We start from the raw sequence: 288,358 nt of genomic DNA on the forward strand, positions 1-288,358 counted from the left end.
ATTGCAAAATAAAAACATGATTTTTTCCAATCTGTAGGAAAAGTTTTAATAGCCATATATTTTGCTTTGAAGGATATGGACTTTATAACAATGCATTATTTTTCTTATTCTTTGCTTCATTAGATCCAGTGAGTAGAGTGTGTTTGAGACCAAAGAATGTAAGGGATACATTGAACACCTATATAAATGCTAATTTTATCAAGGTAAGTGCTGCTGGTTCGTGCTGTTATCCTCGTCTAAATTGTTATTGACCGTCATTGACAGGCCTTGTATTAAGTTGGACACAGCTTTATGGAGCTATTGCTATGTTTTGGTGGATGGGGGGCAAGGTTATCTTGCGATTCTGAGAGATACTCAAATGTACTCTTTTTATGTGGCCCGATTGAAGCTTTGCCATGAGAAGTATGCTATAAAATGATACTAAACAATATCCTCATGTTCAAAAAATAATCCATACACACCCACCACTTAATGGCCCTGTAATCTAATTGTCATGCAATCATTTCTTAATGTTCAGCTACCCAAGGGGGCTGCTGAAGTATGACATGTTATTTTGGCCTAGGCCAGAACGGTGACAGGCTATGATTAAAAAAAAAAAAATATATATATAAATATAAATATTATCTCTTTTCATGTGACAACACAATGTGAAGTAGTGAGTATACAGCTTGTATAACAGTGTGAATTTGCTCACAAAATAACTCAAACACAGCTATTAATGACTAAACTGCTGGCAACAAAAGTGAGTACACCCCTAAGTGAAAATGTCCAAATTGAGCCCAAAGTGTCAATATTTTGTGTGACCACCTTTATTTTCCAGCACTGCCTTAAATCTCTTGGGCATGGAGTTCACCAGAGCTTCACAGGTTGCCACTGGAGTCCTCTTCTATGCTGACATTATGGATCTGGTGGATATTAGAGTCCTTGCATTTGAGGATGCCCCACAGATGTTCAATAGGGTTTAGGTCTGGAGACATGCTTGTCCAGTCCATCACCTTTACCCTCAGCTTCTTTAGCAAGGTAGTGGTTGTCTTGGAGGTGTGTTTGGGGTCGTTATCATGTTGGAATACTGCTCTGTGGCCCAGTCTCTGAAGGGAGGGGATCATGCTCTGCGTCAGTATGTCACAGAACATGTTGGCATTCATGGTTCCCAAACTGTAGCTCCCCAGTGCCGGCAGCACTCAAGCAGCCCCAGACCATGACACTCCCTCGACCATGCTTGACTGTAGGCAAGACACACTTGTCTTTGTACTCCTCACCTGGTTGCCACCACACATGCTTGACACCATCTGAACCAAATACATTTATCTTGGTTTCATCAGACCACAGGACATGGTTCCAGTAGTCCATGTCCTTAGTCTGCTTGTCTTCAGCAAACTGTTTGCAGGCTTTCTTGTGAAGAGGCTTCCTTCTGGGACAACAGCAATGCAGACCAATTTGATGCAGAAGGTTCCGTATGGTCTGAGCACTGACAGGCTGACCCCCCCCCCCCCCTTCAACCTTTGCAGCCATGCTGGCAGCACTCATACATCTATTTCCCAAAGACAACCTCTGCATATGACGCTGAGCATGTGCACTCAACTTTTTTGGTCGACCATGGTGAGGCCTGTTCTGAGTGGAACCTGTCCTGTTAAACCACTGTATGGTCTTGGCCACCATTCTGCAGCTCAGTTTCACGGTCTTGGCAATCTTCTTATAGCCTAGGCCGTTTTTATGTAGCGCAACCATTCTTTTTTTCAGATCCTCAGAGTTCTTTGCCATGAGGTGCCATGTTGAACTTTCAGTGACCAGTATGAGAGAGTGAGAGCTATTACACAAATTTAATACACCTGCTACCCATTCATACCTGAGACCTTGTAAAACGAACGAGTCACATGACACCGGGGAGGGAAAATGGCTAATTGGGCCCAATTTGGACACTTTCACTTAGGGGTGTACTCACTTTTGTTGCCAGCGGTTTAGACATTAATGGCTGTGTGTTGGGTTTATTTTGAGGGGACAGCAAATTTACACTGTTAAACAAGCTGTACACTCAATACTTTGCATTGTAGCAAAGTGCCATTTCTTCTGTGTTGTCACATAAAAAGATATAATAATATATTGACAAAAATGTGAGGAGTGTACTCACTTTTGAGGCGAAAAAGTAGATAGAAGGAAGAAAGGGAAAGGGAAGAACAGACATGGAGAAAGGGAGAAAACCGCAGAAGAGGTCGATGGTATGGAAGGAGCACAGGAAAGGGGATTCAGGGCTCCAGAAGAAATTTGTCGAAGCCTGGAGGCAAGAAATGGTCCATGTTTAGGAACTTTGTCCTTTAATTTTACTCATGGCTCTGTTTTTAACTTCAACAATGCATAATTTTGGGGACTTCCAAGATTGCGCTATCATTTGTTTGACAGTCGTCATGACCTGTAGTATAAGGCGAAGCTAAGCTCTTGTACAGTCTAAGGTCTTATGGCTTAGCAGCGCAAGAGATGGGTCAGGGTCTAAAGTAATTGTCAGGTCACCCGTGGCCAGGTGACAAGTGCTCCCCGTTGGGGTCAGGGATGCACCCTAAGGGTGGTGAACCCTATGGCCGACCGCTGCTATCAGGGACGAAGCGTGAACCTAAGATCACCCGGGCGCGGAGTCTAAGACACAGTTTTGTATTCACCAGAGCCCCTGATGGTGGGGATGGCCTTGGCCGCAACTCGATCCAGGTCGCGACCCCGAGATTCCCTAGGTCACACGTCACACACCGCAGGGAGAGAGGGGAAGCAGCCAGCAGGACAAACGGTGGTGATGGGTAGGCCGAGGTAAGGGCAACAGGCAGACAAGGATAACCGTGGGACAGGCAAATGGTCAGGGGCACAGGCAGACAAGGATAACCGTGGGACAGGCAAATGGTCAGGGGCACAGGCGAACAGCAGAAGTCAGGAACAAGCCAAAACGGTACACGGAAAGATGATCGTAGCACACTGCAAACAGGAACTAGCAAACTACACTGCAGACAGGAACTAAGCAAAGGAACACTGTTGAACAGCACTGCAGACCTGTAGAGCAACGGTTAATATAGGCTTCCTGGGATGGCCTAGGGTGGGGCCATACAGGAAGAGGAAGTGATAAAAAGGGGAACCAGAACAGGGTCAGCCTCTAATGAACACATGGAGATCAGGTAAGCAGACATACTTGTTGCATATCCATGACAGTAATAGTGATCAGTATAGAGGCAACGCGGAAAATTTTGGTCCAAAATTGCTGCCCTACAGGGCATGTCCAACAAATTGTGCGCATGTGCCTTCCTGACCACACGCTCAAAAGCACACAGGGGGATAAGCTGGTAACAATTTTGAGATCCTTACCTGGACCAAGTACCCACTCATTCGAACTTTGTAGTTTATTTTGAGTGCTAGAATATTTTGGGAAGCGGATTTAGTGGTTGTCCCAGATATTATCCCAATCCTCTGCCTCCAGGTCAATCTGAAGGTTTCGGGATCACTGAGCATTGTAGGACGGCATACTGGATGGTGGGGACATTAGATGAATCACATATTCCCTCATATAGAGGTAGGCTGTCTAGGGCTGAATGTGTGCGTATGACCTCTTGAGCAAAATGTACAATCTGGAGATAGCGAAAATATTCTCTAGGTGGAAGTTGAGCCTCTTCCTGCAGGGCGGTGATTGTTTTCAGGGGATTACTGGTTACAAGGTTGTATATGCGGGTTATGCTTAATGAGGACCAAGCCTAGAACGAAAATGGATCTAGGTAGACCGGATAAAAACCCAGGTGATTAAAAAAGGAGAGAACTGGGGTGTGAGGGGATGCCAGTTTAAATGGACCCCATAGTTTATCCCAAATTTGAAGGGAAATGCTGGGTTAGCAATGGGACCTCTGTCGGATCTGGACAGCCACAGCAAGTTGTTGACCGATAAGGGGTGTAAATTGATTGTCTCTAGACCCACTCATAGTGGCGCCTTGACCCTTGCGTGGTATAGCGTGAGTTGGGCCAACTGGGCAGCGTGGTAATATCTGAGAATGTTAGGGACCTCGAGGCCTCCATGAAGCCTACTCAGAAGCAAGCAAAATTTCAACTGTCAATAGGAGTGCAGATATGGTAAAAGCATGGACTCCTAAGTAGTTTAGGGATAAACAAAGTATCCGATAAGTATCCGATAAGCTATATAGGAATGTTAGAATGATGAGGGGAATTCAATAAAGCTTTCTGGCATTAATCCTTCTTGTTTATGTATTGCACATACCCTATATTGCCAAGTCCAACTCCTGAAAAACAACCCCACACTATAATTCCCCCTCCACCAAATGATTTGGACCAGTGCACAAAACAAGGTCCATAAAGACACGGATGAGCAAGTTTGGGTGGAGGAACTTGACTGGCCTGATCTCAACCTGATTGAAGCCCTTTGGGATGAATTAGAGCGGAGACTGTGAGCCAAGGCTTCTTGTCCACATCAGTGTCTGACCTCACAAATGTGTTTCTGATAGAATGGTCAAACATTCCCATAGACACACGCTTAAACCTTGTGGACAGCCTTCCCAGAAGAGTGGAAGCTGGTATAACGGCAAAGGGTGGGCCAACTCCATATTGAACCCTACGGACTAAGACTGGGATGCCATTAAAGTTCATATGCGTGTAAAGGCGCGGGTCCCAATATTTTTGACAATATAGTGTATTCATGATGTATCTGTGACACTTTTGGTTCTGACAGTGACTTGTGCACCAAATTCGGGTAGCTCTAAAATGCACAACTTTTAAATTGTGGCGCAATGAATGTGCCAAATTCTAAAAAAAATGTTGACAGTTTGTATCTTATGAAACTGGTGCTAATTTTAACCAACTCTCTTTTGGCATCCAGAGCAGACAGGTGTCTCATTCTAAAATTGGTGCAGCATGTGCCAAATTAAAGTACAACTTCTAACCAGGTACATGAATTTGGCGCATGCTGCACCAATTTTAGAACACATGAAAGACACTTTTGCAAAATCTGTTTGCGCCAGTTGAGAGAATGACTTCTATCCTCTTACTGGAGTTTCTTTCTATGTAAATATAACTAGTCTATAGAGTATATTCATTATACAAGTAAATGCAAGTTTTCTGATTTACTGCAGGGTTATGGTGGAACAGAGAAGACCTTTATTGCTACACAAGGACCAATGATTAACACAGTAAATGACTTCTGGCAAATGGTTTGGCAAGAAGATGTTCCTGTTATTGTTATGATCACCAAGCTCAAGGAAAAAAATGAGGTAACATTCATTAAATTAAAAAATGAAAATAACATTTTAACCTGCTTTCCTGCTCTTCTGGTGGTCACCTGAACTATTGTGACCATTGCTGTAGCCTCAGTTCATCAAGTGAAACAGTAAAAGTCAACTATCTCTGATATCTTATTTGGATTCCACTACTCTGATCAGTGATTTATATTGTTTCAGCTGATGGTTTGACCTGCTCAGCTATATAAAAAGCCACAGTTTTTGGTTTTCAGCTCTTTATGACGTAAGTCTGTGCAAGTGCAATATGGCCCTATCAAAAGAACTTCTAGAATAATTAAAGTATATGTATAGCCAAAACATTTACTGTATTTGCTGGTGTATAAGGCGACTGGGTGTATAAGATGACCCCCTAATTTTACAGTCTTTTAAGATTTTTTGCCTGTACTCACTGTATAAGACGACCCCCCTTCCGAGGCTTCTGACGCTTCATATTTCTTCCATCTGGAGTCATTTTCTTCTTCATTCTTGCTGGAGCCAATCACGGCGAGCGATGTATTCTATTAATGAATACAAAGCCTGCTTGGATTGGCAGAGGCTGTAACACCATCAGCCCACGCCTCTTTGACTCTCAAAGCCAATCCAAGCAGGCTACTGTATGTAGCCTGCTTGGATTGGCAGAGGTTGTTACTCCAATCTGAGCAGGCTCTGTATTCATTTGAATATATCGCTCACCGGGATTGGCTAAGCGATATACACTGTATGTAGAAGCTACATACAGTATTACCGCACATCCAGCAGGCATACGAGCAGCTGACCCAGTGTATAAGACGACCTCTGCTTTTTGGCCAGTTTTTTTAAGTGTAAAAGATAGTCTTATACGCCAGCAAATACAGTATTTTTAGTTTGGATTGGAATGAGAAAGAACAAGAAGCCTTATTAAGTTTTTATCACTGTCTCTGTCTTCCCTGGGAAGGTTCGCCCTCTCTATTTGTCCTGATGGTAATTTGCTACAGAGGCAGAAAGTGAAAATCCAAACTGTTTAGTTGTCATCAAAACAGAAGGCGAAGGGAACATTTCCATAGGGGTTCTCACTTAACCATCTGCACACTACTATACCCATCTACATACTTCTAGCAAACTATTGCATAAAAGTTAGTTCTCATTTATATACCAATACATGTACCAGATGGCCAACTGGAAACTACAGGCCAGTCAGCCAAACATCAATAATTGGTAAATTATTATTAAACCTTGATCTAGGTATTTTTTCTTTATTTTTTCTTTAATGTTTTATTATTATTTTTTTATTTATTATTTTTTTTTACACATTTTTTTTTGCTTCAGGAGATTTACCAGGGAAGGGATGAAGACTTGACACACTGCTGTCTTCAGGGAGACCGGCTACATGTGGAAGTCTCCCCCCTTGTTAGTACCCAGTAGTGATGATCTACTCACACTGTCCTCTCTTGCTCCCATGCTTCCAGGAAGGGCTTCATCCCATTTGTTATGGCAGTATCCTTCCAGCACTCGAGTCCCCCCAGGACAAGGCAAGACGCCTCCCCCAGACTAGGGGGCACCCCTGAGGGCCACCTCAGCACTGTATCTTCATTTTCCACCCAACTGCCCTTGCTGGCATAGCCCATGTCTATTTATGGAGTGGTCTCATTCCCCTTTCAGGATTGGCTGAGACTCCATAAATATTCAAGACAGCTCCTCCTAACCTCCACCCACTATTTTATAGAAGATTCTCCAACCTTTTGGACCAGAGGGAGGCACCAGAGAGCTGCCAGGATGAGTCACCCAGCCTTGAACTCTTTAGCCATGAGCTAAACTATGTTTTTACCTAATCTAAGTTCTAACACATATATATTTGCTGCATATTGCAGCTCAATAGCAGTGGGAGGGATGGGGAGGAGAGACGCTCTCACACTGACAGGCAGGGAGGGAGGGGGAGAGGTGAGAGATTCGAAGCAGAGAGTGGGCTGTGGGAGGCATGTAACCTGACCACTGTATCATGGCTCAGCAGTCACAGTTATCGTGGTCAGCACAGACAGACGGATGCAGAAACAGTCAGGATCAACCTTGTACATTACAACATAGAAATGGATAAATTTCACAGCACAAGCACTGTGCTATAGATCATGCCTTAAAGAAACAGGACTTTTTATTTTTTTAGTGGTACAACCACTTTATGTTTTGTTTGTCTGTTTGTAGTGGAGATCTTTCCCATCTTCAGTGTTAAATCCTGTCTCTGAGCTGTTGCATTTTGCTGCCCAGGATAACTAGCAGCCTGATTTGCATCTAACTAATGGTACATAGCTTCACAGCTATGCATTTGGAACTTTTGTACTGACAAGTTTTTTTATATGATTTGAACTATGCTACAGGGCTTGACTATAGCCAGTAGCATGTTTTTGTAATATAAAGCCTTTTGCAGAGGAGAGTGTAATGAACAGGGTGGCCATAGTTAAGCTATATTTGTAGTCCTTTGTTTCCCATGCTTATAATTTCCCTTAGATTCATTGGGAGGAGTAGGTGCCGCAGATCAGATAATGTGACAATGTGAACATTTCCACAATGGGTGGCTGCTGAACTTTTCAATGTTTTCTTTCCCCCCTAGTCATCTTATAAGGGAGCTTGTTACTAGTTTTAAGCCAGTGATTGCACTAAGCCTGTAAGAGTTAGCTCCAGTGGATCTCTAGAACTCCTTACCAGGTCAGTTGCCCCTTTTTAGTATTGTATATATGCTATGTTTTATATTTAATTGAGCTAAACTGTTTTGCATAAACATGGACATATTACTAGGTACTTACAGTGAAATGCAGAGAAATGATTTGTGGGTTGAAAAGGATTGTATGTTAGAAGAAAATAGTATATTTGAGGAACGTGGAGTACATGGTATAAACATACAAATTTAGTTTACAGAACATTTATGTTTTGTCCCACTAGTAAAGTAATAAGAAATGGAAATACATACAATACTAGGGATAGAATTAAAAAGAGCAGCCTAGTTTAATAAGAATAAAGTGCCATAACTTAAAGTAACCAGATGAAAGTCATATTTTATTAGTCTTACCACTCTTAACCCCGATCTGGTTGGTTATTATAATGGTTTATACTTTCTCGGTGTACTAAGTTGATCAATATAACCAATTAACATTTTATTAACTTAGCAGAATGTTTTTTATTTCCTGTACAGAAATGTGTGCTATACTGGCCAGAGAAGAGGGGAATTTATGGAAACGTTGAAGTGCTTGTCAACAGCGTCAATGAACATGAATATTATACTATCCGAATTCTCACATTAAAGGTATTGCATTATTTAAATAATTGTGTATAAGTTACAGAGCAAATACAGCCCTACATATAGTAGTATAGGGCAATACAGTATTTTTTAAATAATTTATAAGTCTCTTTTTGATTAGTGGTCCAAACCTTGCAGGACCTCCCATTGAGGGTTAGCAACAGCAGAAAAACAAAACAAGGTTATGTTTTATTGTGTTATAATTGCATTTTTATCAGAATGCTTAATAAGGCTTATTTATAAAAGCAACAGAAAAGTAGCTGTCCATGGCTAGTAGCTCACCCATATTTTTAAATCAAGTTACCCTCACTCTTCCTTTTTTTATTCAGTACTCTGGCAGCTTGAGTTTCCACCTCCACCCAATAGCTACAGCCATGGTAATGTATTTTCCATTGGGAAGAAGGCAGGGCAGGCTGGAAATTCTAGCAGGGAGATCCTACTACTTAAAGCGGTGGTTCAACCTCAATAACAACATTCTATCATTAAATTAAGCATAGTAGCGCAAGCTACAGTATGCCTTTATTTTTATTTTTTGCCCCGTACTCACTGTTTAATCCTATAGTGAAGATTCAGACTCCCCGCGGGGAATGGGCGTTCCTATCCAGAGGGAAGATGATTGACGGCCGGCTATGCCACGTCACGCTCCCCAAAGATAGCCGGAGTAGGTCTCGGCTCTTCACGGCGCTATACGGCGCCTGCGCACAGACTAGGCACAGGCGCCGTGAAGAGCCAAGTCCTATTTCGGCTATTTCTGGAGAAGCGTGACGCGCCAGAGCCGGCCGTCAATCATCTTCCCTCTGGATAGGAACGCCCATTCCCCGCGGGGAGTCTGAATCTTCACTATAGGATTAAACAGTGAGTACGGGGCAAAAAAATAAAATAAAGGCATACTGTAGCTCGCGCTACTATGCTTAATTTAATGCTAGAATTTTTTTTAAGGGCCCAACACGTATGTAAAAAGGGGTGTTTACACCGGCATCCACCCCTAAATTTAGCTTGGACTTACCAAGCTGACACTTAATTTATATATTGTGTTCCAGAAAACCGAGGTAATACCTAAATATTTGCATAAAAGTAGATTCCTTTGTAATAATGGGACAAATGTATAAAGTGGTCATCCCACCAAATGTAATGACTAGTATTCCTATATGTGTAATGATATATGATCAGTCTAATGTATGCTATGTGAACAAGAGATTTGCAATATCAGTACTTCTTAGTGTAGTTATCTACTAAATTATTATTTTTTTCCAGCAAGGAAGCCAGTCACGCATTGTTAAACATTACTGGTATACCTCCTGGCCTGACCACAAGACTCCAGACAGCGCTCAGCCTCTTCTTCAGCTTATGCTGGACGTTGATGAAGACAGAAAAGCATTTTCTGGCAGAGGTCCTGTGGTAGTGCACTGCAGGTAATGCTCAGTAATCCAGCTTTGGCTCCTGAGAAGCCTAAACCTCCTCTGTTATTAACCTCACGTATTACATTAAGTTATACTATTCTTTTAAGTTCTATTTTAGTTATATGGACTGAACTGGTGGCCACTGCAAACAAGACAGTTCTTTCCTCAGGCACTTGCAGGCAGGTGCAGTCTACTTTCTCTACTGCAGGTGATGCTCTTCGGTAGTTGGAAAAGAATTCAAGAGGAATAGGGTTCCTATGGTTTTTCTGGGTCACTGGGGAAGCTATCCTATTGGATGCTGCAGCCCTATGTGACTTTAGCAGCCATCTTGTGTCAGGCAGAGCTATTTTATTGTGAGGTTGATAGGGGGCACTAGTAGTGAAAAAAGACCCAGGGCCAGATTCAGAAAGACTAACGCTGGCGTATCTAATGATACGCCGCGTAAGTCCACGGATGCGCCGTCGTATCTATGTGCTGTATTCACAGTACAAGATACGCCTGAATTTTGGCTTCCTACGACCGACGTAAGTCTCCTACGCCGTCGTATCTTGGGTGCATATTTACGCTGGCCGCTAGGGGCGCTTTCATTGATTTACGCATCAAATATATAAATGACCTAGATACGCCGATTCACGAACGTCCTTGCGCCCGTTGCAGTAAGCTAGGCCGTTTACGTAAGGCGTACGTCCGGCGTAAAGATAAACCACCAAATAGCTGATGTAGGGTATGGACGTCGGAACTGCCGTCGGATTTTACGTCGTACGTGAATGGGGCTGGGCGTAGGTTACTTTGTGAGTGGGTTGTGTTTCCGCGCCAAGAAAATAAAGTGTATAGCAATTATTCACAATGTGAAAGAATAACCTACTTAACGTGACAAGCTGCTCCTCTGAGTCAAAATATTACAAGTAATATAGTGCAATAGGATGAAAAAGTGTGATAGAGGGCACTAGTGAAATAAATACCTAACCGTTGGGACAGCCTCACTGGTCGGGACCCAAGGTAGGGGTGATACAATAAATTATATAGAATTAAACCACTCTGGTGAACAAGGAAACTCAACACATACTAAATAGTACCTAGATAGCAGAGTGAGTACATATAAAACAAGTGAAATAAATTGATATGAAAACAAATTGGTTATCTCAGACACTCATAGGAAGTGAAATCACATTGGTGTGAAAGGATAGTAAGGTGTCTCAAAAATAGCACCACACAAAAAACGCAGTCCATATGAAGTTGCCTTCGCAGGGTAATTCAATTGGTAATTCATGCGATAAATAGTAAGTGATAGTGCAGCCACCACCATCTGTTAAAACTTCACCCGATGTGCTCAGGTCCGGGAATGCGCTTACCGAATGGAGTGGACCTATTTAATTAAAAATAAGGTCTGCAGAGCTGAGCATGTTAAAGTGCCTGCACACTATACACCAGCTGTTCAGGCGGTCGTACTATCTAGGCCAATGGTGTCTCAGGAATCCATCAACAAAACAAAGGAAAGCTAATAGTGCATTACGGCTTTATTAAAATGTATAAAACATACAAGGCTGATTGGCCCCTTACTTTGGTGGGTGCATGCCCGGCACTAGGACTGTGTGCGCGTTGTATACAGGAGACTGTATCGATGTCACAGGCTGCTCGGTGTGGGGCGTCCCAATCGAAAGTGCAGAGTGTAGGCGCAGGATCAGCTGTGGAGCGGGGATGTCAGACTGCCTCCGACATATGTTTCGTGGATCTCCACGTCATCAGGGGGGCGTGTCTGTCCGCCGGGGATTCATGTAGTAGGGTATGGACGTCGGAACTGCCGTCGGATTTTACGTCGTTTGCATAAGTCGTACGTGAATGGGGCTGGGCGTAGGTTACGTTCACGTCGTTGCCATTGAGCCGTCGTATCTTAGGGCGTAAATTTGACGTGACTCCGAGCATGCGCGCGCATACGTCGTTCGTTCGGAAAGTCATTTACATGGGGTCACGGCTAATTTTTATACAACACGCCCACTACCTTCCTAATTTGAAATAGGCGGGCTTACGCCGGCCCATTTACGCTACGCCGACGTAACTTAGGGAGCAAGTGCTTTGTGAATACTGGCCTTGCCTCTCTATTTTACGCCGGCGTAGCGCAACTGAGTTTTTATTACGACACCCAAAGTGCACAGGATATAAATTGCGCCCACCAGAACTAGTTGACCTCTCTATCTAAAAAGATAGATTTAGGTGGGGATGGGTTAACTGCTTGCCGACCAGCCGACCAGTTATACGGCGGCAGGTCAGCACGGCTGCGCGAGATCACGTAGCTATACGTCATCTCGCGAATCAGCCAATAGGGGTGCATGCAGAGCGAGAACCGGGAGCTGTGTGTGTAAACACAATCAATCAATAAACGCTTATTGTGATTTTTTTTACGAAAAATATGTAGAAGAATATGTATCGGCCTAAACTGAGGAAAAAAAATGTTTTTTTTATATTTTTTTGGGGATATTTATTACAGCAAAAAGAAAAAGTTGTCATTTTTTTTTCAAAATTGTCGCTCTATTTTTGTTTATAGCGCAAAAAATTAAAACCGTAGAGGTGATCAAATACCACCAAAAGAAAGCTCTATTTGTGGGAAAAAAAGGACGCCAATTTTGTTTGGGAGCCACGTCGCACGACCGCGCAATTGTCAGTTAAAGCAACGAATCGCAAAAAGTGGCCCGGTCAGTGACCAGCACTATGGTCCGGGGCTGAAGTGGTTAAACAGAACTAACTCCCTTTTGGGTGTTGGGTTCCACTTTAAAGAAAGCTTTAGGAGAAGAAAATGTTAGTTAGGTCCTGATATTGTTTGAAGCAACAACCCCCCCCCCCCCAAATGCTCTCTAAGGCCTCGTACACACGACCGAACATGTCTGCTGAAACTGGTCCGCTGACCAGTTTCAGCAGACATGTTTGGTCGTGTGTACAGCCGACCGGACCGGATTCCCGGCCGAGCTGACTTTTTCCAGCGAACAAATGTTTCTTAGCATGCTAAGAAACATGTCCGCTGGAAGCCTGTCCGTCGGACGTGTTCGGTCGTCTGTACAGACTCACCGGACATGTCCGATCGGCCGCCATCCCTCGCATGCATCGAAGTGATTCGACGCATGCGTGGAAGCATTGACCTTCCAGGGTCGCGCACGTCGCCGCGACGGCGCGGCCACGTTGCGACACGTCACCGCGTTTGTTTTCCGCTGGGATTTTGGTCTGATGGTGTGTACAGCCGATGAAAATGGTCCGCGGACCGTTTTCATCGGACAGATCCGCTGGTGTGTACGGGGCCTTAAGGTGACTGCAGGCAGGGCCGGTGCAAGTATTTTTGCCAACTCAGGCGAAGGTGCATTTTGCCCCCCCCCGGCGTGCACGCATGCACAATGCACAACACATCAGGGTACAGTGCACAGGGCACCCTTCAGATCCCACAGTGCACTCCAACCTCTCACAGTGCCACCTAGCCCCCCAACCTTGCACATTGCACCCCGATATCCCCCAGTGCCACCCAGCCACAGCCTCCAACAGTGCATTCCAACCTCCCGCAATGCCATCAGCTCATGCAGCACCCACTAGTTTCCCCCACTACCCCTAAAACGCCTCTTGGAGAGACCCCCTCAAGAGACCCCCACCCCTTGGAGTTTCTCCTGGCCACCTCCAGAACCCCCAGACCCATCTAGAGCCTCCCAGCATTCCAATACACACTTTGCACTTCCATACTAACAGCCTGAAGTGTCCTGTTTCCATGGTTACCCGTCAGTCCCAGAAAGTTTATTTTTAGTGAGTGAACAGAGTTCCTGTGGCTGATCCTGGCTGAGTGCTCTGTAAATAAACAGGATGATGGCAGGGGGGGGGGGGGTTACCTGCGTGACTCAGATGTCGGCACAATGCGGCAGTGTTCCCACAATTCAGGCGTCCTCCTCTCCCTCCACACACAATCTGAAGGAAAGGCGAGGTGACGTACACCTGCATACCTCCCAACTGTCCCTGATTTCAAGGGACTGTCCCTGATTTGGAGCAATGTCCCTCTGTCCCTCATTCTCCTAATTTGTCCCTCATTCTAGTCTGATCTATATAGATGTATACAAAATGCACTTTTTATCTATCAAAAAGTGTTTCCCAGTGCTAAACCTTTCATCTGATTTCTAAATTGCTGCATTTGTAAATTCCAAAAGCCAATATAAAGAAATAGTAGTGGTAAAAAAAGCACTTGTGGGTTTAACCAATCTTATTTTTTGTACAATTCTACTTTAAGGGGGCGTGGTAAGGGGTGTGTCCTATGCCTACATACTTTTGCTGATAGGTGTCCCTCATTCCCATCTCAGAAAGTTGGGAGGTATGCACCTGTGCACAGCCACCTCCAGATACCTGAGGCGTCATCACCACACTGCTCGGTACAGCTGTCGCTAGCACCCTCCGCCCCGCTCTGTTCTAGGGGCTAGTGCGATGATCCCTCCGCCCCTCCCCAGGCGGCTCTTTAAAGTGAGGTTGCCAAGTGCGGTGCGGAGATAATGGGCATAGGTGGATGATGGATGGGCGCGGGGCAGGCAGCGGCAGTTTTCCGCAAATTTTTCCACCCTGTTCCCCTGGCCGCACTGGCACCGTAAGGCAAGTGCCAAAGTTGCCTTGCGCTAGTGCCGGCCCACTAATGGGCTTCATGAACCCACCTATGAACACTGTCTGATACACATAAACAAGTGGACATTATGAAGCTATACACACTTTCTTTGTATTGCTTCTAGCAATAAACATGTAGTATAACTAATCAAAAAACATTTTAAAAAGTTTTTTGCTGTTTGTGTCCCTTTTAGCAATAGTAATTCTCCTTATTTGTCCTGGTTACTGCTATTACCAAAAACAAAAACAAAAAAAAAACAATTTTAGGGTTGTCCTCAGAATCGGAATAGAGGGAAAATCTTCCAATGGGGTCACTAGTTCTGGTGACCCTGGTGACAACATTGGAGGGATTTCCTCTCACTTCCTGGTTTGGCTATAAAACAGGAAGTGTAGGGAAATCTCATCAATTGGACAGAAATGGCAAAATTAAAACTGACTGGGGTTATAGAAAAAAAGAAAAGTTTTGACTTTTGTTCATTTATAGTACAGACCTGCTGCATCTTGAGATCCCTTTGGTCAGGTAGTGCTAAGCATGGCTAAAACTGCAATCAGGACACTGTCCGGGACCTCTGGGCCCTTTAATAAAAAAATATATATATATACAAAAAAATAAACATTTACAAAAAAAGAAAAGGGGGGTTGCCATCCAGGGCCCTGGGCCTTTGGGCCCTTTAATAATAATAATAATAAATATATATATATATATATATATATATATATATATATATATATATATATATATATATATGGTGATCTCCCAGACCCCTAAAAAAAATTGGCCCTTTAATAAAAAATAAAATAAAAATATATTAAAAATATATATGTTTTTATAAAAAAAAAGGGGGGGGTTGCCATCCGGGGCCCTGGGGACCTCTGGGCCCTTTAATAATAATAATAATAATAATAATAATATATATATATATATATATATATATATATCCGGGGGCCCTGGGGATCTCCGGGCCCCTGGGGACCTCCGGACCCCTAAAAAAAATAATTGGCCCTAAAATTAAAATAAATTAAAAAATAAGATTGTCCAAAGCAACCAAAAAGTGTCCCTTTACATCAAAAGTGCTTTTAGACCAGCTAGAAAACAGCGATAATAAATTATAATCACTTGCAGAATTGAGCGTTGGCGATTTGTGGGGAAATTCGTCATCAAACAATAAAAATAATGACAGCGACAATTCTGCAACTGAGCAAATTTCTGTGTTTTTAAATTGATTACATTATTGAATAATTTTTGTTATAATTACATTATTATTTGTTATAATTATTTATAGTTATTTATTATATTATAATTTATGATTTTGTGTTTCAAACTTTATCATACCCGAGATGTCTACTAGACTCTTGTTTGGACAGATTTAAGTGAATTATTCCTAAGAATTGCAGGCCTACAATATAAAACGCCAAATTTCCATGCAAAAAATTGTACCGCTTTTGGTACAAAATTCCAGACATAATCATACCGCCAGGGAGGTTAATGGGGCTGGTGGGGGGCCTGGCGGGCGATGGACGAGTGATTTGGGGATCGATCGATGGGGGGAAACGGCAATCGAACGAGCGATGGGGGGACGGGGAGTGGTTAGTTGGCTGGGGGGGCGCAGGCCACCCCCTCCAAGAGAATTGAGCGACAGCTGCCACTATACAAAAATACAAAAATGTATAAAAAAGTCAAAATAAAACAATGTTTATTATAGATATAGTTGAGTACAACATACATACAAGGATACCGGGAAATGAAATGCTGGTACTGTGCTGCCAGGGAATATGGCCACTATTGGTCCCCACGTATAAATATAACATTCCTAAAGGAGTACATGGGTATGACCTCTAATTACTTTCAAAAGTCATTTGTCTTTTTCATAGCATACACATACAAATACCTCTGTATCCTGACTACACACGTAAGATGTTTTCCTCTACAAGGCCTGCTTCCTGTTCAGGAGACTGATTGGAATGTACTAAGGAAACATGGGATGTCTAGAAAAAAAATGTCTTTATAGGAAAATAAGAGCAGCATGTGCATCCTTGTATAACTGAAAGCAAACCAGTTAGCCATTTTAAATGGTTTTCATAAAAAGAGTCTTTCCTTAGGGACAGACATTGCAACGTTTCTGCTGTTAGGTTTGTTAGAAGCTCTTTTCTGTGTGCCTCCTGATTTCACTTTGTTACTAAGGACATGTTTTCCCTGACTTTGGATCTAAGCCTAACATATTCAATTAATACCCACCCACCTGTCAACCTCCCATTTAATGAAAGCACTTTAGTGGACAATAAGGGGAAGATTCACGTAGAGCCGCGTAAAATTGTGCGGGCGTAACGTATCTGATTTACGTTACACCTCCGCAACTTACACGGGCAAGTGTTGTATTCTCAAAGCACTTGCTCCGTAAGTTGCAGCGGCGTAACGTAAATCGGCCGGCGTAAGCTCGCCTAATTCAAATTTAGATCAGTTTTATGCAAAACTACCGTAACCCGACGTGATTGACGTTTTTTCGGAACGGCGCATGCGCCGTCTGTGGAATTTCCCAGTGTGCATTGCTCCAAAGTACGCCGCAAGGACGTCATTGGTTTCGACGTGAACATAAATGACGTCCAGCCCCATTCACGGACGACTTACGTAAACGACGTAACTTTTTCAAATTTCGATGCGGGAACGATGGCCATACTTAACATTGGCTGCGCTTCATATAGCAGGGGCAACTTTACGCCGGGAAAAGCCTAACGTAAACATTGTAACTTTACTGCGTCGGCCACGCGTACGTTCGGGAATTTGCGTATCTAGCTAATTTGCATACTCGACGCGGAATTCGACGGAAGCGCCACCTAGCGGTCAAAAAAAATGCAGTTTAGATCCGACGGCGTAAGAGACGTAAGCCTGTCGGATCTAATGGATATCTATGCGTAACTGATTTTAAGAATCAGTCGCATAGATACGACGGGTCAGATTAGGACTTACGACGGCGTACATGGCGCTGCGCCGTCGTAAGTCCTTTGAGAATCTGGGCCTAAGTTCATAAAGATGGGTAAGTGTGGATTAATTTTAAGAGTGAAGTCCTTGAATGGTACAGAAAGTCACGTTGGAAGCCAAGCTTTTAGTAACAAAGCGAACAAGGCTCATAGAGGGTGATTGTTTCTTTTAAAATGCATCTTAGATATTGTCATAATTGCAGGCTTAAACTCAAGGTTCTTCTTTTTCATATTTTAAAAAAGAAACAAAAAAAAGAAGGAAATAAACGTAATTAATGGACAGAACACTAATACCTTCATAAATGCATATTAACAAGAAGGTAAACAATTAAAGGCTTTTTTTAGTCAACCACCAAAATACATTTCTAAAAAAAGATTACAAAGTTTTATTTTGTAAAAAAAACTTTGCATAGTTTCATTATACTGTATGTATATAACACATAAAGCTTTGTAATCAAGTTTTTCTAGAAGTATTTAAAGGGTTGACTACAGTATATGGAATCTTTAATGTTTTACTTACTTGCCTTTTTAATTTTTTCTCCTAAAAACACATCCACTCTACATTTTGCTCTGCCTCAATGATTTTTATGTTCTATTAACTGATTAAATGATTATGTACAATGCAACCCACAGCAGCCTTGGTACCAAAATAAAACATATATATACAAAATCAAATAATGATTTAAATTAAAACAGTCTGTTCAGCCACAGTGCCACCCCTGCTGAACTGTGGTCAGTAAAGCTTTTAGACATATGCCATGAATACAGTGATGGCCCAGTGCATCGCTTAATGGGTGCACCATGCGATCATGGCGTAACTGGCCTAACTGGGAATAGAATTTATCCAAAGAACTTTTTCTATGACAGTGGATGCAAGTTATTCTGATCTGACCTGTAAAACAAATTGCAGGGTTGGACTAGTCAAATAGCATGCTGCAAACACCTCCAGCATTGGCTTATTGGCGGGGGCTGCCATCAGACAAGGATTACCAATGTGCTTTATCTCCTCTTCCCTTACAAGTGATGTCTGCTAGTGCCCCATAGCCATCACATTGTCTCCCAATCTGGCTATTTGTAATGTAATGTCTATGGGCACCATATTAGTACTCACAGAGTAGGCAGTACAGTGAAAGATTGTTTGAGAAGAATGACTAAAGTGTGGTGCACCTGTGCTCTATATATTAAAGGGAAGCTGTAGTTGATTCTCACTAAGAACATGTTCTATCACAACATTTACCTAATTTTATTGTTTACTGTTCCATAACTGCATAAATAATGTTTTATATATATATATATATATATACCGGTATGTATTCATAAATACCCTTTCTGTTAGTCTGTTAATCACCTGTATATCAGGAAGTGTCATCAGTATCCCTGCATATTGTTTAAGCTCTGTATTAGATGGTATATTGCCCCGTACACACGATCGGGATTCCGGCCGCCGGCAATCCCAGGTGGAAAACGGAGAACCTGCTCGGTCACTTTCCCCGTGTACTCACCAGAGGTTTTCCCGTCTGGAAAATGCGGTGAGAGCTTTGGTTGGGTATCCCGGCCGTGTGTATGCTCCACCGCAGTTTTTTCCATAGGGAAACTGCCGGGAAAAAAAACGCTGAGAATCGTGGCTGGAAAAAACAGAACATGTTCTCAGTTTTCCTGCCACGATTCCCGGCGGTTTTCCTGTCGGTAAAACTGCCATGGAGCATACACATCTTATGGAGGAACAGAGCAGGGTATTAAGCCTCGTACACATGACCGAGGAACTCGAAGGGCGAAACACATTGTTTTCCTCATCGAGTTCCTTGTTAGGCTGTCGAGGAACTCGACAAGGCAAGTTTCTCCATTCCCGTCGAGGAAAAAGAAGACATGCTCTCTTTTTGGCTTGACGGGATCCTCAACAGTTTCCTCGTCGAAAAATGTACACACGACCGGTTTCCTCTGCAAAAAAAAAATCCCATCAAGTTTCTTGCTGGTTTTTGCCGAGAAACTCAGTCGTGTGTAAGAGGCCTGAGGGTTGTGGGGAAGTTGAGTATAAGTAGGTCAAGATGTGGACTACTAGGTTCTATTTAAGAGCTAGTAGGATAACCTTTATCAGCCTTACCAAAATGTTTCTTGTTTTGAGTCATCTGAGCCCTTAATGGAAATTATCCCAAAACAGGATAGCAGAAGCATAGCCACTGTGCAGTCCTACTAAAGCAAGATCAAAATGTGCAATGAGCAAACATTTCTGCCCCCCTTGTATTTACACTCTGCACAACAATAAATCTTTTAAAAACTAATTTGTATCTTGGACAGAGTTATAACCTTGTTCTGGTTTGTATTGCTGTGTCCCTAGTGAGGAGTATTTTCCACAATTCCCATCATACTGATGACAGTGGTCAATGTACGAAGAAGTTGGAGGTTTCTCCAATGAAGACTCAGACAGCAAAGAAGACCTAAACATAGTTCTAACTTTTCCCCATTCTTTCCAAAACTAAAAATATGCTTTGACTCGAGCTACACTTTAACATCTATTGACAATACTAGATACATTGTGCTGATCGCAATCACATATACAGTGGGAATAGAAAAGAAGCACCCCCTTTAAAATAATCACATGTTGTTGCTTTGCAGCCTTAAATGAAGACCAACACCGTTTTTGTTTTATCCAGCTGTATTTACGAGTGCAAATTATGACATCCAAGTGAAAGATATAACAAAAACATGTAAAAAAAATTCAAAAAGTCAAAAGCAGAATCACTGAGTTGGAAAAAGGATCACCCCCCCCCCCTTATGTTAGTATTTTGTTGAACCACGTTTGCTTTAATTACAGCCTTTAGTCTGTTGGGACATGTCTCTACTAACTTTGCACATCTAGACTTTGCAATATTTGACCTCTCTTCTTTGCAAAAAAAATTGATAGTGACCATTTGTGAACTGCAGTCTTCAAATCATTCCACAGATTATCAATGTAGTTTAAGTCTGGGCTCTGACTAAGCCATGCAAGGACATTCACCCTTTTCTCCTTCAACCGCTGTGTGGTCATTTTTGCTGTGCGCTTTGGGTCGTGCGTGAGGGCAGCATTTTTTCCTTAAGAATGTCATTGTATTTTGCCCTATCCAATTTTCCTTATATCCTGACAAGTGCTCCAGTACCTGCTGCAGAGAAACATCCACATAACATGATATTACTACCTCCATGCTTTACTGTAGAAATGGTGTTATTTGGATGGTGCGCTGTATTGGATTTCCGCCAGACATATCGTTTGGTGTAGAGGTCAAATAATTACATTTTAGTGTCATCTGACCATAACACTTTTTTCCATGTGGCCTCAGAATCTTCAAGGTGCGTTTAAAGTGGTCAGATGAGATTAAAATTAAATTATTTGGTCTCAACACCAAATTATATGTCTGGCGCAGACAGCACAGGACCATGTGTTCTGGTGCAGTGCACTAGAGGGCATGTGTTTTGAAGGTGATTAAGGTTGCCATTCAGAATGAATGGCACCACTGGGCACAAATGCATCTAACATGGGTTGGTGTGCGTTATCCCAGCGATAACAACCATAAAAAGGCTACATTTTCCCAGTTCAGTCCTGACTTTCCTCCAGACTTATTCGTTTTTATTTTATTCTATTTTGGTTATTTATTCCCGCATGTAAAGAAAAATGAACTGACTGTTGTATTATTACAGTGCTGGAATTGGAAGAACTGGCTGCTTCATCGCTACATCTATTGGTTGTTGTCAGCTGAAGGAAGAAGGCGTTGTGGATGTGTTAAGCATTGTCTGCAAACTACGGATGGACAGGTACATATTTGTATACTGAGACAACAGACATTTCTGCATTTTGGGAGGATAATGATAGGCCCAGCCTTCTATAATGTGAAAATGTTAGGCCCCGTTCACATTTGAGTGCCACTACTGAGTAGTATTTTTGGCACATTTTTTAGAGCTGTACCCTTTATTTGAACGGGCCTCCTCCACTCAAAAAAAGGCACTGAAGAAGCTCATGCCCAAATATTGGCACTCAGCCAGGGATTTGCGTTGCATGTTTTTGTGTGTTTTTGTCGTGCAGAAAACACTTAAAGTGGAGGTTCACCCAAAAACTTAATTTTTAACATTAGATTGAGGCTCATTTTGTCAAGGGGATTCGGGTGTTTTTTTTTAATCGAAGCAGTACTTACCGTTTTAGAGATAGATCTTCTCCGCCGCTTCCGGGTATGGGCTGCGGGACTGGGCATTCCTATTTGATTGACAGGCTTCCGACAGTCGCATACATCGCGTCACGATTTTCCTAAAGTAGCCGAACGTCGGTGCGCAGGCGCCGTATAGAGCCACACCGACGTTTGGCTTCTTTCGGCTACTCGTGACGCGATGTATGCGACCGTCGGAAGCCTGTCAGAAAGCCTGTCAATCAAATAGGAACGCCCAGTCCCGAAGACCATACCTGGAAGCGGCGGAGAAGATCTATCTATAAAATGGTAAGTACTGCTTCGATTTAAAAAAAAACACCCAATTCCCCTAGACAAAATGAGCCTCAACCTAATGTTAAAAATTGTTTTTCGGGTGAACTCCCGCTTTAACTGCTACCTGCATTTGGAGTGCCATTGAAAGATATTGGCAGCGTTTTAGTGCATTTTTTGCACGGTTTCTCAACCCAAAGTGTGAACGGACCTTTATGGCTTTCATGGCAGCTATATAATGTTACTTATTTTCAAAACTTCAATTGTATTGTAACTCTACTGCTTCCCTTAACTTTGTCAAGTGCTGTGCAAAATGTTAGCGCTATATACCATTTTTATCAGCATATAACATGCACAGGCATATAACACGCACCCTAACTTTAAGAGGGAGGTTTCAGGAAAAAAAAAATCCACAGCAGATAACACGCAGACACAGTTTACCCTCTATTTTCAGGGTAAAAAAGTGAGTGTTATACGCCAATAAATACAGTAAATCCTGAAGAATAATATTAAAAAAGTGTACAGTGATAAACCCATGGGAGAAAACTAGTGGGAGACCAAACAAAAGATGCAGAAAGCTGGATTTTTTTTACCACAATACCCTAAAATGCTGAGTCAAGATTCTGGCTTTGATTGTGTAATTTTTTTCCCCAAAAATCCTTTGTGCTTTAAATTATTCTCTGTTTAATGTTATGTGCAATTTACTATTTGATAGACTACTGTATTAATGTATTATTTTATTCAGAGAGAAAAAGAACCCCTTGGGGTCCATGTACTGACTGAGAAACTATGCTCTGTACAGTAATGATTATTTTCAGCGGTGCTTAAATCAGTAAAAATCTGGTTATCCTTACAAAACAGTAACCCTAAGTATCAATGCACTTAGAAAAGATTAATGCCACCCTTTCATTATCTCTTTAGTGTGCAGATTTCAGATAGGTGACTTTGGGAGATGCAGCTGTAAAGAGAGATTTTTCTAAATATAGTCTAACATATCATTCCCTTTTTCTCTACATATGTTCAAATCGTTCACACCCTACGTGACCATGAGTTCACACATACACTGGGCAGCCTTTCTTGTCATTTCCCAAGCAGGCTACTGTATATCCTGTCCAACCGCTGGTCAAAGGACACACCTCTGCTACACAAGGCACTTCTCAGCACTTCTCATAGCACTATCTGGACAGGAAGATTTATTTTTACAAGGAACTGCTTTCCATAACTTCAGGATAGCTAAATCTCTTTGTGCTTTAATAATGCCGCAGGTCAAAACAGGGGGAATTGTTTTATCATAATTAATAGTATCGTTTATTATGACACCTAATATTTTAATATGACATCTATTTTTATTGTTATATATTTTTGTTATAGTATTATATTTAATATTTATTTAATATTGTATTAATATTATGATTTTATTATGACATCTATTGTTTGGACACTAGAAATTATGTAGTATTTTATCATTTAATTAATTTGGGAAAATGTATTACCTACAAAGTAATGTCATCTATTGCTAAGGTCGCAAAGGAGTCTCTTACCCTGCATAGATGTTAAAGGATAACTGTACTTTTATCATTTAAAGCGGAGGTTCATCCTAAAAATCTATATACCATTACATCCAGCATACTTCCGACATGTACATTATGCTGGTATTTTTTTTTTTCGCTGCACATACCGTCTTATAGTTCTTTTTCACCCGGCTTCCGGTTTCTCACTCCCTCGGGGAATAGGCATTCCTATGAAGATGCATGGATGATTGACGTGCGGATAAGGCGCGTCACGCGTTCCGAAAATATCCGAACTGGTACTCGGCTATGTACGGTGCTATACGGCGCCTGCGCACAGACTAGGAGCCGTGTAGAGCTGACTGCGCAGGCGCCGTATAAAGCCGTGTCCCAGTTTGGATATTTTCGGAATGCGTGATGCGCCTTATCCGCACGTCAATCATCTATGCCTCTTCATAGGAACGCCTACTCCCGGCGGTAGTGAGAACCCGGAAGCCGGGTGAAAAAGAACTATAAGACGGTATGTACAGCGAAAAAAAAAAAAATACCAGCATAATGTACATGTCGGAAGTATGCTGGATTTAATGGTGTATAGATGTTTTAGGGTGAACCTCCGCTTTAAATGACCCCTTTCTTTGCACGCTTTAGGCTCACCATACACTGTACAATCTCTGTTAGATCTACCATGCACTATGTAGTGTAAGGGCCTGAAGGATTGCATAGATTAGGCGTATCCTATTACATAGTTTTGATAAATCTACAGCTGATTGTACAATCAGATTGTATAGCGTGTAGCCACCATTAAACTTTTCAGTCCTCATCCTTTTGAGACGTTTGTTGTGCAGTCTACTGGGGGCATGCTTGGATGAATTCCTAGTGATTCCATTGGAATACTTGTTAGACAATCTTTCACTAGAAAATAATGGAATTTTTTAATACGTGCAGTTCTTATATATATATACATACTGGGCCAGATTCAGATAGGAGATACGACGGTGTATCTCCTGATTTGCCGTCGTATCTCCAAGGCCGGCCGGTCGTATCTATGCGACTGATTCATAGAATCAGGTTCCGCATAGATCTCCCTAAGATCCGACAGGTGTAAGTGACTTACATCGTCGGATCTTAGGCTGCAATTCCAGGCCGTCCGCTAGGTGGCGCTTCCGTGTCTTTTACGTGTCAAATATGCTAATGAGCATTTACGCCGATTCAGAAACGAACGCCCGCCCGTCGTTTTTTTTTACGTCACTTGCGTTCGGCTTTTTCCGGTGTATAGTTACCCCTGCTATGTGAGGGGTATCCTATGTTAAGTATGGCCGTCGTTCCCGCGCCGAGTTTTGAATTTTTACGTTGTTTGCGTAAGTCTATTCAGAATACGGCCGGACACAAGTTACGCTCACGCCGAAACTAATGGCGTCCTAGCGACGTCATTTGGAGCAATGCACGCTGGGAAATTTAGCCGGCGGCGCATGCGCAGTAAAATTGGCGCAGGGACGCGCCTGATTTAAATAGTACACTCCCCCTAGCCACGGAATTTGTATTCCGCCGGGGGATTTACGATACGCCGCCGCAAGTTTTGAGGTAAGTACTTTCTGAATACAGCACTAGCCTCAAAAACTTGCGCCGGCGGATCGTAAATCAGATAGATTACGCGGATCTAAATATCCTCTAATCTATCTGAATCTACCCCACTGTGTATACACATTATAGTACATATATAGGGGTTTCTCCAGGTCATTGTAAATGAGGTAAAGGGGTCGATTTACTAAAACTGGCTAGTGCACAATATGGTGCAGCTCTGCATGGTAGCCAATCAGCTTCTAAATTCAGCTTGTTTAAATAATCACTTACCTACTGGGCACTTTTACCACCATCAAATTTTCAGCTTTCAGCACTGTCACACTTGAATGTCAATTGCACAGTAATGCAACACTGTATCCATATGAAATTGTTATAATTTTTTTCACACAAATTGAGCTTTCTTTTGGTGGTTTAACCACCACTGGGTATTTTATTGTTTGCTAAACAAAAGAAAAAAAGACAGAAAATCTTGAAAAAAAAAAGTTTTCATAGTTTGTTATAACATTTTGCAAGCAGGTAATTTTTTCTTCTTCACTAATGTGCGCTGATGGCTGCACTGATGGGCACTGATAGTCTGCACTGATGGGCACTAATAAGTGGCACTGATGGGCACTGATAGGTGCAATTATGGGTGACACTGATGAACACTGATAGGTGGCACTGATAGGTGACACTGATGGGCACTGATAGTCTGCACTTATGGGCACTAATAAGTGGCACTGATGGGCACTGATAGGTGCAATTATGGGTGACACTGATGAACACTGATAGGTGGCACTGATAGGTGACACTGATGGGCACTGATTGGCATCTATTTACTGGTGGCACTGATGGGCAGCACTGGTGGGAACTCTTGAGACTGCACTGATAATCAGGACACAGATAATCAATGCCCTGATTATCAGTGTAGATGTTCCTTTAACACAAGCCTGAGGAAAAGAATGCCAATTACTAGCTTGTATTTACATCATGATTAGCTGTCATTGGACACAGCTGATCACGCGGTAAAGGGCTACTGTGATTGCCCCTTTACCCTGATCTGTGATCAGTTGCGTCCTAAGGATGCAGCGATTACAGAACGTGCCTCTGTCCATGGACATCCTTCTGGCAAAGTAAGCCCATACTGTAGCCGTATTTCTAGTTTTATTAAACTAACCCCAAAGCTTCACTTTATCAAGAATACCCAATCGCATGCAAGGAAAACAACAACAGCATTTTTGCTTGCACATGATACTAAGCTCTGAATCAACTGCACTTGCAGAGTGCAAATGCACATGCAAAATGGCACTCTCTATGTTCCTTTAGTAAATCAACCCCATAGTCTCTATCTATCTATCTATCTATCTATCTATCTATCTATCTATCTATCTATCTATCTATCTATCTATCTATCTATCTATCTACTTTGTCTATCTCTAGATAGATAGATAGATAGATAGATAGATAGATAGATAGATAGATAGATAGATAGATAGATAGATAGATAGATAGATAGATAGATAGATAGACAGACAGTATTTTGTATTGCTGTAGAGCCCCTTTCACATGTTTTTTCATGCGGACCTGATCGGAAAGGTCCATGGTGCAGCTCTACGGACAGACGTATGCCTCTGGGTCCAATCAGGTCTGGTAAAAAATAAGGCAGTCCTTTTCTATTTTGGCAGACTGGAAGCCTGATGTAAACGGACAGCGAAGTCCATTTACACCCGTACCGCCCATAAAGCTCAGTGGAGTCTGCTCATGTCCGCTCTGCATAACTGAGTGGGCATGGATGTGGCATCTGTCCCGCTCTGCTCTGATCAGCAGGGCATCTGTGAGCTGGTCAGAATGGACTCTGCTCCGTCTGGAAAAGGCCTAATGCCCCGTACACACCATCACTTTATGTGATGAAAAAAAACGACATTTTCTGTGAAGTAAAAAATGACGTTTTTGAAACTTCAATTTTCAAAGACGAAGTTGCCTACACACCATCGTTTTTCTCACAATGTTCTAGCAAAGCGAGGTTACGTTCACCACGTTTTTCCATTGAAGCTCGCTTCATAAGTAGCTTCTGGGCATGCGCGGGTGAAAAAACGTTGTTTTAAACGACGTTTTTTGCTACACACGGTCAATTTCTGTGAAGTAAAAGTTGACGTTTTGAAAAACGACACATAAAATTGAAGCATGCTTCAATTTTTTTTGGTCGTTTTTTAGAAGACATAAAACGACGTTTTCCCCCACACACGGTCAATTAAAGTGACGTTTTTAAAAATGTCATTTTTTTTCATCACATAAAGTGATGGTGTGTACGCGGCATTAGGCTGGAATGGCCTTAGCAGTCCCCTAGAGCTCATATCATATCACAAGTGCTCAGACTTACCAACAGTCTGTGAAGGCAATCAAACCATTTACTGGCATATAAAGCTTTCAGATATTGTAATCGTAAGTTACAGTATGTATCACAAGCAGTTTTGTATAAAAATGTGTCCATTTTGCAGTGACATTTCTTAATGGTTTTTGTGCCACCAACTAGTGCTGGTAACGCTGCTAATTAATTTAAATTAGGCTGTAATATTGCTAATTATTTAACATGTTAATACATGTATAATAATGCCTGAGGTGTCTGATATGAAGGGAGCCTGTAGTAAAGCAGTTTGGAGGCTTCCATTGCTGACTTCTTCCTCTGACAATATTAGATCCTTGGCTCTGGCTGTCATACTGATCCAGTGGTTTAATTGCTTTCTCAGAAATTAAGATTAGGTGTTCTGAATTCTTTCATCTTCAAGCTTTGCCTAGGTCAGTGAATTGAAACCAGAACAAGCACAGCAACTAAAATTGTCAGAAGGAAGTCGGCAATGCAAGTCTGTATTTCCCACGGTATAGGTTTCCTTTAAAACCAACACTGCCCAAGTAGAAGCAGACAGTTGCTGATTAAGAACAGCAAACATTAGATCTGCCCATCCTTATCAAGATCCATGATCTGCTGTTCCTGTTTTTGAACAAGTTGATAAATCGTGTACATCTTAAGCTGGCCATACATGGATTGAAGTTCAGTCAGTTCAGCAGGGACCAGATGAATTCTGATCCATGTTTGGCCACTGTGGTGGAACAGAAGTTCATCTACTGAATGTGGTTGATTTCGTCAGTGGTCACTTTTACCTGTTGACCCATCTAAAGCAAACTTTTTTCTTTTTTCTTTTTTATTTTTGCTGCAAGGCATCCCTAAAAAATGATTTGGGTTTTGGGGGTGGTGTTTTTAGATTTTCATTTATTATGGAGGCATATTGATATTTATCCATTTATCCTGTGTTGCTGTGGCTTTCATTTTAGCTTAACCTGCCATTTTTTAGTCTCGAGAGAATATCTTGACCTCTTATTCATTTAAAACTGTGCTGCTGGCCAATTTTGCACTGCTGTTTCCGCTGCAGTCTCTTAGGGCCAGATTCAGGTACAATTGCGGCCGTGTAACGTAACCCGTTTACCTTACACCGCCGCAAGTTTTCAGTGTTAGTGCCCGATCCACAAAGCACTTACCTGTAAACTTGCGGCGGTGTATCGTAAACACGTCCGGCGCAAGTCCGCCCAATTCAAATGGGGCGTGTCCCGCGCCGGACATTCTGCGCATGCTCCATTGCAATTTTCCCGACGTGCTTTGCGCAACGTGTTTGTGAATCGCGACGTGCGTAACGTACTAACGCCGGGGAAAAAAAAAATTCAAAAGCGACGCGGGAACGACGGGCATACTTTAGCATGGTGGAGTAATTTTACACCATGTTAATAGCACCCCTAACTTTGCGACGGGAAACTAAGACTTGCGCCGACGTAACGACGGGAAAAACCTTTGTGGATCGCCGTAACTGCTAATTTGCATACCCGACGCTGGAATACGACGCAAACTCCACTCAGCGGCGGCCGAGGTATTGCATCCTAAGATCCGACGGTGTAAGACAATTACACCTGTCGGATCTAAGGGCTATCTATGCGTAACTGATTCTATGAATCAGTCGCATAGATACTCTGAGAGATACGACGACGCCGTCGTATCTCTTCTGTGAATCTGGCCCAATATTCTTGTAGTAAAACCCCAGTCTAAACTCTTTGTCTCTCATAAATTTGGGCCTAGCCTTGCTCATTAATTTTTCACTGCTGTGTCATCTGCTGTCTCTTAAAGTGTTACTAAACCCACAATAGTAAAATCAGTCTATATATCCAGTAAAGCATGCCTGTTATACTCACTGTGGAACCTAAGGAGTTAATCTTCCACACTGTGTGTGAAAAGGCTGTTTGGTCCTGTCCTCTCTGATCCTCCCCTTCTTTTACTGTCTCCAATCCATCTGCTGATAGTACAAAGCCCTAGGAGAGACTCTGCACATGCTCAGTGTGGTGTGTATTGCCATAGAGTTGTTGTTGTTTTTTTGGGAGGGTGCATGTGATCAGCACAAGGCCAATCAGCACTGTCCAGTCAGAAAATCAGGGGTCATGCTGTCTCATAGGACAGTAAGAGGAGAATGAAAACATCTCCTACAAGCTTTAACCATTGCTCGGCCAGACACTGATAGAAGTCACAAGACTGCTATATACTACTTATGAGAAAAATTAGTTTATATTTACTAAAATAATTGAATTCCATATTCTGTGTACAGTGGGAGACCAGATATAGTGAATGCAGGGTCCTGGGTTAGTAACACTTTAATTTCTTTACTACAAAAAGTAGTAAAACACCTGCCTGCTCAGTTTGGCTATTCTACATTTTGGCCAATACTCCCTCAGCTGTTGGCCAATTTTGCACTGCTGCTTCCTCTGCGGTCTCTTAATTCTTGTAGTAAAACCCCAGTCTTAATTTCTTTACTACAAAAAGTAGTTGGCTTATACTCGTGTCCGTGTACCTGTCGGGTCGCGGACGCCCATTTTTCAAAAGTCGCGGCTTCCTCCTGGTCCTTGATAGGCGCTTGACACTGTGTTCCGCTACCGCCTATCACGGAGGTCCTCTCATCCTCGGACTTTCCCAGCAGACACTGTGTTCAGTGTTCCACCTATCAAGGACGTCCTCTTGTCCGAGGATGAAAGAAGGTCCATGATTGGCGGAACACTGAACACAGTGTCTGCTGGGCAGTAGCGGAATACAGTGTCAAACGCCTATCACGGAACGGGACCAAGAGGAAGCCATAACTTTTGAAAAATGGACGCCCGCGACCCGACAAGAATACAGGTACACTACAGGCATGCCCATGTGTTAAGTAGATGGTTGGAATCTGGTGACCCTGGGAAAGATTCTGCAGAAAAAGGAAGTTAAAAATTAACTACAGCAGCTGAAATAACAAATAGAGGAACGTGTACAGAAACTGTGGAGAAGAATAAAGTCCACAATTATATTACCCACATTGAGGAAATTACTGCATCACTGGATGTCTTTTCTTTGCCCATGACCATGAGGCATGCAAATGGGCACAGTGAAGCTGCAAATGGGCATTGTTGACCCTCTTTTCCGCTTACAGTAGCTGCTGCATTCTCACCCTAGGCTTCTACTCGTGTCAATACGTTTTCCCAGTATTTTATGGTAAAATTATGGCCTCAGCTTATACTCGGATTGGCTTATACTCGAGTATATACGGTATATGTTATTATGTATTTTTTTTTGTACGATTTTTTTGTGTTGAGATCTAATGAATGTCTTCTCGTTAACTATAATAATCTAATTATTTTCTTTAAACAGAGGAGGAATGGTACAAACAAGTGAACAGTATCAATTTGTGCACCATGCTCTGAGCCTATATGAGACTCGACTTTCTGCAGAAAAGGTCCAGTGAATGTTTGGACTGGAAGATGGTTTAACATTGATCCTTTAAGGTAATGAATTGAATTACCGACCAGCAGTTTCTTAAAGGAGTGCAGTAGGCTCCAATGAAACGATTTGTGGACAGGAGAGGTGAAGACTTGATGGACTTGATGGAAAGTTTGATGGAACTAGATGGACAATAATGTGTCTTTTGAATGTAGCTGTACTGCCAGTTTCCGCAAGAAGCGATGGACAGTGTAGAAGATATAAATGGATTTTACATATGTAACTGAAAAGTGGATATACTTCTGATAAGATAAGATTATATGCCACCAAGAATGTATGTACTTCAGACAAAGTGGGTATCTAACAACTATTCCGTGTATAACAAATAAACATTTGCAAACTGTGTGTCTTGTAACTGGACTGTCAGTTGTCAATCTGTTAAGTGCTATTACTTATTATGTGGTGAATTTGTTTATTGCCCACATAACGTTATTGCTGCTAGTGTTATCAGTAAAATGTTTAGTTTATTTTTAATTAAATAATTCTTGCTCTTGGTTTGTTTTTTTTCTAAACTGTTCGAAAACAGTGACTATTTTATATGGAGATGTGGTCTTGTTCTATTAGCAGTTGTGAATTTCCAACTGGATATTTAAGCAGAGCACAATGTACTTTAATCAGTGGACATGCATTTGCTGTATACTGTGAGTTGTACTATTTGCTGCGCCTCTTCTCCGGTTTTAAATACAGTGTATTTGTAAATCATGTGAGTTATTTTACCTGAAATCTTTATAGCATATATTAATACTGCAAGAAATAAAACTATTGTCTACTGACCAATAGCATTGTCTTAACGTCCTTTGGCCACGATGGCTTAGGGGTGGGCACTTATGCTTTGCAGAACTAGGGTCATTGGTTTGAATCTTGACCAGGACACTATCTGCATGGGCTTTGTATGTTCTCCTTGTATTTATATGGGTATGCTCCAGATACTCTGGTTTCCACCCACACTCCAAAGACATAATGATACTTTACTCTCTATAGACACCTGTCTAAATTGGCCCTAGTACGTGGCTGTGCATAAGTGTTATTGCATGCTGCATTCCAGGCCCAAGCCAAGAATTTGGGGAGGGTTAAGGAAAGACCTGGCCAACTACCTCTTAAAAAATTGCTAATACAATTCTATGGAAAAGGCTTTCAAGAGTAACAGGTAATAGAGGGAAGGGGAAGTTACAACATATTTTGACAGCATGGCCCCCTTTAAAATGGCCTGCAAAAAACTTAGCAAGGCCTTGGGATAGTTTTGCAAAGCTTTCCAACTTGTGCGCCAGATTCAAATAGTTCTTTTTACAGAATCACTTTGACTGCAACAGATTCTTAAAGAACTACCACCACTTTGCAGATAAGCAAACTAGTGGTTATTAAGACCATCCCAGAGTTGGCATACAGAGAGACACCAGAGCTCATGAGTATGATAGCTTCCCGCACAGGGCTTCTTGGTGCTACCGGTGACTGGTGAGATTCCCTAGCCAGCAGCTGAAAGTAGACAAAAGGGTGGGGGTGCTGGATTATGTTGTTACCTACATAAAACAATGACCATATTTGAACAATTATGCCACCAGCATCCCCACTTGTTTACATTCAGCTGTCAGCCAGGGAATCACCCGACCAGCAAATGAATAGGGCTGGAGATGTGTCATTGGAGTGTTCTAGCTAGCAAGGGGCACTCAGGATGGTGTGGTCACAGTATGGACTTTCCGACCACAGTGACGCTCCTTCACGCGAGAGATTCATACTCTTGTTCACGACAGGTGCCTGAATCTTTCTTCCGTACTGAAACTTGTCACCAGCAGTGACGAAATTCTAAAGTGTGTCTATGACACGTTTTAAGATTTTCACTATTGGTGTCTAGAATCGGCAAGAGTCAAAAACGACTGAACAGATAATGTCCTTTTGCGGACATCAGAAAGCAAACAGTTGCTTTTGTCCTCTGGCTGAGAGTCAGTAGCTGTATGTTATAATCTATTGAAGGACTCAGCCCCCTGAAGTCTTATTCCAGGTTTACAACACATCAAAAGATATGTATAGCAAATTAGGTACTTAGCAACAAGCATCTAATATTACACTACCGAGAGAGTAAAATTCCTATGAATAGTTGAGCTGAGGAGATTATGCCTGATATAGCCAACAGGAAGCTCACCGTGTACTTCAAAATAGATCCCCTCTGGATCCCACATGTTTGTATTTCCTTCAATTTATCAGATATTTATGTCCTATATTTGGACTTTACTTTTCATATATTAGTACGTTTTACTAAAGTGAGTACAATTTGTTTACTTCTTGAATGATTGCATGTGTTTTCTATTTCTTGATGTTGCATACTACATATTAAACATGGATGATTCTATAAATATTAATGATATATCACAAATGTTGCATTCTCTGTGCATTTATGGATCGTTACATTAATGTATATTATTTCTGAAATGCAATATTGAGCAGGATCTATTTAACTGATGCCAACTTGTATGGACAGTTTCATGTTTGACCATGTAACATTAAACCTGGAGTGTTTTTATTTATATTCCAAAAATCTTTACCTTTTTTCAGTGTGTTGAAGAAAGATAGAATATAAAAAAAGGGCAACGTTTGACATGTGTTACTTGTATATATCATGGAATCGAAAACAGAGAAGCATTTTTTTTAATGTATTACAATGTAGTTAAATTTCCTGAACGTACATATCCTAGCCTGCAATATAAAAGAAAACCAGTCAGTCTGCCTACTAATATTGTTTGATGAATTGGGGTTGATTTACTAAGGGGAAATTAAATATTTACTTTGCATGGGAAGTTTCCCCAGGAGTTTAGTAATAGGGTGAAGCTCTGCTGACTTCGATCATGCAATCATGTGCAAGTAAAAGTGTTTGTTTTATTTTCCTTGCATGTGATTGGGCATTCTTTGTCCTGAGACAAAGTCCCTTGCAAAGCACAACTTTTCTTGCAAAGCCTTTTTCTTTCAAAAGCCTATTCGCCTTTGGACACTGGATATTTTGAGTAGGAAATGTTAAAAGGATAAGTTCACCTTTTTTTTTCCCCTAAATTCCAGCTACCCTATGTACCAATATAGCATTCATGTAAATTTTTGCAAAAATCTCAAAGCCTTCCATAAAAATTACAGACACTTACCTTACTGTCCTCCATCCATGTTTCCAAACGTGTCTATTCTGCCTTTCTTCCTTACAGACTTTAGGTCATGACACAGGAAGGAGTTTACCAGCTGACCTCATCAGCACACACCCTGCATCATCCACCCTCCTATTCCCAGCTGCACATTTTTTAAATGAAGTGCAATCAATCAGTGATCACCCTTCTCAATAAATACACAGTATATCAGATTGCTTAGTGTATGGCCATCTTTATACAAGAACATAGTAGGAGGGTTTGGACAGAAACACTCAGCTGTCAAGCCCCATTCACATCTCTGCATAGCAGGAACTCGAATTCCCACATGTGGTTTTTTTTTTTTTTTCGTTTTGGAGCATTTTCACTTATCACGCATTGGGCAGCCCATCCACCTTAATGTACTGCCCTACACCTAGCAATTGCCTAAAAGAAGCTTCAGAACTCTTTTTTTTAAGAGCGGAGCTTGGTGCGTTTTTTACTGAGATTTTTGGTGCAGTGCATTTCTGAAATGCAAGAAAACGCACAGATGTGAATGGAGCCTCATTATTCTTGTAATATCACACCAAATTTCACTTTCAGGCCCCATTCACATCTAGCATAGTGGGAGCAAACATTTTGTGGCTCGTTTTTTTGGCTCAATTTTCTGCTGATTTCAATTGGCTGTGCTATGTGGGGCTTATGGAACATTTAGGCGTTTTGTGGGTTGCATGTTTTTTACTGTGCGTCTTGCAGCATTTGCCACTAATTTTTTCACATGGCAAAATGTGCGTTTGCTTCTGTGTTTGCTGTGCCGTTAACAATTATTGCCACTGAAAGCGCAACTAGTAATTTTGGGTGTGTACAGGTGGCCATACACTACACAATCTGAATATACAATCTCCTTTAGATTTACCAAATGTATATAATAGGAGGAAACACCTATCTAGCCAATCACTCTATATCCAATCAGGCAAGCCTTTGCACTACATAATTGATGGCGGATCTAAAGGAGATTGTACAATCAGATTGTATAGTGTATGGCCTTTATTCTCCTGAAATTACTAGTTGCTGTGTGTAGGGCAGCCCATTTAAGTGGATGGGCTGCCCTATGTGTGATGAGTGAAAATGCTCCTCCCCCCTCGTAAAAAAAAACGCATGTGGGGATGCAAGTTCCTGCTATGCAGAGTTGTGAACAGGGCTTGACAGCTGAGAGTTTCTGTCCACTCCCTCCTATATATAAGGATGGCCATAAACGAATATGATTGTGTATTTAGTGAGAAAGGTGATCACTGGTTGATTGCATTTCATTTAAAAAACATGCAGCTGGGAATGGGAGGGTGGATGATGCAGGGTGTGTACTAATGAGGTCAGCTGGTCAACTACTTCCTGTGCCATGACCTAAAGTCTGATCAGGAAGTTAGACAGAAGCAAAAGATATGTTTGGAAACATGAATGGAAGACACTAAGGTAAGTGAGTGTCTGTAGATTTTTTTAAAAGCTTTGATATTTTTGCAAAAAAAGTACATGAATGTTATATTGGATACACAGGGGGGCTGGAATTTAGAATAAAAAAGCTATTTAAATAAAAAAAAGGTGAACTTATCCTTTAGAGTAGACTTCCTGAATTTTTTTCTGCCTTGGGGTGGCTTGGGGTAGAGTGAAGAAAGACTATGGGGGTTATTTAAGAAAAGAAAATCCAGTTTGCACTACAAGTGCACTTGAAAGTGCAGTCACTGTAAATCTGAGGGGAAGATCTGAAATGAGGGGAAGCTCTGCTGATTTTATCGTCCAATCATGTGCAAGCTAAAGTGCTGTTTTGTATTTTCCTTGTGTGTCCCCCTCAGATTTACAGCAACTCCACTTCCAAGTGCACTTTCAGTGCACTTGCAGTGTACAGTCTATTTTCCTTTAGTAAAAATTTTAGAGCATGCACAGTCAACATTTGTTGTTGGAAATTCCGACAACAATTGTCTGATGGAGCATACAGATGGTCGGAATGTCCGATAAAGCAAGTCTGTCGGACCATTGTTGTGGGAATATTCGATTGTGTGTGTACGGGCCTTAAAAATCACACTGACGGAGATTTACTGAAACTGGACACTCGGAATCTGGTGCAGCTGTGCAAGGTAGCCAATCGGCTTCTAACTTCAGTTTGTTCAATTAAGCTTTGACAATAAAACCTGGAAGCTGATTGATTTCTATGCACGGCTGCACCCGATTTTGCACTCTCCAGTTTTATTAAATATCCCTCGCTTTTTTACGCCAAAACAAGCCCCTGCATGTTTTTTGCACAGAAGTGCATTGCATAGGTATGAATGTGCCCCGTAGAGCAGGGGTCTTAAACTGGCAGCCCTCCAGCTGTTGCAAAACTAGAAGTCCTATCACACCTTTGCCTGTGGGAGTCATGCTTGTAACTGCCAGCCTGGCCATGCCTCGTGGGACTTGTATTTTTGCAACAGCTGGAGGGCCGCCAGTTTGATACCCCTGCCATAGAGAATAGTGGGATTCCTCTTGTCGTGCATTGTTCTGCGATGATCAAAGCACAACAAATCGCATAGATAAACTTAGGCTAAGCAGGGATTTTCCTCAACTTTACAGATATTTCTTTCATGTCTTGTTGTATTGTCTTGTTGTATTTGAAAGAACTTATAGTCTTTCTTCACTCTACCCCAAGCCACCCCAAGCTGGAAAGAAAGTTCTGGAAGTCTACTTTAAGGTCACTTTTGGCACAGATTCCTTTGCTTGTAACCCGCTGTACACATCAATGAAAATACATGGTAAACACATCTCAAACACATTCCAAACTGATCTCAAATGTGAGCCAATTGACCCTGAAAGAATCTCAGGCTTCGTACACACGACCGAGAAACTCAACAGAATCCATCAAGAAACTTGGTGGGAGAGCTTTTTTGCAGAGGAAAAAGGTTGTGTGTCCGTTTTTCATCGAGGAAACTGTCGAGGAACTCGACGAGGAAAAAAGAGAACAAGTTCTCTTTTTCCTCGAAGGGAATCTCAATTTACTCGTCGTGTTCCTCGTTGGGCTGGTTTTCGATGAGAAACTCGAGCGTGTGTATGCTAAGAAACCCGCACATGCTCAGAATAAAGATGGGAGTAAAAGTAGCGTTTGTAATGGAGATAACACATTTTTCACACTGTAACAGACTGAAAAGTGCAAATCGTCTCTTACCAAACTTTCACTTAACACGCAGTAACATGAGATTAGCAAAAGCAGCCCCCAGGGTTGTGCCAGTGAAATCGAATGCCGTTGTATGTGTTGTACGTCACCGCGTTTGAGAACGAGGAGATTTTGTCTTGCCTGTGTGTACGCAAAGCAAGCTTGTCGAGTTCCTCGACAAGCCTAACAAGGAACTCGTCGAGGAAAACGATGTGTCTTTTCCGACGAGTTCCTCGGTCGTGTGTACGAGGCCTAAGAGAATACTAAGTTATTATCAACTCACTCATACACTGTTCAAATTTCAACTGATTCCTACTAAATAAGCCAAAATGTAAACCGTTGACTTTGCTTGCCAAATTTTAATCTCAACTTTGAAGGAGCAAGGCAGAAAATTAATGGTGGAACAGTGACTTCTGGAACTGGAAGTGTTCCAAATCTGAAAAAAAAAGCATTGGCTACACATACACTTTAAAGAAAATGGGCCAAATCCTCAAAAGGGATACGCAGGCGGATCTGCTGTTCCGCCTGCGTATCCCTGTGCCTATCTTTGGAACTGATCCTCAGAAGCAGTTTTCCAAAGATAGGCAGAAGATCCGACATCTGTAAGAGACTTACACTGTCGGATCTTAGGATGCAGTACCGCATCCGCCGCTGGGGGGCATTTTGCGTCGAAATGCCGCTTTGCGTATGCAAATGAGGACTTACGGAGATCCACAAAGCTTTTCAGCTTTGTTTTTTCTCCGTAAGTTTAAGTTTGCATGCGTAAAATTAGGGCTGCTTTTACAAGGTGTAAACTGTTTACACCTTGTAAAAACAGACCTTTTTTTCGATCGCCGCTATTTTTTTTTAAATTAGATTTTTTTTTTTCCCGCCGTATCTTTTTTTTAACCCGTCGCAACTTTTTTACCCGGCGTGATCCTCAAAACTCGGCGTATCGTAAAAACACGCGATGCACGTCGGGAAAAATGACGTCACGGGCATGCGCAGTACGTCCGGCACGGGAGCGCGCCTAATTTAAATGGGAATCGCCCATTTGTATTAGGAACACCTTGCGCCGGACGGAGTTAAGTTGCACTGCCGAAAATTTCCAGGTAAGTGCTTTGAGGATCGGCACCTAACTTGGGAGATTTGCGGCAGTGTAACTTAACTCGGAAAAGTTAAGTTAAGGCCGTTTTTTGAGGATTTGGCCCAATGGGTCCAGTCCACCACAGCACCCTATCAAATCAAACGTTAATTTTCATTACTTTTAAAAACAGACGACTGGAATGGCACTGAATGCTGCCGATAATACACTTTTATTATTTTACATATCAGTAGCAGCGAATTTTATTTTTGTGTAAATGAATGTTTCATTGCATCCGGATTTACAACTGCTTTCAGCCAGAAAACACATTTTAAGTGCACTCATACATTTACCACTAAGCATCAGATGCAGCTGTACAGTAAAGTGATCAGCAAAAATCTAATGGCAGTTAACAATTTCCCTTTTAGCTAAACTCCGGCACTTTCAGCCCTGTGTGTACAAGTGCAGTATGGAAGGACAAGGTTGGTGGGTCATAGTAATGTGCTTGTTTAGCAGTCTGGGCTGCTCTGCTGTGAGACCTCTGTGGAAGGTCCAGACACTAACAAACGTACAGATATTAAATCAATGCTGAAGACTGCCATCTTTAGCAGAGTCCCCAAAACAATTGAATAGAAGGAAGTTCTCGTCACTGACTTTTTTCCCTGCGTGAAGGCTCATTTCCTTCCTAGTGCTAGCTTCACTTATCTAACTTGTTGGACAGAAGCATGGAGTGACTATGAGGTGGAAAATGGATGTGATTTTACGTGTGTTGCTGGCGAGCTGCTTGTTTTACACCAGAACAGGTAAGTGACAGCCGTAATGTTTGGGGGGGGGGGAGCCAGGGGGGGGTCACTAAACCAGATGTGTACAGGTATAAGAGGGAAGGAGTAAATGATTCATCTCTACAATGAGATCTGTTTCATTGTGAAGGAAAGCAAGGAATGAAACAAACGTGTTATACAATGCAGCAATACAATATGCTATAACAGCGCTGGATGCACAAGAGTATACATTATTTTGGCCCATCAGATTGTCCAGTAGGCCTCAAAAAATGTTATAAAGGTAATTCATTCTATCAGGCTTAGGACTTGCATAAATGCTTTGATATATTTTATCGAATGCATTACATCTTAGCAATTTTATGTACATTCTTATTTATATTACTATTTGACATGATAGGCATATTAGACCAACTGATGACCTTTACATAAGAAGCATCCCTTCATAGGTGTCCCTTCAAACCACAGGTGTTTTTTTTCTTCCAATAATATGTGATTTGGGTTTTAGAATGACAGATGCGTTAACAAAATGTGTTGAATGTGAAGTTCAGCGGATCCAGACTAGCTTGGAAAAAAAAAAGCTTCCCATGCTTTATAATGGAAGCTGTATTTAAATATTATAGCATGTGGTGTGTTGTACATACATGTTTCAATATTTATTGCAAGCGCCTGAGTAGATTTATTTATTAAGACTTTTAATAGTAGTGATGTTGCACAACTACCCGTGAAAGCCAATCAAAAATTAGCTTTGATTAGTACACTTTCAGAAACCTGTTGTTTCTGATTGGTTGTTATGGTTTACTGAATGCCTCTGAAAAGAAAGCACATCACTATTAACATTGGCCCGGATTCAAAGAGAATTGCGTTTTTTTTTGCGGCGGCGCAGGGCAACGATTTTGCCCTGCGCCCCCGCAAATTTGCTCCGCTGCCCTCGATTCACGGAGCAGTAGCTCCGTAAATTGCGAGGGCGCGCCGGCAAAATTGCCCGGCGCTAGAGCACGCAATTTAAATGATCCTGTAGGGGGCGGGAATCATTTAAATTAGGCGCGCTCCCGCGCCGAGCGTAGAGCGCATGCTCCGTCGGGAAACTTTCCCGACGTGCATTGCGGCAAATGATGTCGCAAGGACGTCATTTGCTTCAGAGTGAACGTGAATGGCGTCCAGCGCCATTCACGAATCACTTACGCAAACGACGTAACATTCAAATATCGCGACGCAGGAACGACGGGTATCCTTTAGCATTGGCTGCCCCTACTATTAGAAGGGGCAGCCTTACGCTAAACACACCGTATGGAAACGACGTAACTTGCGTACGCAGGGCTCGCGCAACATTGTGAATCGGTGTTAGTATGCAATTTGCATACTATACACTGAGCACAATGGGAGCGCCCCCTAGCGGGCATCGCAAGAATGCAGCCTAAAATATGTGTGGCATAAGAGCCTTATGCCACGCAGATTTTAGGCTGCAGTCGGCGTTACGATGTTCCTGAATCAGGAGCATTCGTAACGCCGGAGCAAGTAAGCAATTGCGCTGTGTAACCTATGGTTACACAGGCGCAATTGCCACTTGAATCCGGGCCACTATTACTATATAGCAGGCTAATAAATCCATATCAATAAAGAGGAAACTTTTTCCACAAATTGAAATATGATTAATGATTGACTGGCAGGACATTTTAAATGGTTATTAATAGTGCCAAGTCCATATTACAACATAATAATCAGACGCTGTTAAGTTTATTTTTCTGTTTGCAGTTTGTACCTCTGCTTGAATTATGGTGTGAAGTACTGAGATATGGATAAATCTGAATATAGCTACAGATACTGATTATTATAAGTAAAGCTACATCATACCAGGGTTGCCAACTTTCAGTAAATTTACAAACAGTTTGTAAAATCCGTCATTTTTGCATCTGTCCATAAATGTCCATTATGGACGTGTAGTCTGTATGTCCGTAATGGACATTTATGGACAGATGCAAAAATTACGGATTTTACAAACTGTTTGTAAATTTACTGACAGTTGGCAACCCCGCCAGTATTATTTGTGGCTTGTGTCAGCAATTTAAGATTGTTTCTTGCCTGTGTAACATATACTGATCATATACACGAAACAAAGTGTGAGGAAACATTAAGTGCAATTCATTAAAACCGCACAAGCACATAACCAATCAGAATCCATGCTGATTGATTTTGACTTCAGCAAATGCATGCTGATTGGTTGTTGTGGTTGGCTTTTGCACTTTACTCCTCCCATTGTCTATTGATGGAGGCCACAATTGGAATAGGGAAAGCTGCATGGGGTCTATTAGATATGATTATATTCACAAAGGAAAAGGACTCCTGCCAATCTTCACCATCTGAGCTGCATTAGAGGCATTAGGAATGATGTGAATTTAGGTTGCTATGTATAATGTAGGGAAATTACTTGAAGCACGATATTGCTATTGTATAAAACATGCTTCTTCACCCTACATTAGGTCAAAAGGCCATGTGCACAGCCCTGGAAATCATCATGGTAATCAATAATTTCCATGATTATATGTGTATTTTTAGTACATTAGGCATGTTCTATACCAAAGACTTCTAGGTAGATTCAGTAAGAGTTAGGCCGACTTATCAGTAGATAAGTCGACCTAACTCAGAATCTACGCCGACTTATGTTTAAGCGTATGCTCAAACAGAGATACGCTTAAACATATCTAAGATACGACAGCTTGCGCCGTCCTATCTTAGATTGCAATATTTTGGATGGCCGGTAGGTGGCACTTCCATTGCGGTCCGTGTAGAATATGTAAATGAGGAGATACACCGGTTCACGAACGTACGCCCGGCCGACGCAGTACTTTTACACCGTTTACGTAAGAGATAGGCCGTGTAAAGTTAGTGCTAGGCTCTATTGGAATAGTAATGTCAAGTATGGCCGCCGTTCCCGCGTCGAAATTCAAATTTTTTACGTTGTTTGCGCAAGTCGTCCTTGAATCGGGATTTACGTAGTTTACGTCAAAATCAATAGGCCCGTGCAGTGTACTTAGCCGCAATGCACACTGGGAAATGTAGGCGCCCGGCGCATGCGCAGTAAACAAAACGTAAAAAAACATGAGGTCAAGCGCCATTAACATAAAACATGCCCCCTTCAAACACATTTGAATTAGTCGCCCTTACGCCGGCCGATTCAGGCTACGCCGACGTAACTTAGCAGGCAAGTACATTGTGAATCATGTACTTGCCTCGCTAACTTACAGCGGCGTAGCTTATACTCCTTAAGCTACGCCGCCGCAAAGTTACGCGAACGTACCTGAATCTACCTATTAAAGCCTACCTTCTGTAGGCAACCAAAAGCCCTGGTACTACTGTTGGGTACCACCATTTTGTATGTGATGTCTGCAGCCCCAGCAGACTGATGCCCTGTACACACGACCAGTTTTCCTGACATGCCAAAACCCAAAGTTTTTTCCCGACGTGATTCCCCTCAAGTCTGCCTTGCACACACGTTCAGTCAAAAAAACTGCTATGGAGCATACACACGACCGGTTTTCCGACCAATCTAAAAAATGGCAGTTTTCTTGTCGGGAAAACCGGTCGTGTGTACGAGGCATCAGAGCTGTCACCCAAGTGACACTCTATATTATTTCTCTTCACTCCTCCCCTTTCAGACATTTATGAGGGGAGGTCAAAGTAGGAGAAGAGGAGCTGGGCCATCACTGAGAATAATTGGACAGGGTTATGACGTCCAGGGTGGGAAGGGGCTGAGCAAAAGAATTTGATTTTGTAGAAAGTAGTAAAATTTTCTAGCTCATTCAGAGGCACATTGCAAATGAATTAAAGCATGTTTATAGAAATGAACAAGTTGCAAATAAGCAGTTAAAGACACAAATTTTCTATGCTTTTAGTAGCAATTATTTTTAAAAGTTTAAACTTGTGTGTTCAGCAGCTGGTTTATGCTTAGTGCTTATGTGCTTATGTGCTTAGTTCCATTCAATATGGAGTGAATACATACCAACTTGATATTAGTAAAGGGTTCACCAAACCCCATGAGGAAAATGGCAGAAGTATCCAGAGTATGAGATGAATGGTATTAAATAGGACATGTTCACTGTAGAGTTCATGAACCACACAAATAACAATAGCTGATTTCCTTTCAAGTTACAGTGGTGCTCAACAAAAAACTGAGTATTGGTATACTGAAAACACTCCAATATAAAAGCCCAAAAGTACTTTGCAAACAGGACAATCAAAAAGAAGCATGATGCTCCCAGTTGATGGTGGCTTCACATGTGGACTCTCTGATCAGGAGTGCATTCTTTGATCAAAAGTGTGAGTTAAAAACCAGGATTTGGCTATCATTTGCTTCTGCTTGCAGATTTGTTTTTTCCCCTCTTTTTCTCTGACACTTTTAAAACAGCTTTTTTTTCTTTTTCCTTTCTGCTAATTAAGGGGAGGGTTTAATTGTTCACAGGTGTGTTTGTTCACAGGTCTTCACAGGTGAGTATTAAAGTGGCTGTACAAGCTCCCAGAGGAGCTGGCTCCCAGTTGATGGTGGCTTCACATGTGGACTCTCTGATCAGAAGTGCATTCTTTGATCAAAAGTGCGAGTTAAAAACCAGGATTTGGCTATCATTTGCTTCTGCTTGCAGATTTGTTTTTTCCCCTCTTTTTCTCTGACACTTTTAAAACAGCTTTTTTTTCTTTTTCCTTTCTGCTAATTAAGGGGAGGGTTTAATTGTTCACAGGTGTGTTTGTTCACAGGTCTTCACAGGTGAGTATTAAAGTGGCTGTACAAGCTCCCAGTTGATGGTGGCTTCACATGTGGACTCTCTGATCAGAAGTGCATTCTTTGATCAAAAGTGCGAGTTAAAAACCAGGAGTTTGAAACAGGAGGTAAGACAGGAGTCTTCATTATTTTTTTCAATCACTGATCCAGAACAAGCTTGCAGCTAATAAAGTTGGAACTCTTGCTATATAGATTCAGCGGTGCAGCAGACGTTCTCATCTTAGTCTGCTCACCCCAGGGATAGTGAGAGCAGGACGCTCTCAAACGAGTCGGCTCTCCCCAGGGATAGTGCAGCCAGGCAGGGTCCACCACACCCCCCTAGCCAATTGATCCAGGGTTGCACCGATCGCCGTTAAGGGGTCAGGAAGGAATTTTTTCCCCCGATCGCTGCAGATTGGCACAGCACGCCTGGGGTTTTTCGCCTTCCTCTGGACCAATCGGGGAGAGAAGACTCAACGAGTGACGGCTCACTTGGACAGTCTTCCACCCATCACGTCCGGCGTCTCGCGGCTCTTCCCGCATCCGCGCCAGACCAGGCCTCATTCGCGGCCGCCGCAATTAGGAAAGACTGATGACAATGTGACTGGCGACAATGGCTAATCTGCGATACTCTGCGCACTCTATTCGGGGTCTGAGACAATTCGCAACAGCATTACCAGCCGTCACCAAAAAGGCCTTAAAAATAGAGCAACTTTTGAGATTCGATCGACGATCGACCATCAAAAATTTTAACTATTTAACCCAGCTCGAGCACATATCATGTGCTTTGATCAACACAAGATCGGCAGTAAAACACCGATTAGAAATCCACGATTTCTTACTACAAAACGATCTAGACTGCCTCTTTATTACAGAAAGCTGGCTCTCAGACGACTGCAACACCATTCTCGGAGAATTGGTGCCAGAAAACTATCGCATTATAACGGAAAACAGAATAGGGCAAAGAGGAGGAGGCCTGGCGGTGATCCACAAGAATCGCATTACAATCACTAAGCCAGCCCTTCAAAATCCTCTTCCATTCATGGAAACCCTTACTCTTCAACTTCAAACTTCCCCCCAGGAGACTGTTCACATTCTCCTCTGCTATAGGCCACCTGGGCCAAAATCGCAGTTTTTGCCATCATTAACGGAGTTTATATCCACTTATACCCTTAACAGCAAACACCTTTTGCTGCTCGGGGACTTTAATCTGTGGGCCAACTCCGCACAGGATCCCATTGCGGACGCCTGCATTGATCACCTGGAGGGATTAGGGCTACAGCAACTTATATGCGGGCCAACACATGCTTCAGGTCACACACTCGACCTAATTTTCAGACAAAATCTGAAAATAAGCATTTTAGAAAATGAACCATTGCCATGGACAGACCACCATGCAATTAATTTCATAATCTCCAAAATTCCCCCAGTGATAAAAGCACCCAAGCCGGTGACAATACACTGGGCTAGATCTCAGAAGAAGCTCCATTCGGAACTCTTCAAATCTACCTTGGGAAACAGAATCAAAACAATCCATCCACATCAAACAGCCGCAGATACACTGGATGCCATAAACGCAGCCCTGCTACAGTCAGCCGATTTAGTAGCACCGAAACGCAAAGCCTGCATCCGAAAAAGAAAGTCCGGCTGGTTCAACAACCAGCTGTCGCTTCTGAAGCAAGAGCGCAGAAGGGCGGAAGCCGCCTGGAAAAGAAGTCCTGCAGAGGATAACCTCATCATCTACAAGGCAATAACAACACGATATCATAAAGAAATCTTCAAAGCCAAGAAACATCATTTTTCTATGGCGATTAACAGCGCCCTAAACCGCCCCCGCGAACTCTTCAAGATGGTCACCCAGACCATGAACCCAGGATGTCTTGAAGTCCCCAACTCAGACACCCAAGAGTTCTGCAATGAACTATCGGATTTCTTCATCAACAAAATTGAAAGAATCCGGGAAAGCATCATGCAAAACAATACCCCCCTCAACCCCACCGTCAATCAACCACAAAACACCCACAGAAACGCTCTACAATCAACAAAGTTCACTCTGGAACCGATCTCCATCGATACCACAAAAAATATCATTGGTGCTTTGCGGAACAGCAGATCGCCCAATGATATCATCCCCACCAAACTGCTGAAGGAATGTGCCGACATCCTGGCACCACCCATCACACAGCTTATAAACCAGTCATTTAAGGAAGGCACAGTGCCATCCCTGTTGAAAGAGGGCACAATCCAGCCCATCTTGAAAAAACCTAACCTGGATCCCAAGGACCCAACTCACCGCCGTCCCATAACAGGCCTAAATGTTCTCTCCAAGATAATGGAGAAAGTAGTGGTACAACAGCTGCAACAGCATCTAGATACCCACAATCTACTGGATCCATTACAATCAGGCTTCCGTCCCGGACACGGGACAGAAACGGCCTTACTCAAAATATGGGACGATGCCCTCGAGGCCGCAGACGAAGGAGAATCTTGTCTCCTGATTCTGCTGGACCTAAGCGCAGCCTTTGACACGGTAGACCACAAACTGTTACTGATGCGACTAGCCAAGGTAGCAGAAGTCGCAGAAGGTGATTTACCATGGTTTTCTTCCTTTCTTGAAAACCGATCACAAACAGTTAAATTGGGTTGTTTCACGTCGGAAAAGCGCACGGTGTCATGTGGAGTCCCCCAAGGATCCCCCCTGTCACCGGTGCTTTTCAACATCTATCTTCGCCCTCTCTTTGATATTATCAGTAGCCAAGAACTACTCTATCACTCTTATGCAGACGATACGCAACTGTATTTTCGCATCTGCAACAAAAAGGATCATCATCTCAGTTTAGAGAAATGTCTCTCTTTGATAGAAAACTGGATGACTAAGAGTTATCTTAAACTCAACAGTTCAAAAACAGAACTCCTTATGTTTCACGCCAGCCGAAAGAGTCAACTGGCAACAACCTGGACACCCCCGCCCATTCTGGGCCAAATCATCACCCCTAGCTCCAAAGTCAAAAGTCTCGGGGTCATCTTCGACACCTTCATGACAATGGACGCACAAATAGGGTCAGTAGTCAGCGGAGCGCACCATCTGTTGCGCCTACTACGCAGACTTATTCCATTTATCCCCAAAGAAGACGTAGCAGTCGTGGTGGGAACAATCGTGAATTCCAGACTGGACTATGCAAATGCCCTTTACCTCGGACTCCCAAAGTACCAAATCTCTCGTCTGCAAGTCGTACAAAATACGGCCGCCAGACTTGTGACTGGGAAAAAAAAATGGGAATCAATCTCACCTTCGTTGAGAACCCTTCACTGGCTGCCAGTAAAAGACAGAATTGCATTTAAAGCACTCTGCCTGACACATAAGTGCATCCATGGGAAGGCTCCGCAATATCTTTGCGACAAGATAGAACCTCACAATTCGAATCGCGTTCTGCGATCCACCGACCAAAATCTGGTCAGGGTACCAAAAACCAAATACAAGTCCAAAGGAGAAAGAAGGTTTGCTTTTCAGGGTCCTAGACTATGGAACGCTTTACCAACCAGCATTCGGTTGGAGGAAAACCACCTGACTTTCAGAAGACGAATCAAAACTCTGCTCTTTTGATGTCATGAGACACGAACAACTAGCGCCCAGAAGCGATTCAGTTCGCATGCGCCGCGCTTTATAAGTTTTTCATTCATTCATTCATTCATGCCTCCCCGACGTATGAAGATGATTCTGGACCAGGCTTCTTACAGGGCCAAAAGTAAAACGTGCTCTATGTGCGGGCTGCCATAATGTTTCTGACTAAGGATGAGCCAAACACCCCCCAGTTCGGCTCACACCAGAACTTGTGAACAGGCAAAAAATTCGGACAAACACGTAAACACCATTAAAGTCTATGGGACACGAACATGAAAAATCAAAAGTGCTAATATTAAAGGCTTATATGCAAGTTATTATCATAAAAAGTGTTTGGGGACCTGGGTCATGCCCCAGGAGACATGTATCAATGCAAAAAAAAAAGTAAAAAAATCAGCCATTTTTAGGGTCAGACCCCAAAGGAGGGCTCTCTTGTCCCCCCTCTTTTTCTGTGGCCTGCCAGGTTGTGTGCTTGGATAAGGGTCTGGTATGGATTTTGGGCGGACCCCTACACCATTTTTGTTTTTGGCACAGGGCTCTCCTTAAAATCTATACCAGACCTGAAGGTCTGGTATGGATTTTGGGGGGACCCCTGCACCATTTTGTTTTTTAATTTGGTGCAGGGATCCCTTTCATATCCATACCAGACCTGAAGGACCTGGTATGGATTTTGGGGGGACCCCCACGCAATTATTATTTTTTTGGTTCAGGGTTGCCCTTAATATTCATACCAGACTCAAAGGGCATGGTAATTGACTGGGAGGGAATCCATGACGTTTTTTTCAATGAGTTTTTTTGTGGTAATGTTCTAAACACGGGAAAAATGTGCCACTTTACAGGCATACTATAGACACCCCCCAGGTAAGAAATTTAAAAGAATGTTTGGCCGTTTTAAAAACTTTTGTTTTTCCATTAATACATGTCCCCTGGGCAGGACCCGGGTCCCCAAACACTTTTTATGACAATAACTTGCATATAAGCCTTTAAAATTAGCACTTTTGTTTTTTTATGTTAGTGTCCCATAGACTTTAACGGGGTTCCGCAGCTTTCGAATTTGCCTCGAACTCAGCTTATTGTTCGTTGTTCTCCGGAACATCCAAGCAACCAAAGTTCGGCCCGAACTTATGCTCGGGCCGAACCATTCACTCATCCCTATTTCTGACTATCCCCAATGTTCTTGCTGTTATGAATAGTGCTATGTGATCTATTTCCAGTATTGCAGTTCTTACACATCCATAACACATACACTATATTACCATAAGTATTGGGACACCTGCCTTTACGCGCACATGAACTTTAATGGCATCCCAGTCTTAGTCCTTAGGGTTCAATATTGAGTTGGCCCACCCTTTGCAGCTATAACAGCTTCAACTCTTTTTAGAAGGCTGTCCTCAAGGTTTAGGAGTGTGTCTATGGAATTGTTTGACTATTCTTCCAGAAGCGCATTTGTGAGGTCAGGCACTGATGTGAACGAGAAGGCCTGGCTCGCAGTCTCCATTCTAATTCATCCCAAAGGTGTTCTATTGGTTTAAGGTCAGGACTCTGTGCAGGTCAATCAAGTTAGGCTTGGCCCCTTAGTTAAAGTGAAGGGAACTCTTAAGCGTCAGCATACCAAGACATTTTGGACAATTTCATGCTCCCAAACCTGTGGGAACCGTTTGTGGATGGCCCCTTGCTGTTCCAAAATGACTGCGCACCAGTGCACAAAACAAGGACCATAAAGACATAGATGAGTGACTTTGAGGTGTAGGAGCTTGACCGGCCTGCACAGAGTCCTGACCTGAACCTGATAGAATGACTTTGTGTGTCTGACCTCACAAATGAGCTTCTGGAAGAATGGTCAAACATTCCCATAAACACTCCCTAACCTTGTGTACAGCCTTTCCAGAAGAGTTGAAGCTTTTATAGCTTATCTTTGCTATGCCTGTTATTAAATATTATTAAATATTACCTGCATGGTATCATTGTTGAGCAAGTAAGGCCGGGTACTCACGACCAAACATGTATGGTGAAAGCGGTCCGTCGGACCGTTTTCACCATACATGTCTGCCAGAGGGCTTCTGTACGATGGTTGTACACACCATCGTACAGAAGTCCGCGCGTAAACAATACGCGGGGCGTGTCCGCGGTGTCGCCGCGTCGATGACGCGGTGTCGCCGCGACAATGACGCGGCGACGTGGGCGGCCCGCCTTTAAAATGCTTCCACGCATGCGTCGAAGTCATTCGACGCATGCGAGGGACGGCGGGCGCCTGGACATGTACGGTAGGTCTGTACTGACGACCGTACATGTCCGAGCGGGCAGAATTCCAGCGGACTGTTTTAAAACAAGTCCAGGAATATTTGTCTGCTGGGAAAAGGCCCGGCGGGCAAATGTTTGCTGGAATTCGGCCCGCTCGCGCCCACACACGACCAAACATGTCTGCTGAAACTGGCCTGCGGGCCAGTTTCAGCAGACATGTTTGCTCGTGAGTATGGGGCCTTATAGTGAACTTGTGGCATCCTTTGCAACCGATTTGCAAATGTTACAGTTTTAATGCTGAATACAAATTAAAAAAAAATTCTGAGTAAGCTAACTGTGAAACAACTGATATAGTGTATTAAAAATGAATACTCATATTTGCTTGGCGGTTGCATAGTTGTCTTAATAATCACATGGCTGCAATATTTTTGGAATTATTGACTAGGAATGAATGTGTATGTGAGTTCTGAATTTGCTTTGACTTACCTAATCTGCACACTTATTCTAGGTGTCAAAGACAGTCAAGCACCTAGCAGTTTCAGGAGGTCAGCAACAATCACCCCACATGCCAGGGTGCTTGTGGTAACCCTAGACTTTGAACTGACCTTTCAGGCCCACATCCAATCCCTGTTCAAATCATGCCACCTTCGCTTCCGCAACATCTCTAGAGTACGCCCCTTTTTAACCAATGACACCACCAAGCTTCTAATTCACTCCCTGGTTATCTCTCGCCTCGACTACTGCAACTCACTCTTCCCAGGCGTCGGACATATGGGACGGGTGCGTGGCGCCGATGCTATAAGGAAAGACTACTGCAACTGACTCTTCTTTGGATTACATTTACATACTCTATTCCCCCTTCAGTCCATAATGAATGCTGCTGCAAGACTCACCACCTTACCAACCGTTCAATGTCCTCCATCCCACTCTGCCAATCCCTGCACTGGCTTCAACAAATAAAATTCAAAGTACCAACAATAAATTTACAAAGCCGTCCACAACTCTTCCCCAGCTACATCACTAAGCTAGTCTCAAAATACCAACCAAGCCGCTATCTTTGGTCCTTCCAAGACCTCCTGCTCTCTAACTCCCTTGTCACCTCCTCACATGCTCGCCTACAAGATTTCTCCAGAGCTTCTCCCATCCTTTGGAACTCCCTACCCCAATTTGTCCGACCATCCCCTAATCTATCCATCTTTAGACGATCCCTGAAAACCCTTCTCATTAAAGAAGCTTATGCTGCTTCTAATACACTGTTTTACGTTCCCCATAGCTATTACCTTTTGTATCAATTAGCTGTCAGGTCTGCCAGGAGATTTCAACCGTCACTCCGGTTTCCTGACCGGTAGTCTTGTTATCTCAGTATCAGGTGGAGGGACAGTTGATATCCTGCTGTTAGATTAGGGAACCACAATAGATGGCGCAAACAGCCTAACTAGGAACCACCAGCAAACAACTCATGGTTTGTAGAGGCCAAAGCCTGGAACCAGGTGGTATAAAGGACAATCCTAAACAATCCAAGTAGCGGACCAAAGCAGAAGTACAAAGGCTGCGTCGGAAATAGGCAGGGTCGGCAATAAGATCAGAAAAGTCCAAAGCAGTAGTCCAAAAGGCAAGGTCAGGAACAGGCAGAGTTGGCAACAGTGATCAACGAAGTCCAAAGGGGTAATCCAGAAGCGGAGTCAGGAACAAGCGGAAGTCAGAAACCAGAAAAGCAATATCATACACTAAGGCCCGGTACACACGAGCAAACATGTACGATGAAAGCGGTCCGTCGGACCGTTTTCACCGTACATGCCTGCCAGAGGGCTTCTGTACGAAGGTTGTACTAACCATCGTACAGAAGTCCACGCGTAAACAATACGCGGGGCGTGTCCGCGTCGTCGCCGCGACGATGACGCGGCGATGACGCGGAGACGTGGGCGGGCCTGCCATTTAAAGGCTTCCACGCATGCGTCAAAGTCATTCGACGCATGCGAGGGACGGCGGGCGCCTGGACATGTACGGTAGGTCTGTACTGACGACCGTACATGTCCGAGCGGGCAGGATTCCAGCGGACGGTTTTAAAACACGTCCACGAATATTTGCCCGCTGGGAAAAGGCCCGGCGGGCAAATGTTTGCTGGAATTCGGCCCGCTCGCGCCTACACACGACCGAACATGTATGCTGAAACTGGCCCGCAGACCAGTTTCAGCATACATGTTTGGTCGTGTGTACGGGGCCTATCAAGCAGAAACAGGATCCTATAGGGCAAAGACAGGAAGGGGAAGTGATGATTTATAGGGTCACTGATCAGGTGACTACCAACAGCTGGTCCCAGGGTGAAGCCAACATACAGGGAGTGCAGAATTATTAGGCAAGTTGTATTTTTGAGGATTAATTTTATTATTGAACAACAACCATGTTCTCAATGAACCCAAAAAACTCATTAATATCAAAGCTGAATATTTTTGGAAGTAGTTTTTAGTTTGTTTTTAGTTTTAACTATTTTAGGGGGATATCTGTGTGTGCAGGCGACTATTACTGTGCATAATTATTAGGCAACTTAACAAAAAAAAAATATATACCCATTTCAATTATTTATTTTTACCAGTGAAACCAATATAACATATCAACATTCACAAATATACATTTCTGACATTCAAAAACAAAACAAAAACAAATCAGTGACCAATATAGCCACCTTTCTTTGCAAGGACACTCAAAAGCCTGCCATCCATGGATTCTGTCAGTGTTTTGATCTGTTCACCATCAACATTGCGTGCAGCAGCAACCACAGCCTCCCAGACACTGTTCAGAGAGGTGTACTGTTTTCCCTCCTTGTAAATCTCACATTTGATGATGGACCACAGGTTCTCAATGGGGTTCAGATCAGGTGAACAAGGAGGCCATGTCATTAGTTTTTCTTCTCTTATACCCTTTCTTGCCAGCCACGCTGTGGAGTACTTGGACGCGTGTGCTGGAGCATTGTCCTGCATGAAAATCATGTTTTTCTTGAAGGATGCAGACTTCTTCCTGTACCACTGCTTGAAGAAGGTGTCTTCCAGAAACTGGCAGTAGGACTGGGAGTTGAGCTTGACTCCATCCTCAACCCGAAAAGGCCCCACAAGCTCATCTTTGATGATACCAGCCCAAACCAGTACTCCACCTCCACCTTGCTGGCGTCTGAGTCGGACTGGAGCTCTCTGCCCTTTACCAATCCAGCCACGGGCCCATCCATCTGGCCCATCAAGACTCACTCTCATTTCATCAGTCCATAAAACCTTAGAAAAATCAGTCTTGAGATATTTCTTGGCCCAGTCTTGACGTTTCAGCTTGTGTGTCTTGTTCAGTGGTGGTCGTCTTTCAGCCTTTCTTACCTTGGCCATGTCTCTGAGTATTGCACACCTTGTGCTTTTGGGCACCCCAGTGATGTTGCAGCTCTGAAATATGGCCAAACTGGTGGCAAGTGGCATCTTGGCAGCTGCACGCTTGACTTTTCTCAGTTCATGGGCAGTTATTTTGCGCCTTGGTTTTTCCACACGCTTCTTGCAACCCTGTTGACTATTTTGAATGAAACGCTTGATTGTTCGATGATCACGCTTCAGAAGCTTTGCAATTTTAAGAGTGCTGCATCCCTCTGCAAGATATCTCACTATTTTTGACTTTTCTGAGCCTGTCAAGTCCTTCTTTTGACCCATTTTGCCAAAGGAAAGGAAGTTGACTAATAATTATGCACACCTGATATAGGGTGTTGATGTCATTAGACCACACCCCTTCTCATTACAGAGATGCACATCACCTAATATGCTTAATTGGTAGTAGGCTTTCGAGCCTATACAGCTTGGAGTAAGACAACATGCATAAAGAGGATGATGTGGTCAAAATACTAATTTGCCTAATAATTCTGCACTCCCTGTAAATGCTTAATATAGTCCTCAAATGTCTTGGAGAAAATTATGATATCGTCCAACTAGACTAGCACAGTCTAAAAGTTGAAGTCTCCCGGGCATTAGGCCCTGAAAAGTGCTGGGGGCATTACTTAGCCCAAAGGGCATGCAGTTAAATTTTAACAGGGGTGTAAAGAAGGCAGTCTTTTTGCAATCCTAATCTTGCACTGGGAGCTACCAGTAGCCGCTTGCCAAGTCAAGTGTCGTGAAATTTTTGGCTTGGCCCAGTGCCATAAACGATTCCTCTACCTAGGGCAATTGGTAGGCATCCATGTGGCTACGTGTAGTTAGTTTGTGGTAATCCACACAGAACTTGAAGACTTTCATCCTTGTTTCAAACCAGGAGAGTAGCCCAAGCTTTTTTAGCATGTTGTGGGGCAAATCCTTGACCTCCTGGCACAGAGCTGGGGGAATGTGACAGTACCGCTCCCAGATGGGTGCAGCGTCTCTCATGTGGATTGGGTGGTCGATGGCCTCTGTGTAACCGTAGTCTTCTGTGATGGTGGCAAAGACCATTAGGTGCTTTTCCAGCAGTTGGTACAGCAACCGTTGTTGTGGTAGAGAATAGTCCCGGAAGTAAATTGTATTGTAACTCTAACAAGGCCAAGGCTGCCTCGTTAGAGAGGCACACAAAGACAAATAAATATATGGCACAATACAGATTCTGTTGGCAAAAATTCACTCCCTGGGGGCAAATGTACATATAAAAAACCAGGGGGGGGAGTTGGGGATGAGGGGGAGACCAATAATGGCAGTAAAAGGATTAGGAGGGCAACAAGTTCATGGTACATCTACAACAATCCATCTTGTAACAGAGTATGCACTCAGAAAGGCTGCTCTTCTAGAGACTGGAACAGGTCTCTAAAAAGGAACAAAATAAACACGGGGGGTGCTGATCCAAGTGCAGCAAAAATCTTTAAAACAATTAATACAATTAAAAGCCAGATGCCAACTCACATAAATCGGAAAAACTGTGCTTATCTGTACTGGTAAAAGGGAACCAGAGGCCTGGCTTTCCTATTACCGCTGGAAGCTGCTGACTTACATCTCTCGGGTGGACTGGGCTTCGGTTCCCTTTATCAGTACAGATAAGCACAGTTTCTAAGCACGCATTCTACCCAGGGCTGAGCATCCAAAATACAGTGATGGGGCAATACATACAGGTCGGCTAGAGGGGCATGGTTGGGGAGTGAAATCGGGGTCATTCCCAGGTTGATGAGCTGCACCAGGACCTTCCCTTTGTGGACCTTGGATAACGTGTGAGCGACCAGCCAATACCCTGGGGTTGCCAGGAGTAATTTTTGTTTGGGAGGTGTGTGGACAAGCCCCACCTGTTTAGGCTGTTTCCTGCCTCATTGGCCCATATCCATTAAGCCACACGGCTCGCAGTCCACAGCCCTGCACACACACTGGCTGGAATGTTCGAATTTGGCCAGCAAGCAGGGTAAATCCATGTCCTTTGTTACCTTTCTGCCCAGAACAATAGTTACTGCTGAACTAACTGGTCCATGAGTCACCACAGCCCCAACTTGATCCACCACCTAGTCATTGATCTGGATCTTCACCTAGGTGACACCTTCTACCCAGCCAAGTTAATGGCTGCCTTGAGGGAAAGCCAGGAGGGGTCCAGCTGGTCTTGCATCCCAAACCACTGAGCGTAGAAGTCAAACTCAATAAAAGTGACCTCGGAACCTGTGTCAATTAGGCATGGGACCTTTTGTCCATTAATGATGATGCTCACCACTGGACCAGGTGCGACCATGGACTCTGGTTTACTGGGACCTTGTACTGACTATCCTAGGGGTCGTCCCTTTGCCCCGGGATCCGCTGGTTTAACTGAGGCCTGTGTGGGTTTTTGAATTCAGACCTGCCAAAGTTCTTGGCAACATGCCCATAGTGGCTGCAGCGCCAGCACGTTTGGTCCTCCTCTGGGTTCCTCCACAATGGATTCTCACCCTTACAGGGAGGGACGGAATCCCATTTGACTGAGGACTATTCTTGTTTCAGGTAGGCCACATTTAGGATGAGTTCCCTCAACGCCTTGTGTATGGCTGACAGAGGTGATGGAGCCAAGGCCTCCTCTTTCAGGTTCAGTAGGTCAAATCTTTTTGTCTAAGTTACCTCTGCATCTTCATGTTCCTGTCCAACTGCGTCCACCACTGTATCATGTAAAGAGATGACGGGTTGCACTCTGATTCGCTCCTGCAGGGCTCTCCTGACTGGGCAAGCCTTCTTTCCTACTACAAACTGGTCCCTCAGTAGGTGATATCAGCACAGCCACATACACCCCTCTTCTCCAGGCAGTTACAAAGATTCTGGAGTGTTACCAAAAAGTTAGTTTCCAGACAAAGAATCTCCCCCTCAACTCTGGGGCTGCCATGTTTTCCCCGAAAAGGCCCTTCAGGCATGCCACAATTTTTTCCAGGGTGGCTTAATCCTCTTCTGGCACCATCACTGCTCGGTGCTATCCTCCAAGGGGTTAGCGGCCAGCTTCATGATCAACTGGGTGGGAACCAGATAATGGCACCCCTTCTAGTTTCTCCTCCCACTCAGCCAGAGGAATATTGGAGCCGTTAAATGAGGGCACCAGATCCAGGGCCGATCCTAACGGTGCCATTATGGTTCCTCCTTTTCGCACCTGCTACAAGAAGGGACATACCCTACCAACTGCCACCAAATGTGGGGTGGTGCAGTGTGGTACAGCAGCAGTAAACACTTAGGGGCAGATCCACAAAGAAATTATGCCGGCGTATCTATTTTGTATCCACAAAACAAGATACGACGGAATGAGGGATCGATCCGATAGGCGTACGTCTTAGTACGCCATCGGATCGTAGGTGGCGTTTCCGTCGAATTCTGCGTTGAGTATGCAAATTAGCTAGATACGGCAATCCTCGAACGTACGTCCGGGCGGCGCATTTTTTTACGTCGTTTGCGTTCGGCTTTTTCCGGCGTATAGTTAAAGCTGCTTTATGGTGGCGTACTCAATGTTAAGTATGGCCGTCGTTCCTGCCTCGAAATTTTAATTTTTTACGTAGTTTGCGTAAGTCGTTCGCGAATAGGGATTTGCGTAGAATGACGTCACCGTCGTAAGCATTGGCTTGTTCCGATTTAATTTCGAGCATGCGCACTGGTATACCCCCACGGACAGCACATTCGCCGTTCAAAAAAAACATTGTTTACATCAGGTCACGACGTATTTACATAAAACACGCCCCCATCACATCGATTTGTAAGTTACGGCGGCATAGTGTATCTTAGATACGCTACTCCCGGCGAATAAATGCGCCGCTGTACGTGGATCTGCCCCCTTAGAGTCCAGATGCAGTAACAGAACTATGTTGTAATTGTAGTTCAAACCAATACAGCTTCCCAGCAAGAAGTCAACCCGACCGGTCGCATTCACGGTATGTTGCAGCGAACAATGTACCAACAGGTCTTAGAGGCTCCAACAGCATCTATCTCAAAGTATGGAATACAGCTGCTTGGGTTGAGCTCAACTTGCAGTGGAGAAAGTAAACTGCAACTGTTTACACATATATAGGGCCAAAACTTGTTATAGCTTTAGAGGAGAGGATTACAATCTCCATCAGGTTTTTATTGCTGTTTGTGCCACCCCACTGGAGAGTTTCCCCTCCTTTATTTGTCCTGGTGGTCATTGTCACACAGACAGACACTGTGAAATACAAAATGTTTACATTATAGTCTGAACAGGAATAGAAGGAAATTGTTTAAATAATAACACTTGTGGTGACAACTGCCTAAGAGAAAACTCACTCACTTTGCAGAAATATCCTTCCTGTTGTGTCCAAGGAATAGGAAGTAAAGACTTCAGATGGCAAAAAAACAGAGCTTTTATCATTCTCTACTCTATCCAAAAAATATATTTTTTTTACCTTTACATAGCCTTTAATGAAGCAAATCAACTGAAGGTGAGGGGGCCTTTAGTTGGATATGACAAGTGTGGATGGAGAAATATATGTGTGGAACCCCCATACCGGGGAAAGGGCTTGGGGTTTTAAAGGTGATTATTAAAAAATTTGTATTGACAAATAAAGAGAAAACCTATATTTTAATTCATGAATATCATGATTTTAACATTAAAAAGAGACGGTAAGAAAATACATCCCAATTAATAAATACATACCGAAACAAGTTTTTTTATATATTTATATAAAAAAAACTTGATTTGGGATGCATTTATTAATGTTGTGTATTTATTGTAGATTAATTAAAGTTCCTGCGTCCCTGAGGAAGCCTCAATCAGGCGAAACATGTTGGATGGCAAGCTTGTGACTTCAAAGGAAAAGTGTGCACTGCCTTGTATTTTCTTTCTGTTTCCTTTTCATGATATTCATGAATTAAAATATAGTTTTTTTTTTAAAAGAATAGGTTTTCTCTTTTTTTTTGTCAATACAACATTTTAAATAATCACCTTTAAAACCCCAAGCCCTTTCCCCGGTATAGGGGTTCCACACATATATTTCTCTCTTATTGGGGTGTAGGTGTTATTGAACAAACAATTGTATTTCAGCAATTGCCCTATACTTTACTTAACTGTGGATGGAGGCTGTGAGTTGTCAAATAAAAACATACACTGTACAATGCATGAGATATGAATATCTGCCTGCCCAATTGTCCAAGATGTTCCTTTACATTAAAGTAGATCAGAAATTTTAGCACTCATTAAGACTTGTGGTTGGAGGTCAGTAAAAATATGTGGTTGAGCCTTATTTTTTGGAAGGGGGTGGGGGTGGGGGTGTTCACATTCTACAGTCACAATGCTTTTCTTTAGTCCTGCAGTAAAATTCATCCACCCTGACCCATTAAAATAAATGCCATATCACCTTCTCACTGCCTATCAATGCCTCTGGAAAGCAATATGAATAATTTATAGGGTGTAGCCATTTGGCTACACATGTAAACGTAGCCTAAAAATTGTTAAAGGCTTGCTCTTGTTGCCGTTGTTTCAATAATTCAAAATAAGACACCACAGTATGCATCAGATAATTATTTACTCATATCATAGAAATAATATTTGCAGTTGAGTTCCCCCCACATATATCCAAAACAAGATAATCTTGTTGAGATCAAGTAGGTACTCATATCAAATATGACCTTGAACCCTACCTGTTCAGCAGCAGGCTGCCATTTTTGGAAAACCTGCATTTCATCCAAGTGTAGTACTGTATGTGGGACCCAGTGCAGTTCCTGCTTTTCTTTAACTGAAAAAGGGGTTCAGTGGAATAGGTTGGAGTCTTATGCCCTGTACACACGATCGGATATCTGATGGAATCTAATCCGATGGATTTTTTTTGTCGGATATCCGATGAAGCTGACTTTCATCAGTCTTGCCTACACACCATCGGTCAAAAATCAGACCGTGTCCAACGCGGTGACGTCAAACACTACGATGTGCTGAGAAAAATTAAGTTCATTGATTCTGAGCATGCGTCGACTTGATTCTGAGCATGCGTGGATTTTTGACCGATGGACTTCCACACAGACGATCGTTTTTTTCTATCGTTTTTTTATCCATAGGAGAATTTTAAAACATGTTCTATTTTTTTTCACCGATGGAAAACAAACCGATGGGCCACACACGATCGGTTTGTCAGATGAAAACGGTCCATCGGTCCATTTTCATCAGACAAACCGATCGTGTGTACAGGGCTTTAGTCACACAGAGATCTAGTATACTATTAAATTAAAGGAACCTGTTGGTATACAAGTTTTTCGTTTCCACTTTAATTCCCCTCTGCTATTTCTACTAGGCAAACAGCTTATTTTCATGATGCTTATATGGATTAGGATATTATGATACTGTCTAAATAGCCTTATACAAGGTGGCTTTTTGTACCGATAATGTAAAACAATATGTGGTAAATGTAAATGTGGTCCCTCCTAAGTCCTGTAATATCACTGTCCTAATAAGTAGTGTAATAGGGTCTACCATTGTAAGTGGTTTTTAAAAAAGTGTATCTCCCTGCAAAACCTTTTTTTACTATAAAGGCTCTGAGGATGGGGACTTGTATCCCGAAACACGTCAGTTCCAACTTCAGTCATATGGTTATCCACCATGCTGGAGTTGTGTTTTTATACACTTGCAACTACTTTATGATTGTGAGTAGGGATGAGCCGAACACCCCCCCGTTCGGTTCGCACCAGAACCTTCGAACGGACCGAACGGACGCGCAAACATTTAGAACCCTATTGACGTCTATGGGACTTGAACGTTCGAATTCAAAAGTGCTCATTTTAAAGCCTAATATGCAAGTTATTGTCATAAAATGTCTTAGAGAACCCCGGGTCTTGCCCCAGGGAACATGTATCAATGGAAAAAAAGTTTTAAAAATTGTCGTTTTTTTTCAGGAGCAGTGATTTTAATGATGTTTAAATAAAAAAAAAAAAAAAAATGAAAAATTCCTTTAAATATTGTACCTGCTGGGTGTCTATAGTATGCCTGTGAAAACGTCTTTGAGAACCCGGGTCTTGCCCCAGGTAAAATGTATCGATGGAAAAAAAGTTTTAAAAACGGTAGTCGGTAGTCCTGAAAAAAAAACGACCGTTTTTAAAACTTTTTTTCCATTGATACATGTTCCCTGGGGCAAGACCCGGGTTCTCAAAGACATTTTCAAGGGCATACTATAGACACCCAGCAGGTACAATATTAAAAGGAATTTTTCATTTTTTATTTTTTTTATTTAAGAATCATTAGAATCACTACTCCTGAATCTTTAGGTGCAAACTACAGAGCACACAGCCAGTACACACCAAGTAGCATTAGGTGCAAACTACAGAGCACACGGCCAGTACACACCAAGTAGCTTTAGGTGCAAACTACAGAGGACACAGGCAAGAAACCATGTAAGAATACTGCAGCTAGCACAATCACCTGCCTGCCAGTAAATTAGGAAGAACTGATCTAGCTAAACTATACAGTGTATAAATATATGTACAACACCTGGGATGTATATATATCCTCTACACACTGTAACATTAACTGATTAGCCTGCCTGCCTGCTGCTCTATCTACCTGCAAAAAATGACACTCTCTCTGTCCTCTCTTAACCACCGCAATACACTACACAAGGCTGACCTTCAGGCGGTCTTTTATAGTGTGGGGCGTGTATTAAACCCCCTGAGCCATAATTGGCCAAAGCCACCCTGGCTTTGGCCAATTATGGCTCTCCGTTTTTTGCAAGCTGTGATTGGCCAAGCATGCGGGTCATAGTGCATGCTTGGCCAATCATCAGCCAGCGATGCCGCAGTGAATTATGGTCTGTGAAACGTAACTCGAATTTGGCACGAACGACCCGTTTTGTTCGTATTTCGACGAACGATCGAACATACGTTCGAGTCGAACATGAGTTTGACTCGAATACGAAGCTCATCCCTAATTGTGAGTATGATCTTGGCTTTTAATAAATGTATATGGTGTTGGAGGTAATGTACTAGGCGTTTGCACCCTCCCTTGTTTCCTTTTTTTAGTTCAGAGTACAATAGGGAAGGGATAGAACCTTTTTCAAGCTTTTACTGTTGTCGGTATACCATTGAAGAGATTCACCCCTTTATTTACACTGGTGACCATTGTCACTGAGAAAGAAAGTGAGGAAAAATCCAACATTTTTATATTGTTCCCAGAACTATGGGTTAAGGAAATCCTCTAATGGGGACATCTGTTCCAGGAACAATTTTCAAGAGGACATTCCCCCTGACTTTGGGAGATTTCCAATAACTTTCTGTTGTGACTTTGGAACAATTTCCTCAATAGTATAGAGACCGCAAAAAAAAAAAAACTGGCAGGTGTTTTAACCTTTCCCTACACTTTCCAAAATAAAATAAATAAAGTTATATACTTTATATTTGGCTTTGGTCTCTTTGAGTTTGGTGTCTCTAGCCCTAGCTGATAACATAGGTCTCCAAATGAAAGTTGTTTACGTCACCAATTAGACAAAAAGCATGCCGCCTGCGGGGCCAAGGTCATTCTCCTAAAGATAAGAAAGGAATCTGATCTGTAATGCTGGAGCAATGACAAATAAACAACATGGCCAAGAAGTGAGAAATATAAATCTTTTGGAAATGGATGTTTTTAACTGCAGTACGAAAGTGTTAATTAATGTCACCTTTAATAAAGACTAAAGAAAACTGAATGGTGTCCATGAATATTAGTTCCTGCTGATCAACTTACAGTAGGTGCAGTGATGTCATCACAGATAGCATGTTGACATCATCATGTTACTTGTCTTGAAACAGGATTGAGGAAAAATGTTAAACAAAGACGCAGGAAAAAAAATCCAAAACGGTTTTGGTTTTACCCTACTTTACAAAAGCATTGTTATTTCTGTCCATGTCCCCATTTACCTCATTTTCTGTCTCATGAAAACAATGTTCAGAGGACAGGAAGGTAGGGGAAATTTGTCTAACACAACCCCAGATAGCAGTAAAAACCTGACAAGGGTTCTAATTCTTCCCTCTGTCTAAAAATTCTTCCCAAATCTAAAAAATGTTTTAAAGTAAAGAGGTCCAATTACAGCTGATCAAATGTAAAGAAATGGCGGTTAACAGCATGTCCTTTCCTCTGCACTGTCACTGTCTGAGGAAAGGAAAGCCGTTAACTGGCTTTCCTGTGACAGGGTACATTTACACTGAAAATCAGGGCACTGATCATCAATGCAGCCTCTTCAGTGCCCATCAGTGCTGCCTTTATCAGTGCACATCATGTTTTAATGGCTGTGGGTCTACTGACAATTCTCAAGTAAATGAGGGCAGTAAGTGGTGGTCCACTGAACAAGGCTCTATTATGGCCCAGATTCACAGCGGAGATACGACGGAGTATCTCAGATACTCCATCGTATCTCTCAGAGTATCTATGCGACTGATTCATAGAACCAGTTACGCATAGATAGCCCTTAGATCCGACAGGTGTAATTGTTTTACACTGTCTGATCTTAGGATGCAATACCGCGGCCGCCGCTGGGTGGAGTTCGTGTCGTATTCCAGCGTCGGGTATGCAAATGAGGTTTTACGGCGATCCACAGCGGTTTTTCGCGTTCGGTACGTCGTAGCTAGTCTAGTTTCCCGTCGCAATTTTAGTCGTCGTTTTCCCTGCCCTAACTTTACACAGCCCACGTATGTGCTGTATAAAGTATGGCCGTCGTTCCCGCGTCGAAATTTAAAACATTTTTGTTCTTGCGTAAGACGTCCGGGAATACGAAAGTACGCTACGCACGTCGCCGTTCGAAAAAATGACGTCACTTCGCGCAAAGCACGGCGGGAATTTCAAAACGGAGCATGCGCAGTAGGTCCGGTGCGCGCCTAATTTAAATGGCACACGCCCCTTTGAATTACACGGGCTTACGCCGGCGTACGTTTTCATGCAAGTGTTTGGTGAATCAGGCACTTGCGATGAAAACTTGCGTCTACGATACGTTACGCCGCCGCAGTTCTATGTGAATCTGGCACTATGAACCTAGAATATTGGGCCCGCCAGCTGATCCTCTAGCCACATCCTGGCTGTAAATATATGTGTGCTGTTGCTTGATTTTGATAGTGGGTGATATATAGATAACAAACTACTCATATAATTGTATGAGTTCTTTCAAGACTCTCTTATGAGTTGTTGTTCAATTACATTGATTTATTTTTTCTCTTTCAGAGAGCTTTCAGATTTTTGATGAGCAGAAGAGCGTATGTATTATTGGGGGTAAAGTTGTAAATATCGGAAGATGCAATGCAACAAACCGCAGTCAGCAATGGAAATGGACAGAAGAAGGGAAACTACTCCACTTGAAAACTTCAAAGTGCCTGAGCATCTCTTTATCTTCTCCCTCACATTCTCGCCCAGCAATCCTTATAGACTGTGCAAAGGCTCCTGTATGGACATGCCACGAAAAGGAAGGCCTTCTTGAGGTTGCAAACACCTCTTTATTCCTTAGAAAACAAGGGACGAAGGTTGTAGTTAAAATGAAACACCCCAACTCATGGAAAAGACTAGAAATGGATGAAAAGGGGAACCTGGCAAATGAAAATATATGTCTGGAGAAAGGTAAGTTCAATATTAGTGGGTATTTAGACTTCAGAATGAAAAAAAAGGAAATTGTTTTTTTTTTGTTTTTTGCATAGTTAAAATATACTTTTTTTAGGCAAGGGTTAGAAGTTCTGTAATATTTTACTTCTGTCTTTATTCATATGCTCAAGATTTAGACCTCATTCAAGTGTACTTACTGTAGGCATACAACCATGTGAGGCCCGTGTTTTGGTGGCATGAAAAGGACAGGTGTTCCCTGCATGCGTGTGCTGGCAGTCCCATTTATGTCAATTAGGGCACAGCAGCTGCATGGACACAGTTGCTGCTCCAAATTTGGCAACGTGCCTACATTCAGGGGCCGATACCCACATGGTTGTCAATCATATTGGGAACAACAGGTTTGTCTATGCAGCCGATGCTTCACAACTGACATGAATGGGACTGCCTGCATGTGGATGCACGGAACACTTGTGAATTCCATGCAGGCAAGACACAAGCCTTACATGGGTGATGAACACTTAGGGCCAGATTCTCGTAGAACGGCGTATCTTTGCGGCGACGTAACGTATCCGATTTACGTTACGCCTCTACAACTTAGATGGGCAAGTGCTGTATTCTCAAAGCACTTGCTCCGTAAGTTGCGGCGGCATAGCGTAAATCGACCGGTGTAAGCCCGCCTAATTACAATTTGGAACAGGGGGGCATGTTTTATGTTAATGTTGTGTGACCCGACGTGATTGAAGTTTTTCACGAACGGCGCATGCGCCGTCCGTGGAAATCTCCCAGTGTGCATTGCTCCTAATACGCCGCAAGGACGTATTGGTTTTGACGTGAACGTAAATTACGTCCAGCCCCATTCACGGACGAGTTACGCAAATGAAGTAAAATTTTCACATTTCGTAGCGGGAACGACAGCCATACGTAACATTGGTACGCCGCACTTACGCCACCATATAGCAGGGGTAACTATACGCCAGGAAAAGCCTAATGTAAATGGCGTAAATGTACTGCGTCGGCCGGGCGTACGTTCGTGAATTTGCGTATCTAGCTAATTTGCATACTCAACGTGGAATTCGACGGAAGCGACACCTAGCGGCCAGCGTAAATATGCAGTTACGCCAGTCGGATCTACGGAGAATCAGGTGCATAGATACGACCGCGCAACTCAGAAATACGACGGCGTATCTGGAGATACGCCGTCGTATCTCGTTTGAGAATCTGGCCCTTAGTGAATTGTCCAGCCTAGGACAGATGTGAGGAAAGTCTTTCCAAAAATCACAGATACAGTAAAAATATGACAGGGCTTGTAACCCTTCCCTACTTTAAAAACAATGTAAGAGTTAGGAGTTTAGACAAGTTAAGATTAAGAGTAAGTTAAGAGTTAAGATTTAATAAAGGATGATGACAGTAGCCAAAGTGTCAAACAGGAAGTCTAAAATATTGCTGATTAAGAAGAGTGTGGGGCAACTACTAAGATAAATAGGAACCTCCAATTTTTGGGTTAAAAGTGGATACCCTTGTAGAGACTAACTCCCTCAGGAGCCGCTTGGTTTGATGGGTCCTTTCTTCTGCCAGGAAACCTTAAAATGCTCAGTCCCAACTGACGTACCTTGTTATAGACTGAGTGTACTTAAACACCTGTGTAACCTAACCACTTGGCACACGCGCCATAGCCGAATGACAGCTACAGCACGAACCCCAAATGCCGGGTGGACATCAATAGACGTCTTCCGCTTCACGCTCTCCCCGCGCCCATGCGCTGTGATTACCCGAGTCACTGAGACTCGGGTGATCACAGATCCAAGTAAGGGGAAGGTCCCGGCCCTTTACCACGTGATCAGCTGTCAGCCAATGACAGCTGATCATGTGATGTAAACAAAAGCTGGTAATCGTTTTTTTTCTCCTCACGCTAATAGCGTGAGGAGAAAAAAAAGCTGATCACCGGCTTATGTGAAAGGGACATTGTTCCCAAGAGGAGGGAGGCACATCTTCCTTGTGTGCCGCCAGTACCCCCTGCTAGTGCCACCTGCAATTACCCACAGTGCCCACCAGTGTCACCTATCAATGCCCAAGAGTACACCTATCAATGCCCACAAGTGCCACCTATAAATGCCTCCTCAGTGCCACCTATCAATGCCTCCTCAGTGCCACCTAGCAGTGCTGCCTATCAGTGCCCATTACTGCCACCCATCAGTGCCCATTACTGCCACCCATCAGTGCCAGCTATTTGTGCCACCTATCAATGCCACCTTTTAGTGCCACTTCTCAGTGCCCACCAGTGCCACCTATCAATGCCCTTCAGTGCCACCCATCAGTGCCACCTCTCAGTGCCCACCATTGCCACCTATCAGTGCCCACAAGTGCCGCCTTATCAGTGCCCACCAGTGCCGCCTTATCGGTGCCCATCAGTGCCGCCCATCGGTGCCCATCAGTGCAGCCCATCCGTGCAGCCTCATCAGCGTACATCAATGAAGGAGAAAATGTATAACAAAATATAAAAAAATATATTTTATTAAAAAAATCTTTATTTTTATTTATTTTTTAACAAAAAATTAAAACCACAGAGGGGATCAAATACCACCAAAAGAAAGCTCTATTTGTGGGAAAAAAAATGATAAAAATGTAATTTGGGTACAGTAGCAATAGGAGGAAGGAGATGGACAGCCGCACTCCGAAATAACTTTTCAAAAAAGCTGTCTTTTATTTTCAAGCAGGAACATGCATAATCACCACAACCATAAACCAGGACAGCCGACTAGTTTCGCACTCTTGCTAGTGCTTAATCATGGCTCATGATTAATCAGTGTTGTATGACCACGCAATTGTCATTCAAAGTGCGTCAGCGCTGAAAATTGGTCTGGGCAGGAGGGGAGTTGAAGTGCCCAGTAAGCAAGTGGTTAAGCATGAGTATATTACCATTTATAACAGTTCACAGAAAATAGGCCACATGCAACTGATAATAGGTATAGTAAATATGTTATAGTAAAGTAAAATAAATACACATACCGATAAACAGGTCAATGAATATGTTGGGTAAATGGATGGGAATATTAGCCTCACCTGCAGCCATTGACTTATACCGCAATAAGGCTGAACCCCATTAAACTAATATACATAGCATTAGTAAGAACTGTGTCAACCGTGAAAGCGTGAATTGCACAAGGAAAAAGTATCACTGTAACTCTTGCCAATGGCTATTCAAAAAGAATGCATTCTGTGCATACAGCCTTTAGTGGGTGAGTGTATGTGTTCCTAACAAAGGGAAAAAATACGCAAATGTGGTGCAGCTCTGCATAGAAACCAATCAGCTTTCAGGTTTTATTGTGAAAGCCTAATTGAACAAGCTGAAGTTAGAAGCTGATTGGCTACCATGCACAGCTGCACCCGATTTTGCACTCTCCAGTTTTATCTCCAGCAGAATACAGTACATGGGGTAAATGGTGGCTACAGCATGAAAAAGAAGGGTGGGACTAACTACATAGAGCATGCCCTCGTTACGGAGGATGGTAGGGACAAAATAGGCAAAAAAAACTCCAAACAAACAGACAATGCATGTGTGATTCATAAATACAACATTGTACAACAGATACAACTGCACCCAATATTACAAAGAAAATACACAATAAAAAGTTAAAGAGAATTACAATATCATTGTAAACAATGTTTTGGTTGCATGATCTTTAATATTAATTACGTTTTGAAATATTTTTATATTCTGCTGACAAAGGAAACCTGAGCTGAGTGAAATATAGAGGCTGCCATTGTTAATTTCCTTCTACAAAGATAATTTCCTGGCTTGCTCTGGCTTCAGTACTTTGAGTCACTGACCTGAAATAAGCATGCAGCCAACGAAGTCAGAATGATGTCAGAACTCTTGGTCTGCATACTTGCCCTTAGGCTCTATATAATGAAAAAGTAAAAAAAAAAATCAAAGACGGCCTTCTATATTCCAAATTTAACAGTCAGTCCTACCCCAGGGATCCTCAAACTACGGCCCTCCAGCTGTTGTAGAACTACACATCCCATGAGGCATTGTAAACCTCTGACATTCACAGACAAGACTAGGCATGATGGGAATTGTAGTTCCTGAACAACTGGAGGGCCGTAGTTTGAAGATCCCTGTACCCCTATCATAGGCGTGCGCACAGGGTGTGTCAGGTGTGCCCAGGCCCACCCTAATCACCCTGTGCAGAACAGATTCTCCCTACTGACCTGGCTCTCCTACATTCCCCCTACAGCACCGGCTTTCCCCCCTCTCCCACCGGTTGTTGCTGTGGATGTTTTAGGATGAGTGGGTGAAGGGGCCAGTAAATATGCCATTTACTGGCCCCTTCCCTTTCTGAATGAACATTGTGAGTGATCGGTAGAGTGTTTGAGCTTTGGGGTGCACACCCTAATGCCAAAGGCTGCGCACACCTGTGACCCCTATAGAATTCTGCTCAGGAACGAACATACAGTAAAACCTTGGATTGCGAGCATAATTCGTTCTGGAAGCATGCTTGTAATCCAAAGCACTTGTACATCAAAGCGAATTTCCCCATAAGAAATAATGGAAACTCAAATGATTCGTTCCACAACCATTTATTCATAAGTCCTTCAGTTTATAGTCCATATAAAAAGATTATAGCAATGTGATAATTTGTGTAACCATAAAATGTCCATCCACAAATGGAAGCCTCCACAAGGGGATTAGAAACAAAATCCAGCAGGAGCTACAGAGTATAAAAGAGAAGAGAGGCGCCTCTTAGTGTAGCAATACAGTTACATTTAATTAACCACTTGAGGCCCAGAGGACATCATATGACGTCCTGGGCTTTGTGGGGCTCTGTGGGTCTATAGCTGAATGATGCCTGCAGATGTTCGACTCGAATATAAAGCTCATCCCTACCCTACACTATAGGAACGATCATAGCGGCTGTTCTGTCGCTTAAAAGTTCCTACAGGTGGTGAAAGGGGACGTCCCCCTTCCGCCGCCCTCTGGTGCCTCATACCGACTTACCTGTGCAATCGGTGAGTCAGAGAACGGACCCCCCGGATGCTGATCATAGAGATTTCTGACGGACCAGATGGTCACCGGAGTCTCTATGATCGTCGGAGGCCGGGCGCAATGTTATGACGTCACGCCCGGCCTTTGCATTAAAAAAAAACGGTGCCGCCTCAGCTGGGAAACGGTGAATCTTTTTTTTTTTTAGGCCTCCCAGCTTAGTGGTGAGATGTGGGGTCTTATTTAACCCATATCTCACTGTAAAGAGGACCTGTCATGCCATATTCCTATGACAAGGGATGTTTACATTCCTTGTCATAGGAATAAAATTGGTCACATTTTTTTATTTAGGCTTCCCAGCCTAGTGGTGAGATGTGGGGTCTTATTGAACCCCATATCTCACTGTAAAGAGGACCTGTCATGCCATATTCCTATCACAAGGGATGTTAACATTCCTTGTAATAGGAATAAAAGCGATCACATTTTTTTTTTTTTAAGTATCAAAATAAAAAGAAATTAAGAAAAATTAACAATAATATATATATTTTTTAAAGTGCCCCTGTCCTCGTGTGCTCGCACGCAGAAGCAAAAGCATACATAAGTCCCACCCACATATGAAAACGGTATTCAAACCACACATGTGAGGTGTCGCCGCGAACGTTAGCGCGAGAGCAATCATTTTAGCACTAGACTTCCTCTGTTATTCAAAACATGTAACCAATAAAAAAAATTAAAGCGTTGCCTATGGGGATTTTTAAGTGCCGAAGTTTGGCACCATTCCACGAGCGTGTGCAATTTTGAAGCGTAACATGTTAGGTATCTATTTACTCGATAAGCTTCCGGATACTGAGGGCTGTACTCGCACTTCCGTACACACAATCAGCTGCCGTTATTCAGGTGGCTGGCGCTCAAGGTCCGGCCATCTGAATAGACCAGCGGCAGCGGCGACAATAACATCGATTCATGCAATGCATGAATCGATGTTATTAGACTCAGTGGCGGTGCGAGAGCCAGAGGGGGCGGCGCTCCAGCGCCCTCTATGGATGAACCGCCACTGGTTCCTGTGCTTTTGTGATGCGTTTGATGCATTCCGATGTGTTTTTGATGTGCTTTGCTGCATTCTAGATGTGTTCCATACAGAAAAATGCAACACGTTCTATTTGTTGACTGCACTGGAACGCATTGCACTGTAGTGAACTAGGGCCATTGGAATCCATGTAAAACACTGTCCATGTATTTTTGATGCAGAATAAGTGTGCACTGGACTGCATCTGGTGGTAAACAGCCCTTTTTTTTTCATTGTTAGATCCCTTCCACAGTCTGCTATGAAAAGGCTATAAAGAAAAATCATATATATTAATATATATAGTGGGGAAAAAAAATAATACACTGGGTACAATATACTTACGATCATGGTAGCTGATATTTTTGTAGATATAATTTTTCACTTTAAATGAATGCACTGGATTGCATCTGGTGGTAAACAGCCTTAAAGGATACCTAACTATACCTGATTTGCATATGCATGCGGAACATTGTGTTGTCTACTTTACATTTATTTTGCACAACAGTTTAAAGTAAAATAGTAAGGCCCCTTTCACACTTGCGGACCGTATGTCTGCTTTTTCATCCATCCGTGTACGGATAAAAAAGGGACATACATTGGTCCCTATGAGATCGCGGATCTCGCCCGCCTCCACATTCCTCTGTTTCTGCAGTCGGAGGAAAACCCATTGTTTTTCCTTCCGTCTGCGGATCGGATCGGATGAACACGGACAGACGGTCAGTGTTCATCCGATCCCCCCATAGATGAGAGTGGAGAAAAGACAGGGCGGTCCCTGCACAGTGTGCGGGGATCGCGCTGTCATTCGCCCGCTCAGCGGGGGTCAACGGTAATCATCAGTAATGATCCGCCCCGTGTGAAAGGGGCCTAAATAGTAAGGGTAAAACATTCTGCCTCTTGTACAGAATGTTTTAACCTGGCAAATGTGTCATTTTAATTGTCATGTAGTTCTCTACGCAAATCTTGTATGAGAAATTTCTAGGTGTTCTGGTTATTCTTGCTCATATAAAATGTAGCATTACCTCTAATAGTAATACTAGTAGTTCATATCGTAATTATTTTAACTGCGGCAATCAGGAGAACTAATTATGAGTTATTTACAGGGAAATAGGAACAAAAAGTCCCAGCTACACATCTTAATATCACATGATTTCTAGGTTTGGGATAGTTGCTAAGTGTACGTGGATTGACAATGTCGATTTTTCCCAGTTGTAGCATGCTTTATTGTCTTCTACCAGCTACTCTATAGTTGATAATGATGGCTATCAGATGATCTGTTAGTTATTTGATCTCTAAAAACTTTTTTTTAATGTCTGCTTAATGAATATATATCCCGGTGGGTGTGCCTGCCACAAAAACCACCACACTTACACGCACTCGAAATTGGGTTAACACGCACGCACTTTGACCACGCGGTCTCTAAAAAGAGAGGCGAAGGACTAACGGGGCTGGTTGAGCGGGCTAGATCCTCTCACTCCCTTATAGGGAGTCCCTCTGCCCTGTTGGGCTTCAAAGAGGAGCAGGTAGGGCGGGCTGTGGGGGGGGACCCCCTCATGCACCCACCATTGCCACCCGGGAGAAGGTGGCAGATTGCCTCTGGGGGAGACCTGCCAACTCCTGCAGTCCGGCTCCTCTCTCGAGTACACGCACAAAATACACTTTAAAAAAAAAAAAGTTAAGACAGTGATCCGACTTCTGAGGCGACTTCCATTGAAATCAATGGGTACAAGTTGCCTAGAAGTCGGATTGAAGTAGTACAGGAACCTTTTCTGAAGTCGGAGCGACTTCAGTAGTGTACATTAAGACGGCTCCCATTCACTTCCATTCATTTTCTCGACTGTGCGACTTGGGGCTACTTGGGGCGACTTAAAGTCGGATCCCAGGTCGCCCCAGTGTGAACTGGCTCTTAGGTGTGTGTTTGTGCTTTGGTAAATACATTTAGGAAACACAATAGTAATAGATAAAATTATTACATAGGTAAACTGTAGTATTGCCGTTATAAACTATATGGCCCAGATTCTGAAAGGGCTTACGACGGCGCAACGCAATGTATGCCGTCGTAAGTCCTAATCTGGGCCGTCGTATCTATGCGACTGATTCTTAGAATCAGTTACGCATAGATATCCATTAGATCCGACAGGCGTAAGGCTCTTACGCTGTCGGATCTTAAATGCAATTTTTTTTTTGCCGCTAGGTGTTGCCGACGTTGTTTTCCCCGTCGTGTATGCAAATTAGCAAAATACGCGAATTCCCGAACGTACGCGCGGTCGACGCAGTGAAGTTACGACGTTTTCGTTAGATTTGCGACGCGTAAAGTTGCCCCTGCTATATGAGGGGCAACCAATGTTAAGTATGGCCGTCGTTCCCGCGTCGAAATTTAAAAATTTACGTTGTTTGCGTAAGTCGTCCCTGAATAGGGCTGGACGCCATTTACGTTTATGTCGAAACCAATGACGTCCTTGCGACGTCATTTAGCGCAATGCACGTCGGGAAATTTTAGGGACGGCGCATGCGCAGTACATTCGGCACGGGAACGCGCCTAATTTAAATGCTCTACGCCCCCTACCCGGCTCATTTGAATTAGACGGGCTTGCGCCGGGGGATTTACGCTAGTGCGCCGCAACTTTACAGGCAAGTTCTTTGTGAATAAAGCACTTGCCTGTAAAACTTGCGGCGGCGTAACGTAAATGACATACGCTACACCGCCGCAGTTTTATGCCCAGATACGAGAATCTGGGCCCATATATATATATTTTTTACAACCTTAAATAGATCTATCCTGTATTATACCCAAGTAAAGATGTTCTATTGCCCACTTTCTCTCCCTCTCCATCCATCTATCCATCCAACCAACTGATGCTATAACTGTAGAGATTGCTTTCAAATCACATAAGAAGAAACAAACAATACATTTGTGGCCTGGTTAAATAGTGCCATCCATAAAAATGACAACCACCCTAGCAAAAAGTACATTTATTTATGTAAGTTAGAAAATGATACTTAACACTATGTGGCATGCTGACCATAAAGTCTACCTTGCGTGTTAAAAATAATACAGTCCTTTCTTTTTAATGAGCCACTAAAAAAAAGTTTGACCGTCATCCAAATGTTCCTGCAGCACTTGGCACATCAAGTTTCCTGTGGAAGGAAAGGCAGGTCCTTTCAGCACACTTACTTAGTGTTACCATACTTGACTGTGATTTGCACTGTTCAAGGACGTATTTATTCATATGCCAAACAAGTGCTAAAAGAAATCTGTTATTAATTTGGCACACACTAGCTTTTTATCAGTGGTGGTCAATTTGAAAATTATAGAGGGCCGCATATATGATCCCTGACATGTTGAGAGTTCTGCACAATAGCAGCCTTTCTTTGTGCATTGAGGTGCATTGGGGTTGATTTACTAAAGGCAAATAGGCCATGCACTTTGCAAAATGCAGTTGCCTTCTGCAAGTGCAGTTGCTCCAGGACTTAGTAAATGAGGTAAAGCTTCACTGCAAGGAAAATATAAAAATCGGCATTTCTGCTTGCACACGATTGGATGATGGAATTCAGCAGGGCTTCTGTTCATTTACTAAGCTCTGGAGCAACTGCTCTTGCAGAGTGCAACTGCAAACTTTGCAAAGTGCACAGTCTATTTGCCTTTAACCACTTGCTTACTGGGCACATATACCCCCTTCCTGCCCAGGTGAAATTTCAGCTTCCGGCACTGCGTCGCTTTAACTGACAATTGCGCGGTCGTGCGACGTGGCTCCCAAACAAAATTGGCGTCCTTTTTTTCCCACAAATAGAGCTTTATTTTGGTGGTATTTGATCACCTCTGCGGTTTTCATTTTTTGCGCTATAAACAAAAAAAGAGCGACAATTTTGAAAAAAAATGTAATATTTTTTACTTGTTGCTATAATAAATAGCCCAATTTTTTTAAAAACATTTTTTTTTCTCAGTTTAGGCGATACGTATTCTTCTACATATTTTTGGTAAAAAAAAAAATTGCAATAAGCGACTGGTTTGTGCAAAAGTTATAGCGCCTACAAAATAGGGGACAAAATTATTATTATTATTATTATTTTTTTTACTAGTAATGGCGGCGATCTGCGATTTTTTTTTTTTTGGAACTGCGACATTATGGCGGACACATCGAACACTTTTGACACCATTCACATTTATACTGTGATCAGTGCTATAAATATGCACTAATTACTGTATAAATGTGACTGGCATTGAAGGGGTTAACACTAGGGGTTGAGGAAGGGGTTAAATGTGTACCCTGCATAGTGTTTCTAACTGTGGGGGAAGGGGACTGACTGGGGGAGGTGACCGATCTGTGTCCCTATGTACAAGGGACACAGATCGGTCTCCTCTCTCCCTGACAGGACATGGATCTGTGTGTTTACACACACAGATCCACGTCCTTGTCTCTGTAACCGCCGATCGCAGGTGCCTGGCGAACATCGCGGCCGCTAGGCCCTCACATCGGCATCTCAGTGATGCGGCAGGCGTGCCGCCGGTGGCGCTCGCGCGCCCCCCAGTGGCCCTGAGGAGCGGAGGCCGTAAAAAGACGGCGACTCAGAGATTTACAACCACCCTGCGGCCGTATATAGTCGTACGGCTGTCAGGAAGTGGTTAATAAATCAACCCCATTGTGCCAAGTTAGGCAGCCCATTTAAAATGAATAGGCTGTAATGCATCTCAATGACACAACATTTTGGTCCTGCTGCATTTTTTGTATTGTATTGCAATAAAACCCCCAAACATTATACTGTATATTTATTTTTAGCAGAGATCCTAGAGAATAAAATGGTGATCGTTGCAATAAAATAATTGTTCTTCATAAATTGAGGTCAAAATACAATACGTGCTAAATTTCTTTGGTGAAAATAACCCAAATCAGTGTATATATAATTATACCTTGCTGTATAAATGAAAAAAAATACAGAAAATCTTGATAATAAAACAAGTTTTTTTTTCGTTTCTGTTAAAAATCTTGTAAATAAATAATCATTCTCAAAACATTTAGATCAAAATGTATCCTGCTACATTTCCTTGGCAAAAAGGACCCAAATCCATATATATTATTGTGTATGTTTGAAAGTTCTAGAGCAGGGGTGCCCAACCTTTTAAGGAGTGGGGGCCACTTTAACGACTTGGAAGCCAGTAGCGGGCCACAATGAGCCGACAGATGACAGGTCTGCATATGCAGAGCAGACATGGACACAGCCCACTCTACTCTATAGGCCCTCCGATCCAATCCGCCCAGACAAAAGAGGACAGATCCCCTTCTGTTTTTTTAGGTGGTTTGAATTGGAGATAGGCGGGTGTAAAAGGACACAAGTCTGTTTACATCTGCCGCTGGGTCCACCTGAAAAACAGACAGGCTGTCCGATGGTGTGAATGGGCCCCCAAAAAGCCCCAGGTCTCGGTCTTAACAATGGCAAATATTAGCCCTAAGGCCTGGGGTTGGGCGGGAACTTGGAGCTATTGGCCCCCTGCCGCCGGGCTAGCATCTGAAGGGATGGGGGGATGAGCACTGCTGGTTTACAGAGCAGGGATCTCCATCTCCCATTTACCCGTGCGGCCATACAGGCTCCCACCTCCTGGACTGGCTGAGCTCCTATGATGGACATCACACTGGTCCAAAGCCAGGACGTGAGACTCCATCATAGAGCCAAGCCCGTTCAGGAGGCGGGACTTAGTGTGACACTGAACACGCTGGGTAAGTGGGAAATCCCGGAGCCCACTCTGTGAAAAATGGCATTGGCGGCTCTCCTCTCCTGATGTCTGGGGCTAGGCACTGCTGTCTGATCAGGCATAGCCAGGTAAGGCTGAGCTAGTGGGATGGGGCCGGACATTGATGGGTACTGATGATGAGGCTGCATTGAGTGGCATTGTTGACTTGAGGCTGCATTGATGGGCACTGGTGACTTGATGCTGCATATCAGGGTACTCGTGACTTGAGGCTCCATTGATGGGCACAAATAAGGCTGCACTGATGGCTGTGCACTGATGAGGCTGGATTGATGGGCACTGAGGAGGCTGCATTGATGGGCATTGGTTAGGCTGCATTAATGGGCACTGGTAAGGCTCACCAGTGCCCATCAATTCAGCCTTACCAGTGCCCATCAACGCATCCTTACCAGTGCCCATCAATGCAGCCTCACCAGTGACCATCAACTCAGCCTCACAAATGCGGCATTGGTGGGGCTGCATTGATGGGCACTGGTAAGAATGAGCTGATGGGCACTGGTGACTCTGCATTGATGAGCACTGGTCAGGCTGAATTGATGGGCATTGGTGAGGCTGAACTGATGGGCACTGATTAGGCTGCATTGATGGGTACTGGTGAGGCTGCATTGATGGGCATTGGTAAGGTTGCATTGATGGGCACTGGTGAGACTTCATTGATGGGCATTGGTGAGGCTGAGCTGTTGGACACTGATAAGGCTGCAGTGATGGGCACAGATGAGGCTGCATTGATGGGCACTGATCAGGCTGCATTGATGGGCACTGGTCAGGCTGAATTTATCGGCACTGTTGAGGCTACATTGATGGGCACTGGTGAGGCTGCATTGATGGCCACTGGTGAGGCTGCATTGATGGGCGTTGGTGAGGCTGCATTGATCAGGCTGCATTGATGGACACTGAACAGGCTGCCTTGATGGGCACTGGTGAGGCTGCATTGGTGGACACTGGTGAGACTGCATTGATGGGCACTGATCAGGCTGCATTGATGGGCACTGGTGAGGCTGCATTGATGGGCACTGGTGAGGCTGCATTTATCGGCACTGATGAGGCTGCATTGATGGGCATTGGTGAGGCTGCATTAATGGGGACTGAACAGGCTGCATTGATGGGCACTGATGAGGCTGCATTGATAAGCACTGATCAGTCTGCATTGATGGGCACTGGTAAGGCTGCATTGATGGGCACTGGTGAGCCAGGCAGCAACGAGCAAGTGAGCCCTCCATGATGCCAGGCTTAGGCTGGACTTTCTTTAAAATGTGGGAGGGGCTATTAAATTTACCGTCAGGCTAAAGCCCCTGCTAGCAACACCCCTGCCCTTAATTGACCTCAGTCTTCACTTCTTCCGCATGATTCCTGCAGGTATCGCTGGCTGCTGCTGTCCCCCAGGCAGGTATGGCCGGTGGCTGCTGCTGGCTGTCCTCCAGGGCTGTGAATAAATATATACTGTAACTAATGCACAAACCACAACAAATCCTAAAAATGTTTCAGAGTGGCAGCCAACATAACAAAATGTGTGCCCACAAAAAATAAGTGAATACTATAGTAGTATAGTATATGTGGCGCTAACTCGATAGCTGGGAATAAAATTCAAACAATGTGTAAGTGTAAAAATGCATATGCATAATAACAAAAGGTAAAAAATATATTTTATTGAAGTCCATAAATACAAAATGTATATAAGTGTAAAAAATTGCATGTGCAGACGAATAAATAACAAAATCTTCAATGTCAACAAGACATGCAATAAGTAAAAAGTGCAGTAACTCCAGTGCAGGAAAAGACATCAAATCTTAATGTGTCACATTTTCCTCCACCATCCATAATCCACCACAAGTGTGGCCCCAGCCTCTCACCTCAGATAAAGACCCCAACAGGGTCCTTATCCTCCAGGGCTGGTACTGCTGGTGGGTCCTGCTGGCTGTTACTGTTGGCGAGTACTGCTGGTGGGTACTTCTAGCGTGTACTGCTGGTTGGTCCTGCTGGTGGGTAATACTTGTGTGTACTGCTGGTGGGTACATCTGATGGGTACTGCTGGCAGGTACTGCTGGCTGGTGCTGACTGGTATTGCTGGCTGGTACTGCTGGCTGGTACTGCTGGTTGGTACTGCTGGTGGGTATTGTTGGTGGGTACATCTGATGGGTACTGCTGGCGGGTACTGCTGGCTGGTATTGCTGGTGAGTACTGCTGGTGGGTACTGCTGGCTGGTATTTCTGGCTGGTACTGCTGGTGGGTGCTGCTGGTGGGTATTGTTGGTGGGTACTGCTGGCTGGTACCTCTGGTGGATTCTGTTGGCGAGTACTGCTGGCTGGTACTGTTGGTGGGTACTACTGGTGCATACTATTGCTGGGTATTACTGGTGGGTACTGTTGCTGGGTATTGCTGACTGGTTTACAATCCGCCATCCCTGAGCATCAATGTGACAGGAGCCCGCGCTAGAGGAAGCATGCGGCTGCAGTAGAGAGCAGAGCCAATGCTCCCTGTATTACTCTTGTCCCAGGCAGAGTACATTTGGTATCACTCTGCCTGGGACAGGAGTCGGCACTATACAGGAAGTATTGGCTCTGCTTCCTCTAGCGACGTCTCCATTCTTCATGTGTCGGGAACCCGCGATCTGGGCGTGCTGACCCGCCATCCCAGAGCAGTAGGTGGTTGGGTACCCCTGTACTAGAGTCTACAAACTATGGTCTATATATTTGAAAATTGGTTAATCCTGATCGTATTTCTTGAGGCCCTAAAATACCAGGACTGTACAACTATCCCCCACATGAGCCCTTTTTGGAAAGTAGACAGACCAAGGTATTTAGTAAGAGGCATGTACATTTTTTTTGTCACAATTCTTTGGAAAATTAAGAAATTAAATAAAATTTGTTTTTGATTCACAAAATTACCAAGTTATTTCTCACACACAAAAACACATTTTGCTATGCCCCCTGAGTATAGGGATACACATGTGCGAGACTTTTTCACAGTCTAACACAGCATAAATTACGCATCTAATTTCCTGACTACATATCACATTTTTGGAGGCCCTGGAGCACCAGGACGGTGGAAACACCCACAAAATGACCCTATTTTCGATCAGATTGCCCCATAGATGAGAGCGTGCTGTGTCGTCGTCTGCTCTGCATAGCAGAGTAGGGATCAGTGGAGAGATCCCCGACTAAGCAAGCGGATCCCGCTTCATACGATTCCTGTGTGAAAGGGGCCTTAGAATTACACCCCAAAACACATTCCGCTACTCCCCCCAAGTATGGCAAACCACATGTGAGACTTTTTTACAGGCTAGCCCCAAAGAGGGGCTTAAAGCCTAAGGAGCACCTTTAGGTGTTCTAGGGACATAAATTATGCATTTAATTTCCTGACTTCCCATTATATTTTTGGAGGTCCTGGGGCATCTGGACAGTGTAAACACCCACAAAATGACCACATTTTGGAAAGAAAACACCCCAATGTATTTTCTAAGAGGCATGGTGAGTCTTTTAAAGACTTAATTTTGGTGAGTCTTTTAAAGACATTGGGCCAGATTCAGGTAGAATTGCGGCGGCGTAACGTATCGTAGATACGTTACACCGCCGCAAGTTTTCATCGCAAGTGCCTGATTCACAGAGCACTTGCAATGAAAACCTACGCTGGCGGCCTCCGGCATAAGCCCACGTAATTTAAAGGGGCGTGTGCCATTTAAATTAGGCACGCTCTACTGCGCATGCTCCGTTTCGTAACTCCCGCCGTGCTTTGCGCGAAGTGACGTCATTTTTCCAAACGGCGACGTGCGTAGCGTACTTCCGTATTCCCGGACGTCTTACGCAAACGACTTTGATTTTTTAATTTCGACGCGGGAACGACAGCCATACTTTATACAGCAATACGTTTGCTGTGTAAAGTTAAGGCACCCAAAACGACGACTAACTTTGCGACGGGAAACTAGACTAGCGGCGACGTAGCGAACGCGAAAAACTGTTGTGGATCGCCGTAACTCCTAATTTGCATACCCGACGCTGGTTTACAACGCGAACTCCCCCCAGCGGCGGCCGCGGTACTGCATCCTAAGATCCGACAGTGTAAAACAATTACACCTGTCGGATCTTAGGGATATCTATGCGTAACTGGTTCTATGAATCAGTCGCATAGATACTCTGAGAGATACGACGGAGTATCTGAGATACGACGGAGTATCTGAGATACTCCGTCGTATCTCCGCTGTGAATCTGGACCTTAATTTTGGTGATCCTTTTAAAGACTTAATTTGGTGAGTCTTTTAAAGACCATTTTTTTTGGGAAAATGCAGAATGAAAAATAAAATTATTATTTTTTGCACCACGTTGTCCATTTAATAAGACATTTCTCACACACAGCATAGGCATACTTAGAATTACACCCCAAAGGTAATTCTGGTACTCCTTCTGAGTATGGTGATACCACATGTGTGAGACTTTTTCACTCTCTGGACTAATTATATACCAGACATTGTATGTTGTATATAACACAAATCAACCAACTGTATCAAAAACAATGTACTGTAATGGTGATAAGGAAATATAGCTCAGTGTAGTGTCCCCTATAGTAGTCTCAGTTCCTATAAGCCAAGCAAGCCTAGCCTACTGGTACACGGCTTCCCCCAGGAATATCATGTTCACTGACCATGAAGTACAGGAGGCTAAAGAATTTGTAAGTATTTGTGGTTCCAGGAGTGCAGTTGTCCGCAGGAGATTGCTGAGACTGGTGTCAGTGTAGGTCGGACATGCAGATGGGTCAGTTCAGGCATAGTCAGCAAAAGGCAAAGGCTTGGTCCTGGCAACAGGCAGTAGCATAGTCAATAAACAGGTCAAGGTTAGTACAGGTGACAGACACCAACTGTAACTGGCTGCATTATTAGGGTTCGTTCACACGTGATGCTGGGGTGGGGGGGGCGACTTGTGGTTGAGCAGCGGTTTTACTGCCCCTCAACCGCTATCCCCTTTAGCTGCAAAGGCAGCGGCAGAGGGTGTACACATGCCACAGCTGCAATGCTTTGCTTCAAGGCTGTGGCAGGAATTATACCTCCTGTATGCCCGCTAATCATGACCCATTCAAGTGAAGAAAAGCTCTGTCGTTCCTATTGTATAGAAGAAAAGCTCCGTCGTACAAGTGAGTCCGCACAGAGGCCCCCCTTACATCAGAGTTCGCACAGAGGCCCCCCTTACATCAGAGTTCGCACAGAGGCCCCCCTTACATCAGAGTCCGCACAGAGGCCCCCCTTACATCAGAGTCCGCACAGAGGCCCCCCTTACATCAGAGTCCGCACAGAGGCCCCCTTACATCAGAGTCCGCACAGAGGCCCCCCCTTACATCAGAGTCCGCACAGAGGCCACCCTTACATCAGATTCCGCACAGAGGCCACCCTTACATCAGAGTCCGTACAGAGGCCACCCTTACATCAGAGTCCGTACAGAGGCCTCCCTTACATCAGAGTCCACCAGTGGGAGGTGAGCAGCGGCTGTGACCTGTGTTAACAGAGCTCCAGCAGGCATATTCCTGCTCTGCAAAAACAGCATTTGGTAGTGGCGGCCGGTGGCTGTGCATAGTGTCACCAGCCCGGGGGGAGATTTCCACCCTGCCCCCCCTGCCAGCCCTCCCCTGGGCGGTGATCATGAGCGCTGTAAGTGGTGTGGTGGTGATCAGGGACACTGTAACTGTTGTGATGATTATAAACACTGGAACTGGTGTGGCGATGATCATGAGAGCTGTAACTGGTGTGGTGCTGATTAGGGACAGACTGTTTTTTTTCCAGCGGTGATCAGAGACAATGTGGCGGTTATGAAGGACAATATGATCAGTATGGCAGTGATCAAGAACAATATGATTGGTGGGGTGGTGATCAGGAACTATATTACTGGTGTAGCGGTAATCAGGGACACTGTAACTGGTGTGGCAGTGATTGGGGACAATATGAGTGGTGCGGCTGTAATTAGGCACACTGTGATGACAGTATGTGAAAAAAAATATTTTTGTACATTTTCTTTTTTACATATTGTCACCAGAGCAGTGCAGTGTCACCATAGTACTACTTTGGGGAGGTGATCTGGGATTTTCTTTTACATTTTGATTTCTTATTACAGTGATGAAATAAGTAAAAAATTCCCAAACAGGGACACAGACCATAATAAAAAGTTGACTCTTTACAAAAACAAATAAAGTTTTATCTGGAGTTTTGATTACACATCCAATCATCTAACACAGCAGGGTCATGTGCTATCATTGAACTCCTTCTAGATTGTATGAACACTGCTTGTATTTAAGAAGATTGAATGTAAATATTTTCTGACAGCGATAAACTTTTTTTTTATAGACCTCAAGTATACTACAGTGAGTCCTACAACTAGCAGTACTCTACTACCCACTACGGATCAGTTATCAGTATCGGTTACCACTGTCACTGAGATAAACTACACTAATGTCACACATAGTACTCTGGACACCAGCACTCAGAGCCAGCAGAATGAGAGTCTTCTATCTACAGAAAATCCATGGTCTACTGTTACTACACAAGTCTGGAATGCAACCACATCTCAACCTTTTATTAATGAAATCACAGAGGTAAGATTACTGAATCTGCTTTGTAATACGTAACATTCTCATCTATGTGTCCATGGGGGTTATTTACGAAAGGCAAACCCAAAGTGCACTTGGAAGTGTAGTCGCTGTGGATCCAAGGGGGACATGCAAGGAAAATAGTTTTAGCTTGCACGTGATTGGATGATAAAATCAGCAGCGCTTTCCCTCATTTCAGATCTGCCCCTCAGATTTATAGCAACTGCACTTCCAAGTGCACTTTCAGTGCAAGTTCAAGTGCACTATGCGTTTATATATAGATTTTTTTTTTTTATTTCCCGTTTAATCAGATAATATGAAACATTACACACTCTTTGCCTGTTGTTTACATAATATATAGCTGAAGCAAAAGGTGTTCCATTCCCAGCTCTCTAGTGGGAATGGAAGGTTTCTGTGAGACAGGATAGAGATTTGGGCCCAGATTCTCAGTGGAGATACGACGGCGTATCTCCAGATACGCCGTTGTATCTCTGCGTTGTGCCGTCGTATCTATGCGCCTGATTCTTAGAATCAGTTACGCATAGATATCTATTAGATCCGACAGGCGTAAGTCTCTTACGCCGTCGGATCCTAACTGCATTTTTATGCTGACCGCTAGGGGCGTGTATGCTGATTTACGCGTCGAAATATGTAAATCAGCAAGATACGCGGTTTCACAAACGTAAGCCCGGCCGACGCAGTACATTTACGCCATTTACGTTAGGCTTTTCCCGGCGTATAGTTACCCCTGCTATATGGTGGCGTAAGTGCGGCATACCAATGTTAAGTATGGCCGTCGTTCCCGCGATGAAATTTGAAAATTTTGCATCGTTTGTGTAACTCGTCCGTGAATGGGGCTGGACGTAATTTACGTCCACGTCAAAACCAATATGTCATTGCGGCGTATTAGGAGCAATGCACACTGGGAGATTTCCACGGACGGCGCATGCGCCGTTCGTGAAAAACGTCAATCACGTTGGGTCACAGAAGATTAACATAAAACACGCCCCCCTGTCCCACATTTGAATTAGGCGGGCTTACGCCGGCCGATTTACGCTACGCCGCCGCAACTTACGGAGCAAGTGCTTTGAGAATACAGCACTTGCCCGTCTAAGTTGCGGAGGCGTAACGTAAATCGGATACGTTACGCCGCCGCAAAGATACGCCGCTGGACGAGAATCTGGCCTTAAATCTTCCTTTAGCTGAATTGAAGAGACTGCAGTCTAGAGAGCTAGGAAGGATGAAGTGTTAGCTCCTCAGCTCTTGATGGACTTCTGGTTAGCGGGTATACTTTGTTCTTACTCACATGGGATCTGACAATACAAGTCTCAGTGGAGAGGTCGGTCTCATGAAACCTTCACTTCTTATACGGTTTCAAGGGGTGATCTTGTTGTGTGACCATCTGGACCTGGACCATAGGCCTTGGCTGGGTTGGGCTTGGCTGGCTGGGCTAAAGCCACAAGCGCTAACAATCACTTGTAATGAGGGATCAATAGGAGCTGATAAGCGAGCCTTTCAGCTGTTGGTGGAGGCACTGATATTTAAAATGACTACAATGGTGGATGGTGCAGATTGACATCAGGATTTATTTTCACATCACTTGTGGACTGTTCTAATCATCACATTTTTACATTTGTATGTACATGATTGAATAGAGCGACCATTATCTATTTTATGTTTATATGATGTTATATGATGTTTATATGACTGTGTATATATCTCACAGAACGATTGCTGCTTACGCGTTTTTTCCCAACGATTTTTATTTTTTAAAGATAGCTACTATAAAGAGTTCTAAAATTCCTCATTTAGATATACTGTAGTTATAAAAATATAAAACAGTATAGCTAAAAAATGTAATAAAAAATCACATCAAAAGCTAAACTCTTACTCAGAATGTGTAGCCACTTATGCCTTGTACACACGATCGGAATTTCCGAGGAAAAAAGTCAGACGGAATTTTTTCATCGGATGTTCCGACCATGTGTATGCCCCAATGGACTTTTTCAGTTGGAAATTCCGATGGAATTAGAAAGAGAACATGTTCGGAAATTCTGTTTGTCTGTATGGAACTCCGATGGAGAAAAAAATCACGCATACCCGGAAACAAATCGACGCATGCTCGAAAGCATTGAACTTAATTTTTCTAGGCTCATCGTAGTGTTGTAGGTCACCTCGTTTTCGACGGTCGGAATTTGGTGTGTCCGTGTGTATGTAAGACAGCTTGAGCGGAATTCCATTGGAAAAACCCATCAGAGTGTACGGGGCATAAGAGTATCTTATAAATTACTTTTTGAGGGTACGTTTCACAATATTTTGCAAACCATTTTTTATAAATCTCAGTCTCAGATCTTCTTGTTTAGAACCATGTGTGAAATATGTGTGTAGTTGGGGTGCCGTGTGTGTGGTGGCGATAATTCACACAGCCAGGTGAGGTGTAAAAACTTGTATTGAAGTGATGCAGTAACACAACGGACGCAGTGGGAAGGCTACCAAGCTGGGTGCCCTCACGGTTTCCAGCAATGTAAAAGTAGCAGATATCAGCCGGACTGACAACGTCTGTTGAGAGAGGTACAGAATGTGGCCTGGCCACCTTGTGCCCAATTGGGAAAGAGTCCAGGAAAGATGCAACCCTATGCTTTCCCTCCTTGTCAGGAACCTTTCCCTAACACTAGTACTTCCCCTAACAGGTGCAGTACCTGTCCCTAGTCTATTAACTCACAAATGTGTGCCAAGCCTGGGAGTCAGGGCCTTAAAAAGGCTCTGCCTGACCCAAAATGACTACCGGAGTCATATGGGGTGGCAGCATCCAATCAGATTGATTCCCCAGTGACACAGGAAACCATGTTCCTCCTGACTTCTTCTCTAACTGCTGCGGAATAGCACCACCTGCAGTACATCTGTGTGCTGTACATTTTGGCTAAAGGATATTTCAGGTCAGTGATAGTATAGTTAAAAGTTTCGTATTGGTCCAAAAATCTTTTAGTGTGAAGGTCGCCCCTGGATGTAAATTCCAGAAATGTATTTAGTACATTGGATGTGGGGAGAAATCACACACAACAACTGAAGCCTCGTACACACGACCGAGGAACTCGACGGGCGAAACACATCGTTTTCCTCGTCGAGTTCCTTGTTAGGCTGTCGAAGAACTCGACAAAGCAATTTCCTCTATTCCCGTCGAGGAAATAGAGAACTTGCTCTCTTTTTGGCTCGTCGAGTTTCTCGACAGTTTCCTCGACGAAAATGTACACACGACCGGTTTCCTCGGCAAAAAAATATCTCCCAGCAAGTTTCTTGCTGGTTTTTGCTGAGAAACTCGGTCATGTGTACGAGGCCTGAGAGTCCATTGGACAAGAAGCTTGATTTACAAAAGCATAAATAATGCATTTTTTTGTATTACTGTGCAATATTTATCAATCCACTTTACTTTTTTTATTTTTTATTTCTTCTTCAAACATTGTCAGTTTCAGATTGGAGTTTCAGATTGGTGTTTATTGAGTTTCTGTGAGCTGTCTATTAAAGAGAGCCAAATGGCAAATAACACTTTGTGATACAAAATAATGATGTATATGACAATCAGACTTTTAACGGTTAAACGCTAAATAAATGCAATCAAAAGAAAAAATATATATACAGACACACACCTATGTGATATTTGTTTTTGTGAGCTGAACATGTTTAAGGGAAAACTATTATGAGATAAAATACCAAAAAGGAGTAAAATAATTCATCCGTCTTAGTGAATATTGCTTAATGTCTTTATTGATCTCAATACGGCAGGAAAAAAGAGATGAGTAACATTCTTAAATTCACAATTTTCGCACAAGATCCACCTCTATGATCCACATGTCTACATGTGTAACAAATTCCCCATGAAAGGCACATTTTTCATATGTAGCCTTTAATAGAGTTACATTTGTTTCAAGATATTTCCTTTGGTGTTTATGTACTTCCTTTCTTGACCTTGACCCGAGTACACATCCTGAAAGTGTCTAAAAGAAAAAAATTATAGGCATGTAGGATATTTTTTAAGCAAATTGTTTTGTCAGTTAGTCCAAGAAGAAGGTGAATGAAAAAAAAAAGAAAAGAAAAGAAAAGAGGATTAAAAAAAAAAAAGGTTTTCATTGTATTTGGCCAAGTGGGCCATTGGGGGGATTGGCAACTTGGACTGGGCACTGAGGATAAAAGAAGAAGAATAACAAAGCATCAGCTTTTTAACATAATCTAGACAGTCTTTTCTCTACCCTGTGTCATATGTTAGTCATAAATGAGAACATGAAGCAAACCCAGAAGCCAAGCACTGAGTTACCTGCTACCTCCTATAGAAACAGGACAAAAACAAGACTACCATGCCGTATACTTTAACCCAGATGTTACCTTGTTATACCTAGGAAATACTGCCGTAGGGTCTGTGTAGACCACTGAACAAAGGGCCATATTCTTAAACAAGTTACGTAGGCGTATCAACAGATACGCCTACGTAAGTCGGTTTCCTATGTTTAAGTGTATTCTCAAACTGAGATACACTTAAACATGCCTAAGATACGACAGCTTGCGCCGTTGTATCTTAGGCTGCAATATTTACGCTGACCGCTAGGTGGCGGTCAGCGTAGAATATGCAAATGACTAGTCACGCCGATTCTCTAACGTACGCTTGCCCGCCGTAGTGTTTTAACGTCGTTTACGTAAGCGATACGCGGCGTAAAGATAAAGATGCCCCCTAGGTGGCGTACTCAATGTTAAGTATGGCCGTCGATCCCGCGTCGAAATTTCAAAATTTAACGTCGTTTACGTAAGTCGTCCGTGAATGGCGCTGGACGCCATTTACGTTAGTCAAAACAAATGACGTCCGTGAGACGTCATTTAGCGCAATGCAAGTCGGGTAATTTACCCGACGGAGCATGCGCATTACGATCGGCGCGGGAGCGCGCCTAATTTAAATGATCCACGCCCCCTGCCAGGATCATTTGAATTAGGATGGCTTACGCGGGTGGACTTTACGCGATGCCGCCGCAAGTTTACAGGTAAGTGGTTTGGGAATCCGGCACTTGCCACTTAAACTTGCGGCGGCGTAACGTAAAGTACATACGTTCCGCCGCCTTAGATGTATAAGAATATGGCCCAATGTCCGTACCTCCCTGATAGGAAGACTGGGCCATATTCTCTCTAAATATCCGCCTGCTGCGCTTAGGGCACTTACACTCCGCTGTCCCAACTTACTGGAGCAGGTGTTGTATTCCCCAAACACTTTCTCCATAAGTTGGGACAGCGGAGTGTAAGTGTCCCGGCGTAGCCTGGCGGATCTCCAAGGGGGCGTCTTCTATTCAAATGAAGCGCGCCCCCGATGCGAAAGAACTGGGCATGCGCCGGGCTGCAAAAAGCCCAGTGCGCATGCTCCAGTTCTCACCAGAAAACGTCAATGACGCCGACGTGTGCGTCATTGACGTAAAGCCGTATTCAAGAACGACTTACGTAAACGACGTACCCGACGAAAAAACACGACGGGGACCCGACGCCATCAGTAACATGGCCTACGCGAGACTTGCGGAAACTTACCCCTCATATAGCAGGAGTAAGTTTCCGCTTACGCAAACGACGTTAGCGACGGTTACGCGACGCGAACTCATTCGGGAATCGGCGTAGAAGGATCATTTGCATACGCAAATGACTCCTTCACGTAAATGCCATCTAGCGGCGGCCGGCGTCATTGCATTTAAGATCCGCCAGTGTAAGTGACTTACAGATGGCGGATCTTAAGTGTATCTATGCAAAAATGATTCTGAGAATCAGGAGCATAGATACACTGGCCAAAAAAGGGAGTTACGATGGAGTATCTGACTTACTCCATCGTAACTTCACTGAGAATATGGCCCTCTATCTGTAGAAATTGAGGAATTCTCTTTTGAGGCTGAAAGTAAAAAAAATATGTGTCCCTTATATCCAACACCTTTTACCAAGAGTGTAACAACATCCTTTGCCAAAAGATGTGTATACTTAACTATTCTGAGGGCACTCAAATTATCTTCTCCCAAAGTTGGCTTCGGGGGAGAGAAGGGAGAGCCAACAACAGATGCCCGATAGTAAGTCTATGGGTGACATCACTGCCCAGGTATTCCATCCATTGTTGGCAGTCTGTCATCTTCCCTAAAACCAGCCGCTGCGGTGACCAAACCAGAGCTCCTGAGAAGAGGTAAGTATAGACATCTTTCTTCTACAGGCTAGTTAATATGGGAGTTAGGAGAGGGTTAGGAGCATATTCTAGATTAGATTAAGTTTAACCTGGACTTCCACTCTAAGCCTGTTAAAGGCCACCATAAGCTTTCTTATTAATAAACAGTCCACTCAAGTGTAATATTTATGTTTTTTATTTGTTGATTTCTATACACAAATTCTCGATAGTGAATAAGTATGCATACCTATTCAGTCTCTCTGGACGCTGCAAATCACTGTAGTAGCTACAGTGATGACAGTGATGGCAGTGAGTGTCAGGGTGCTGCACCAAGTGACTGCCCTTCTGCATAGTAACCACAGGGGGTTGCACACCTTTAAGAGAATGACTGTGATGTCATTGTCCCTCCCCCTCTTCCTAGTCCAATTTGAGAACACTTTGCATGCATTGAGAAACATGCAAGGTGTTCTTTAAATGGTACAAACAAATGACAAACACCCAAACCTATAAGTGGCCTTTACAGCAAGGAGCACATGGAAGGGCAACATATGTCAAAAAACAAACAAAAATTCCCAGTTCACTTAATAGCCAGCCTGCAACAAGTTTAATTGACCCCGTCTAACCGTATACCTAGAGAGGGTCAATTCAGCATGTTGCAGGCTGGCTAGTAAGTGAGCTGGGAAATTTTGTTTATTTTTTATTTCCCTTTCATGTGCTTTCATGTAAAGGCCAGTTATAGGCTGGGGTCATTGCCATTTGTTTGTATAGTTGGTGAAATGGTGCTGGGGTGCACTAGATACCTTCGCTGCCATTGTGCTATTCCTGGGTATCCCTGTACCTGGTGAGTTCCCTCCAGGCATACCCATTATTATATACAGTACAGTAGGTGACCGTCATATTGTGTCAATCTTGCTCCTTTTCTCAGCGAGATTGACCACCTATGAGCCCCGCCACGGGAGCCAGCACCAATCCGGTGATCTGCCGATATGGTTCCTCCTATCGATATGGTTTAGGAGGCTGTGTTTGGTATGAATCATGAGGGGGAACTCCACGCCAAATTTTAAATAAAAAACTGGCATGGGTTCCCCTCCAGGAGCATACCAGGTCCTTATGGCTGGTATGGATTGTAAGGAGAACCCCTTTACACCGAAAAAATGGCGTGGGGGTTCCCCCAAAATCCATACCAGACCCGTATCCGAGCAGGAAAGGAGTGGGTGTGGCGTTCCCCCTCATGATTCATACCAAACACAGTGTCTAGAATTGGCGGGAATCCAAGTCGGATCCCCGTCGCTTCTATCTCGCGCTCGCTGGAATGTGCTTTTCCTATTGCAGCGAGTGCGAGATGTCGGCACCCTGTCGCCGAGAACCAGCGCGATGCGGTCGTGCTGGAAACACATTCTCGCGGACAGGTACTGTATGTGCTCCCACTTTAGAGACTCTCAAATTATAGAGTTAGAACTGCAGTACAGTGGGGTGCCGTGACGTGGCCACTGCAGCTTACGTTCTTTAACCAAGTGAAAAAAATTTGTGAGGATACCGCGCTGTCTAAGTAAATTTGAATATATGAAAATGCAAGCAGCTTAAAATGTGAGATACCCACGTTCTTTAACCACTTAAGGACCGCCTAACGCCAATATATGTCAGCACGTACCTGTACGTCCTCTTTAAGTGCCCAGCCGTGGGTCGCGGGCGGGCGCCCGCGAACTGGTCCGAAGCTCCGTGACCGCGGCCGCAGGACCCGCGGACCCGATCGCCACCGGAGTCCCGCGATCGGTCACAGGAGCTGAAGAACGGGGAGAGGTGTGTGTAAACACACCTTCCCCGTTCTTCATAGTGGCGCTGTCATTGATCGTCTGTTCCCTGATATAGGGAAAGACTATCAATGACATCACACGTCCAGCCCCACCCCCCTACAGTTAGAAACACATATGAGGTCACACTTAACCCCTTCAGCGCCCCCAAACTACAATTGTCATTTTCACAGTAAACAAAGCATTTTTATAGCATTTTTTGCTGTGAAAATGACAATGGTCCCAAAAATGTGTCAAAATTGTCCAATGTGTCCGCCATAATGTCGCAGTTACGAAAAAAAACGCTGATCGCCGCCATTAGTAGTAAAAAAAATATATTAATAAAAATGCAATAAAACTATCTCCTATTTTGTAAACGCTATAAATTTTGCGCAAACCAATCGATAAACGCTTATTGCGATTTTTTTTTACCAAAAATAGGTAGAAGAATACGTATCGGCCTAAACTGAAAAAAAATAAATCGCTTGCCATCTGCTACCCCTGTCTGCCAATCCCTCCACTGGCTTCCACTCACCCAACTAATTTGATTTAAGATACTAACAATATCTTTCAAAGCCATTCACAGTTTGGCCCCCAGCTAAATCATAAACCTAGCCTCAAAATACCAACCAAATTGTTCTCTTCGTTCCTCCCAAGACCTCCTGGTCTCCAGGTCCCTCATCCAATGTCCACCTCCAGGACTTCTCCAAAGCCTCTACCAATCTGTCCAACTATCTCCTACTCTGTCCACTTTCAGACGATCCCTGAAAACTCATCAGCCTATACCCCACAGTTTTTATCTCTTGTATCTCTTGACCCTTCCTCTTAGATTGTAATCTTTAATGAGCCCTCTGATTCCTACATTAAACTGTATTGCAGTTTTATATATTAAAAACTGTTCTTTCTGCCTGGAAACTGGAGATTGTCCATAGCAACCAAAAAGTGTCCCTTTATGTCAAAAGCAGAATTGTGCGATAGCAATTTGTAAGGAAATTCGTCATCAAACAATAAAAATAATGACAGCGACAATTCTGCAACTGAGCAAATTTCATTGTTTTTGATTTGATTACATTATTGAATAATTTTTATTATAATTACATTATTATTTGTTATAATTATTTGTAGTTATTTATTATATTATAATTTATAATTTTGTGTTTCAAACTTTATCATACCCGGGATGTCTACTAGACTCTAGTTTGGACAGATTTAAGTGAGTTATTCCTAAGAATTACAGGCCTACAGTATAAAACTCCAAATTTCCATGCAAAATAATTGTACTGCTTTCAGCACCTAAAACCAGAAGGAATCATACCTCCAGGGAGGTTAAAGCGTTGATATATTACCCAATGTCCATCTAGAGTGCTGAGACTCCGAGCATTCTTCTTATAGACTAAATAAATGTTTCACTGGTTGTGAAGATCTTTTACAATAATCTTTGAGTGTAGAAGTAATAAATAATTTCCAACAAGCATTTCATTACTGAAATCTGCACTGAAATCCAGAAAAGGGAATTCGTAAATATAATTTTCTTCAACAGCACAATGACAGTCACATCTATAACTAGACACTTTCTGAGTTACGAAGCTGGCCCCTTTATTGTCTTTTCTCACAAAAATATGCACATCAGTGCTTTTTGATTATTAGGGCAATGGAAGAATTAATATTACTCTTTGTAATGGTGAATACTGATCAATGCACACGAATAAAAAGCTTCCTAAGATGAATATCACAAGAAAACACTAGAGGGCGACCAAATCCATGATATCTTTGTAAAGGCATGGGCTCAACATAAATAAGGGTCAGCTCAACATAAAACTGCATTTTTTTTTTTTTTTCACTTTAACCTATTTATAGATATCCCAAGCTATTCGTTTTTTTTTTTTTTTTTTCTTTAGTATTTTGCTTCTTTTTGTAAACTTTTTTTTACCATGGTAATATTTTTCTATTAGATGTACCCTGTTTATAAACTGACGTATGTAATTTTTATAGCCATTTTCCTTGACATTTGTATGATGTCAGCCTAGTGTTACAATATTTTTATTTTATTTGTATTTATTTTTTCAATTGCATTTATTTTTTAGGTACTTATTCCTATTTTTCCTCACTTTTTCCATCACGGTATTCAGTTTTATCTGCTAGCCATTTTACATGTTTAAAGCGGACCTTCTGTAATTTTTTCAACTTTCCATCTATTTAATCTTCTGTCCTTGTTGTTTTAACTTTGGATAGTAAAACATTTTTTTTTCTGCCAGTAAATACCTTATACAGCCCACTTCCTGTTTCTTGTCTGGTGAAAAGTCTAGGCTTATGACATCATGAACAGCTCTCTTTCTCACTCTCGTAAGAGTTTGCCAGGAAAGGAGTGGGGAGGTGAGTCATATAGGGGCCAATGAGAGCTGCAGAGCTGGAGGTGTGTCTGTGTAAATCCAGGAAGTGAACAGGCAGCAGCTTCAGCTGCCCACAGTTAAAATGGTTACAGCCAGAATCAGTGGATTGAGATTTCTGCAGAATATTTGGCAAGTACAGAATCACAGTATATATAAAATAATACACAACGTGGTTGGAGGGAAGCTTCAGAATGACAAAGATGTTTTTATTACAAATGATGTGAGCAGACTGCAGTTCCTCTTTAAAGGTAAACAGGTGGAAAATATAATGCCGTGTAAACACGTCCGTTTTTAAAGTCCTTGAAAAAACAAAGTTTTTCTCGATGTGATTCTTGTCAAGCCTGCCTTGCATACACACGATCGTGAAAAAAAAATGCTAGAGCAAAGCGCGGTGACATACAACACGTACAACCGCACTATAATTAAGATGGCGCCACCCTTTGGGCTGATTTAGTGTTAGTAAAAGTTTGGTGAGAGACGATTCGTGCTTTTCAGTCTTCATGCTTTTCAGTCTGTTACAACGTGACGAATGTGCTATCTCCATTACAAACGCTAGTTTTACCAGAACGAGTGCTCCCGTCTCATCACTTGCTTCTGAGCATGCGTGTTTTTTTCCCAGTCGTTAAAGCCTACACACGACCGTTTTTCACGACGTGAAAAACGACGAGAAAAATTAGAGCATGTTCTAGATGGGGCTAGATGGGGCTGTCAAGTATAAGAAATCAAATGAATAAACAAAATACATTCACAATTTGTCACAGATGGGTGAATGTGTGTAAAATGTGTCCAACAATTTGTTATACATTCTTTATAAATACATTCGAACAGTGTAATTGCACAAAAAAAAAGGTAAGAGCTACACGCAGATGCAGAAGACAAACAACAACGGTGGGGCTAGCTTATACCTAAACACACTTCCATAACATCCCTCTCTGCCTGCCCTCGCATGTTGAGTTGAAATCCTTGCATGCACGAGTTAGTGCTGTCACCCAATTACAGAAAGTGCATATGGTTGGTGGGATCAACAGTTAAGACTGAGGCCTTGTACACACGACCGAACATGTCCGCGGACCAGTTTCCGCGGACATGTCCGACCGTGTGTAGGGCCTAGCGGACAGTTTTCCGGCCTAGCAGACAGGTTTCCAGCGGACAAAAGTTTCTTAGCATGCTAAGAAACTTGTCCGCTGGAACCATGTCCGTCGGACATGTCCGATGGTTAGTACGACTCATCGGACATGTCCGCTGGTTATGACGTATAACCAGCGGCCCAAAATCCTGCGCATGCGTCGAATTGATTTGACGCATGCGTGGAAGCATTGAACTCGCGTGTTAGAGAACATCGGTGTCTTCTACGTCACCGCGGGGATTTTGGTCTGATGGTGTGCGGACCGTTTTCATCGGACATGTCTGCTCGCGTGTACAAGGCCTAAAACCTCGTACACATGACCGGTTTTCCTGTTGGGAAAACTGCCATGAGAGCTTATAGCCGGGAAAACCGGCCGTGTGTATGCTCCATCGCAGTTTTCCTGACAGGAAAACTGCCGGGAAAAAAAAGAGAACTAGCTCACTTTTTTTCCGGCAGTCTTTTTCCCGGCAGTTTTCCTATGTGAAAAACTGCGATGGAGCATACACACGGCCGGGATTCCCAACCAAAGCTGTTTTTCTGTCGGGAAAACCTCTCGTGTGTAGGGGGAAAAACTTACCGAGCAGGTTCTCGGTTTTCCCCTAGGGATTCCCGGCAGACTTTTTACCGCAGGGAATTCCGTATGTGTACGTGGCTTAGGAGGTTGCTGGGGAATAAAGGGAAATAAAGAGCACAGTATTTCATCATTTTTATACTGCACAGCATATTAAAGTGGGAGTAAACTCCCATGTATGATTTTTATCTATAGGTAAGTCTATACTAACGCTTACCTATAGGTACTGTAAACATCTTCTAAACGTGCACCCTTTAGGAGATATTTACTTTGGATGCAGCCAGTAATGTGCTCTGAAGGAACAGCATACCCGTGTCATTCCTTCAGTGCCGTGCCCTAAACAGAAACTCCCTTGCGCATGCTCACTAATTCATATCGCTGAAGCCTGCGAACCCTCCTCTTTAACAATTGGGGGGAGGTGGGGTACTTGTCCAAACCAGCTGCGGTCATCTAAGCAGAAGTTTGACCCCCCTCCTTCCCCCACAGCCTTCTGGGACACAACAGAAGACTGCAGGACTATTCATAAAACACAGTGTGGCTCGCGCTTGCGCAGTGGAAAACCAACTGTGAAGCCGCAAGGCTTAGTTAAGGTGCCAGCTCCTAGACCCAAAGCCCATTGAAGTATTGGCTCAGGTAAGCACAGAGCTGGATCCCTGGACAGGTAAGGGTCCGTATATTAAAAGTAAGCGGCTACAGAATTTGTAGATTCTGACTTTTTTGGGGGGAGACTGAAGCTCCTCTTTAATATTTAGATACTGAGGCCCGGATTCACAAAGGAGTTACGACAGCGTATCTCGAGATACGCTGTTGTAACTCTGAGTGTGAGGCGTCCCATCTCCGCGCCTGATTCATAAAATCAGATACGCCTCACAGTTGCCTAGATATGAGCGGCGTAAGTCTCTTACGCCGTCGTATCTTAGGGTGCATATTTACGCTGGCCGCTAGGGGCGCTTCCGTATATTTACACGTAGAATATGCAAATTAGCTAGATACGCCGATTCACGAGCGTACGTGCCCCCGGTGTATCAAGATACGTCGTTTACGTAAGTCGTCGCACCGGCGTAAAGTTACCCCTCATAAAGCAGGGGTAAGTCATGTTAGGTATGGACGTCGGAAACGTCCGAACAGCGTCGTATTTGACGTCTTTTGCGTAAGTCGTCCGTGAATGGGGCTGGACGTAGGTTACGTTCACGTCGCCTAAGCATTGAGCGGGCGTAATTTACTTTGAAAATTCGACGTGATACTGAGCATGCGCGCGCATGCGCCGTTCGATGAAAGCGTCATTTACGTGGGGTCACAAAACATTTACATACAACACGCCCCCTACCAGCCTAGTTTGAATTAGGCGGGCTTACGCCGTGTCAGATACACTACGCCACCGTAACTTAGAGCGGAAGATGTTTCTGAATACGGGACCTGCCGCTCTAAGTTACGGCGGCGTAGTGTATCTGATATACGCTACGCTCGCCTAAAGATAGGTGCTTTTTTGAGAATCTGGGCCTGACTGTAGTTCTACTCTAACTATCTCTACAGGTGAGCACAAAATTAGTAAAGCTTCTTTGTTTAAAAATCATACCCTAAAACGGAATATGTAGAACTGCAAAACCAGACCAAGGGATCTAGGGCCTCTTTTTCATGGGCTTAGATATGTGGCAAAATAAAAATGCATGCTAACTTAAACCACTTTCAGCATGTGTTTCTCATGCATTATGTCACGCTAATAAACGCTGCCCAGACGACATCTCTAGATTTCACGTTTTTTTTTTTTTTTACAAGGGGAACACTTTAAATCTCTGGTATCCTACCTGTTGCCCTGGGAGCCCTCAGTGTCCCTGGAGGTACTAATCAGTGTTTCTGTATTGTCCTATTATAGTAGTGATTTCTAGCAGTCTCAAGTCTATGTCATCTGAAGCATGTCCTCAGTCTCCTACAACAGTCTCTGACCATCTCCTCTTGTGTGTCTACAGCCACTGACCATCCCTTAGTCTTTAACAATATATGGTTGTGTGTCCCCAGCCCAGTGGCAGTGCTTCCATAAGGGCGCCGGGCGCCGCTCCCTCTCTCCTGCCACCCCCTCTACCACCAACAGATAGATTCATGCAATGCATGAATCTATCTATGGCTGCCACTGCCACGCCCTATTCAGGCACCCGACCCCTTTTCGAACGCCTGAATTACAGCGACGGGGGGTGTTTTGAAACACATGATTAGAGCCATAGGCTCTAATAGGCGTCAAAAAAGGTAAACAGCGTGCGCCATGCTTGGCACTTGCAGTTCACCCAGCTGTGTTAGAAAAGCGAATAAATAATTGCTTTCCTAACACTGAAGCGCCTCTCCGCCAATCAGGTTCTTGGGTTTGTTACCTGTCACCTAATTGGCTGAAATGACAGGTGCCATGATTAGACGCCTATCAGGCGTCCAATCATAGCAGAAAACGAGAAGAGAGCACAGCAGAAGACATCGAGGAGGATGTAGGAGCATGGAGGACACCGCTCTTCGCTGTCACCCACTGCCCAACCGAGACAGGGTAAGTGCTGGGCAGACGGCGGGTGGGGGGGCACAGTGGGAGCATTTGATGGGCACAGTGGGAGCATTTGATGGGCACAGTGGGAGCATTTGATGGGGCACAGTGGAAGCATTTGATGGGGCACAGTGGGAGCATTTGATGGCACACTGGGAGCATTTGATATGGCACAGTGGGAGAATTTGATATGGCACAGTGGGAGCATTTGATATGGCACAGTGGGAGCATTTGATATGGCACAGTGGCAGCATTTGATGGGCACAGTGGAAGCATTTAAGTGGGGCACAATGAAAGCATTTGATGGACACAGTGGGAGCATTTAATGGGGCACAGTGGGAGCATTTGATATGGCACAGTGGGAGAATCTGATATGGCACAGTGGGAGCATTTGATGGCACAGTGGGAGCATTTGATGGCACAGTGGGAGCATTTGAATGGGGCACAATGGGAGCATTTGATGGACACAGTGGGAGCATTTGATGGGGCAAAGTGGAAGCATTTGATATGGCACAGTGGCAGCATTTGATGGGGCACAGCTGGAGAGTTTGATAGGGCACAGTGGGAGCATTTGATATTGCACAGTGGCAGCATTTGGCAGGGCACAGTGGGGGAGTTTGATGGGGCACAGTCGCTGCACTTGGGGCTCCCATATTGAGAAAGTTGACCTCTATAACTTTAAATTCATCAAACGCATGCTAAATACGTAATAAAACGTGCCTAAAGAATTGTAGATGCGTTCAGAGTGCGTTTTGGAAGCATTGGCATTGAATCTATTGGAAGCAGCCGGTTGAGACAAACTCTAGACAATGTGACATACCCTAAACTTCTTGATGTGATGCAAAGCAACCCTAATGCATAGGCGTATTCTGTCCTGTCCGCCTGCCATTGTTTTGATTCCCAGGGAAATGGCAGGTGGTATTCATGTGATAAAGTCCTAAGTTGTCCAAAAAGCTTGCATCTTTAATAACCTAAGTTAGACAATAAAGGGTATCATTTTTTCTAACGTTCTGCATTAATCAAAGGCAAACACAGTATAACACTCTACTACTGTTAATTGAATATATAATAAGAGATATTGTCAAAGTGTGAGAAGTAATCAATACATTTCTGATGTTTGCAATATTCTATTCATCAGTGGATTATTAGATCTAGGAAATCTCTGGACTCTGAATACCCTAAGACCCCTTTCACATTGAGGCGTTTTTCATGCGGTACAGCGCTAAAAATAGCGCTGCTATACCGCATGAAAAATCATGCCCTGTAGTGTTCAATGTGAAAGCCCGAAGGCTTCCACACTGAAGCGGTGCGCTAGCAGGAGCGCTCCAAAAGTCCTGCTAGCCGCATCTTTACCGCGGTATAGGAGCGGTGTGTTCACCGCTCCTATACCGCGCCTTCCCATTGAAATCAATGGGAAACCGCGGTAATACCGCGGTATTAACCATTTTCGGCCGCTAGCGGGGGTTAAAACCTCACCGCTAGCGCCCGAATATCGCAGTAAATACAACGGTATAGCGGCACTACAAATAGCGCGGCTATACCGTCACCGCGGCTCCACGCCTCAATGTGAAAGAGGTCTAATACTGCCACTAAAGGAATGTGCCTCCTATGCAGCCCCTGATGAAAGCAATGCTTTCAGCATCTACAAACATCATGTATATTATGGTTCATGGCAAAAAAGAACAATTCCTTTATCTTCACGTATGAGAAAAAAAAACAAATGTTTAGTTTATCCAGCAATACGCAGCTGTGAGCAAGCCTAGAGATTGTGCTTTGAAAGCTGCACAGACAAAGGTTGTTCAAAGGCCCATTTCCTCCTGATAAAGAGGGAGTGAAGTTGGTATTTAAAAAAAAAGAAAAAAAAATGTCAGGAAACCTTGGGAAAGTGTCTGCAGCTAGAGACCCTGGAGCCTGCTATTAGACACATATCCGGGCACTCCCTAAACTTCCGCAGCCTGTGCAGTTAAATAATTGAGCTCAGGAAGACACGTTAACTAATGGAGTACCTGCTGTATGCAATTTATTATAGGCCATATTATACGCCTCCTTTATACAAAAGTGAGAATCTTTATTCATCTCGGAACAATGCAGGCAACAATGAAGCCTTTCACAAAGGATCTGCATTTTTTTGGGTTATTTTTAGCAATACAGGAAGTGGGAGCTTTAATGATTTCCCAAGGTCATGGACCCACAACAGTTTTAACATATTGTATGTAAACCTCTTCACAACTCTATGGCCACCTGCAAATACAAAACTCCTCCTTATAGGTTATGATGTAGTTGTCTTGTGTCTGTTAAATAAACCAGATCAGGGAACAGCAATGCCATGAAAACTGATCCTGCATTCTAATGCCGCATACACACCATCACTTTATGTGATGAAAAAAAACAACATTTTCTGTGAAGTAAAAAACGACGTTTTTGAAACTTCAATTTTCAAAGACGAAGTTGCCTACACACCATCGTTTTTCTCACAATGTTCTAGCAAAGCGAGGTTACGTTCCACCACGTTTTTCCATTAAAGCTCGCTTCATAAGTAGCTTCTGGGCATGCGCGGATGGAAAAACGTCGTTTTAAACGACGTTTTTGCTACACACGGTCAATTTCTGTGAAGTAAAAGTTGACGTTTTGAAAAACGACACATAAAATTGAAGCATGCTTCAAATTTTTTTGGCCGTTTTTTAGAAGACATAAAACGACGTTTTCCCCCACACCCGGTCAATTAAAGTGACGTTTTTAAAAACGTCATTTTTTTTCATCACATAAAACGACCGTGTGTACGCGGCATAAGGCTATACATAAAACGGGAGTAGGAAGAAATGTTGGATTTTAAAGATCTTTCACAAACACATTGGGGTTGATATACTAAAGGTAAATAGACTGTGCACTTTGCAAGTGCAGTTGCTCCAGAGCTTAGTGCACAAGGGGTAGCTCTCCTGACTGCCATCATCCAACCATGTGCAAGCATATTTCCTTGCACGTGATTGGATATTCTTCTATTGCAAAACTAAAAAGTAACTCCACTTTCGTGGGGACAAAAAAATAGCAAATAAAGAAAAAATAATATAGCACATATAATTGCGACACTAATCATATTGTAATTGAATGTTATTAAAAATGTTATTACTTCTAATAAAGCCATTCCCTTGTCTGTAGATTTGGCAGGTTTGTTTGCTTTCTTTTATCAAAAATCCACTTTAAGGGCCCTTTCACACGTGTGGACGAACGGACCGTTTATTACAAGTCCGTTTACGGACTTGTAATGTATCCCTATGGGATTGCAGCGGATGATGCATCCGCTAACGTCCGTAACGATCCGCGTCCGCAAAGTTCCGCTTTTTCAGACGTAAGAAAACCCTATTTTTTTTCCGTCTGGCGGAATGGATCGGATGAATACGGACACACAGTCCGTATTCATCCGATTCCCCATAGGGGAGAGCAGAGCAAAGACAGGGCGGTCTCTGCACAGTGTGCGGGGACCGCCCTGTCCGCCGACAGCTCAGCGGGGATTAACGGAGGAATCCCCGCTGAGCCAATTGGGCTAACGGAGCGGATCAATACGGATCCGCTCCATGTGAAAGAGCCCTAAGCGTAAAAAATATGACACCTTTGTTAAAAATCCTCTATATTTTGATCGCAGATGCTTCAATGTCAACCATTGCTGCTGAAGCTCACATATAGAAAATGTATGGATATTTGGATCCATGCATGGATTTCCTTTCTCCAACCTACCCTACTCTTTGTCCAAAACACACAGCACCATGAAACACCAATAATGGAAATATACAGATTTGTCACTAACATTTTAAAGCTTCATGCTGCAGGAAGGAAAGACGTTGGACCGAAGCAATAACCTTGTCACCTCTAGCCTAGAAAGCTTCAAAGGCAGCCAGTCACACAGCTTTTATAAATTATAATAAAAGAAAGGAGATAAAAGGGGGATGTAGGTGAACAACTAACAATCACACAGGGCTCCTACATTATTTCCTAATGTATCCAATACAGGGCCGAACTGGGAGTAAAAACCAGCCCTGGAAATAATTTCATACCAGCTCAACAGCATAACGTCATTATTTTCTTGTTCAAAAAAGGGAAAACCATGCATTTTAAAGCACATTCGAAGAGTGTATTATAGCTGTGACCATCAGCGCAGCCTCACCAGTGCCCATCAAATCCAGCCTTACCAGTGTCCACCAAATGCAGCTGATCAGTACCCACCAAATGCAGCCTTACCAGTGCCCACCCAATGCACCCTGATCAGCACCCATGAAATGCAGCCTTACCAGAGTGCCCATGAAATGCATCCTGATCAGCGCCCATGAACTGCAGCCTTACCGGAGCGCCCATGAAATGCATCTTGAGCAGCGCCCATGAAATGCAGCCTTACCAGAGTGCCAATAAAATGCATCCTGATCAGCACCCATGAAATGCAGCCTTACCAGAGTGCCCATGAAATGCATCCCGATCAGCGACCATGAAATGCAAAAAATTTTTTTTTTGTTTTCTTATTTATTTTTATTTATTTTATTAATTTTTCCACAAAAAAAAAAAAAAAAAAGGTCACTTTTATTCCTATTACAAGGAATGTAAACATCCCTTGTAATAGAAAAAAGCATGACAGGTCCTCTTAAATATGAGATCTGGGGTCAAAAAGACCTCAGATCCCATATTTAGACTTAAATGCAAAAAAAAAACGAATATTGCTTTAAGAAGCATGGGCGGAAGTGACGTTTTGACGTCACTTCCGCTCTGCTATGGGGACGGGTGGGGGCCATTTTGCCCTCACTCGTATCCCAGCCGAGAAGAGGAAAGGACCCGATCGCCTCCGCCACTGCCGACGGCTCCGGTAAGTGGCAGAGGGCACGGGAGAGCGGCGAGAGGGGCCCTCTCCCGCCACTGATAACGGTGATCTCGCGGCGAATCCACCACGGAGACCACCGTTATCGTTTACAGGATCGCTCAAAGAAAAGATGGATATCTCGGTTGTGGCAGCAGCTGCTGCCGTTACTGAGATATCCATCTTTAAAGTACCGACGTATATGTACATGAGCGGGTCCTTAAGTGGTTAAAGCTACAGAAAGAATCTAGAAGGTATACCTCTAATAGTGTGAAGTTGCGGATCTCTTGAGACTATTGCAAGTTTTACATTGTTTTGCAAACTTATATATATTTTTTGTTTCAAATACTTTATTTCTACCTCCAAGGGCGAGACAAGGTTCTCATAACAATCAAATATAAACAATAACATAACAGATATAATCACTAATCAATAATCGATCATCACAAAATAATAGTCACATCCTTCATAGCACCGTCCATGCACCCCTGAGGAGGATACCATGCCTATATTACGGCGAGCAGGGGGACCACACCCATTCGCTGTATCTGGAATCACCCTATATATTTTCCATTTTCTAGATTATAAACAAGGGAGAGAAAAGAAAAAAAAAGAAAAGGGGGGGGGACACAAACAGATTTTAAAAAGGGAGAAAAGGGGAAAGAGGGAAGGGGAAGACTAATGCCCCGTACACGATCAGGCTTTTGCCCGACCAAACTCACATTGGATATCAGATGGAATTCCAACGGAGTAAAAGAGAAAATTTTCCGATGGAATTCCTTGGAAAAAAGTACATACACATGGTCGGAATTTCGTTGGACTTTTTCCATTGGAAATTCAGATAGTGTGTACGGGGCTTAAGGGATGAGGGTACCCTGAATAAGTAATGGATAACTAGTTATTAGCTATTTTAGTTGTAATACCTATATCTGACCATCATAAGTTAAGCAAGATCAGACCTTCTTCAGAAGAAATTAACATATTCCACTGTCTCCTCAACCACCGAGTACTTTTCTTGTTGGTTTTGTGCTGAAAGTGTTAGTAAGAAGAATGCTGGGTCCTCCGGTATCCTATAGTCTGTACATTTTTGTATAATGTTCCGTACTTCCTTCCAGCAAGATGTTATTTTTTGACACGACCAAAAAATATGTAACATCGTACCTCCCTTCTCCATACATCTCCAGCACCGGTCTGATGTTTCAGGATAAAATTTATGTAGCCTCTGTGGGGTATAGTACCATCTTGTTAATTTTTTATATTTCATCTCCTGGATTGCAAACTTATTTTCCCCCAATGATTCTGGCTTAGCAGGTTTAGGAAATAAGGTGAAACTTCACTTTACCACGAATACCCAGTCACATGAAACGAAAATGTAAAGAAAAACTTCACTTTTACTTGCACATGATTGGATGACCGGGAAAACCGGTCGTGTGTACAGGGCATTAGAAAGGTGCGGAACTTGAGCTGTTAGGAGAGGGGTGTCATCAGTTTGAAGGTTTTACAGATGGATACTAGAGTGACACTTTTAAGAACATCAGAGAATGACAATGGCTATTCTCTAACAAGAAAAAACAGACTTGTCCAAAGTTATAACAATGACTTCACCAAATATCACAGCCAAAATTACTTTAAAGTGTAACAAAAGACAAAACTTTATTTTTCATTTTGAAAGAGTAATGGAGGGTTAGAACCCCTTGCAGTTTTTTAATTTTGTTTGCCACCTGTGTCCTATTGGGGAGATAAAATACTGAACGGGTTCTTGGGATAAATACTGCACATTTTGATGAAATACCTCATGCCTTATTTTAGTAGCTTTTGTTTTGTGACTTGCAATTTTTTTTTAACTATTTTACCTTACATCCTAAAGAGGAAAATAACTCTTTGTGTATTTAGCCCAGTGTGTTCTGTTTCACTTTTCTGTACACAATCTCCAAATTAAGTAATTGCATATATTCTTAATACATATTCAAAAGTGCCCACAGGACTTTAGGAGACACAAACCATATTTTATAAAAAGGTATAGTTTATTCCGCAAATACAAAATCTAAAAAAAATGTTTAAGTCGCATCAATTTTTATTTCAAGTGGATACACAAATGGAAACTATAGTTACATAAATCATGATATAACTGGTGATCCAGGGAACAGATGTCTGTAAATTGAATCTCTGAATCTCTACACATTTCTTGAGATAGCACTCACTTCTTCAGGAGAAATATATTTAAATATCTGAAAACATTGACCAGGCTGTCAAAAGATTAAAAAACCTTGGTTGGACACGCAAAGTACAAAGATACTTACAGTTGAGACAAAAATATTCAATTTGAATGCATACTTGGTCAAAAGGTTTCTTCTATGTGGGGGTATCCTATAGCATAAACCTCACAAATGTGGGTGCAAATGCAGTAAAAATAGGGGAAGTTGCTCAATGGTCCATATCGTCCTCTCAGGAGTTGTGGGGGTTGGGGGTTACCGCTTTTGGTAATGAAAATTTACTCTGAGCCACAATTCGGGATTACTGCCAGGGAGGTTGAAATACAGAAAGAATGATCAAGCGCTGCATGTCTCCTTATGGGCAGTACAAATCTCCAATCTCAATTGCGTAGGTGTGGTCATGTATTTGTCTCCAAAACTCCCTAATAGTCTCTCCTACATAGAAGGAACCACATTCAGGCCTTGTACACACGACCGAACATGTCCGTGGAAACTGGTCCGCAGACCAGTTTCCGCGGACATGTCCGATCGTGTGTAGGGCCTAGCGGACAGTTTTCCGGCCTAGCGGACAGGTTTCCAGCGAAAAAAAGTTTCTTAGCATGCTAAGAAACTTGTCCGCTGGAACCATGTCCGTCGGACATGTCCGATGGTTAGTACGACTCGTCAGACATGTCCGCTGGTTATGACGTATAACCAGCGGCCCGAAATCCCGCGCATGCGTCAAATTGATTCGACGCATGCGTGGAAGCATTGAACTCGCGCGTTAGAGAACGTCGGTGTCTTATACGTCACCGCGTTCTCTGTCCGCTGGGATTTTGGTCTGATGGGGTGTACACACATCAGACCAAAAGCTCCCAGCAGACATGTCCGATGAAAACGGTCCGCGGACCGTTTTCATCGGACATGTCTGCTCGTGTGTACAAGGCCTAACAGGTCATAAGGCATCACCTGAGTGTGGCAGTTGACACATTTCTTGGGAACAAATTTTTTCCTATTGATGTTGAGATATTTTCAATAGGCGCATTTCCCACATTTTGAGGTCCCTCACAGAGATTTGGTTCAAACAGTTGGGCCGGGGAAGTGACTATTTACCGACCTGTCTTTCAGCGAGGGTGATCGCCTGAAGACCTTTCTTGGTTTAGGTGTGAAAAACTTCTAAATAATAGAGTCCTGGGCTAGCAGATACAAATACATCTGTAAAATAGATTACATTTGTTTGTGTTGAGAATTGAACCAAGTTATACATTTTACCATGTTGGATTGTTTTTTGGGCTTTTTTTTAAATAGTAGTGAATCCCTAGATTAGCTTTGGTCTGATTATAGGCCCTAACTATGCTTAAGTCATAAGTACTGACCATATGGGATTAAGCGTATGAGGGGGCAGGGTGCGCATTTGTAGCATGCAATATCGTATTGCCCGCTGTGGGCTTGCGATATAGAGCACTTGAGATTTATCCCTCATTATCTTTCCTTATGAATGTATCCAAGAAAGGGACCTGTATCTGATCACATGCCATCGTAAAATTGTAGGTTCCAGTTGTTATGGTTCAATTTGGCAATAAACTCTGACAAAAGAGCTTTGTCACTGTTCCAAACAATAAAGATTTAATCAATGTACCTGTGCCATGATGTGGCACAGGTACATTGAGAGATCATCGCTGGAAAAGATGTAGCGCCTCCATCCCCCCCAGGTACAAGTTGGCATAAGAGTACACAATAAGTGCCCATAGCCACCCCCTGTACCCGAAGGTAGTGGGAGGCCGCAAAACGAAAGACATTGTTAGACAAAACGAAATGTAGCAACGCCAAAACAAAATCATTAGGGTCCCTTTCCCGCTTGCCTTGTTGGAATAAAAAGGACTGCACACTTTCAATTGTATTTGAGTATACATACAGGGACTGAGACACATTCATGCCTGACACATACAACCAGTATATAAGTAACATCAGAGCTTTTTTTATCAGAAAATAGTTGCAGGAACTCAACCATGACCCCGTTCAGATTTCAAAAACAGTAGAAGGGTCTTAAAGGGGCATTAAATACCAGAATTGCATTACATACAGAGTGCAGAGTTCAGGGGGTTACACACAGAGTGCAGAGCTGTCACTTGTAAACACAAAAACCGGACTTCTGTGTTTACAGGTGATTGTAGTGAGCAGGCACCAAAGGGTCTGAGCCAGAGGTGGTGGAACTGAGTTCCCCCAAGTTCCCCCTGAAAAAAAAGCCCTGATAACATATATACTTATTTATATGTTGATATATCAATTTTCAGTATTAAATGACTGAGGAAAAATACTGTAATATATTTTGCAGATGTTTGACCTAAAAACCCTTGCCTGCTCCATATACCCCTGTCAAAAAAAATTCACATTTAGAGGCACTACTAATACTAGTTATCCCGAAAAACGTCTAACTTTTGTGAGAAGCTACATTTGCCTTGTTTTAAACTGATTTGGCATTAAAGAAATTATTTGCGATTTTCTGGAAGTAGCTTATTAATACCGGTCTGTTCTTGCATATGTGAAGGTACAAATAGTGAGACTCAACTATTATACAGCTAAAAAAATAAGAATATTTAAAAGGCATCTGAACCAAAAATTATTTCACATGTAGTAATATTTCATATTTAAAGGATAACTAACAGTTACTTATCAACATGAAATATAATATTTCTTATATGTCTTCTCCCCTTTCTGCTAAATTACAGTTGAAGGCTGGTTTCTACACTTAAAGACTTCTATTTCCTTTGTGGTAAAACCTGGTATTTCTAAAGAAATGTATAAAGATGCCATCTCGAAGTAACTAGTGCATCCTGAAATGTTCACTTGTAAGAACAAAGTCACGCAGGAGCATTTTCTTTGCTTTCAACTTCCACCTGTTTAACACCAACTATAATGCCGCGTACACACCATCACTTTATGTGATGAAAAAAAACGACATTTTCTGTGAAGTAAAAAATGACGTTTTTGAAACTTCAATTTTCAAAGACGAAGTTGCCTACACACCATCGTTTTTCTCACAATGTTCTAGCAAAGCGAGGTTACGTTCTCACCACTTTTTCCATTGAAGCTTGCTTCATAAGTAGCTTCTGGGCATGCGCGGATGAAAAAACGTCGTTTTAAACGACGTTTTTTACTACACACGGTCAATTTCTGTGAAGTAAAAGTTGACGTTTTGAAAAACGACACATAAAATTGAAGCATGCTTCAATTTTTTTTGGTCGTTTTTTAGAAGACATAAAACAACGTTTTCCCCCACACACAGTCAATTAAAGTGACGTTTTTAAAAACGTCATTTTTTTTCATCACATAAAGTGATGGTGTGTACGCGGCATTAGACTAGAATTCTTGATTTTTGTTGGTTTAAACATTTTCCTGATTTGCAGAGTTTATATTTAAACATTCCCTGCCTAATCATTTGTGTTTTGTGCATTATACACATTTTTGTTTTATAGAGTACTCATGACAGAGTGCATCACTTAAAACTGTGCAGTTTACGATCTAATCACCCAGTAACAGTCGTGCACACAAATGCCAAATTGGTCAGCAACCGGATATGCTGCCAGTATGTTTTAAGACTGTAGGAGGAAACCATAGCCCTAGAGGAAACCCCTTAAACACATGGATAACATACAAAGTCCTAACACATTGTGATCCATTGGGAATCAAACCCAGGTCACCAAAGCTGCAAAGCAGCAGTGCTGAACTGTAAACTATCATACTGAATCTAAAATGTAAGAAGGCACATTTCTGTACATTTATAAGTTAAATAGAAGACATTAGTTTAGTCATTTTTCTGCATTGCCTTCTTAAACTTAAAGGCCCAGATTCTCGTAGATGGGTGTAAAACTGTGCGGGCGTAACGTATCTGATTTACGTTACGCTGCCGCAAGTTTTACAGGCAAGTGCTTTATTCACAAAGAACTTGCCTGTAAAGTTGCGGCGGCGAAGCGTAAATCACCCGGCGCAAGCCCGCCTAATTCAAATTAGCCGGGTAGGGGGCGTGGATCATTTAAATTAAGCGTGTTCCCGCGCCGAACATACTGCGCATGCGCCGTCCGGAAAATATCCCAGGGTGCATTGCTCCAAATGACGTCGCAAGGACGTCATTTGTTTCGACGTGAACGTAAATGGCGTCCAGCCCCATTCACGGACGACTTACGCAAACGACGTAAATTTAAAAATTTGACGCGGGAACGACGGCTATACTTAAAAATGGTTGCCCCCTCATATAGCAGGGGCAACTTTACGCCGCGCAAATCTAACGTAAACGTCGTAACTTCACTGCGTCGACTGCGCGTACGTTTGGGAATTCACGTATTTCGCTAATTTGCATACTCGACGGGGAAAACGACGGAGACAACACCTAGCGGCAAAAAAAAAATTGCATTTAAGATCCGACAGCGTAAGAGCCTTACGCCTGTCGGATCTAATTGATATCTATGCGTAACTGATTCTAAGAATCAGTCGCATAGATACTACGGCCCAGATAAGGACTTACAACGGCGTACATTGCGTTGCGCTGTCGTAAGCCCTTTGAGAATCTGGGCCAGAGTGTTTTGTTGCTGTGATGCACACAATTAGTCACATGCTGCCCAAGGACACACTAGTCAGTCATTAACACAAATTAAAACTTTTTAATTCTTTAATAATTATATCATCAATAATGAATGGATTTACCATTGCATATTATTCAATAACTATTCTATTTTTTTAGATTTTGTTTGTGTGTGTTTGATGTAAATATTAACTGGCTTTAAGGTGATTTTTACCATAGAATGTGCCATCATTTCTGTACATGCTAGATTAGATGTATATCATTGTTATGTAAACTATCATTGGCTTATTTTTCCTGGTAAGATAATCTGCGTTTAGAGATCAGATAAGAGAAGCTAAAAATTTCTTTCCAGCCTCAATACCTTAACAAAAGAATCAGATAAATATAGGATATATTTCAATATATACTAGTCAGTTTTCTTTAGCTGGCATGTTAAGTGGAGTCCCAGAGTATATATATAGGTCAGGTGTGTTGTATCTTAGAGTAAGTAGTAGCACTTGATGCCACTTGGGCCTTTTAGTAATTGCATTAAAAAGCAACTTTGACAACGAGACTTGGCAATTTATGGTTATATTGAATAACTGTGCAAGACTTTATGTTCTTTTTGTGTTTGCTTGGTCTTCTTCTGGGTTCTCAGGTTTCTTCTTTTAATGTGATACTGGTCGTTTGATTAGCTTTCAGCCAACGTTGGTCCTCTTCTGTGTATGCAAGTTCATATATGCTATGGCCATTTGCAGGGCTGGACTGGAACAAAAATTTGGCCCTGGACTTCATCCAGACTGGCCCACTTTGATAGGTCTCTCCTATGGCGGCCGGACAACTCCCGCACCCCCCCCAGCCACCCAAGCCCCCTCTCCCCCTTCACTAGCCACTAGCCGTTCTACTTTATTAGAGTAGAACGGCTGGTACTGGTACCCTTATAGGCAGTACCAGTGGGGAAGCTAGACATTATTTCACCTGAGCAAAGAATCAGTTCGGTGCCCCTCCCCCCCATGGGACAAGATTAGGCAGAAGTGATAAACTCCCAGGCCATAGCTGTTGAGTCAGCTGTCTGTCCCCTCCCCCTGCTCCTTCTGGTCCCCCCCATGCTCCTCTGTCATCCCCCTGCTACTCTGGTCCTCCTCCTGCTTCTCTGTCCCCCCCCCCCCAGGTGAGCACTGTGGGGAGGGAGAGGAGGTAAGTGCTGCAGGGAGGGAGAGACAGAGGAGTGGAGTGGGGCAGCGGTCCGCTGTCACTGAAGCCGGCCCACTAAGCCATCAGCCCAACGGGAAACTCCCTGTAGTCCCAATGGCCAGTCCATCCCTGGCCATTTGATTGTAGACTCCTGGCATTAAATAGCGTGTAGTAAAGAACTGATGTGTCTTTCCTGTATAAAACATTGACTATCACACAGCAAGAGACAGGTCAACTGTATTTTTCAACATGAAATTCTGCATCGCTATTCATCCCTGTATGTTCTGTTGTATTACTGCAGTGGCAAATGAAGGCTCTATGGCAGGGGTCTCAAACTCAAATTACCTGAGGGCCACAAGACAAGTTTCCATATCCCATGGGGGGCCGCATGCAAACTTTCAAACTTCAAAAACAGTACTGGTGTCAGCGAACGCATTATTAACCCAGACCACTACACTGCACACTGACCACTACACTACACACTGACCACTCACCATCAGGGTACAGCACATCAGGGCACAGGGCACAGCACACATGAGTGCACAGCGCACATCAGGGTACAAAGCCCAGCACATCAGGGTACAAAGCCCAGCACATCAGGGTACAGGGCACATCAGAGCACAGCACATAGGGGTACAGCACAACAGGCCACATCAGGGTGCACGGCACATCAGGGCAGGGCATATCAGGACAGGGCACATGACACAGTACAGGACATGGCACATCCGGGCACGGCACATCAGGACAGGGCACATGGCACATCAGGGTACAGGGTACATGAAACAGCACATCAGGGTACAAAGCCCAGCACATCAGGGTACATGGGGCACATCAGGGTACATGGGGCACATGGCACATCAGGGTACATGGGCCACATCAGGGTACATGGGGCACAATCAGAGCACATCAGGGCACATGGGGTATATCAGGGCACATGGGGCACATACGAGCACACCAGGGCACATGGGGCACATGAGAGCATATCAGGGCACAATCAGGGCACATGAGAGCACATCAAGGCACAGCACATCAGGACAGGGCACATGGCACATTAAGGTACAGGACGTGGCACATCAGGGCACAGCACATCAGGACAGGGCACATGGCATATCAGGGTACAGGGCACATGAAACAGCACATCAAGGTACAAAGCCCAGCACATCAGGGTACCCCATGTACCCTGATGTGCTGGGCTTTGTACCCTGATGTGCTGTTTCATGTGCCCTGTACCCTGATGTGCCATGTGCCCTGATGTGCTGGGCTTTGTACCCCGATGTGCTGTTTCATGTGCCCTGTACCCTGATGTGCCATGTGCCCTGTCCTGATGTGCCCTGATGTGCCATGTCCTGTACCCTGATGTGCCATGTGCCCTGTCCTGATGTGCTGTGCCCCATGTGCCCTGATGTGCTCTCATGTGCCCCATGTTCCCTGGTGTGTCCCATGTTCCCCGGTGTGCCCCATGTTCCCTCAGTGTGCCCCGATGTGCTCTCATGTGCCTCATGGCACATCAGGGTACATGGGCCACATCAGGGCACAATCAGAGCACATGGGGCACATACGAGCACATCAGGGCACAATCAGGGAACATGGGGCACATGAGAGCACATCAGGGCACATGGGGCACAGCACATCAGGACAGGGCACAGATGATGTCACAAGCAAATGGGGATGGACGAGAAGAGAGGAGGGGCCGCCGGGGAGTAGCAGTGTGACATGAGAGACAAGTGAACTTATGACAGACGCTTCCTGCGCTACTCTTCATGCACCTCGATCTACACTTCCGCGGCACCCGCCCTGCCTGCGGGCCATTTAAAACTGGTCCGCGGGCCGCAAATGGCCCGCGGGCCGGTACTTTGAGACCCCTGCTCTATGGGGTTGATTTACTAAAGGCAAATAGACTGTGCATTTTGGCAAAGTGCAGTTATGCTATGCAAGTGCAGTTTTTCCAGAGCTTAGCAAATGAAGTAATGCTTCACTTTGCAAAGCATACTCAATCACGTGCAAGGAAAATTGAAAAAGACAGCATTTTTGTGTGCACATGATTGGATGATGGAAGTCAGCAGAGCTTCTTCTCATTCACTAAGCTCTGGAGCAACTGCTCTTGCAGAGTGCAACTACACTTTGCAATGTGCAAAATCTATTTGCCTTTAGTAAATCAACTCCTGTGTATGTACGTATTACATGTCTACAGAATCAAACTTAAAAGATAACAAAAAATATACACAAATTCCTCTATCCCATCCTTTTTCTAAAAAAAATTGTGAATAATATATTACCGATTTAAGATTTGCACAAAATAGTCTTCTCTCTATCCAGCCTATCCACAGATGGGCAGGGTGTCCAGTTTGTGGCATCCTTCTAGCATTAGTGTTCTGTTTTGGTGTATATCACAAGCCTGGATTTGGGGGAGTAATGGATCAACAGGGCACCAAGCTATTCATTAGATTGGAAATGTGCTATGAGTAGACCAGGAAGCAAGAAGGTTATTTTGACTTTATGTAAGTCTGTTAACTATGTATAAATCTCTAGGGGTGGAACAGAATTGTATGCATAAGTTAAGATAATTTTTAATTATTATACACTCTTTTTTTTGCCTTAATATTTAACCAATGTATTGTAATTTTAAATTTAATGTAAGTCACTAATTATACATGGTCAGTCTATTAGTTATTACAAGTTATTAAACTACAGTCCATAATCTATCAATTTGTTACACAAATCTCTTTCAGTGAAATTTAAAGTGGTTGTAAACCTACCTTTCAAAAAACAAAAAAAAACACCACTTGCAAGACAAAGGCATAATGAGCTAGTATGCATAACATACTGGCTCATTATGCAATACTCACCTCAGATCGAAGCCCCCACAGCCGTCCTCATACACCGCTCGGGCGGCTGAAATCTCTCCCGGGGGTTAATTCTGGATACGGACAACGGTGCAAGTGCACTTTAGAAACGGGGATCGTGACATTCCTAAAGTAGGCTGTGCCGTGACTGGCGGCTCCCGCACGGGAGTGACGTCATCGCAGCTCCGGCCAATCACAGCACTGGAGCCGCGATGACGTCACTCCCGCGCAGGAGCCGCCAGTCACGACACAGCCTACTTTAGGAATGTCACGATCCCCGTTTCTCAAGTGCGCCTGCGCCTTTGTCCATGGAGGTTTAGGAGATATTTCGAACACCTACAAGTAAGTCTTAATCTAGGCTTACCTGTAGGTAATAGTAGTTGTAAAGGGTTTACAACCACTTTAACCTCTTGACCACCGCCCCATGTCAAAAAGACGTCCTCTTTTTAAAGATGGATATCTCGGTAACGGCAGCAGCTGCTGCCACAACCGAGATATCCATCTCTTCAGTGGCCGGTCCTGTACACGATAATGGTGGTCTCCGTAGCAGATTCGCCGCGAGATTGCCGTTATCGGTGGCGGGAGAGGGTCCCCCCTCCCTCCCGCCGCTCTCCCACGCCCTCCGCCGCTCATCGGAGCCGTCGATAGCGGCGGAGGCGATCGGCTCCGTTTGGCAGCTGACTGGGGATGTGAGTGAGTGAAAAATCGCCCCCACCCGTCCCCATAGCTCTGCTGGGCGGAAGTGACATCAAAACGTCAGTCCCGCCCAGCGTCTTAAAGAAACATTTTTTTTTTGTCATTTGAAAAAATGACAGTTTCATTTTTTTTTTTTTTGGGCATTTAAGTCTAAATATGAGATCTGAGGTCTTTTTGACCCCAGATCTCATATTTAAGAGGACCTGTCATGCTTTTTTCTATTACAAGGGATGTTTACATTCCTTGTAATAGGAATAAAAGTGATCAATTTTTTTTTATTTCAGTGTAAAAAATTATAAACTAAATAAAAATAAATAAGAAAACAACATTTTTTTTTTAAAGCACCCCATCCCGACGAGCTCGCGTACAGAAGCGAATGCATACGCGAGTAGCGCCCGCATATAAAAACGGTGTTCAAACAACACAATTGAGGTATCACCGCGATCGTTAGAGCGAGAGCAATAATTCTAGCCCTAGACCTCCTCTGCAACTAAAAAAATGCAACCTGTAGAACTTTTTAAACATCGCCTATCGAGATTTTTAAGGGTAAAAGTTTGACGCCATGCCACGAGCGGGCGCAATTTTTAAGCGTGACATGTTGGGTATCATTTTACTCGGCGTAACATTATCTTTCACAATATATAAAAAAATTGGGCAACATTTATTGTTGTCTTATTTTTTTATTCAAAAAAGTGATTTTTTTCCAAAAAAAGTGCGCTTGTAAGACCGCTGCGCAAATACGGTGTGACAAAAAGTATTGCAATGACTGCAATTTTATTCTCTAGGGTGTTAGAAAAAAAATATATAATGTTTGGGGGTTTTAAGTAATTTTCTAGCAAAAAAAAATGTTTTAGTCTCGTAAACACCGAATCTGAAAAACAAGCCCAGTGGGAAAGAGGTTAAACAGCCGCATGCAATAAGTGTAGTTATATAATACACCAATAACCAGTTATAACTAAAATGCAATGCTGAAATAATAGTGTTCAGGAAAATGTGACCATAAACTGACGTTTGTCAAAATGACAAAAATAAACAGTATATATTGTTACGCATGTAAAAGATTAAAAAGTGCACTTCAGCCTTCACCCAACATTTGGAAACACCCGTAGGGCCAATCCTTCATCAATGGTAAAAATACACACCCAGAGGGATTGTAATAGACATCATATCCCTCGGGCGAGTGTGTATTTTTACCATTGGTGAAGGATTGGCACTAAGGGTGTTTCCAAGCGTTTGGTGAAGGCTTAAGTGGAGCACTTTCATATGTTTTACACGCATAACAATATGAACTGTTTATTTTTGTCGTTTTTAACAAACTTCATTTTATGGACACAAAATTAAATAGTGACAGTATTTATGCAGAATTCTATGACTAGAATGTAAAATCGTCAGTGTTAAAACGATTCTAGATTTCTTGCTGTTGAAAGTTGCTAAGACTTTCATTAAAAAACGTATGGCAGAGGAAAGGTTAGATATATCTATGCATTTCTAAAGTTTGTAAATTCCCAATGTGGTCTTATGAACATAAAATGTTAAAGTCTAAAATAATCTCACGATTAACCTAACTTTTAATATCCGAGAATCAAAGTGACCTGGTGAAAGAGACCTTTTGGGTGAGGCAGCTCACTGAAATTATAATGGACAAACGTTTTATTAAAAGAAAACAAAAAGGTCCAAAAATAGCCTCAGAAAACTAGGCTGAGAGAGAAATGAGGAGATAGGAGGAAGGAAGGCAGGGGTGGGGGAGAGGAAAGTTAGAGGGAGAAAGAAACAAGATTTCAAGCTAAAATGATCAGAGCAGAAAAGTGAAAGTGCTGGCATGGGACAGCGCTGTTTAAAGGACTGGCACAGCAGCGAGCATCGAGAGAAGTGACTTTTCTTCAGATGCAGGCAGGCATTGGCAGGGGAGGTTAATGAAGGGTCAGCAGCCACAGGAAGTTGGCGGGGTTGGTAGCTTACAGGTATCGCCAAGACGACAGCCTGGATCATTCTGCAGCCTCACAAGGAGGGGAGGTGCTGGAGGCTGCTCTGCCTGGGCTGGATACTGCATGGGTTCAACTCATTATTGTTACACTAGATTAAGTGAAGGAAATCGACCCTTGATTACGGAAGTCGATGGAAAGCGCTGAACAGGTTTAGACTGGGTCAGAATGGCAATGTGGAAACTGCAAGAGGTTGCCTTCTACATGCTTTTCTTAAAACCCACTGCTAATAAAATCTTCCTAGTACCCTTATGTCTTACCGCACCACCATTCAGAAAAAAATTACAAGGAATTCTTTGTTAAATTTTTTGTTGCACTGGATCATTTAAAACTTTGGAGCACAGCTGCACATTGACTTGGGAATACCTCTAAACTTTCTCTTGTATGGAATTGCTTGAAACATTGTTCTGTACCTACCTTTGGACACCTGGACCATTATTTATATTGGAATTTTGCAATGAAATTTATTATCCCCGACGGATTATTTTAAATCAGTTTTCTCGCAATGCTGAGATATGTGTTTGGATTGTCATTGTGGATTGTGCTGAGCTTTATAAAGGTGAGAACCCAGACAATATCAGCTGGTCCTTCTTTCCTATATTCTCCAGATGAAGGATGCTGATGCTGTATTTTCCTCTATTTTTAGTGCTGGTCTACATTATAGGTGTGATGTCACTGCACTTATCTCTAAACGCTCATTGAATTAATCCCTTCCTTCACTGTCAACACATGACCTTCTGATTTTTTATGTGATCTAACTAATACTACTCTTAAGTTTGATTTATTTAGAATAAAATGTTATTTTTTTTTACTTTTTATTGACTGTGTAGCATTATCCTAGTTACATTATAATGTTGATCACCAACAATCTCTAACAACTGGTGAAGTTTTTGTCTAGAGGAATATTATTATTTTTAGTAATAGCTATATCATTTTGTTCTGTAGGCTTCTTTGTGTCATTTTGTGACCTTGAATAGCTCATAAAAGTTATTAAGTAATTTTTGGCAAATGTAACTTTTGCTTGATTCGTTATATCGAACCTTAACAATTTATTTCCTTCTTTTTAGGATGTGGAGCCGGTGAAATGCACCATCAACATTACTGAGAGCAAAGCTTCCTCACAAAATCTATATGTAAAGTGGAGTAGTCCTGGAATCACTTGCAATTTTAGTTTGACTTGCAGCTCAAGCAACTTTTGGCAAACCACATGCAATCCCATCCAAAAAAACAATGATACTTATGAATGCACACAGTTTGGACTTGAGGCAGGAACACTTTATGACATAAATATAGAAGCCCGACAAGATGGAGAGACAAAGAATTTTACGTTACAAACAGGTATGACAAAAAAGTGCATGGCTGAGATTTTCTCTGAAGGTTCTATACACTTGATTTCCAGATTGCATCACTTTGGCAGTTTGTGTGGCCCTCGAGGTCCCTGAAGACTTTAGGGTATCTTTTCCTTATCTAGGTCCTTGCTCAGGTCAGTAAGGAAAAGTATTCTTTAGACTGTGATCCAGTTATAAGATGGTTTACTTTATTGTTTTTAATACCTAGTTAGTTTTCTGTACTGTCTATCTCTACTCTTTTTCTTTCTATGATCATGACCTTTACAGTATAATGGATTTTACTGAGAGAAATATCAAATGTGGCTCAAGTAATTTTTTATAGGGGCCATGTGAAATGCTAAATGATTTGTGAAGGGGCAGTAATGCCAGTGACCTTTATAGTCTTATGTAGTATGTCTCCAGTCTATGCCTGCCTCTTGAAGCATGTACTGTGTGTCTCTAACAACTCCTATAGATTTTTGTTGCTGTCTTTTGCCATCTCCTGCTGCATTTCTGTAGTTTTTTACCATCTTTTGGTAGCACACCTATGGTCTCAGGCCATCTTTTGTAGCACACTTACAGTCTTTGAACTTCTCCTGTGATATGTGTGCTGATAGTTTTCTGACAGCTTTCTATAGCAAACATTTACATAATATTATGTGCAGCACTTTAGAGAGGTCAGGGGATGCACTTCTGGCCCCCTTTATCAAAACGTTCAAAAACCACAGTTCTGTACTATCACTATTATGGTTTTACAATTGTCAACTTTGTTTTAAGAAAGTGTAAAGACAATGGGGCAGATCTACGTACCTGAGCGTAAGAATCCGCCGGGCGCAGCGTATCTAAGATACACTACGCCGCCTCAACGTATTTTTTTTTCGAATCCTCAACGAATTTACGGCGGCGTAGTGTATCTTTGGCGGCGAAAGGGCGCGGGATTCAAATGGATGTAATGGGGGCGTGTTTTATGTCAATACGTCGTGACCCGACGTAAACAACGTTTTGTTTCAACTGCGCATGCGCCGTCCGTGGGGGTATCCCAGTGCGCATGCTCGAAATTAACCTAGAAAAAGCCAATGCTTCCGACGGTGACGTCATTCTGCGCAAATCCCTATTTGCGAACGACTTACGCAAACGGCGTAAAAAATTCAAAATTGGACGCGGGAACGACGGCCATACTTAACATTGAGTACGCCACCATATAGCAGCTTTAACTATACGCCGGAAAAAGCCTGAACGAAAACGACGTAAAAAAATGCGCCGGCCGGACGTACATTCGTGGATCGCCGTGAATAGCTAATTTGCATACTCGACGCGGAATTCGACGGTAATGCCACCTAGCGACCGCCAAAATATTGCACCTTAAGATCCGACGGCGTACTAAGACGTACGCCTGCCGGATCCCTCCGAGATGCCGTCGTATCTTGTTTTGTAGATACAAAACAAAGATACGACGCAGGAATTTAAAAATTACACCGGCGTATCAATAGATACGCCGGCGTAATCCTTTTGTGGATCTGCCCCAATAACTGTGTGCACATTTGAAAAGTACACAGTCACTAATCAGGTTCTAGTAGTTTATTGTCAGACTTTTCCAACGATACATAGGATGAGTGGCTATGGGCTACTGCACTTTGCACATACTCATTGTACTATGTTTTAGGTTTTGATTCAATAGCATAGATTTCAAGAGTTGTAGTCCTAAAAAGAGTTATGACGAGTAGTCTAAAAATGGGTGGAATTATGTTGTAGGGCCATGAAAGAGACAGGTTCACCTGTTCAGCGATATGCAAGGTGTTATATGTTTAAAAACATGCATTTTCAAATTTTGCTGCACTGACACCTGTTCTTGTTTTGAGCAAATTCAAGTGCAACTAAAGGAAAGACATTAAAGCAAAATGTACTAGAAAGTGTGTACCAGTAATAATGACATAGAAAAACATATGATCTGGTTTTGCTTAAGAAAAAAAATATGCTATATGAGAATATCAGAAACCTGCTCAATCATGCTGCCACGCTGCACAACTCTAATAAAGAGCTAGAACCAAAAAACATACTAGCACTCTATTGGGGATTAACAGCTCAGGTATGTCTTACAAAAATAGAATGTAGATACTCCAGTTTTATCTAGGGATAATTTTTCGCTATCCCTGTGTTGAAAAACGTCACAGGAAAGCGCTGCAGTGTTTGAGTGTTTGGAATATGTATTGAATAATAAGAAATCCTTTAATGTTCACCAATGTCTAGAGTGATCCGATTGTGATTAGAGTCTAGAGGGATCAGATTATTAATGGATTGGCAGACTTAGTGATCTATCCAACATCCTCAAAATAGATGACATCTGTTTTTGATATTCTATTACTCATAATCATCATCGCAAACCTGGAAGCCAGCACTACGAAACCTGCATATGGCTATATAGCTGAAAGACACATTGGGTTCGATTTACTAAAGGAAAATAGGCTGTTCACTTTGCAAGAGAAGTTTTACTTTGGAAGAGAAATTTCCCCAGAGCTTAGAGAATGCAGTGAAATTTCAGTTTGCAATGAATAACCAATGACATGCAAGGAAAAAAAATAAATTTTTGCTTGCGCATGATTGGATGATAGAAGTCAGCAGAGCTTCAGTTCATTTTCTTCCAAAGTGAACAAACAAGCATTTACATTTGTTAAATCAACCCAATAATTAAGCAAGAGTCAAAAGAAAACGATATCTTCTGTTAATTTTGAATACACTTTATTTTAACAATTGAATTAACCTCAAAATACATAACAGACTATTACTTTACCAGTAGAACAACTTTAAACCATAAATAACAATAAACAGATAATATCACACTTTCCCATGGCTTGCCTGCATTGTGGTAGCTGTCCCTGTCTCTCACAAGCAGAGTAGGGTCCTAAAGTTGACAAATATTGACTTGAGAATAGAGAGGGAGCCTTTGGGCATGGGATTTTTCCTAACATGTTTATATAGCTATTGTTGGCAGGGCCACCATTAGAAACCATGAGGTTCCAAACAACCTAACTGGTAGCCCCAGCCACCCCCTCCCCCCACCCAGTCCCAATGTCTTTTAATACACTTTAACTGTCCCTCAGGGGCGGGAAGATACCCCAACGGCATCTGCACACACAGCCCAGTAGTCCTCTTGAGTTACCTCTCCTGCCTGCGAATACTGAAGAGTGTGTTGCTTTTTCAAGATCCCAAAAAAATCTCACCTCATGACACACAAATGATTGTGCTATGAAACATTCAAAAGAATACTTCAAAGTGCGTACCTCAAGAACCTGCTGCCCCATCTCACAATCTAACAGTTTAAGCAGCCCCTTTCAGACATGGGTCAGGTACATTTGTGCATCCATGATATGATTCTGTATAGGAAGGGTCTGCATCTTTTGGGGAAACTATCAAAGTCTGCAGGATCAGATGTGGGCTAGGGTTGCTGGCAATGTACAGGGCACCAAGGAACAACTGAAAATTTAAAAAAGGTAGTCTCAGTCAACATAGTAAAATAGATATACAACAATTGGGGTAAAGACAATAAAACAAGGCTCTAATGCATGGGTCTTCAAACTACGGCCCTCCAGGTGTTCAGGAACTAGAATTCCCATCATGCCTAGTCATGTCTGTGAATGTCAGAGCTTTACAATGCCTCATGGGAAGTGTAGTTCCGCAACACCTGGAGGGCCGTAGTTTGAGGATCCCTGCTCTAATGCAATAATAATCAGTGCAGCTGGCAAATTAGCACCAGATTCTTGGAGTAATCGGCTTCCTCTGAGCCTGGGACGTATCATAGGGGATCCTGGGAAATATAGTTTGCAGCATGAGGATGCCTCACTGCTGCCTGTCCAGAGCCCATGCCAGGAACTTCAATACAGTAACTGAACTGCTCTGCACCTGTTATAAAAGAGTGCTGGGAAGTGAGGGACAAAGGCTAGAGTTAAGCTTTGCCAAGGATCTGCAGAATAAGCCTGACATGGTCATTGGTCACCAAAGATTTTTTCAGTTGCCCCAGTAACCTGGCACCCATGAATTGTCCAGCCGGATTGTAGTATAACTGCGAATAAGAACTATTCATGTTGCACCCTGGATACTGCCAATACCTGTACGGTTCTGCCTTACACTGAATAGATGCGATATGGAGGTCCACTGTAGTAAAAACAGAAAAGTCACATTGGTTATTTTTTTCTCTACTGTATTGATATTTCACAGTTTTTTATTTAAAAAAAACTGCGTGTGCAGGAATATTTTAGGATACGTTTGATTTGTACTCTATGGAACCTGTTGCATGTGACATTTGAACTCAAGGAATCTATTTATAATAAATGTTATTACTTGAAACTGAAATCCAGAATTAGAAAAACGATCCTATTATAAATGTTGGGCATATTTTTAGAGGCATATATATAAAGAATGTGACATTTTCCAGATATTCTGGTGCATGTGTTTTAAATTACAGGAATAATTAACCACTTGTGAACATTTAGTGAAAGTCACATTTACAACCCAGTCACATCAGTCACAACATTGAAATTGTGCTACTTCACTTAAAGTAGCACGATTTCAAAGTAGCATTTCAGTGCTACTTCAGGTGAAACTTGGAAGACATCTGTGCGACTTCATTCACAGATGTGTAAGTCGCACCTGAGGGAACTACTTTCAAAATCGGTAAACTACTTTCAAAATCAGTGCAACTCCGACAGAGTCAACGGTGTGATCGTGGGCTTACTGTTTTATTTATGTTGTTTTTAATCTAACAAATAATGTGGCTTCCCAAATTTTCTTTGGAGTATCACATCTGTGAATATTTTGAAATAGAAAACTGAAAAACACAGCTATTAATATCCACCAATATAGAGATTCGCATGTAAGGGTGGGGACTGTTATCTGTCCAGGAGTTTGGCTCTGTTTGTGGAAATTTATTTAGAAATGTGGGTGGAATATTTTTTTTATTTTGTGATTAGTAGCTGGCCGAAAATAAAGTCAGAATTCGGACATTAGAGTCTTTCGACTTTCTCCTAAGCTGCTACTTTCCACTGTAATCCCATGAGGCTTATCTGCTACTGTAAATGAATCAGGGGATATGAGTCAGAAAATCTGCTCCGAGGTGATGACCAGGATGCTGTAAAGTCTGCTATCTTAAAGTGGGCATTGTATTCATCCCCTGTATTAGAACCCTATTGACTTTTAGATATCATTTGTTGTATGTCTATATATATACAGGTGATACTCGAAAAATTTGAATATCGTGCAAAAGTTTATTTATTTCACTAATGCAACTTAAAATGTGAAACTAATATATGAGATAGACTTATTACATGCAAAGCAAGATAGTTCATGCAGTAATTTGTCATAATTGTGATGATTATGGCTTACAGCTCATGAAAACCCCAAATCCACAATCTCCGAAAATTTCAATATTGTGAAAAGGTGCAATATTCTAGGCTCAAAGTGTCCCACCCTTATCAGCTAATTAAGCCAAAACACCTGCAAAACGTTCCTGAGCCTTTAAAAGGACTCTCAGTCTGGTTCAGTAGGAATCACAATCATCGGAAAGACTGCAGACCTGACAGATGTGCAGAAAACCATCACTATCTTGCTTTGCATGTAATGAGTCTATCCCATATATTAGTTTCACATTTTAAGTTGCATTAATGAAATAAATGAACTTTTGCACGATATTCAAATTTTTCGAGTATCATCTGTATATTTGGTCTACAGATGGGAACCACATAAACACACAACAAGACTTACAACATAACATTGATCTGAAGTGTGCCCTGGTCTGCTGGTCGGTATGCCAAAAAGGGGGCATACCCAAGATAAGTATTGGATGATTGTGGAGAGAAATGTGATGAGAAGTGCCCTAAAAGGGCAATGGGAGGGAGGGTATCACGCACCGGACCCGACATAGACCATAGTGTAGTGGTCTGCTTAAATAACCCCATAGACTCCTCCCATAAATTCAGGCCACCATACTGGCCTTATTATTTATGGTCAAAGTCCTTCATCCGAGACTGATGTGATGCCCATGCAATAAAAGGGGGCAAAAATTGTCAGATAGGTTAGTACCTATTTATTGGTCCTGTGACATTTATTGAGCAAGCTAGGTAAAGGCTTGCGACATTCCTACCTGAGGGTTCGGAATGTATTGAGGGAAGCAGGCAGAGTTCCACCTGCCTGATTCTTAATGACATGGTCTGGTACCCTGTACTTAGATGCGGAAGAGGCTGCTCCTATACAAAAGGAGTGACCGAAACACTGTCCGGGGGCCAAGGCTTAGGTTAATCATGAGGATCCTAATGTGCCTGATGAACTGACTGGCACTCAGGGAAAAGGTAGCAATGGGCTGGAGTTCGACTGGCTAGGTAGGTGAGACAGTAACAGGTCGAGTATCACTACTGGACACCAGACGTGTTGGTCTGGAAGAGTTTGATGTTGACCCCGGGATTGGATTGTTGGATGGTTCTGGACACTATAAGGTATAGAACGACATGACCTTGAAAGCTTGCCAAGTGGTGTTTGCACAATATCTGGATACTGGGGCGGCTAAAGATAAACTCACTAGGCCGAAAAGCTGTAGAGGCCAGGTAGATGGCCGCTTGGACGACCAGGCTGGGTAGAAGCCCAAATGGGGAACGTGAAAGGATGGTTGACATGTCCCTAAAGATGGCACATGTGACATGTAAGCGTTTGCAGTTGGCTTTGGGCTGATGCCTCTGGATGCAGCGTAGGATGGATTTATGGGGTCCTGTAAGGACAAGAAATGCTGGATACCGGATAAGTATAGCCTTATGGTGTTATAAGATAGAGCCAGCTGCATATGGAAATACGATATAAAGGCTAGGGCGTGCTTGATGACTCCTGTCACTGCTTCGGGGCATGAGGCTAGAAACCTGCAGTAGGCGTTGCTGGCGGTGTGATGGACCTTCAGTGTGTTGCGGGATAACGACTGATTAATTAGATGGGTGGCGTTGTGAAGGTGTCTTTAACCCATCATCAGCTGAGACCAAGGTGGGATAGGACAAATGGTTGGGTCTGCTCCAGGTTTCTGATGAAAGAATGAAGTAATTTAACGTGGGACAGTGCGTGCGCTGCAACATTGCACTTGTCCGAAATATAAATGAAGTGAACACTAGATTGATGCTACAGAGACAACTGCACCAGCCTGCTTAGGAAGGACATGATGGTGAGCGACTTAGGCCTGCCTTTATTTATAATTTCTGGTTGTCTGTGGCACCATTTGTCCTGTCCAGGTATGGCCCCAGACCTGAGCAGCTACCACAAAGGGATATCGTTTGAAATGTGAAGATGATTGACAAAACTAGGGATTAGGAGGATTTTTGGTGGCCATGGTCCTGCAAACCAGTGATGGCCAAAAATTGCAGCCAAGCCTGTGGAGGCTGCTGTATCCATGACTACCTAAGTTGATAAAGCTAATGCAGGTGGAATAAACATGCATAAGCCGTACCCGTTTGGGCGAAATTCGACCCACATTGCCAAATCTGCTATAGCTGCTGGGTCCAGCTGAAGAACTTAATCAAGGTCTTAGTACATGAGAGAGGAAAACCAAGAGTCATGAAAGGACCGCCCCTGCGGGATAATCCTCATGGCAAATTAGGCATCCCTAGCAGGGATTGTAGCTGTATTTTGGTATACCCTTGACAAAGTGTAAAGTCGTGAATAACCGACCTGATTCTGGGTGCGACAGGATCCAAGTAAGAGTGAAGGTATCAAACAGCCACAGCTGTTTTAAGAGCCGAAAGTCAACTTGGTGGCAAAGTAATATGAACCTTCCTGTTTGACGCCAAGCCCTGGCCAGAGGGATGGCCCAAAGGGCAGTCCCTATGCCAAGAATGGCTTGAACAGCTGGATCAACCAATGCATATTCAAGAGAAAACTTCTCGGACGGATTTAGAGAGTTTAAACTTGGGATGTAGGAACAATGAGGTGCAGACAAGTCGTACACCAACCAAAGTTAATTTGAAAACTTGCCCTTGACGAGCCCAATAGAGCAGACTCTCCAAGTAGTGAAAGGTGATTCAGCAAAAAGGACCAATGATAAACCCCCAGTCCAGTTTGAACTGTAATAGGATATCTACGGCTAGCCCATCGGTGGCAGCTGAGAAAAGGTTTCTGCACTCGTGGGCCGAGTGAGGTAGCGTGATGAGTCCGGTGTTGAACCCCAACGTAAATCCGTGCACTAGGAAGGTGGCCAGTGAGAGAGTCAGTGTGAGGAAAGGTAAAACCCCAGCTACCGAACCTCCACTCAGTCTGGTCTTGAAGTGTTGTACTGCTTGAGGTTGCACGCGACTTTAGGATGTGCTCTATGGCCCGTGACTCAAATGTGAAGCAGCCGGCATTGGCTAACGTTGCAAGTCCCATAGTTGAAATTCAGTTGTATATTGTATAGATTGTGAGTATGTACGAACGAACGGTCGGACTGAATAAGGACTGGTAGCTTGTGATGCTCATGATGGAGACCGGGCTGCAGGAAGCTATATGACAAATGGAATCTTGTTGTGTCATGTTGAGGATTCGGATTGTTGTGCTGGTGACGCGCCTAGACCCGAATCGAGCAGTAGGATGTGTGAAATGAGCTGTCAGAGTATGTGAAGCATAATATCCGCTAAGTTATCAGTATGCACGAGCGTACGAATGGATTGGTCTGAGTAACGATTAGTAGCTTATGGCAGATGCCTCAGGATAGAAACAGAACAGTAGTAAGTTGCGTAATAGATAGAACCGCTAGAGGTACTAATCATTGTACCGCTGGTGCAACTAGATACAATTGCAGGGATGGGTGTTGGGATGACCTGTCACTGGCAATGGAAGATCAGCCTAAAGAGCTTGAATTTCCTGGCTGTAGCTGGGTAGGGAACGCCCCTGCATCACAGCTCTACTGTAAAATCCTGGGGATGGTCCATCCGCTGAGGGACTGCACACTGTCACACTCTGAAATCGTGGAGGGTGACAGAGGGCCAGAGGAAAAGTCTGCACTGCCGGCCTGTGATATGGCTCCAGCTAAAGACAACTAGAGGGGGGTGCATGTGTTAAGAGGAGTGGTTGCAGTAGGATAGTGAGCAGAGCTGGATACAGAATAATAGAAAAGAAGGAAAACGAGAAGGACAGGAAATGGAACCACAAGCGCAGTTAGAGGCTGGTTTCCGTTCTGAAGCGTTGAACGCTTTTGAAAATTTTTGAAAATTCGAAAGAGTGCGTGACAACCGAGGTGAGCCAGGAGGTGACTGGCCAGGTAATCGATAGCTCGGGTGCCCATCAGTGCTGAGCACAAACCTGCAGAACAGAACCCCAGGGCATACTGGGGCGAGAAGCTGAAGTCTGGTATGGCCTAAGTAGGAATGTTGCGTTCTGTAGTTTGTGATGTATGCTCAGCCTGCCAATGCTTGCACTGTCAGCAAGCTTAACGTTTGGCGACCTTGTCTGCGCAGGTAAAGGGACGCCCTTTGAAAACAGAGTGACATGCAAAAGAAACATGTGATAGTAACTAACGCCCGATGAGCAGCCAAAATTGTTTATGTGAAGTGAACGTTTTGTTAAAGGGTGCTGTAGGTTGATGTGAGAGTGACACCCGTGTACTACACTTAACTCTATGCCCTAGTTGCAAAGTGCTGGTCGAAGTTGAAAATTCAGTCAGGAATTTAGTCGACCGAGAACCTGTAGTGAGGGTGACATATAAGTCCCATTTTTTTTGGTAAAATTACCTGCCCCACCTCTTGAAATGCCACTGGCCCCCTGGTGAAGATGCGATCCCTGTGTGTTTGTTTTTTTCTCTCTCTTTTTTCTTTTGAGTGCTACTGGAGAAATGATGTGTGGCCGATTGTGTGCCACTGGAGAAATGCCTGCAACGTTTGCAAGAAAGTAGCTTTATTGGCAGGTAAAAAAAGAAAAGGATAGCAGAAATTTGAGTATCTAGGAATAAACTATAATCATGAATGGTTGTAACCATGCCTGAGAGTGTATGACATCCCATATGAATCGGTTGTAGAGTGTATGAAATGAATCCTATACGAATCGGTTGTAAAGTGTATGCAATGAATCCGATACGAATCGGTTGCAGAGTGCATGAAATAAATCCGATACAAATGGGTTATAGGTGTATGAAATAAATCCGATACAAATATGTTGTAAGGTGTATGAAATGAATCTGATAAGAATCGGTTGTAGAGTGCCTAAAATGAATCCGATACGAATCTTTGTACAATGTGAGAAATGGATTTTGACTCATTTCCATCATTAGACTGCTAGGTTGGGTCACCAAGTGCATCTATCTATGGTTGCCAGATCTTATAATATTTTGGGGGGGCAAACTCAAGATTCATCCTCTCTTAAAATCTGGTGCAGCTGTGCATAATAGCCAATCAGCTTCTAACATCACTTTGTTCAATTAAGCTTTGACAATAAAACCTGGAAGCTGATTGGTTTCTATGCAGAGCTGCACCAGATTTTGCAGGCTCCAGTTTTAGTAAATAACCCCCATTGTGTCCATCCATTCAATTGCCATAGAAACAGGAGGAAAGAGGAAATCTTCCAATGGGGACACTTTCTGGTGAAAACTAAGAGGGAATATTCTCGTGCTGCCAAAATAGCTCCTCCTACTATCTCCTGTGTCTCTAGAATAGGAAACGATGGGAAATTTTCCCAAGAGCACACAAACAGAAAAAGAAAATACTTAACAGGGTTTTTACCTTTTCCTACTCTATTCAAAACAAAAATAGATTTGACTTTACATATACTTTAATGTTTTAAAATTATTTTAACAAAAGGAAAAGTTTAGAGTATTTTCAGTGAGTACAAGTGTGCAGTTAAAGCAATGACTTTCTCATTTTTAGGAGCTTGTTCTTCCATATTTTAGTTTTTTATAGTAAATGTAGACATGTGTAAATAAGTTACTGGAGCCATGGATGCCCAATGATATTTGTGTGATCTTTTTCAAACCGCAGGAGTCAGCAGTGTGAGCATTGGTTTGTGGAGAGACTGTAATGACAGTGAAATCTAGCAGGCTCATGCAACTTTTCTTCAGTCTCTAAATTCCTCTTAGAACAACATATGTTGAGTCTCCAACACACCTGTAATAGTGGCTGTTTACCTAGCAAAGTGAATTTTTACCAATGAATTAAAGTAGAATTCTTGCCTAACTCTAACTAGCCACAAACATAACCCCCTCCCCCCATGCTACCTATGTTGATTAACCTTTGTAAAAAAAAAAAAAAAAAAAAAGTAAAAATGTGAATACTTACCTATTTTCAGCTTGCCCACTTAGTCTTGCTCCCCTGTGTCAGTTAGCAGCGGCTGCAGGGGAGAGGAGGGACTGCAGAGCATCCTCTCCTCTCCCCTGCAGCAGCTGCTGGCTGACACAAGGTATCATGTGACTGGATCGGAGCATTTTTAAGGCCATTTTTAGGCAAGAATTATACTTTAAGTGAGGCAATGCTGACTGCAATCTTACCAATCATGTAAGCAAAAAATCCTGTTTTTGTAAATGTCCCATCACATGAAAGAGAATTCTTTGCAAAGTACATTTTTAATTTTCTTCATCTTATTCATTAAGCTAAGTGAGAAGTAGCAGTAACGCACAACCAATGCAGTTTACGGCAAGGAGGGAGCAAAACCTGTATACAATATATATATACAGTGATTTTGCAGTGTTTTGCCATGATTCTGACACCTTTTTGCTGCAATTTTGTACAGGTCAAAAGGTCACCAATGTAAAAAGCAGAAAAACGCCCAAATCTGCCTAAAAAAAAAAGTTACAGAACTTGTTTGAGCCTCAGGCGTTTTGGAGCTTCTGGGTTCAGGCGTTTTGGAGTGGAGATGTGAACCATCTCCATAGAGATTTTTCCCCCTCCAGCATTTTGTAGCTTGAGGCTTCAAGCTACAAAATGCTCAGGTGTGAATGGGGCCTAAAGTGCAGGTGTATTTATTCGTTTTGGCATTTGGCTCCTGTTTGACTGAATGGCGTATGCAAACTGGTAGATGGGAGAGATGATTCTGTCTCAAAGGATAATCCCCTATTCCAGTCTTTGTGATGGTGTAATTTTGAGGTGCGAGCATAGTTTTTAAGCTGGCCATGGACGGTCTGAATCTTGGCCGGTTCTGCAGGGACCGGCTGTGATTCGAACAATGTATGGGCAGGCTGATTGTACCCATGTTAAACTATCGATCAACTTGGGAACAACCAGCCTGTCTGATTTGTCATGTGATTATTGCCAGCGGCTAAAGTCGCTAACAATACTTACTGTGAGTCCTCCCAGTCGGGACGGCTCCCCCCGCCTCCCCAGGTAGAACACAATAGCTCCACAGGAGGGATTCTCCCTGTCAACACTGAGGCCCCATACACACGACCAAATTTCTCGGCATAATTCAGCCAGAAACTCGATCGGAGCCGTATTCTGCCGAGAAACCCGGTCGTCTGTACACTTTTGGCCGAGGAAACCGACGAGGATCTCGTCGGGCCAAATAGAGAACATGTTCTCTATTTCCTCGTTAGTCAATGAGGAAACGCCGAGATCCTCGGCGGCTTCACAAGGAACTCGACGAGCAAAACGATGTGTTTTGCCCGTCGAGTTTCTCGGACGTGTGTACGGGGCCTGACTGTGTTGATGGAGGAATCAACAATTTTCTTTCCTGTGCCATCTATGGCCGGTTGTAGTTTCTAAGTAACCCTGAGTGTGAGCCTGCATTCATTTCAGCACAGGACTTGTGTACAAGATACTGCAGTTCTATTCAAAGGCACTGTGTAATTCCCTTTGCATCTTACTGCATGGATTGCATACAATTCAAAGTCAATCTTTAGCAAAATTGCAAAGATTCCTGGAAGGTATTACAGTAAAACCTTGGTTTGAGAGTAACTTGGTTTGAGAGCATTTTGCAAGACAAGCAAAATTTTTAATACATGTTGTCTTGATATACAAGCGATGTCTTGATATAAGAGTAGCGTCATGTCACAAGTGAGTATAAAAAAGAAGAGAGGAGCCTCTAAGTGTAGCAATATGGTTATATTTAATGAAGGTACAACATTTAGCAACTTATTGCTACACTTAGAGGTGACTCTCTTCTCTTTTATACCCTGTAAAAAAAATGCTTTGATATACAAGTGCTTTGGATTACAAGCATGTTTCTGGAACGAATTATGCTCGCAAACCAAGGTTTTACTGTAGCAATTTTGCCTGGATTTGCTTTTCTTTCTTCAGAGATGTATACATTGTAACTGGGAGAGAAAATGTGGTTGAGTTACTAAAGGCAAATAGGCTGTTCATTGCAGGAAAATTTTCCCCAGAACTTAGTAAATGTGGTCATATGTCACTTTGCAAAGAATACCCAATTACGTGCAAGGAAAAAAATAGCGCTGACAATTTGTTAGGATTTTTTTTTATTTCATTGTGTTTTATTCACCTACATTAAGGAATGGCTGTACATTTTTTTTATTTCAAGGCACAACTTGTGTAATATTGCACTGATGGCTGCCTGCCAGCTAAGAATTTCTGTAACAATGTAAACGGCTTAAGTGTTTGTTTCCAGACAGGACTCTCTCAGCCCAGGCACTTCCCAACTTCATTGTTTCTTTGTTCTAGCGGATGTTAAAGGGACTAAGTGTTTTGTTTTCTGGGCCAGATAGATTAGATAAAGTCTGAATTTTTTAACCTCACCTTCTAGGCACGCAAACCATGTTATAACTATGTCATACAACTCCAGAGACATAATGTTCAAAGTACTAGAACTTCTATTAGGAAACACAAAATATTTCTCCTTACCATCTGTTCAGTGAAACACAGTTATTCTTCAGACACACTGAGCAATACTGAGCAAGCAGTTTTAGACCCTCCGCCCACCCCTTCGATTGACATTGATAAGGATTTTAATAGACACAATCCAAACCAAGAAAACCATATTGAATTGTCCGTACTGGCATAGTGCCCTCCATCAGACACCAGCTGTCTACAAATGTGTTCACCCTTGTAAAGTGACACGTTTTGACCAACTATGCTATCCTGTAGGTTTATTAAAGGAACACAGAGGTTGTAGTTGGCCCCCTAGACATACCTCGTGGATGATCTGGCTCTGGTTTGGGTAGATCCTGAGGACAGGAGGGGAACACTGCTGGAGTTTGAGTTTGCCTTACTGTATTTTATGGGGAAACAACAGTGATCATCCAGAAAAATCCAACTCAGCCAATCAATTGTTCCATGGAAGAGGGTCACTTGGGATATCTAGGGAGGTCCGAAAGTGAGTGCATACAAACATACAATTGCTGCCAAATCTGACAGGTGGAGTAAGAACTGAATTTGTATCTCTCAGCACTTTAAGCAATTTTGCTCTAGACCTGCTTATTGGTGCTCTCATTGATTTCAGGCAAACATCTACTGATGTGCTTGTACTCGGTAATAACATTGCACATGGGAAAGTTCTGGAGGCATCCAGAGTGCAAACGTTTCCCAGGTACAGGATATTATCTAACCATGCATGGCATATGTAGAATAATAGAAACAAAGAGAAGGGACAATGCATGATTTTTCATAATCCTATGTAGACATAATAAACAGCTAACTTGATGTTCATTGCAAATAAAAGACTACATGAAGATATTAACAAAATAAAAAATCTTATATTGTGTGTTGTTTCCTTTATTTTAGACCCTCTTCCACCATCAGAATTTGAGGTAAGAAGAAACACAGTCACATCAACTAGTTTCCAGGTCTCCTGGAAACCATCTTTAGGATGGATAGATGAATATGAACTGCATTTACTTAATGACAAAAGGGAAATTGTCCAAAAGAATGATGTCCCTGGCAGTAGTACAGTAAAAGAAGCAACGTTTACAAACCTGAATCCAGGCACCAAATATATTGTTTCTATTAAAGCTATTTCTGGGATGAAAAGCACCCCTACTATGTTCATCAACGCCTCCACAGGTAAGTCTACTACTATAGTTATCACTGTTTATAACTACAGATAAAGTGTATATACATTTGTGTGCTCCAATATGTACTTTCAAAGTTTTGAAAAAACATATTATTGATTTTCTTGTTAAGAACTGGCCCCGTAGAAATGTATTAATGGCTCATATTCCCCCTAAAGTAATATGAGTATATCAGTTTAATAAGTTTACCATTGTTTTTACTATTGCATGTGCTTTTATACAGGGAGTTATACTTTTAAAGAATCGTTGGGTTATTTAATTGGCTGTTCTGCATTAAAAATGTTTGTATAGTGCAATATACTGTATATTTAGGCCTATTAGTTTTGGGTTGGAGAAAAAAACATGTAATTTATAGCAATGTGCTTTATAAATGTGCTTAGTGCTCCACTGGCTTCTGGATCCTGACAGAAATTGATGGAATAAAAAAAGTAGGGAAGAAAGCCTGGTCTTGTGCCCTAACAAAGTAATGTGACTGACTTTCCTTTATCACAGAGTTCTTTCTGCGGCATTAGGTAGAGAGAATTCTGTAGGACACCGTAGGATCTACACAGTAGTCCTGATTTTATTAATGTGCCAAAAAATGCAGGCCGTAATGGACAAAAATTGCAGAGTTTGAATAGATTTCTACTCCACAGTATGATTGGAGGCATTTGTTAAACTACTAGCATGAATACTGTTTTAAGGCAACTTTTAGCGCCATAACTTTGGAGGCAGCCATTGCTTTCCTTCTACAAATACTAGTTAGCTGTCTAGATTCAATACTTTCTGACTTAGTAAATCTGTACCAGGCAGACTAGAAATTCAGAGTGAAGCCAGAACCCCTAATCTTCAGATTTGACCCAGGTAAGTTCCTTAAGAAGCATTGATAACATGGAAGTACAACAGCCAGGCAACTCATTTTTTCAGAATATGTTAAGTTAAGTGATGGTGCACTAAAATCAATCTCTTGTTAAAGCACAGATTGAATAGCTATAAATACATATACATGTAGCAATTAAATATTCAAAATTGTGTAAAATATGTAGAAAAGTGATATATATGCTAAAACACAATTAAATAATAAAAATTGTGTGAATTGTGACAGGATATAACTTCCCAAAGTACACAATAGTCACCAACTAATTGCATTGATTAGCCTATTCAATTAAAGAAGGAGTTCACCCAATTATGTTTTTTTTTTATGTTTTCCCCTTAGATGGATGCTCGTTTTGTCTAGGGGAATCGGCTAGTTGTTTTAAAATATGAGCTGTACTTACCGTTTTCGAGATGCATCTCCTCTGTCGCTTCCGGGTATGGGTCTTCGGGAGCGGGCGTTCCTTCTTGATTGACAGTCTTCTGAGAGGCTTCCGACGGTCGCATCCATCGCGTCACTAGTAGCCGAAAGAAGCCGAACGTCGGTGCGGCTCTATACTGCGCCTGCGCACCGACGTTCGGCTTCTTTCGGAAAATCGTGACGCGATGGATGCGACCGTCGGAAGCCTCTCGGAAGACTGTCAATCAAAATAGGAACGCCCAGTCCCGCAGCCCATACCCGGAAGCGGCGGAGAAGATGCATCTCGTAAACGGTAAGTACGGATCATATTTTAAAACAACTAGCCGATTCCCCTAGACAAAACGAGCATCCATCTAGGGGGAAATAGTGTCATGTGCGGGTGAACCTCCGCTTTAAGTCAAAGCATAGACTCTCTGTTGTTTTCTAATATAGAGCAAACCTGCCCACAATCCGTTAGACATGTGCATTCGTTTTAGTCCGAATGCATTTTCGTCCAAATTTCAGGTATGTTCGTTATCGTTTTAACAAATGAAAACGTGCAGAATCCGAAATCTGAAAGATCCGACATAAAAAATGCTTTTTCTTTTCATTTTCGTTGCTAAAACAGTTTGCTATAGATAGGAGATTCGACATGACGCTGACAATAGCAATCTGTGTCTATCGAACCTGTGGTCGAATGTGCCTAACCTTAACTCTATTAGTCCAAGATTATTCTACATAGAGAAAAAATATTCGACATAGAGAGAAAAGATTTGACATTATAGAGACAGTGTTGAGGTAGAACATTCGAAATGAACAACGAAGATTCGATGAAGCAGCGAAAAACATACAAACGTTGCATCTGTCATTGAAGGCTTATGGTGTCTGTCGAAAGTTCTAAGAAGATTTGACAAGCAGCTAAACTGTACGACACAGCGATCGTACATTTCCTGTCAAATGATCGGCCCATAGGCTATAGAAGAATATGAATGTTAGTTGACTAGTAATAATAATTTATAAATATAATAATTACTAGTGTCATACAACATTAGAATTCTTCTATAGCTTGTGGAAGGAACATTCGACCGGAAATGTACGATGGCGGCGTCGTACAGTTTAGCTGCCCTATTGAATCTTCTTAGAACATTCGACAGACACCATAAGCCTTCAATGACAGATTCGACCTTACTTCATTCGGATTTCCGGACGAATGCATTTTTTAACAAAACAAAAAAGATAAAAACACATTTCGGGAGTAACTAAATAAATACATTTTTCGGACAAAAACTAAATTCCGAAACTAAATATTTCAGTGTGCACATATCTACAACCTGTTTGACACTTTGCATTTGGGTGATCTCTCTTGTATTCCTTTATGGTTTCCTTGTGTGTAATTGTTCCTCCTCAGTCCACATCTACTATGTTCAAACACGATAGATATTGTCACTTGCTCCTCCCGACGCGTTGCGTCACATGTCACGTGACTTTCTCAAGCTGATTTTAGCGCACTATCACTTGTTAACATATCACTATTCACGGTGTTAGAACACTAATTTTATGGTTGCAGCTTTAATCATTTATTTATCTTTTTTTAATCAGTACCATACTTAAATATTCATATCAGCACTTTAGTAACTTCACTACTATTATTTTTTCAGAGGAAGAGGTCATCAATAGTAAGCTCCATTACCTTCTAGCACAGGTTTCCTTTTAATAGTGTCAGCAAATGAGGGTAGCTTGTTTGATATGTTTCTAGGATTGTTGCCGAAGGGCTGCTTTATAAATGTCCCTGTTACTGTTTTTTATTAAATTTGCATGTTTTGCTTTTGTGTATCATGTTTCATGTATTATTTGAACTGCATATTTATATATTGGGTCGTTTGCAAGCATTAGTAATTTTAGTGGCAGTGACTGATGAAGTTAAAGACATCTTCTTCCTTTCCGTTTAGTGCCAATGGCTGTAAAGATTGTTGATGTTGTGAGTAAAACAGACAGCATCCAAGTTACCTGGAAGCCTGGATCTGGAATCTCAGAGAAATTCAAGCTGATCTTATGGAGTCAGGAGAGGACAATGAATGAACTCAATGTGGATGCACATGTTACTGGACATACATTTCATGGTCTTCTACCAGGACATATTTATAATATCACAGTCATCACTGAAGCTGCAGGTTTACAGAATGGAAATTCTAAAATAGCAAGAACAGGTAATCCAAGAGCAGAGATATACTAATTGAAAAAGCATCAAAATCAATTATTATGTAATTGTATTTTTTTTTTCCTTCAACATGCATTATTACCTAAATGCAGGTCCTTACCCAAGAAAGCTGTGATTCTACACCACAGCTTGAGTCTTGTAATCCAGGAGTATCTAGTTCCAATGTGAGGACCCTAGGCACTGTAATTTTGTCAAAGTAAAATTTAGCTAATGCTGTTTATTAATTTCCAAGATCTTAGTCATTGCAATAATCTTAGTCACAGGAAACTAAGAAATGAACTTAAACCACCATAAGGAAGAACTGACTTTTTATTTCATCTTCAAATTAATGCAAAATGTATAGTAGACTTAAGAGATAAAAAATCAATCCATGAATTAGATGGATATGGCAAATTAATGCCCTTCCCTGGTTCTTGCAGATCTAAGATCCTCCTTATTATGTGCATGCTGATTCTCCATATCAAATAATATACATTATGTTCAAGAATCTTAATTGTCTAGATGGAAATGTTGAGTGATTCTTCTCAGACGGGACAAATCTGCAGGCACATATTTAATATAATCAGAGTCTTCTTTTTGCCTGGAATTCATCACATTTATCCAAACTCCAAAGTTTTGGCCATTTTCAGATCAATGTGTTCACATCCAAAATGTACAGCTACATGCTTCCTTTAGATTGCGGTCTTATATGTTAAAGAGGAACTGCAGTCTGCACCAACAATGGGGCACTATATCTTCCACCGATACCAATGATGGGATACTATCCCTCTCACAAATGTTGGAATACTCCTTCTCCTATTGACCACCAACCCTGAGGCCATATTTATTCTCACTGATGCTGGGCCCGTGACATTTTCTGGCCCTGTTGGCCACAATCTGGCCCTTCTAAAGTCTAAAGGACAAGAAAGTGGCCCTTTGTTTGAAAGGTTTGGAGACCCCTGGTATATACTATACTCCCTAATTGTAGGTTTTGGATGTTCTTAACCTTACTTGACAAAATCATTAAGGTTCTTTATGCTTCCCCTCTTAGCTCCCGCTCAGGTCTCTAATCTAAATGTGCAGAATGATGGAAGTTCTACCACATTGAAAGTTCGCTGGAAAGCACCTGAAGGCAAGCTAGATTCTTACAACGTCTCGTTGACTGAACAAGGTTCAATAAAGCACAGCAGAACTCTGAATGCTGCTTCTACAGAGGTCATCTTTAATGAATTAACACCAGGACGTCTTTATCAGGTTAACGTCACATGTATTGCTGGAGAATTAAGCACTGACAAGATGGCAGTTGGGAGGACTGGTGAGTATTCTTTTCCTTGTGTGCCATTATTGCTGTTGGCAACCTATACATTTTTTATCTAAGCAGAATGTGATTGTGTCAGGCCAGTCATTACATATTTTTTTTCCTAAAACATCTCTTTTAGCAGTAAAGGTAATGTATACTCTATGTTATACAAGATATAGTTGTTATTTTTAGTCAGATGCTTACAGCATGATATTCATAAAAATAACGTGGTGTTTCTTATCTACTTTGCAACCTCAACAACATATACATTTTTTCACATATGCAGCTAGCAACAAACTGTAGCTTTTCACTAATATGGTGCAAAGCAGAATGCTGTGCAGTGACCTATGAAAGCAAGAGACCAGCTTTCCCATGTGTGTGAGTAGCCTCTTGAGGCCAGGTTCACACCGGTACGATAAGACTGTTGTACGAATGTTATCCTACCTTGCCCTGTGACATCAGTCCTACATCGGACCTACTTCGGTCCTACTTCTATCTGACTTGAATGACCAGGATACAATTTTTCTCCAACTTTGATATAGTCTGACTGTCCTTTGACCAATCAAAACAATCCCAGTGTGACATAAATTCCTTTTTTTGTTGCTATAATCACCATGTCGGATGGTTAGGACGAGGATCCGACTTTAATCCGACTTCAATGATATTGAAAACGGACCAAAGTAGGAACAATATAGTGCAGGAACCTTTGCTAAAGTCAGACTGACTTGTGTCGGACCAGTTGAGACAGCTCTCCTAGGGAACTATTGATTTGTACATGTCATGCGGCATGTGCTCCCAAAGTCGGAGCGTTTGTTGCACCAGTGTGAACAGAGCCTAAAAGCTGATCTATAATTAAGTGATCCTGAATGAGTTTCACCTAGTGTCAACCTCTTGTAATCCCCTGCACAGCAGAGCTCAGGCTGGGGAGATAGAAGCGTCACAAGGAGCCAACCAGGTATGCTGCAGTGACCATATGTGAACAATAAAAATGCCAATCTAAATGTCCCTTTGCACTACAGAAAAATCAGGTCTCCTCATCCGCTATGGCCAGAGAGCTCCCCCCTGTCATGTCACGGATGGTGAGAGGAGAGAAAACTGAGGGAAGAGGAGGTGAGCACCCCCCCGCTTCCCAATGCAATTTTCAGCAGCAGCACCCCTCTCAATGTCAGCACCCCCCCCTGCTTCTCAGTGTCCTGCCAAAAAAGTCCCCCAGCAGATAATGTCCCCCCTGTACTGCGGGGGCGGCATTGAAGGACTCGGCCTTGGGGTGGCAAAGGGAGTAAATCCGGGCCTGGCTATGGCAGAGCTGTATACATTTCAGAACCGTACTGTCAGAAATACAAATTCTTTAGCAGCTGAAACAGATCTCATACATGTTTTATGTGTATTTAGCTGTTGGAGTTTAGCTTTACAGGACAGCTGCACCATAGTCAAAAGTTTCTCATCGTTATTATGTATGCATAGCCATGTTGAACAGTTACACAGACCAGTGGTGGAAAATCTATTGTACAGCTGTTCTTTAGTTAACTCCATTTTTTTATTTTGTTTTGGAATAACATGGCATAACCTGTAAAAAAATAAAGGCATAATCTGTAAAAATCATTTTTTTACAGATAATAACAATAATTAGGATAATAATAACACCAGATAATATCAACGTGTAAGTTTGTGTGCAAAATGTATTAATCCATATTAAGTGCAGGGCTGCTTACATTATTTGCCTCTGGGAGATTTCAGATTGAAAGTGTAAACAATATTTTCATCATTCCTCTTTACACTTCTTTGCATTGTCTTTTCCAGTCCCAGAGAGAGTTTCAGATTTAAAAGCCGCCAGCAATGGCATACGATCCCTGCGTGTAAGCTGGCTGCCCCCTGCTGGAGAATGGGAAAGATACTATGTGGTGCTCTACAACCAGAATGTGGTTTTGCTCAACACGACCCTGGAAAAGCACATTAAGGAATATATTATTCAGGACACAGAACTCATACCTGGAAGGCAGTATGACATCACGGTCGTTGTGGAGAGTGGAGGTCTAACAAATAAAGCTTACTGCAAAGGCAGAACAGGTCAGCCTTATTTGTATTACAATTAAGTTTATGACAAGTATCAACATTTTTTAGTTACTGTACATGAATCCAGAAAGTAAGCTGGCCCTTTGTTTCGCAAAACGAAAAAAAAAAGAAGAAACACAACCATCAGCATCCCAACTGCTATTACAGTTTTTGCAAGTTGAACATTGTACTTTATTAAAATATTCCCATGTAATCAAGTAAGTGAATATTTTGTAGTCTGAAGTCTTGTCTTATAACTGCTTAGGTCCAGAAGCAATGCTTAAAGGAGAAATTTAAACTAAGCACAAAAAGTGATAAAAGCCTTAAAGGTTCGCTTAACACTAAAAAAAATTGTACTATATTTCATATGTATAAAAAAAGTGTCGCACCAAATTGAATTCAAGTAAAAATTAGATCAAGGAATAATATGACAATTATCCGTGTGATGTCACTGTAATATATTATCGCTTACCAGCCCTTAGATGTGATAATTGCATTCATTTTCTTTTTTGAGGCTAAGTACATTTTCTGTAAGTATAGAAAAATGTCATATTGATTCTGTCACAAATTCAGTGCCCTTACAACTGCCTGTTAAGCTGAAATTTGAAAAAATATCAATCTTCCCAGATACCTACTGTAAACTACAAAACAATGCCCCCTATGCAATGGAGAGGGGGAGGTGTTGGTAGTCCAAATCAAAAGAGAAGCATAGACTGACAACTTTGCTTCTCCATAGATACAGTACAGCAGGGGTCTCAAACTGAGGGCCTTCCAGCTGTTGCGAACGTCCCATGAGGCATTGCAATGCTGACAGTAACAAGCATGACTTCCATGGGCAGAGTCATGATGGGACTTGTAGTTTTGCAACAGCTGGAGGGCCACCAGTTTGAGACCCCTGCAGTATAGTGAGTGAGCGTTGTTAATGTAGAATAGGAAGCATGTTAATGACAGGACAACCAGTTACAAATAAAATGTGAAAAAGCACGAAAAATAAATAAATGCAACTACTACATCTAAGGAATGGTAAGCTGTGATATATGACATTTTTGCTTTAGGGCTTAGATATTCTTTAACCACTTAACAACCGCCGCATGTACATATACATCCACAGAATGGCACGTACAGGCAGATGGGCGTACACGTACGTCCCTGCCTAGACGTGGGTCGGGGGTCCGATCGGGACCCCCCCCCAGTACATGCGGTGGTCGGTAATCGTCTGGAAGCGATCCGGGATGAGGGGGCGGCTATTCGTTTCTAGAAGCACCCCCCCCCCCCGCGCGCGCGAACGCTCCCCGGAGCTGAAGAACGGGGAGAGCTGTGTGTAAACTGTCGCTCTATTTTTGTTTATAGCCCAAAAAATAAAAACCGCAGAGGTGATCAAATACCACCAAAAGAAAGCTCTATTTGTGGGAAAAAAAGGACATCAATTTTGTTTGGGAGCCACGTCGCACGACCGCGCAATTGTCTGTTAAAGCGACGCAGTGCCGAATCGCAAAACCTGGCCTGGTCTTTTAGCTGCATTTTGGTCCTGGGCTTAAGTGGTTAAGATCAGTTCAGATTTTTGTCTTTTATGACTTCATAGGCCTGTTTCTGCATATGCTCCAAGCCAAGTACAGTATAAGCATGACTGCACAGGTGTTTGGATCCACCATACCGAGGCTTTTAAATTTCACAAATAAAGCAATTCTATCATACGTGAAGAGTGTTTTGTAGAGCCATCTGAATGCAAATCACTTTGTTTTCATAGTTCATGCTGCCATAGTGGAGAAATCATCTACGGAATATCACCACTTCTTTTGGCACCTACTATTTTAATCTCTGACTCTAACAGAAAGCTGCAGAGAGTTAGGAGTTTTCATTACTTACTGCACCTGGATGCTGCAGATACACTTTATATTTATTCTTTATTGCAGTTATGATGAATCATACAAAATGGTTGCATCTAGAATATATTGTATAGTAAATTGTAACTTATTCCTTTATTTACTTAGTGAATTGCTGCAGATCCAAGCATTCGTTTTAACATAAAAAAAAAAAAAATTCAGTCACCTTTATTGTTCTAATTTTGAAATAGTAATATCAAATGTGAAAAGCAGTATATAAAAGTTAGTTTCCTAGTGTTTTCTTGTATTCATGTGGTTGTATTTTCCCTCTGTCACAGCTCCTCAGTCTGTCTTGCAGCTTAGGGTTAAGCATGCCAACGAGTCTTCATTCACAGTGACATGGCTGACGCCTCTTGCAGAGTGGGACAGTTATGTGGTTTCACTTGCAGACAGGGATCTTACACTCATCAACAAAGTTCTTGCCAAGGAAGCCAAGGAATTCACCTTTACTGACCTAGTACCTGGAAGAAAGTATACCGCCAAAGTTACTAGTATCAGTGGAGATCTCAACAATTGGACTTCTGTCGAAGGAAGGACAGGTGAGAATGCTTTTTGAACTTTCAGCGATAAAGAAAACCCTTAGTGTAATATAGTAATTTAGCTGATGTCTTATTATATAGGTAAAAGCAGCTTCCATGTGAACAAAAAAGTAAACTATGAAGCCACAGCACATGAAAAGGTACACAAGAGTACAGTGATGTTCATCCTCCAAAGTGAGAGGGCCTAGATCCCTGAATCCCCCTGCAGTGCAAGGCACTTTAGTCCACCTGGCCAAAACCAGGACTCCAATCCTTAGGAACCAGCCAAAGCAGGCCCCCCAGTTAATTACTAAGTAAAGTATAGGGACAAACAAATCCATGATTGGGAAAAAAATTGAAATACCTGGCACCACAGAGAATAACCATGGTGTCCCCACTTAAGATAAATAGCCCGAAGGGGAATAGTTATGGCCCCTATAAAAGTTAATAGACCATTCAATGTTGATGTTATTGTTGGTTTCTATCACCTCCTGACAGCTTAGCATTGCACAAGCGAATTGTTTTGTATTCCTTTTCTTCCATTAAAAATGTATAAAAATTATTGATAACAAAGTGCAGCGCTGAGTGTTGGAAGAGATGAGATGACCCCACTCTATAGCATAAAAAATGCTAAATTATAAAGTGTGAAAACCAATGGTGATATGTGCAAATCACTGTACACATACTAAAATATCATGTGTGTGTACGCACTACTGATCATAGTGGTAAACAACACAAAAAGATTAAGTGTAAATAACCAAGTGACATAAAGAAAACACTGCAATAAAAGAAATGAATCAAATAATCACTTAATGGAATATAAAACAAAGTCCAAAGTGAATTCCGTGACATCCGTCACTGTGAAATCATCAATAAGTGACAAGGTTAAATGTCACAAATCGGTGTGAAGAAATAATAAATAACTTCAAATGATCTATGTAAGCAGAAGTAGTGTGCTGTTCGGAAACGTCACCAGGGAGTGTCTTCACCTTAGGGCTGGGGGGAGAAATAAATACTCTTTACCTCCAATGTGGACCCAACTCGCCCTACAGTGGTGGATCGCTTGCGCTTATGTCCAAATAGTTACATAGTTACATAGTTAGTCAGGTTGAAAAAAGACACAAGTCCATCCAGTTCAACCACAAAAAAAATAAACAAACAAAATAAAAAACACAATACAATCCCATACACCCAACTCCATACCCACAGTTGATCCAGACTCAAAAAGACATCAACTGGGGTATGTCTTTTTCAGACGAAACACGTGGGATCATACGCTAGCTCTAGCTGCTTATACCACACCTTTGGATTGTTCATTTGGATTCTTTTATAATATTTTAAGTTGTGGAGCTTTTTAAGATTTTAATAAATTCCGTTTTTTGGATTTACACCATGTGGAGGATCCACCACTGTAGGGTGAGTTGGGTCCACATTGGAGGGTAAGAGTATTTATTTCTCCCCCCAGCCCTGAGGTGAAGGCACTCCCTGGTGACGTTTCCGAACAGCACACTACTTCTGCTTACATAGATCATTTGAAGTTATTTATTATTTCTTCACACCGATTTGTGACATTTAACCTCCCTGGCGGTATGATTCTGTCTGGAATTACGTACCAAAAGCGGTACAATTATTTTGCAAGGAAATTTGGTGATTTGTAATTTTTAGGAATAACTCACTTAAATCTGACCAAACAAGAATCTTGTAGGCATCCCGGGTATGACATTTTTTTAAAAAACAAAATTATAAATTATAATATAATAAATAATTATAAATAATTATAACAAATAATAATATAATTATAATAAAAATTATTCAATAATGTAAGCAACTCAAAATCACTGAAATTTGCTCAGTTGCAGAATTGTCGCTGTCATTATTTTTTTTTTTTATGACGAATTTCCCCACAAATCGCTATCGCACATTTCTGCAAGTGATTATAATTTATTATCGCTGTTTTCTAGCTGATCTAAAACCATTTTTGACATAAAGGGACACTTTTGGGCAATATACAGTTTGCAGGCAGAAAGAACAGTTTTTATTATATAAAAGTACATGTAGGGCACTGGGCAGACCACTAGGGACAAGGGGGGTGTGTATTTTTTACATACAGTACTGTAATCTATAAGATTACAGTATACTGTATGTATTGTGTTTGTTTACTTTTTTGAATTTGGCGCCGTTCTCCGCCCCCGTGCATCGTAACGTCGCAGGGAACGGAGATCGGCGGCACACGAAAGACTGTGAATCGAGCGAGGAGGACCCATTCGCTCACACAGCGGGGTGGCATCGCTGGATCCAGGGACAAGGTGAGTAACTTGCCTGTGGATCCAGCGAGAAGGTAAGCCGCGCCGCTGCACACTCTGCATGTCCAGCCCGAGCGTGGTTACCGATCCTAACATTGAAAACCAACCCCGAGTCACGCTCGGGTTTACCGCTAAGGGGGTTAACCTTGACACTTATTGATGATTTCACAGTGACGGATGTTGCGCAATTCACTTTGGACTTTGTTTTATATTCCATTTAGCGATTATTTGATTCATTTCTTTTATTGCAGTGGGTTTTTTATGTCACTCTTGGTTATTTACACTTACTCTTTTTGTGTTTTTTACCACTATGATCAGTAGTGTTTCATGAATTCATGTTGCGTACACACACATGATATTTTAGTATGTGTACAGTGATTTGCACATATCACTATTGGTTTTCACACTTTATAATTTAGCATTTTTTATGCTATAGAGTGGGGTCATCTCATCTCATCCAGCACTCAGTGCTACACGTTATTATCTTTGCACTGTTACAATTTTCGTCCTATTATTGTGTTAGCAGCTTTTACTATTATCATTTTTGGCGCAATATTTTATATATTTTTTGTGATTAAAAATTATTGAAACAGAGAATGTCCATAGAGAGTTATAAGTCCGTAGAAAAAAATAACACGTCTGGAAAGAAAACAAACCACACATGCAGTGCAAGTGCTCGTGCATGAATAGTAAAAAATAATTAAAATGTGGAACACACATGGCAGGACTTTTGACTAGTATAAAAATTGCTACAGGCGAGCCAAAAAACCTGTCCAAATGCATAGTGCAAGAAAGGCAGTAGTGCTATTACCTAGAGTCAGTGAAACTCATAGTGTGTTTCTGTCTCCGTGAGTAGCCACCACCAGGGGCACATCACCAGGAGCTCCTAGAACTCCCTAGTCCCTGTCTAGACAAGGGCAGCCCCATCCATATGAGCAGAATTTAGCACTTAGGTAGACTGTTGCTTACAACCAAGGACAGGCTAGGTAAACCAGGTCAGACTCAACCCAGGAAAAAAAGATCCCTCCCCAAGCACCCACCTACTGCATCAGTGCAAGGGACGACAGTGTTTTGTTCCCAAAACCTAAAAAGAACAGGTACTACATTTGATTTTAGCTCAAAAGCCGAGAGGAAAAAAAGATTTTTAGGGCACGCAACCTAATGCACCCACTCAAATCTGAATGGCACATTAACTGGTTTCAGAATAGCAGATAGATGATGCTGTTGGGGTATCACAGGTAGATACTAATAAATATTCCTGTATTAAAATTGATTAGAACTTGAGTGGATCGAATCAGAAGAGCCAATCATCTTTCTGGCTAGCAATGTGTTTTTCTAAAATATTCACTCTTCTCTATAGGAGACTGAAATAAATGTTGACAGAACGGTATCTTAACTTCCACAGTGGGCCACCAGCTACAGTTTTCAACACATATACATACAAACTTGCAAAGCAGACCAATTAAAAGGAAGGGTGGGATGGAAAACTCCAGGGAATTTGCTTAAGGGAAACAGGAAGGAAAAGGCTGATAACATTAATGTATGAACATACACTCCTTCTTTAGCGTGATACCAAATAGGACTGCAGAGCAGATTGTTACCATGTAATGATACCGTATGATTACGTAAAGATAAAAAATGCCACTTAGTGCAGTCTGGACAAAAACATATTTTTAGATCCCAGTGGCAGAAATGTTTGTCTCAATACAAAATGTTATCTTACTTTATATAGCAGGTAGGGCTGATCTAGAACAAACACCCAAAATAACTTGATGCAAGTGCCAGCCTTGTTTTAAAGTGACACTAAACTATATTGTCACTCTTCAAAAATAAAACATACAGATCCACTACTTTATGGTCCTGTAATCTATTTTCCATTAAATTGTCTCTTGTACACACGGTTGGAATTTTGACAACAAATGTTCTATGTGAGCTTGTTGTCAGAAACCGTGTAGTAGGCCCCATCGGACATGTGCTGTTGGAATTTCTGACAACAAATGTTTGATTGCTGGTTCTCAATTTTTCTGACAACAAAAGTTCTTTCGGATTTTCTGACCGTGTGTACACAATTCAACGCACAACAATTCTACGCATGCTCGGAATCAATTCGACGCATGCTCGGAATCATTGAACTTAATTTTTCTCGTCTCGTAATAGTGTTGTACGTCACAGCATTCTTGACGTTCGCTATTTCGGACAACATTTGTGTGACCATATGCAAGACAAGTTTGAACGAACATCCGTCGGAAAAAAGTCCACTGTTTTGATGTCAGTATGTCCGATCCTGTGTACGTGGCATTACTGTGTTTTTCTGCCTCCTTGTAATGCCCTCCGTGAGCTCATATTAGTTGGGTCAGCTCAATGCATACTACAAATCCAATAGGCCATAGTCTAAAGTCGACGTCGGGAGCAAGCAAGATGGGGTGGCTATGTTCCTACATACAATGAGAACATGGAGAATGAACATGTACTTTAAGATGTGTTTTCATTTCGTGAAATTGGCTATTGATGTTCTAAAATGTTATTTGTGTGATATTAAGTGGTCATTTACAATGCAAAAAGAGCTTGCTGAGGTTTTTCGTTATATACACCCATAAGCCATAACATTATGACCACTGACAGGTAAAGTGAATAGCACTGATTATATTGTTACAATGGCACCTGAGTTACATTGGCACCTGAAAGCAGGTGTGATGTATTAGACAGCAATTGAACATGTTGCCCCTGAAGTGTTGAAAGAAGAAAAAATGGGCAAGCGTAAGGATTTGAGGGACTCTGGTCAGGGCCAAATTGTAATGGCTAGATGAACAATGCTATAGAGGGAGTGTTCAGGGCGCAGAGCTCTGTGTCCTGAGGACTTTCTAAAGGAAGCCAATAGAGCTTCACGTTTGCAATCAAATGATTGCAACCACAGCGGGGGCGCACAGCATACCTTCAGAGGTCTAGTGGAGCCCATGCCTTGATGGGTTATGGTGGGTGCAGTGGTGTATTTAGGTTTTGTGCTGCCCTAGGCCTGACTAAACTCATGCACCCCCTAATTTAAATATGACCCTTCCTGTCAAGGCCACACCCCTTTCTGTTTAAGTCCCACCCTAGACCCGCCCCACTTTTCGAGTGGGGACCCTAGTTTTGAGGGCCTGGGAGGGCAATGGATTCCCTTAATTTGCAGGGATTTCCTCTCACTTCCTATTTGGCTATGGGGCAGGAAGTGAACAGATATTTCTGCACTTGGACATTGATGGTAAAAAATAAACTGACAGGGGCAGTGCGGCCACTTTATGGGGGCGCTGGACTAATTTGCCTCTCAGCCCTGTCCGACTCAGATGGCAGCCATCACAAATTTTGGGGCCCCTTACACAGCTTTAGGCAGGGCCCCCCTGGAGCAGAAAACCGGGGGAGGGGGTGCTAACGGAAAAAAAAACAGTGTATTCTCTTCTCTCCTGACACAAGATAATAAGTGTAAGCGGGGGGGCCTGGGGACCATCGGGCCCCTTACAGGTGTAATACAAAAAAAAAAACGGAGGGGGGATGGCCAGGTCTGTAATGCAAAACAAAAATGCCTGTACCCCCCTGATGACAGCCCTGACGGCCCATAAGACTGGCACTACACTAACAGTGTAGCACAAGTCGGCGGGGACACTTTCCATGCTGCCCCCCAGCAAAGTGCTGCCCTAGGCCTAGGCCAGGATACAGTGCTGGGTGGGTGGTCATAATATTATAGCTGAAAGGTGTACAAGGTAGCTATAGATGGTAAGGGCAGTTGAATATACAAACCCAATCATCTGACCACCCTCAGATATCTGCTTCTTTTACCAAGACCCTAAACATGTATGTTAACTGGGAACATCTATAATGGCGGCTTATCAGGATGAAAGAACCACTTAAAAAAGGGCCAGTGTAAAAAAAAGGCTTGTAGTAAATCAGAAGGATTTAGTATTGTGATATCAGAAAAGTAAAGATTAAAAATTAGAAATGATAGATGAAAAAGACTGCTTTGAGAATATATTAATAGAACATGTATCTCCTATACAGTTCCTTCCCAGGTTCTTAACTTAAATTTAACAAATATGGGGACATCTACCAGCCTGTATACTGAGTGGACTAGAGGTCGAGGAGACGTGGACTCTTTTCAGGTCCTGCTGATACACGAAAATATTGTCATAAAGAATGAGAGTGTATCCAGTGACACCAGCAAATATCAGTTCCATTCCCTAAAGCCAGGAGGCTTGTACTCTGTGGTGGTGACAACTGTGAGTGGAGGAATTTCATCAAGACAGGCCCTAGCAGAGGCCAGAACAGGTACGATAATGACATAACATTTTGATGTATGTAAAAGTTATTTGATCATCTGTCATATGGCAAGCTATAAATAAAAATTAATATCAACTAATCGTATGCCCCAAAATATATCTATTTCATTTTTCTTTTTAATAGCAAAGAATAAAATTACCCATTTTAATGTAGATAATTCTATATCTACATATCTGTATATGTCTGTGCTTTTGAATTATTACAGATTTATACTATTGAAACTCACATTTTGGAAACTGTACAATTAAGCACTGCTGCCTGAAATTATAGACGACAGACTGAAAAAAGAACATAAACAATTTCTACGAGGATCTTTAGGGAGGAGAGAGGATACAGATTAAGTGAAAAGGCTATGCACAGGAAATTAGACCTAAGTCAAGAATGGATGTTTAATTACACAAGATCAGCAGGTTTGTGGGGTTCATAGTTATGTGAACCTAATCAAGCAGTTTCCTTCCCATAAGTGATTATGTCCTGTACTTAAGGGACATAACTAAATACTTTATAACAATGGACAGGACAAGTAGCGGCAAAACGCTTTGGCAATAAGTGATAACGTGCAGTCTCACTCACTATCATAGTTGTAGGAAGTTTCTTCAATGACCAGCAGAGGGCAAAGGAGGTTTTTAAAACACAAACTGTATTAGAGATCAGCAAATGTATTCTTACAACATTTCATTATAGAAGAATCCTTTCCTGTGAAAATAATGAAAAATGCAGTTGCCTTGTCATCTTTAAAGCGGAGTTCCGCCAAAAAAAAAAAAAATATACTGCAGCTGCTAACTTTTAATATCACAACACTTACCTGTCCTGGGCGCCAGCGAAGTCGGCACCCAAAGCCGATCTGTCCCTTCGCTTTCGGGTGGAGGTGCCGCCATCTTCGGTGAGGGAATCAGGAAGTGAAGCCTTGCAGCTTCACTTCCTGGATCCCTACTGTGCATGCACAAGCCGCGCTGCGCGATCCCACTGGTCCCTGCTATCTTTTGGGACCTGTATATCTCCCAGGAGACAGCGGGGGGACGAAGTAGGCGCCGGACGTGGTGTAGGTCACTTAGGCGACCTATGCCTAGAAGAGCAAATACCCGTATTAGACAGGTATCTGCTCCCTCTATCCCCTGAAAGGTGCCAAATGTGACACTGGAGTTGGGGAGGATTCCGAAAAGTGGAAGTTCCATTTTTGGGTGTTAAAAAGTGTTAGTTGGCTGGCTGTCATGCTGATCCTCTTGCATCAATTCACTGACTTAGAACAAGTATGCAGATAAGGACTTCTGATTTCAGTAAGATTTCCCCATCTGCATACCTGGTCCAGGCCAGTGATTTACAGAGTACTAAAGATAGAAGGTCAGCATAGTAGCCAGTCAGCTAGAACTTGATGTAGAATAAATTGATGTACAATAAAATATTTCTATACTGATTAAAGTGCTTGGAATGCTAAGAAAGTAAGTATAAAGAATAAATGCAATGTTGGCTAAAATCATGAAATATAGAGAACATGTACATGTGCTATAAATTAGCCATACCAAATCTATGTAAAATGAGGACATGTGTGTCTAAACTATCCAATCAATTTGTATTCAATCAAGCAGGCCCGTGACCTATATAGGAGATTGTACAATCAAATTGTAATGTGTGTGGTCCCTACAGATTACAGGAGCATGGAGTACACATGTTGGCGAATATTACTATGGGTGCTGTAGTAAGTGTGATCTTACAATTCCACAAGTGGAGAAGGGGACAACACAGATTACTACATATTACAGGAGAGTACAGAGGCTCACGGGAAATACTTTACTAAATATTGAAATAGATGCTGTAGTACCACTTTCAACATACCGTAATAAGTGGCAGAGGAGAACAGCTGATTCATAATGAAGTAAAAAAGTAACTAATGAGCAGCAGCAAATGTATATATTATTAGGAGCATAACTATGAATAATAGAGCCCCATAACAAAAACTTGATGGGGCCCCCATGCTAACTATTTCGTTAATATCTGACAGTGTTGACTGTGACATCACAAGCCATTGATCATAATATAAAGTATGTACTGTATTTATTGGGGATAGTCAGCAAAAGAAGAGCTGTCAGCATAGTCAGAATACTAGGGAGCAGTGATTTTGCTAAAAATGAGTGTTGTAGTAGCAATAATAATACAGTATAAACCACAATGCTTTTTTATATTATGGCAAAATGCTTAATGCTTATGCAAATGATTATTCTATTACCCTAATACACACTTCTTTAAACTTTTTTGTAGAACTACAAACATTAGCTGTCCCAAAAGGTTTTAGCAGAGATACTCTGGGGGCGTTTGACTGTATTAGACATACAGAGTTAAATTCAGTCTGTAGTAGAAGGAGGCCAATAAAAGCAAATGATTCTTACTGCACAGGGAGATCTGTGACTAGTAATGGTCTTAGGGTCTGACTTCAGTCCTTCTATACATAGAAAAAATGAAAAAGAATGCAGTGCTCTCACCAAGGGAGTCTCCTGAGTATAGAACTAGAGTCCACTATAGGGTGCTCAGGCTGTTGTGTCCTCCAAACTACACTTAGGCAACAATCAAAATAGGAAAATCCGGCAACTCCATGTCCGTATCCAAATGTAAACATTTATTGGTACATGTAAAGAGATACAAGGGCTGACGCATTTCGGCACACCGCCTTGGTCACAGCACCAAGTGACCAAGACAGCGTGCCGAAACGCGACAGCCCTTGTATCTTTTTTACCTGTACCAATAAATGTTTACATTTGGATATGGACATGGAGTTGCCGGCCTTTCTTCTATACATAGGAACTTCACAGTTTAGTTATCCTTAACAGCCTTCCTAATGGGGCCCCCTCCTATCATATAGCACAGGGATATGCAATTAGCGGACCTCCAGCTGTTGCCAAACTACAAGTCCCATGAGGCATAGCAAGACTCTGACAGCATCAAGCATGACACCCAGAGGCAGAGGCATGATGGGACTTATAGTTTGGCAACAGCTGGAGGTCCGCTAATTACAGATCCCTGATATAGCATTTGCATGAGCTGCTATAGCTATAGTTACGCAACTGTATGTTATATCACCCACAATATTACCCCATTAACTTCTATATGTAACAAGATGTGAAATGTATATGTGGATAAAAAAAAGATGGCTAAAACTATCAAAATTTGTCTTACTGATTTTCAGTTCCATCCAGTGTAAGCGGCGTTACTGTTAATAACTTTGGTCAGACTGCCTACCTCCGCATATCCTGGCTCCCAGCTGTTGGCTATGTTGATGCCTATGTGGTAACATTATCTCACCATGGTTTTCTTCTTCCACCACTTACACTCTCTAAAACTGTCACTGAGTGCTCCTTCAGCTCTCTCACTCCTGGACGCCTGTACAATGTGACTGTGACCACCCGCAGCGGAAAGTTTGAGAATTATTCTTTCAGCCAAGAGTGGACAGGTAAGAGACAAGACTTGTATTAAAGATTGTTGGTTCACAAAAAGACACTCAGTATTATAACATTACACCGGGGGCGGCCCGTGCATTATGGGCGCACATGCGCTGCCCCCTCTGTCCATGCCACCCCCTATATGGTTAATTGATAGATTCATGCATAGCAGGCTGCCCCCTATTCATGAGTCCGGCCCCTTCCAGGACGCTGGGCACGTGAATTACAGTGGCGGGGAAGCACCTGATTAGAACCGTAGGCTTCAAAATAGGGTGAAATGAAGAGGTAATTTTATTTTTTATTTTTTCAGGCATTTTTATAACAAAAAAAAGCAAATTGAACAGTGCATGCTGTACATTTCCATCCTTGCCCTCAAGGATCTTACAGGCTAAGATCTCTAACTGACTTGCATACATACACATACTAAGGCCATTTTAGACAGGAGCTAATTAACCTATCAGCATGTCTTTGGAATGAGGGAGGAAACCAGAATACCTGGAAACCAGAACGCAGAGTACCTGGAGGAAACCTACGCAAGCACAGAGAGAACATTCAAACTCCATGCAGATAATATAATGCATTTGTTGCTACTGGCTCTTTAGGGAAATATGCATGCTTATTCATAAATATTTTAGACAAGCGCTCAATGTTACTGGAGAAAGTCAATTGCAATACATAACCATTAAGGGCAGTAAACACCTTTCATGTTTTCACAGATGCTTCAAATGAGTTTCCATTTCTGTAAAAGTTGTATCGAATGTTATTATGAAAATGAAGATACTGTAGATCTGCTATACAAGAAATGTAAACAACATTAGCAGCATTTTAAAACTATTGCTACTGCTTGCCAAATTTGAATCCACCTTTCCACAATACTATTTTATTTAACCATTGTCACAAACTGTATAGGGGCTTAATTAATAAGCTAAAAGTCTATACCCACATCCCTAAAATATACTGCACAAAAAAGCAAAGAAAATTGGACATTTACAAAATTATACATTTAAATCCTATACAAAAATGTTGCTTGTTTTTTCCTTTTTTTATAAAAATGGTTTACTAAAATGGGATGAGAATTGGGATGCAGGCTATCCAATGCATATACATATGCTAAAAATAGACACGTACCTTTAAGCTTATACTCAGAATTCTTCTCTTATGCCGCGTACACGCGATTGGGCTTTTGCCCGGCCAAATCACATCGGAGTTCCGAAGGAATTCCATCGAAAAAATAGAACATGTAGTATATCTAAACTCTGATGGAATTCATTGGAATTTCCGATGAAAAAACTCGGATGGGGCTACACACGATCGGAAAATCCGATGGAAAAAGTCCATCTGACTTTTTCCATCGGAAATTCCGATCATTTGTACGGGGCGTTAGACTTAAAGAGGGGCTTCTGACAGGTAACCAAAACTTAAAAGTCAACACCTACAAAAAATGTTAAAGTAATATCTTTTTGAATTTATTTTGTTATTTCATAGCCAGCTAGGTCAAAAAAAGACACAAGTCCATCAAATACAACTATAAATCTTGCTTTACTTTTTTTTCCAGTTCCTTCTGCTGTACAGGGACTAACAGTGAGCAATGCAGCCAGGAGTGACTACCTCAAAGCATTTTGGCTACGAGCCACTGGAGATTTTGATCAATACCAAGTGACCATTAAAAACAACAATGGCTTTATTAATATCAAAAATGTCTCCAAAGCAGAGAATGAATGTGAATTCTCAATTCTGGTGCCAGGCCGACTGTACAGCATAACTGTTAGCACTAAAAGCGGAAAGTATGAGGCCAGTGCTGGAGCAAATGGCAGGACCTGTAAGTATAATGACATCTTTCTAAACATCAATACAAACATGTCATTATTGTGTGACTCCATTACCATGTTAATGTAGTAAATAGAATTGTCCCTTAGTTCCAGAAGCTGTAAAAAAGCTCACCCTTGCCAGCAGAAGCAGTGAGGAGCTCCATGTGACCTGGTCAAGCGCTGATGGAGATGTTGATCGCTATGAAGTTCAGCTCCTATACAATGACATGAAGGTGCTTCCATCCATTACACTGAGTAACACAGCTACTGAATACCGTTTCACCTCTCTCATTCCTGGTCGTCTCTACAAAATCGTAGTGCTCACCTTCAGTGGTGATGCACAGAGATCAACATTTGTGGAGGGATTAACAGGTAGAAACTTTCTACAGATCAATTTGTCTTATTATCAGCCATATATATTATATAATGTATAGTGTAAATTGAGAGACACTAAAACAAGATTGACAACAAAATGACACAATGATTCTGTAATAGAAAAGCTATAACAAATGATATAAAGAAAAATATCAGTACAGAAAATAAATAAAATTAAAGATGCTAATTACTGTCTCCAGCTCATCCTGACAATAGAGCTTCTTAGGCCTCGTACACGATAGGTTAACCAGAGGACAACGGTCTGAAGGACCGTTGTCCTAGGTTAACCTATGAAGCTGACTGATGGTCCGTCGTGCGTACACACCATCAGTTAAAAAACCGATTGTGTCAGAACGCGGTGAAGTAAAACACAACGACGTGCTGAAAAAAGTTCAATGCTTCCAAGCATGCGTCGACTTGATTCTGAGCATGCGTGGATTTTTAACCGATGGTTGTGCGTACTAACGATCGGTTTTGACCTATCGGTTAGCAATCCATCGGTTAAATTTTAAAGCAAGTTGCCATTTTTTAACCTAAGGTTAAATCACCTATGGGGTCTTCACACGATCGGTTTGGACCGATGAAAACGGTCCTTCAGACCGTTGTCCTCTGGTTAACCTATCGTGTGTACAAGGCCTTAGAGTCTGGGTCACCTTCCTTTTGGGCTTATTTTGATGGCATAAGTGTGACATCAGTTCAGGATCCTTCTGAGATCATTCAGAATTCAGGTGCATTTGATCCCTAGTTTACCAGCTTCTGACCTGCATTCAACCTGCTTCAAGTGGGCTTTGCATTGCTATAGACTTGTATGGGAATGCAAAACAGGTTAAAGCAAACAAAAGTCTAATGACACATGCCTTACATTAGAGGCCATGCTTCCAGGTAGTGCCCTGTAAATGCTTTCATCTCCCACTTTCACCATTAGAACTAATGCAGATAACATGAATGTATAAGTATTAATAGTATGAATATTCTAGATATGACCTTTAGTTGTTAGGCTAGATTAGGTGAGATAATGTATAATAACATATCAGTGTGTGGGTGCAACATATCACGTCTAAGATCTGGATCCAATGTATTGTACGATATCAGCATCTAAAATGTGGGGGTTACAAACTATAACTTCCAACTCACAACCGAGGCATTCAAAATTTCATTCAACATTTTATTTCAACATTCATATCAAAAGACATAATTATCTTATAACATGGCAACCACATTCACCACCCAGGAGTTTTGGGCTTTTTATTATCAGTGTGCTCAAGTAATTACAACAATGAATGAAAACATCTAGAATAAGACTATTTCATGATTCTCAAAGGGATGAAACCAAGGGTGCTCCATTCAGTCTGCCCAATTTATTTTTGTTTATATTGAATATGATTTTATTTTAAAATGTTTTTGTTTGTTTTTTAATGTCTGAGTAGAGATCTATGTTTATCCCTACCACGTTTGAGTTCACTTATGCCCTGTACACACGATCAGTTTTTCCGACAGGAAACTGTTTTTTTTTTAGCAGGAAAACGACTAAAACTTGTCTTGCATACACACGGTCACACAAATCTTGTCTGAAATTCTGAACGTCAAGAACGCAGTGACGTACAGCACGTACGACGATCCGAGATCAATGAAGTTCAATGGGCAGTTCGGCTCTTCTGCTTGATTCTGAGCATGCATGTTTTTTTCGCGTCGTAATTGCATACAGACGACCGCGATTCCCGATAGGAAATTTTCCTGTCTTGAAAATTTAGATCCTGCTCTCAATCTTTTCTTGGCAGAAATTCTCAAAGAAAAAGTGTGATGGAGCATACAGATGGATGGAATTCCTGACAAAAAGCTCATATCACACTTTTCTTGTCGGGAAAACTGATCGTGTGTATGAGGCATTACTGTTGACTGACTCCCTACCTCTGCTGGATATCTCTTCCAAGTATCAGCTACTCTCTCTAGTTTCAGTCATGTCCGGTATTCATGACCTTGGCCCCATATTGAAAATACTGCTCTCCCGAACCTTATTCTCCTCCTTTATGGATGTAAAGGTTTCAATCATGTTTCCCCTTTCCCTTCTTTCCTCCAAACTATATATATATTATTTTCCTGAAGTCTCTCCTGATATATTTTATCCCTCAGACCTTTCACCATTTTTGTTGCCTTTCTCTGGACTTTTTCTATCTCATCAATATTTTTTATAAGTGGTCTTCAGAAATGGACACAGTGAGGTTGATTCACTAAAACTGAAGAGTGCAAAATCTAATGCAGGTCTGCATAGAAACCAATCAGCTTCCAGGTTTTATAGTCAAAGCTTAATTGAACAAGCTGAAGTTAGAAGCTGATTGGCTACCATGCACAGCTGTATCAGATTTTGCACTCTCCAGTCCTAGTAAATCAACCCCAGTATTCTAAATGAGGTCAAACTAAAGATCTATCTAGTGATGCATCCTCAAATTCTATTATTTTTTGTGAATTGTGGGTTGTAATTACCCAAATGTTTTTTTTTTTTTGCTTTATCCTAGTTCCAAGTGCTGTAAAGAGCATTCACATTTCACCACATGGAACAACAAACAGCCTGAAAGTAAACTGGACTCCTGGAGGTGGAGATGTTGATTCTTATACTGTGACCATCTTCTGCCAGAACTACCAGATAGAGTCTCACACTATATCCAAGCACATCTATGAACACACCTTCAACAATCTTGACCCTGGAGAGCAATACAGAATTGTTGTACAGACTAACAGTGGAGGTTTACATAAAAACTTGACAGCATTTGGAAGAACAAGTAAGATCAAGCATTTTGTTTTACAAGAAGTCTGTATTGATAATAGGCACTTACCACAAAAAAACAAGTCACAATTTAATATACGTAACATACAGCAATATAGACAAAACTGATGATGAAACACATGTTTAAAATGTATTATACTCAAAACAATATACAATTAAATATTTAGTAGGATGCTTAAAAACCCCTAGTTACAAACATCTGACTTACAAACGACTCCTACATACAAACAGAGGGAGACAACAGGAAGTGAGAAGAAATCTACCCCTAGGAAGGGAAATTCACTCCTGTAAGAGTTTTTATGGGAAAAAAGTGCCTCCACTGAAGCTTTATAACCAAGACTTGTTTCCACAACAACCAAAATTTTTCAAAATCCAATTGTCATTAGGACAGAAAGTGAGGTGAAATCTTCTGAACAGGGGCACAGACAACAAAACAAACATTACAGGGGATATAACACTTTCGTATGCTAGCCAAAAAGCGTAAAAATCGTTTTTTGGCTGGAGCTACAGTTAAAAAATATACCTGTTCCGACTTACAAACAGATTCAACTTAAGAACACACCTACGGACCCTATCTTGTTTGTAACCCGGGTACCGCTTGTAAAGTGTTTTTTTGTTAATAATCTTCCCTACTGAGTACTAAGTCCATGAGAAAACCCATAGTAATGACAGCTTAGGAAATATTGGGTGGGATTCCTTCAATGTAATTTATAATTACATCCCTTAACCATCTGGAAGCATAACTACAGGCATTACACACTTTTAAGTACACAATGGGGTTTATTGACTAAAGCCGGGAAGTGCAAAACCTGGCTCACTTCTGTATAGAAACCAATGAGATTCTAACCCCAGCTTGTTTAATTAAGCTTTGGTAATAAAACCTGGAAGCTCATGGGTTTCTATGTAGAAGTGAGTCTGATTTTTCACTTTCCAGCTTTAGTAAATACACCCTATTGTGTACCTAAAAGTGTTTTATGCTTGTAGTTCCTATTGGCTATATTATGTAATTATGATTAACTGATTAGAAATTGTACTTATGTCATCCATTTATATTGCAAATTCCTATTAGCGGAGGTTAATGGGAAAATGGTCCAAAGACTCACTTTATCAGGACAATTTACAAGGGGCTCATGGGATTACTATGAATAGTGGATTACAGTGCCTGAAAATGTGTTTGATCTAGATCAAATCTCAGTTTTGGTGGAACCTGCAAATGTGTTTTGTCGCAATCAAATCTCAGTTGGGTAAACCAATCTGATAATTTCTAGATGCCAAGTTCTCCAACATGATAAACTGTAAAACAATATATGTTTATTTATATACAGTATATACAGGCATTACCATATAGAAATAAAAGTGTTGATCTTTTTAGGCAAGTTTTTCTTGTACCTTTTTTTATTTACTACATTTATTTATTTAAGCTACTTTACAGCTAGATGTATTCCCCTATGCTATTCTAATTTTTGTATTAAAATGTACCGATAGTGAATTCAATGTGACATGCAGGTGTTTCTTTATTTTCCAGTACCAGCCACAGTTCACAGACTGGCAGTCGAAAATGTATACAATAGTTACTTGCTGATGGCAAGCTGGCAGAGTGCACCAGGCATTGCAGACAGATATGATCTCCTTCTTCTTACTGATAAAGGCGTTTTAATAAATAACAAATCTGTGCCAGCTAATACCAAATCCTATAAGTTTGAAGAGCTTGTTCCAGGAAAAATGTACAAGATCCGAGTGTTCACAGTCAGCGGCGGTCTTTTCAGCACAGCAGAAGAAACAGCAGGAAGAACAGGTAAACAGATGTTTGGCAAGGGCTATATGCTTCACCTACAGACTTGAACAGTTTAGAAGAAAACAATGCAGACTCATTCAGAGTGTGCAAGTCTAATAATTCATCACAACATTTGTACATATAATTAGGACTGCCAGAGGCTGTCTAAACTGTTTGTTTTTTAACATAATATAAATACGCATTAGCCAAAAGCAATTAATCACCAACCAAGTTGAAACAAATCCTATTTCTCTGTTAACTTACTAACTAACCTTCTATTAGGCCTATTTAATCATGACTTTCAGGCAGATGTAAAAAACACCATTGCATGCAAATATGTGCTCATTATAAAAAAAAAAATGTATTTAAATGCAGATATTGTAAGTACCTAAATTGGCTTGACATTAACCTTCTGTAATTATATTATAGAGTAGAGATCGAGGATTTGAGCTCTGAGCCAAGCAGATGTGCTGAATGTACATGTGTTAGCAAAGAAGATGACAAGATAGAGCAGAATGATGACCTCATCAGTTAAATGCTGCTCTTCATTTGTCTAATTACAGGTCCAATTATAGGCTGGGGGAAGTGAGGTGAACTAGTAGAGAAAGTCAGGTTATCAGCCTGGCTGTAGTGTAGTGTAGCAGGGATGTATAACACTTTAGGATGGGTATAATTTGGTAGGGAAAACAGCTCCCATTTATGTATTTCATTTATTTATTTAGCATCCTGCTCAGAGTTCAGCTTTATAAAACGCATTATACCGTGACAATGGCATTCACATTTCTTTGATTTGACTCAAGTTAATTGAAATTAAGTTGCTAGAAATAAAATAACTTTGCACATAAACATTACTAGTTGCACTATACTGTAGTCGTTTTGCCTTCTGAACCATTAGATGTTTTAAGAAGCTGTCATTGATTTTTCTGTGATATTGATATAAGATCCTCACAGGTGAATATTCTAGCTGGTATAACTTCAGTTTAGTGCTGCTTCAAGTATGTTGGCCTTAATTTCACATTTGTTACTTTTATTAATGTGTTTTTCAGTCCCGGCTGCCGTGACCAATCTAAAGATCACAGGGAACAGCACAGACAGTTTGTCATTCACGTGGACAAGCTCAGAGGGAGAACTGGACTCTTATGATATTTTCCTGTACAACCCAGACAATACATTGCATGACAGGAAGTCTGGAAACCAAGTTCTACAACACTGCTCATTCCAGGGACTGCTGCCAGGTCGCCTTTACAAAATGGTCATAGTTACTCATAGTGGATCTCTGACTAATGAGTCTTCAGTCCACGGGAGGACAGGTAATGATTAATCATAATTGTATGCCAGGACATGCATGTATTAGCTTTCCTTATTTAGTTACGTAGCACATCAAAAAATTACCAGGAATAAAATACAGAAATTAAATAATAGGGGGGAATCAGGCATTTTCATGTTCAGTGCTTCAAACTATATGCCAGGCTTTTGTCCAATGAACGTTAGATGCAAAGATAACATTTTGTTGTGATCATCAATGATAACACCAATTACTACCAGTTATCCTTACCTTCACACCAAACGATATTATCCGTCCAAATGCAACACCTAAATTGTTTCTAACTTTCAGTCTAATATCTAAATTAACCCTTAAAAATAGCCCCTTATACCTTAACGTATAACTCCAGGCAAAACTATTTTTTTAATGGACCTGGTAAGCATAGCTACTTTTAAGTTTAATTATTGCTCTTCATGACCCCTTTGAAGGAAATCTCACCTCAATTCCCATAACTGTGACAGAAATTCAAGAAATAAGGGGAAATATTTTCACCAGAAAAAGAAGGCACATAAAGTAATACAACCCTGGCATAGGTTTTAACCCCCATTTTCCCATAATACAATAAAAAGGGTTTTGTTAAAGTTTGTGTCACCATTGTCATTTCCCATCACTTCCTGTCCTAGTAGGAAAACACACCAGTATGAACCATGACATATTCTGAACAAGGATAAAATTGCTATAATATTATTTATTCCATAACCTTATCCCTAATCCTGCCACTAGAAGGCTGGTTTACTTAAGGAATTAAGTAATTTTAACTAGTTAATTGTGTGAATATTAATTTCATTTATCTATTCTTATAAACAGAAAAATCACGTTTATTTATTTCATCTGCACATAATTGGGTGTCCAAAGGAAAATAAATTAATTTTAATTTTTAATTTTAATTTTCATATAACTGGATAACTGACGTGGATATTCCCAAAAATGTAAAAGTAAACATTATCAACGCCCTTAGTAAATCAGCTTCAAAGTCTACTTATCTATTAACATCAAAGGCTAAACCATCACCTGATCTATCAAGTGATATTTAAGGATCACCTAAACTACTGGGCCAATACTCAACTTCTTATGCCAATTCATACCACATCACAACATGTTGGTACAGAAATGTTGAACTGATCAAATACCTAACTGTGATTTTAAAAATGTATTTCATTTGCACCTTATACAGGTCTTGAGCTTGTTTTAACTGCTTTGTAAAATTTAAAGACAGACTTTATTTCTGCTATAGGCAGAAGCATTTCAAAAACAAAAAAAAAGACATAAACAGCTACAGTACTGCATTTAGAGTCTAGAGCAGGGGTGCCCAATCTTTTAAAGAGCAAGGGTCCCCTTTGTTCGGGCTGATCGTGTGAAAAGGGCCTAAGACTGCTTTCACACTGATGTGCTGTGGTTTACCCACATCGCGGGTGCAGCTTAGTGTACCTGTGTCTATCCTGCGGGTTAGCTGAACTTTGCCATAGACTCCGCCTATGGCAAAATCCGGCGCTGTAGAGGAAGCATCGACTTATGGGGCTCTGCACCGCAGCCGCTTTCTTCCTCTACCACCAGCTTCATTCACAACACTGATGCTGCGGTATGGCGGGTCGGCAACCTGCTATTTGGGCTTGCCAACCCGCCATTCCAGAGCAGGAGGCCACAGGCCACATGAGCTAGCTCCGCGGGCCACATTTATAAATATTTTCACAGTTCAGTGAATTTGAACTGAATATCAATTGTAAGATCAGTTGGCAACTTTTATTATTATATGTTTCATGCCAAAATGACTTAATAATTACTTAATAATTATGGCAAAAAATACGCTTTCGGAAAAAGTAAATTTTTATATAAATAAAAATGTCTTCAGTTCTTGAACAGATTGAATATTAAAATACCAAAAGACAAAAAAGAAAACCTTTATATGAATACTTTGTCCTACACACATTCTATTTATGATGTTTTTCTTACCAGTTCCAGCCCCTGTAACATCTCTTCAAGCATCAAACAGAAATACGTCTGATAGCCTGTGGTTTACATGGAATCTAGCTTTAGGAGATGTGGCTGTGTATGAACTTATACTGCATAATCCTAACGGCACTCAGAAAGAAAAGTTACAAGGCACTGACCTTAGTGAATATCATTTTCAAAAGCTGGTTCCTGGGAGAATATACAAATTGGTGATAGTGACTCACAGCGGTGATTTGTCTAATAAGGCTACAGCAGATGCAAGAACAGGTACTTCTTACATAATTGTTATATTATTCTATATATTTATTTTCTTGAAATGTTATTTACCACCAATACATATACCTGTATATAGAACAGCTCACATATATACCTGTCCTCTGTAATTCAAGGACCTACACACACACATACACACACACACACACATATCTGGGAGGAAGCCAATCCTACCTACCTGTATGTTTTTAAATTGTGTAAGGATGCTAGAAGAAAAACACAAAAATATGTGGAGATGATAAAAAAAATCCACACGGGTAGTGTCTACAGCGATATTTCAAACCAGGGCTCAGAGTTACATACAAGTTTAGCCACATGTTGCCTGTGTGAGCTAAGCTGTGTATACACATTTTTTATTAAGAGATAATCAAACTGGTTCAGGTAGCACACAACTTGCTATGTATTGAGTTGGTTCACTCTCAGCATACCAAATATTTGGCAAGCAGATCAAGAAATGGGTCCCACTACGGAGCATAGATTTCATAACTTGCCCATCTCTACCCTGATAATGGTGCTATGTTGCCATAAAACTACTTCATATTGACAAAAACTAAATTTCAAACATACCTGCATGGCATCACTGTATTTATCGTTTTACATGTTGCACATTGCTGAGCTAAGGCCTTCAACTGACAAAAAAAATTGCAACTGAAAGCTGAATTGCTCTTCAATAGAAAATATTTAATCTGGCCCAAGGCTAGCCATACAGGCATAGATTTCTACATCTAAGCTGTATTTACATCCTCGCTATTGTAGTTAGACTGTCGACATACCTAAAGAGTGACTATCTGAGTGGATGCAGACATTGTTTGGCGGACAATTTTCCACCTAGCTCCTCAGTTGAAGTTTGTCATCAGTGGAAAATCGAGGGTCAGCCATACATGGATCAAAATTAGGGTGACTCAGCAGGGACAGTCCAAATTTCCATCCATGTATGGGATAGCTGGTTGTACACAAGTTGATCTATCGATTGACTTGCGTACAACCAGCCTGCTGGGTTTTTCCCGAACAATCAGTGCCACCAGCTATCGCAGGCAACACCGATCATTGGCAGAATACAAATGCACTGCGGGAGGAGGATTCCCCCATCCACATCCAATCATGTATGGCCTCCCTATGGATTATAGGCATCATAGCCTTTTATTCATAGTAAGGAATCATAAACTTTTTGAGTCAAATACCTGCTGGCCTTATAAGGGCACAGACACATAACAAATCGAATTATTGCACTTCTGAATGAAATGTCTCTTTACTCAAAACATATTGTTTATTTGCACTATCCGTTTGCATTGTAATATTATCAGTATTTGTACTTTAATTAAAGAATTTAAAAAAAACACTTGCTGGTCCTGTAACCTATAAAGCACCTCATATTCTTTAGGCATATGCTCAACCTAACTCCACAATTAAAGTAATGTATTACATACAGTTTGGTCACTATTAAAGTCAAATTATATCAAGGAAATTGTTTACTTAGTTGGAACATTTTAACTCTGCAGGAGTTATTGAACTTCTTTCTTCAAATTAATGAGTATTATTGGATTAGTAACTCTTAAGCCCCGTACACACGACCAGTTTCCTCGGCAGAATTCAGCTTCCGACCGAGTTTCTGGCTGAATTCTGCAGAGAAACCCGGCCGTGTGTACAATTTCGCCGAGGAAGCCGACGAGGAGCTCGACGAGGAAATAGAGAACATGTTCTCTATTTCCTCGTTGTTCTATGGGAGCTCTCGGCCCGCCGAGCTCCTCAGCGGCTTCAGGGCTGAACTGGCCGAGGAACTCGATGTGTTTGGCACGTCGAGTTCCTCGGCCGTGTGTACGGGGCCTAAGGCCGGGTACACACGGGCAAACATGTACGATGAAACTGGTCCGTCGGACCGTTTTCACCGTACATGTCTGCCCGGGGACTTCTGTACGATGGCTGTACTAACCATCGTACAGAAGGCCGCGCGTAAACAATACGCGGGGCGTGTCCGCGCCGTCGCCGCGGCGATGACGCGGTGAAGTGGGCGGGCCTGCCTTTTAAATGCTTCCACGCATGCGTCAAAGTCATTCGAAGCATGCGAGGGACGGCGGGCGCTCGGACATGTATGGTAGGTCTGTACTGACGACCATACATGTCCGAGCGGGCAGGATTCCAGCGGACGGTTTTAAAACAAGTCCAGCAATATTTGTCCGCTGGTGAAAATGCCCGGCGGGCAAATGTTTGCTTGAATTCTGCCCGCTCGTGCCTACACACGACCGAACATGTATGCTGAAACTGGTCCGCGGACCAGTTTCAGCATACATGTTTGGTCGTGTGTACGGGGCCTTTGATGATTATAGTCTAAAAGCAATATGACATATAAAACGTATTCATTATCCCTTTAAATTTTCCATTTTGCAATTGGTTCCACTAGATTTTAGTTAGGGGCATCAGAGTTAAGGGGGCTGAATACATACGTACACCACACTTTTCAGATATTTTTTATTTTTTTTAAATTAAAACCATTTATCATTTTTCCTCCACTTCACAATTATGTGCCACTTTGTGTTGGTCTATCACATAAAATCCCAATAAAATACATTTACGGTACGTTTATGGTTGTAACATGACAAAATGTGTAAAATTTCAAGGGGTATGAATACTTTTTTTCAAGGCACTGTATGGTAGCTTGTGATTTATTTGATACTTTTTCAAGACACTGTAACTCAGTGATAATGAGAAAATAGCAATGTTGCTTTATGACACAGAAACTAATATTTTTGATTTTGCTTTCCTCTACCCAGCTCCTCAAGCACCAAATTTGGTGTCATTTACCGATGTTAAGAATACTTCTGTGTCCATACATTGGCAAGGCCCTCCAGACTGGACTGACTATGATGACTTTGAACTTCAGTGGACACCTAGTGACCCCCTGGTGATATTTAACCCTTACAGCACTGGCAAGTCCTATGGACGAATTGTTACTGGCCTAAAACCTGGGCGTCTATATGAATTCAGTGTGAAAAGTGTCAGTGGAAATGTAAAGAAGACTTTTAGTCAGCCGGCTGTTGGCTCCGTAAGAACTAGTGAGTCATATAAAACAAATGTACATAAAATTACCATGATTGTTATGTATGTGTTTTGCACTTAAGATAGTCATATGAAGGCATTTTTCCTTACCTGAAGGCATTGCAGCTGCACAGATAAGCTGTGAATAAGCCATGGCCAAGACTATGTTTACTCTATTAGGTTTGATGTTATGCATTTGAATAATTATAAAAACTGAAGTAGTGTTTGCATATGGTTCCTGATAATTGAGAGATCATCTTAGAACAGCAAAAACAATCAAGCTGTTATTTTAGTCACTTTGAAATGAAGTGTTTTTTATGGGAATATTGTTTCCTAGATGCAATTTTATATAACACATCATATTTTAAGATTTAAGGGCATGTTAAATTAAAATTGGATGAGTTTACCCAAGAAATATGCTCAGATTTGAGCATGAATGAATTAAGACCTATGGATGCTGTGAAAGTATACAATGCCTCTATATTTATCTTGGCACTTGTATTGAGGTTTAAAAGAGTACAATAGGTGGACTTATTCAGAAATAACAAATCATTGAGGCCATGATACATTTTTATATATATATATATATATATATATATATATATATATATATATATATATATATATATGTGTGTGTGTGTGTGTGTGTCTTTTTCAACCACATATCCTACCTATTCCTCATCCTCATTTGAGGATAGTGGGCAAAGAGATGCAAATCATTCCTTTTTGCCCCATTGGCTAGCTGTACTTTCAAAAACATACTGTATAATATACAGCCTACTATTATAAAGCAATTACTGTATTTATTGGCGTATAACACTCACTTTTTTACCCGGAAATAGAGGGTAAACTGTGCCTGCGTGTTATACGCAGGGGGTCGTGGAAAGTTTTTTCCCTGAAACTTCCCTCATAAAGTTAGGGTGCGTGTTATACGCCTGTGCATGTTATACGCCGATAAATACGGTAGTTTCATACTGCATACAGCTGTTTCAAGCCTGTGGGCCATCTTCTTGGGAATATATGAGTGTATTGACTTCCATACACTGCACTTTCTCAGTTACCAGTATGGTGCAGACCTTGAGGATCAGAGAGAACGTAAAAACTATGCTGAGGAGGGAATAAAGTAACCAAAAAGTGATGTACTAAAGTCAAATAGGCTGTTCACTGTGCAAGGGAATTTTCTCTTATCTTAGTGAATGCCGTGAAAAGTCACTATGCAAGGAATGCCCAATCATGTGCAAGGAACATTTTAGAAAAATATATTTGCTTGTACATGATTGGATGATGGAAGTAAATAGAACTTTGCCTAATTTGCCTAGGTAAAGGTAAATTTCCTGGCAATGTTAAAATTCCCTTACAAAGTGAACATCCATCTGCCTGTAGTAAATCAACCCTATTGTGTAGCAGTAAGGTGATCTTAGAACATAACTTTTGCAAGCATTGAGGGAGAAGTTACTGGATCAACAATTCAGTAAATGTTGAAAACACTTATTTATATTATTTAAGCTATGTGAAACTGTGTGACCACAAAAATGTAAACAGGTATGTGATTTGATAGTGGAACCATATTATTCAATAATCACAACAAATACATTTCTTCATAGAACCTGACAAGATACAACATCTTCATTGCCGGCCTCAGAATTCCACTGCCATCGCCTGTTCATGGACACCCCCAGATTCTGATTTCGATGCATATAGCATAGAGTACAAAAAGAATGGATCTGATGTGGTGGAATACTCAAAAATAATTGAAAAACAAAGGTCAACACTCACAATCATGCACCTTGAACCACACAAAAGATACATAGTGTCCATCAAAGTGCACTCGGCAGACATGATCAGCCAGATGGTGGAGGAGAGCACAATAACTATGATTGATCGTAAGTATTGTGATCTGAAAACAACTAAATTCATATAGAACAAAAATAAAACCAGGTACAGTGTTACATTATATGGAGGCCATATTTGTTGTTAAAATACACTTTGCATACACCTATAGTTAATGTCGAGTCATTGCATGTAATACACCCAGCTGTAATAGAGAACACTTGTTCTGGTTCTGTTCTAATAAAACGTCTATATAAACTACTAAAAAGCCATTCACATATACATTCACTATGGGAAGACATATATTTATGTGCCTGTTTGCTGTTCTCTATATTGAATGTGCTTTTTGATATACAACATATGAATTTAATTCTGCAATGCAATTTCTTGCACCATAAAAGCCCCTACATTAAGCAAAGCTTTGTCAGAGCATATATTATATACATAAAATAAAAACCATATATGCTGTAAAATTCAGACTGTGTGTACATAGAATTTGGCAATACAAAAAGTCTGCCACTAGTTTAGTAATTCTGAACTAAAAGATTTTTTATTTTTTTTGTCTTTTCTTCTAGGACCTCCGACACCACCTGTACATATTAGAGTGAATAAAATAGATACTTTTATTAGCAAGTCATCAATTCACTTCAGTTTTAATTGCAGCTGGTTCAGTGACACCAATGGAGCTGTCAAATACTTCACTGTGATTGTGTCAGAAGCAGATGGTAAACCTCTATCTAATACAGATGTTTAATTCTCATGCCTTTTGCAAAACAATTCATACGTGATCTTCAAGTGATACTCTAAATATAACTTTCAGTCTTGTCTGTTTTATTTATGCATTTGTCAAAGATATCTGGTTCACTTAGTCGTGACTCATGATTGGAAACAATTTTCTTCTGGAATTTAGATCAGTGCTTAGAAATGGGCCTAACTTAGCAATATGCAATGGTATAGGGGTGTTAAAAGTATCCAGACTCAGAAAAAATGTTGATTCCAAAATAGTAATGGATGTTCATTTGGGCCTGGTTCACACTAGTGCAATTTCAGTCACACAGAATCACACGACAATGGAAATTACATTGTTTTTATTTGTGCCCGTTCACATCAATGCAACTAAACACAACGCGATTTTGGAAAAGGTTCCTGTACTACTTTGGTGGGATTGCAGCGCACTTTTGGTCCTATAGTATTATTATTATAATACAGGATTTATATAACACCAACAGTTTGCGCAGTGCTTTACAACATGAGGGCAGACAGTACAGTTACAAAACAATTCAATACAGGAGGGATCAGAGGGCCCTGCTCATTAGAGTTTACAATCTAGGAGGGAAGGTCAAGTGACACAAAAGGTAATAACTGTAGGGGATGAGCTGATGGAGAAAATTAAAGTACAGTTGTTAGGTGTGGGCAGGATAGGCTTCTCTGAAGAGGAGGGTTTTCAGGGATGGTCTAAAAGCAAACAGAGTAGGATATAATCGTAAAGATTGGGGTAGGGAGTTCTGTAGGATGGGAGAGGCTCTGAAAAAAGTCCTGAAGACAGGCATGGGAGGAGGTGACAAGGAAGCTAGAGAGCAGGAGGCCTTGGGAGGAACGAAGAGAACGATTAGGTTGGTATTTTGAGACTAGGTTAGTGATGTAGCTGGGAGCCGAGTTGTGGATGGCTTTGTAAGTTGTTGTTAGTATTTTGAATATAATTAGTAGAGTGAACGGAATATAGTATATGCAAACCACATTCAAAATTAAACCAAGTCGCACTATAGAGTCACACTGAAAATTGGATCAAAATTGGATTGCTGTAATATGAACCTAGACGTAAAAAGGTAAATATTTGCTTAGGTTAATAAACATTTAACCATATTTTTGTTAACTTTGAATACCTAATAATGTTCAAGGGAAAAAAAAAGAGCAGCATTTTTTGCATAATTGGATAATGGAAGTGAACGCGTTTTTAATTGAATTACTAAGCTAATTATAATTGCTTTTCAAAAATGTTTTTCAAAATGATCATTCATTTTGCTAAGTAATCTATTCATTTAGTAAATAAACCTCAAATTGTAGAACAATAGACCTACATATGATTCAGACTTTGCAAAATTCTCAAATCCTTAAACTTACTAGAACGTGATAATCAGATTTCCTTGCTTTCTTTGGATAAAAAAAAAAAAAAAGATATCCTTGCACTACCAACCACCATCCGACTGGAGTCGGACCACTTGGCCTTCAGGAGAAAGATTAAAACCCATCTCTTCTGAGGTCAAGGGGTTCCTTACCCATGAAATGGATACAGCGCCCAGAGGCGATTCAGTTTGCATGTGTTGCGCTTTACAAGTCTCTCTCTCTCTCTCTCTCTCTCTCTCTCTCTTGCTTAGTCACCTTTTCTCAGCTCACAGCAAATTGCATAAACACTCAGGAAATACTTTTCAAAGTATAACATTTGTCAAACATCAGTATTCAGTCTGAATTCTCAAATGCCTAAAGTACTTAGCAAATATATGACATTTGAGAGGATAGTCACTAAGTACAAAGATAAATATGTAATTATTATTAGCTGTGACAGTAAGTATAGCATTTTTTGTCATCCCAAAGGCTGTACCGTATATTAAATTGCAAATGTTGTTTTTTTTTACTACTACATTTGCCGACATTTTCTGGAAATTATTTGCATTTGTCCTAACACATAGAAGGTGCTGATTAACGCAATTTTAGCACACTTCGCAGACAGCAGCTTTGTGTGAAGGACGTGGAACAGTACTATTATGTCTAGAGTGATATCTTTAGCTGGTGGTTTGTGATGTGCTATGTGATACAGTAAATGAACGCTAATAGATCGTCTGGATTATTCTACCTGTCACAGGCAATGAAAACGTAAAGCCAGAGCCAATTCACCCCCTGCCAACATATACCGATTACAAAAAGAACAGCTCCATTACAGTCTATCAGACAAACTACTTTGGAAGCAAATGTGCGGAAACTGCCGACTACAATATCCAACCTGTCAGAATAAAGCTGGGTGGGGAAATGGAAATCTTGGGAGGAAAGTGTGAGGACAATCAAATGAGATTCTGTGATGGCCCATTAAAGCCAAGGACATCCTACAGGTGAGAACAGTAGAAGGAGATATCTACATAATAGCAGATAGATCTGCATCTAATGTAAACCATATACTCTTTCACTGAATTGTAAGCCAAATTGTATTTCCAACAGTTCATTAACTCACTAAGCTATCATATAAAAATGTTGATTGAAATGTCCACTGTTTGTGCTTCTTGCATTGCATAGAATTAACACTGGGAAAAAAAGCAAATGGGGAAAAATTATTTTTGTAGGAAGATAGTTTTTTTTCAGCCCCTTGTACTACAATGCAGAATCAAACATGTTTAGAACAATATTCTATGCTTTTATCAGTAATTTTATGTAGGCTATTACCTGAAATAGAAATGATTATCATCTTAGAATAACGTCGTGTTGTGCCATTGGAGTTATTACATTAGTATGTGAAAACAAAAGGCATATGTAAATTATAAGAGCCCACATCACTTTGGAGAACTCTGGACAGTAAAATATGATTTTATGTGGTGTGGGTTGTACTCTGTACATTGCACTCACCCTGTAAAAGCATATGCACATGTATCTTATGGATGTCTCAGCTGCTTTCATAATACTCCTGTATCTCCAGGACATGTTCGAGGAACTTGCATTATACTTATATTAAAAAGCTGTCTGCAAGTAATCTGCAAATGTTATTTCTTTTTCACTTATTCTAATTATATACCGTAGTTTTTACTGCCACTGTCTGACCCTCACATTGTCTGCATTCACAGTGTAGTGTTCATTCTGGACCTTTCATTATTGGTATTGTTAAAATGGCATACAGGTTGCTTCCTGTTTTTATGTTGCCTTTACAGCCATTGAAGCCACACATAAAAAAAATCAGATGCCAATAAAGGGCATATTGAAAGGGGATGGAGGTTGATGACATAATACATCACATGATCAGCATACTAGAACATTTGGGCTAAACTATTAGGCTGGCTATCAAAGTTCCATAATTTCATGGAGTGGTTGGGAACATGATTCATACATGATTAGTCTTTTAAACCACTTCAATACAAGGCACTTTCACTCCCTCCCTGCCAAGGCCAATTTTCAGCATTCAGTGTTGTCTGACTTTAAATGACAATTGAGCGGTCATGCAAAACTGTACCCATAAGAGATTTTTGCAATTTTCTCACACAAATAGAGCTTTCTTTTTGTGGTATTAAATCAGCTTTTACAAGGGCTTTCCATTTTTACAAATGAACAGAAAACATCTGACATGGTAGGAAATAAATTGGATCTGTTGCTAAAATGAATTTTCAAACTGTTTGGCATGGTGCTAAAGCAGACCAGTCAATTACAGGCATACCTGTAGCCTCAGAGCTGTTCTTTAAAGAAGACAGTTGATCACCAGTAGTCCTAGCAATGTGGGCCCAAAGATCTATAAATGTACCTGTACTTTGAAGATGAACAGGTTCCCTTAACTGCCCCTCTTCCCTGATTTACTTACTTTACCTATGGGATATGTGACTCACTAAACTCCCTCCCACAACAGAGCACTGTGTGCCTGAGGAGCCAATCACCACCAACCACCACTGCAGTCACATGAGGGCAGCAAGAGAGTCCTTAGTCCTGTGTGAGCTCCAACCAGAGTGACTTGACACTTACAAATGGATTTTTCTCTTCACTGCTGTAGTTGAGTGGTGGAGAGGTAAGCAAGGCAATAGGCAAGAAGAGCCAGTATTTACATCAGAGATCCTCAAACTACAGTTCTCCAGCTTTTGCAGAACTACACATCCCATGAGACTAAGCATGATGGGAATTGCAGTTCCTAAACAACTGGAGGGCCATAGTTTGAAGACCCCTGACTTACATGAACCTGTCAGTGAGCTACACGGGGAAGTGTTACACTTCATAGTTTAAATTTAAACCCCAATTTAAAGTAAAACATTAATATGTTCATTTTTTTGGCTTCTTTACTAATGAAAAAAGTCTGTTAAACATATTTTGATCCATTCACATACAGTCATTATGTTAGCGGATGAAATATTCTAAAGACAAAGACTTCTTTTTCTGTACTGCAAAATCTGTCAGCTTCTAACTGCATTTCCAAGTAAATTAGATGTTCTTACCGCAATGGAACCATTGCCAAAATTCTGACAAAATAGCAGACTTCTGTTTTTATTGTTTGTGCCATGCACAGAGAACATATGCACTTGTCCTCCTAAGTGTTCCTTTTGACATTTTAAGATTTTGTGAAAAATACTGCAACGTGGTGATCAACAAATACCACTTTTTAAAACTTTTTAAAACTTAGTTTGCAACTGTGTAAGGAATAATGTTACATTTCAGTTAATAATAGACCACTATTATAAAAAAAATATATTGTATTATGATAATAGTATTATGTATTTAAGACAGAAGTTCACCCAAAAAGAAAAGTTCCACTCCTCCTCCTCCCTCCCCTCTCCTCTGATACATTTAGAATGTTTTTTTTGAGGGGGGGGTGCCTGGTTTTGACAGGTACCCGTTTCCACGTCCGGTCGGATCGCCGTGGAGGATCCACTGTAAGTTCTCCTCCTTCCTTCCTGCCCTCAATCTTCCAGGATGTGTCACAAGTCCCAGAAGGCGGCTGGACAATTTACAAAGCACAGCGTGGCTCATGCATGTGCAGTGGGCAGCCAGCTGTGAAGCTGCAAGGAGTCATAGTTGGCTGCCCACAGGTAAAATGCCAGTGCCAGAGAACCAAAGATGGGAAAAAGGACGCTGGATCCTTGGACTGGTAGGTGTCTGTTTATTAGAATTCAGCAGCTGCAGTTTTTCCCAATTTTAAAACATGCCCAGTTGAGGCATCACAGACAAGTGTTTACATTTGTGACAGATTCACCCATTCTAAAGGCTGGATTTTATTTTACCATATTGTATTCCCTGCATTAGAGTAAAACATTTCCCAGTGTTTATATTCCCCCCTTTACTTACTTGAGGAGGCCTTTCGTAGTCTAGCACTATGCTGGTCTGCAATGGCTCTCTACTCTCTATTGCTCACTGAGACAGCGGCAGGGGCCATTGGCTCTTGCTGCTGTCAATCAAATTCTGTAAGCCGAGAGCTGTGTGTTAATAGACTCAGACAGCCAAGCTTGAGAGCAAGCCCACAGATGTGCCCCAATAGGAAGTGGGACACTAAGAAGAGGAGGAGCCGATAGCACCTGTGGGAGAACCCAGAAAAGGAGGTGTGGGGCCGCACTGTACAATGCCATTAGTATAGCATTTTTGTTAAGCTTTACAATCATTTTAACTTCAAGGTGCAGTGATAGTCATGTATTTTCAGTTTTTCATGTATTTTCAGTTTAGACATTATTAAATTATACATGTATTTGCCTTTTGTTTGTAAAAATGATGATGGACTGACTTAATTTTGTTATATGACTGATGTTACCTATAACAAAGTTTTTTTTTTCAAATTAACTTTGAGTCATTCTCAAAAAGCAAAAGATAAATATTTTATGCAGCAATTATTTTTTTTTATTATTGTTTTATAGGATTAGTATCAGAGCCTTTACACAGCTCTTTTCTGATGATCTAAAGGAGTTCTCAGAGCCCTTGTTTACAGATACTTTCTTCTCATTGCCCATCACAACAGAAGCAGGTGAGATGGTCGGTGGGGTTGATTTATACAAGGCATAGAGCATATTCACTTTCAAAGTCAATGTTAAGATTGCAAAGTGAATTTTCACTTATCTTAGTGAATGAGGTGAAAGAAAGCGAAAATTCACTTTGCAAAAATACCCAATCATGCGCAAAGAGAATGACATTTATTTATTTTCTTACCAAATTTTCTAAGCAAAAATGAATTTTCTCCTTGCATATTGATATTTCACCTACCTTAGGGAATAAGATGAGGTTGTGCTGACTTTAATTATCTAATTAGGTGCAAACAAAAATCCCTTTTTTTTTTCACATGATTTGGTATTTTTTGCTTTGTGTACCTTATTTATTAAGATAAGAAAAAATTAATTTTGAAAATGGACATGCTGTACTCCTTTAGTAAATCAGGGTCACTGTTTGCAGATCAATAGACTGGATTACCTATATTGTCAATTTGCAGGGACGGTATTTGGTGTGTAGTCTATTTTGATGTTGGTTAAGGATTAATTGATAAACCAAATGTAACCCAATGCAAGCAGTGTTTTGACTCCATGATTGCCCACTTTGAAAATCATTCGGTCTCCCTTCTCTTTATTCATAGAGTTCACTTCGAAGTGTATATATGTATAAACCCAAAACCTATTTTTTTTTCTTGGATAGGGTGTGAAAGGGTTAGAGCCTCTCAAGTTGTTATTGGTATCTGTGTCTCCACTGGGGATATTTATCCTTTTCTTGTCCAGGCAACAAATACTGTACAAAAGATTGGAATAGTCTCCAGAACAATAATAAAGAGAAAATCTTCCAACAAGGAACACTTGTTCAGTTGACAACAGTCTAATGCCACGTACACAAGATTGGAAATTCCGACAAGAAAACCGTAGATTTTTTTCCAACGGAATTTTGGCTCAAACTTATTTTGCATACACACAGTCACACCAAATTCCTACCGTCAAGAACACAGTGACATACAACACTACGACGAGCCAAGAAAAATGAATTTCAATGCTTCCGAGCAAGCGTCGTCTTGATTCTGAGCATGCGTAGGATTTTTCTCAGTTGGAACTGCATACAGACGATCGGAATTTCCAACAAGAATTTTATTTGAATACCAGCTCTAAAAAATTTCTTGGCAGAAATTCCGACAGAAAAATTCAGTTGGAGCTCACATCAGACTTTTTATTTTCTCCGATCGTGTGTACGTGGCATTTGTCAATTTGAAGAGACTTCCTTTCATTTCTTTTAATAGCTATAGGACAGGAAGTGAAGAGATTACCCCCAATAAGACACAGGCAGCTGTTTTACCCATCCCATATTGTATCCAGTAAAATATGTAAAAAATCTTGAGTTGGCAAATGCACTCCCCTAATATATTTTTTGGCCCCAGAATATTAGATATGACAGTCATTTTGTTAGGCCGTGTTTTGACAACACTGGAAATAAAGTTCATTGAAATGTGAGAAGGCACCTGTCTGTGATGTACCGTTAATGCTGAGCAAATTTCAGGGAACACACACAAAACACACTCTTGGAGGAACGTATGTAATTCTCAGACACTTGTGTTTACAGAACCTCTTGTTGGAGTCATAGAAGGTGTGAGTGCCGGTTTATTCCTCATCGTTGTTCTAATTGGAGTCACATCATTACTGATTTGTCGTCAGAGATGCAGAAGAGTGTAAGTGTCCCAGCAATCATATCAAAAGAAGATTGTTATATCATTTACATATTTCTGAATGAATAAATACTTTGTGGTTGATTTAATAAAGGCAAATCGTTTGTTCATTTTGCAAGGGTAGTTGCATTTTACAAGGGAATTTGCCCAGGGGTTAGTGAATGAGGTAAAGCTCTGCTGACTTCCATCATCCAATCATGTTCAAGGAAAATGCTGTTGTTATATTTTCCTTGTGTGTGGTTGGGTATTCTTTGCAAAGTGAACCTTCACCACATTCACTAGTGTGGGTCAAATCACCTTGCAAAGTGAACAAACATTAGCCGTGACTAGACAATAGTTCAAACGTCTCCTGCAGGTCACTACCGCTACAAAACAAACTATGGCCAAGGCATGGAAAACCTCTTACCTTTTCATTGTAGAAACTAAGAATAGAATTACTACAGCCATAATCCACACCAAGGGTGAAGCAATTTTGATGGATAAGGTCAAGAAATATGAACCCCCCAACTGATTTTGATGCTACATTACTATCCTCCTGATTATTCTCAAGATTACAAGCCAGAACCCTCCTTTAACCACTTCGTTACTGAGCCTGTTTTTCAGATTCAGTTTTTTTTGCTAGAATATTACTTAAAACCCCCAAACATTATATATATTTTTTTTTCTAACACCCTAGAGAATAAAATGGCAGTCATTGCAATACTTTTTGTCACACCGTATTTGCGCAGCGGTCTTACAAGCGCACTTTTTTTGGAAAAAATTCACTTTTTTAAATGAAAAAATAAGACAACAATAAATTTGGCCCAATTATTTTATATATTGTGAAAGATAATGTTACGCCGAGTAAAATGATACCCAACATGTCACGCTTAAAAATTGCGCCCGCTCGTGGCATGGCGTCAAACTTTTACCCTTAAAAATCTTGATAGGCGACGTTTAAAAAATTCTACAGGTTGCATTTTTTGAGTTACAGAGTAGGTCTAAGGCTAAAATTATTGCTCTCGCTCTAACGATCGCGGTGATACCTCACTTGTGTGGTTTGAATAACGTTTTCATATGTCGGCGATACTCGCGTATACGTTCGCTTCTACGCACGAGCTCGTCGGGACGGGGCGCTTTAAAACAATTTTTTTTTGCTTTTCGCATTTATTTTTATTTATTTTAGAATTTTTAACACTGGAAAAATTTTTTTTATCACTTTTATTCCTATTACAAGGAATGTAAACATCCCTTTTAATAGAAAAAAGCATGACAGGTCCTCTTAAATATGAGATCTGGGGCCAGATTCACAAAGGTTAGCGGATCTTTAGATCCGTGTAACCTATGTGTTTTAAGATCCGCCCTCGCAAGTTTGTGAGGAAAGTGTCAAATTCACAACACACTTACCTCCAAACTTGCGACGGCGGATCCTAACTCCCCCGGTGGAATTCTAATTCCGCGGCTGGGGGAGTGTACTATTTAAATCAGGCGCGCTCCCGCGCCGATTTAAATACTCATGCGCCGTCCGGGGAATTTCCCGGCGTGCATTGCTCCCACTGACGTCAATAGGACGTCAGTGGTTGCGACGTGAGCGGGACTTGCGACGCGCGTGTTCATGAATCGGCGTACGCAAACGACGTAGGAAATTTCAAATTCGACGCGGGAACGACGGCCATACTTAACAATACTTACCCCTGCTTTTAGCAGGGGTAAGTATACGACGGGTACCGCGCTACGGAAACGACGTAAAAACACAGCGTCGGGTCCGCGTACGTTCGTGAATTTCGCGTATCTCGCTGATTTACATATTATTCAGTGTAAATCAGCGGGAACGCCCCCGGCGCCATTTTTAAATCCAAAAAAAGATCCGACAGTGTAACACAGTGTGACACTGTCGGATCTCAGCCCTATCTATGCGTAACTGGTTCTATGAATCAGGTGCATAGATAGGACCAGTAAAAATCAGAGATACGACGGTGTATCTGTAGATACACCGTCGTGTCTCTTTGTGAATCTGGCCCCTGGGGTCAAAAAGACCTCAGATCTCATATTTGGGCTTAAATGCAAAAAAAATAAAAAAAAATGGAAATGTCATTTTTTCAAATGACAAAAAAAAAAAATGTCTCTTTAGGAGGCTGGGCGGGACTGACGTTTTGACGTCACTTCCGCCCAGCAGAGCTATGGGGGACGGGCGAAGGAGATTTTTCCTTCAGTCTTGTCCCCGCTCAGCTGCCGGATGGTCGCGATCCCCTCCGCCGCTACCGACGGCTCCGGTAAGCGGCGGAGGGCGCCGCGGAGACCGCCGTTATCGTGTACAGGACCGTCGGCACTAAAGATGGATACCTCAGTTGTGGCAGCAGCTGCTGCCGTTACTGAGATATCCATCTTTAAACACAGGACGTATTTTGACTATGGGCTGGAAAGCAAGTGGTTAAAGGCTCCTCGTACTCCACCCCCTCCCTCCCTTCCTCTCTGGATTGGCCTTTATCCTCCCTTATCTCATTGACACATTCTTTCCTCTTCCCCGTCTTCTGATTCCTACCCCCCTTTCTCTCTTCTAACCTTTGGACCTTTGCAGTTCTGTTGGTCATAGGGACCTATCCCATTAATATAGACTTGCTAGTTCATTTAAGTCTGCTTGGCCGCCATCCGCGACCACTCCTCAAAAACCACCGTCCCTGAAAACCACCTCTATTGCTTCTAGCAGTGGAGTCCCCAATCTCTTTCCCAGCTATCTCTGTTTTTCCTTAGCATCACATTGAGTTTGCTTTGCAGTGGACCCCAAACCATCAGAAGCTATATGGGGTCTCTGTTACCTCTCTTATTCACCATTGCGTTATTTGGTTCAATTTTGCCTCACCTGTATGTTATAGGATGTTTTATGATTCCTTTGTTAGCGTCACCTTTCGAGCCTACATGCGTCCCAATCTTCATAATGTGTTATTGTGTGCTCTGTTCCACTGTTTCTATTGTTGAGACTCTTCCCTTTTGTTCTTGGTCTTTGTAAACCAATTATTTTCTTTAATAAAATGTTTGAACAAGAAAAAAGGAGAATTATGAATGAAGTAAACTCTACACTCTAAAGTAACTAATCAGTGGGAACACATGAACTTTCCAGAACCCTGACAAACTTCTGTATACCCACAAAAAAGTAATGAATACTTTCCTGTACAGGACCTGTATAATTAGCGATTGTGCTGCAACAGTGAAGGTAGCCTTGCTACCATTAAAAAAATATTTTATTTCTCACTGGCATGCCTTCATCTACCCTTGCTCAATATTACCACATAAAAAAAATCTCCAATGCACTATAATTTAAACATTATGAATACAGGTGGGAATACATACTGTGTATCCACTTTTACTTGTAGAGTACACTTATGTTTTGCTGCCCTTTTTCTTTGTTTCACTTTAACAGTACAATAGAAGCCAGTGTTTTTTTTTGTAATGAACAATAAAAGTAATGTTCACAAAGGGAGCAGGCAGCTCAGAGACAAGCCCTATGGGGTTTGAAAAGAAGCAATGTGAATTGTAAGACTTGAAAGATAATTTACGGGATCTGGATGTGAAGAGGTTTTCTATTCACCGGTAACCTACATGTTATACAAATGTTGTAAGTGCATAGCATACAGTAATTCCTTTTGTGTCATGAGGATACAGCATACATCATTCCTTTCTTGTATTCTAGCTATGATCAGGATCAAATGCATGCACATCTGAATGTGCGCAGAGAAAGGACATCATCTATACATCTAAACGTAGGACATAAAGGGTAAGATGTCCTTTGTTTACCTAAGCCATGGCATTATTTTTAGATTTGAGACAGTTTTAGTAGGTTTTCAAAATGCAAAGAAAAGCTATTTGTAAATACATTAGTACTTCATCTTTAATATAATATACTGTGTGTCTATAAAAGTGATGTGACTGAAAGGGCATTATCTAACTATAAAAGTAAAATTACAAAACAAGTGCCTCTATAGAAGCGGGTATGGAAAGCTTTTCAACGCAAGGTTTACTGAAGTATACAGAAGACGTGTCATCTTCGCACTGCTAACTTAGTAGAGGTGCCAAGAGGATTGTGCGCAACTTACCTCTCCTCTTATTGTGGGCAAGTAGGTTGTCAAACTTTCCCTGGTAAACTGGTTCAGGGAGTCCTGTGGAAGTATATCTAGGTGTCAAAATATTGTTACAACAAAAAAAATGCTGCTTAAAAAAAATAAACATTCTATATTCAACTTACAATTGGGATCCCTAATGAGGGAACATAGATCTCCCCCATGGGAGATCTTGGCTAAGGATCAGTTTTAGAGGTACATTATTGTCACCAACACCATATTATACACAAAATGTTAATAATATACAAAAGAATATATTAACAAATATAGTAAAAAATGAAACACATCTTTACCATCTGCCAGCATTGAGTGCTAGTGAATTGATATGTGTTAAATCTTATGTTCAGCACTGTAAAAAGCACCAGAAGTACATTTACTGCCTCATTATGACTACTACAAAGCATCTACTGCTCTTTACTCTTTCAGTGTTCTGACAACACACTAAATAATGGGTTTTGCAGCAGCCTTATAAAAATGTTCCTTAGGAAAAGGCATGTAAAATGCAAAAATTTGGATAGTGTAATCAAAAGTTTGTTTTAGTGAGATGAAGATGGATCAAACAGGATTAGAAAGCCTGGGGAATCTAGGGTGGGAAAGATCCAGGCCAGTCTTTACTAAATCCATTAATTCTGTACCTGTCTCCAAAGAAATCCATAGAGAAGATGGGCCAGATCCACACACAATTGCACTTGCGCCGCGTATCAGAGATACGCTACGCTGCCGTACCTTACCTGGCGCAATTTCGAATCCTCAACGATTTTGCGCCGTAAGTTACGGCGGTGTAGTGTATTTCTGGCGGCGGAATTCAAATCGGCGATTAGGGGGCGTGATTCATTTAAATGAAGCACGTCCCCGCGCCAAATCAACTGCGCATGCGTCGTCCCGAAATTTCCCGCCGTGCATTGCGCTAAATGACGTCGCTAGGACGTCATTTTTTTAACTTAGACGTGAGTTACGTCCATCGCTATTCACGGACGACTTACGCAAAAAAATAAAATTCAAATTTCGACGCGGGAACGACGGCCATACTTAACATGGCAAGTCTATCTATACGCTGCAAAATACCAGCTTTAACTATACGCCAGAAAAAGCCGACTACAGACGACGTTAGAAAATGCGACGGCCGCGCGTACGTTCGTGGATCGTCGTAAATCGCTAATTTGCATACCCGACGTCGCAAACTCCACCCAGCAGGCGTCGAAGTATTGCACCTACGATCTGAAGGCATACGAAGTCGTACACCTGTCGGATCGAACCCAGAAGCCGTCGTATCTTGGTTTGAGGATTCAAACTAAAGAAACGACGCGTGAAATTTGAAATTACGCCGGCGTATCAGTAGATACGCTGGCGTACTTGCTCTGTGGATCTGCCCCGATATCTCCACCCTATTGCACGTGTTTTCTTAGCAACTGAAAGAATGAAGTCTAGGAATGTGTAGTTTTAGTTACTTTTATATGTAGGTCATCATACTTTTGCTAACAACACATTCACCTATTTTGTTTTTTTTGTTTTTTTGCAGGAACAAGCGAAGTTCAAGGTAAAAGCCCAATGTAATTTGTGGCAAATTTAGAATGTTTATAGATTATATTTTTAAATATCTTACTTTACTTCTTGAATTACATTTTAGCCCAGTCAAAGCAAACCAGTTTGATGCCCATTTCACCAAGCTTCAAGCAGACTCCAACTATTTGCTTTCCCAGGAATATGAGGTTAGTCCTCCAGATATTAGAATGTTATTGTCCCTGCACTAAGGTGTGTGTTATAATTGTCAAACTCTGACTGCTGCTGTGGTGTAAGGTGTAAATTCCTTCAGATAGAAACACTAAAGCCCCATACACCCGGTCGGACCTTTGTCCGACCAAAATCACATCGGAATTCCGACAGAATTCCATTAGAGTAATAGAGAACATGTTCTCTATCTAAACTCTGATGGAATTCATCGGAATTTCCGATAGAAATAATCTGATGGGGCATGCAAATTCAGATCGTGTGTACGGGGCATAAGGTGTCATTTTAAGTCACTGTTCACATCACAATTATTTGAAATGTACATAGAAAGTTGCATGCTATTTATTTTTACATTTTAAAAATGTTTTGGTTACTCGCCCATTTTATAAAATAAAAAGTGCAAATGGTGAGCAATAGAAATATATTGCCACATAATGAGCATTGTTTACAGTTCCAAGAATAGGTAGGTGTGTGGCATAAGGCCTCTTTCACACTAGCGGACCGTTCGTCCGTTTATTACAAGTCCGTTTACGGACTTGTAATGCATCCCTATGGGATTGCGTCTGTTAGCGGATGGAACATCCGCTAACGTCCGCAATCATCCGCGTCCGTCAGGATCCGCTTTTGCGGACGGAAGAAAACCCCATTTTTCTTCCGTCCGGCGGAACGGTTTGGATGCAGACGGACAGACGGTCCGTCTTCATCCGATTCCCCATAGGGGAGAGCGGAGGAGAGACAGGGCGGTCTCTGCACTGTGTGCGGGGACCGCCCTATCCGCCGACAGCTCAGCGGGGTTCCCCGCTGAGCCGATGGACACACATGGAGCGGACAAAAAAACAGTCCGCTCCGTGTGAAAGAGGCCTTAGGGTGGTGAAAGTAGCAATGGTTGGGGCAGGATCAGAAATAAGTTTAGCCATGTCCAGAATACTGTTCTCATAGTGTGACAACACTGTATTCAAACAGGGATTACAAATAGACCCACAGTACAACACATGGCCAAGCAGGAAGCATTCAGATATTGTCTGCAAAGAAAAGGCTTTCCATTGCTCTCTGCTTCAGAGTTGAAATGTATTGAATAAATAAATTACAGTGTTACCAAATGGTGATTATTTTTTCCCTTTTAAAATAGCATCCTTAGTAATCACTACAACACACCGCTATGCAGCAACAAATCAATTAGATGTTATATTGTGCTTCATTGCTTTTGTCTACTCAGGACCTGAAAGATGTTGGTCGAAACCAATCTTTTGACATAGCACTTTTACCAGAGAACCGGGGGAAAAATCGATACAACAATATACTGCCTTGTGAGTATTTATGGTGACCTGTAACGTACGTCACTCTACTGCATTTGGAATGGCATACATAAACATGTGCAGGCATAGACACGTATACATTTGATTCTGTCATTACTTTTGTTGATTTCATTTAAGACATATCCAAAATAATCAAGTCCATATATTTTACTCTATTACTGATTTCAGGGTGTTAATCGCATGATATAATATTACAATTATTGTATGACACCATGTTGCAATAACAGATCACATGTATAACGCTGACAAAATATATTTGATCAAAAACTGTGACTGTATATAATTGTTTGTTAATACTTTATATTCATATTTTAAAGCCCTCCCCAAAGTGAGCTGCAAAGACCAGTAGGAGTCATTCTGTTAATACCCTGCTGATTAGCTGTTGGTGAAAGGTCATTAAGCAGCTCTGAGCTCCTAAGCTTTTTTGTTCCAATGTAGTGCAGTCTGAATTCAGAAACCTGCTGCTTTTAATGGACATGTTTTCAAGTGGTCATTACAGTATTCAAAACTAGGGTTGTTACCACTATAGTTTATATATTACCTTTATGTGTTAAACAAAGGCATGGCAAATCGAACGTGTGCTCTCAACCCCTCTTAAAAAAAACTATGTTTTTTCAATAGATGATTTTACAAGAGTAAAACTTTCCAATGTTGATGATGATCCATGTTCAGACTATATTAATGCCAGCTACACTCCGGTAAGTAGCGCTTTCATTTTTCAGAATACTGACTTGCCTCAACTGATATTGCTTTTAAGTAAACATCATATAGTCAAAGTTTGTGGACACCAATTCAAAATATTGAGTGCAGATGTTTTTTTTTTTTTACCAAAGAATACTGTTAATGCTGTAGCAAAGACATTTTAGGCAATTGCGAACTTCAAACCCTGTGACAAAAATTAGGTAAAGACACTTTCCATGACTGTGCAACTTGGTGGAGGACCTTGAGTGGCCTGCACCGAGCCCTGACGCCAACCCTATTAAACACCTTTGGGATGAATAGAACGCTAACTGCAAGGCTGGTCTTCTTGTCCAACATCAGTACCCGATATAAAAAAAATGCTCTTTTGGCTGAATGGATACAAACTCATACAGTCAAACACCAAAATGTTCTGGTGAGCCTTCTAAGAAAAGTTGAGGTTATACCTGTGAAGGGGGCTCAGCCTATGGTTTTTGAACAGAATGTCCAACAAGTTCATACAGGTGGGATGGTCAGGCGTCCACAAAGATATAGGGCCAGATTCTCAGTGGAGATACGCCGGCGTATCTCCAGATACGCCGTCGTATCTCTGCGTTGTGCCGTCGTATCTATGCGCCTGATTCTTAGAATCAGTTACGCATAGATATCTGTTAGATCCGACAGGCGTAAGTCTCTTACGCTGTCGGATCGTAACTGCATTTTTTACGCTGGCCGCTAGGTGGCGCCTCTGTCGAATTCCACGTCGAGTATGCAAATTAGCTAGATACGCGAATTCCCGAACATACGCCCGGCCGACGCAGTAAAGTTACGCCGTTTACGTTAGGCTTTTCCCGGCGTATAGTTGCCCCTGCTATATGGTGGCATAAGTGCGGCGTAACAATGTTAAGTATGGCCGTCGTTCCCGCGTCGAAATTTGAAAAAGTTACGTTGTTTGCGTAAGTCGTCCGTGAATGGGGCTGGACGTCATTTACGTTCACGTCGAAACCAATGACGTCCTTGCGGCGTGATTGACGGGAAAAACGTCAATCACGTCAGGTCACAGTACATTTACATAAAACACGCCCCCCTGATCCAAATTTTAATTAGGCGGGCTTACGCCGGCCGATTTACGCTACGCCACCGCAGCTTACGGAGCAAGTGCTTTGAGAATACAGCACTTGCCCGTCTAAGTTGCGGAGGCGTAACGTAAATCGTATGCATTATGCCGCCGCAAAGATACGCGGTTCTATGTGAATCTAGCCCATAGTGTAAATATCTAGGATATTAACCCTGAAGACAAATTTTTTCTTGTTACATGACTCTTGTTATTTTGTTGTTTACATTTACCCAAAGCAGTCTCGTGATTTAATTAGCCTAAATAATTCATTAGTATATGGCCAGACCCATTCTCTAAGAAAAGCAAGCCAACTACCAAATAAGAAAATTTTTTGTTAAGTAACAGAGATTTACTATCTGTTTTGATGGATTAATGAGCATAGTTTTGGAATCAATATTATCTTGTAGGCTGAGGACCAGAGCAAGAGTAGTAGAACCATTCAAAGTTCCTTGACCCCCCCCCCCCCAAAAAAAAAAGTGATTATCAGACCTTACTCTGTGTAGCGGTTGTCTCAATCCTGCACACCTGCCCTTTTGTGTATCTCTCTTTTAAAGCAGAACTAAAGGCACTAATTCATTAACCAGGGAAGGTGTTGATTTCAACTACAGGATGGGAGGTGTGAACGTTGTGGGACCACCATGTTCTAATTATATAATCCTCTCCCTTGGTGTCAATAAGTCTGTGTATCTATTAATCATTCAATTTACATGGCTGAAGATGTGAATTTTATCAAATCACCAGGGTAGAAATATCAAATACAATTATATGTGGAAGACAGATGGTGTTGAAGGCCGCCATCCCAGTTTAGGGGTGCAAACCAATTGTTCTCCCTGTAAAAATGTGCATCTCACTGTCCTTAAAAGAATCTCCCTTTTCCTAAGTGGTTAAAAACCTTTACACATACCCAGTGAAGTGACTGACTGACTGACTGACAAATCCTCCTACATAGATTGTACCTGTCTATCGGCAGCCCCCAGTCCCGTACAGCCTTCTACAAAAACAGAGTTTACACAGAATCTATCAGCATCTTCCAGTAGCACAAAGCAGTGGGCAGGGTTCTGAATTCACAAACTGCACAGCTAAGGGAGAAGAACTCTGAGCCCTGATTGGAGCGAAGGGACACTCCCCCCTCCTCACACTACATGAAGAACATGCACAGCTGTGACTGTCAGTCACACGCTGTGTGCTGGAGCTCTCCTCCCCCATCACCTTTTTTCTCTTGGTGTCAGAGAACAATTATCAGAAGGGATTCATGCAGATAACAGAAGAACAAGGCAGCAGACAGAAATCCCACTTAGAGCTTTGGAGATAGACAAGTACAGACTAAAGAAGGATGTGCTTTGTTTAGATTTCATGGCTCAGGTTTACAACCATTTTAAGGCTTAGGAAAGCTGCTAAATCCTGACTTGCCCACCTATTATTATTATTATACAGGATTTATATAGCGCCAACAGTTTGCGCAGCGCTTTACATCAGGGAAGACAGTACAGTCACAATACAAATCAATACAGGAGGGATCAGAGGGCCCTGCTCCTATGTTTGGCAATTTGTTTCTGGAAAGATTTGACTTCTCAATGTACAGTTCTTTGCATTCCTTACTACACAGCATTGTACATTCCACATTACTTCACTTGTGTTTCAGTGTTTGGTCATTTGGATGCACAAGCTTCTCTTTCAGTAAAGTGCTGGGTTTGAAAGACACAGGGATAGAATGTTTGTTAAAGCCCCTTCTGTGGTAGTCTAACCTTCCAGCTACACCTGGGGTGACTGTATAAGTCTGTGTCTTCTGCTTCTCTCTTTTGTTGGATGGTGACAACAATTTACATCTTCAGCTATGTAAATGAAACGATTAACGCCAGTACTCAGTCTTCCTGACATCAAGGTACAGGATTATGTAATTAGAACAGGGGGGTTCACAACTTTCAGAACTCCCATCCTATTCTTGGACACTGAACATCTGCCTTGACACATAGGGCCAGATTCTCGTAGAATCTGCGGTGGCGTAGCGTAAGCCATTTACACCACGCCGCCGCAATTTACTGGAGCAAGTGCCTTATTCTCAAAGCACTTGCTTCGTAATTTGCGGCGGCGTAGTGTAAATAGCCCGGCGTAAGGCCGCGTAATTCAAAGTGGGCGGCTTGTATTTAAATTAAGCGCGCCCCCACGCCGATCGAACTGCGCATGCGCCGGCCGTGAAAATAGCCCAGTGCGCATGCTCCAGCTCACGACGGAAAACGTCAATGAAGCCGACGTGAGCGTCATTTACGTAAAGCCCTATTCGCGAATGACTATACCCCTCATATAGCAGGGGTAAGTTTACGCTTACGGAAAAGACGTAAACGAAGACGAGGCGGCGCAAAAACGTTCGGGAATCGGCGTATCAGGCGTATCGTCGAAATCATCGTAAACGCCATCTAGCGGCCAGGGTGGAATTACATCTAAGATCCGACGGTGTAAGTGACTTACGCCAGACGGATCTACGCTGTATCTATGCGTAAATGCTTCTAAGAATCACTTGCATAGATACCCAGGCTCAGAAACAGAGATACAACGGTGTATCTGGAGATACACTGTTGTATCTCTTTTGAGAATCTGGCCCATAGTGACTGGGTGGCTATGATACCTGCTGTGATATGTTTTCAACATTACAAGAACAAGTCCAGTTGAATGCAGCTAAATACAACTTGCTATTCATACAGTAGGTCAACTATTTCTCATTTAACTCAATATAGCGCTACAGTGTATTTTTCCTTAGTGAGTATACACATTATATTGCTTACTGCATTTATATGCATATTTTATTTTTCTCATGTTTTCCTTCCTTGGTTTGAATGTTTATTTGATTTTCATAAAAGCTTTGCTGCTTTAATTGTACTTTCTGTTTTATGAATTGTTCACTGCTTAGTTTATATTCTTAGACTTCTTTATATTCTGACCCTACCATAAGAAGGACCACCTAAGATATTTATAAAGGGAATGTGAATGATTGAATTATTTAGTATAGTGCTTATTTTTCTTGTGATTAATGTACAGTGGCATATTGTAGCTGTTTATTACTGAGATTTGTTGGCCCTTGATGTTCATTATACGGGGCTTTCTCTCTCTCTTGCTCTCTCTCTGGTATTTTATCTCATTACATTTTATTAGGTTAACCCTATGGATAACATGCCTGACCACTTGATCTAACCATTCGTTGCATTATATGAAAGGTTCATGATAAGTGTCAGGATAATTGCTAGATGCTAAATGCTAATTGTCTGGATGTCATGCAGACCCTGCTTCAGTATTTTGGGGTTGATTTAAAGAAGTAAAGGATTTTCACTCTGCAAAGTGAATGCTCATTTTGCTTAGTGAATAAAGCAAATCTCCATTTACTTCAATCATCATGCAACAAAAATGCTGTTTTTTAAATTTCCTTTGCCTATGAGGCATTGACATTGGATGTTCAAAGTGAGCCTGAAGCCTTGTACACACGACCGAGGAACTCGACGGGCGAAACACATCGCTTTCCTCGTCGAGTTCCTTGTTAGGCTGTCGAGGAACTCGACAAGGCAAGTTTCTCCATTCCGGTCGAGGAAATAGAGAACTTGCTCTCTTTTTGGCTCGTCGAGTTTCTCGACAGTTTCCTCGACGAAAATGTACACACGACCGGTTTCCTCGGCAAAAAAATATCTCCCAGCAAGTTTCTTGCTGGTTTTTGCCGAGAAACTCGGTCGTGTGTACGAGGCTTCACTTTACCTTCTCACCAAGCTAAGTGCAGACACCCCACACACACACAATATGACCCATTGCAGTATGTGCAAAACACTCTGCTCCTGATATTGTCTCCCCCTTTCTGATTACACTTACCTGAGCTAAGGATTAGCTTATATACCATATGAGTGTCATCAGAGCAACGATCAGGAGCAGAATGCCATGTACCTATCAGATTGTGTCAGGTTGGAAGCTGTGTAGATGAGCATTCACCTTTCTACTTTAGTATATTAACCTGTTTGAGTCAGTGATCTGGACTTTTTTCGAACTTTGTCTGCATACTCATTCTGGGCAGGTGACACAATGAGGTTGATTTACTAAATGCAAATGCTCCTTAGCTTAGTAAATGGGTTGACAGTCTGCTGACTTTCACCTTCCAATCACATGCACATCAATGGGTATTCTTTCCTGCCATTGGGTATTCTTTGCAAAGGGAACTTTTCACCAAGATCACTAAACTAAGAGTAAATTCCCTTGCAAATTTAACAGCATACTTGCCTTTAGCAGATCAACCCCAATGCATTAAAGGGAGCTCTATCAGTCCCCTGTCCTTTTTCTCATAGCAGACTAAGTAGAAATATATTGCCTTCCCCCTTGCTACAGACACATTGACTGTGATTCCCCAAGCTTATAAAGAATGAGGTTTACTTCAAGGCTTCTGCAATATGTTACAAAGATAATTTATATTCAATGCATTGATTGCATTATGTATAAATGAAATACCATTCACTAAAATGATGTGCACTAAACCTACTTTAAAAAAGGCTGCACATAAAATAGACTTATAGTGTCTTATATTTCATGTTGCCATTCTTGTAATATAAAAGTTTAATTTACTGTTTGTAGGGTAATAACTTTCGAAGAGAGTATATTGCTACACAAGGGCCTCTTCCTGGTACCAAAGATGATTTCTGGAAAATGGCTTGGGAACAAAATGTCCATAACATTGTAATGGTGACACAGTGTGTTGAAAAAGGACGGGTAAGTGGAAGATTTTGTTTCTATCCAGATTTAGCTCAGACGATCTTAGTAGTTAAAGCCTATTTTTTTCTGCTTTTTTATAGAGTGTGAGAAGAGTTAATATCTCTGTCGTATTTTTTTTCTGTCTATTAACCCATAGGGGTCCATTCACAACAGTGGTGTGGTGCCATGCTTTAAAAGTTTATTTGAGCTGTCTAAGACCTCCTGTGTCTCTTTTGGATGGTAGTGCTTTGCAACGCTGCCACAAAGGTGTAAAGGTGCTGTAACATGGGCATTACTGTAACGCAGTAGTGGGAAGGGGCCCTTGGGGAGATTTGTCTTCCCTTCATGGCCCTTTGATGCCTATAAATAAGGGGAATGGTTGTCTTTAAAGTGGGGGTTCACCCTAAAAACAATTTTCTAACATTACATTGAGCTCAGTCTCGACATTGACAGTATGCCGATATTTTTTATTTTTTTTGCTGTACATACCTCGTATAGCTATTTTCTTAGTCGGCTTCCGGGTAGTGAATCCCGCGGGAGTGGGCGTTCCTATGCAGCAGTTAGTGATTGACGTGATGACAAAAACTCCCCCACCCGTCGCATAAGGAGCGTCACGAGTTGCCGAAAGAAGCCGAACGTCAGTGCGCAGGCGCCGTATAGCGCCGACTCGACGTTCGGCTTCTTTCGGCAACTCATGCCGTTACTTATGCGACGGGGGGGGTAGTTTTTGTCATCAAGTCAATCACTAACTGCTGCATAGGAACGCCCACTCCCGCGGGATTCACTACCCGGAAGCCGGCTAAGAAAATAGCTATACGAGGTATGTACAGCAAAAAAAAAATCGGCATACTGTCAAGAGACTGAGCTCAATGTAATATTAGAAAATAGTTTTTAGGATGAACCCCCGCTTTAAGAAAGAAAGACACAAACAACAACAACAAATCATTTCTAACCCTTTTCTGCTCTACCTAAAATTTGTTTTTTTATCTGTGTCTGCATTGGAAAGATTTTTCATAATTTCATTTACTGACAGGACGTAAGGGGAAATTACCCTGACAAGGACACAAACAACAATAAAAATCTGATAGAGGCTCAAACCTTATCCTGCTCCAAAACTGAAAAAATAAGTTTTGGTTGCAGTTGTGCTTTACAAAAGGTGTTGATTCTTAATTACAACTAATCAGTATTTACATGGCTGAAGTCAAACTGGTACATGTAATCTGATTGGTTACTATGGGCCACTGCACTGCGGAATTAAGCTCTCCTTTTCTTTATAGCTACATTAGCATCTGTGTGATCTACAGTTGACATGAATGTAACTGTTTTGGGATTAGTTCTGATTTAAGTATGGACAATTATTAGTGAATAATGCTGTGCATAGACAGCTGTTTACTATTCAATGGATACCACACAAATTAAGGAAAAATCTTTTATGACAGCCCACAGAATTTTTCTAATCCTAATACGACAGTATAATTATCTGATTAGCAAAGTCATGTTAGGATTTGATATGTAAAAATGTTCCCTCAATTAAGCCTAATGATTTCTTCTAAACATATTATTTGGACCATGCATATAAGACATGGAACAGTTATGCTGATGAATAATGAAGAATATACTTTTTGTCAGTATTTGTGATACTACAGGAGTTGCCCTGCAAGAATATTGATAGAAGAACTTCTGGAATAAAGAAAGATATGCAATGGGGTTACTTAGGTACTAGGTACTAGGTACTAGCCTAGTAAATGATCACACTGATTATATCTTCTACTATGCCATTGGCGCTGAAACTGAACTTGTGTCACTGGAGAAATTGGTTTAAGGAGTATTGTGTAGTAAAACATTTAAACACTTGAGATCGGTGAGTCTAATGTTGATTGAAAGCTGAACTCCAAAAAAAACTTAGGTTAGCCAAATAAAGTGTAAAGGCTCCTTACGTTCCTCCTGACAATTTATTGCACCCAGGAGGGACAGGTGCCGAGTCCAACACCACTAAAAGCAGCCTGTCAAAGCTTATGCCAGGCTGCAGCTGGATGAGGTTGAACAGTGTGGTAATAGCGCTTAGGGCACTGTCGGTTCCCGGAAGAGGTTGCTATAGACCAGGGGTCTCCAAACTTTTCAAACAAAGGGCCACTTTATTGTCCTTCAGGCCGGATTGTGGCCAGCAGGGGCAGAAAATGTCACAGGCCCAGCATCAGTGAGAATAAATATGGCCTCAGGGTTGGTGGTTAATAGGAGGAGTATTTCCCCTATTAGTATAAGGAATTGTATTCCATCATTGATATTGGTAAAATATATAGTGCCCCATTGTTGGTGTCAGTGGGAGAAATAGTGCCTCATATCAGTGGAAGGAGTTGTGCCCCAAGGGCCGCATAAAGGCTAGCAAAGGGCCACATCTGGCCCTCGGGACGTAGTTTGGAGACCCCTGCTATAGACCCTTGTTCCCAGAACCTGATCCCTGAACAATCCAAGGCCCGAAACACCAGTACCACTTGCTACAGCATGCGGCTCCCTCCAGCCACAGCCTGCCAAAGGCTTTGACATACTACCTGCAGAGGGAGCTGCATGCTGCACATGTCCCTCCTGGGTGCATTGAAATACTGGGATGGACACACTGCAGTTAGACAGTCCAATGAGAAAGAATTTTATAACAATAATGATCATTGCCTAAGAGTACCATGAGCAACATTTAGACTTTTACTCCAAAACCACACCATACCTGTATGTTTTTGGAAACATTGATGTGTGATCCATCTAAGGATGTATGTAGTTTACTATTCCAATTATTGGTGCACTGAAACTGTCCACACATTGTAATGTGACAAAAGAATAAAGAAATGCAATCACGTTGTTGTTGAATCACTGCTGATGTGATTTTTTTACAGGAAACATAAACTTTAATTATTGGTGCTCATGAATCTTAGTTATTCCAGCAGACTATACAAACAAACATTTGTGATATTATAAGCACAGTTTTATATTGTTTTGTATCCTTGTTGTTTCCCTGTAAGTAGAGCTCTGCAGACATTTTGCATGGAGATCTAGAGAAGGAAAGGGCCATGTGACCTGCCACTAAAATAGAGGCTGATTTAATACATTCATAATACAGGAGTCCTATGGAGCTATAATGCACCAATAGGGTCAAGAGGCTGGGGAAGGTTTCATTAAGTGGCAGGGAAAGAAACCAAAGACTCTACCGAGAAATGAGACAAATAAATTGCAAGCATAAATATTAGCACTGTCAGTGTGATAAACATAAGGAGTAAAAATAATAAATAAACTCCAGCAAAAGAAAGTTTTCCACTTAGCAGATGTCAGAGCAATTGAACATAGATAAACAAGATGCTTTCATTAAAATAATATAGCCCTTTGAGATTGGTGATTGCTTTGCTGCTTGGTTTTGTCTCCGTAACTATCCAGTTATGAGAAGCTTGTGGCATATCATTGGGATGTTAATGAGAGATAAATCCACAAAATGAAAAACCGCATTCACAGGAATCATAAAAATAAGCCTATTTTTAACATTAAAAATAAGTATCAGTCCAAAATAATTTATCATGTATCTTTAGCTGGCAAGTAGAAAGGAACGATGAAAAAAAAAAATTGAATTTTAAAGGTCATGTTAACCTTTAAAAAATTGTTCACAGCATATTATGCAAGAAAGCACAGACGTTTTTATTACTGTTTAAATAGCTTTGATTTGTTTGATTCTATTGGTTTTCTTATGAATGAACTTAGGATAATTAGTGGCAGTTACCTAACTAATCTACCCAGTGGAGGCTGGTGCTCAAAATCTTTGGGGGGGGTGCAAACAAACTGAAAAAAAAAAACTGCAGCCACTGTGCCCATCAAACGCAGCTACTTTGCCCATCAATTGCCGCCACTGTGCCATCAAACACAGCCACTGTGCCATCAAACGCAGCCACTGTGCCCATCAAGCGCAGCCATGATGGCCATCAAATGCAGCCACTGTGACGTCAAACGCAGCCACTGTGCCATCAATCGCCGCCACGGTGCCCATCAAACGCAGCCACTGTGCCACCAATTGCCGCCACTGTGCCATCAAATGCAGCCACTGTGCCCATCAAACGCAGCCACTGTACCCATAAATTGCCGCTACTGTGCCATAAAACGCAGCTACTGTACCTATCAATTGCTGCCAGTGTGCCCATCAAATGCTGCCAGTGTGCCCATCAATTGCCCCTACTGTGCCCATCAATTTCTGTCAGGCCCCGTACACACGATAGAATCTATCCGCAGATAAATCCCATCGAATGGGTTTCTGCGGATAGATTCTATGGTGTGTACACTCCGGCGGATATTTATCGGCGGATATTTCCGAATTCCAGCAGATAAATATTTGTCGACATGCACAGAATATCTATCTGCTGGAATCGGATCCCACGGATGGATCCGCTCGTCTGTACAGACTCACCGGATCCATCCGTCCAAAGGGATTCCCCGCACGCGCCGTAATGATTTGACGCATGCGTGGAATTCCTTATATGACAGCGTCGCGCCCGTCGCCGCGTCATAATAGCGGCGACGGCGCGACACGTCATCGCCAGAGGATTTCAATGCGATGGTGTGTACATGCCATCGCATAGAAATCTGCTGAAATCCTCGAGAGGATTTATCCGCGGATACGGTCCGCTGGACCATATCTGCGGATAAATCCTCTCGTGTGTATGGGGCCTTAGTGTTCCATCAATTACTGCAACTGTGCCCATCAATTGCCGCTACTGTGCCATCAATTGCTGCCAGTGTGCCCATAAATTGCTGCGACTGCGCCCATCAATTACCACTACTGTGCCAATCAATTGCTGTCAGTGTGCCCATCAATTGCCGCTAATGTGCCTATCAATTGCTGCCAGTGTGCTCATTAATTGCCTCTATTGTGCCCATCAATTGTTGCCAGTGTGCTCACCAATTCCTGACACTGTGACCATAAATTGCTGCCATTGTGCCCATCAATTTCTACCAGTGTGCCCATCAATTGCTGCTACTGTGCCCATCAATTGCTGCCAGTGTGCTTATTAATTGCCACTACTGTACCCATCAATTGCTGCCGGTGGGCCCATCAATTGCCGCTACCGTGCCCATCAAACCGGGTCACGACAGCGGTGTCCTGCACTCTCCTCGATGTTTTCTCCCATCCTCTGCTATGATTGGATGCCTGATAGGCGTCCAATCACAGTGCCTGTCGTTTCAGCAAATCAGGTGACAGTTAACAGACCCGAGCACCTGATTGGCTGAGAGGCGGTTCAGAACGCTGAGTGAACTGCGAGCGCCCAGCATGGCGCGCTGTTCACCTTTTTGGACGCCTTTTAGAGCCTATGGCTCTAATCAGGTGCTTCAAAAAAATACCCCACTGCATCCAATGCATGAATCTATCTATGATAGAGGGGGGGGAAGGGAGAGGGGGTGGCGCCCTTGCGCCCCTTATGGACGCACCGCCACTGAATCTACCTGAAACCATTTTACAAGCAGTCAGGGTTCATGTTAGTGGTCCTGTATTTTCAATGCAAATTTATAAACTATAGTGACTTATACTAATGTGGTAGTTATAAGTTCATAGTGACCAGGGTCCCTCTAGAGTTTGCAAGAGGTTCCTTGAGCTGTGGCTGACTGACCTCCCATTTGATGATGTCTGCATTGTTTCTTGGCCAACATCACTTGGAAGAGTGAGGCCCCGTACACACGGCCGAGGAACTCGACGTGCCAAGCACGTCGAGTTCCTCGTCGAGTTCTGGGATGAAGTTCCTCCCATAGAACAACGAGAAAATAGAGAACATGTTCTCTATTTTCTCGACGAGCTCTTCGGCGGCTCCATCGAGCCAAAACTGTACAGACGACAGAGTTTCTCGGCAGAATCCGGGTTTTGACCGAGTTTCTCGGTGAATTCTGCCGAGAAACTCTGTCGTGTGTACGGGGCCTCAGAGGTATGACACCAGTGATCCTTTTAGCTGTCAGTAAGGAAGGTATTTCAATCACTACTGTAAGGATTGCACACTGACCACAAATTAATTGGTTTTAGCAGGGGTTCCTCAAGACATGAACATTTTTTTCAAGGTTAAAAATGTTGAAAAGGGTGCTCTACAGCTTTGTTTTTTGTTGCCAGTTGAAAAGGGAATGATCATTTTTAAGATGTATTAAAATTGTATAACATGTTGGACAGTAGTTTTATGTGATAATGGTAATTTTGGGTGAATTTAAGTACTCCTTACTGCAGTTTTATACACTTTAGTTGTTGCAAGTAGTCAGCAACATTGCTAGCTTTCATCAGACCACTTTCAGCCACTTTCAGCCAGTCATTCTTTATACCAGCCCATAACCAACATTTGGAGCTTCAAGTGTATGTCCAACAAAAAACATGTTTTGGATAGAGTTGGGAAGGCCAATACAGGTCTGGTCGCCAATACATTTCCCCTCACTTTCAGCCTAACCTTTTTTCCCCAAAAAGAAAGTAAGGAGAAATCTCCAACAACATCATAGAAAGAAATAAAAATGATTATTTTTAGTAGATAAGGGAAGGGCTAGAATCCCTGTCACATTTCTATTTCTGTCTGTCCCGGCTTCAGATTTTCCCTCACTTCCTTTCTGGCGAAACTATTATCAGCTAAACAGAAAACAAGAGTAATTCCGCATACACACGATCGGTTCGTCTGATTAAAATGGTCTGATGGACTGTTTTCATCAGATGAACCGATCGTGTGTGGGCCCCATCGGTTTTTTATCCATCGGTGAAAAACTAGGAACTTGTTTTAATATGATCTGATGGTTAAAAAAACGATAGAAAAAAACGTTCGTCTGTGGATATGTCCATCGGTTAAAAATCCATGCATGCTCAGAATCAAGTCGACACATGCTCGGAAACATTGAACTTAATTTTTCTCAGCACGTCGTTGTGTTTTATGTCACCGCGTTCTGAAACTATCGTTTTTTTAACCGATGGTGTGTAGGCACGACTGATGAAAGTCAGCTTCATCGGATATCTGATGAAAAAATCCATCAGACCGTTTTCATCGGATGAACCGATCGTGTGTACAGGGCATAAATCTCTCTAATGCCCCGTACACATGATCAGAATTTCCAATGGACTTTTTCCATCTGATTTTCCAATTGTGTGTAGCCCCATCTGAGTTTTTTCATCGGAAATTCCTATGAATTCCATCAGAGTTTAGATATAGAACATGTTCTATTTTTTCCCGATGAAAAAGCCAGATCCTGTGTACGTGGCATAGTAAAGCCGTACAATAGTACCGTATTTTCCGGCGTATAAGACAAATTTTTGGATGCAAAAAAATGCATCCAAAGTCGGGGGGTCGTCTTATACGCCGGTGACAGTCTCCGTCCATGATTTAAAAGCCGCTCCTTCTTCTCAGCGTGTCCTGTGATAGGCGGAACACAAATCTTCCCAGCAGCGCCTCTGTTCTGTGTTCCTCCTATCACAGATGCCTTCCCATCCTCGGACGAGAGGACGTCCATGATAGGCGGAACACAGAACAGAGGCGCTGCTGGGAAAATTTGTGTTCCGCCTATCACAGGACACGCTGAGAAGAAGGCGCGGCTTTCAAATCATGGACGCTCGCAGCACGGAGACTGTCACCGGCCTGGAAACATAACGTGAGTGATGGCACTCTTGGCACAGTGGGGGAAAGTGATGGCACAGTGGGGGGAAAGTGAGTGCACAGTGGGGGGAAAGTGATGGCACAGTGGCGGCAAGTGATGGCACAGTGGGGGCAAGTGATGGCACAGTGGGGGCAAGTGATGGCACAGTGGGGGGCAAGTGATGGCACAGTGGGGGCAAGTGATGGCACAGTGGGGGCATGTAATTTAATGGCACAGTGAGGCATGTAATGTAATAGCACAGTGAGATTTTAAAAAAGCCTGTTTCTGTCAGCGGTTCCGGCTACCCCTCAGCTTCCAGAAAGATTAGTAGGAAGGGGGTAGTCTTATATGGCAAGTATATCCCAAAACCAAAATTTTTCCTGGAAAATTAGGGGGTCGACTTATACGCCCAGTCGTCTTATACGCCGGCAAATACGGTAGTAAAAGACCTGACAGGAATTGTCATCCTGTCCCACTTTATTCAAAACTATGGCTTGGCATAATGTGAACAGCTTTGCTTTCAAAGGTTTGAGAAAACATAAAGGGATCAATATACCGCCAATTCAGCTGCAGCTTTTATGGTGTATGTTATAATGGCACCCATCCACGTGCGGCGTCTTCATTTACTAGAATTCAGCAGCAACTCCTTATAACAAAACAGCAAGCTTTATTGTGCCTATAATTCCTGGACTTTTTTGTCAAAGATTAGTTTTAATCTGCAGCTTGAAAGGTTGCATACAACCGGCTTATTCAGTAAGGCAGTGCAAAAATCAATGATAACATGAAAAGTAATCCTTAAAAACCAACTGAACTTAAAGTGGAAGTCCAGGAGTTTTTTTTTTTTTTTATATATTTATGTTAGTGTACCTTTGCTCAAAGTAAATATCTATATTTGATGTCTAGAGATTCACTGGGGATGGTGTAAATCACTGTAGTATTCCACGGTACATACAGTAGTAGTCGTGATCTTCTGGGTGCTGCTTTAGCGGCTTCCCCTCTGAACAGTAAGTAAGTCGTTCGCGAATAGGGATTTGCGTAGAATGACGTCACCGTCGAAAGCATTGGCTTGTTCCGGTTTAATTTCAAGTAAACTTTGTTTACGTCAGGTCACGACGTATTTACATAAAACACACCCCCATCACAGCCATTTGAATTCCGCGCCCTTACGACGCCAAAGATACACTACGCCGCCGTAACTTACAGCGCAAATTCTCTGAGGGTTCAAAAAAAATAAAATAAGTTACGGCAGCGTAGTGTATCTTAGATACGCTGTGCCCGGCGTAAAGATGCGCGGAGGTACGTTAATCTGCCCCGTTATTTTCATCGGGCACTAGGCCCAGGTGCCCTGACAGGATATATTGTCAGTGTAGCCACTTTTGTTATACCAAAAGCAATTCTAGGAGTTTGGGGAAGCATGGTAGGTGGTTTTAATGTGGATAGCTATACCTGTATATGTTTTATATTCGATATTTTGTATAATAAAAAGTATGTTTGAGGATACATGGCTGATGATAGTGTTTACCTTGTTTTGTAACTGTCTGTAGCAGCCCAATAACAGTAGATGTGAATTTTGGCTTAATATCTTGCATTTATTGAAAAAAAAAAATTCAAGACATTCTAGAAGTGGTGGAAGTGCAGAGCGAGTGACTCCCTGTATTGTATAAATGCACTGGAGCAGCATCCAGAAAATCACAACTATCACTATATGTAGCTTGGGCTACTACAGTGATTTTTAGCATTCCCATAATTACATTGAGCCAAGCTTGACCAATGTAAGTTGGCAAAAAAGATCGTTCTTGGAGTTCTGCTTCAATTTTACTGTTATGGTCTTGTGAATGATTGCAACAGGCTGCTGCATTTTTTTAGATCATCATAGCCTATTGTAATCATTACTAAAAAGAAAGTTCTTGAGATTTGATATGTTTGCATCTTTGCCAAACTGACAGTTCCATTTTCAGAAGACCTGTCATTGGACAGAGAAGCAATTAAATAAAAGGCTCTCATAAATAACTTGGTTTCAGCCCTGAAAGTGTAAATGTACATTTTTTTATTACTGAAAGTTTCTTTTCAGTTTGTCAGAGAGCTGAGTGTTCTAGAGGTGGAAAAATGGAACAGCTAGAGAAAGAGAAAAGTAAAACTGCATTGCAGTATCTCGATTATATTGGCACGCTGTTTGTGTTATACCGTACCCTGTGCTTTCTAGTATATTAATCTATTATTTGGTTTCTTTTAGCCTTCTATTAGCAGTAAACAACACATATATAAAATGACTGCAGCATTTCTTACATTTTGCAAAAAATAATGCTTATAGAATGTTTTGTTGTAGAACTTTTGTTAAATATAAATTCCAGGTATGGCATTGTTTACATAGCTACATAAGTCCGGCTTGGACCAATGTAAGGCTCCATGCACACTGGCGTAACAAACGTTGCTTCTACAGGAGTTTTGTGTTCTGCCTGTAGAAGCAACTCAATGTTATCCTATGTGTCCATGTACATTAGGACGTCTACAGGCATATTTTGAAAACAACGTTTAGAGGCAGGAAAAAAACATTCTCATTCGCGTTTCTTGTTGGAGCTCACTGCCAGAAAAAAACTCTCCTAAACTCGTCTAAACTTTGTACAAAAAATGCTATATATGGATGTGTTTTACTTCAAAGAGAACAGACGTTTTTTTTAGCCCAGTGTGCATGGAGCCTTAGGCTCCATGCACACTAGGAGCAGAAAAAACTTCAACGTTTTTAGCTTGAAAAACATGGCATAAAAGACGCAAAATTAAAGCATATTGTACAAAGTTTAGGCGAGTCTATGAGAGTTTAGGCGAGTCTATGAGAGTTTAATTTATAGGCGTTTTTTGCACTACACTCCCCTCTGCAAAAGTTTTTACTCGCACAACACACCTAAAAAAACGTTGGCACTTGACGTTCAGAAGAGATAAGAGGAGTTTAGGAGAGACTGACGTTTTTACATCTCCTAAACTCCTCCAGGAAACGCGATAGAGAAGGGTTTTTTTTCCTGCCTCTGAACGTCCCTGACAGAAAACGCCTGTAGCAGTCAATAATGTGCAAAGACACATAGAGCAGCACAATACGCCTGTAGAATCGACGTTTTTTAAGTCCAGTGTGCATGGAGCCTTACTATGTATACCATATCTGTGGGATCCCTCTAGAAGCTGAAAATGACTGAAGTAGACAATGTTACTAGTGATGTTCACTAGTTTCCATGTCCCATTCCGAGTGGCTGCCCTGTAGCATTGTGAACACAGGAGGTTGGCCATTCAGCACAAGTGCCATTCAGAGAATGCTTTGCATTTTCTCAATGAATGCAAAGTGTTCTTTGATTGGACCAAGTAGAGAGGCAGGGCAGTGTTGTCATGCTCTCCAGCCCATTCAGTGAGGAAATGCAAAGCATTCTTTGAAAGACGCTTGTGCCAAGTTGTTGGCACGGGATCCAGAAACTAGTGAAGATCACTGGAGTAGTGGTGTTTACTTCTGTAATTTTGGTACGGTATATGCATATTTACATTGGTTATTGTTAAGGTTTACATACACTTTAAGTTGGTATTACAGGGAGCCACTGAACATTCTGTACTGTAGAATAACTGTATTGATGTTTCCTTTTACCTAAATGACGAAGAACATAAATTGAATGGCTTGTTGAATTGTTAAAGTGGTTCTAAAGACCCCAGGTTTTTTTTATCTGAATTCATTCCACGCATTAGGATAAAAAGTCCCACCTCGATCCAGCAATGATAAATGCGAGCAGCGACTCTCCTGGGTCTCTCTCTCCTCATTGGCTCACATAGCAGCAGGATCCATTGACTCCTGCTGCTGTCAGTCACAGCCAGTAGCAATGATAAATGCGAGCAGCGACTCTCCCGGGTCTCTCTCTCCTCATTGGCTCACATAGCAGCAGGATCCATTGACTCCTGCTGCTGTCAGTCACAGCCAGTGAGCACAAATCTTGGGTCAGGCCCGAGCCACACTTTATATGTGACACACAGAGAGCAGCTTGGGAGGGAGCCTGCTTGAGTGCCCCTATAGCAATATGCAGAAGGCACTCTGCAGGAGGGGAGGGGCCAGGACCACCAACGGGGGACCCAAAAAGAAGAGGATCAGGGCCGCTCTGTGCAAAACTATTGGATAGAGCAGGTAAGTATAATATGTTTTTTTTTTTATTATTATTATTTCCTTTAGAATCGCTTTAAAGCTGAACTTCAGCATTTGTTATACTTTTGTTACATTTTACATAGTTCATTTGGGCCATGTAAGGCCGCTGGATGCGCTATATGAACTGTATGTGTGCGTTACTCTGTGCCGAGATCTTTCTATTTTAAACCCGGAACACAATAGTATCTGTCTGAGCGGTGCTCAGCCATTCATAGAAAGCAATGTATTCTAGCATTGAATACAAAGCTTCTTCTGATTAGCTGAGTCAGAGAGGCTGGCTGATGATGTCACAACCTCTGATTCAGCCAATCAGAGGAAGCTTTGTCCAGTAAAACCTTGGTTTGAGAGTAACTTGGTTTGAGAGCGTTTTGCAAGACAAGCAAAATGTTTTATTATTAATACATTTAGGGTTGGGGTTGGGGTTGAGGTTAGGGGTTAGGGTTAAGGGTAAGCCGTTAGGGTTAGCAGTTAGCGTTAGGGTTAGGCTTAGGGTTAGGGTTAGGGTTTCCCATTGAAGAATATGGCTAGGACTCAGGAATTGGAACAGGAACCTCCCCCAAAGGTCAAAGGTCAGAAGGTGGGTTCCCAGAGGTCAAAGGTCACAGGGCATGGCTGACCCACTCCCACCAAGTGTACCGCCTACCCCAACTAAGTCGGGGAATGAACAAGTCGGGGAATGAACAAGTTGATATACAAGCGATGTCTTGATATAAGAGTAGCATCGTGTCACAACTGAGTATAAAAAAGAAGAGAGGAGCCTCTAAGTGTAGCAATATGATTACATTTAATGAAGGTACAACATTTAGCAACTTATTGCTACACTTAGAGCTTTGGAATACAAGCATGTTTCTGGAACGAATTATGCTTGCAAACCAAGGTTTTACTGTATTTACTACTAGAATACATTGCTTTCTATGAATGACTAAGACTCTATTGTGTTCCAGGTATGAAACAGGAAGGTCTCGGCGCACACCCGGAACACAGTGCCGTATGCTGTATATAGCCATGGCTACATACAGGTTATACAGCACATCCAGTGGCCTCACATGTTAGTGAGGGACAGTTTGGTGTAACATAAGCTGGAGTTCAGATTTAATAATACAATAACAAATATTTTATTTTTGTATGAATACACTTATATATGTACATGAACAGTGTCAGTAACTCTTAAACCGAGAATAGATTTGCATCTTAATGTTGTGATTTCATGCAATATTCTTTGTTTTACATTGACAGTGTTGTTGAACTATACTATTACTTTGTAAAACACACATATGCGACCAGCTAAATGATTCTTCTCTCTCTACAGGTAAAATGTGATCATTACTGGCCTTTTGATCAAGATTCCTTGTATTATGGAGACCTCATAGTTCAAATGCTATCAGAGTCTGTACTACCCGAGTGGACAATAAGAGAATTCAAAATCTGCAGTGTAAGCCGTTTTCCTTCATATTGAGATTAAACACTGTGAAAAGTTCTACTGCTGCTCAGTCTCATTTATCAAGCACTTAAAATCGATGCTGGAATACACAATATGTAATTCTTTTTTTTTGTATTGATGATCTATGCTTTTGGCTGCTACAAGGGTGGATCTAATATTTAGCAAAAGGTCAGGCTGCTTATTTTTTTAAATGCAGAATCTACTCAAGGACTTACTAAAAAAGATTGATTGATTGGGTGGCGGCCATGTTCTCAGTGTGGCATTTAGCTATGACAGCATGACTGTGCCTGAAGGAAAGTTATACCTGATAAACAACCTGCTGCTATGAAAAATTATGCATTGCAGCAATCACAAATAATGTGGCAGTACTGAAAACTTTGCTTAGGGTCCAATTTTCTATTGCTCTTTGTAGAGAATTTTATTATTATGCGGATACAATTGAAATGCATCCCGAGAATGTAGGCACACTATATACATATATCCATTCATTTAAATAAACCAATACACAATGAAATGGGATAATTCCTTTTTTGTTTAGTTTGGTGTCATTTTTATAAATCTTTCAGAGCTAATAAAATTAAGGCTGTAAAAAAGGTACAATTTCCCTAAATATTAGTGTTTAACCAATTGCCGACCTCACTATAGCTGAATGGCAGCTACAGCGTGACCAACTAGTTCTGGGGCGCTGTCATATGATGGCATGCCGCAATCGTGCCTGCTGCGAGGTGCAAGGGGTGCGCTCTGGCACTGCAAAGAGCCAATCAGCGTATCTTTATCACGTAATCAGCTGTGTCCAATCATCACAGCTGATCATGCATCTAATCAGGAGCCAGTTATTGGCACTCCTTTCCTCACGCTGACAGCATGAGGAGAGGAGAAGAGAGCTGATAACTGGCTTGTGTAAAAGGGACATGTACACTGATAATCAGGGCACTGATTATCAATGTCCTGATTATCAGTGCAGTCCCAACAATGCCCACCAGTGCTGCCAATCTGTGCCCACCAGTGCTGCCAATCAGTGCCTCCTTATCAGTGTCACCTATCAATGCCACCTATCAGTGCCCATCAGTGCTACTTATCAGTGTTACCGCATCAGTGCTGCCTCATCAGTGTCAGCTTGTCATCAGTGCCCATCAATGCCAATCATTGTCGCTTCATCAGTGCAGCTTATCAGGGCCCATTAGTGCAGCCTCATCAGTGCACATCAGTGAAGGAGAAAATTATCTGTTTGCAAAAAAATTTTACAAACTATGAAAAAGTTTTTTGTTTTCATAATTTTTGGTCATTATTTATTTATTTAGCAAAACAATTTTCCAGTGGTAAATAAATACCAAAAAAAAGCTCTATTTGTGTGGCATGACCACGCAATTGTCATTAAAAGTGCAACAGCGCTGAAAGCTAAAAATTGGCCCGGGCAGGAAGGGGGTATAAGTGCCCAGTGGGCAAGTGGTTAAACCAGACTCAATAAAGGGCCAGATTAGGTATCCATCAACTGTCAGTAACCTCCCACCTAAAAAAATAACCAAATACATACATCTGGTTGCTATTGGCAACACAGACACCTTCTTTGCCCTGAGGTGTTCACAAATGACATGCACATATTTGTAGGTCATAATTAATTCAGATCGTATGCTGCTTTGTTCCTAAACCAAAGAAATAGCTAGTCGTAGTTGGTCAGATTTATCTGGACTTGTCTTATAATGTTGAAAACCATCCACAGCTTAACTAAGCCACGTCTTCAGTTCCAATGAGTGTCAGGAAGATATCCCAGCATTTATATCCACCTCTTAAACACCTTAATCTAATCGCTATGGAATCGGTAGAAGTTAAATATCTAAGAACAGGATGGGTGGGAGGTGTGAAAGTTGTATGACCAATCTTTTCTAGTTATAGTCATGATGTCTGTGGGTGTTAGCTCCTCGATTTATGTTGCTAAAGATGTAAATTGTTATCAGTTGTTAGGTAGAGATGTTAAAAGGCCAAAAGTTGTGTAAGATAGATAATGTCAAAGGCCCTGCACCCCGGTTCTGGGATGGTTGTTCTGTTGGCGGAGATGGTTTTTTTTTATCATGTCTCTTGCAAACCAGCCAGAACTTATACTTTTTAACAATAGACATAATTGTTACTTTCCATCAATGCAAACTCACTGTCCAAACTTTCTAAAAATCCATTGAGGATTAGAACCTTTCAGAATTTTCTTGACATAATGTTATAAAAAGAATTCAACAAGGTTGTTTCTGTGTTAAATAAATGGCATAGAGATGTAGAGAAGAACAGCACACCGACAGTGCATTGAATAGAGTTATTTAATCAAATTAATTGCTCAGTTTGAATAATTTCAGCACAAAATGAACAATGCTTGTTTTTCAATATTTGAAAGCAACAATGTTAATGAGCAATTGTATAAAAAAAGGTCCCGTCCTGTCTATAGTGGTTTATATATGAAAACCTCTTTCCACAGAATTTATTCTGTGACAGGATACAATTAATTTTTTTTTTTTTTTTACAGGAAGATCAACTGGATGCAGCTAGGCTGGTTCGGCATTTTCATTACACCGTGTGGCCTGATCACGGAGTCCCTGAAACCACCCAGTCTTTGATTCAGTTTGTGAGGACAGTCAGAGATTATATAAACAGAACTCCAGGAACTGGTCCTACAGTGGTACATTGCAGGTATGGCTAAAATGATGTCACTTCTAAAACTTGTATCATGGGAACATAGAACAAACCTTTGCAAAGAGATCTGTAGTTTTAGACAGTAAATCAGGTTTTGTAGAAAAACACTAAGGCCGCGTACACACGATAGGATCACCAGAGCAGAACGATCTGAAGGACCGTTTTCATCAGTCCAAACCGATTGTGTGTAGGCCCCATAGGTTTTTTAACCTTCGGTCAAAAAAATGAGAACTTGCTTTAAAATTGAACCGATGGACTGGTAACCGATAGGTTAAAACGGATCGTTAGTATGGAAAAGCATTGGTTAAAAACCTGCGCATGCTCAGAATCAACTCGACGCATGCTTGGAAGCATTGAACTTTGTTTTTTTCAGCACGTCGTTGTGTTTTACGTCATCGCGTTCTGACACGATCGTTTTTTTAACTGATGGTGTGTACGCACAACGGACCATCAGTCAGCCTCATAGGTTAACCTAGGACAACGGTCCTTCAGACCGTTGTCCTCTGGCTATCCTATCGTGTGAACACGGCCTTAGGGGTTGATTTACAAAAACTGAAGAGTGCAAAATCCAGTGCAGCTTTGCATGAAAACCAGCTTCCAGGTTTTTTGTCAAAGCCTAATTAAACAAGCTGAAGTTAAAAGCTGATTGGCTACCGTGCACAGCTGCACAAGATTTTGTACTCTCCAGTATCAGTAATAAACCCCTAAAATTCAATACTGCTTGAGCCAAGTAAGAGTAAATGCTTTACGGTCCTTACATAGGAATCAGTTAATGCCACCAATTTTTAAGAAAGAATTAGGCTTCTTGACAATCAAAAGTCAATCTCAACTGAGAGCACAAAGGTGACAAAGTATAAAGAAGTCAGTTTGAAACAATCATTATAATAGTCATATATTCTAAAAGTGTAACAGGCATAACATGGATACCTCTATGTATCCTGGAACTATGGAATAGTTGGAATGAGGGGTTTCATCTACCTTGGTTGGAGGCCTAGTCCCTTGCGGCTCTGGTCCAAGCACCCCTGGATGTGGTGACAGAGGTACAAGTTTCAAAGACTAGCAGGCCAAGTTCAGTACGAGGGAATAAGGCAGAGCAAAGTCCAGGACCAGTTCGAGGTCAGTACCAGGGAAAGAGGCAGAAAATTGTCAGAGGCAAGCTGAGATCAGTACCAAGGAAGCAAACAGAGAATAGCGAGAGGCTGGGTCAGTATCCAGAATCCACAGAAGCTCAGTCAGCAAGCAGAAACACGGTTTACAGGAGAGCTGAAGAACATCCAGCGATTAGCACACACCAGGATCTTCTTTAAATAGGCAGATTGGCGCCAATGCGTGTGCACCGCAAAGAAATGCGCCTACGTGTCAGTGCACGTTGGATATTAGCCCAAGCTTGTCTGTGTGTTGGTACAAGTGCATGAGCATTATTTGCTTGGGAATGAGCATTAGCTGTTAAAAAAACGAGAATTAGCTGCATAAGAATGAGCACTAGCTGTATTTGTTTCCTGACAGGGGGGTATGTAAAACTGTTTCAAACAGTTGAAGACTGCCAGGATTCTTTTGGTCTTACTCAATGGTTTTCAGTTTCTGACATTCAGAAACATATATAAACCATTCAAGGTTCACCTTAATCTGGTATGACTTCAGTAGAGATAATTTTAGTTACTAGTACTACACCTACAGCATCAGTGTATGTATTACCAGGACTGACCTAAGAACCCATATTAAGTTTTTGCTGACTGTATCCTATTTGTGAATTTTTCTAATCTCCTGTCCCAGAGATGCCATGGAGAATAATAGATAATCTCCACAAATTGAAGGGAAGTTTTTTCAGACAGTTGTCACTGAAACTGGTATCACCAATGTAAGACTCACAATCACCTCTTGTTCTAGTGACAACTCTCATGCCGCGTACACATGACCGTTATTCATGTCATGGAAAAAAACAACGTTTTTCTCGACGTGATTCCTCTCAAGCCTGCCTTGCATACACACGATCGTGATAAAAAATGCTCAAGCAAAGCGCGGTGACGTACAACACGTACAACGGCACTATAAATTCGAATGGTGCCACCCTTTGGGCTGATTATGCAAATTTTCCTTCTCATAACTTGCCTCTGAGCATGCACGTTTTTTCCCCGTCGTTAAAGCCTACACACGACCGTTTTTTACGACAAGAAAAACGACGACGTAAAAAACGACGAGAAAAAATAGAGCAGGTTCGAAATTTTTAATGACCATTTTTCTTATCGCAAAAAATGCTCTAGAGCCTACACACGGCCGTTTTTCATGACCAATTTAAAACATGCCATTTTTTCTCGTCATAAAAAACGGTCGTGTGTACGCGGCATTGGATTTGGAATGTCTTCTCTCTCAATGATGATGGTCACTAGGATAAATAGAGGGGCGAAACCACCCAGCCTTTGATTCAGTTTGTGAATCAGGGGGACAAAGACGGCAAAAAAAACTTGATAGAGGTTATAATCCTTCCCCACTCCATTAATTAAAAAAATGCATTGATTATACATACACTAAGAATTAGAATTCTTTGTCTCGCTTTCCTTAATATTGAACCTTCAAGTCCTTTAGTTGTATTATTTGGGAATGAATGTAAATGATTATGATTATACTAAGCGCATCTGTACTTGATCCTTAGAATTTCTTAATTAACCATTACCATTTTATAAATGTTATTGCTTTACCGCACACAAGGTGTGTAAAAAATCTTGTAATGGGGCATTTCACTGTATAACATGTTAGTATATTATTTCTCCCTCTAAGAAGAGAAATGTCAAACTCTGTCAATTACTGGAGGTGTCACACAGCCATATACGTTTATCTATGTCTGAATAGTGTGTCCTGGACAACGTATATCATCACTGACATCTGTCATTAGGGTTGAGGCACTGCTATAGAAATGAATTGTACAAGGACTTACAGAACTGACAATAAGGCCTCAAGAGAAATAGCTGGTAGCTTGCTCAGCCGCCTTGATGAAATTTCATAAACTTCTGTTTATGCCAATTAGATATAAAACTCGATAATGATCACTATGCTGTAGTCAGGGAGCAATTACCAGAGACAACAAATGTAGTTAGTGCCATAATTGGTGAGCAATTCAAGGTAAGCATATGTTTTTTTTTTTAAATGTTACTGAATATTTGCAAGTTTATAAATTGATATTTTTAATTACCTGTATACATTTGATGCACATGAGACAGATACAAGACTGATTTATTACAAGTTGGCAGCTTCAATCATAACTCTACCCACCACCTATAACTCTCCACCCAACTCCACCCCACGCCCTCTCTGCTGCTCTAGCATTGTGACAGTATAAAATCGGACTTTGATAATTTTTTAATTGTGCATCTGTTTTTAAATGAAAATCCCGTCTTGATGACAACCCTAATCTCAACATACATAGTACAATCCTAATATAGGATCTTTGCAAAATCAAATAAAAATTTACTGATACTAATGTATGAGGACAAACTTGAACTATCAATTTGTAGAGTCAGGCAGATCCTTGCACTACATCATTGTTGGTAGGTCTAATGGAGATTGTACAATCCGTTTATAAAGTGAGCTTTATCTCTAGTAATCATGCTGTTACAGACCTGTGCAAATCTGTCTCAGTGTTCTGCCTAGGATCACAGGTACTGGGGTTGTAACTAAGCAAAAAAACTGATTTCCAAATTGTCAACAAGTTGCTTGATACATTACCCACAATTTGCTACCTTAAGGTGGAACTTTAACCACTTGACCACTGGGCACGAAAACCCCCTTAATCACCAGACCAATTTTCAGCTTTCGGTGCTCTCACAATTTGAATGACAATTACTCAGTCATACAACATTGTACCCATCTGAAATTTTTGTCCTTTTTTTCCTACAAATAGAGCTTTCTTTTGGTGGTATTTGATCACCTCTGCGGTTTTTATTTTTTGCGCTATAAAAGAAAAAAGACTGAAAATTCTGTAAAAAAAAAAAAAAAAAATCTAGTTTCTGTCATATTAGCAGGTTATTTCTCACACACAGCATATGCATACTACAAATTACACCCCAAAACACATTCTGCTATTCCTCCCGAGTATAGCGATACCACATGTGTGCGACTTTTACACAGCGTGGCCACATAGAGAGGCCCAACATGCAGGGAGCACCATCAGGCGTTCTGGAGCACCCAGGCCAATTCTGACATTTCTCTCCTACATGTAAAAATCATCATTTATTTGCTAAAAAAATTACATAGAAACCCAAAACATTATATATGCTTTTTTTCAAAGACCCTAGAGAATACAATGGCGGTTGTTGCAACTTTTTATCTTGCACGGTATTTTCGCAGCAATTTTTTGAACGCGTGTTTTTAAAAAAAAAACAGTTTTGTGCTTAAAAAAAAAAAAAAAACAGTAAAGTTAGCCCAATGTTTTTGCATAATATGAAAGATGAAGTTACGCCGAGTAAATAGATACCCAACATGTCACCCTTCAAAATTGCACACGCTCGTGAAATTGCGCCAAACGTTGCTACTTAAAAATCCCCATAGGCGACGTATTGCAAGGTATTGGAGTATTGAGGGTATTGCGGAGTATTGGGGGGGTATTGCAGAGTATGGGGGGGTATTGCAGAGTATGGGGGGGGGGTATTGCAGAGTATGGGGGGGGTATTGCAGAGTATGGGGGGGTATTGCAGAGTATGGGGGGGGTATTGCAGAGTATGGGGGGGGGGGTATTGCAGAGTATGGGGGGGGGGGTATTGCAGAGTATGGGGGGGGGGGGGTATTGCAGAGTATGGGGGGGGGTATTGCAGAGTATGGGGGGGGGTATTGCAGAGTATGGGGGTGGGTATTGCAGAGTATGGGTGGGTGGGTATTGCAGAGTATGGGTGGGTGGGTATTGCAGAGTATGGGGGGGTGGGTATTGCAGAGTAAAATAAAAAAAATGATGAGTGCAATACTCTGCAATACCCCACCCCATACTCTGCAATACCCCACCCCATACTCTGCAATACCCCACCCCATACTCTGCAATACCCACCCCCCCAGGGTGGGTATTGCAGAGTATGGGGTGGGGTATTGCAGAGTATGGGGTGGGGTATTGCAGAGTATTGCACTCATCTTTTTTTTTTATTTTGCAGAGTATTGCGCAGGGATGGCTGGATCTGTGACTGCAATTGTCACAGATCCAGCCCACAGTGCGGCGGCTGCTGCTGCCGCCCGATCCCCCCCCCCCCCCCCCCCTCTCCTCTCACACTGTACCGAACGGTACAGAGAGGAGAGGGAGGAACCGGCGTCATTACATGACGCCGGTTTGTTTACAAGTGATCGCGCCGTCATTGGACGGCGCGATCACGTGGTAAGGAGCCGCTTCCATTGGCTCCTTACCGCGAGTGCTGTTGCTGCGGGTCCCGTAGACCCGGCGAGCACCGGCGATCGCGTGTGCGCGCCCGCTCGGGCGCGCACAACGCAGTCTCTGGGAGGACGTACATTGACGCCCTCCTAGAGTACAGTAACCGCTCTGTAGCCGTATTTTGGCTATAGGGCGGTTACCAACTGGTTAATGAAAAAATGAAAAATTGTGGAGAAGCAAGATTTTTAATGCAGAAGAACCATTGGGGGTTATTTACGAAAGACAAATCCACTTTGCACTTCAATTGCAAACTACAAATGTAACGTGCACATGAAATTGCACTGAAAGTGCACTTGGAAATGCAGTCGCTGTAGATCCGAGGGGGGACATGCAAGGAAAATAAAAAACAGCATTTTAGCTTGCACATGATTGGATAGTAAAATCAGCAGAGCTTCCCCTCATTTCAGATCTACAGCGACTGCACTTCCAAGTGCACTTTCAGTGCAATTTTAAGTTGTACTTGTAGTTTGCACTTGTAGCGCAAAGTGGATTTGCCTTTCATAAATAACCCCCATTGTTTCTTCTGCAGCTCAATGTAGAATTTATTTCAGCAATGCCGGGTGACTGAACTCCTGCTCATGCATGGGAGTGACCCTAACTCAGGCTGGCTAATTAAAATGTGAGCCTAGGTGAGTAAAGTCCTGCTTTGATATAACATACTGTATTGTATAGTAAAGAGACAGATGAAACCCAAATATCATAGAATCTAGAATTACATTATATCCTGATAATTGAATTTAGGGTCTTATGTTCATTGATCTGTTTGCAGTGCTGGTGTTGGCAGAACGGGGACCTTCATTGCTCTGGACAGGATTCTTCAGCAAATTGATACAAAAGACTCAGTGGACATTTATGGGGCAGTGTATGATCTCCGGCTTCACCGTGTTCACATGGTCCAGACCGAGGTAAGCCTGGCAAAGCACAGCATTTTCATTCAAGGTATACATTATGAATTACCTATGCATAGGGCCGGTGGGTAAAATTGATTGAAAAGGGGAAAAAAATAAATAATTTAATAGTATATTGTAATCAGCGGCTTGAATCCAGCCTTTAGTGTTCTCGGCAAGTCTATAGTATTTAAACAGCGAGTAATCTTCAATTCTATTCAAGAATGTATTTCTAACTCAAAAACACATTCTATTGTTCTATAGGCTATAGAAGAATTTGAATGTTGGTTGACTAGTAATAATAATTTATAAATATAATTATTACTAGTGTCATACAACATTAGAAATCTTCTATAGCTTGTAGGCGAAACATTCGACCAGAAATGTACGATTGCGACGTCGTACAGTTTAGCTGCTCCGTCAAATCTTCTTAGAACATTCGACAGACAGCATAAGCCTTCAATGACAGATTCAACCTTAACTTATTCAGAGTTTTGGATGAATGCATTTTTTAGCTAAACAAAATAAATAAAAACTAATTTTGGGAGTAACTAAATAAATTTTTCGGACGAAAATGAAATTCCGAAACAAAATATTTCAGTGTGCACATGTCTAATAACAAGATGTAGGAAAAAAACTGAACAGACACGGATGTCACAAATATGACATTTATTCCATTCTTTTCCAAATCTGCAAGGAATCTGTTCACAGATTCCCTGCTAATCGGAACTGACACCACTGGCCTGAAAGGACCCCTAGACTCCAGAAGCCATAAGTTGTCTTATCTCATCTAGTTTTAGCCACTTCTAAAATGAAGCTTTAATATAACCAACCTTTTAAAAAAAAAGTTTACCCTTTTGTATGTAAATGAAGGACATCTAAGCATAACTTCAATATCAGGGAATGAAAGATGAGGCTTTCTATTTGAATCAAGGGGTTTATTAGAAATATGTTTTCCATTTGTAATAGTGGGGACATTTTTATATAGTACCATCACCTTTTCCCTCTACAGTAACTGATACCTACCAGGTAGATTGTACAATTTACAATGTATAATCTAGACTGAAGCTGATGGGGCTGGTTAGAGGGTAATAAATCAAGAAAAATAGACTGCTACAAGTTTTAGTTCAACAATAAGAAAAAAAAATATCTCCTTCCGTCATTGTGGATATGTTTTCTTTTTTATTATTTCTACCTGGGATACACAGTACAACTTTCACAATGCAACTTTTCCTTTTCAAGTAATTCTTCTGTACAAGGTTACAAATGGTAGCTGTCAATGGCTGACATGAATTGGGACCAGCTGAGAGATGATAGTCATTCTTACGTACCAGGAAAAATATCACCACTCTGGCTGTAATCTAACCACCAGTCCAATCTATTTGTTCCTTTGTATATTGTAGACGGAAGTTTATCAGCTGTCAGACAGGAAACACAGAAAAGCTTGTAGTCTGTACATTATAACAAATAAGAAAATCTAAGACTCAGAAAGATCACATATAAATAAAGTCTGTGCACATTTGATAACTTCTTCACCACACAAGACACATTAAAAAATTTAAAATTGAAAGTCAAAGTTTATATTTATGCACGTGGCCTTAAGTACAAAAGGGTGCAAAAATGTCTCCAACAAAAAACTATTATTTTATCCTTTATGCCCATCCTTTTTGTGGGAGGGTAGGTGGACATATGGATTTTTTTGTCAAACTGCAAAGCTTGTAGTTTATGCCCTGAAATGCCTTGTCCTTTAACGTTGTGGTTTCTGATGCTTATGTTTCAACATAAAATCAGGAGATATACTGTAATTACCATCTTTCTTTAACCTCTTACACTCTGCCATATGTCTTAAGTGGCAAGGTGGTAGATGGTATATATATACAGCATCATTTATAAATAGCAGTTCATAAACACTGTGTACAGAGATGATCTTATGAGCTCTGTACCATGTGATAATGGTTATGACCAATCAAAGCAACCACCAATGTAAACAGTATAGTGTTTACATCAGTAATGTCGTGTACACACGATCTGAATTTCCGATGAAAAAAGTCAGATGGACTTTTTTCATTGGAAATTCCGATCGCGTGAGGGCCCCATCGGCCTTTTTTTCGTCAGTGTTTAGAAATAGAACATGTTTTATTTATTTTTTCCAATGGAAAAAAAAACGATAGGAAATTCCTATCGTCTGTGTGCAACTCCGACAGAGAAAAAACCCACGCATGCTCAGAATCAAGTTGACGCATGCTCGGAAGCATTGAACTTAATTTTTCTTGGCTCGTCGTAGTGTTTTACCTCACCGCGTTTTGGACAGTCGCAATTTGGTCTGACAGGGTGTATGCAAGACAGCTTGAACGGAATTCCGATGGAAAATTCCATCGGATTTTAGGCCATCGGAAATTCTGATCGTGTGTACGGGGCATAAGCCTTCCCCTTCTTCTTACAATGGAGGAAGGTGGGGAAGGAGGTACTAACGAATGAATGAATGAATGAATGAAAGAAGCATTCATTCAGTAGTTCTTTTTCAGAAGCAGTAGTTCTGGGTCTGTTTAATTCCCATGATGTCCCTGCAGTGATCTATCTATTCATCCTTCTTATCCTGCACATCTGTACATAATCCTTTTCTTCGCCACCTCTCACTGTATCTCTATTTGGACCACCTCAATAGCAGTACTTTTTTTTTTTTTTTTTGGCACAGGAGAGGTATTTTGGGGCAATTTGTACTGCCCTAGTATTTTTATTGTATACGTTTAATAACAGAGAGCAAGGCAAACTGTTTTTTTATTCACATTTTTCTGTATTTTTATCCTTTGCCAAAGTCCAGTGGTTACTAACTACTATCAAAAGAAAGCTCTATTTGTCTTAAAAATTATATCAAAATGATTTCGAAGGGGTATTACAGGCTAGTACTGTAATTTGCTAAACTCTTTGTTACACGGTGTAGAAAATGTGACTTGTTTCTGGAGGTGATCAAAAGTTTGGGAGACCCTACAATATGTATTGCAAATAGGATGAGGGTTTCTGGTCTGGCATAACTCTGCCTACCTTTGCTTTTGTTTCTGCCCTTAGTTGGAGCATAAATGGATCAACCAAGCATTGCCAAGTACAAACCAGCTAAATAATCTCTTTGCCCATTGTCAATGTCATAAGGATTTTTTGTCTGGGAATAATCCCAGGATTTGCACTGTCCAATTATTATTATTTTTTAATCTATCTGGTTAAAAAAAAAAAACATACAAAAAGTTGTTAGGGAATTCTTAAGCTGTGTATACATCATCGGTTTGTCCGATGAAACAGACCAATGGACTGTTTTCATCGGACAAACCGATCGCGTGTGGGCCCCATCTGTCTTTTTTCCATCAGTGTTAAAAAATAGAACAAGTTTTTAATTTTTCCTATGGATAAAAAAACGATAGAAAAATCCGATCGTCTGTGTGGTGATCTTGCCAGTAACACACTTCTTATCATGAGGTGACAACTTACACCTACTGTACTGTATCTATGGAGGAGCAATGTTGTCACCCTAGGATTCTCACTTCTGATCTGGACTTTAGAACATCTCCATAACATGTGGGGGAGGTCTTATGTAGACCAAAGAGAGAACCTAGACAGGGCTAATTACACTGCTTGAGATTTCAAAGCATCATAGGAAGAACGCACAGGAAGTTACAATCTCACTGGGTTTTTGGTGGGATCAACCCATATTGTTGGGCAGCATTTTTAGGAGACAACATATGAGTCAATGTGTGTATACTGGATAGATGTAATAAATATATGTATTTTTTTGCCCTGACATACATTTTAGGTAGTTTGAGTCATTTACCAGGAACACGTATGTAGCAAATGTAATAAAAAAAACATCACATTGTTCTGTAGATTTGTTCCTGGTAATGATGCTACATGATCAGCATAACAGCCAAATAACTAGCATTTTCAGGAATAAGTCAGCGATGCTAACATACAGTTTTATGAGATTTCTAAAATTATGAGAAGACCCAGTGTTAACATTCTATTAATTTTTTCGTTATTAGTCTATTAGTTATGAGTTAACAAGAGCTTCTAAGGGGATTTAAATCATATACCATAAGGGGGGGGCACCTTCATCCTAGTAATATGTAAAGCAAGAAAGGGAGACATTACCCCTAATAGTCTCCAAGGAAAGGAAGAATGGACTATCTCAATAACCTAAGCACAAGTACGCATGAAGTAAAAAAAAAATATTTATGCAAAAAATATATATATAAAATGACAAGATATTCACATACAAAAAGACAGCAATTTTGATTAACATATAGTGACATTAAAATGGTCTATACATATGTTGCACTGACCTCCAAGATAGAATGACCTCCAAGATGGAAAAGGAGATACAGCAGGTCCTCAATGAATATAGACCAACTCCTCTACATGTTTTGCGGATAACAACCGCTTCTTCAGGAGGAATAGGTTTATAAGAAGTCTAAAAATGGAAATAACAATAAAGGGTAATACAATAATGAAATATGGATATAAAAAATAACAGAACATCAGTAAGGAAAGCAGGAAGGCGAACTGATGCTTACCTGTGTAAGACAACACACTATTAGTTAGGAACTGCCATGTTGAAAGCTATTTATATATACAAACGTTTTTGACATTATTATGTACTGAAAGTATTTTAGGTCTCTATTAAAATAGTATGCCTTATATTCTTCTTTTCAGTGTCAGTATTTGTATCTACATCAGTGCATGCGAGATGTGTTGAGAGCCAGAAAGCTGCGCAATGAACAGGACAACCCTTTATTCCCAATATACGAGAATGTGAATCCAGAATATCACAGAGGTGAGTGTTCCAAATGCAAATAAGAAAATAAAAATGATATATTTGTTATTCTTCTAGATATTCACTAAATAGTTTTTTCTTACAGAGAATGTATATGCAAGACAATAAATCCCTCAAAGTCTTCTGTTAAAATCAGACTCAAGCTACATGTTCTAGAGCACTATGTATCGCCAGCCATGTTGTCTGTCTTCTGTAATTTATTCGCTTGGCTATTTTGTAAGGTATATGTAATTTAACTGTACATTACGTCCTCATAAAATATGTAAATATATGTATTTGTTTATAGACAGTTTAACTAATACTGCTACAGAATGTTTTTTGTTTTCCAGTTAAAACTGATGTTAAGGATAAAAAGATGCCATTGCAATGAATGAATCTTTGTATGGGGTCAATGTGTCTGAAATATTTGAACACTGACATCTCAGCAATGCATATATTATTTAATCACATCTTTCTAGAGATGTCTTTATTTGCTTTCAAACAGCCTTTGGCTAGAAACAATATTTTTAAAATGATAAAAAATTCTGGTGAAATATGATGCCATGGCACTTACGTGTTGCCATTTAAATGAAAAATGTGTTTTATGGATAAACACAGGATTGATCAAACTTAAAAAATGTACAATACTACCTTGCCTTAATACTTATACCATTCCACGCATTATTAATGCTTACTGGGAATTTTACATTAAGCTGAATTTGCTTTTATGCACATTGGGGGTTGCACATCAGCTAAAATTTGGGGGATAGAATTTGTAACGTGCACAGCTAGTTACAGTTACAACTACCTGCCAAGTAGGTGAAGCAATATAATAACCTCAAGAAGGTGTAGTGGGAACCAAATGTGGATTGTGTGTAAAAAAAAGTGTTTAAGTCTCTTATAGGCAAAACATTTTCCAATGTCTCAATGTGGAGATTTCCCTTCACTTCCTGTCCCATAGTCAAACAGGAAGTGACAGGAAATCTCTGCAAATGCAGTGAATTTCTTGGGGACCGCTAGGTCTCCAGAACTAGTGTCCCTATTGGAAGAGTTTCCACTATTACTTTTCTGGGGACAACCCAAAATTTGGGAATTTCCTTTACTTTCACTTTCAGTGATAATGGTAAACAGGACAAATAGAGAGGGTGAATCTCCTTAACAGGGGCACAGACAGCAATAAAAAGATACTAGTGTTCTAATCTTGGGCAGCACAGTGGTTAGCACTTCCGCCTAGCAGCACGAGGGTCGTGGGTTTAAAACCCAACCACAGCACTACCTGATTGGAGTTTGCATTTTCTCTGTGCGTGGGTTTCCTCCCAAAACATGCTGGTAGGTTAATTGGCTCCTGTCTAAATTGGCCCTAGTATATGTATATATGAATGTGAGTTAGAGACCTTAGATTGTAAGCTCCTTGAAGGCAGGGACTGATGTGAATGTACAATACATATATAAAGCACTGCGTAAAAAGTACCTGAAATAAATAAAATAACCCCTTTCCATTCTGCCTTTAATTATACTTGAAGTCCAAGTCATCAACAGTGGTGGCACCTAAATTTGCTAAGCAGACTTCAAAAAGAAATACAGTAATATTATTTGAGCGGTCACTTTAGCAAGTAAACTCTGTTACACCATTTGTACCTACAGGTAAGCCTATAATAAGGCTTGCCTGTAGGTACTGTGAACATCTCCTAAACTTGCACCGTTTAGGAGATATTCACTATATAAGCTGCTGCCGATGCCATTGGCGCATGCGCACTGAAGAAACAGCACGCTGGTGCCATGTTTTTAGTCTCCCATGCCATGACCAGTGGCTCTCGCACGCATATGCGTGGGAGTGACGTAATCGCGACTCCAGCCAATCACAGCACCGGAGCCCGCAAACCCGAAAGTAACTCCAGTGAAAGATGTTGTTTACTCGGTGTGCCGCCGCCGATTCAGGGCATGTGATGCATACTAGCTCAATATGTCTTTACCTTGCAGATTTTAGGGGGTTTTTTTTTGTTTATTTTTTTACAACCCTTTTTAAGCACATTTTAGGGTAAGGCCTCGTACACACGACCAGTTTCCTCGGCAGAATTCAGCATCCGACCGAGTTTCTGGCTGAATTCTGCCGAGAAACCCGGCCGTGTGTACAATTTCGGCCGAGGAAGCCGACGAGGACCTCGGCGAGGAAATAGAGAACATGTTCTCTATTTCCTCGTTGTTCTATGGGAGAACTCGGCCCGCCGAGGTCCTCGGCGGCTCCAGGACTGAACTGGCCGAGGAACTCGATGTGTTTGGCACGTCGAGTTCCTCGGCCGTGTGTACGAGGCCTAAGTGTTAGTGCAGCTTGGTGAACAAGGGCTTTGGATTTGATGTTTTTCACTAACATACCTTTCCCCTGCTGTGTTAACTTCCTACCCCCGATTTCCTTAAAACTCAATAACTCCTAAAACATAACTATTTTCTGTAGATGCTGCACCTTTGGGGGTTTACTAATGGTAGGGGTTTACTAATGCAATAAGTTTACTAAATATGTTTTCGGATGAAAGGACAGTAATCCTAAAATACAACGTTATTTTGAAAAACGTAATGGGCATTAAACACAAGTTTACCATTACTCAGAAATATATGGTAAATGTGGCACTGTAAGGAAGTATTTTCTCAACACACTTACTGTCCAGCAGTGTAATAATGAATACTCTCAAAATGCCACTGACAAATCTCCTTCAGCCTAAATTGGTATATAACATAGAAATAATATCTTCAATGAATTACAAGCATAAGGTCTTTTACATACATGTTACTGTTTGGTATTACTAACCCTTCTGTTTAAGGCTACCTTCACACGTGTTTGCATCAAAACTGCCCGTAAAATGCCTATGCTTTAATGAAGCATTTTTTTTTCGTGCTTTTGCACCAAAAACGCTAAGCAGGTGTGTTTTTTTAGGCTCTTTAGAAGCATTTTTGCTGCGTTTTCCATTGATTTCAATGGGGAGGTGCGACTTTTGTAACTGACCAAACATGCTCCAAAAATGCTGCTAGCAGGATTTTTTACACTGCAACAGAAGCGCAGTGCCCCAGTGGGAACACATACACATAGAAGTATTTTATTTGAGCTTATCTGGCACTTTTTTTGATGCAAAATGGCTTTAAAAGCTCCTCAGTTTGAAAGCAGACTAAGCCCTGATTTACATTGGTACGATTTGACATGTGATTGGACATGTCAAATCGGCGGCAATTGCCGGCAATGGCACCGTCCTAATCGGTTGCGAAGCTGCATTTGCGGCGCTGCACCGATATAAAAACAAATTTCTGTACTACTTTTTGCAATTTCGGGCTGCGATTTACATTGACATCTGTGCAGAAACCTGCACAGATGTCTCTGAAATTGCGGCGCAAATCTGGACTGAAATGCGGGAGTGAAATCGTGCAAGTTCAGCAGAACTCACACGTCTTCATTCCCACAGCTCAGTGTGAACCTGGGCTAAATGAAAGAAATAGGAGTCTGTCATTGCTTAAACCCTTCTGGGAATTCTAGTTGCCTGAGGCCGCGTACACACGATTGGTCAAAACCGATGAAAACGGGCTGAAGGACCGTTTCATCGGTCCAAACCAATCGTGTGTGGGCCCCATCAGTCAGTTATCCTTTGGTCAAAAAAAAGAGAACTTGCTTTAAAATTTAACCGATGGATGCCTAACCGATCGGTCAAAACCGATTGTTAGTATGCAAAAGCATCGGTTAAAAACCCGCACATGCTCAGAATCAAGTCGACGCATGCTTGGAAGCATTGAACTTCGTTTTTTTCAGCACGTCATGTGTTTTACGTCACCGCGTTCTGACACGATCGTTTTTTTAACCTATGGTGTGTAGGCACATCAGACCATCAGTCAGCTTCATCGGTTAACCGATGAAACGGTCCTTCAGTCTGTTTTCATCGGTTTTGACCAATCGTGTGTACGCGGCCTGACTATTTTGTACACCCATAATGCTTTGTAAATCAATGTCACAGAACAAGTTTGCAGATCAAGAAAGCCAAAGAAGTAATAATTCCTTGTTTAGATACTTGTTCTAGGGCAGTGACTCAAAGTATTGAGCTCAGAGGACCAATGTGATAAACAAGCAACTAGCAAGTTTAGATAAAGCTGGCCTCCATATATCTCTGCAAACACGTTTACTTTATAGAAACTTGTATTTTAGGATTATTAGTCCTATAATAGAATACTGGCATTGTATTGTGGGTTTGACAAATTAAGTGACCAAAGCGGAACATAGAACTTTAATATAAGCTATATAGGACTGAGTACCATTTAACATGGGAGATATGGTGCTGATAATTATTAATGATAAAGCATTATGATTATCATAATTAGCCATTGTGTTTTGCAGCATTGAGTCACCAAGATACAAATATTAAATTTCTATAATGTGTAATATGTAGATATTAAGCATGTACTTACATGTTATGGCATTGACTTCACAATGTAAAATATAGCACTTTGACATTTTGATTTATGTCATTAATTGCAGCATTCTAAAAGAAAATGTATGTTTTTTTTATTAACTGTGTTTGTTTTTATATCAACAGCTTTATAAAGAGCTTTATATCTGCTATACAGATTTATACTAAAGATATTTTTGTATTAAAGTATAGCCTAATAAAGCTATGTAATATATTATCGAAGGTTCTTTTTAATGACCTTAAATTCACTCATTTACTCATCCTGACACATTAAATGGCATACAGAACACTGGAGATTGCATCTGGGTCATACATATGAGCTTTTTCCAGCAAAGGTTTGTTAAATGTGTTGGAGATTTGGTTACCATGGTAATTAGGATGTTCATTGCCTAATGGTCAGCACTCAGCACATCATTTACTAGTTAAATAAGCATCCTGGTTCAGTGACTGCTAACAGAGAGCTTCTACAAAGGCTTTACACTCCTTGGATGCATGGAAGGGTTACATATGTATGTATCTGTTGTTATGCTACTTTGTGCAATAGTTATAGCAGTAAAAGGCAAATGTAACAAGACAGAGTAAACTGAGTTCTATAAAACCCGTCCTAATATTATTAAAATTTAGGGTGATCGTTTTTAAAAATGCTATAAAACATAAATGTACAGCAACAGTTTGGTGTATTGCTTCTGATGCATTATCTAAATAGATCGCCTTGATTTATAGGTTAATTACTGTAGCCTCAGGCACATGGCGTCCATTCTATGAATCCCTGATTTTCTAATAACCATTGATCCTAGTTTAATGAGTCCATTTAGCATGAAGAACAATTACACTGGATGCAACAGTACAGCTCACAAAGCAACTTCTGTAACATATGGGTCCTTATTAATTGTACGGCAATACGTCGGGATGTAGGCTGCATCCGAACAAAGAAAAGCATGTCAAAGGTCTAGGGTGCATGGAACAATGTAATTTCTCTTGGTCAATGTGATAAACCACACCTTTGTTCACTGCACTAAGCTACTACACAAGCCCTGTAAACCAAACCAGTGGCGGTCCATTAGGGGTGCCTTGGGCACCGCTTCCTCTATCCACGCCACCCCTTATATGAATAATGTATAGATTCATGCATAGCATGAATCTATCCACGGCCGACACGGCCACCCCTATTCAGGCGTCTGGCCCCTTTGAGGACGCCAGGCACCTGAATTACAGTGGCAGGGGTGTTTTTTTTAAGCACCTGATTAGAGCCATAGGCTTCAAACAGGGCTGCTTTCTGAAAGCTCAGAAAAGCTGTATAAATCCTGCACTTTGAACAGCTGTAGAAAACAGAATGCTGTAGATAAACAGGCACAAATCATGTAGGAGAATTAGTGTCAGCTCTGTGTATTACCTGAGGCTAGTCACTTCCCTGGGTATATGTAGAGGGTTTACAATTACATTAAGCCTTACAGAAGTAGCAATCTGTTAGGGCATTTTACTTTTATGAAATGATTGTAATTAATTAAAAGATTTCAATCCTCTATACTGAAGGACAGTAAAGCCACATACACACAAGCCAAATGCCGGCTGACATTGGCGGGTTCAATAAAAAACGGCCAACATTTGACCCGTGTATGTATGCCAGCCAGTCCGACAGAAGCCTTAGGCCTCGTACACATGATAAGATAGCCAGAGGACAACGGTCTGAAGGACCGTTGTCTTAGGTTAACCTATGAAGCTGACTGATGGTCCGTTGTGCGTACACACCATCAGTTAAAAAAACGATCGTGTCAGAACGCGGTGACGTAAAACACAACGACATGCTGAAAAAAACTAAGTTCAATGTTTCCAAGCATGTGTCGACTTGATTCTGAGCATGCGCAGGTTTTTAACCGATGCTTTTGCATACTAACGATCGGTTTTGACCTATCGGTTAGGCGTCCATCGGTTAAAGTTCTCATTTTTTTGACCGAAGGTTAAAGAACCTATGGGGTCTAAACACGATCGGTTTGGACTGATGAAAACGGTCCATCAGACCGTTGTCCTCTGGCGATCCTATCGTGTGTACGAGGCCTTAGCTGTCTCCTGTTGGATGAGCATGCTGAAAAACCAGCAGCGACTGGCTTCTGATCAGCACTCTCAGCCAATGGCAGAGAGCGCTGATCGAAGTGTTCTGGCGGGGGGTGGCCCCCCTGTTAGAACACAACAGCTCAGTAGGGGAGATCGCTGTAGTAACGTTGGGTCATTAGTACAGTGGCTCCGACTGGAGCTGGCAGTTTTTTTTTGTTCAACCCGGCAGGTTGAACGGAACAAAACAAATAGTGTGCACCCGGCTTAAGCCTATCATAACCTACAGTGTCTCCACATAAGACTGCTTGGAACATTGTATGCAGTTCAGTTAGTACCAGTTCTGTATGTTGTTTGATGTCTACTTATATTAAAAAAGGATGAGTGAAATAGTATATAGCCTCAGAATTACAAGACAGGAGCTCTAAAACTTGTTACACTTATGTTTGATATGTAGCTTTAAGTGATTTACTGTAGCAACCCTTTGCTTTTAAATTATATTTAATCATATTTATTTAAATATCACTTGTATTTTTAATATGCATTAATAAATATAGTTACATAAAAACAGTGTATTTGATAAATACAGAATTTAATGTTAATAGAGTTTCCAGTCAACTGCCAAACACCATAGCAAAAGGTGTTAAGATTTTAATTATATTATTTGTTTCTATCACTGTGAAGGTGGTTTCACTATTGTATATCTATATAAAATTAGTTTACGTGGGATGTTAAAGGAGCCATCAAAATTGTATTTAGCTATGGAGTGTTTTCAGTCATACATTGGCTCTTTTTTAGCTGTTTGGTACCAAACAGCTGAAATGGTAAGATCCCGTGTCTAAATTCCCAGATCATCCAATTAGTGGTGATCATTGCATTTGGTTATTCTCTCTGCTGGATTCTCCTTTACTTTCTAAGTACATTGTCAAAAACTTTGGATTAGAAACCCAGCAAAAATAGATAATCAGAGCTTGCTTTCAGCAGTAGTTGCACGTCAAAATGATGCAGAGATCTAGGAAAGTGAAGTTATATATACAGCTAGCCTTCTCCTCCTAATTCAAATTTCCCTTCCTGACTTTTAAGTGTTTCTATTAGTCTTTTCTTCAGGTGGGCAGCATCGCTGACCCATATGGGGACATAGGGGTTGATTTACTAAAATCAGACAGTTTCTTTTGCAAGAGGATTTTTATCTCAGAGCTTAGTGAATGAGATGAAGCTCTGCTGATGTCCATAATCCAATTATGTGTATGTAAAAAAAAAAATATGTTTTTCTTTGCATGTGATTGGGTATTCTTTACAAAGTAAAATTTCACTTTGGAGGCTTTGGAGAAGTTCACTTGCAAAGTGCAATTTACCTTGCAAAGTGAACTGTCTATTTGTCCTTAGTGAATGAACCCCCTAGGAAACAGCAAGGTCAGATGTGACACTAACTGGAGAAGTCAAGATTTACAGATAATTCAGCTGTCTATGTCTCTAGGTTTATTAGTCTCCTGATATGGTCAGTGTGATATGCCTAATGTTATGATAGGTCACTTTAAACATTTTATTTTTAGATTGGGTCGAGGAAAGGGAAAAATAACATAATTCCAACAGGAATCGTTCACATCTGAAGTACCCTAATAATATCAAAATCTACTGGTTGATTCTGAAGACCAGTGTCCACTCATGAGTTAGTGATTTTGGAAGCAGTGGGCCTTTAAGTGAGCATAAAAGTTTACTGTAATTTCAGTCTTACCAGGTCTTGGAAGTAGGAATTTGGTTTTATAATACCGGATCAACAGTTTTAGGCAGATTTAAGAAAAAAAAATAAGCCTTACATAGTTTTGAATGCATAGCCCTTCATCCAGAGCTCAACATCTTCTCATGTCAATGCCGAATGATATACATTTCTGGGTACAAATATGAAGAGTAATGCAACACAAATTTTTTTTCACATAAAACATACAAATGTTTTAAAACGCTCATGGATACCAAAAAAAGTGGTATTTGACATTTATTTCTGACCTCTCTCAAGCTTCGTTCAAAAAAGGTCTGTATTGGGATCAAGGTGTGGGCACAATAAATACTGGGCAGTGATCAAGTTGTGCTTGTTTATACATAATGCCCAACAGCTGCAATAAAAGAAAAAAGCAGCATTTACATATTTTAGCATTTATAATACAGATTTAGAATTGATCGCAATAATAAAACACATTACTGTACTTATACATGGAAAGAGTTGAGTTATTTTCAATTTAAGTCAGATGCCTCTTGGGCTTATGGAAACATTTGATGTAGATTACAATTTCATTGTAAAACTCTACTTGAATATAAGTCAAACTTTTTTTATCACATTAGGAGAAACGTAGTTAAACTCCTCTACTGTTTAACAGATTTGTATGTTTATGCTGCACTTATTTTTCTGTCTTGACAACTTGGGGTTAATAAACCTGGATGATCATATTTTTAATCCTGTTTCAAATGTAGCAATAGTTTTCTTATCTTCTATCACAAAAGTGGAAATCAAGCACTCTGAGGACATTTTTAAGCTTTTTTGGGTTGTTGTGTTTACTCTTGTTACAACATTTCCAGTTTGTATATACCATGGGAGTTCAATACTGTGTTATTGGACAGTTCTGCTATTTCAGTTACAATGTAATAAGAAATATTATGTGTTTTTTTTACTCCATGTGTAAATCGTTTACATACAGTAACTCTCTGCATGTATCATTCAATACCAATAAAAGTGATATAAGCTTCATATCCGGTTGTCCTCTGTGTGTTTATGCTAGTCGTATCGTGTAGTAAATACAGAGGACCATTTTAACTAACACTGAGCTGAAAGAAGAATAAAAATGGGACAGCATTGTCCACAGCATTGTCAAGAGTGATCACCTTGATATTGTACAGGTCATATAAATGATTATAGAGAAGAGAGATCACCCTGACTTCGTACAAGTCAGAAATTATGAGAGGAGAATGATCAACTTCTGAACATTGCACACGTCATATGAATGATCAGAGATGAGAGATCAGCCCAACATTGCACAAATCACATAAATGAATATAAACAAGAACAATCACCTAGGCATTGGACAAAGCATATAAAGGATCAGACAGAAAAGAGATCAGCCCGACATTGTAAAAGCCACATAAATGATTATAGAGAAGATAGATCAACCAGGTAATATAAAAGACATAAATTATGACATAGAAGAGAGATCACGGTGACATAGTACAAGTCACATAATTGATCAGAGAGGAGAGAGATCACTCCAACATTGTACAAGTCATATATTTAATCATATAGAAGAAGAATCACCCCAACATTGTACAAGTCACATAAATGATCAGAGAGAAAAGCATTAAAACAGATATTGCAGAAGTCACAAAAATGATCAGATAGAAGAAAGTTCACCTTGACATTGTACAAGTCACATACACAATCAGAGAGAAGAGCCATAATACCAATATTGTACAAATAATATAAAGGATCAGAGAGAGGGGGAGATTGGCCTGAGATTGTCATTTAAATTATCAGAGATTATCAGATAGTCAAACAGAGAGATCACCCCGAGATTGTGCATATCATATCGTATCAATGATCAGAGAGAAAAAAGATTACTCTGACATTGTACAATGTATGTATGTAAAAGGCCTACACATATAGCAAGGGCATTATCCAACAGCCCGATTGTTCTCCAATATGCAGACATGTGCTGACACACCCCCTGCACAGCCATTCACTGGGAATATCATTGTACTGCTGTTTCTCCACCCCCACTTCTTAAAGCCCATTATGCAGCAGAGAACAGAGATTATGTGATCACTTAATTAAAAAAAGGAAGAAAAAGTTATTTAAAATGTTTTTTTTTTTTTCATTTTGCTGTTTCTCTCATTTCAGTGAGGAGCCTTGTGCTGCAGATAACTCATAGTGCTCTGTGAATCCTTTGTCTCTGCAGAAAACTGACTCTGAGAACTCTTTGTTATGTAACAAACATTTATTTTTAAAACTTATGTAGATATAAAACAAAACAAAAGGGAAATTAAAGGTAAAAAAAAACATAAAGAAGGCAAACTAATGTAGCCACTACTTCCAAGGACCGGTAAGCTGCAAAAAAATATATTATTATTATTATTATTATTATTATTATTATATGTACTTATATATAACACCATCAATTTACGCAGGGCTTTACACATATATTATACATTCACATCCGTCCCTACTCTCAAGGAGCTTACAACCCAAGGTCCCTAACTCACATTCATGCATATACTAGGGCCAATTTAGACAGGATCCGATTAGCCTACCACATAATATGTGTATTTACATTTTGGAAACAAATAAAAATGTTCTTAAAATCACTGAAGTTAGAATAAATTCTGGGTCACTGTTTTCCCTGAGCAAGTATGATAAGATGGCTCTGTTACTACATATAGTAGAACCATGGAGAAACAATGTAGCCACCTCCTAACAGGAAGCTGGATCACAGCAGAAATAAAGAGGAATTGTGGGATTTGGAGAAGGCTGAGAGCAACAGAAATAATTTTTTTGAGGTTAGAATACATACTTGAATAGAATATTTTTAAATCCAGAGTTTAGTATCACTTTAAGAATTCTAACACAAATATACAGCACAACAAAAATAGACAATATCTTTAGAACTGTGCAGTGGCAAAAGGTGGTCCCAGTGGTATAGCACTGGTCTAAATCATTCCACAGGAGGGGGGATTATAGTGTGGAGTTGTTTTTCAGGGGTAGGTTTCGCTTGGTCCCTTAGTACCAGTGAAGGGAACTCTTAAGGCCTCAGCATACCAAGACATTCAGAACAATTTCATGCTCCCAACTTTGTGGAAACAGTTTGGGGACGGCTCCTTCCTGTTCAAACATGACTGCGCACCAGTGCACAAAGCAAGGTCCATAAAGACATGGATGAGTGAGTTTGGGGTGGAGCAACTTGACTGGCCTGCACAGAGTCCTGATATCAACCCAACAGAAAATCTTTGAGATGAATTAGAGCGGAAATTGTGGGCCAGACCTTCTCATCCAACATCAGCGCCTGGAAGAATGGTCAAACATTCCCATTGACACACTCCTAAACCTTGTGGACAGCCTTCCCAGAAGAGTTGAAGCTGTTATAGCTGCAAAGGGTGGGCCAACTCAGTATTGAACCCTACAGACTAAGACTGGGATGCCATTAAAGTTCATGTGCGTGTAAAGGCAGGCGCCCCAATATTTTTGGTAATATAGTATATATATATATATATATATATATATATATATATATATATATATATATACACGTACACAGATGTAAAAGCTGCCTCCAGTTTTACTTTAATGTACAGATATTCAGGATAAGTTACATAGTTACATAGTTACATAGTTACATAGTTACATAGTTAGTCAGGTTGAAAAAAGACACAAGTCCATCCAGTTCAACCACAAAAAACAAAAAATAAAAAAACACAGTAAAATCCTATACACCCAACTCCATACCCACAGTTGATCCAGAGGAAGGCAAAAAACCCCAGCGGAGCATGATCCAATTTGCTGCAGCAGGGGAAAAAATTCCTTCCTGATCCCCCGAGAGGCAATCGGATTTACCCTGGATCAACTATACCTACAAATCTTAGTACTCAGTTATATTCTGTACATTTAGGAAAGAATCCAGACCTTTCTTAAAGCAATCTACTGAGCTGGCCAGAACCACCTCTGGAGGGAGTCTGTTCCACATTTTCACAGCTCTTACTGTGAAAAAACCTTTCCGTATTTGGAGGTGAAATCTCTTTTCCTCTAGACGTAAAGAGTGCCCCCTTGTCCTCAGTGATGACCGTAAAGTGAATAACTCAACACCAAGTTCACTGTATGGACCTCTTATATATTTGTACATGTTGATCATATCCCCCCTTATTCTCCTCTTCTCAAGAGTGAATAAATTTAGTTCCTCTAATCTTTCCTCATAGCTGAGCTCCTCCATGCCTCTTATCAGTTTGGTTGCTCTTCTCTGCACTTTCTCCAGTTCTCCTATATCCTTTTTGAGAACTGGTGCCCAAAACTGAACTGCATATTCCAGATGAGGGGACGGGTTAGTATACAGGTCAGATCAGAGATAGGATGGAGCTGACCTATAGGAGAGGGGTAAATGAGCATTGCACATTTAGGGAAAAGGGTGGGTTAGATAAACAAAATGTCTATGAAGGCCAATGAGGATCGTAAAGACAAATTCCATGTTCCTATAATAATTCCTAATCCTTCCTGCTCCCTACAGATAGTGCTGCTAGATTTTTTTTTTAAATGCAGCATTGGCTTGTGGGCAGAGTAGAGTGGCACAGAGTGACTTTAAATCTACTTTAAATGATTTATGATCACCTAGCACAGGTGTCTTCAAACTTCCTAAAAAAGGGCCAGTTTACTGTCCTTTGAAGTTTAAGAGGGTCGAACTGTGGCCAGTGGGAAAAGAAAATGTCCTAGTGTCAGTGGGATTAATCAATGCCCCATGATTGGTATTAGGGGGAGTAATACTGCCCCATTGTTGGTATCAATGAAAGAAATAGTGTCTCATCATTGGTATCAATGGGAGGAATAGTGTGTCATAGTTGGTCTTAGTGGAAGGAATAGAGTCCCATAGTTGGTGTCAGGGAGAGGCATAGTGCCCCATTGTCAGTGTCAGTGGGGGGCATAGTGCCCCATCATAGGTATCAATAGGAGGAATAGTGTGCCATAGTTGGTATCAGTGGAAGGAATAGAGTCCCAAAGTTGGTGTAAGGGAGAGGAATAGTTCCCCATTGGCAGTGTCAGTGGTAGGAATAGTGCCCCATCATAGGTATCAGTGGGAGAAATAGTGCCCATCGTTGGGGTCAGTGGGAGGAATAGTGCCCAATCATCAGTATCAGTGGAAGGAATAGTGTCCCATTGTTGATATCAATGGGAGAAATAGTGCCCCATCATTGGTATCAATGGGAGGAATCGTGTGCCATAGTTGGTGTCAGTGAGAGGACTAGTGCCCCATTGTCGGTGTCAGTGGCAGGACCTATGCCGCACTGTTGCTGACAGTGGGGGGGGGGGTAATATTGCCCCAAGCAAGCAAAGCAAGCAAAGGGGCCACAGTTTGGAGACCACTAACCTAGCACATATGAGCTGTGGCAAGAAAAAGGGCAATGACCCCAACACTCGTAGGGGTCATTCAATGGTATCAATTTCTTCATCCTCCAGGAACTGGCTACATGCTCTCGCCACATGAGGCCGGGCATTGTCGTGCACCAGGAGGAACCCAGGACCCACTGCACCAGCGTAGGGTCTGACAATGGGTCCAAGGATTTCATCCCGATACCTAATGGCAGTCAGGGTGCCATTGTGTAGCCTGTAAAGGTCTGTGCGTCCCTCCATGGATATGTCTCCCCAGACCATCACTGATCAAACAACAAACCGGTCATGCTGAACGATGTTACAAAAAGCATAAAGTTCTCCGCGGCTTCTCCAAACCCTTTCACGTCTGTCACATATGCTCAGGGTGAACCTGCTCTCATCTGTGAAAAGCATGGGGCACCAGTGGCGAACCTGCCAACTCTGGTGTTCAATGGAAAATGCCAATCGAGCTCCACAGTGTCCGGCAGTGAGCATAGAGCACACTAGAGGATGTCGGGCCCTCAGGCCACCCCCATGAAGTCTGTTTCTGATTGTTTGGTCAGAGACATTCACACCAGTGGCCTGCTGGAAGTCATTTTGTAGAACTCTGGCAGTGCTCATCCTGTTCCTCCTTGCACAAAGGAGCAGATACCAGTCCTGCTGATGGGTTAAGGACCTTCTACGGCTCTGTCCAGCTCTCCTAGAGTAACTGCCTGTCTCCTGGAATCTCATCCATGCTCTTGAGACTGTGCTGGGAGACACGGCAAACCTTCTGGCAATGACATGTATTGATGTGCCATCCTGGAGGAGTTGGACTGCCTGTGCAACCTTTATAGGGTCCAAGTATCGCCTCGTGCTACCAGTAGTGGCACTGACCCTAGCCAAATGCAAAACTACTGAAAAACAGTCAGAAAAGATGAGTAGGGAAAAAAATGCCAGACACCTCCACCTGAAAAAAACATTCCTGTTTTGGAGGTCCTCTCATTGTTGCCCATCTAGTGCACCTGTTGTTAATTTCAATTAACAGCAAAGCAGCTGCAACTGATTAACAACCCCGTCTGTATACACCCCTCCCCCTCTGCTACTTAACTGACCAGATCAATATCCCAGGAGTTCTGATTCAAAAGTGTTCCTTGAATTTATTTGAGCAGTGTATTATATTGCTAAATCTGATTGTGTCTGGCAGCTGAGAAATTACTGAGACCTGGACGTCTCATTAAACAATGAAAATCCAGATACAAGGTGTATAATGGGATTCAATCTGGCAATGGCGTGGGGGGCCAAATGTGCCTTTTAATATGGAAAGCAATCTAATAGTTATTCAATTGTAAAGCAGCAGGAAATCAGCAGCCAACTAATCACTTATTTGCTTCAATACAGATTTTCTTTTTATGTAGTCTGACTTCACCTTTAAAGTTTTGAACTTTTCTGAAAATTGTAAAATGTATCCTGAAAAACTGTCACTTAGTTATTACAACAACAATAAGTAAAGGTTGCCTGAATAATTACTTGACACAATGATTAACCTGGCTGTGTTCAGACAAGTTTATATGAATATCGCGATTATTCTGGTTCATGGTTCTCATTAAGTTCACAGCAGTCTAAAGCTGAATGATATTTCCAGAAACGATGGCAGGTCATCATCACTGTAAAATCCAATGACAACTCAGCTGAAGAGATTGGAATTTGTGGCGCAATCATAACATTGTGTTAAATACCACTGAGCTTCATCTGTCATCTTTTCTAAGCTTTCACTCTGGAGGTCTTGAATAGAACTGAAATTCACCTCATCTGACTCTGTTTACTATAATATAAATGCTTATTTATCCATGTATGTACAATGGAAAACCCGTACGTTTAACATGCAACCTAAAAGAATTGTTTGCAATTATTCAACATTAAATATTTTTACAACAGGATACTTCCTTAATTTACCTCAACAGGGTATTTCCTTAGATTATCTCAACAGGATATTTCCTTAATTTACCTCAACACTATACAGTATTTCCTTATTTTACCTCAACAGGATATTTCTTTTACAAAAGAGATCACAGCTCTTACAGAAAATTTTGATCTCAACAAGTGTCTACTACTGTACATCAGTGTTGCCAACCGTTCGTAGATTTACGGACAGCCAGTAAAAACAGGGCACTTTTCTCCTGTCCGTGAAAGTCCGGCTCTTTAGTTCCGGAATTTGGCGAGAACATATGATCCTCCTCCTAAGCCTAGCCTTCCTGCTGTCTCTGCTGAGCCCAGCCCACCTGCCGTGCAACCAATGATGTGTCAGGCAGGGTTTGAGCGGGCGGATTTGAGGAGCCTCGTGGTGGAGTGGACAAAGCAGCTGACGCTGGCGCGTGTGGGAGTCGTTTGCTGTGTGGACTTGGCCTGAACTGGACCAGACTGGTGCAAGTTAACGGACCCCTGCCTTGCTGAGGCTGACTGAGCCTGGTGGTGAGGTGAGTGCACTCACAGTCTCAGAGAAAAACTGAGACAGGCAGCCGATGATATATCTGATGGTGGCAGGGGTCAGGGGATGATATGTCTGATAGTGACAGACAGGGTGATATATCTGATGGTGACAAACAGGGGATGATATGTCTGATGGTGACAGGGGGCAATATGTCTGATGGTGACAGGGGGTAATATATCTGATGGTGACAGGGGGAAATATGTCTGATGGTGACAGGGGGTAATATATCTGATGGTGACAGGGGGTAATATGTCTGATGGTGACAGGGGGTAATATATCTGATGGCGACAGGGGGTAATATGTCTGATGGCGACAGGGGGTAATATATCTGATGGTGACAGGGGGTAATATGTCTGATGGTGACAGGGGGTAATATGTCTGATGGTGACAGGGGGTAATATATCTGATGGTGACAGGGGGTAATATATCTGAATTTGACAGGGGGTAATATGTCTGATGGTGACAGACAGGGTGATATATCTGATGGTGGCAAACAGGGGATGATATGTCTGATGGTGACAGGGGATATGTCTGATGGTGACAAGGGGTAATATGTCTGATGGTGACAGGGGGTGATATATCTGATGGTGACAAACAGGGGATGATATATCTGATGGTGACAGGGGATGATATATCTGATGGTGGCAGGGGGTGATATGTCTGGTGGTGACAGGGGGTAATATGTCTGATGGTGACAGGGGGTAATATATCTGATGGTGACAGGGGGTAATATGTCTGATGGTGACAGGGGGTAATATGTCTGATGGTGACAGACAGGGTGATATATCTGGCAGGGGGTCTTTAAAATTGGGAACATTCTGGTGATCCTAGTAGCTACCAGGGATTTCCCCTCACTTTCTGTGGTGGTTATGGAACAGGAGTGAAGGGGAAATCTCTGCAGTTGGACATGGGTGACAAAAACTGATGGACTAAATTATCCACCCTTATTATATCGAAAATAACAGAAATATGTCTTCTTACCTTTATCTACCTTAAATCACATTGCTATTTGCCTAGTGTACTTGTTTGTAGCCTAAATACTGAAATTTGCACTTAAAGATGTAGTTTTGTAACTTTTGTAAACTGCCAGTAAAAACTTGGCTGTGCCAGTAAATTTTTGGTGTCCTGCCAGTAAATTTCAATCTGGTAGGTTGGCAACACTGCTGTACATGGCTCCAAAGAACACAGAGATACACCTATGAAAGTCATTTAGAGGAACAATGGAACTTGGGAGCTTCCCAGAGAATCCACAACTGAGAGGGCACCAGGGCAGAGAGAATTATGAATTATGGGGTTAAGGCCCCTTTCACACTTATATGACTTGTCCCACGTTTTGTGATGGCAAAGTAGCATGACAAGTCGTTTCCCATGATTCCCAATGACAACCATTCATATTAGTACGACCTCAAGTCATTCCGACTTCAAAGTAGTCCCTGTACTTTGGTCCAATTTTGATGCCATTTACAGAGGCATTCCCTGAAATCGTAGTAAAATCGAATGACTTTGAAGTCGCAGTAGTGTGAAAGGAGCCTTATTTTGAATTATGGCGTTAGACCAGAGATCCTCAGACCTTCTAAAGAAAGGGCCAGTTCATTGTCTTTAATATTTTAGGAAGGCTAAGATGTGGCCAGTAGGAACAGAAATTGCCCTAAACAATTCCCCAAGCTTAGTCATCAGAGTAAATACTTTTCCCAAATTTCTGGCCAGTGGAAGTAAAAGGGGTCTTTGGTCAGTGGGAGAGGAGTATTTCCCCATCGTATGTTTCAGTCGAAGGAATAGTACACCATTGTTGGTGTCAGTAGGAGGAATGTTGCTTTATCGTTGGTGTCAGTGGGTGCGTCGTTGAATAGCGCCCCATCAATAGTGTCAATGGGAGGAATATTTCCCTATCATTTGTATCCCAGGAATAAAATAATTCCCCATCAATGGTGTCAGAGGGAGGAATAGTTCCCCATCATTTGTGTCACAGGGATAAAATAATTCCCCATCAATGGTGTCAGATGAAGGAATTGTTCCCCATCATTTGTGTCACAGGGATAAAATAATTCTCCATCAATGGTGTCAGTGGGAGGGAAAAGTACCCCAACAGCCAATTTAAAAAGTCCATACATTCATTTAAAAATAAACATTTTAGTAGCTATGTTAACCTTAGGTGTCAGAAATGAATGCGGCTGGATAATTATATAGGTTGTATATTGCAAATGAGATGAATGATCAAAGACTGCCAAAGGAAAACTATATTAAGCCTGCAATAACCTTGGCAAGATGGCTTAAAAATATGGGAAAGAAAAAGAAAATATTGCCAACTGTAAAAGTGTAATGTGTAGAGTAATGAGCTGTAAATCATACAACTGACACATTCTGTACACCTATATATCAATGTGTACAGTGATGAAGCAATGATCTTCAAGGTGGAAATTGGGGTACAAAATATTTCTTAAAGTGGTTGTAAAGGCAGAAGTTTTTATATCTTAATGCATATTATATGGATTAGAATAAAAAACCTTCTGTGTGCAGCTCCCCCCTCAGCCCCCTAATACTTACCTAAACCACATCTCGATCCAGCGATGTTGCATGAGAGACTCGGTTGTCCGGACTCTCCCTCCTCATTGGCTGAGACAGAAGCAAAGCACCATTGGCTCCCCCTGCTGTCAAGCAAAGTCAGTAAGCCAATGAGGAGAGATAGGGGGTGAGGCCCGGTCGGGCTGCGGCTCTGTGTCTGAATGGACACAGGAGCTGCGGCTCGGATTCAGGTGCCCCCCACAGCAACCTGCCAGCAGGAGGGAGGGGCCAGGAGTGCCGAAGAGGGACATGAGAAGAGGAGATCTTTGTTATTTTTAAAGGCGAAAACATGAGATTTTAGTATGACTTTAGGTATGCAAAGAGGCCTGACAAACAAATCAGCAAGGAGCTATTAACACCCCCCCCCCCCCATGTATCCTGACCCTGAAGCTCACCACATACATTACAATATTAGTATGTCACACGAGCAATTTTGTAACAGCTACAAATCTCTCTGCATGTTTTCTCTGGTGATCTATAGACTACAATGTTGGTGCTGTAGTTCACTACAATACTTATCTAATCAGCAACAAATTGCTGGTGTCCCATGATCTGTACCAGCTGGATTCGATTATATGAAATGCTACAAAAAGTCATTTGCTCTGAAACTGAGTTACAAATCACTTGGCATTTCAGTGGTAGAAACCCTTCATTGACAAAAATTAAATTTTTTCCTATTAACAAAAATGCTGACCCTTACTCTATCCATAGATGGATCAAAACATCGATCATCATTAGGTCAACTTCTGCTGGAAAACTTTTGTCCATCAGTGGCGGCAGCCAATCAGTGTATTCAGGCAGTGAAAAAAAAATAAAAAATTCTAGAATGCATCACTAGAGGGATCACCAGCAGGAGGAGACTTCATTTAGGTCAGTGGGCCAGATTCTGAAAGAATTACGTTGCTCCACGGCAGCGTAACGTATGTGATTTACGTTACACCGCCGCAGGTTTACAGCGTAAGTGCCTGATTCACAAAGCTCTTACCTGTAAACTTGTGGCGGTTTAACGTAAATCTGCTCGGCGCAAGCCTGCCTAATTCAAATGGGGCGGGCACCATTTAAATTTCGACGCAGGAACGTCCGCGCTGCTCGTCGATCTAACTTTACGTCGTTTCCGTCGAGATACGCCGCGTAAAATTAGGGCTGAGCCCTAGGTGTTTTAAGCCATGTTAAGTATGGCCGTCGTTCCCGCGCCGAACGTACTGCGCATGCTCCGTCGGGAAAATTACCCGACGTGCATTGCGCTAAATGACGTCGCACGGACGTCATTTGTTTAGACGTTAACGTAAATGGCGTCCAGCGCCATTCACGGACGACTTACGCAAACGACGTGGTTTTTTAAATTTCGACGGCCATACTTAACATGGCTTAGAACACCTAGGGCTCAGCCCTAATTTTACGTGGAGTATCTCGACAGAAACGACGTAAAGTTAGATCGACGGGCAGCGCGGACGTTCGGGAATCGCCGTAACTAGTCATTTGCATATTCTACGCCAACCGCAATGACCTCGCCACCTAGCGGCCGGCCTAGAATTGCATCCTTAAGATCCGACAGTGTAAGTCAATTACACCTGTTGGATCATAGGGCTAGCTATGCGTAACTGATTCTATGAATCAGCCGCATAGTTAGGACGGGCGGATCACAGAGATACGACGGCGTATCAGGAGATACGCCGTTGTATCTCTTTTGTGAATCTGGCCCAGTGTGTCCAGGTCTGGAGACCTCACTTACAAAAAGATATTGATAAGATAGAACGAGTTTAGAGACAGGTAACAAAAACGGTGAAAGATCTGGGGGAGAAAACTTATGAAGAGTGACTTTAGGAACTTAAAGAGGAACTGCTCACATAATTTGTAATAAAAACATCTTTGCCATTCTGAAGCTTCCAAATACTTTACATATTTTATATATACTGTAATTCTGTACTTGCCAAATATTCTGCAGAAATCTCCCTCCACTGAGTCTGACTGCAACCAATTAAACTGTGGGCAGCTGAAGCTGTTCATTTCCTGGATTTACACAGACACACCTCCAGCTCTCCAGCCCTCATTGGCCCTCTTATGACTCCTCCCCCTCCCTTCCTGGCAAACTCTCACGGGAGTAAGAGAGAGCTGTGCATGATGTCACAAGCCTAGGCTTTTTACCAGACAAGAAACAGGAAACAGTTATGCCCCGTACACACGATCAGAAATTCCGACAGCAAAAGTCCGATGTGAGCTTTTGAACGAAAATTTTGACCGCGTGTATATTCCATCGGACTTTTGCTGTCGGAATTTCTGCCAACAAAAGATTGAGAGCTGGTTCTCAAATTTTCAGACGTAAAACATTTCTATTGAAAAATCCGATCGTGCTCGGAAACAATTTAAAGCATGCTCGGAAGCATTGAACTTCATTGTCTCGCCTCGTCGTAGTGTTGTTCTTGACGGACGAAAGTTCAGAGAACTTTTGTGTGACCGTGTGTATGCAAGCCAAGCTTGAGTGGAATTCCATCAGAAAACCATCCAAGGTTTTTCCGACAGAAAATCCGATAGTGTATATGCGGCATTAAAGCAGTCTTGTGACTTCTATCAGTGTGCAGCGAAGCACTGGTTAAAGCTTGTAGGAGGAGTTTTCTGACTGTCCTATAAGACTGCAGGACCCATGATCCTCTATCTGAACAGTGCTGATTGGCCCTCTGCTGATCACACGCATCCTCGCAAGAAAAAAAATAACCTCTCTAGCAATACACACCAAACTGAGCATATGCAGCCTGCCTCCATAGACTCTGTGTTATCAGGAAAGTATTAGGGGACAGTGGAAGAGGGGAGGATCAGAGAAGACAGGATCAAACAGCCTTTTTACACAATGCAGAGGATTAACCCCTTAGGTTCCACTGTGAGTATAACAATCATGCTTTACTGCATGACTGATTTTCCTGTTGTGGGTTAAGGAACACTTTAACCTTCCCCTCAGCAAAGCCCTGTAGTGTAAACACTTTGAATTGGTGCTAGTAGCGATTTACACCTTATTTACACTCAGAAAATTAGTTTTCTATGTGAAGCTATAGACCCCTCTTTTTTCTGGGGTTCCCCACCAGCACTCCTGGCTCCTCCCTTTTCGGTGAGTTCCCCCATGGAGAGCTGCTTGTCATTGGGGCACCCACACAGTCATGCTCCTGAGTCACAGACAGCAGGACACGGCCAGCCCCTCGGCTCCAGTGTCACTGGATTTGATTGACAGCAATGGGAGCCAATGAGAATCCGAGACTGCATCTGGAGCTGCTGGGCTCGTCCTCGACGCTGGATTGGGTTCAGGTTAGAAAAAGGGGGGCTCTGGGGGGGGCAGCTGCACCACAGAAGGTTTTTCACCCTAATGCACAGAATGCATTAAGGTGAAAAACCTTGAGACTCCTTTAATTGAACAAGCTGAGGTTAGAAGCTGATTCGTTTCTATGCAGAAGTGAGCCTGATTTTGCACTCTAGCTTTAGTAAACAAAGCAGTAGACAGAAATGACACTTATGCCTCGTACACACGGCTGGACTTTCCGAGAAAAAAAGTCAGATGGGCTTTTTTCTTGGAAAGTCCGGCCGTGTGTAGCCTCCATCGGATCTTAGATAGAACCTGTTCTCTTCCTGTCCGTCGGACTTCCGAAAGGCTCACGGCGGACTTTTGCATGGTCAAAAGTCCGACCGTGTGTACAAGGCATAAGTTTTCTTAATTGATTTAAGTAAGCGCTGTAAAACGGATGCGCTTTGTTCATATTTCATGTCTGATGCCGCGTACACACGATCATTTTTCAGCATGAAAAAAAACTTTGTTTTTCAGCATGTCGAAAAAACGAAGTTTTCCCAACTTCATCATTAAAACGATGTTGCCTACACACCATCGTTTAAAAAAAATTATCTAGCAAAGCGCGGTGACGTACAACACGTACGACGGCACTATAAAGGGGAAGTTCCATTCGCCTTTGGGCTGCTTTAGCTGATTCAGTGTTAGTAAAAGACGATTCGTGCTTTTTTGTCTGTTACAGCGTGATGAATGTGCTTACTCCATTATGAACGGTAGTTTTACCAGAACGAGCGCTCCCGTCTCATAACTTGCTTCTGAACATGCGTGGGTTTTTTACATCGTTTTAGCCCACACACGATCATTTTTTACAACCCGAAAAACGACATCGTTTAAAACGACGTTAAAAAACGCAGCATGTTCAAATAAAAATGTTGTCGTTTTTCAGAACCTGAAAAATGATGTGAAGCCCACACACAATCATTTTAAATGACATTTTTGAAAAACAATGTTTTTTTCATGCCGAAAAATGATCGTGTGTACGCGGCATGAGGTTTGCAACCATTTTAACTTTTTATTTCTGTCTATGTTCCCATTTCAGGTTCTTTTTTCACTTTCTGTTTTTCTGTCTGATGAAACCGTTGTAATCAGGGTAGTAATTAAAAGGAAAAATCTCTAACAGAACTCCAGATAGCAGTTCAATACTTGACAGCGATCATAGGTGTGCGTAGCCTATAGCATTAGGGTGTGCACCCCAAAGCTCAAGCACACATTCATGCGTGTGTATGTATGTGTACTGACTACATTGTGCTCAGCCCAGCTTACCTTCTCCTAGTAGTCAGTCCCACACTGCAGGTTGTGTTTTCTTCTGCCCGCTCCAGCTGCCAGCACCTCCTGTTGTAACGTCAAATAAAGCACGCTGGTGAAGGGGGTGGGTACAGTGTCATTGCCATTGGTTAAGGAGGCAGCAGAGATGCGCAGCAACTATAGCCTCTGACATTTTACAGACACTGCATGGTTGGCAACCTCAGTGATTAGGGTGAGCCCCGGCACTACACACGCCTATGACAGCAATTCGAATCCCTCCTCGGTCTATGAAAAAATACACTTTAAAAAAACATTGAATGTCTTTCTACATTCACAAAATGATTCCATAATTATAAAGACTGCCAACCGTGCCAATGTGTTTTTCACATATAGGATGGCTTTTACAGGGAAGCTGCAGTGTCCAATTGCAGGTGTAAAATGCAGCAAAAAACAATAGCAAAACGGTCACACTGAGAAAAGTTTTATCTCCACATTTTTCCTCCTGGGGTTTTAGAAATCTACTCACAAAAGAACTTTCAATGGATCATTTCCACTCTTGTTGAAATATGTTGAAAATGAGCAGAGAAATTGCCCAAAGCAACTTTACAAATAGGAGATGTCAGAGCTCATATTTCACATAAAAATGGTAAAATATACATGATGACATTTTATAAACAGACCACATCCATGTGTGAATAAATAAGCATCTGCATTTACTTTAAAATGATTTATGACTAATAAAGCTGAAGTTTGATCTGCCTATATTTTTTTCCCCCGGTTCCTGGTCCCCCCTCCCCCTCCTCGTCAACATGCTAATGATATTTGAATTTTTTTTAAAACCTTTCTGTTTTCGTTCAATTTTTTTATTGGGTTTATTCACCATACAATTATCAAAAAGTAGGGATCAAAATATCAAACATTTACATCGTAATATCTAAAATACAATTCACAAATTACATCTCGCATGATATTGTGCGCATGTTACTTTCCAAGGTGATTATAAATCTATTTTACAAAATGAGAAAGGACAATCATATGGCGTTCAAAAAGAAAAAAGAAGAAGAACACTTCCAATAGTGAACTACCAATTTGTAGACTGTACAGGTGTGTGCAAGGAACATTAGAAAAACAAAAAAGCTTGCACACCATACAGACAATGAACAGCAAAAGAACATAAAAAAAACTATAATATTTCCACCACAAATTAAAATTGGCCACTACCTTAAGAATACTTCATTCACAGGATATATCATGGAACACTACAACCCGGAGACAGAGAAATCCAGATTGACCATGTAGCCTGAAAAGCCTCCAGAGACTAAGAGCTAAGTGCAAAGAGTTTTCATATTCATACTGTATTAACCACTTCTGGAAGTTTGGGAACTTTTGTGGATTTCCAGTGGCCAGTAATAGTCATAAACTATATTGTCAAAAGTATTGGGACACCTGCCTTTACACGCACATGGACTTGCATCCCATTCTTGTTCTGTAGGGTTCAATATTGAGTTGGCGCACCCTTTGCAGCTATAACAGCTTCAACTCTTTTGTAAAGGCGGCCCACAAGGTTTAGGAGTGTGTTTATGGGAATGTTTGACCCTGGACCCTGGCACTGGATGAGAAGGCCGGGCTCCCAGTCCCCACTCTAATTCATCCCAAAGGTGTTCTATCTGGTCGAGGTCAGGACTCTATGCATGTCAGTCAAGTCCTTCACCCCAAACTTACTCATCCATGTCTTTATGGACCTTGCTTTGTGAACTGGTGCGCAGTCCTGTTGGAACAGGAAGGAGCCATGACCAAACTGTTCCTATAAAGTTGGGAGCATAAAATTGTTCAAAATGTCTTGGAATGCTGAGGCCTTAGGAGTTCCCTTCACTGGAACTAAGGGGCAAAGCCTAACCCCTGAAAAACAACCCCACATCATTATTCCCCCTCCACCAAATGATTTTGACCAGTGCACAAAGCAAGGCCCATAAACACTCCTAAAGCTTGTGGACAGCCTTCCCAGAAGAATTGAAGCTATTATAGCTGCAAAGGGTGGGCCAACCCAATATTGAACCCTACGGACTAAGACTGGGATGCAATTATTGTGTATGGGCTGCAATTAGTATATGACTAGCCACTGTTTAGAACTGTGCTGGGATGGTGTTGATGGTTAAGCCCAGTAAAGCGAAATAGGGAGAAGGGGAAAGTAGGAATCCCGTAACAGATGATATAAAGGTAAATACTGCGGATACTCCTGCAGTCCCACAAAACATGATAAATGTTAAATATAGCTCCACGCTGCCTCCAACATAAGGGTGAATAATACGGATACATCTTATATAATTTGTAGTTTGTTAAGTAGCTCCTGTGGAGAATATTAAGAGCTATGTCCCAGTGGTTAGTGCAGTGGGTATTATCTTATCTCTACATCCGCTCAAAGTCGAGAATGTATACAGCTTGTCTGAGCTGTCAGAAAAAAAGGGGTGGAGAGCTGAAACTACACTCTGCATGGCTCAGTGAGAAGAGCTCTGACAGCCAATTGGAGGGAAGGGACACACCCCCCTCCACACAGCACACAGGAACAGAGCTGAGGCTGTCAATCAGCCCCTGTCACCTTTTTTCTCTTGGTGTCAGGAAAACTAGTAATAAGTGACTCATGTTGATAGCAGAGGAACAAAGCAGTAGACAGAAATGACACTTATGCCTCGTACACAAGGCCGGACAGATGGGCTTTTTTTCTCCGAAAGTCCAGCCGTGTGTAGCCTCCATCGGACTTTTTTTGACGGAAGTCTGAAAGACCTTAGATAGAGAACCTGTTCTCTTTCTGTCCGGCGGACTTCCAACTTGACCTTTTGCACGGTCAAAAGTCTGACCATGTGTACAAGGCATAAGTTCTCTTAATTGATTCAAGTAAGCGCTATAAACGGATGTGCTTTGTTCATATTTAATGTCTGAGTTTTGCAACCACTTTTTATTTATGTCTATATTCCCATTTCAAATTCTATTTTCACTTTCTGTCTGATTAAACTGATTTATGGGTCTGTACAGACTCACCGGATCAATCCGTCCGAATCAATCCCCCGCATGCGTCGTAAAGATTCGACGCATTCGTGGAATTCCTTATATGACAGCGTCACGCACGTCGCCGCGTCATCATCGCGGCGACGGCGCGACACGTCATCGCGATGGGATTTCGGCGCGGATTTCGATCCGATGGTGAGTACACTCCATCGGATCAAAATCCTCGGAAATCCTCGAGAGGATTTATCCGCAGAAACGGTCCGGTGGACCGTATCCGCGGATAAATCCTCTCGTGTGTACTAGGCCTGAGTAAGAATTTTCAGTGCAGGAGAGGAGCTTGTAAAACTGTGCAAGACTGTAGGGAAGGTTGGAGTTCAGCTTTAAAGCGGAGTTCCACCCTAAAGTGGAACTTGCGCTCATCGGATTCCTCCCCCCCTCTGGTGCCACAATTGGCACCTTTCAGGGGGGACAGGATACCTGTTTTTGACAGGTATCCTTTCCCACTTTCGGAAGTCCGAGCCGCAGCCTGTGACGCACTGCCGGGCTCCCTCCTCCTCTACCGGCCGCCGGGCCAATAGGAGAGAGGAGCAGTGCCTTGCACATGCAAAGCAGGGTTCCCGGCGTGAAACCAAAAGGCTACACTGCCGGGTACCCTTACCCGCAATGGCGGCGGCAGCACCCGGCAGATGGAAACGTCAGCTGCAGTGCCGACATCAAGGGACTCCAGGACAGGTAAGTGTCCTATTATTAAAAACCAGCAGCTGCAGTATGTGTAGCTGCTGGCTTTGAATTTTCTTTTTTTTTTAGGCCGTAACACCGCTTTAAGAAGTATTTTCAGTGTCATAATATAATGCTTGTGGGCACTAAGTCTCTTTGCCAGTTTAAAGCCCTTCTGTAAGCTTGATATATATTTTTTTACATTTCGGTACCTCTTAATTAAAGACATGGGGCAGAAGGGAATTTTTGGTCGCAAGAAGAAATGAAGAAAAGATTCCCATTGTCATGATGAAGTGATGACATTTACTAAAATGTTTTAGTGTACAGAGCTTTAGATGTAATATCTCACTATAAAAACTCTGCAGCTGCTATTATCTAATGATTTAATGATATGTCACTGTTTCAGCAATGTAAACCTAGGTTCGGACACCGAATAAAACTGTATACTTGAAATTTATTGATGATGAGGCTTCTTAACAGTGGTTTAGGTATTATGTATTCTTAATGTGTATTCCATTACTAAATTAGTATAAATTCTCATTTATTGCATTTTTTCCCATTGCTGACTCATTTTACCATTTATAATTAAACAAAGTATGTAACTTGTTTATAGCCAGTCGTATATGCTTTCACTTTCTCAGTCATGTTAAAATGTTGTGATTCAATAATTAAAAAAATAATAATAATTGGATATGGCATGGGGATCGTTTCAGTTGAAAGTGACCATACTGGGCAAGTATCCAGTGTCAGACTGGCAATGAACCTCCTGGAATGTTGATCATCAACTTAAGTGCTTCTAAAAAAATGACATAAATAAAGTATTAAAAAAATAGATGTATTGCCTTGTTATATCTCACAATTAAAGTGGAACTGAACTCAAAAGAAATTGTATTTTCCATGTTATAGGGGGCATTTGAAAACGTTAAATCTGCCTAAGCAATATCCTGAAAATATATCTTGTGTCTGGAATTCTTTTTGAAAAATAGAAGTGCACTTCCTGGTATATGAGGGTGCCTAGGCACTCCAGTGTCTACTATCTCATAGCTGTATATCTGCTGTGTGAGATATAAAGCACTGCTGCCTCCTTTTGCTAGACTTACGAGCTTTGGAGATATCACTACTTTGTTGCTCACTGTTCTTCTTCGTTGAAGGTTCTGATATGAGGAAGAAAAGCCCTGGTTCAACCAAGATGGCTGCCCCCATACAGAGAAACAGTGCAAAGCAAGCTTTGGTAAGTCAGAAATGGTTGAAAGATCAGCGGTTGGGAGATCAAGGGCAATACTGGTAACCAAAAAAATAAATCGCTGAGGAAAAAAACAGAAGTCCCAGCCGGTCCGGGAGGATCATCACTAAGTTTGGAGCTTAGTGGAAAGTAGTGGGAAAAATCCTACAAAACCATTGGCACATAATTACACAGTCCAGTGATTTGAAAACCATAGTGGGCTCAAGGCCTTTTCTTGTGGCTAAACGAGCAAGTAATTTAAATGATACAATCTGAGTTTGTGAGGACACAGAATAGAAACTGGCTAACATATCTTCCAGAATTAAAGGGGATGTATCCATGTGGTCATTCTGCAATGTGTAGGTATTTTGATTGTTCTGGGGTGTTCACCGGCTTTGATGGCGTTAATAAATACTACATTAAGCAGTTTATTAACTGTGCTACTACGCGGGTACTGTACATCTTGGAGTTCCCTTGTAAGAAACTATATGGGTAAAACCAAATGTCGATTACCCATCAAAGTCGATGAGTACATAAAGAGTATCAATTTGAAGGAGGAAAATCCCATTGGATTGCACTTCGCAGAGTATAACAATGGACAACCAAGGGGATTCAAGGTAAAGGGATTCTTTGCCCTGAAATTAACGAACCGCAGGGGCAATTTTGACATTATTACTGAGAAAGGAAAAATCCTTGATCTTAGATTAGGATCTTTAGTACCCAAAGGGTTAAATAATTAAATGAGCCTCAAAGTATTCCTTGAACCATGATACAGTTTACTCATAGGTATTGGGGTAATCTAGACATCTAGTTACTCCAGGGACAAATGAATGTTTAGGTAGGAAAAAATAGAGGGTAATTAAAAATGGTCAAATCTCTAGGATAAATTGCACCAAGAAATTTCCCCTGATGTGTAAATATAATTGAATGAGTGTTTAAATAACAAGTCCAAACAGTTTTTTACAGATATATATATATATATATATATATATATATATATGTTTGCTATATTACCAGACGGCCCTAAACGAACACTTCATAATGGTTGGTATGGAAACAGGCATTCTCCTCCTTTAAATAGCGTGACCAAGGAGTGTTCACATGTCCTGAGGAAGCATACGTGGGCATATGCGAAAGGCGTTGACGTAGGCAGGGGAGCGGGGCGCTGCGTTCCACCATGCGTACCATCGTTGTTTGACACACGGTCCCAGCATACCTAGATGGTTACAGGCTGTGACTTGGCAGAGCCTCCACAGCACACACACTCCAGTGTGAACAGCAACATGGACATGGACAGTGGGACCTGAACCTCTGTAATAACTGCATATTAGCAAGTGATCGGAGGAACGGACAAATACAGAGAGCCAGTACCACGCAGTGGTGAGAGCCTTCGGGCAGCCCTGTCATTACATGTCTACCTCATCTACATAATGTATCAGTTCTAGATACTGATAGAATTGCCATATAGTGAACTTTACTGTAGTGGTCATTCAAGTTTGTCCATTCAGAGTGGGATCAAGGTTCTCATCTGCCATATGAAATCTGTCAGTTTGTGTCTGTGAAAACTCTCCAAAAAGTCTCCATATAGCCGACTTATAGGCATGAAGAGACTTCAAGTGGTTTACTGCAAATAACGTCTATCGGCTTGGGATGAGGACTGAATGTTATATCACCATCCACATGTTGGGCAGTTCAAGTAACTACCCCTGTGATCTATTATTTATGCCTTTTCCAAGGACTGGCTGTTGTGTAGCGGCCTGCTACTTTTTAGCCGGCCCTGCTTTAAATTTAGAGGGTAGTCTGAGAGTTAGTTTATTCAGACTGTATGATGTTTTTGCAAATTTGGGCATCTGTTCCAGCCATGGCTGTACTGTTAGTGACCACTGTTGTTGTCTGGGGTGCCGTTACCACCCCAGGCCAAGGGTGGCAGCAGTCAAGGTGTTTTGGGTGTTCCCCTTCGGCAGCCAATCAGTGTTGGTTGGTCGTCCCGCTGTGTATGCCGGGGAGGGGTACTTAAGGGACAGACATCATTGGCCCGGGGTCGTCGAGCGCTGGTCCCACCACCCCCCGTGTGTGGCCCTCCTGGCCAGGGGTGCGTGTTCAAGTGTTCCTCGCTCCGGGACCACGTTGGTCCGGGTTGTGATCTACTAAGTAGGCCCGGTAGTCAGACTGGGTCTACGTTTGCAGAGTGGTCCTCTGCTGTCTGTCCTGAGGGAGGAAGCCACTCGAGGAAGAACCGATCTTGGAGAGCACCGAGCATGAGGCTGGTATATCAGGAGAGGCCTTGAACTTCATCGAAGGACGCACCATTTCTGAAAAGCTGAATGATGGTCGCCTGTCAGTCCTAAGTTTCACAAGAAGTTAATCGGGAGAGATCCGGGTGCTTAATCCTGTGTTGAGAGGATCTTGGACCGAATATACCTCCATCTGTGGGAAGATCTGTGGCAGAGACTTTACCGGATTTCCGTGCGCCATCTCAGCTGCTAGGCTAGTGAGAGAGGCCTATTCACGTGCGTAATACCCGCTCTGGCTAGGGTGGCGACGAAAGCTGTGTTACTGGAAGCAGGAGTGTTTCCGGACAAAAGTTGTGCACCTGAACCTATTACCTATTACCCTTCCACCTCTTCAACTACTTATTTTGTTCTTTTGCCAAGTTCAGAAGGTGAGGCAGAGAGGGAGAGGTGTGGACATTGAACTTTTTCTCGGCTCTCATCTGATACCCTAGACGGCGAAGAGGTGGAGGTGGCATGCCACCCAGAACAGTCCAGCAGCTTCTCCGGGGGTAGTGCTACAGTTGTATTTAACCAAGTCATTCATTCCACTTTATACACCTTAGTTCATATTGCATATACCAGCTGGAGACCTATGGAGGGAATACACAATTATGGACAGACACGCTATTCTTTTTGAGAGTTATACTCAGTGTAATTTCTGTCTTAGTCTAATGCAGCCTGCAGTCAGGCTATGTACTATGAACTGTTTATATACTTCCTATAGGTATACTTGGGCATAAAGCAAAGGACTTATGGGATTTTCCCAGGGTAGTTGTGGAGCCAGTGGTGTCCCCAGCATACAATAGCCACGTAAGAGGCAAGTATAGCTGGGAATCCTGATGCCCCATACCTAGTCCTCCCTCTGCTTTGATACCTGGAAGTACTTTTGTGGTTTACTGTGGTATGCTTGCATGTGTGGAAGGAGCCCTGCTGTGTTGATTCTGTGTGACAACGTTGTCCACACTTTTTGACCTTTTAATTTGTTTTTTGGAGGTGTCGGCCGTATGTGCCTGCCATATTTTGATATTTGTGTAAAAAATATATATGTTTGCGCTTATCCAAAAACAATATATAGTGAAGGTGCTGCTGCTTAAAATAGCTTGAATGCTTTGAATAAAAGTATGTGTGGAAAAGTTATAAGCACGCAATCCAAATATAAAGTAAAAATATTGTGAATTCAATGATTCAAAATCATCAAGTGTCCATAAAAACTGTTAACACAAATAAATGACCATTATATAAGTCCAACAAGTGCTCCAAAATGTGAAAATTAATAAACAAACACAGTGTTCACCCGATGCTTCTCTTTCATACACCGCTTACCAGAACAGTTGGATCTCAAATTATAGAGATCGAATGCGCTAATGCAAATGTCAGCCAACACAGATAATCCTCTCCTCGGATTCTTCCAAACACTGCCCCCTCTCTTATAGGAACTGGCTGTTTAAATGAAGGATCTCTCATGGACACCGACCATCTGTCTCCAGGTTGTCTCAGATACTATTATAGGTTTGTTTCCTGCTACCTAAACAGCTTTGTTGTCTTTTCTGTCTCTGGTTTACAGGTGTATCAAGTGTATAGCCTATGTACGTGTACGTCCCCGCAGCGCATACACAACAATAGTTCAGGAGTAGGCCCAGCGCTGATAATGTCACGACATAAAAGTTTATTCCACAATCTGGCTTGTGGCTTGTGACAACATTGTCCATTCTTTTTAACCTTTTTATTTGGTTTTTGGAGGTGTTGGCCGTATGTGCCTGCCATATTTTGATATTCATCCAATTTTCCTATGAAGTCATTTATATGCATTTTCATTTTGATACAATCAAACCTTGGTTGGTCCTCTTTATGCAACTTCTTTTCTGTGGGGTAGCCACTATAGCTTTCCCACAATCTCTTGGTTTTGTTTAGGAGAGTGTCCACAGTTGTGAAGGTACCCTGTCCCAATGGACAAATCTATATTATTAGACGTTTGATTGATTTAAGGTCCTGTCATTGTTTTTATACAATTTGATCAATACTGTTAACCAGTCCTTTGCCCCCTGCCTGCCTTTTTATGGGTACATCTTTCAGAGCTCAATTCTAGTATAAAAAACGAATTAATATCACCAACTATAGTTTATGATTTGGCGTCACCTGGGACCAAGTTGACTGAAGCATGTAAATATAGAATTCACTGATTGTTCAAGTAAAGCTTTGAAAAGGCTTTCTACTTCTGAACTCCTAACCACTATTGGGAATGTCTCCCGGTAACTAATGTGAACTTCTGTTGGACACACTGCTGTAAGGCCTGTGGTGGGAATGTGGAATTTCAGCTGGAGAATACTGCTCAGGCCAGGCTGGGGGTCTTTAAAGGGAGAAGCTTACTTGAAGGGGAAAACCATGGCATATGTCAAAGTCCACTGGTACCCCAAGGAGCATGTGACTCGCTCCTTTTTTTCTTCTCATGTGACAACCTTGGGGCATTGTGATTGGCACAGCACAATGGGGGCAGAGACAGAGACCCCAGCCATGTGTAAGCTCTGATTAGACTGACTCGGTACAGACCATGCTTTCTTTGCTCCCAGTGGCCAACAGATCAGCAGTCGAAGGGGTGGCGAAGGGTAGGTGAAAATGTGCTGCTGTGATAGGGAAATTAAAGCAAACTTCTTGCTTTGCTCTGTGCCTGCAAAGTACACACTTCCTTTAAGGTTAACACTTTTAAACACCAGCTTTATGGATAACGAAAACATTTAAAGAGAAGTCAGAGATCAGGAATTGAAATCCATCTTGAAATTATGTGTCCGTCACCGGGCTAACTAGTTAATTGAGGCCACTCTCATTCACAGACATGACTCTGATCATTATAATGTAAATTCTGAAAGCTGGCATAACTACAACACATTCTCAAGTTCACTCCATGATCTTTGGCACTATCTACTTAGTTATGATAATTTACAGATATTATTTTTAGAAGCCTGTCTAGTACACAGTGTAATACAATGCATAATTATAGAGTCCCAGCTCTAAAGAGGAGTCTTTATCATTTATTCTACCAAAGTGGAAAGAGGCTTAAGTTACAAAGGACACATAGGATAAGGTAGAATTTAAAAAGCACCTGCAACATGCATGCAGGGCCTGTGCCAGGATTTTTTTGTGCATAGGCGAAGGTGCATTTTGGTGCCCCCCACTATCCTTTCCCCACCCTGACCCCAAACAGCAGCTCTGCCGGGAGGGTGGGACTTAAAGGGTCACTAAAGGATTTTTTTTTTAGCTAAATAGCTTTCTTTACCTTACTGCAGTCCTGGTTTCATGTCCTCATTGTTCGTTTTTGCTCTGATGTTGCTGTAATTCTCCTCTGTTTTGGATACTTCCTGGTTGTCTGTTTCCTGATCACCACAGTACTGGGAGATTTTAGTTTCGTTTTCAAACCAATACTGCTCTATGGCACTGTCCAGCACAGATACGGCATAACATGCTAAAACGAAACTAAATGCAAAAACAAAACTACAAAACTACAGGTACATTATATGATTGATTTTTATCTATTTGTAATCCTTTTTAAAAGGAATCAGTTAACTATTATGTCTCTATACCCTGTAAACAGTCATTTCTGCAAAAAAAAACTTTTTTCCTTTTAGTGACCCTTTAAAGAAACAAAGAAAAAACATCCATCATATAAGTGTGAACCATAATAAAGTGCAATGTGTTAGATATCAAGAATAATTAATACATGTATGTTACAAAGTGCTAAAGAAAAAACAAAATATGCATAAAACATACATTTTATATAAAAAGTCCAATACAATTGTGCTGTGATAAACTTGTGCAGATCCACTGCAATCTGTTTGCACCGATTTCAGTGTAACATCACTAAAACAGAGCACATACAGTACCATCTGCTTACCAAAAAATTGTACTTTATAAAATTTTGAGGTCATGTGTGCTTGTCATCTACCGGATATCTGCAGCCACTTCACTCAAAAAGTACCAATGCAGGTTTGATGGCTTTCTTCCAAAAGTGGCCTTTTACCACTCCGTCCAGTCCAGTGCCAACCAGTGGCGGCTGGTGGGTTCTTCTTTTAGGGGGGCGGCAAACAAAGAACACCCTCTCCGCCCCCCGGCATCATGGAACGGCACTGAAACAGCCCCCCAGGCGGTCTGGCACTTACCCGTGGGGCTCTAGAGTCCTCTCCTCCTTTCCTGGAGTGCGGGCAGGGGCCACGGTGGCTACAATGTCCGCCCCTCCAGCAGCTTCCTCTGCCATGTGTCTCTTCTTCCGCCAAAACGCTAGAGTGGAAGAGGACTCCAGTGGCAGCCCGTGAAGCTCTGGTGAACTTCATGCCCATGAGGGTTGAGGCAGTGATGGAAAATTATGGTTGTCACACAAAATATTGAAACTTTGGGCCCAACTTGGATATTTTTACTTAGGGGTGTACTTACTTTTGTTGCCAGCGGTTTAGACATTTATGGTTGTGTGTTCAGTTATTTTGAGGGGACAGCAAACTTACACTGTTATACAAGCTGTACACTCACTACTTTTCATTTGTAATTTGTTCAGTGTTGTCACAGAAAAGTCTGACATCTCTATCATTAACTTATTCACATTGGGATCTAGAATATGTTTAGATGGCTCAGGTGCTGTCTATCAATAACCTAAAATCTGACATCTGACCACTCTTACCGCAGAGCGGTCTCTGTCTCTGTGTACCTTCTCCAACTGCCCCCTCATGTCCCCTTCTCTCTTTTCCCCTTGCTCTATCTCTCCTTCTCTGTCCTTTTTTTCCAATGCATTCACCTCTAGCGGGTCCCCATATACATGCAGCAGGCAGTATAATAAGCAGCACACACAGTCACACATAAAAAGGCATTTAATCCTTGCCCTACCTTCCACAAAGGATCTTCATCTCACAGCCATTTTTTAGTGCCTGTGTCTGCTGGCCCCCACCCCCTGCTCCCACTTGGCCCCTCCCCCTAGTCTCCTGGGCTCCCTTGAATCTGAAACACCTCCAGTTCAGCAACGATTGTGTCTGTGCTGCACTGGAGGTGGGAGTCCATGGCGGGGGATTGTTTATAGCGAGGGCTGGAGGGCGAGAAACTAAGAGCCATCGTCTGCCCTGCAACTGACTGCAAGAGGAGAAGGAGGGGCTGGGAGAGCAGATGGAAATGTGTGCAGGCTGCCCTGAACATCACAGTGCCCGGGCTGTGCTGACAGTCATTGTGCGCTGCTGTGCAGAGTGAGAAAAACGTGCGAGCGAAGGCTGGCACATGAGAGAAGTCCCAGCTTTAGTGCCCCTCCCTCTCCTGGTGCCTTCAGGCGGACGTCTGTGCTGCCTTATGCTGGCGCTGACCCTGTGTACACTGTTGGCAACACCACAAGTCAAATCATTGCCTCCTAAACAGACTGCCAACAAATACATTACTTTAAACAGTGAGACTCCTTATATAAAATAGCAATTAATACATTCATAGTACCTAATATATAGGCATTTTAATAAGCACTTACTGTAGATCCAATAATACACAAGCTGTCCAAACCAATATACAAACCATCAGTCAAAGCTGAACTCCAGACAAATTAAAAAGACCACATTGTTATACAACTATGTATCCATTAAAGTGCACCGCTTTGACTCAGACGAAACAATCCTCCTCTGTAGGGATGAGCTTCGAGTTCGAGTCGAACATTGCCTGTTCGCCGAACACCAAACTATTTGGGGTGTTCGCGGTAAATTCGAAAAGCCGCGGAACACCCTGGAAAAGTCTATGGGAGAAATCTAAAGTGCTAATTTTAAATGCTTATATGCAAGTTATTGTCATAAAAAGTGTTTGGGGACCTGGGTCCTGCCCCAGGGGACATGTATCAATGCAAAACAAGTTTAAAAAAAGGCAGTTTTTTCAGAAGCAGTTATTTTAATAATGCTTAAAGTGAAACAATAAAAGTGAAATATTCCTTTAAATTTTGTACCTAGGGGTGTGTAAAGTATGCCTGAAAAGCAGTGCTTGTTTCCCATGCTTAGAACTGTCCCTGCACAAAGTGTCATTTCTGAAGGATAAAAAGTCATTTAAAATCACTGCTCCCGAAAAAACTGCAGTTTTTAAAACTTTTTTTTGCCTTGATACATGTCCCCAGGGGCAGGACCCGGGTCCCCAAACAATTTTTAGGACAATAACTTGCATATTAGCCTTTAAAATTAGCACTTTAGATTTCAAACGTTGAAGTCCCATAGACTTTAATGGGGTTCTAAAGTTCACACAAACTTTTGGTCTGTTGGCAGGTTCTGGTTCTGGTCCCTACTCCTCTGGACAGTTACTTACATACATTTTAATATTTTAGACAATAACATAATTATGAAGCTGTGATTTTGACATTCACTACAGGAGAAATAATCACTATAGTTTAAAGCACATGCACCAGGAAGATTTACTCGCAGTAAACTTTGCTGAAAATCTCATTTACTGTTCTATAAATATGCACCAATATATGGAAAAAAGAGTCCAAGATCATTTTTATTGCTAACAAACAGCCACCACGTTTCAGTGACAACACCACTCTCCCTTCATCAGGGCTACAAGAATAAACATAAAACATAGTCATAATGACAAACATATACAAATCATTATGACTATTTTTTTAATGTTTTTTTTATGTAGCACTGATGAAGGGGAAGCGATGTTGTCACACAATGTGTTGGCTGTTTTTATAATACTTTTTTTACCAACAATTAAAATGATCCTGTACTCTATTATCTGGTTTTGGTCTAGCTCTCCTATCTGTATTTCTATGGTTTGAAATTGTATGCTATGAATTCCCCTAGTAATCTGTGTGTGTGTGGCTTGGTATTTAAAAGTGAATCTATGATTAGTTAGGCATCATAGTTACCATTGGATAATCAAAGTTTTTGCAAATGTCTTGTGCAAGACATTTATTAGTTCAATTAAAAAACAAATTTTGACTGTTTTTTATTATGCATAGCATTATGCTGGTAAGAATAAATTGTGTTAAATCATGTATCTTAATAAATTTGACTTTAGAAGTTGGATAATGGCATTCTATTTTAAACCTGGATTATCTTTAAAAAAAAAAAAAAAGACCCTGCCACTGAAGGGGATTTAAAAGTCGAACTGCACTACATAGAGAAGGTCTGTCTGTCTATGACATCAGCATTTAGTGCTGGAAAACATGAAACAGCTTTGTTGACCTAGACCAGAGGTAATTGCTCAATTAGACAGCGCTGTTTTCCTGCTGGATATGGAAGAACAAAAAAAAAAAAGCATGACAGACAAAGCAGACTGACTTTGGTGTCACTAGTGTCAATGTTAAGCAGGCAGCAATCTTTACCGGGGAATGCACTTTGTGACAAAAAAAATATATTTAACAATCAATTCTGATAGTAATGTTCAACCCTGCTAAACACCCAATGCCAGTCATTTGTCCCATCGAACAAATAGCAATTCCCCCTTTATATACAATAGAAACGTCTAGTATATTTATAACAGAGTTGCAGTACAGAATCCAATATTCAACTTATTTAAAAATAAATAAACAATGTTTGTGTAGGAATGGAATTATCGCCATCCAGGAGATGTACCCATACTGGTTACAGACCCTACTGCTTGCACTTTCCTTTTTCCATTGTTTCTACTGCATAATCTAGAATTTAGAATACATTGTTCTAAAACAACTTAAATTACAACTCCAACTTTTGGAAAAATTTGATACTGCCAGGGCAGGGCAGCAATTTTGTACATCTTTGTTGCCCATCCTGTTCTGTTATGCCTACAGGCCTTGTACTATCCATTGTATTGGGGGTACTTTAAATACAATTGTGCCTACTTTTTACATAATGCAACTGAGTCAATGTAATGGTTTACTAACTTTTCAGCCGTCTAGAGACACATCTGCATTCTGTAACCACTGCCATCAAACTCAGTGTTGTACTACTTTGCCATACAAATTTTATAATAAGAAGAAACTGGGCTATAAAAACTAAGATGATGATTAAGGCTACATTTGCACAGGTGTATTGCCCTGGTGCGAATGGCAGCAACAAGAATCGGCCATTCACACCAGGGGCAAAACGCCAGTGCAAATGTAGCGTAATAATTAAACCTAAATCAAACGTTTTCATTAGTTAAACAACATGAAGATAAGATATTATGTGCAGCAATATATCTATACAATTAAAGCATATCTAAACTCAAAGATAAAAAATTGATATGTTGCAGCTTGCAAGCCCTTAAGCCTTGTACACACGTACGGGTTTCCCGGCTGACTTTTTACCGCTGGGAAACCTGAGAACCTGCTCGGGCAGTCTTTCCCCCGTACACACGAGAGGTTTTCCCGACTGAAAAACTGCGATGGAGCTTTAGTCGGGAATCCCGGCCGTGTGTATGCTCCATTGCAGTTTTTCCCATAGGAAAACTGCCAAAAACCGCCAGGCAAAAGACTGTGGTTTTCCCAGCGGAAAAAAGAGAGCTGGCTCTCCTCTCAATTTTCCCGTTGGGAAAACCAGACGTGTGTACAAGGCTTTAGATATGATGTCTGCATTCTTTTTTTTTACCTGCCAATGCTGCAAATAACACACTTAGGGGTGTATTAAAAAAAAATAAAAAAATGTATCACTAGTCCTCTTATGAAACTGCATTTATGTTCATTCTGTGGAATAATGGCAAAATCAAATGTTACCAGGCTCTTTTCTCTCTAGGGTTTTTTTTTTTCTTTCAGAATAGCATGAATCAGGAAAATACTGCATTTTGACCACTAGATGGAGATGACAATCACAATTAGAAGTATTTATTTCTTATGATAATCAACTTCATTTAGTGGCCATAACAAGATATTTCCCCAATTCTTGCTGTTCTTTTCAATTAACAAAATGTGGTTTGTAGAAAAAAAAGCCTAGCAACATTTGATTTTGCTGGCATTCACACAGAGCAAAACCTACACACAGTTTTACTTGAAGAATAGCAATGCAATTTTTTTTTTTAAATGCACCCCTTACGGACAAGGCCACAAAATAAAGAGGTCCCCTTGTCATCCTATTTCTTACTTCAACAACTTTATTTGAATTCAATTTACAGTCTAGTATATCAAATGAAAGGTAGGAATTTGGGTTGGTCTACTTGCTCTTTATTATTCTTCTGGGTTTCTAGAGTTGCTAGGGAGATGACAGGGGATGCGGCTGTGCTAACCAGAGTGAGACATAGCTAATCACTGAAATAGTGACTGACAACTTTACACAGAGCTATCAGTAAGGGGCTGGAGCAGTTTTATCCACAACAGTAAGCAGTGAGCATCCCACCCGCCTACCCTGTCCTGGTTTATCCTCATTGGCAGTAATGTCACCTGCTTCGTGGGTGAACAGTGTTTGATGAGATTTATGATGGTCAATTCTGTTCGATTTCCAGGCTTTGGAAAAGACTGGTGGTTGGGTTATGTCACCCACTTAGTGGGTGAACAGTGGTTCACATGATTTAAGATTATCAATTATTTTTGATATATGGTGCTTGAGTCTTGAAGACTAAGATTGTTGTTTGTTTGGTGTCTATGGGTAGGGTTTATAAGTTAATAAAAGTTAAAGTTTAATTTAAAAACCCTAATAAAGGGCCATGGCCAAAAATTCTCCACATTCATATATCTGGTGTTTTATTATTTTTATTTGTTGTTTTGTGGTAGGGTAATTGTGTGCATGTACAATCCCATGTTCCCGCTCACTTCCCCGTGATATCTAGAAACCATGGTTGTCACATAGGTTGGACTTCAAACATGTCTGCCTTTGTTCATCTCCATTACACAGTGAATTTATGGGAAGAACAAAGGAGAAATAACGTTGTTTCTGTTGTCTTTCAGCTTACAGAATGTCAAAGAGACTCTATTTTGGGAAAGATAAACAGTGCAGTACAATGTACATCCCAAAAATGTTCTTAATTTGAAAAAAAAGGAAACTTTTGCAGACACCACTTTAGGGACTGGTAAGCTGCAACATTATTATTTTTTTCACCTTTAGTACAAACTCTTGTTGGCTACAAATAATTTGATATGCTTTTAGTATTTTAAAGTGATCATATATTGGAGATAAAGATTCTAACAATCAAATTACATAAAAAATACTCCTACTATGCCTGAGAAACCAGGAAAATGTAGATGCTTTTGGCTTGTGTTCCTTCCATTACACTGAAAAATCTCTTCTTGAATGCAGCCTCTGCATTCTTTATATAAAATGCTTGTTTGCCCAAAGCTTGTTATTCCATCTAGGTTAATAGGTATTCATAATCATGCAACTCAGCTGTGAGAGCATGTAGTTCTTAGTACTTTGAGACCAAAACATATACTGTACATGCCTAATTGCTCCAATACGTTCATGTAAAAGGCAAAAGACAGCCATGAGGAGCCTTATCTAAAGGTATTCCTACCTAAACCATAATATTCAAAAAATATCCAAATAGGGACAAATAATTTTGTGGCCCTGATATAGAATAACATAAGTGTATATTCCTCTGTACTGTTATCTTTGCTACACACTAGCAGTGTGTGTTCATGTTGCCTGTTGTATGTCTTGTATGTTATGTGTGTTCATGGTTAGACATTATTTACCCAATACCATGCTCTTTTAAACTGTGTTGTGATATTTGCATGTGATCCTATTTTGATTAATTGAATCATTACAATAAATTTTTGATACTATACCCTACGTTTTTTATTGTCAGGATCGGGATCACTATAGTTTGGCCCTAAGTAACCTCTTTCTTTCCCATGACCTAACCTAAGGTCAATTTTCATCTCCTCTTTAGCACTAAACTGTTTATCCTTTTAATTTTTACACACTAGCAGGTCTATTTATTAAAAAATTGCTTTGCGAATCTCTCAACATTCATGCAATTGTAACAAATAATACCTGTAATATTTGTAACAGTTTGCTTGTTGCCTTCACTGGCGAATGCAAAATGTCCCCAAAGAGCAAAATAGCTATAAAAACATTCAACCATTAGGCCTTGTACACACGGTCGGACCAAACCGATGAGAATGAACCGAAGCTCAGTTTCATCGGACCAAACTGACCGTGTGTATAGGCCATCGGTCTGTTTTCCTTCGGTCCAAAATTGTAAAACATGCTTCAAAACCGAACCGATGGACCGCTGCCCCATCGGACCAAACCGATGGTTAGTACAGAAAAGCATTGGTTCAAAACCCGCGCATGCTCAGAATCAAGTCGACGCATGCTTGGAAGCATTCAACTTAGTTTTATTCAGCACGTCGTGTGTTTGACATCACCGCGTTCTGACCCGATCGGATTTTGGACTGACGGTGTGTACACATATCAGGCCCTACGGCCATTTCAGAGGTGAACCGATGAAACCGGTCCGACGGACCAGTCACATCGGTTTGGTCCGACCGTGTGTACAAGGCCTTAGCGTTAGCATTCATCATTAGAGAAAATATCCCAAAACTATAGGTTAAGATCATTTGACCAGCTGGGGAAATAATATGAAGGAGACCTCAACACTGTGTGTAGTCTATGGAAAATACTTTGCAAACTGCAAAATGAATGGGTGTTTGGCCTAACAAACCTCCAGGTGTGGTGTGAAGTGAAACATTTAGCAGCGGTCAAATTACCACTGCCAAATGTGACAGCTTCCTCCTGGTTGCTAGGGAGTTGCCAGCATCCCAACAACCAGTGGTTCATCCCAGTCCAGCAGTTTCAGCTGTCAGTCAGGGATTCTTGACTGACAACTGAACATAAGTGTAAAGCCTCGTACACACGATAGGTTAACCAGAGGACAACGGTCTGACAACGGACCGATGAAAACGGTCCTTCAGACCGTTGTCCTCTGGTTAACCAATCGTGTGTACGAGGCCTTAAAGTGTAAAACAGGAGAAAAAAAAACAGCATGCGGAGCCCTTAAAATTCTTTCCTTTAGGTCTGGTATGATGAAAAAAATGGTATTCAATAACTACATTTTTAATAATATCATGAATTATTATTTTAACAAAGCCTTATGCCTTTCAGTTATGTATGCATATGTGGATTGTCATTCTTCCATGGCTACTACTTATGAAACCAAAGAAATCTGCACTAGAAAATCCAACTAAAGGCTCATACACACTGTAAGAAAATTGGGCGAACATTTTAGTTCAAAGAATTTTCATATGATTTTCGTATAGTATGTACACCACTTTCGACAGCCAATTCTGAATTTTCGTACAAAAAGGACAAAACTCCAAAATATTTCTTGTATGGGAACAGAAGGAACAATTTTTGTTTATTGTGTAACGTTTTTGTACAATTTTCGTACAAGAAAGATCAGAAAAGAAAGACTGCGCATGATCAGAAACAATAAACAACAACAAAAAAAAGCCTTTATCATACGAGAATTTTCGTACAAATTTTCATTCATCGATTCTGACTTGCTGTGAAAAAACAAGAAAAATTAGAAGATCGTTGACCCGATTTTCTTATAGTCCGTACCCCACTTAACTCCCACCCATGAGCAGCTGTAAAAATATGTTAGAGATATTCAAAACCAGAAAAAAAAACTAATAACAGTACTATAAATAATTAAATTAAACATAAATATTCTCCATGTGAAATTCAAAAATACATATAAATACCCACTACACCACTGTAGTAGCTTGAACTTTTTTAATTTCACATGTGGGATATTTTTTTTTAACTGATTTTAAGTGCTTTTTTTGTTTTGTTTTGAATGGCAACCACTAATTAACTGTTGCATGTCCTAACCTAAAAAGCACAGCCCCGTGATTAGCTAACATTCCTTGTGCTGTTACGACATGGTCTACGTTCTGGATTACAATGATGTAGTACAAAAAACATAAAATCATATTATGTATAATAGTTTGTAACACCATCTGTTACTTAAAGGGTTGTAAAGGTTTGTTTTTTATTTTCTAAATAGGTTCCTTTAAGCTAGTGCATTGTTGGTTCACTTACCTTTTCCTTCGATTTCCCTTCCAATTGTTTTTTTTCTTTGTTTTCTTTGTCTGAATTTCTCACTTCCTGTTCCTCCTCAGTAAGATGTTCTGACTGACTAACCCCCAGCCAGAAAATGGGGGCAAGCTTACTGAGGAGAAACAGGAAGTGAGAAATCCAGACAAAGAAAAAAAAAATTAGGAGGGAAATCGAAAGAAAAAGGTAAATGAACCAACAATGCACTAGCTTAAAGTGGAGTTCCACCCAAAGTGGAACTTCCGCTTTAAGCACTCTTCACCCCCTTACATGCCACATTTGGCATGTAATTTTTTTGGGGGGGGAGTGGGGGCTTCGGTAGGAGTGGGACTTCCTGTCCCACTTCCTCCTTCCGCCCAGGGACTGACTTGGCGACTTCTCCTCTCGCCTTAGGCGGCCCCTCCCTTGTGACAGGTACCAGGAGATCGCCTGACAACTCAGGGAGCGCAGCACCGCTCGCACATGCGCAGTGCGTGCCCGGCCTTGAAGCCGAAAGCTGTTACGGCCGGGTGCCCACAGAGTGAATGGAGGCGCCGGCAGAGAGGAGTGAGAGGAGCGGAGCTCCGGGTGGCCGCTTCACTAGACCATGGAGCAGGTAAGTGTCTGTTTATTAAAAGTCAGCAGCTACACTATTTGTAGCTGCTGACTTTTAATAAACCTAAAAAGCCTGGAACTCCCCTTTAAAGGAACCTATTTATAAAATACAAAAAACAAACCTTCACCTTTAAGGGATTATGGTAATTTTTCTTTCTTTTAAAAAGTAGAATTAGAACCTCTGTCAGGCTTATACTGATGTCTCGGTCCCAACAGGAGAGAATTGTCCTCACTTCCTATTCCGGACACATAAACCGAAAATGATGAGTATTCCACATTTGACAATTCACTAGAACGGATGTTGCCATCGAAGGATGTTCCCTCTACTCATGTTTATTAGGGATGGTAACATTTTAGATTTCCCCTTACTCACACAGGAAATTAAATAAAAAAATCCCAGCCTCAAACACAGACAGCAATAAAAACCTTACAGAGTTCTTAAGCTCTGCTCACAAAAAAAAAAAAGTTTTGGCTGGAGTTCTACTTTAAGGAAGGAAACAATGGTCAGAATAACAAAGTAAGGCAATTAGTGTTGCTCACGAATATTCGCATTGCGAATATTCGACTCGAATATAGCATATTCGAGAAATCGCGCTATATTTCGAATTTCGCGGTGAATATTCGCAATTCCGAATATTCGCATTTTTTCAATTTGAATTTTAAAACAGATCACATCCTATCGACGTCTAAAAGCATTGCTGGTATGATTAGAGACCCTGGGCCGAGTAGCTAAGCTGAGGCGATCCTTTTATGTTGCCAAATTGAAAAAAAAAAAAATTGCGATTTTTCGCTATTGCGAATGCGAAAATGATTGCGAATTTTCGATAACTGTGGTAGGAGAACTCTGATTGTCTCTGATGCAAAAGGGGGGGGCTTTGTGTATGTGTATGTTATGAATATTTGTATGTTTGATATTATTATTTTTTGTAAGAAGGAAAAAATTGCGCATACCTTAAAAAAGGGGAGAATACAGCAGCAACTCAAAAATGTTATACAACATAAATTAATACAAGACAGAAAATGGAGTCGCTCTACAAGAATAAAAAATATGTCTAGTGACAAGACATGTGGGCAAATTATAAAATAAGCAAGCGCAAATAACTTGTGAAATACACAGTGAAACAAATATATAAAGAAATATAGTCCCAATAATAGAAAAATAATCTTTCATAAAAATGTCTTTGATATGTGAAGTGAAAAAAAGTCCAAAGCATGCAGCATGAACGTGTTCAATCTTCAAGGTGTTTGATTGACAAACGGCTGTGACAGATGGATAGAGTAAAGAATCACCACCAATGCAAAACACTTTTTATTTTCTATTGTAAAATATCAAGAATATTCTGAGCCAATCAGAGTGCTCCTTCAGCATTTGCCGAATATTCGCAATTATTTTGTATTGTAAAATATCAAGAATATTCTGAGCCAATCAGAGTGCTCCTTCTGCATTTGCCGAATATTCGCAATTATTTTGTATTGTAAAATATCAAGAATATTCTGAGCCAATCAGAGTGCTCCTTCCGCATTTGCCGAATATTCGCAATTATTTTGTATTGTAAAATATCACGAATATTCTGAGCCAATCAGAGTGCTCCTACAGCATTTGTCGAAATTGCGCAATAAATATCGCATTCGCATGTTGCGATATTTCGATAAAATATCACGAATATTCTGAGCCAATCAGAGCGCTCCTCCAGCATTTCTCGAAATTGCGCAATAAATATCGCATTCGCATGTTGCGATATTTCGATAAAATATCACGAATATTCTGAGCCAATCAGAGTGCTCCTACCGCAGTTATCAAAAAATCGCAATTATTTTCGCATTCGCAATAGCGAAAAATCGCAATCATTTAATTTCGATAAAATATCACGAATATTCGAATTTAGCGAATATATCTCGAATATTCGAATATATATTCGAGATATATCGCGAAATCGAATATGGCATATTCTGCTCAACACTAAAGGCAATGCATTCTCTTCCACAGATATATTTTATTAGACATTTATTATGAAAGCATGCTTCATTCTAATAAAGGGAAGATCAGCAAAGGTAGACACATACACCAATGTTATTTAGACATCGTGTTCTTCCCACTTGCCTTATGTCATTTCATCTACAACAGATGCAAAGTAGTTGTACAGAATATTGCCTTTAGCCTCCCTCCTCTCCGCTATTATTCTGCATAATGGACCCATTGTGCATCCACCCTCACATTTACTTCTTACATAAGAATAAAAGGCCCTTGGCTTCTTAATCTCTTACACTAATTTCATTTTCAAACACACTGTTGCTGCGATTGAGCACCTATTCCTGTAACTAATTTAACAAATGATATCCTTTAATGCTTTTTCCATTGTTTCCTGTAATTTTCCTAAATGCTTGTGTAAGCTTGCTGGTTGTGTCTCATTTTTCATTCGGTTGCTAGGATATAGGCAGTTATGATACAGCGACATCCTAATATTGGCTTCAAGAAATCTGACGCTGTGATCACATAACACTTGCTCTAGGGTCAATTGACATATGCATGGACAACAAATGATCCTAGGTAGGAGTGGCCTATGAAAGCTGCTATTTGCTTATAATGGCAAAGGAAAGCTTTTTGTGAAATTTCCAAGGCTTGTCTTTGATACCAGGCAATAAGGAAATGTTTGCAAGTCATGATCAGCATGATAAATTGCATATTTATTTAAACAACTCATTGTGTGGCACAAATGTATAGATCGCTTTGGTACAAATACAAATGAACGAATGTTGAAATTGACCTTCTTTGAAGACTGAACTAAATGTCAATATTCCGCTTGCATACTATTAATAAGATCTAGGGAAACAATGAAAAAATTACCTTTGGTTATCATTTGAGTCATGGACCAGATGGGGCTTGCTCCATACCTGTGGCACAGCAACCCAAACTGTGGCCCTGCCTGAAGAGTCTAACATCACTCCCCAATGGACTTTTCATATTAATATTACATGATCAATTCTGCTAAATAGGTCACCTAACCTGACCCAAGGTGGTTTAGGTATTCTATTATTAAATTTGTCATCTGTTTCAATAAAAAGACAGGCCCAGATTCTCGTATCTGGGCATAAAACTGCGGTGGCGTAACGTATGTCATTTACGTTACGCCGCCGCAAGTTTTACAGGCAAGTGCTTTATTCACAAAGAACTTGCCTGTAAAGTTGCGGCGGCGTAGCGTAAATCCCCCGGCGCAAGCCCGCCTAATTCAAATGAGCCCTGTAGGGGGCGTGGATCATTTAAATTACGCGCATTCCCACCTAATTTACGCATGCGCCGTCCCTCAAATTTCCTCGACGTGCATTGCGCTAAATGACGTCGCAAGGACGTCATTGGTTTCGACGTGAATGTAAATGGCGTCCAGCCCCATTCACGGACGACTTACGCAAACGACATAAATTTTAAAATTTTGACGCGGGAACGACGGCCATACTTAACATTGGTTGCCCCTCATATAGCAGGGGCAACTTTACGCGTCGCAAATCTAACGTAAACGTCGTAACTTCACTGCGTCGACCGCGCGTATGTTCGGGAATTCGCGTATTTTGCTAATTTGCATACTCGACGGGGGGAAAACAACGGAGGCGACACCTAGAGGCGAAAAAAAAAATTGCATTTAAGATCCGACAGCGTAAGAGCCTTACGCCTGTCGGATCTAATGGTTATCTTTGCTTAACTGATTCTAAGAATCAGTTGCATAGATACGACGCCCCAGATTAGGACTTACGACGGCGTACATTGCGCTGCGCCGTCGTAAGCCCTTTGAGAATCTGGGCCACAGTCTGTAGGAAAAAGTAACAGGTTCTCTTGAAAGCCCCAATGTTCAATACTCACCTTCACCACTCATCAGTCAGAGGTGTGGAAAAAAACACGACACTTCTAAAAATGCAAGAGGATGTGACATTCTCCCCTTCCTCCCAGGATGCAATGTTCCACTCTGAATGGCCAATCCCCAAGTCCAACCACTGTTACTTGAGGGAAGAGAGAATATCATTAACCCTCTGTAAACTCCAACACTGATCAAAACAGAGTTTAAGAACCATAGCTCAGACAGTTAAACAGAGCAGCAGGAACACAGAAAAAAAATTATCAGTGGGTGGTGGTGAGTTTTCTTTTTTAAGAGAACCTGTCACTTTGCCCTGAATCGCTGAGAACTCATAACTGATGGTTGATAAATTTAAGTAAGGGAAGACATGCTAATCTTACTGGGATACCCCAAGCCCCCACCCTGTATACATCTAGACCCAAAAATGCAAGCTAGAGAAGGGACTTTTTTTTATTTTGTTTTTTTTTCAACATTGAGGACTCACTAAAAAATATGAAGATTCTTTCCCAGCAGGTAAAACCAGATGGCCTGCCCATAGAGTATTATAGAACCCACACAGAACTACTTGCCCACAAACTAGATGTTTCACGCCTGTTTGCAACAGGGCTCCATACCATCCTCTATGAGGGAAGCCCACGTCGTTCTCATTCCAAAGCCTAATAAAGACCCTAAGCTGTGCGCCTCCTACAGGCCAATCGCACTTCCCAATTGTGATCTAAAAATACTAACCAAGTTACTGGCCACTAGACTTAATAGAGTAATAAAATCCCTGATTTACTCTGATCAAACAGGCTTTACGCCCGGTAGGTCCACAGACATTAATATACATAGACTATTTTCTAATATACATGCCCCCATACTAACCAGGGCACTAGGACCATTGCCACTCTTGATATGGAAAAAGCATTTGACACAGTGGAGTGGGTATATCTGTGGGAGGTGCTTAGAAGAATGGGTTTCCCACTGAAAAGTATTGCTTGGATCCGCACACTGTATACCGGTCCCATGGCATGTATTAAACTGAATGGCTCCCTGTCTCCTCCTTTCCTGTCAGACAGGGATGCACTCTCTCCCCGGCTCTATTCGCCCTGGCCATGTAGCATATTGCTGAGGCCCTCAAGAGCTCGGCCAAGGTTCGTGGTCTTAGGGTAGGCTGGCTGGAGTAGAGAGTGGCTCTCTACGTGGATGATCTGCTGCTTTTTTTGAATGACGCTGGCGACTCTCTGCGGGGCTCACTCAGTATCATGGATGCCTTCTCCGCCTTCACGGGGTTGAGAGTGAACTGGCACAAGTCTCAGCTGTTCCCAGTGGATGAGGGGGCCAGGTCCTCCTCACCCTCCTCTTGCCCATTCCAGTGGGTTGATCAGTTTACCTATTTATGTATTATCATCTCAAGAGAGAGTAGGGACTTTGTGTGGCTCAATCTTGACCCTGTCTTGGTAGCAATTTAAACCAAGCTGAATGCGTGGAGCAATCTTCCCCTTTCTCTCATTGGGCATCAATCTTCTTAAAAGAAAATTCCTCCCTAAATTTACATACATTTTTCGGAACTCCCCACAATGGTTGACCAAAACTTTCTTTAATTCTCTTAAGCAACTCTTCCTCTCCTTTATTTTGGGGCCTAAACTGCCTAGATTCAAATACACCACTCCAACCAGGCCTGTGGACAGTGGGGGCTTGGCTCTCCCTGATTGCCACAAGTATTTCTTGGCCGCTCAGCTTGTGACTGCCCATTGGTGGTTGCAGCCAGACCTGACCAACGCTGCAGTGGTGCTGGAGGCCGCTATAGTGGGGTCTCTGGAGGCCTTGAAGGGGTTGCTATTCAGGGTGCCTAAAATGTCTCACCATCTCACCCCTTCTATGCATACCACTATGCAGGCATGGAAGGTGGGTGAGGTGCTGAGGGCACCCCAGCCAAACTCCTGGTCTCCTCACACCCCCCGTGGCTGAACCCTAACCTATTACAGTTCAATACCATCCCGGATCCACAGGCCTGGGCCAAATACAAAATACTGACCCTTGAGCATGTTATCACCAACAGAGAGCTCACCCCCTTTCACGTTTTACGCACCAAATTTAATGTGCTTGCACTGGCTTATTTTAGGTATCTCCATGCCTACAGGTGTCAGTTCTTAGGCCAACCAGTTGAATTGGCATACTTGGAGCTCGAATCCACCCTTCGGGTGAAAGACTTGGAGAAACCCACATCTCAGCTTTACGGGTCCCTGCTGGTTGCTGCCGGCCCCGAGTTGTCCCCCCTCCGCAGGAAATGGGTGGGGGACATATCGGTGCTGGACGAGGACAACTGGAGGGAGATTTGGGACTTTCCCTTCTCCCCTCTGGTCTTAGCTAGGGACAAACTGGTCCAATACAAAATTGTGCATAGAACTCACTACACGCCTCACAGGCTGCACCAGATGTCGCCGGCACATTCTCTGGTGTGCTGGCGTTGCTCCTACCAACCGGGTGACTTTTTCCAAATTTTTGGGGTTTGCCCAGCAATCGAACATTATTGGAAAGAAGTACTCCAGGTGATTGCTAAGGTCACTAACACTCGTGTTCCTTATGATCCTAAATATTGTCTGCTGGGGCTGGTGGTCTGCAGGGGCTGGTGGTCAATGCTCAGAGCCAGGAAAATACTCATATCCCTGCTATTGTACTATGCTGGTAAGGCCATTACGATGAACTGGAAACAATCGTCTCCCCCCTCTGTCAGATTCTGGAAAAGCCTAGTGAATGCCAGTTTACCCCTGTATAAAGCCACCTACTCGGGCAGGGGTTGTCCACAAAAATGTGAAAAGGTATGGACCTGTTGGCTAGATGACAATACCACGGCAACTGAGGCAGTAACCAATTCCTAGATTAACACTATGGCCCGGATTCTTTAAGCACTTATGCCAACGTATCTACTGATACGCCACGTAAGTGCGCGGATGCGCCGTCGTATCTATGCGCCTAATTCTGCAAGTAAGATACGCCTGAATTTTGGCTTCATACGACCGACGTAAGTTTCCTACACCGTTGTATCTTGGGCGCATATTTACGCTGGCCGCAAGGGGCGCTTCCATTGATTTACGCGTCGAATATGTAAATGAGCGAGATACGCCGATTCACGAACGTACTTACGCCCGTCGCAGTAATCTACGCCGTTAACATAAAGCGTACGTCCGGCGTAAAGTTAAGCCTCATAAGTAAAAAAAAAAAAATCCAAATGTTGTTGCTGCTGAATACTGCAAAGTAAATTTTATGGATTTATGGTGGAACTCCGCTTTAACATTTTTTTTTTTTGTATAATTCTCTAAGGGGGCGTGGCAGGGGGTGTGTCCTATGCATACATACTTTTGCCAATAGGTGCCCCTCGTTCCCATCTCAAAAAGTTGGGAGGCATGTAATTGTGCCAGTTGTGTCTTTTTTTTTTTCTTTCTGCAAGGCAATGGGCTATGCACAGTTTCATTGTATTTATCTGACTCTGAAAAGTTGCTGTATACTAGCCGTTTCCACCACATCTGACCTTTTAGTCTTTAATTGTTCTCTTAATTGGCTGTCATTAAATCATCCACATTAATTTTTATTGATCTACTGTACAATATTCTTTCAGAATTAACAATTGCATAAATACTTTGAATTGACAGCTTCAATAAAGACAAACTCTTCATTGATCTGCTATGTGTTTATTATTTCCTCTTCTCTTTTCATCTGGTTCTTTGAGTGAAATGTCCAGCACCTTAGAAATGTCAGTGTATATCTTTTCCATTATGCTATTAACACCCTCCACATTGTATGAACTGTCCAGGGATGCAGTTAAAGGCCAAATCAAAAAGCTGTTTTACAACAGAGGAACATGTGCAGATAACGCCAAGAGAACTTCTTGTAGCCATTGCAGTGTCTGAGCTGGTGGCTTTATCTTGCAAGGAAATTATTTTTACATTTTTCTATCGGGTGGGCTTTCTTTTTCTAAAGGTACACATGCTGCACTGTAATCCTTTAACAGAGGGTTGAGAATTTGACATGTAGAGAAGGCCTTAAAATAAAATAGATGAATAAAAAATAGAATCTTTAAATACAAAATATGGTTTAAAAATAAATAAATAATAATAATAATAATAATAATAATAATATAATAATTATTAATTATAAAAATGAATAAATAAATAATAATAATAATAATAATAATACATAATGCTCATGGCATTCCATGTGCTTCTGAAAGCTAGGGATAACCTACTCTGTAAAATAGTTGCAATGGCCTTAGACCTGTGGTCATAATAATGACAGCTGGTTACTTTCTACTGTGGTGCAGCACAGGCCACAATAAAAGGCACATTAGAATTCCAATTCTCTTGACGAGGAGTGGGAAAAGGTTTCATTAGGAGTTAAAAGAAATAGCTGATATGCAGCCTTGAGGAGGCTACAGAGGAGACATAGAACACATTATGAATTGCTGAGATTCACCATTACGAAGGAAGAAGGAAAGGGTGCATTAGTAGCACTTGCATGTCTGCGCCTGGGAGAATTTAAAAAGAAATAGTTTATCAACCACTTCACTATCTCCCTCACCATTGGTAAGGTAAAATGCTACTAAGAACCTCTCCACACCACCTCTCTTACATGTGCAATCAAAACGGAAGATTGGGAAATGGTGGGTTGCTTAATGCCGCATGCACACGATGGGAAATTCCGACAAGAAAATCGTGGATTTTTTTTCCGATAGAATTTTGGCTCAAACTTGTGTTGCATACACACGGTCACACAAAATTCCGACCATCAAGAACGCAGTGACGTACAACACTATGACAAGAAGAGATAAATGAAGTTTGGTGATTCCAAGCATGCATGTTTTTTTGTGCGTTGCAATTGCATAGAGACGATCGGAATTTCCGGCAAGAACTTTTCCCAGCAGAAAATTTGAGAACCAGCTCTAAAAGTCCGATGGAGCCTACACACGGTCGGAATTTCTGACCAAAAGCTCACATCAAACTTTTCTTATCAGCAATTCCAATCGTGTGTACACGGCATTAGGCTGCAGAATCCAATGCTGAACTTTTGACTGCTGTTGCCCATCCCACATTCTTAAACAGGGTGAACACATAACCCAAATTGTCCAATTTAACAGGAACGGCCAACTTTCAGTCTCCATTGAATGGTCATGCTGGAAAACCAGTATTTAATCAGCGATTGCAGCCAATGGCTGGTTGAATGAAATAAATCAAAAATAAAAAAATGAAAATCTGTACCTACTGTTAAAAACTCCTAAAAAAAACATACTACAGAAACTATGCCTCTGACTTCAGGCTTGGCTGTACATTATAAATATATTTAATGGCAGCTAAGACAAGAGGAGTGATAAATATGTAATACTTTGGTGTACACAACTTTGCCACATGAGCTTTCCTTGTGATTTGGAGAGTGGCTAGCACCTTATGGCTGTAGGGTTGTACACATTTTTGCTGCAGCCTGCCCTTCCTCATTGCTGTTGGATTGAGCAAATGACAGTAGATCCTCTGGATTTTTCGCTTTGATTGGGGAAAGATAAAACATTCCCCTTGGAGCTTCCCAACATTGTCAACCTTCATCCTCTTCACCACCAGCACCCCAACCCCCCTCCTGCTCGTCACCACCAGCACCCCATCCTTACTCTGCCTCATATTCTTCCTTAATTTTCTCTAGTGCCTCATGGAATTCCACAAGCTGGTGGAGTATAGGGATGATTTCCTGTACAGAGTAATGGTGGCTGGAGTATGGCTTTCTGGGCAAAATAATGATGACAAACTACCTGACATTGAGGTGTAGAACAGGGCACAAAAAAAGCTTTAAAAGGGCGTTTGGAAAAGCTGGCATCAAGACACTGGACATTAAAGTGATTTGGGGAAATGTTTATCTTTTGCTTTTACCGCAGCACTGCAGAGGTCTGTGAATAGACCCTAGGGATAGCACAAAGATATCAGTTGACTCATAGCCAAAGAGTAGGGTGGACGAGCAGAACTAAAATGGCACAAGGTGCTCTGTGCTCTTGAAGAGGAGGACGCGACGGAAAAGAATGCATAAACAGCACATTAAAAAAAAGTGACTTCTCTGTACCCTTGAGGAGGAGAGAAAGAGTGAATAAGCAGTTGAGTAAAAAAGTTGCTGCTCTGAACACTCAAGGAGAACAAGGAAAAGACTGATATGCTACAGCAAGGAATGCAGGGTTGTGCCAACTTACTATACTCTATACCAGTGGTCTCCGAACTGTAGGCCGGATGCAGACCTTGCTTGCCTTTATTTGGCCATCAGAACACTATTCCTTCCACTGACACCAATGATGGGACACTATTCCTCCTACTGACACTAATGATGAAGATCTATTTCTCCCACTGATAATAATAATGAGAGGCAAATCTTCCCACTAACATCAATGATGAGGGGCAATTCCTCCCACTGATACCAACAATCAGTCACTGTTCTTCCCATTGACACCAAAGATGGGTACTATTCCTTCCACTGACAGTATTTTTTTCTCCCACTGGTCACAGTCCAGCCCCCCTAAAGTTTGAGGAGCAGAAAACTGACCCTTTGTTTCAAAAGTTTGGAGACCCCTGATCTATACAAATAAACTGATGTGCCACTGTTCAATTTGTATGAACTTGTAAGCTTTAGTTTAATTTTTTTTGTAAGAATAAACTTTCTAATAACTTTTGGGCCCCTTTCAAAGAGACGTTATGATCAGGTCCACCTGTCAGTTTCTCAGACAGACCTGATCGGAAGGTCCATTCATCGCTTAAGGATAGGCGGAAGTAAATAGACTTACAGGGAGTGCAGAATTATTAGGCAAATGAGTATTTGGACCACATCATCCTCTTTATGCATGTTGTCTTACTCCAAGCTGTATAGGCTCGAAAGCCTACTACCAATTAAGCATATTAGGTGATGTGCATCTCTGTAATGAGAAGGTGTGTGGTCTAATGACATCAACACCCTATATCAGGTGTGCATAATTATTAGTCAACTTCCTTTCCTTTGGCAAAATGGGTAAAAAGAAGGACTTGACAGGCTCTGAAAAGTCAAAAATAGTGAGATATCTTGCAGAGGGATGCAGCACTCTTAAAATTGCAAAGCTTCTGAAGCGTGATCATCAAACAATCAAGCGTTTCATTCAAAATAGTCAACAGGGTCGCAAGAAGCGTGTGGAAAAACCAAGGCGCAAAATAACTGCCCATGAACTGAGAAAAGTCAAGCGTGCAGCTGCCAAGATGCCACTTGCCACCAGTTTGGCCATATTTAAGAGCTGCAACATCACTGGAGTGCCCAAAAGCACAAGTTGTGCAATACTCAGAGACATGGCCAAGGTAAGAAAGGCTGAAAGACGACCACCACTGAACAAGACACACAAGCTGAAACGTCAAGACTGGGCCAAGAAATATCTCAAGACTGATTTTTCTAAGGTTTTATGGACTGATGAAATGAGAGTGAGTCTTGATGGGCCAGATGGATGGGCCCGTGGCTGGAATGGTAAAGGGCAGAGAGCTCCAGTCCGACTCAGACGCCAGCAAGGTGGAGGTGGAGTACTGGTTTGGGCTGTTATCATCAAAGATGAGCTTGTGGGGCCTTTTCGGGTTGAGGATGGAGTCAAGCTCAACTCCCAGTCCTACTGCTAGTTTCTGAAAGACACCTTCTTCAAGCAGTGGTACAGGAAGAAGTCTGCATCCTTCAAGAAAAACATGATTTTCATGCAGGACAATGCTCCATCACACGCGTCCAAGTACTCCACAGCGTGGCTGGCAAGAAAGGGTATAAAAGAAGAAAAACTAATGACATGGCCTCCTTGTTCACCTGATCTGTACCCCATTGAGAACCTGTGGTCCATCATCAAATGTGAGATTTACAAGAAGGGAAAACAGTACACCTCTCTGAACAGTGTCTGGGAGGCTGTGGTTGCTGCTGCACGCAATGTTGATGGTGAACAGATCAAAACACTGACAGAATCCATGGATGGCAGGCTTTTGAGTGTCCTTGCAAAGAAAGGTGGCTATATTGGTCACTGATTTGTTTTTGTTTTGTTTTTGAATGTCAGAAATGTATATTTGTGAATGTTGAGATGTTATATTGGTTTCACTGGTAAAAATAAATCATTTAAATGGGTATATATTTTTTGTTGTTAAGTTGCCTAATAATTATGCACAGTAATAGTCACCTGCACACACAGATATCCCCCTAAAATAGCTAAAACTAAAAACAAACTAAAAACGACTTCCAAAAATATTCAGCTTTGATATTAATGAGTTTTTTGGGTTCATTGAGAACATGGTTGTTGTTCAATAATAAAATTAATCCTCAAAAATACAACTTACCTAATAATTCTGCACTCCCTGTATGTATGTTACACCTGTCTACCTCTGGGTCCGATCAGGCCCCCAAAAAAAAAAAAAAAAAGACAGGAGAGGAGAGGATTCCGTGTTCTTCCATTTTGGTGGAGCAGGTTGGAGGTAGCCAGGTGTAAATGGTATAGTGAGAATCTTGCGAGCTACCTAGTGCAAATACAAAAACATTTGATCAACAAATGAAAGAAAAAGTGACAGCTGCTATCACTAATCACGTCTCATATACCGTGTGAAGCCAATCTTCCCAAATTAAGATGAATGAAATACATTTTATCTGTAAATTATACTGTAATATAATATAAATAATTATACTAAATGAAAACATGCCAATAAATCAAATATATAAATATAGGGCCAGATTCACAAAACACTTACGCTGGCGTATCTAGAGATGCGCGGCGCAATTGTAAATATGCGCCGTGCGTATCTATGCGCCATATCCCCAAAACGAGATACGCCGGAAAAACAGCTTTTTCCGACCGACGTAAAACGATTACACCGGCGCATCGTGGGGCGCAAATACTATGTGGATACGGTACTTGCGTCTCGAAATTGAGCCAGCGTAACGTAACAGAGATGCGCTACACCGGTCTGATATATATTTAGTGACAAACTGCTTGCTGCGGTGTTCACACTCAGGTGCTCCCCACCCTCAGGTAATGGCCACTCACCTCTGAGTGACCTCACAGCTAAGTTTGGTCAAACACGCTTATGAATGGCTGGGATCATACGTTCGTCCTCCTGAGGAAGATACGAAATCCCTTGTATTGTCACATGTAGGGGAGGGGACAGGACGCTGTGAAAGACAGCTTAGCTACAATACAGAGGATGAACGTACGATCCCAGCCATTACCCGGCGGTTTGTCACATTTTTTTGATGCCACTAAATATATATCAAATTAACTTATTATCAACTACATTGGACGGATTGTTCCATCTTGAATTATAATATCACTGTTTTATTGCACTACAGCACATTATGATTGACGTTTGTGGCACTATAATTTTATGAATTATCTATTTATTATATCCTACTGTGTGGCACTATATTTATATATTTGATTTATTTGCCAGTTTTTTATATAGTATAATAATTTACATTAATATATATTAAAAAGGGGGGATAGGGTTGGGACTTTGAATGAGGCATATGATAGTGTAGTGACCCAATTTGATGTGGTCCGCACTTAGTCTGGTGGTATTTTGGTTTGGTAGGCATGTTTTGGTTCCACTCCTGTATTTCTTTTGTTATTCCAGTGCTCTTTTTTGCCAGACCAACTATAGGTAGGGGTGGGTTTAGGTTACCACCTGCTCCCTGCCTATTGATTAGTACGCCTGTGCTCCTTTTTAGGAGGCTTTAAAATCATAGCTAGGACTGCAGTACACAGAGTGCCTTGACGTTTGGCCTGCAGCTTAAACAGCTATTTGCAGATACATGCAACTAAACCTCTGTTTTTAATTACATACAGTTAGACAGATAAATTTGGTTTAGCCCTGGTTCACACTGGGTACGATTTGGAACGATTTGAGATGCGATTTGACATGTCAAAACGCATCTCAAATCGGCGGCAATTGTCGGCAATGGCACTGTCCTAATCAGTGCGACGCCGCATCTGCGATTTAAAAAAGTAGTTCCTGTACTACTTTTTGCGATTTACATTAAATTGCGGCCGAAATCGCGGCAAAATCGCGGCGAAATCGCGGTAAAATCATTTTACCGCGATTTTGAATTCGCAGCAGTGTGAACCTAGGCTCAGTGCTTTTTTGGTTAGCAACTTTGAGCCTGGCTATTATGGGGAAAAAAATTATATTCCATATATATATATTTATTCGCATACTGCTAAAATCGCATCTCATTCAAAGTCCCAACTCTCCCCCCTTTTTTATACATTAATATATATTTACAGCAGTGTGTGACATATATCACAGTATAATTTACAGATAAAACATATTTCATTCATTTTAATTTGGGAAGATTTTGGGTGAGATAGTGCAGCACATTAATTTAATTTAATTAGCCAGGTGTAAAGAACAGCGGAGTCCTTTTACTCGCAGCCGCTCTTAGAGCAGACCAGCCTCTGCTCGTGTCTGCTCTGCAGGTAATGAGTGGACAAGGATGTGTCATCCGCATGCTCTGCTCCGAACAGCAGAGGATCCGCTCACAGTTTCCCTACTGATTGCAACAGAATCCACCTCATGTTGCTTCTACATCCACTGTTCAATTTATGCCTATTACCATTGGATAAAATATCTGGTGTTGCAGCCAAAACTATTTACAAAAATACTTTTTTCAAGGTGTAATGAATCATATTGTGTTGCTGCTGCTATATTTAAATAAACAATACAAAACATGCAAAATACAGCTTCAAAGACTCTCCCAATCATGTCATTTTAAGATGGGGGGTTTTTGTCGCCCTTGCAGTTGCCTCAAAAGGTGAACACTTTAGCCACTGTACTGTATTGGCTCATCCCTAGTCGGAACACTGAATTGTTTATTTCCATATTTTCTTTTTATCTTCGTGAATTCTGTTTAATAACAGCGTTTTATTGAATATGGCTAGATTGTACCATAATTAGGTAACTAAGGGCCAGATTCACGTAGAATCGCGGCGGCGTAACGTATCGTAGATACGTTACACCGCCGCAAGTTTTCATCGCAAGTGCCTGATTCACAAAGCACTTGCGATGAAAACTACGCCCGCGGCCTCCGGCGCAAGGCGGGCCAATTCAAATGGGCGTGTGCCATTTAAATTAGGCTCGCTCCCGCGCCGGACCTACTGCGCATGCTCCGTTTCCTAACTCTGTTTCCTAACGTCATTTTTTCGAACGGCGACGCGCGTAGCGTACTTCCGTATTCATGGACGTGTTACGCAAACAACGTTAAATTTTAAATTTCGACGCGGGAACGACGGCCATACTTTAGACAGCAATACGTTTGCTGACTAAAGTTAGGGCCCCCAAAACAACAACTAGACTAGCAGCGACATAGCGAACGCGAAAATCCGTCGGGGATCCGCCGTAACTCCTAATTTGCATACCCGACGCTGGTTTACGACGCGAACTCCCCCCAGCGGCGGCCGCGGTACTGCATCCTAAGATCCGACAGTGTAAAACTATTACACCTGTCGGATCTTAGGGATATCTATGCGTAACTGATTCTATGAATCAGTCGCATAGATAGAAACAGGGATACGACGGCGTATCAGGAGATACGCCGTCGTATCCCTTTTGTGAATCTGGCCCTAAGTTAACATATTTAATCATGTAGCTATCAACTCTTATTAAAATGTATTTGCACAACCTACGCAAGCAGGGCCGGACTGGCCTACCGGGATAGCGGGAAAATTCCCGGTAGGCCGCTTGCTTTTGCCTGCTGACTGTCTCTGCCTGTCAGTCAAATACAAACAGCGGCGGGCCGCCATCACGGCCGCGGCCGCCGCTCTTTTTAATGACGGCTGCACTGAGTTCCCTGGGGCTGCTTTAGCATAGCTGAACACTGCGTCTGCCGTAGTAAAAAGCAGCTGTGGGCCGGCGGGTTGCGGCCGCACTGCTCGCCGCCGCACTTCCCTTCTTACCTAGCTAATCATGATCAGTGATGCTGCTCACTGATTAGCTAGGTAACCTAGCTAATCAGTGAGCAGCATCACTGATCATGTGTCTAAGGGGAGGAGCCGAGCAGGAGAAACAATCGTCGGGACTAGTTCCATCGTCCCGTGCGGCGCCAGCCCCGCCCACAACGTCTGATGTCTCTGCAGGGTCACAACTATGCGGAGAGCCGCAGAGGAGAAGTGAACGGCGTCTCCACCCTGCCTTGGAGCACAAGGTAAAGAAATCGATTTGAATGCAATTTATATAATGAATCTCTCTCTAACCATATCGGCACCCCCCCGGCCCCCCCCCCCTCTCAGAGAGGAGGGGGGGTGCACCGTGCAATGCCTCGTGAGAGAGATTGAGGACACTGGTTCGAATTTAAGGTATTTAGTTCTGGGCATCTTAAAGCTTTTCTCCAATCCCAGGACTGAGTGAGATTTAGTTAATCTGGCTGAAAATACCCTGTGTCTGGCTGCTTGCTTAAGGGATCAGAGCCTGGGATCAAAATAGCCAGACAAAACTGGTCTGTGTGCTGCATTATTGGGGGGGTCAGACATTCTCTATTTTCTAATATTAGAGGGGACAGGATAGGACAATTGCAGTATCGGGGGGGGGGGGGGAATTTGGTGATCGGATGGGGGAGTAATGTTTCTGTATGAAAAGTTCTTCATCCCCTCGTCCCAGTGTCCCCCCAGTACTCCCCTCCCTCATCCCAGTGTCCCCCCAGTACTCCCCTCCCTCATCCCAGTGTCCCCCCAGTACTCCCCTCCCTCATCCCAGTGTCCCCCCAGTACTCCCCTCCCTCATCCCAGTGTCCCCCCAGTACTCCCCTCCCTCATCCCAGTGTCCCCCCAGTACTCCCCTCCCTCATCCCAGTGTCCCCCCTGTACTCCCCTCCCTCATCCCAGTGTCCCCCCAGTACTCCCCTCCCTCATCCCAGTGTCCCCCCTGTACTCCCCTCCCTCATCCCAGTGTCCCCCCCATACCCCCCCTCATCCTAGTGTCCCCCCTGTGCTCCCATCCCAGTGTCCGTCCCCCCCGTACTACCCTCCCCTATCCCAGTGTCCCCCCTCGTACTCCCCTCCCTCATCCCAGTGTCCCCCCAGTACTCCCCTCCCTCATCCCAGTGTCCCCCCAGTACCCCCCTCCCTCATCCCAGTGTCCCCCCAGTACTCCCCTCCCTCATCCCAGTGTCCCCCCAGTACTCCCCTCCCTCATCCCAGTGTCCCCCCTGTACTCCCCTCCCTCATCCCAGTGTCCCCCCCATACCCCCCCCTCATCCTAGTGTCCCCCCTGTGCTCCCATCCCAGTGTCCGTCCCCCCCGTACTACCCTCCCCTATCCCAGTGTCCCCCCTCGTACTCCCCTCCCTCATCCCAGTGTCCCCCCTGTGATCTCCTCCCTCATCCCAGTGTCCCCCCTGTGCTCCCCTCCCCCATCCCAGTGTCCCCCCCCCAGTACTCCCTTCCCTCATCCCAGTGTCCCCCCTGTACTCCCCTATCCCAGTGTCCCTGCCGTACTCCCCCCCCCCTCATCCCAGTGTCCCCCCTGTGCTCCCATCCCAGTGTCCCCCCCGTACTCCCCTCCCCTATCCCAGTGTCCCCCCCCGTACTTCCCTTCCTCATCCCAGTGTCCCCCCGTACTCCCCTCCCCTATCCCAGTCCCCCCCCGTACTACCCTCCCCTATCCCAGTGTCCCCCCTCGTACTCCCCTCCCTCATCCCAGTGTCCCCCCTGTGATCTCCTCCCTCATCCCAGTGTCCCCCCCGTACTCCCCTCCCTCATCCCAGTGTCCCCCCTGTGATCTCCTCCCTCATCCCAGTGTCCCCCCCGTACTCCCCTCCCTCATCCCAGTGTCCCCCCTGTACTCCCCTCCCTCATCCCAGTGTCCGCCCCCGTACTACCCTCCCCTATCCCAGTGTCCCCCCGTACTCCCCTCCCCCATCCCAGTGTCCCCCTGTACTCCCCTCCCTCATCCCAGTGTCCCACCCCGTACTACCCTCCCCTATCCCAGTGTCCCCCCGTACTCCCCTCCCTCATCCCATTTCCCCCCCCCCCCGTACTCCCCTCCCCTATCCCAGTGTCACCCCCCGTCCTCCCCTCCCCTATCCCAGTGTCACCCCCCGTACTCCCCTCCCCTATCCCAGTGTCCCCCCTGTACTTCCCTCCCCCATCCCAGTGTCCCCCCGTACTCCCCCCCCCCCCGCTTTGCTGTCGGTTCAGCGCTTTAGAAGCAGTGTGTACACCGTTCCTACAGGGCCTCAAAGATGCGGCTAGCTGGACTTTTTTTAGCATCCTGCCAGCGCACCGCTCCAGTGTGAAAGCTTTCGCATTGGAGTGAGAAGAGAGGCTCTTTCAGGGCATTTTGCAGGCGCTATTTTGTAGCGCCTGCGAAGTACCTTAGTGTGAAAGTAGTCTAAGACCCCTTTCACACTAAGGCGCTTTGCAGGCGCTATAACGCAAAAAATAGCGTCTGCAGAGCGCCCTGAAAGAGTGGTTCCATTCACTCCAGTGTGAAAGCCCAAGTGCTTTCACACTGGAGCGGTGCGCTGGCAGGACATTAAAATTTTTCCTGCAAGCAGCATCTTTGAGGCGCAGTAGGAGCGGCTCCTAAAGTGCCCCTGCCAATTGAAATCAAAGCGGCGCTTTGCGGCCATTAAAAGCACCCCGCTAGCGGCTGAATAATGCCGCTAAAAATAGCGGCGCTTTACTGCCAATGCCCCCACCGCCCCAGTGTGAAAAAGGCCTTAAAGTCATCATCATGTGTGAATGTGCGTGTGTGCTAAGCAGACAGGGCCGCTGGTGATCCTACTCCCTCTCTCCCCCTGTACAGTGTCAGAGGCACTGGCGCAGCATTGGCAGAGGACTGTATCCATTACAAGGAAACACCCCCTGCACTGCTGCGTGTCCCTGACCATCACAGTGCCACTGCCAGTGAGTGTGGCCTGTCTGTGTACCACTGTCTGATGTTCCATTCCACTCTGCCTTTCTGCCCAGTGCTGTGCCCATGATACACCGCACGATTCCTCTGCATTTATGGGTGCTGATATTGCCACATTTATGGGTGCTGATATTGCCACATTTATGGGTGCTGATATTGCCACATTTATGGGTGCTGATATTGCCACATTTATGGGTGCTGATATTGCTGCATTCAAGGGTGCTGGTAAGGCCATATTTATGGGTGATGATATTACTGCAATCTTGGGTGATGATATTTTGGGTGTTTTTTGTTTTTTTGTTATGGTTAGCTGAAAGATGGGTTTCAAATGTTTTGACAGGGGCGCAGTTTCAGTGCTTGCCATGGGCGCCATTTTCACTAGAAACGCCTCTGCTCTCGCCGTTGCACCCTCTCTCTCTCTCGCCGTTGCACCCTCTCTCTCGCCGTTGCACCCTCTCTCTCTCTCGTTGTTGCACCCTCTCTCTCGTCGTTGCACCCCCTCTCTCTCGCCGTTGCACCCCCTCTCTCTCTCGCCGTTGCACCCCCTCTCTCTCTCGCCGTTGCACCCCCTCTCTCTCTCTCGCCGTTACACCCCCTCTCTCTCTCTCGCCGTTGCAGCCCGGCCCCTCTCTGGCTCTCTCATGGATTTCTCTCTTTTTTTGGGGGGCTGGAATATTAATGCTGTGGGGCTGGTATGAAATTATTTCCAGGGCTGGTTTTCATTCCCAGTCCGGCCCTGTACGCAAGGTTGCATTTACAATAAGGGAAGCAGCTTCCTCAGGTTCACCAGTCCAGGCTGCCTGCCAGAAGATCAGAGCCTGATCTAAAATTTACACTCACCAGCCACTTTATTAGGTACACCTGTTTAATTGCTTGGTAACACACATTGTTAACCAGCCAATCACATGGCAGCAACTCAATACATTTAGGCAACGTGGTAAAGAGGAATATTACTGAAGTACAAACTAAGCATCAGAATTGGGAAGAAAAACCTGGCATGGTTATTGGTGCCAGACGGGCTGGTCTGAGTATTTCAAAAACTGCTGAGATTTTCAGCAGCAACTGCGTGATGCTAGCATGTCTGTTTTCATCCGATCCGCCAAGATGGATGGCGAACGTATGGCAATAAGTCTGTTTTTAGTGGATCGGACGGCAGATGGGTGTCAGCGGACACATCTCCGCTGACATCCGTCTCCCCATAGGAGTCAATGAATGGCCCGCTCGGATCTGCCTGAAAAGCGGATGAGAGCGTATTTGCCGTGTGTAAAGGGGCCTAACAGTAGAAAAGTCCACATTGTTGTCTAAATAAATATATTTATACCAAGAAAGTATTTCTAGTAAGGATTTTTTCCAACTGAATCATATTATCGACAGACACCTCTGTGACAAACCAAAACCCTCAGGCTTTTTCCACCCTTATTAATTTTATAAAAAAATTAAATAAGGTAATTATTTATAATACATAGTGCTTTGGCAAACAAAATGACATTCAGTTAGGGTTCACATCTACTCTAAATAGATTCCTATGCTTCCTGACTTCAGGTTGGGAAACCTTATAAAGAACAGATCTATCTAAAAGGTCAGCAGAGTTAGGCCCCTTTCACACTGAGGAGTTTTTCAGGCGTTACAGCGCTAAAAATAGCGCTGCTATACCGCCTGAAAAACTCCTGCCCAGCCTTCTCAATGTGAAAGCCGGAGGGCTTTCACACTGAGGCGATGCGCTGGCAGGAGAGAAAAAAATCCCCTGCAAGCAGCATCTTTGGAGCGGTGAGAGGAGCGGTATGTATACCGCTCCTTCACCTCTCCTTCCCATTTAAAACAATGGGAAACCGCGGTAATACCGTCCGCAATGCGCCTCTGCAGAGGTGCATTGCGGGCGGTATTAACCCTTTATCGGCTGCTAGCGGGGGTCAATACCGCACTGTTAGCGGCTGAATCCCGCAGCAATTCCGACGGTATAGCAATTGCCATTTTCACAGTAGACACTGCATTTTTATAGCACTTTCTGCTGTGAAAATGACAATGGTCACAAAAATGTGTCAAAATTGTCCGATGTGTCCGCCATAATGTCACAGTCACAAAAAAAAATCGCTGATCGCCGCCATTAGTAGTAAAAAAAAAAAAAAATGTTAATAAAAATGCAATAAAACTATCCCCTATTTTGTAAACGCTATACATTTTGTGCAAACCAATCGATAAACGCTTATTGCGTTTTTTTTTTACTAAAAATATGTAGAAGAATACGGATCGGCCTAAACTGAGGGGAAAAAAACGTTATTTTTATATATTTTTGGGGGATATTTATTATAGCAAAAAGGAAAAAATAGTTTTTTTTTTCAAAATTGTCGCTCTATTTTTGTTTATAGCGCAAAAAATAAAAACCGCAGAGGTGATCAAATACCACCAAAAGAAAGCTCTGTTTGTGGGAAAAAAATGACGCCAATTTTGTTTGGGAGCCACGTCGCACGATCGCGCAATTGTCAGTTAAAGGGACGCAGTGTCGAATCACAAAAAGGGGCAAGGTCCTTAACCTGCATAATGGTACGGGTCTTAAGTGGTTAAGGCCCCTTTTCACACTGGGGCAGGGGCCGAGTCTGCTTTACCGCCAATTTTGCAGCGCTATTCGGCCGCTAGCGGGGCGGTTTTATCCCCCACTAGCGGCCGAGAAACGGGTTAAAAGCCACTGCAGAATTGTTTTGCCGGCGGTATTGCTGCAGTGCTCCATCGATTTCAATGGGCAAGAGCGGTGGAGGAGCGGTATACACACCGCTCCAAAGATGCAGCTAGCAGGACTTTTTTTACCGTCCTGCTAGCGCACCGCTCCAGTGTGAAAGCCCTCTGGGTTTTCACACTGGAGACACAGCAGTGGCTGTTTCAGGTCGGTTTGCTGGCGCTATTTTTAGCGCAATAGCGCCTGCAAAACGACCCAGTGTGAAAGGGGTCTTAGTGAAGTGGCCCCCGAGAGCAGAAGTAAGCACACAAGAATAATGAGTCAGGAATGTAACATTACTTTAACAAAGCATCTAATAACCTCAGTTAAACTCGGCTATATGAGTCCAGACAGGAGGAGGGTAGAGGAATGACCTTGTGTTAGTCTGTCAGTCCTCTCCCTTCTTCATAACCAAAAATGTAATACATTGCAGCTTTCAATCATTAGATGTGATGACTGCATTACTTTTCTTTTTTTTATGATTTTTTCCCTGTTTTCACCTGGTGATCTGGCCAGTAACACACCTCCTGTATGAGAACGCCCCACTCTGTATGAATGAGCACAAGGGGACACAAAAGACAGGAACATTGTCAGTCTGGGGAGGAGGGTAGTGTTTAACGTACCAGCAGACTTTAAAAATACGAATACATTGAAGCTGAACTCTAGCTAACACTTCATAGTTTTTTTAATTTGGGATAAAGATTTTACATAAATAAATAAAACTGATCATTATAAGCACCCCTTTCAGTGTTGAATGGTTAGCCTCATCCAGGGCCATCTTTTATATTGCTTGGACCCATGGCAAAAAGAATTGGGCCCGCCCCCCCCTCTACACTGACCACCAATGTTAGGGGGGATTTACCCTGTCCACCAGTATAGGGCAATTCTGCACTTACTAAACCAGCGTAAAGGGAAATGTACACTGATCACCAATGTAATGCAGAATTTACACTGACAACCAATGTAATGGAAGATTTTACATCAACAGCCAATAAAGGGGGATTTCTACACTGGCCACCAATGTAAGGGGGGATTTACACTCGCCACCAATTTAAAGGGGCTTCTACATGGACCACCAATGTAAGGGAGGATTCAAGACTAACCACAAATGCAAGTTTGGATTTTTTTTTACAGATTACCAATAAAAAGAGTTTCTACACTGGCGACCAATGTAATGAGGATTTACACTGACCACTAATGTAATAAGAGCATTCTCAGTAACCACCAATGTAAGGGGGACCTTCACACTGGCCACTAGTGTGAATGAAAGGGTTGTACACCAAGCCCCAATGTAATGAGAAGGTTTACACTGACCACCAACGTAACTGAGACATTTAGCCTGCATTCACATTTGTGTGTGTCTGGAATGCATGCAAAATAGCTTTCCTGACACCACAGAAACATGCTGGCATTTAGCAGATACACAGCAGTTCCATTAATTGTTAATGACACCCTCACGCATCTGCTGACATGCACCACAATTCACTGTGCTTATTTTGAAATGCAAGTTAATTATATGTAAACACAGGGTCTGAGGTGAGTCGTTTGTACACGGTAATAGGGCAGAGCTGGGCAGCATTAGTAACAGAACTTCACACTGAGTTATTGGGACACAGCATGGGACTAAAACTTCAAGAGACAAGGGAATTTAAACTGGGATAGTTAGCAAGTATGAGGCAGCTGCTTTGGGCCCCACAACAATGAAGGAGCTCAGGCCAGCTGCCCCTTTTGCACTGCCTTAAAGACAGCCCTGGCCTCATCCCTGTAAATGGATACATCTGAAAGAGAGATATTCTTTGGAAAAACAACAGACACAGTGGCCTGATCACCCAATGAAAATAAAGGAAAGAAAACTTAAAAATGAAAACAAATGCAGACATTGCATCTAAGAATTGATAAGCTGCAATATAATAAATGTTTGCTTTTGGGTTTAATGCTGTTTTAAGGTAAATGGACATTTTAGGGACAGTGGTGTGCATGGTTTAGACCAGGGGTCTCCAAACTATGGTCCTCCAGTTGTTCAGTTACTACAATTGCCATCATGCCTAGTCATGTCTGTGAATGTCAGAGTTTTGCAATGCCTCATGGGATGTGTAGTTCTGCAACAGCTGGAGGGCCGTAGTTTGGCGATCCCTGGTTTAGACAAAGAGCACAAATGGTTTGCAAGAAAGTGACCATCTACACCTTTGACACCACTGTAACCCTCATATAATGTTGTTTTAACAGCTCTACCCTGACAACTTGACAGTTCACACCTTCTGCCATGTAACTCAAACACTTAACACCCATATCAAGACTTCATGGTGCCATGGTGTTTGTACATTTCACAAACGTTTAGATCTTCAATTATGTTCATGATCAATAAATATAAATATAAATAAATGTAATGATGTATCCCCAGCCGTGCTAGGTCTCAGAACAAGTAAAGAGATTGGACTCAGGGCCGATCCGCCCTATAGGCTCACTATGCAAGCCGCTTAGGGCCCTGCAAAGCTGCGGAGGGCCCCCCAAATTACTAGAGGCCCTGCCTGGTGAGAAGTCATTTTCGGCCCCTCACCCCGCTTCTCAACTCGCTGGCTGCATGGGAGAAGAGGTAAGAAGTTGTAATCTTTAATGTGACATGTCACTTTCGGCAGCGCTTCCCCCCCCCCCCCCCCGCGCTTCTCAACTTTAATGTGACATGTCATTTTGCCTAGGGCCCCAGGGAGGTCAGGATCGGCACTCATTGGACTTGTAAAGATCATAATGACTGTGGATGGTGGGCACAGAGGTTTGACAGAGGCCGACATTAAACGTGAGTACTGTGATCTATTCAAGAGCCTGGGGTGCCTCCCAGGTGTGAGCCGCATACGTATAAAAGAGGGTGCACAGCCTGTTATTCATGTCCCAAGGAGAACACCTTTAACTCTTGTGGATGAAGTCAGACAAGAACTCAATAGGATGGGGAAGCTGGGAGTAGTAAAAAAAAAAAGGTCACAAAACCATCGGAATGGGTCAGTTCTGTGGTTGCGGTAAAGAACAATTTGTATATGCATTGACCCACGTGATTTGAATAAAATCATATATAATCGAGACCAAGTGTGGACAGAAACTGAGACGAAACAGGCGTCATCTTTATATTATCCACTTGCCGACCGCGCTATAGCAAAAATACTGCTACAGCGCGGTCGAGTTACTGTGACAGGACGTCCCTGGGACGTCCTCGTGCACTTCCGCGTTTGCGCGTCCCCTGGGGCGCGCTCGCGGAAGTGTCCGTGCTCGCCGGGTCTAGAAGACCCGGCGCATCACGGATCACGGTAAATTGCCGCGAATCGCGGCTGTTTACCACGTGATCGATCCGTCAAATGACGGAGCGATCACTTGTAAACAAACCGGCGTCATTTGATGACGCCGGTTCCTCCCTCCCCTCTCTGTACCGTTCGGTACAGTGCGAGAGGAGAGGAGAGAGGGGGGGGAGCGCGGGGTGTCAGCAGTGCTGTGGCTGGATCTGTGACAACTGCAGTCACAGATCCAGCCATCCATCCATCCATCTCAGCTCAGCTATCCCTGCCCAATACATACAATACTCTGCCATACCCCATACTCTGCCATACCCCATACTCTGCCATACCCCGTTACTCTGCCATACCCCGTTACTCTGCCATACCCCGTTACTCTGCCATACCCCGTTACTCTGCCATACCCCGTTACCCTGCCATACCCCGTTACCCTGCCATACCCCGTTACTCTGCAATACCCCGTTACTCTGCAATACCCCGTTACTCTGCAATACCCCGTTACCCTGCAATACCCCATTACCCTGCAATACCCCGTTACTCTGCAATACCCCGTTACTCTGCAATACCCCGTTACTCTGCAATACCCCGTTACTCTGCAATACCCCATACTCTGCAATACCCCATACTCTGCAATACCCCGTTACTCTGCAATACCCCGTTACTCTGCAATACCCCGTTACTCTGCAATACCTCGTTACTCTGCAATACCCCGTTACTCTGCAATACCCCGTTACTCTGCAATACCCCGTTACTCTGCCATACCTCGATACTCTGCCATACCCCGATACTCTGCCATACCCCGATACTCTGCCATACCCCGATACTCTGCCATACCCCGATACTCTGCCATACCCCGATACTCTGCAATACCCCGATACTCTGCAATACCCCGATACTCTGCAATACCTCGATACTCTGCAATACCCCGATACTCTGCAATACCTCGTTACTCTGCCATACCCCGATACTCTGCCATACCCCGATACTCTGCAATACCCCGATACTCTGCAATACCCTGCGCAATACTCTGCAATAACCCAATACCCTGCGCGATACTCTGCAATACCCAAATACTCTGCAATACCCCCAATACTCCGCAATACCCCAATACTCTGCAATACCCCCAATACCCCAATACTCTGCAATACCCAAATACTCCGCAATACCCCAATACTCTGCAATACCCAAATACTCCGCAATACCCCAATACTCCGCAATACCCCAATACTCCGCAATACCCCCAATACCCCAATACTCTGCAATACCCAAATACTCCGCAATACCCCAATACTCTGCATATATAATGTTTTGGGGTTCTATGTAATTTTCTAGCAAATAAATTGTGATTTTTCCATGTAGGAGAGAAATGTCAGAATTGGTCTGGGTGCTCCAGAACGCCTGATGGCGCTCCCTGCATGTTGGGCCTCTGTATGTGGCCACGCCGTGTAAAAGTTGCACACATGGGGTATCGCCATACTCGGGAGGAATAGCAGAATGTGTTTTGGGGTGTCATTCGTGGTATGCATATGCTGTGTGTGAGAAATAACCTGCGAATATGACAGAAACAAGTTTTTTTTTTTTTTTTTTTACAGAATTTTCGGTCGTTTTTCTTTTATAGCGCAAAAAATAAAAAACCCAGAGGTGATCTAATACCACCAAAATAAAGCTCTATTTGTGTGAAAAAAGGACACAAATTTCAAATGGGTACAATGTTGTATGACGGAGTAATTGTCATTCAAATTGTGAGAGCACCGAAAGCTGAAAATTGGTCTGGTCAGGAAGGGGGTTTAACCACTTGCTTACTGGGCACATATACCCCCCTCCTGCCCAGGTGAAATTTCAGCTTTCGGCACTGCATCGCTTTAACTAACAATTGCGCGGTCGTGCGACGTGGCTCCCAAACAAAATTGACGTCCTTTTTTCCCCACAAGTAGAGCTTTCTTTTGGTGGTATTTGATCGCCTGTGCGGTTTTTATTTTTTGCGCTATAAACAAAGAAGTGAGACAATTTTGAAAAAAATACAATATTTTTTACTTCTTGCTATAATAAATATCCCAATTTAAAAAAAAAAAAACATTTTTTTTTCTCAGTTTAGGCCGATACGTATTCTTCTACATATTTTTGGTAAAAAAAAAAAAAAAAATCGCAATAAGCGACTGGTTTGCGCAAAAGTTATAGCGCTTACAAAATAGGGGACAGAATTATTATTTTTTAATTATTTTTTTTTACTAGAAATGGCGGCGATCTGCGATTTTTAATGGGACTGCGACGTTATGGCGGACACATCGGACACATTTTTGGCGCCATTCACATTTATACTGCGATCAGTGCTATAAATATGCACTAATTACAGTATAAATGTGACTGGCATTGAAGGGGTTAACACTAGGGGGTGAGGAAGGGGTTAAATGTATCCCTGCTTAGTGTTCTAACTGTAGGTGGAGGGGGGGGTGACTGGGGGGGTGACCGATCTATGTCTCTATGTACAAGAGACACAGATCGGTCTCCTCTCCAGAGACAGCACCGCTGTCTCTGTGTAAAACGGCAATGAGAGATGATCTCATATGTTTACATATGAGATCCTCTCTCATTGGCCGCACAGATCGCCTCGCGAACGGCCACTCTGATTGGCCGTTCGCGGCGATCTGTAATTGGCTGTGTCCAAGGGACACGGCCAACACAGATTTTCCCCGCAGCGCGCTCTGGAGCGCGCGCGGGGAACGCCCAAAGGGGCGGCCGTCAATTGACGGCAGTTTGGAAATTGGGATCCGCACTGTAGCCGTCAATTGACGGCAGGCGGATCCCAAGTGGTTAAAGCGGGGGTTCACCCTTAGAGGGCACTTTTCCCCCTTAGATTCCTGCTCGTTATTACTAGGGGAATCGGCTATTTATTTTAAAATATGTGCAGTACTTACCCGTTTACGAGACGCATCCTCTCCGTCGCTTCCGGGTATGGGCTTCGGGAATGGGCGTTCCTTCTTGATTGACAGGTTTCCGAGAGGCTTCCGACGGTCGCATCCATCGCGTCATGATTTTCCGAAAGAAGCCGAACGTCGGTGCGCAGGCGCAGTATAGAGCCGCACCGACGTTCGGCTTCTTTCGGCTACGAGTGACGCGATGGATGCGACCGTCGGAAGCCTCTCGGAAGAATGTCAATCAAGAAGGAACGCCCGCTCCCGAAGACCATACCCGGAAGCGACGGAAGAAGATGCAGCTCGAAAACGGGTAAGTACTGCACCTATTTTAATACAAATAGCCGATTCCCCTAGACCGAACGAGCAGGAATCTAGGGGAAGAAAAAAAAATTTTTTAGAAATGGGTGAACTCCCGCTTTAAGTGCCCAGTGGTCAAGAGGTTAAAGACACTGCTGTGGATCCATGATTAGAGCATGGATGACAATGGAGATAAAGAACAAGCCCATGATGGCACAGAGGAACAAGCCAATTTAAATGTACCACTGGGTAGAGACCTGGGTAAAAAAAAAAAGGAACCTTCACAGACATATTTCTTCTATCAATATTAACACACCCATGCACACAGACTATGAACCATTGCATAACCAAAAATAAATCAATATGAAAATTCCTGATGTTTTTATAAATAATTTTTCAGTATTTTTATACTCAGCAATAACAGTGTTTGTCACCAAGCACCTTTTTCTGAGGACTAACAGACCAGGATGAGACATTGTGCATATCATAGTATAAGTGATGGAGGCATGTACCGCAGCTTACAACTGCCATCTTTGACATGACCTTTATAAATGTCACTGCTCAGAGACATCCTAGCAAATATGGCATTTGCAAACGTCATGCAGAGAGAATAAGGTGGAAAAAAAGAAAGGCAAAATAATGAAAATACATTTTTAAAAACGCGCTGACACTGATAAGCATGCACAGTATGTTGTTTGTATATGCGCTGGACCATTTGATAGGGACAGTTTGGTGATGGTTTGTAAGCATGGATAATATAGGACATCATATACAGATACCCACATTTTTGTTGAAAAACAAAGTGTGCTTAAAAAATATAGAGGCTTTTATTGTCATCCTCCTCAAAATGATAGTTGCAGGACCCTTGTGCTGATTTAACATACTGTACACAACACGATGGGAGCTCTAATCCTTCAATCTAATCTTGAAGAACAAAGCTTGAGTGCTCATTTACATTTAGACATTGCAGTAACACACAGTAAAATGCACATTTGCCACAACACACATTAACTCACATACCACAGTGATTCCTAAAGTGACAATAAAGCTTTAGCTTTTTTGCTTTAAAAATAACTCCTGGCTCCTCCCCCCTGCTGAGTGCCCCCAGAGCAAGCAGCTTGTGCTTGTGCAAGCTCGCTGCCGAGCCGCATATGTATGTCTCGGCACCACCCCCTCAATCCCTCCTTACTGGCTGTGATTTATAGCAGCAGGAGCCAATGGCTCCAGCTGCTCTGTCTCAGTCAATTATAAGAGGGATACCTGGGAGGGTCGAGGCTCCCATGCACAGTGCTGGATCAGGAACAGGTAAGCAATGGCGGGGGCTGTGGGGAGAGCAGCACACTGAAGATTGTTTTCCTTCATGCATGAGTGTAAAAAACCTTCAGCCTTTGCAACCACTTTAACGCCCCCCCCCCCCAATGTGGTATTACAGTAGGGACCAATGACCGCACTGCAGACACTGTTATTTCCAGAAGCCATAATCTAGCATTCGAGCATAGACTATCCTAACTTAAATGTGTGTAAATAATGTGCATCGATTGTTCATTTCACCACTTGCTGCCCACGCACCATCAAAGGACGGAGGAGCAGTGCGGCTCTGATTCAGGGAGGACATCATTGACGACGGTGGAGTGCATCGTGGCGATCATGGCCGCACTGTGTTCCTAGGACATGGCATGACCCTGATCTTTGTAAAGAGCCAAAGACACGGTTTTTTAACCACATGTCCAATCACACATGGAAGTGCCGTAATGCAGAAGTGCTGTAATTCGGCTCTTCTAAACAGAGTGTGTGGCGAGGAGTGCTGATCAGCAGTATCTTCTCGCAGGGGAGACCAGGGCAGGTAATCAGGGCACTGATCACTAGTGCCCTGATTACAGGAAAGCCCCAGCATTACCCATTAGTGACACGAATCAGTGTCCATTAGTGATGCCAGTCAGTGCAGCCTTTCAGTGCCTGCTCATCAGTGCTGCCCATCAGTGCCTCCCATCAGTGCCACCTAAACAGTGCCACCTCATCAGTGCAGCCTGATC

General features: G+C 41.9%; 2 protein-coding genes across 5 annotated transcripts in view; both read left to right on the forward strand.

Moving 5' to 3' along the window:
- Positions 1–33,386, forward strand: part of PTPRR (protein tyrosine phosphatase receptor type R) — a 220,239-nt gene extending 186,853 nt beyond the window's left edge. For all 3 annotated transcript variants that reach the window (XM_040344000.1, XM_040344001.1, XM_040344002.1), the window contains 6 exons: positions 124–203; positions 5,106–5,243; positions 8,410–8,520; positions 9,769–9,926; positions 21,177–21,290; positions 30,728–33,386. In XM_040344000.1, the coding sequence (XP_040199934.1) occupies positions 124–203; positions 5,106–5,243; positions 8,410–8,520; positions 9,769–9,926; positions 21,177–21,290; positions 30,728–30,821 (695 nt within the window). In that variant the 3' untranslated portion in view covers positions 30,822–33,386. The remainder of the gene's footprint in view (positions 1–123; positions 204–5,105; positions 5,244–8,409; positions 8,521–9,768; positions 9,927–21,176; positions 21,291–30,727) is intronic.
- A 5,489-nt stretch (positions 33,387–38,875) lies between these two features.
- PTPRB (protein tyrosine phosphatase receptor type B) lies at positions 38,876–214,973 on the forward strand. 2 transcript variants are annotated; one of them, XM_040344003.1, is made up of 34 exons: positions 38,876–38,998; positions 63,178–63,567; positions 81,665–81,912; positions 115,843–116,113; positions 130,758–131,036; positions 134,246–134,503; positions 135,545–135,808; positions 137,594–137,860; positions 140,007–140,267; positions 146,582–146,848; positions 150,039–150,302; positions 151,847–152,110; positions 152,208–152,471; positions 154,988–155,251; positions 156,782–157,051; positions 158,077–158,340; positions 160,308–160,571; positions 163,346–163,627; positions 165,215–165,493; positions 166,016–166,165; positions 168,301–168,544; positions 172,022–172,128; positions 173,694–173,799; positions 177,464–177,547; positions 179,410–179,427; positions 179,518–179,599; positions 180,835–180,925; positions 181,556–181,632; positions 187,329–187,463; positions 200,534–200,656; positions 203,175–203,338; positions 209,515–209,650; positions 214,331–214,451; positions 214,537–214,973. In XM_040344003.1, exons 1-34 carry the CDS (start codon positions 38,932–38,934, stop codon positions 214,557–214,559), a joined length of 6,648 nt encoding a protein of 2,215 aa, XP_040199937.1. In that variant the 5' UTR covers positions 38,876–38,931; the 3' UTR covers positions 214,560–214,973. The 2 variants fall into 2 exon arrangements, with proteins under 2 accessions (XP_040199937.1, XP_040199938.1); XM_040344004.1 differs by lacking the exons at positions 38,876–38,998; positions 63,178–63,567; positions 81,665–81,912 and adding an exon at positions 114,583–115,334.
- Positions 214,974–288,358: the final 73,385 nt, after the last annotated feature.

The sequence above is a fragment of the Rana temporaria genome, chromosome 3 (genome assembly GCF_905171775.1).
Source record: "Rana temporaria chromosome 3, aRanTem1.1, whole genome shotgun sequence".
Classification (NCBI taxonomy): Eukaryota; Metazoa; Chordata; class Amphibia; order Anura; family Ranidae; genus Rana; species Rana temporaria.

Coding starts and splice junctions, on each gene's coding strand:
- PTPRB (XM_040344003.1), top strand. CDS start 38,932: ATGAGGTGGAAAATGGATGTGATTTTACGTGTGTTGCTGGCGAGCTGC. Junction 146,849..150,038: donor CCTAGCAGAGGCCAGAACAG/GTACGATAATGA, acceptor ACTGATTTTCAG/TTCCATCCAGTGTAAGCGGC. Junction 179,600..180,834: donor TGCTTTCCCAGGAATATGAG/GTTAGTCCTCCA, acceptor TTGTCTACTCAG/GACCTGAAAGATGTTGGTCG.